Source organism: Pelodiscus sinensis, chromosome 3 (assembly GCF_049634645.1).
Source record: "Pelodiscus sinensis isolate JC-2024 chromosome 3, ASM4963464v1, whole genome shotgun sequence".
NCBI classification, from domain to species: domain Eukaryota; kingdom Metazoa; phylum Chordata; order Testudines; family Trionychidae; genus Pelodiscus; species Pelodiscus sinensis.
The window spans coordinates 93,360,599-93,601,078 of record NC_134713.1 but is presented as its reverse complement, the minus strand read 5'-3'; the positions used below and the strand labels follow the sequence as shown (position 1 = coordinate 93,601,078).

General features: G+C 41.5%; 2 protein-coding genes across 6 annotated transcripts; one reads left to right on the top strand and one right to left on the bottom strand.

Moving 5' to 3' along the window:
* Positions 1 to 110,899: 110,899 nt before the first annotated feature.
* On the bottom strand, positions 110,900 to 240,053 carry AKAP7 (A-kinase anchoring protein 7). Of its 5 annotated transcripts, XM_075924180.1 has the most exons (9): positions 239,669 to 239,788; positions 236,579 to 236,645; positions 231,315 to 231,461; positions 230,793 to 230,932; positions 227,541 to 227,677; positions 222,527 to 222,687; positions 196,139 to 196,251; positions 184,952 to 185,096; positions 122,400 to 123,354 (listed from the first exon to the last, which is right to left on the bottom strand). In XM_075924180.1, the coding sequence occupies exons 3-9, from the start codon at positions 231,373 to 231,375 to the stop codon at positions 123,152 to 123,154; spliced, it is 960 nt and encodes a 319-aa protein (XP_075780295.1). In that variant the 5' UTR covers positions 231,376 to 231,461; positions 236,579 to 236,645; positions 239,669 to 239,788; the 3' UTR covers positions 122,400 to 123,151. The 5 variants fall into 5 exon arrangements, with proteins under 5 accessions (XP_075780294.1, XP_075780293.1, XP_075780292.1 ...); XM_075924179.1 differs by lacking the exons at positions 122,400 to 123,354; positions 236,579 to 236,645 and adding an exon at positions 110,900 to 112,402 and having other exon boundaries at positions 239,669 to 240,053; XM_075924178.1 differs by lacking the exons at positions 122,400 to 123,354; positions 236,579 to 236,645 and adding an exon at positions 116,646 to 118,576 and having other exon boundaries at positions 239,669 to 240,053.
* MSH5 (mutS homolog 5) lies at positions 186,598 to 190,593 on the top strand. The gene is made up of 2 exons (XM_025182385.2): positions 186,598 to 186,729; positions 187,948 to 190,593. The coding sequence occupies exon 2, from the start codon at positions 187,971 to 187,973 to the stop codon at positions 190,407 to 190,409; it is 2,439 nt and encodes an 812-aa protein (XP_025038170.2). The 5' UTR covers positions 186,598 to 186,729; positions 187,948 to 187,970; the 3' UTR covers positions 190,410 to 190,593.
* Positions 240,054 to 240,480: the final 427 nt, after the last annotated feature.

Sequence of the window (240,480 nt, the reverse complement as noted above, 5' to 3'; positions counted from 1 at the left end):
AGAAAAAAGGGAGGAAAAATGGGTCACATGACTCTAATCTACCCAGTAACTAGAGTGTTCATAAGGGGTGTTCATCCTCCCCCGAAGGCTCTCTACATGTATGTCATTGGCACAACCCAGCAGTGCTGGAGTGACAGCCTATCTGTAGGCCCCTTCAGGCAGCTGGGGCAGGCTGTTTGACTTAACAGACCAACTGAGGCAGGAGCCTGGTTGCTGCTACCACGGAGACTGGTAGTCTCTCACCAGAGAAAGTGCACTGGAATATAATAGAACAAGTAGTGTGGTGCCTCAGAATTTGCAATAACCCAGAGATCTTGCACAATGTATCTTCAGACGCTGTTGCGTTTAGAGTTTTGCTCACTTTTATGCTGTGATGACTCTACAGCAACCAGGCTTGGCCCTATCATTCCTCTTTATGCTAAGAAACTCGAGAAATATATTTCAAAAGAGGGGTTTTTTCTATCTCCGGGAAGTTATGACAACTGGGACACATAATCAAAGTACACACCCAACCATAATTATAATGCTTCTGTGAGACATTATTATGAAATAAGTTCCAAGTGAACTGGATTTTGTCTCATTCATAATTGTTGGACTGATGTAGGTCAGGGCATTTATAGTAAATAAATCTAGGTGTTTCCTCTGTTTCAGAATACATGACTCAAGTAGCATGTATTACAGCTGCAAAACCACCTACCTAATCTTATATAAATTCTCTTAAGAAATTATGAGGATTCATTATTTGAATGTGAGTGGAGAACATTACCCAAAGTCATCTCCTAGGTGGCTCTGAGACATTGAGCTTTTTAAAGCTTCACCTGCCCAGAGTTTTAGTTATGACAGTCCTTGATATGAAAGTACTGCACACGTCTTTTGCTTTGGTTTTAGCACAGCAACATAACAAAAAGAGCTGTGGTGCTGCTGGAGTAAGGGAAAGGGCTTTCATTTAAGGTATTAAGAACTCCTGCATGGTCAGCAGACCACAACCACAAGCATAGCAGGTGTGAGGCTTGTCTAGCCACTATTAACTCCCAAATAAATCTGAATGAGGAAATTTGGACAAATTGTATTTTACTAAGGTTAAGCTTGTGGTATGACTATATAACGCAAATACATTTTACCCTAACATTTTGCTTTTTTCCCAAAGGCTTCTGATAATCAGACCTTAATTTATTTCAGCTGGTTTGTTGTTTAAGCAATAAGGATTGATTATGCAGACCCATTATTCACAGCCCCATTATTTTTCAGATAAAAACAAACTTGCGTAAGAAGCTCTTTGGTTTTTTTCTGGACTACTCCACTCTGGCACTGCAGTAAGGTCTAGGATTTCTAGTACTTTACTATGGCATAAAAAAGTTAAAAAATGGTAAAAGAACAACAGAAGAAAGATCTTTGCAAGGGAAAATGGGCAGCCCATCATAAAGAAAAGTCAGATCCATGTAGGTGTTTTATCACTTTCTTTCTAGTAACTGGAGGCTAAAAAGAGGCAAAATATATTGAGTGTTGATAGTAGGGTTGCCAATCTCCACGATTGTCCTAGAATTAAAGGTTAATCTGTAATTAAAGATTATGCTATGTGATGAAACGTCCAGGAACATGTCCAACCCAAAATAGCAACCATAGCTACTACTAGTGAAGTCCAGTCAGGGATGGCTATGTTGGAATCTCCTGGGAATGGCTCCAAAAGAGCCATTCAAGCAGTGAGGACCACTTCTAGAGGCATGCAGGGCCCAGGGCAATCCATTGTTTCAGGCCCTGCCCCTGCTTCTGTTCTACCCCTATTCCACCCCTTCCCTCAAGCCCTGCTCCTGCTTTGCCTTACCCCTTCCTGTCCACATTGCACCCCTTGCCCAAAGCCCCCTCAATCAAGTGATGTGAGCTGGGGGATTCCCAGGAGACCTGGTGTGGGGAAGCAGCAGCAGCAGCCTTCCCGCACTCATCACAGCAGCGGGAGCCAGAGTGACCCAGGAGCCTGCTCTGCTCTGCTGCCCATCTCCCAGCCCACTGTACTCCACTTCATCACAGCAACGGTAAGCGTAGTACCCTAGGGATGGATGGCAGAGTAGAGCAAGCTGCCAGGTCACTCTGTTTCCCACCAACATGATGAGTGTGGTGGGGCCCTTGTCAGGCCCCATGGGACGGTTGAGGTAGCCACCACAGGGGCCCCCAAAGTGTGAGGTCTGGGGCAGCCACCCTAAACCTATCTATGGACTGGACTGCTTTGCAAGCAGTGTTAAATTAAACCCAGAACTCCCTGATTTTAGAACTGGTTTACATGAACACTTCGGTCTTAGTAAACTGGGGTGTGAGACTACCCCAAACTAGCCTGCCTGCTGAACTGTTAAAGTACATCAGCTGGGTCCAGGCTGACAGTCTGTGGCAGGTTAGTGTGGAGTAGGTTCACGCCCTAATTTGCTGCCCAGTGTTTATGTAGACAAGTCTTGAATCCTGGCTGGTAGAGGTCTAGGTCGTCCCCCACCTCCCAGAACTTGAATTCATAGATCCATCTGAGGGGGGCTGATTTTTGGAGATGAACAGGAAGGCTCAAAAGGTGAAGTTTCAGGTAAGAGTCTGAGCGTGGCTGTCAAGGCTGTTTCCCACTCCGATGCTCCAAGTGCAGAAGATGGGGGCCCACAAAGCTCAAAAAGAAAAAGAAAACCCTTTGCCTCTACAGACACTGGTTATAAAAAACTTCCCCCCAGAATCACAATACACAGATTTTGGGGAATCACTTCCACCACCAGGGGTGTGTCTAGACTACATGCCTCCTTCGACGGAGGCATGTAGATTAGCCAGATCGGAAGAGGGAAATGAAGCCGCGATTAAAATAATCGCGGCTTCATTTAAATTTAAATGGCTGCCCCGCTCTGCCGATCAGCTGTTTGTCGGCAGATCGGGGGAGTCTGGACGCGATGCGCCGACAAAGAAGCCTTTCTTCATCGGCACAGGTAAACCTGGTTTCACGAGGCTTACCTGTGCCGATGAAGAAAGGCTTCTTTGTCGGCGCATCGCGTCCAGACTCCCCCGATCTGCCGACAAACAGCTGATCGGCAGATCGGGGCAGCCATTTAAATTTAAATGAAGCCGCGATTATTTTAATCGCGGCTTCATTTCCCTCTTCCGATCTGGCTAATCTACATGCCTCCGTCGAAGGAGGCATGTAGTCTAGACACACCCCAAGTGATTATCCCTAAATGAACAGGTGTGATACTTGAACCCACCTCCAGGGGTACCCCAGGCTCTTTTGCCCCAAAAAAGCTTGAAAAAAAGAGAAAAACAAGCTGCAGTCTCTAGTAGCTGACCTCTCAGTCTGAGGCATGGAGATATGCACACACAGACAGACCTTCCAGGACACAAGAATCAAATCATCACCTTAATTTATTACAAAACAAAAGATAAACTTGATAAAACGTATTTGGTTGCTAGATGTTACAGAGCAACTAAAGGTAAACAAATTAAAACACAGAGAAAAGACTCTGGGCACAATGCTAGTTGGTAAATGGGATGGGGAGGCATAGATTCACACAGAACAGTTCAAACCAAAGCACAAAATGAAGAGAAAATACCCTGAAGCAACTAGATTCACTTTTTTCCTTTACTTACTTCCAATCTTTTCTTGGTTCAGTCATCTTCCATGCCCCAAATTCCTTGGAGGCATTGTAGTCCTGCCTGGGTTTAAATCATTCTGTCTCTCTCAACTCCTGTTTTTTCTCTCCCACACAAAGGAAGCAGGCAGGTAATCTATATCCAATTCAAATGTCAACACGCTATCTCAATTGATTTCTCTGGCATCCTGACCAATACCTTTGCTAGTCACCTGAGTTTAGCCGCTTACTCACTCCCCATGTTCATTACTGTGGCCTAAGTTGCACTCTATCGTATTTCAATTAAACACACCAGGGCTGTGTCTAGACTGGCAAGTTTTTCCGGAAAATCAGCCTCTTTTCCGGAAATACTTGCCAGCTGTCTACACTGGCCGCTTGAATTTACGGAAAAGCACTGGCGATCTCATGTAAGATCGTCAGTGCTTTTCCAGAAATACTATGCTGCTCCCATTTGGGCAAAAGTCTTTTTCCTAATGATTTTTGCCCAAAAGGGCCAGTGTAAACAGCACAGAAGTGTTTTCTGCAAAAAAGCCCCGATCGTGAAAATGACGATCGGGACTTTTTTGCGGAAACCCGCGTCTAGATTGGCCACCGACGCTTTTCCGCAAAAAGTGCTTTTGCGGAAAAGCATCCTGCCAATCTAGACGTGCTTTTCTGAAAATGCTTTTAATGGAAAACTTTTCCGTTAAAAGCATTTTCGGAAATTCATGCCAGTCTAGACATAGCCCAGTAGTCTAAAATACTCCATTATGAACAATGGAAGCATGTGCTAAATTCCAACACAAGTGGCAGCAAATGCCAAGCTGTCTACTCATCATACCCTTCTCTGAGTCATAGCCCTCACCAGACAATTTCTGGTAGAATACTTCCCAGTTCCTGCTGAAAATCAGGGCTGGAAAATGTAATAATATCAACAGCTTGAAAATTGAAGCTAGATCAATGCAGATTAGAAATAAGGTACAATTTTTAATAGTGAAAGTAATTAACCAATGGAATAATTTACCAAGGAGTATGGGGGAGGATTCTCCACCAAAGGCAATTTTTAAAATCAGGATTGAATGTTTTTGTACAATATCTGCTCTACAAATTATTTTTAGACAGTCCTGTGGTCTGTGTTTTAGAGGCAGTCAGGCTAGAAATTATTGCAGTAGTCCCTTCTAGCCTTGGGTTAGAGTTAGTCATTTTTCTATTATTTCATAACACACAATGTTACATCACTAAGCAAGGAGTTGGTAATGTATTTGTTTGGCAAATTCAAATCCCCATAGCAGTATTCTATACATAATGCATCTGCCATGTACATTTATCAGAGCAGAAAATATTAGAACTATTTTTAACTTTTCACATCTGTTAATTTGCTAGAAACACTTTTGTACACAATGTCATTGTTACATTTCCACTATTCAGCGAACTCCAATTTCCTTTCATTAAACTGTAACTTACTTTACACACACTAAAGCTGGGAGGGTGAGTTTAAAAGAGAAAAAAATTGGTGGGAAAAATACAAGAAATTGCAGTACTTGTCATTCTTGTGATAATGTAACAGGCCACAAGAAGGCGCCAAAATAGCAAAAATAGATTTTTTTTCACCCAAGGATGGAATAAATACAAAGCTTCTACTGTGATTCCAGCGGGGAAACATGAATTAAACTGGACCCAAATCCTGTTTAAAATGACCACATAAAATAGAATTATGCATTATTGCATGCTTGAATGATTTAGGCGATTAGCTGTTTGATTTTATTTATCCATAGCTCTCATTATATGTGAGCCCATCAGAAACACTGATCTGAGCTCACCCACAAGGAGGAGAAGTATTATCAGCTTCCATTTTATATGTGATGGTCCCTTCTGATCTAAAAGTCTGAGGAACCCAAAGCACAGAATGCTCCCATGGTCATAGACCAATTTTGTTGTATTATTGGGGATAGAACCTTGGTCTACGAGCTGCTTAGGCCTGTTCCTAAACCACAGGACTTTTCTACCCCAATACAGCTTAACCAGTTCAAATTCCTCCTAAACTGGGTGTTGCTGAAAGGCCAGAGGGAATGAGTGTAGTCCAGAGTCCTGAGTGCAGAACTATCCTCACAACTGGCCCCTTCAGTGTCAGTCTCAGTAAAGAAGCCAAGCTATGGATGGATGTGACAAATGAGCTGTACTGTCTCCTATAAGTGGTTACACCAGAGCTAGATGATGCCTGTGGGCACTGAGAGGAAGCTTTGCAATCTTCTTGTTCCTAACTGCTGACAAAGGATATTCAGTGAAATTCTTCACAGTGGATGTGACTTTCACTCTGTAGATTTAAAGCTTCAGCCACAAAGGGACATATTATTACTAATGATCTGTACTACTCACAGGTATCACCTTTTTCTACCCTGACTCCAAAAGACGTCGGAGTCTTGTTTATGCTATTGTTACACGTTATTGTTTATGCTAATGCTTTTTGTCTCTTAAACATTTCTGAAGAGCCTTAACTGCAAGAAATGGTACACGACAAACATCCTTACCCGATAATTTAGTCTATGTAAATCTGTATCCTAGATTTGTATTCATTCCAGAATAAAGATCACGTTAAGCATTGCTTGTTTGCTTGGGGACTTTTTTGTTTTTGACTTTAAGTACCATTCTGAAACTCCATTGGCACGGACTTTTCTCTCACACTGGTTGTTACTCCACTGAAATCAGTAAGATGAAAATCAGGCTCTCACAGAACCATCAGGATGTGTATATGTGTTTGAAATCCTTATGTGAATAACAGAAGCTATAAAACCAACTCCCATCTTTATCCCCAAGCCCTACTCCTCTCCCAAATATGATCTCTGACTTTCTAGTTTTCCCATGATCCGCTGCCTTGACCAGTGAAAGATTCCAGTCTTCCTCTGGTAACAATCTTACAGCATTGTGGACATGCACAGAAGCGCTCTTTCCTTTATGCTAGATCCATTATAGTGTTTACTTGACTTCCCTACATGTTATCTCCTCTCTGCTTACTTCTAATTGAAGGCAGAAGCTGTGAACTGGCAGTTTGGGGAATGAGTTACAGCAGGAAGAGAAGCAAAGGGGAGAAAAGGATTCTCCATCTGAGGCTCTGAGGGCAGACTAGAGTCTGAATAGAGGGCAGACTCTGAGTCTGAATAGAGATGAGTTCAGACTAAAACCCCAGATACAAACACCTCTGAACCTCCAAATCCACACTTCACAGATGGATCAGCACATTCGGAATGGGCCAAAACAAAACCCAACTTGCCATCCCTCAATATTTGATGAGCCAAATCTTCCCCACTTCTTAGCAAGGTGCTTCCTATTAGATTCCTCATAGCTCTTAGGAAGTGGCTAATTTCAAAGATGATAAATACCTCTGATTCAGCCTGAGCCTTAAGAGTTAATATATGCAGCGATACCCATCTCTGACCACAGACTAAATATTTTCTTTAAACAAGTTTGTTTTCAGAATATCAGCTTATTCTTTGCATGGGGTTTCTGTGCTTTCCCTTGAACAGAGCAAGGTCAACTTGTTTTTAAACTTTGATGGACAGGTTACTTTGCAGCATATTGTTCTCTGTGATGCAACTCCTTTCAATGAGAACTCTGTTTAGCTTTTGGCAAAGAGAGGCATGAAATCAGAATAATTGTCACCAATGGAGCTTAAAAGAATCTGGGTGTGAAACTGGTTTGGCTTCATCCCAGAACAAAGCTTGCACTGTATAAATAATGTCATTAAGCAGCTACCTCAATGAATTGATTAGTCTGGTTTACATTCAGCAGCAGTCAAGACACCAACAGCCAACTGTGTGGCATTGTTTTTTATTGTAATAATATCCACACTGTATGTTTTGTCTTCAAGAAATGTGTAGATTTTACATAAACCATTATCACAAGCTTGTTTTACAAAAGGGGAAATAATTACAGAGAGGCTAAGTCTACATTGCCACTTCCCTGTGCAGCAAATTTCTGGCTCATGGGTGTGAAAAAACATCCCTAAGCACAAGAAGTTACAGCACAGTAAAGTGCCAGTGTAAATGGGCTCCCAGCACTGTTAGCTACTCCCTTCATGGAAGTAGTTTATATAGAGTGCTGGGAGAATGCTCTCCCCGGGTATGTCCACACTGCCACCCTAGTTCGAACTAGGGTGGCTAATGTAGGCATTCGAAGTTGCAAATGAAGCCCGGGATTTAAATATCCCGGGCTTGCATCTTGCCGGGCGCCGCCATTTTTAAATCCCCTTTAATGCGGACTCCGTGCCCGCGGCTACATGCGGCACGGAGTAGGTAGTTTGAATTAGGCTCTCTAATGTAAGTGATGTCGCGGCTGTGCTTTAATTTTAGAAGTGTAGGCAACACGTAATGACATAAACAAGAATACAAAGGTAGATCATGTCTGAGGTAGGTTTGGGGCACAGGTTAAGAACTCAGGCAGCTTGGGGACTGGATGGTTCAGGGCAATGTCACATACGGAGACTTTCAGTGGAAGGTTGCTCTTTTGTAGCCATCTCAATGTGGTAGTTGCCATTGTCCTCTGATTGACAGGCGATATTCAGTTAATTGGATGGACTCTTTCTTGTTTCACACAGATAAGCAATAACTTCACACACACACAAATCGCAATTAATTAATTGAACTATTTGATAGCAGTTTCAGCAAAGGCAGGTCATAGACTAAATGGAGGGTTTCTAACATGCTACTTAGATAAATATTTGTGGTCTAAATATTCTCTTTAAATATTGTATTAATTGTCTGAATAAGGAAGTAAGAAATATCTCTTCCAGTCCCTATAAACCGGGGCACTGGAAGAGTTTTTATAGGGGGGATGCCAAGAGCCATTGAGCCAAACTAGAAGCCCTGTGTATAATGGAAACTACTTCAGGCCAGGAGATTCTGCAGCACACCTCCCACCCCCCAGCCCACATCCTCTCCCCTTTCTCCCTGCATCCCAGTTCCAGCACTTATGCATATGAAAGTTTGGAAGAGAACTGCTTTTGGGTTCTTGTAAGTTTGTTTGTTTTGAAAGTTCTGGAGCAATCCAGAGATATAAGATTTACTCTCTTAAAGAGAGAATATTGTGTTATGTATAAAGGACATTTTAAAAGCATTGTGCTTCCAGGAGAACTCTTGTACTTCAAATAAGTGACTTTTTTTGTGTGTGGCAAGAATAAATAAACAAAGTCAACTATTTAAGCTAATCTTATATTCTGTAATATATAGCTCCCTAACTCTGGCACCTGTCTTTTGTTTAAATCAGTAGCTCATTACAAATCTCCACTTTTCCAACATAAGGCTTTTCCTTTCATTTTTGCCCAGACCTTGCTTTGTGTCCTTTTCAGCTTTTAAACTTTTTTCTCTGCAGAGGTGTTTGTGATTCACAGGAAAAAAAAACAATTAAAATAACACAGGACTCTGGCAGACTGCAATGGAATGGAAAGAGCTACTTCATTAAATTACTTTTGTTCCAAAGGTTTTCACTACTGTTTTAAGAAAAAATAGCAAGGAGTCTTGTGGCACCTTAAAGACAAACAGATTTATTCAGGCAGAAGCGCTCACGGACAAAAACCCACTTTGTCAAACATGGGGTTTTGCCCACAAAAGCCTATGCCCAAATAAATCTGTTTGAATGCCTTTACACTGCACCATTATTTCGAGAGAGCGAGCATCTACACAGCAATTCCATTACTTCAAAATAATTTTGAAATATCGGACAGCTTATTCCGAAATCTGTAAACCTCATTTTACGAGGAAAAACGCCAATTCTGAAATAGCTATTTCGAAATAAGGCATGTGTAGTTGTTCCACTCCTGCTATTTTGAAATAGCCCCCCACCAGGGACATTCTAAGTTCCAGTATCTACTGGGGTTCTAAATCAAGATAACATGTCTACATTAGGGTTGCCTGCCTCGGACTAATTTTGAGGCTTCCCTGCACCATAGACGTGCTATTTCTAAATAAGCTATTTTGGAATACCTATTCCAGAATAGCTTATTTTGAAATAAGCATGCAGTGTAGGTGTATCCTTAGTCTTTAAGGTGCCACATGACTCCTCATTATTTTTGTGGTTAGCGGAGTAACCCAGCTACCTCTCTGAAACTGTTTTAAGAGTCACTATGTGGCTCGGAGTTTTCATTTTGCCCTGGCACCAGCCATGACTGCAATGGGGCTGATTAACTAAACGTGAGAGCATCATTAGCAAGTGAGGTCATTAGCAACTACTGAAAAGTGCATTTATGAGAAGAAAAGAAGACACATTTTTTAAAAATCCACAAAAGCAAATGCTGTGAAGTTTGTTTGTCCAAAAATAGTTGTAGGGGTTTAGTTATTTACAATGAGAGCATATAAGAGCATGTATGTTCAGGTTAGTTCAATGGAGAATGATGAGATTCACCCTGGAGAAAAAGCATCAACGAAAGTTTCAGCTAGAGAGGCAATTTCACTGTACGAATAGAAAAGATAACAACCAGGATGTGTAGTCTGCTAAATTAATCTTCTTAGATGTAATGTATATTTACACAGGATCCTGCAAACAAACTATCAATAAGAGGTAGATTAGGGCATTGGTTCTCAGCCAGGGGTACGTTCATCCTTGGAGGTACACTGGAGTCTTCCAGGGAGTACCTCAACTCATCTAGTTACTTGCCTAGTTTTACAGCAAGCACTAAAATTTCATACATACAGTACTATACACTGAAATGTATGTGCAAAATTTATATTCCACTTGATTTATTTTATAATTATATGGGTAACGTGAAAGAGTTAACAACTTTTCAGTAATACTGTGCTGTGACACTTGTATTTTTCATGTCTAATTTTGTAAACAAGTAGTTTAAGTAAGGTATAACCAGGGAGCAAGGGCGATGAGTGGGGAAGCATGCCCCCTCCAAATGCTGTGGACAGAAGGGGCAAGGGATGAGCCAGCAGCTGGTGGGACTAGAGTCTGGGGAACTAGGACTGCTTGTGGCACATTGCTCAGGGGAGGGGGCAGGATTGCCCCCACTCTCACCAATGGGAAGTGGACCAACATGGCTGGGAGAATGGAGTGAGCTGGAGCTGCCTTGCTCCACTTCCCTATGCCTCATACCTGGCCATACCATGGAACCTATAGTCCCAGCCCAGAGTTTGTACTCCCCTCCTACACCTCAGCCCCTTGCCTTAGCCCAGTGCCCTCTCCTGCACCCTGAACTCCTCATTTCTTGCCCCACAACAGAGCCTGCACCCCAACCCTCTGAACCAGCACAGTGAAAATGAGCAAGTGAGTAAAGGTGGGGAGAGCAAGCAACAGAGGAAGTGGGATAGAGCGAGCAGAGATGGATACCCAGAGGAGGGGTGGGGCAAAGGTGTACAGTTTTGTGCAAATAGAAAATTGGCAACCCTAATCCAAAATCCACTAAATTCAGTGGAAAGAGGTTCATTGACTTCAGTGGGATCTGGGTCACGTCCTTGGAAATACAGGGTACTTGCTGCAAGGGCCTGCTACTTCTGGCATTGTTCCTTTCTTATAGTGCCATGTATTTTAGCATTATAAATATTGTAATAAGTGCTAATTAGAGTGCTGGAATTTGGGATGTATTCTTCTGTTTCCACTGGGTTTCTTTTAGTAGAGGCATCCAAGTGAAATCAAACACATCTAATTTACAATAAACAAACCCAAACCCCTTAGATTTAAAAGTGGTTACACTTTACAAAAGTTAAACTAATTAGAATGGCTGGCAATGAACAGCTGGGGAATTCTTCACTGGCATATAAGATAGCCCTTTACTATTCACTGTTTCAATCTTACACTGCTCATATTAAAGGTCATCTACAGAGGAGAATGGTAGAAGTCAACCAGAGCTCTTCTTAGATTATTCTTCCAGCTCTCCTACAATGCTGATGATTTAAGGATCAAAACCACTCGTGAACAACCTGCACCCTATTAGGGTTCTGTGTGTGGCCCATGAGACGTTTTGTTTACCATTGCCCCAGCACAGGGTTGCCAGATTCCACTGGATTCCATCTGCATATTTTTTCCTACCAGTATTACTACAGCAAGGGCACATGAAGTGAGGTGTCTTCTGCTTGCACACAACATTGACTGTGAGAGCCACTTGCTCCCTCTGCATCTAATCAAAGCACTGCTAAGGATCAATCCATACACTCTGCAAATTCTAGGTATGCAAGTGCTGCTAGCAAAACTACCCTATCCTGGGAGACTGTTTTGGTTATGGCAATCTTGCAGCCCACTAAGGAGAAGGAGGGCCTCTCAAGATAAGAAAGAATGTTCACTAAGTTATACTATATCAAGAAACCTCAAAACTTCATAATATTTAATTGAGCAGAGAAGGCAATAATCTGTCTCGTAGTCTTTGAAATGTGTATAATTTGGGGTTAAACATATTTTAAATCATCCTTTAATAATTTAATTGTATATTTCTCCTTTATAGTAATTGATGTTTTCTAACACTTTGTCATTAGGATTTTTTTTCTCTCCAGAAACAATAGTGATTGAAAAAGGAGGAAGAGAGAGAGAGATTGAACAGAGAAACAGAGAACTGGCTTAAGCCTCTAAATAAGAAAACAATTCAAACTGATTATAGTGAAAATGTTGCAGGCTGCCTGACCAACATGAGCCTGGCAGCACAATGTCTCTGCATTTCAGTTCTGAGAACAGAAATCTTGCTTGTTCCCTTTGCTCAGAAAAGATTAAATCAGAATTAAAATAATGATAAATTATGTTACCATGATTTTTATCAGCATCGATGATCAGTCATAGGATTATATTGCCCTGGTGACTGAACATGTGTGTCAGATCAAGGTAAAATGCATTATATACAACAGCTTAATTTGGTAAAGATTTTATTAAAACAATTTCTCATTCAGGAGCTCAGACATTCTTCACTGTGATAAACTACTTAGATTACAGCAACTATAAGAGTCATCCAAAGTCCCCGGAAATCTACACAAGTCTTTCCATTAACTTCGGCAGGTTTTGGATCCAGCTCATAGAGAAGATCTCAGAGGGAAGGGAATGCATTAGTTCTTCCACTGAGTAATTAGGACTGAAGGTGCGTAGATGCTTGAAGTATGCGTAAGAGTAATATAGATTTTAGCTTAAAAATCCAATTACCGTGTATTTCATGTGTGATACTGAGGATACATGCTCTCAGTCATTTAAATGTGGTTTGTTTAACATGGCTTCCTAATATGAACAGATTGATTTTCACTAACTGTTTTCCTGTGCTGTAAGAATGCAGAACCTCCCAATAATCTATCTACTCTCCGCTGACCTGAATGGAGGGGAACAAATCCCAGAAGAAAGAGTGAAGGGGAGGGGGAAGAGGCGCCTTTCTTTGGGCACGTCTACACAGCAACATTATTTCGAAATAACTAGTGTTGTTTTGAAATAACGTAGTCTGTGTCTACACGGCAGGCAGTTATTTTGAAAGAATGTCGAAATACTGTCAAGCTGGAGGACTTCTTACTCCGACTCCTGTAACCCTCATTGTACGAAGAGTAAGGGAAGTCGGAGGAAGAGTGCTCTAAGTCGAAATAAGTGCTGTGCTCCCTATTTCGAAATAAGTTATTTTGAAATAAGCTACGCAATTGACGTAGCTCAATTTGCATAGCTTATTTCGAGTTAAGCCCTGCTGTGTAGATACACCCTTTGGGGGCAGAGGTTGTTGTTAGAATCCCTATTGTTTTCATTGGGTATGACACTGTCCTGTCCTCACTTTAGCTACTAGGGTTGTAGGGAAAACTGTAGGTAGCAGCAGCTCTCATAGCCACCTCTCTCATCAGTGCAGTTCTGGAAAATGCTTCCCTCTAAGAGTTTGTTCCAGAAAGCCAATTCATACACTACAGAAAAATTCAGCTTTATGAGGCAAGTTACTGCTCAGCAGGCTGGAGTGTTGATTGTGCGGTACACTAGCGTGCCACACTCTAACTTGCCATGTCCACCTTGCTCCTGAGAACCTATGTCCATGTACACTGTGCAAGCGAGTGTGCCATCATAGCATCAGCATGATCACTTGGTATGCAGCAGGCCAGCATGGGGGTAGAAATGCATCCTGGCTTTACAGGGTAAATACTAATTTCTGATTGCTGAGAGAGCTACTTTATCTTATTCCCATTTACTCTCCTCCCTGAGCAATTTCTGGCCAGGGAGAGATGCTCACCAGCATACAACCTAGTTCCAAAATGCACAGACAATTTGGTAACAAATATTTGGTTGTAAGATCTGAGAATTCTGTTTGACATCTTTTAGTTAATGTTACATCTTATGCAGCATATTTTCATTACTCCAATTACATTCAACCAGGGAATAACTCTGACAATTGTTTATTTGGACAGCAACCATTCAGTGAAAGCAGTGCCATGAAGGGAAGCCTGGTAATTGGGCATGGGACTCTAGTCTGGACTGGGGACCTGGTTTCTGGTTTCCTTTTACAAGTGGCAGGCGCTGCTGCCCTCACACAAATCCAGTGAGTCTTTTGTGCTGAGGTAACTGGTTCAGACACTCACAGTTTACTGCAGTGGCAAACAGCCAGTGAGGTGGAAGTACTTAGATTCCATGGTGATCGATGCTAAATAAAAATCTAAGAGAGACAGTCCTGGAGTGTCCCACTTTTCAGCTTGTCAGGAGCTCTAAAATTCAAGCTGTCAGGCTTTGCATTGTTTTATGAGGCATCTGAGAAGAGTCTCTCAAAAGGAAGAGGAAGAAATAGTGCCCACTCTGGTCCATTTGTTCCTTTTCTTTACCTTTTTTCTTATTGTCTCATTCTTTCCATCTCCAGTCACTTTCTATTTAAGTGTCATAGAATCATCAATTTCAATAGAAAATAAAGGAAAATACTCCTCCCTTCTCCCCCATCCCCTCAAACCCTTGAAGTTGTACTTAAATCTTGTGTCCCTTTAACAACATTCCCTGGTCTCAAGTCTTCTCTCTACCCCCCACCCGCCGGTCCACAAATTCCTTCCTCCTAATTTTAGTGCTGTACTCTTATATCCCCCATTTTCTTCTTGCCCCTTGACAGTCAGATCAAGCTCCAACCTAAACAGTTTGCCTTGGATATTTTCCCATTATTTAGGAATAATTCTATAAGTACTAGATAAGCAATGTCACTCAGTTTCTCATGTGAGGGAAATCAGGTATTTTCATCTCCAGTATTTATAAGTTGATGTTTGGTAGTACTGAAAGGAGATTGTAACAGATTGTCAGGCCTATGGGTCTCATCCAACAAGCAGCAGAATACCTCCCCATAAGGTACTAAGGCACAGATTCCAGTGCTGACTCTGATGACAGACTATCACCTACTTAGTTACCAGGGTTAGGGTACGTCTACACTGCATGCTTATTTCAAAATAAGCTATTCCAGAATAGTTATTCCAAAATAGCTTATTTAAAAATAGCACGTCTATACTGCAGGAAAACCTCAAAATTAGTCCAGGGCAGGCTTCCCTAATGTAAACGTTGTATCTCAATATAGAGCACCAGGAGGCACTGGGGGGGGGATAACTTAGAATGACTTTGGTGAGGGGCTATTTCAAAATAGCAGCAATGGAGTGTCCACACACGCCTTATTTCAAAATAGAATATTTTGGAATAGGCATTATTCCCCATAGAACGAGGTTTACAGATTTTGGAATAAGCTGCCAGTTATTTCAAAATTATTTTGAAATAAAGGAATGGCTGTGTAGACACTCACATTGATATCTCGAAATAACGGTGCAGTGTAGATGCACCTTAGATATTGCAATGATTAGCAAAGCTCTCACATTATTCTTGCATACTGCTTATATTTTCATAGATTCTAAGGCCAGAAGGGATTGTTGGGATTGAGTAGTCTAACCTCCTGTATAACAAAGGCCATAGAACTTCCCCCAAATAATTCCTAGAGCAAATCTTAAAAAAGAAAATTAAAAAGAAAAATGATCTTGATTTTAAAATTGCCAGTGATGGAGAAACCACCCTGACTCCTGGTAAATTATTACAATGGTTACATTCTCTGTTAAAAATGTATACCTAGTTTCCCATCTGAATTTGTCCAGATTCAAATTTCAACCATTGGATTATGGGATGCCCAATCCTGGTCTAGCAAATAAAGGTAATAACTCAGCAGCAGTTCACCAGGGTTAGCTCCTGGCAGGCCACCACCACTATATTTACCTCCATGGCTGCAAGTACCGGGGATCGCAGCTCCCATTGGCAGCAGATTGCCATTCCTGGACAATGGGAGCAACGGGAAGTGATGCAGTCTGGGACACTGCTTCCCACCACTCACAGTGGCTGGGAATGGCAATCCACAGCCAATGGGAGCTGTGATTGCCAATACCTGCAGCTGTGCAGGTAAATTTAGCAGTGGGGGTCCACCAGGAGCTAACGCAGGTGGTACAGATCAGGCCTGCAAGCTGGTACTTGCCCACCCCTGTGCTAGACTGCAGAGCCCAGTGTTACATATTTGTTCCCTTTCTTAGTACTTAGACTGTAACCAAGGCTTTGTCTACCCTTGCAGCATTAAAGTGCAATCCAGATCGCCCTGTATCAATAGCGTATTCTCTTTATTATTTCCCATTTCTTCAATGTTTATGTCACTTGGAACTTTATCAGTGATAATTTTGTTTTCTTCCAGGTCCTTGTCAGAAATCTTAAATAGCAGAGAGTCAAAGCCCAAAACCCTGAGGGACCGAAGTAGAAATTCAGGTGCTCAATGACGATTCCTCTGTCACCGTTACATTTTGAGACCTATCAGTTAGCCAGCTTTTAATCCATTTAATGTGTGCCCTGTTAGGTTTGTATCATTCTAGTTTTTTAATAAAATACAGTATGGCAACAAGACAAATGCCTCAGAGAAGTCTAAGTATATTATGTGTTGCCTTTATCAATGCAACTTGTAATCTCATAAAATAAAAATACATCAAGTTATTTTGTTGAGATCTATCTTCCATTAAGTTATGTGGATTTGTGTTTGTTATATTACACTCCTTTCATTCATTATTAATCAAATTCCATATCAGCTGCTCCATTATCTTGCTTGGGATCGATGGTAGACTAACAGATTGAGTGTCTGACTGTTCCTCCTACTGGTTTTTAATTGTTGCTCCAATATTAGCTCTCAGCTGTATTCTTCCACACTCTAATTTCTCCCCAAGTAATTGTAAAGATATTTCTACCCCATGCAAAGGATTTTTAGGCCCTGTGTTTCTTGAGTTAGTGTATCTGACTAGATATATCCATGATGGCATGGCTGCAGACATTAATCACACGTGTTTCTTTTTACCAACAGTAGTAATTTCTTGTCTGTCACTGATGATATTATAAACCACTGCTGGGTGGACTGGAGATCTGCGAGATGGCCTCATTTCCAAGAGGCGCAGGTGTTAACTCTGGGGCAGAAAAGGAAAACCAGCCCATGCTTCTCTGCAGGAAGCTTGTGGTCTCAGTATTACATAAGCAAACAGTAGAAATCAGATACATACACTATGCTGCTGTAAGAAAAAAAAATGACTGCAGTGTTCTTAGAAACCCATGGAGAGCCCTGCGGGGTTGACATTTGTACTAAAACTAATCAGAATGGACACACTCACCAAAAAGAACTGTAAAGAGCTCAAAAGGAGAGAGTCAATAGGTGGAAATGTCATACATTATTTCAAGTGTGCTAGCCCGTGCCATGTTATTTTCAGATTAAATAGATAGTTGAGCCACTTACAAGATATAAAACCACTCAACAGATGGAAAAGCAAAGAGAGTTTTCAAGGAACAGGTTGACTCAAGTGCTGAAGGATATATTAAAACCCTATTTAGCTGTGTCACATGTCCAGGTGAGCACCCCCTGTTAGCCTCATCCCAGATTGCCATGAGTGATCCTAGTTGTAAAATCCCATGTATGTTATGCCTGCAGATTCTGAACAAAATCCAAGCGCTGTTTATGACTTCTGGCCTTTGAGAACATTCTTGGGTTACAGATCTCCAATCTACACCCCCTCCTGAGAACTTAATCCACTGCCAGGTCCCAAAAACCAGGGCTGGCTTCCATCAGACTTCCATATATCCCTCAGACTTCCCCATAGCTTAAAAGATATCCTTCCCAGAATGCCACCCAACAGGTATGAGCTTTCTGGTTTAGCTATGATCCCCAGTCATGGACCAGGGCCCCATTGTGCTAGGGACTATACAAAAACAGAACAAAGGGTACGTCTAGACTACATGCCTCTGGCGACAGAGGTATGTAGATTAGGCTACCAAGCATAGGAAAATGAAGCGGTGATTTAAATAATCGCCGCTTCATTTAAATTTACATGGCTGCCGCGCTGAGCCGATCATTTGTCGACCTCCCAGGTATGCCTCATACCTCATACCTTAAATCGCCGCTTCATTTTCCTATGCCTGGTAGCCTAATCTACATGCCTTTGTCGCCAGAGGCATATAGTCTAGACGTACCCAAAAAGAGAGTCTCTACCCAAAATAGCTTATAATTTAAGTATAAGACAAGAGACAACAAATGGATACAGGCAGACAGAGGAGTACAAGAAAACAGAGAAACAATACTGGTCAGCATGATGGATTGTGATCAGCACACCAGCAGCTAAACTATTGTTAATTTTGTTGTAGGCCTCTCAGGAAAGAAATGTTTGAAAGAGGGTCCCGAAGGAGAACGTGACCAGGGGAGTCAAGTGAGCTTAGGGCCAAACTTCAAAGACTGGGGAGGAGCTACTCCTCAAAGTTGGTGGCTATTCCAATACTTAGATTTATCAAGCCAGCACAAAACAGCTTCTAGGACACCTTACTGGTTACCCAGAAGTAAACCATACAATTCCCTTAAAGCAACCCAGCATTAGGCCTCCACCCACACACCCAAATCAAATAAAATGCTATCCATCCCAAAGGATCAGATGCTTTACCTCCCAGGTAATTGACTGTTTCAGGTCTTACCCCAAATACACGCTTATTGCCAATTCTTATTAACTAAACTAAAATGTATTTTTAAAAGGAAGAGAGAGTATTGATTAAAAGATCAGTGTGGCTACGTCTACACTGGCATGATTTTCCGGAAATGCTTTTAACGAAAAAGTTTTCCGTTAAAAGCATTTTCGGAAAAGCGTGTCTAGATTGGCAGGACGCTTTTCCGCAAAAGCACTTCTTGTGGAAAAGCGTCCGTGGCCAATCTAGACGCGCTTTTCCTCAAAAAAGCCCCGATTGCCATTTTCGTGATCGGGGCTTTTTTGCGGAAAACAACTCTCTGCTGTCTACACTGGCCCTTTTGCGCAAAAGTTTTTCGGAAAAAGACTTTTGCCAGAACGGGAGCAGCATAGTATTTCCACAAAAGCACTGACAATCTTACATGAGATCGTCAGTGCTTTTGCGGAAATTCAAGCAGCCAGTGTAGACAGCTGGCAAGTTTTTCTGCAAAAGCAGATGATTTTCCAGAAAAACTTGCCAGTCTAGACACAGCCTGTATGTATAGACATAAGTACAGTTCTGAGATCAGAGTCATAGTGGAGATGGTGAGCTTTGTGGTTGTAAAGAGTTCTTACAGAACTAGTGCATAGATTATATAGTCCAATGTTCATATTTCAGGGTGGATTCAAGCAGTCTTGGAGAGCTCAAATCTTATGACTTAAAACTTTCCCTAATGGAAAAAAATCAAGTAGAACTGAGATAAAAAATATCAGGTCCCAAGGGTCTTCATACAGTTTTCAAGCACCCTCTTGTCCATGGGTCCTGGGTGAAGGTAGGATTCAGGGAGGCAATCTCCCAATCAGCATTCCCTCTAAGATTTTCCATCCAGGAACCTTAATTTTTTGCGCAAGAAAGCCCGATGGCTAAAATGGCCATCGGAGCTTTTTTGTGCAAAAGTGCGTCTAGATCGGCACGGATGCTTTTGCTCAAAAGCACTTTTTGCGCAAAAGCATCCTTGCCAATTTAGACGCTCTTTTGCAGAAATACTTTTAATGGAAAAATGTATCCTGAGGCTACGTCTACACTGGCCCCTTTTCCGGAAGGGGCATGTTAATTTCAGCTATCGTAATAGGGAAATCCGCGGGGGATTTAAATATCCCCCGCGGCATTTAAATAAAAATGTCCGCCGCTTTTTTCCGGCTTTTAGAAAAGCCGGAAAAGAGCGTCTACACTGGCCCCGATCCTCCGGAAAAAGCGCCCTTTTCCGGAGGATCTTATTCCTCCTTCAAAGTAGGAATAAGATCCTCCGGAAAAGGGCGCTTTTTCCGGAGGATCGGGGCCAGTGTAGACGCTCTTTTCCGGCTTTTCTAAAAGCTGGAAAAAAGCGGCAGACATTTTTATTTAAATGCCGCGGGGGATATTTAAATTCCCCGTGGATTTCCCTATTACGATAGCTGAAATTAACATGCCCCTTCCGGAAAAGGGGCCAGTGTAGACGTAGCCTGAGAGTTTGGTGTGTTATAGTAGGATTCCCTGTTGAGCTAGCAGTGGATCGTGCCACTGCTAACAGGCCCCCGGGCTGGGACCTGGTGGAGAGGGAGGGCCTTGGTACCTCTATCCCTCCTCAGATACACCCCCATATGAGGGAGCTTTGCCTATGATACATGGACATGGTGGCTGCTGGGTCCCCCATAGGGACTGTGTATTAACTCTGTGATTGCTGGGCCATGCTACCCTGAACATGGGGATTGCATACTGACTGAGACTGCTGGGCTGTGGTGTGTATAGAGTCTGTAGCTACTGGGCTGTGCTATCCTGAACACTGGGGGATTGCATATTAAATGCTCTGTGGCTACTAGGCTGTACCACCCTGCATGCAGATTGAAGTACATAAGGTGGCCTATCAGCCACAAATGCTAACTTGACTGGGACTCTGAGAACCTACAGTGGACTTTTGCTGACCTTTTTATCAGATGGACAAGTTGCCCCTCAACACTGCCCCCCCTCACCATGGGGAAATGGGGTAGTCTGTGGTCCCAATCTTCCCAGCCCTGGTACATGGAGAGGATGGGCACTTGGAGGCAGCAACACTCCACCCCAACATGCCTATAGTAGGTGTTCTGGTGCAGAGTCAGTGTGAGGCCAGGCTGGCAATTTGAGAAGGCAATGCCTTCCCCTGCCTATTATACTCACTGCCCCTGCTCTGGCCCATTCACTCCTGGGTGAAGAACAGGCAGTCATGGAGACTTCCAAATAGACCTATCTCCCAAGCATGAACAGTAACTCGCTGTACAGCTTAGCATAAGACAATTGTCATTCACAGGCGATTTGTGATTTACTTCAAAGAGATGACTACAGTACGGATAGGCACCATTTGATCACATTGTTAACCCCTAACAAAATACATGCCAACACACACAACCTCAATAGTTCTCTACCAGTACGTACACAAAGTTTGAATTCGGTTAACTTATTTTGTGGGAAACAGAGAATGAGTTCATTTTTGGAATGTGAAAGGCCTTGAAAATGAACACAAAAAGCTTATGTTTGATACAGTATGGAAGAGGGAGCCAATGGAGGAATGCACAGAAGAAAGACATGGTCAAAGGGCTAGAAAAGGAAATGATCTTTGCAACTGTGTTCTGACTGGATAGGCGTGGGGGCAAGACTGCATTTTTCGAGGCTAGTGGAAAGGGTATTGCAGTAATTGAGATGCAAGATGATGTTAATAAGAGTTTAAGCTGTGCAAATAGATGAGAGGCTATGTCTAAGCTGTGCAGATTCTCTCTCTGTAAATATCTAATAAATGGGTTGAGGACCTAGAGGCTGTGTCTAGACTACATGCCTCTGTCGTCAGAGGCATGTAGATTAGACACATAGGCAAAGTCAAATGAAGCCGCGATTTAAATGATCGCGGCTTCATTTAAATTTACATGGCTGCCGCGCTGAGCCGACAAACAGCTGATCAGCTGTTTGTCCGCTCAGCGCGCTAGTCTGGACGCTCCCCTGCCGACATCAAAGCCCTTTGTCGGCAGCCCCATTATTCCTCGTGGGATGAGGTTTACCGGGGCTGCCGACAAAGGGCTTTGATGTCGGCAGGGGAGCGTCCAGACTAGCGCGCTGAGCGGACAAACAGTGATCAGCTGTTTGTCGGCTCAGCGCGGCAGCCATGTAAATTTAAATGAAGCCGCGATCATTTAAATCGCGGCTTCATTTGACTTTGCCTATGTGTCTAATCTACATGCCTCTGACGACAGAGGCATGTAGTCTAGACACAGCCAAAGAGAGGGAAAAGTCAAACTGCACACACAGGTGATGGTCCTGAGTGACCAGTAAGATGGTGGCTTGCACAGAGAGAGAGGAGGTAGCAGGAAATGTTTTGGAGATGAAATCATGAGCTCTGTTTTAGCTCTATTGAGCTTGAGCTGATTATTAGACATCCATTAGGAGATGTCAGAAAGACTAACAAAGCCTGTCTTTAGGAACTTGGCTCATTGCCTAGTCCCTTCAACTGGCATTTGATCAAAAGCCTACAGGAAACAGTGATAAATGATTTAAATTGAATTTCCCAGTTGTCCATGCACCAGATAGTAGCAAAGATTATAATTAGTAGCCCGATATTGGTTCATGCTCAGCATCTGAAATTAAGTTAAATTTTAGATTGGGAGAATAGAGACTAGAATGAAATAGTGACTCAGTTTTAGTAACTGTCACATTAACTACTGGGTGTACTGCTGTTTGTGTAATTTCCCAATACATAAGTGGAATTACCAAAATGGGATGAGTGGGGGAGAGTGTTTGGATCAGATATGGGGCCTTATCTATAAGTCTCTATTTCAAATGGAGCTTTGTCACTTTCATTGGTGAGTGAAATTGATTCCTGTCTTTCAGATACCTATTAACGGCTTAGTGCATCAGCTGGTGTTCAGTCTAGTCCCAAATGGACATTTCCACAATCCTCAGAAGTTTAGGGTAGGAAGAGACTTCAGGAGCTCATCTAGTCCAACCCCCTGCTCCAAGGGTATGTCTAGACTGCACCCCTCTGCCGGCAGAGGGATGCAGATTAGGCAAGTCGAAATTGCTAATGAAGTGGGAATTTAAATAGAGAGAATTTAAAACGAGGTATACAAGATCTATCAGAAAAGGCTTTCTTTAGCGAAAGATCTCCCTCTAGACTGCTGCCTTTCTCCGAAAAAGCTCCATGCCGGAAAAAAGCGGCGGTAATTTTTATGCTAATGAAGCATGGGATATTTAAATCCCCGCTTCATTAGGCAGGTTGAAATTGCTAATCTGCATCCCTCTGCTGGCAGAGGGGTGCAGTCTAGACATACCCCAAGGGGCATTTAAGTCCACAAAATAGATCAGGTATCACAAATTACTTTTACAAAACATCCCTGAAAGATAAAAGTTGAAGTAAAATCACTGCTATGGGACTTGCCTCTCCCTTTTCCAATGTATTATGGTTTTGTGGTGGTGTAGGGTTTTCCTTCCTTCTAAAGTATCAGGGATGTCCACGGCTGGGGATGAAACCCTGGAAGGCAATCTGACAGAATGATTAGTGCCAACCCCTGGCCTATCTGATTCTTGCTCACAAATTCAAGGTCACGACACGGGGGTCAAGAAAGAATTCCCCTCCCTCGTCCCCAGATTAGATTGGTAATGACTTTGGGATTTGTTTTCTCACTTAACCAGTCCCTGGCAATTGCAGGGGTCTCGGGCACTGGCTCATCTTTGTATTCTCTGCTTGTGGCAAAGAAAAGAGCTTGGTCTTCTGAGAGCTATAATACTTTGGTTTAATTTTAGGTATTGGATTTGGTGGGCAGGTGCTGGGTAGCATTGGTGACCTGTGATATGCAGGTCAGATTAGATCTGGTGGTGCATTCTAGCCTTAAGATTCATGACTCTATGATCCAACCATTTCAGCAGAAATATGTCTTCATTTGACAACTACCCCCCGCTTCATTCTGGGACCTCTCTAAGACCTACTTCTTCCACAAAGGGCACAAACAATAGCCAATGGGGCCTTACTTCACTCTAATAGAAATTCCCACTTCTTACTCCTTCACCGTCTGCACTAGCTGTAGGCTTATTATGCTTTTTATTGGTGTTACTACTCTTTGTACCCGCACCATGCTGTCTTGTTATATCAAGATCTTATCTTAGTGGCAAACTCTTTCAAACAGGGATTACGGGTGAAATTCTTGCCCTACTAATAACTATGGCAAAGCTCTCACTGACTTCATGAGCCCTGGACACCACTACTTGTCTCTTTACATGTATGATTAGGTCTACAATCATGAATTCATAAACTATTGTGATCATTAAATCAGATCTCCTGCATAACACAAACCATAGGACTTCCCTGAGTTCCTTGAACTAAAGTGAAAGGAGGTAGAATTACCTCTTTTTTGTATAGATTTGGGGTTGGGTGGGAGGGGAACCACTCAGACTTGCCTGACGTCACCCAGGAAGTCCATGGCAGATTCAGAAACTGAAGCAACTTCTAAGTTCCAGCCCTACGCATAAGCCACATGGTCATCCTGCCTCTCTAGAAGAATGACTGAGTGATCTTACTGAGCTAAAATATTGTGACCAAAGTATACAAGTATCAGATATCTGCCATAATCTTATGCAATTAATGGTGCATGCAATTAATAAGGGAGGGAGGGCAGAGAAGGAAGGAGAAAATGAGTGGGAGGGGAAGATACGTTAAGAGCACATGGGTAAAGGAGGGAGAGAACACAGAGGAAAGTGGTGACAGAAGTTATAGAGAAAGATCACAGGAGTGAGAGCTCTGACAAAATATACAGGAAATGAAGACAAGAAGGGACATAGTGGCAAAATAAACATCAATCGCTTGGCATGGTCTGTTAGAGAAAAAAGGTTGATTTCCCCCCTGCCAACCAAGAGTGAGGCATGGTGGACAGGGAAGAGAAGAGCAAACATGGTGGGGAGAAGGGGGCTTATTTGCTCATTTCAGGCGGAGTTAATTTTGCTTGCTCACTGGATGCTGCGAAGCCATTCCTGTTCAACAGATGCTTTGTGCCTGGCTTGCAAAGATGCTTCAGAAGAGAAAACTTCTTGCCTTTTGAATGCAACAGACCACACTGGAGGCCAGTATTTTTAAAACATTTCCTAGCTAATGATGCCCTATATCCTTCTGCAAATGACTCCCCTTGAACACTGAAGCACAGCACAAAGAAGATTAAACGAGGAGGGGGATGACACAACTGTAGTTCTTCCTGGGTTGCCCGGTAGGAATTTGGCCCATGCCAAAAGTTGTCAATAATCACTGACCTGTGGCCTGGCAAGCACAACACCTAAGGCTGCAGGTTTTGCTCTTGTTTTGTCCCTTTCAAAAAGGCTTTTTACTCTATGTCTCAACGTTTTTATTGTGGCTTGCACATGGTTCTTATAGACCCCTTTAATAGCAGATACTCTTCCCTCTTGGTCTTTAGAATGGTATCCGCTGTATAAGAATTGTTCTTACTAGGAGCCCAGCACAGTTTTAAAAATTTGATGTGTAAAAACAGATATTTCTTCTCTGGGATGTTGGGGAAGGGACTGGTTTTATATTGTTTTCTATGTGGTAGTGGTTGGAAGTGGCAGAAAGGATTGCATCTTTTCCTTTATCACTCAGTGGTGAGACTGAGATGCTGAACAAGTGGCAAATCAAGCAGTTTCTCTAGCAACTGTAACCATGTAAAAACTCTGATATTCCTTCTCAGATGACTTTTTCCTCACTTGGACTAAGCTAAGTCAATTTTGTATAGCCAGAGGGAAAGAATGAGCCTTTTGTGTTGTGACAGAGTGAAAACATGAAATAACCTGAAGTACCATAAGGAGCTCCCTTTGCCTAACCCCCTCCCCCAATGCCAATTCATTGACTGATGGACAGCTCTGTTCATTGCTTAACAAACAGCATCACTTTGGCCAAAACTTGAGTTCCTCAAATTAGACCTCTAAATCAAAGTCTGGTTTCCACAGCGGTGCTGCATATAAAATCAAGGGGTTGTGGGTAATCAGGCCACTGAGATTTAAGTGCCTATTGCAAATGCTGGCCTTTATTGCCAACCCATTTTGTTTAACATAACTAGATCCAAACAAACTTCATCCACAGTAATAGGTTTCAATTAAACACTTCAGATTGCAACACCTTCAAATTCACCGGTAGATTCCAATTTACATTTTGCAGTCAGCCCCGTCTTTACAAAAATCCTGTCTGAATATTGGTGTTCATAATCTGGATGCATACACTGTGACTTTGAGCCCTCTAATTCTTCGATGGATAGACTTTCTCTCCATGCTCAGCACAATAATACCTGCAATTAGCAGTTTCTTTACCATCAACAAAGAACCCTAAGTTTAGCTTAAATAACAAGGTTATTTTTGGCAGTTGGTGCAAAATAGCTTGTGACTTGGAACACAAAATGAGCTATTAAATAGCATTTTATATAGGACTCACCCTAAGCCCCAACAGCGTTTATCAGTGTTGTATGAGATGTGTGTTTTAAATCCCACTATGACTTCCATGTGCTGTTACCTAGGTTTCTAAACATTACTTTATCCTGATGAAAATTACTCATCAGTACCACAGGGTGGTGGTTTTAGTAGTCAAAGAAATTAATCCCAAAAGAGGTCACACCTGTTGCTCTTCCTGCTTTTGCTGTTAAACTTTGGGGGAGGGGGTTGGTTTGTTTTTTTGTTTAAACTTTCTGAGAACTGGAGCACAGATCCATTCCTCCTTCCAAGCATCTGTGACCCACCAGGTGTATGGGTTTAGTGTGGGATTTACTCACTCAGGACTATCCTCTCACTCAAGCTGGAGACTGCATCAAACTCTCAGTTGTTGAATGTCAGTTTTTGACTAAATATCGATGTCAACTTCACTCCTGAGATAATGAGGGAATTGAACAGGGGGCCTGCAGCTCTTGTTGCTCATTTGCATCTTAGATGAGCTCTCAAAGAAGGGGCTGCTGTGAAGGAGGTTATTAGAATATACTCCCACCCTCTGGCATACCCTTAGAGCGTGTATTGGTACTGCAACCTTTTGTGTCATCAGGTTTCTGAAAAAAGCTCATCATGAGTTCCTTACCACAATAGAGGTTTCCCAACATGCCTTTGTAAAGAGAGAAAAGAAGCTACAATTTGCTCACAAAGAACAGCTGCAGCTAAGCCGAGGTTTAAAAGCAAAACAGATGATGACACAATGGGGAAAGGTTCTAAAGCCAATGTATATGGTGTACCTATCAATTAGAGCTGAATATACAGAGAGGCTGTAATGTGTGGCTGCACATCTGGCCTAAATTGCCTTTTTCAAAAGGGCTGTAATGCTGCAGATCTTGCTCCCCTTCTTAAGATTTGGAATTTGAAGCTGATTTTCTTTATGCAGCAGGCAAATTGCTCACTTTACTAAGCTGTTTGTAATCTGTTTTTAGAATACTGGCAGGTCAGTGCTGCCAAAGACGTGTCTGCCTCTCTTGTGCATACGCAGGTACATTTGAAAATTTAAATCCGCACCATGGCAGCTCTTAGCAGGGGAAACCTCTCTCCTCTGCAGTCATGATTTAAAATGCTCTCCTAGCAAACAAGAAAAGGCACTCAGTCCTCCCATCCAGAGTTTGGTTATTTTAGCCAGTTGTCAGCACTTGTGACATCCACAACAGCACAGAAGTAAGTACTAATATTAATGCTGAAAAAGGACCTGAAAGAACAAAGTCTATGTAATTTATTTTAATTTCTTATCTTACCTCAGCGCCAATGGAGCAATAGGCTGGGACTAATCACTCTGCAGAGTCAATACAAAAGATTCCAAACAAGTGCATTGCAAAGATTTCACAAAAAGGCTTTTTACCTGGGAAGACCTAAAATCGGTTTTCAGGTTTTTCACATGTCTCCTATATAACTGAAATAAGGCAGAGAAGGGAGTCTTATTCCTCATGCTTATTCCAATGAGTGAAGCAGGAAAGACAGATTCCAAAATTTGGGCCTTTGCAAGTAACCTCTGTGGTCATTAAGGATCTGTCTACACAGCAACCTTTATTTTAAAATAGCATAGTACACCCCTACACTACAAGCCTTTATGCTGAAATGTGAAGCTGGAGGACTTCTTACTCCGACTCATGTAACCCTCATTTCTAAGGAGTAAGGGAAGTTCAATGAAGAATGGTCTTCCTGCTGTGTAGACCATGCCAAAAGCCGAAATAAGCTCTTTTGACTTAAACTAAGCAATTGATGTAGTTGAAGTTGTGAGGCTTAATATGACTTTTGCCCTGCTGCATAGACGTACCCTAAGTCACCCACCTAGGGCTGATCCACTGAAGTTAATGGAAATAAGGACCTGAATGTTGGAGCTACTGATCACCTGTGATTCATCTGACTTCAATGGGTGCTTAAATTAAAGATTAGGCATTAATACCCAATATAAATATTGCTAGTGACTTGCCTGATACTACAGGCTGGGTTTGAGAAGGGTAGACAAATAGCATATCAAAGCTAGCATAATGTGAAAAATGAATTGTACAGGGCTTGGAGTAGGAAAATAATTGAATAGCTTGACATCCTTTTAGAGCAAGAGTTTTGGCTTTCAAAATAGTGGGAAGTTAATAATTTACATTGAAGGGCTCCATAGACCTTTCCCATCTGAGAGTTTAAGAGCTCAAATGTACATGTCAGACAGTGATCACCCACTGCATTTTTTCCTCCATTTTTTAAAAATTCATATATATATTAAAATAATGTCAGGGGAAAGGATGTTGGCAGTACTGCTTTAGTGACCTCATAAGATACAGTAGCAGATTTTTGTCAAGAGAAATGACAATGTGAATGTGCCATGTGCCCTAGTAATATAACTCAATTCATATAAAGAGGTCTAGTACATTTTCTCTTGTCTCTCTCACTTGAGACTATTTTTAGGAGCTAAGACAAGTGTTGCAAAGGAGGCGTTATGTGGTGTGATTTATAACAGACTTCAGTGTAGGTGGAAACTTAACTAATGCAGCTTCATATCAGAGGTAAATTGAACAAGTAAATTTAAAAAAAAAACCTTACAATTAACACAAAGGTAATGACCTAAACTAACCATGTAAAACTGTACAGCTGAGGCTGTTTCATTCCAAGACCATCCCTTTATGAACAAAGCAGACTTCTGCAACTACAGGAAAGGAGGTCAGACTGAATGGTTGCTTTCCTGGCTTGTTCACAATATACCTGGCTGAATATAAGCTTTGTAAGTTAATACCATCTTCTGGTTTTGGTTTGACATATTAACCTTTTTAGAACAGGTTATTAGTAGAGCTGTCAAATGATTACAAAATGGAATCTTGCGATTAATCGTGTGTGCGTCCCCCCCCCCAAAATGCCGGGGCAGTGCTGCATGGAGCCCAGGATCAGCTGGAGTTTCTAGCTGACCCCAGGCTCCATGCAGCACTGCCCCTTGAAAGCACTGCAGCAGTGTTTCCAAAGGGCAGTGCATTAAGAGCTGGGGATACCAGCCCAGGAGGGGCTTTGCAATGTGGAGCCAGGAATCAGCTGGAGTCCCAGCTGATCACAGGCTCTTAATGTGCTGCCCCTTTAAAGTGCCAAAATGGCAATTAACATATTAACACATTAATTGGAGGTATTAATGCAGGTCTAGTTATTAGTTATACATTCAAATTGACAGCCCTAGTTATTAGTTATACATTCAAAGCTGCTCTATTTTAACCGGTGATTAGTAGCCATTACTGGTGATTAGTAGCCATTACAACTCAAAGAAAAAGGATTGGACATTTACATGGGTTATGAGCATCTGCAGTTACAAGGACTAAAATAGATCACTAGAATATTGTGGAGAGGAGATGAGCCCTCATGATTCAGGGTACAAGCTAACTTTTCACTACTGGGGGTAAGGAAACTGCTTTCTCAGTGACCAGATTATTCCACAACTGCTTGCTACAGGGCTTTTGTGTACCTTTCACTAGGATGTAGCTGACAGTGGCTACTGTTAAGGACATGGCACTGCCTAGACTAGATAGACCATTGTTCTGATTCAGTATGGCAATTCTTATATCTGATAAGCATATACCAGTACCATAGGTGTTGTTAGTAGACCATTTATTACATCTCTGCTAGTTATGAGATGGTCCCTAAATTAAATTTTCCACTGTGTTGCCTACTATTCCATAAATGGGGATTCCAATGCTTTGTACGGGAGACTTATTTCACAGGACAGGTAGATACCTATGAGCCAGACAGGTCCCACTCCAATTCTTGTTATAAATCCCCCTTTGCATGTAGCCATTTCACTTGTCACACAAGGGATTGATACCATGAATATCACCTTTTTCTGCACCAATCCCCACCATCACTTAGCTCATCTGAGAGCTTCTCTGAAGGATCTCTCTAACATGGCTAGTGTGCCATTGACTTCAGGGAACACCGAAGGACAGAGGCCGTAAGGCACTTTCCTCTGCCTGTCTCAGAATTTCCTGCAGAAATTTGGTTGGGAAGATGTGTTTAAGACTTGTATTATCTACTTTGCAGTCAAGGGGAAAGGAGGCCAGCTACCATCCTGGCTGTACTGCTCCTGTACTCATATGGAGAACAGGGGAATATGTTCCCTCTAAGATTTTGCTGCCAGACACAGTTTTTTCTTTAGAAAGGGATTTGGACTATTGCTAAGAAATGTCCCCCCTTTCACACTAGTTCGTCTCTCATTGTCCCCTCTCACACTAAATTTAATCCCACTGCTCCAAGTCCTTTCCATTTGGCCTGTCCTAAACAATTCCTCCCTCTACTTGATATGAAGTCTGAGATTTATTCATATCTTTCACCCATTAACTACACTATACGTGTGAAATTTTGGCCCCACTGAAATCAGCAGCAAAATTTCCATTGATTTCAGTGTGGTAAGGATTTCACTTCACACAGTTAATTCTTTTAACATTTTCTCCTATGTCAGTCTCATCAGCCCCTTAGTCATCGTCAATTTTCAGACAGAACTACAGTAATGCTTGGTTTCTGCAACATGGCCCAGAACATATTGTTGTGGTCGACTCTATATGTGCCCTCCAAAATATGGGATAAAACTGAATGGCTCAATGTTGTAGCATTTTAGACTAAGCATTTCAGGGCAGGATTGGCTCTTTTCTACTGTTCCTGTGACTCACAAAACAAGGGCAGTCAATTACAATTGGGGGTTTTGGGTACTACCATAACATAAATATTTGATGATAAGCATGACCTCATCTGTGCAATGACAGAACGGGCCTGATTCTGATCTTATTTATATTAGTCTTATGCTGTGAGATCAGAATCAAGCTCAGTAACTTAGAACAAGATTGCTTGAGAGGGAAAATATTCTGCTCACTATTTTTAACAGTGTTTATCCTTAATGATTTGCTTTTAAAAAGAGAAGCTGAAGACTTCCTAGTAAAACAAATACAAAAGCTAGCTCCTAAAACTGTCTTGTGTGAAACCATGGAAGATTTTTAAGGCAAAGAATGCTAAAAAGGGATAAAGAACTTTACAGAGACCTCCATTTTTACTTGTGGTTGTATCTCCTAGTTCTGTGCTTTTCTTACCTAATCGGATCCACTAGGCATGCTTGGGTCAGGTCTTTATCTGAATGAGCGGCCTTTGTAGAGAGACTGTGGGTGGAATAAGTTATGTTGGCAATACAGTGGATAGCACTTTGCCCTTAAAAGGAAGTTTGGGTACACTGCTGCTGTCAGTGCTTTTATTTCAGATAAGATTTACTTCTTCTTTTTTTAATTTGGACTATTAACCCTGATGTCCAGGACAAATTCCAACCTAGTCAATTACCTTCTGTGTAGTTCTCAGTGTGTTCAGTTATAAACGGGTTGATTTACACCGCACTAGACTTTGATTCAGACTCAAACCCACCAAACTTCGCTCCTCTCTTACGAAACAAAAATAATTCACGTAACTCCAAAGCTTGATACCTTTTTTCTTAATAGGGTCATGTCATGATATGACCTGTGGGTTGAATGTACTGGTCTCATACCCAAGAGGTGTCTCCCCTGATCTGTGTCCTTGTGACTGGATATACTATCTATCTGGATCCCTGAGGAGGGGGGGGGAGTGGGGGAGTTTGGAGTGAGGGAAAACTGGATTTACAGGTCACACATCCCCAAAGTAGGATCGATCTGCAGGGTCAGGAAGCATCAGGAGCTCCTTCCAGGAGTATAAAAGCGGAAGTCCAATCCAACAGCAAGGGGCTGCTGTATGTAGTAGAGTTTTGGGAGGCTGTTCTAGAGAAAGGTTTACTCCTAATTGTAACCGAATCTGTACTAGCCTAAGGGTAGTAAGGATTACTGTTCAGTTAATGCCTGTTCTGTGGCATGACCTTTTAAATCTGGAGATTTTTAAAGCATAATCAAATCTAGGAAGGCAGAGGTAGGTGTTGGGAGAGAGGCAATGAGTCAAAGAGGATAGTTAAGGCTTGGGGAAAATCCAGGGTGCTGTCAAAAGGCCTACGTTCAGGAGCCTGATAGTCTGGATGAGGCACGGATCCCCCTCTCTCCCACTTGACACAAGCTCTGGAAAGAAGTCTGTAAATACTGTCTCTCTTCCCTCAGAACATCACAGGAAGGGCTACTTCCTTTGAACTGCTCTCAGGCTGGAAGGAAAGGGAGAGAATTATGTAGCGCTGCTGAAAGGGTTGCTGAAAGAAGCAGCTGGGGAAGTTGAGAGCCTGGAAACCCAGCCCCAAGAAAAAAGGTCTGTGGAACCCCTAAACCTGAGAGGAGATAAACCCGAGCCCAATATAAAGCATCTCTGACCTGTAGCCTAAGAACTTTTCAGTTTTATTTGGACTTAATAAAGTAGAACCCCAATATGGAATTTTATCTTGTGCCTTTGGACTTTGTGGAGTTCTTAAGGGGCTGAGAGCATAGGGGAAACTGAGGTACAATCCAGCACACTCAGGCTTTCCCAACTGTGTGTGTTCTAAAGGACAGGCACACCCTTTGAAAATAGCAGAGGGGAGTGTATATTTTATTGTCGTTACTGCTAAACTACAAGCTATAGTTGAGGAATCAAGAAACCCAAGAAGTTTGTACCTATTCGTTGCTGACCTATAGGTGAGATTTTGACTTTCTCTGCTTTGAAGCAGCATTTCCCAGGGGATTGTGATTATATGCACCTGAACTATTCCTTGTTGTTTGCTTTACTTTCAAGGAGGAAGAAGATCAGAACAATCTGTTTTTATCCTGGCTTCAGGCCAACTTTACTTAGCTCTTCTCTAGAAAAGAAGAAGCCATTGTTTATAGCTTGGCCTGAACTCTGTTATTGATATTTACCCTGAAGAGAGAGACAGAATTGACTTCTGAAAGGGGAGAGGAAGAGGTCTTGGGCAAGGCAGGATTTGAAAAATAACCAAGTCAAACTGTTGGTTTTTGTTCAGGGCCAATGAATAGGAACTCGATTGCAACCATGGACATAGTCTACTCCAGCCCTGCACCAGCAGCTAATAAAAAGCTGGCAGTAGAGCGAGTCAAAAGTGGAAAAACAATGTTGTGGAAAGTGCAGATGCTGTTCTGTTTTGCAGGGGCTGACATTTTTTTCATTTTTCTCAAGTTATTTTGGAATAAAAACTTGAATTTCTTTCCCCCGTTTTTGTACCCTCCTCCATCCCATCCCTTTTTTCTGGGGGAAAAGGGACACAGAGTACAATAAAATGAATAATGGCTAAGGAGTGTTATTCACTTTTGGGGTTGTAGGGTTTTTTACATTTTTCTCTTTGCTACGCTAACTTCACAACTTCCCCAACTTCGGAGACGTTAGATTGGCTTTTATAAAAAAAACAAACTAATCCTGTCACACTGTGGCTTTTTCCAAAGTGCTGAAAGGGGTAGTGAGGGTTTGATCAAATATGTGACCTCATTCACACCCTGTGCATTATTGCAAATTAATAACAACTCACTGGTCAATAGCATCATGGTGAAACGTACATAGCAACATTCTATGTAAAGTAATGAATTCCCCATGTATGATATTATCTCTACTGGGTTTGAACATGTGGTGAGTAGGCAGAAGTTGTTAAACAGCTGAATCCTAAGCAAAGGAAGGTGCATTTACCTCAAAATTTACACAAGTAGTAAACGTGGTTCTTGGGACAGGAAGGGTATAGCTAGACAATGTTCTTTTTTCGAAAGGAGATATGCAAATTTGGTGCTAATTTGCATATCCTCTTCCAATCATTTTTTCGGAAGTGAAAACAGTTTAGACAGGGTGGTATGTGTGGTGTGGTGTGTTTTGTTTTTTGGTTTTTTTTTTTAAAGATCCCTTCTTCCTTAAAAATGAGGTATACGGGGTTCTTTTGAAAAAAAACTCATCTAAGCTGCTTTCGCTTTCAAAAAACTGCTTTCAAAAAGTGATCAGAAGAAGATATTCAAATTAGCACTGAATTTGCGTATCTCCTTTCGAAAAAGGAACGTACCCAATGAGAAGGTACACTGTTTCATCAAAGAAAAGACAGATACCTCTAGCCAAGTGTCAACTGATGATTGCCAATCTACTTAAGTGGCCATGCTTTATCAGTAAATGGGGCTAGGACAGATCAATCTGCATTTTAATGGAACATGATACCACTTTCACCACAACTCCAAAGAGTAACTGGACTACAAAAGTGAGAGGGCAACAACGCCCCTGGTTATCTATCTTGCTCTCTCCTTCACCGAAGACGACAAAAGAACCTACTTTTTGACTTTGGTACGGATCCTGATAGGAAAAGGTGGTTAGCAATATTGCTGGGAACATGTAGTAAGGGTTTTCACTTAGACTTTGTTCAAGTTGTTAATTGTAGGTACTAAAAAGTGTTTATCTTTATATTCACTTCAAAATCTTAAAAGTAAAAAATGGTTACAAGAGAAATAAAGGTATATCTCAAAGTAGTTAAACTTGTGTTATCCTTTAATCAGCACTGAGCCATTACTACATTTAAAATGAACTGATTGGTAACTCCAGTTAAAGTAGTGAGCCCTTGACTTTTGACACTTCACAGGAGTAATGGACCCTTACTATCAGAACTGTCCAGGAAAGGACAGCTTTGGGGAAAATGTCAGGACTGGTAGTGTGGTAGTCAACCTGCAAGTAGTAATCAAGGTGGAACCAGAGTGGGACTAGTGTGGTGCTGACTGGCAACTGGGCTCAGAGTTACTGGACCAGGGCTGCAGCTATACACAGACACGCAGGCTGTGACCTGCAAGTTGCTAGTGAGCATCCTAGCTTGGGAGCTACAGCAGCCAAGCTCTGAGAGGCTTCCGGTAGCAGGACAGGAGTGTTACCACCCCTCACAGGTCTGAATCTCATTTTTTGTGACATTTTCTGTCTGTTAAAAGAAGTCACTTGTCAAAGGTTTGAATGCAGAAATTGTGACCTGCTCTAGATGGGCGCAATTAACATATAGCAAACTGTTACTGGCCTGGATGAAAAGGATTATTTAAATTCTTTCCTGGTTGTATAATGGAGCGCACACTTTCATTTCTGTGAATGAGGGCTGCTTAATAGATGTGTCTTGCGTAAGAGGTGGCTGCACTTTTGTAGTAAGGAAAGCAATGCTCAATTAGCAAAAAATTTTGGGATCCAGTTAGATGAAAGGCTACATGCATGTCAGATTATTTAGGAATATAATCTGAACACTGCATTAATAAAATTACAGGACAGAATATAATCAAGGAATAACAGGTTTCACTATTGCAAAGATAAGGGTGTAATAAATCCTGTATTCTGTAGCACAAAGTACACAATTAGTTGTACTGATGCCCATAGCTGCAATAGAATGCGCATAAAATATTAGGGTGGGCATGTTTCCCAGTCATTGACCTGGGACAAAGAACGCACCCCTTACCTCCCAATTCCTCAGCAACACCTTGAACTCTGGCACAACTCTTCTGTGACCTACACAATGTCAGCCAAAACCCGTAGAACACTTTGATTCTTACACATGTGATATTTGATCTTCTGTCACAAATCACACTGAAAGCCTAGCCTACATAGTATAGTTCCCTCCAGCCTGCTTTGCAAGTGACAAGCTATAAACGCTTATAAATATGCAAGTGATTACATGGCTCTAGAAATAAGGGTGATTGCACACCTTCCTTCCATGCTAGTGTTCCAGTAGTAGGTGAGGGAAAAGCAGGCTAAAAGATGCCATTTAATAATAATTCACTCTGTCATCTGAGGCCTTTAAACAGGTTTAAAATCAAAGCTGACGCTGTCATACCCCAGGGCTACGTCTAGACTAGCATGATTTTACGCAAATGCTTTTAACGGAAAAGTTTTTCGGTTAAAAGCATTTGCGGAAAAGAGCATCTAGATTGGCTCGGACGCTTTTCCGCAAAAGCACTTTTTGCGGAAAAGCGTCCTTGCCAATCTAGACGCGGTTTTGCGCAAGAAAGCCCGAATCGCCATTTTTGCCATCAGGGCTTTTTTGTGCATAACAGTTTTTAGCTGTCTACATTGGCCCTCTTGCGCAAAAACATTTCCGGAAAAGGGCTTTTGCCCGAACGGGAACGTTAAAGCATTTGCACAAGAAGCACTGATTTCGGACAATAGAGCGTCAGTGCTTTTGTGCAAAATCAAGCTGCCAGTGTAAACAGCTGGCAAGTTTTTGCACAAAAGCGGCTGCTTTTGCAGAAAAACTTGCCAGTCTAGACGCAGCCCTGCACTCTGATTGCATACATTTCAGAGCAATAGCAGCTTAGGGAGGACAACTTCTAAATCTCTTTCAAATCATGATACATGGTTTCCACTGCTACAGCATCAAAATCCAAGTCCCTTTATTCCTAGTGCCATTTGGAGCCAGGACTTTGGGGAGATGTAGCTACGCATGGCCATCTTTTCCCCACCCCAGGCTGGCATCCACAGCACTTCCCATTTAAGCAGGCTCCAGGTTTCTTCCAGAAAGAGAAATGCAGCAGTAGCTGTCAGCAGCACAGGGGGAAGGGAAGACAAGTGGAGACTTTTCATGTCCCAGCCCTGCAAGGCAGACTCCTCCAGGTCAAATGTGGCCAGGAAAGACATCTCCACATTCCATATCACCAGGGGCAGCCTCAAGAGTCCCTGTGGTGTTGGCTATTCTAAACTCTATGCTGTTTTTTTGGGGGGTTGGGGGAAGGGAGATAACTGACAGGGGAGGTAAAAAAAGGGTGACTGAGCACAGCCTAGGTGCTAGATCAGCTCATAGGGGAGGATGAGGATCAGAACTTCAATAGCGAGTCCAGAAACTTTGCCTGAAGCTATGGGAGCAGGCAGCATGGTGAGGATGGAAGTTAGGGGAGCAGACAGTATGGCAGAAAGATGAGTTAAGGCAGAAGCCAGGAGACCATATGTCTAGGGCCAGATGACTTGAGGGAAGGCGGGGCGGGGGGACAAAGGGTCACTTAGGAAGGTGGTTCCTCAAGTAAGGTCCTCTCATAGCAGAAACAACACCTGCACCTGCCAAATCCTCTCTAAAACAGCTTGGTGAGGATCAGAGCCTCATTTTAAATAGAGCTAGAGCGAGGCTCATTATACATCAGGAAACCTGTCTCAGAGGGGTAACCATGTTAGTCTGTATCTGTAAAAACATCCATGCATCTGACCAAGTGGTTTTGCCCATAAACTCATCCTCAGATAAATCTGTTTGCCATTAAGGCTGCATCAACACTGCAGTGCTATTTCGGGATACCAGAGTGTCCTGAAATAACTATCCTGTGTCTTCACAGCAAGCCCATTATTTTGAAATATAACAGGCTCATCTGAGCAGGAAGTAGGGTAAAAAAACTGGGTCTATTATGTTGAGGCGGGGTTTTTGCATAATGGCAGGTTAGGTATGATATTGATGGTCTTTAAAACAGTTACTAAAGCGGTTTAGGTTGCAGACAAGGGATGGATCAAAAACTAACAGTAAATGTGCAGATACGGCAGTGATGTGGCATGTAAGAGCTCAGGTATGTGGAGGTAGTTGGAGACTGCTTATCTAATAAATAAAACAAACTCACTCCACAGAACTGCCAGATTTCAGAATCCTAGAAAGAGTTTGTCCTAGGTTTACTTCTGTACATGGATGATGGTTCAGAGGCAGGCTGGGGACAGTGGGCAATTTTTCCAGGCCAGCTTGTCTATGCCCAGTACAAAGATGATCATCAAGCAGAACTTATAGTCTATCATTACTATAAATATTCATCATTGTCATAATTCTTTACTGCCTTCACTTCAAGTAAAATGGTTGTATCTTATCAAACAAAAATGCAGCATTTTTAAAATTTAAGTATCCCTTAAATAAATCCCTGCTTCTTTTGATGACTTTGTCTTGTATTTGAAGTGATGCTGCATTTTACCATTGGATTTAATTGAACAGGGTTTCTCAGAGCTCTGACAGATCTTTAATACGTAAAATATTATTTTCTGATCAAGGAAAAAGACACAGTATTCATTTTCTCCAGCACAAAAGACCTCACTGAGAGAAATCTAAGCATTGAAATATCTGGGCTTGTTAACGTAAGTCCTACGATGCAGACTTTAAAACATCAGTTCTTTGCTGAAAGATGTAAAATTATATTAAAATGTAACAGGCGCTTAGGTTTTTTCTTTCCATTGGTTGTAGGGTTTTTTTGTCATGTTTTGCAGAGCTTATGCTTACCTAGTGTCAATTTTTTCCCCTTATAGATACAGGATTTGGATCCTTTCTATAGGAAAACCTGATCAACTCAATTTGATTTTTCTGATGCTGGGTTCAAGTCTCAGTGCAGACTTACTCTTCTAATAAAGAAAAAAAAAGTTAGGCAGGGGTGGGCAATAAGGTGGTGGTGGTTCACCTGCAGATACAGGTGCTTGAAGCTCTCACTGGCTGCAGATCACCGTTCCTAGCCGATGGGAGCTGCGGAAAGCAGTGTGAATTGAGACACCACTTTCCACAGCTCCCCCTGGCTGGGAACATCAATCTGTGGCCAACAGGCACTGCGATTACCCATGTTTGTGGAGGCACAGGTGAATACACTGGCAGTGGCCTGCCAGGAGCTAACCCTGGCAAACTAGATCTGCCCACTGTGGAGTTAGAGCAATCAATGTGCAAGTCCTGGCATTAAAACCTTTCAAAAATCATCTTCCCTTTCTTTGCCTCATTGATCGCTGGATCAGTTTAGTTGATCCAAATTCAGATGCTTCAGGCCAGCTCATCAGACCAAAAGTGTAAGCAAATAAATATTTTCTCCTTACTTTTGACTTCACATTTCTGATATTTATTTATTCTATTGAAGTTTGAAACTTGTTGTAAAATTGTCTTCTACAATTATCCCTCATCAAGGGATGGCTCATAAATTTCACCATTCCAATAGTGGATTTGGAAATCCCTGTTTCATACATCTTTCTGAGTCAGTTCCTTCCTGTTTCCCCATCAGTGATGGCTGGTGTCCAAACTAAGGGGGAGGCTATAGTTAGCGAGCAGTTCTCTGCCTCTGTACGTACACATGTGCACAATCTTATTTTCAAAGTGGAAAAACTGAGCCACCATAGTAGTGATCGTCATTTGGAAGCATTTTTAGTGAAGTGTAAGGGAGGGTAGTGAGTAAATGGTAAGAAAAAGGGCCACTGTCTTCTACAGCCTCACTCCCTCACCCTCACTCTCACTCGTTCTTCATCTCTCCATAGCTCTATGCTTCCTCGGATCTGAAATCTCTTCCACCTGACAACCCTGAGTTGAGAATTGCTTTGCTCTCCCTTCCAGAAATGCACAGAAAATCCCCCATAGCTTACACCATTCCTCTTAATTCAGCTCCGAAAAACTACCCCTTTCCATGCTGCTGGGCCTGGAAAACCAGGAGCAGAGTTGACAGGGAAGAATTTTGGGGACAAGAAGCATGTGCAGGGAGTGCCAGGGCTAGTCTGTGCTATAGGGACTGTAGTGCTATAGTTAAGATGGCATAACACTGCAGTGTAGACCCAGTATACAACCTCAGAAGGAGTTTTTTTTCCATTAGGAAAACCCCCTCTCTGAGCTTTTCTCCAAGCCCTAAATTCTAATTAATACCCCTCCAGTCCCGTATCCTCCCATCCATCCTGCTCAATTAATTATGCAGCCCCCAAAACCCACATCAGCTTTGTCTAAGTTGACAGACACATTGTTACATCAATGTGACTTTGTCTGTGCAGTGAGTTAAATAGGCATAACTATGGCACTTGGGTGTGGATTTTTCATTCCCTTGAACACCATAGCTATGTTGGCCTAAGTTTTAAGGTCAGGCTCTGGGTGTTTGCCACTTTGGGGCAGATGGGAATTGGTACCTCCCGTCAGAAGCCTGCATTCCTTCCACTCTGTCACCTTTTCAGGGCAAATTTAGCCCCCATTGAAGCTAGCCTTTCCATGAAGGCAAAATTTCCAGGCTTCACAAGTGGGGTGTGTGGTGTTTAATGCTACCCAAGGGAAAACCTGCCTTGGTTGACTGCCTTCTCTCATTCCCACCTTCTGGGGAAGAACAACCAATAAGGGCTGCTTCAGAAGATGGGCACAGCTCTCTCCCCTCTCCCTTCAGGAGTCCTAATAGTGTGTGGTGGAGGCGGGAGGGGAGGTAGAAGCAAAACAATCCAGCAGCCAGCTCTGATCCTTTCCTTCCTCCCCTTCTGTGAACAATGGAACAGTCTGCTCCATCTTCCCCTTCCTCCATTCAACCCCAGAGGGGAAAGGGGAGAAGAGAAAGCCATTGCAGCTGCCCCTCCAGGTCTGGGGAAGAGGAGGGAAGAGACCCCCAAAGCTGCAGGAGCAGCAGTGGTGCACTAGGGAGCAGGGGGCATATGTGTGGCTGGGAGTGGGCAGCCTAATTGCTGATAGGACAAGAAAGGCAAAGCTGATGTGGGTGTTGGGGGCTGCATAATTAATTGAGCAGGAGAGATGGGAAGATATGGGACTGAAGGGGTATTATTAATTAGAATTTAGGGCTTGGAGAAAAGCTGAACACTCACTATGAGGCAATATTTTATACATCGCATAGCATCTCAAAGTTAAATGCTTAAATACCTTGGAGGTCTGGGCTTACATCCCTCCCCCATCTTCTGATAAGTCGCAATAACGGACTATGAGCAATACTTGAAATATGGCTTGGTAGCTCTTTATATATTGACTTATATACTGTATGTGGCACCTATTTAAACATTCTAGGCTATCTACAGTAAATGCATACAGCATCTCCCCATGTTGCAGTTTGTTACAGCATAACTTTAAAATGGCAAGGCTGGTTAGTTTGCTTGAAAGTAATGCGGATATGTGACTTTGCAAACTTGCAATCCTCTGTTCAGCTAAAGCATGTTGGTAGGTATAAACCAAGTCCAGAATTTTGATTGACATGTTCCACTCTTAAGATTCTTATAATTTGGGATTACTTTTTATATGGCACCTCCAAAGAAGCAAAGCAGGTTGCCTTGACAACTTGTTACTGTGCATTTTTATCCTTGTTAAAGCATTTGCTTTCTGTTGCTAATTCCTCCACCTCCTGCCTCATTAGGTGAAATTTCCTAGTCTAGACAAGTCTTTTAGAGGAATGAGTTGTTTTATCCAGTTCAATTAAGTGCTGTTTAAAAACATGTTAGCAGGTAATGTAGACAGGCGTGTCACCCTAACCACATATTAGCTTATGATTGGCCATGGTACTCCATCTATTTCTAATGCACCCATTATAAAGACAATATAGAGGGTATCCTTCTCCTTCCACCTCCTGCCTCTGCCAGAACTACCTGAATCATCAGCAGAGAGGGAATTTGTTTGGGTTCTTTAGAAATGTTCTTGTACTTTACACAACTGAGAGAGTAGCTGAGCCATGCATTATATTTCTATATAAATATGGAACTTTATTCCTTCTGGAAAATAAGTCCAGAGAGGGCATTTTGCAGAGGGGTGTGATTAACAGGTGTCTTTTAGGCAATACTTAGTCCTAAATGTTTCTTTAAAATACATGCAGGGATAGAAGTCTCAAAGGAATTGGAATTTCAGAAACATTCCATTGAGAGGAGCATTTGCCTTCCTGTGGAGCAATTAGTGGCATCCATTTCAAATTATGCCAGCAGAGCATAACTGTGTCTAACGATAGAGAGGCACAGGAAAACAGGGTTTTTTCAAGTTGGGTTTTTTCCAAAATGCCCTCTGGCTGACACTCAGCTTTCAGAATCTCACCTGGTGTCCTATATTAAACTGCCTGTAATTCAAAGAAGAAGAAATGCTACAAATGGCTATTATTGGGCGCTGAACAGCTAAAGCTGCTCTTTGGAGTTTCCAGAAATCCTGCCATCTGGCTAAATCCTGCAGTCCACCTACCCCCAAAAATCCAACTGAAGTCAAAGATTTTCCTAAGGAAAGTGTAGTTGGTTTATAGTACATTAAAGCCTGTTAAACAAGCTTAACAAATGCAAAAAGTATGAAGGCACTGAAATAACTGTCATCCTCTATCTCACACAGGCAAAATTCTGATGGTCAGTGGGCATTTGAGTTGTGCAGGCCACATCTCCCCAGGATATGAAGGTGTAACTATAGGAAGGGTAGACATACCCATGCTGGCTTGGCTTTACCAAGCATAGGTAAACATAAGTGATAGCCAGGACTTCAGCACAGGCAAGCAACAAGCCTGCTGGGGACTCCTATTTGCCTGTGTTAAGCAAGTGCCACCACAGCTTCATTGTTCTCGTTACCCAGGCTAGCTAAAATAAAGCTCTTCATCTGTAGTGTGAACATAACCACCAGTCTGCAGCTGTGGACATACAGTATTAAAATGTGTCAGTGTATAATGGAGAACTTTGGGGGCAGGGCCAGTGGGGGAAGGACACACGGCAAAAACCGGAAAGGAGGCCTTTGGGCTATTGTTTGATACCATTAGTGAGCAAATAATGGTCAGCCATCTGTTAAGATACTTCATAACCCAAATGTCTAAAAAAACAAAGTCTAACATATATGTAGGAACAGATCTTCCAATGGGGAAGGGACAAAAGGGGCAGCTGCCCCAGAGCCCAGCAAGTTAAAAGGTACCAGAGTTCCTAGCTGCCACCACAGCTGCAGCACAGTTGGAGCCCTGCACCCTTTAAATCACCACAGGAGCCCCAAACATCACATCTCAGCCCCACACCTTCTGCAGACCCCTCCCACCTTGCCCAGGGCCCAGCAAAGTCTTTTCAGCTGCCCTGGGTAGGAAGGGAAAACAGAAATACAATAGACCTGAAGATGTACAGTGTGGCCAACTGTTGTCATATTTTTAAGTGCCAACTCCTGGAACTTCATCTTTGTGACAATCTCAACTTACACTTATAAATGAAAAATCTCTAGCCTTCACAGCTATGTAGAAAAAGCTTGAAAATGTGACAAGTGAATCTGAAAAGCTTTGTTTATTTTTATTTTCCCTCTGATTTTTGAGCCTATTACTTTTTAAAAATGCTAATATTTGTACGCCAATTTTGAAACACAGAATTATGAGCAACTTGACACAATGCTTTGTGGCAATAAGGAAACGTTTTAAATATTATATCAGCAACTTTTGGGTTCCTTCATACAGTGCCAGAGTTGTTAGGTAGTTTTCCAATTTTCTCTTTACATGGGTGATCCATGACACATCATGGTGCAGGAAATTTGGGCAAGCGTGCACTATGGGCCAGATCAAAGGGGCAGTGATTGGTCCAGTGGGGGGTCTATTTTTATCATAAAGATGTGGTAAATCATCTGCTGATCACTCCCCGTTAACTCGGTACAGCATCTCAACGAGAAGCACATGTTCTTCCCTCAACAACTGCTGCAAAGAGACTGTGGCAAGTAGTTCTAAGCACATTAATTTCAGCTACATTAGTCGCTTAGCTGAAGTTGCATAACTTAGCTTGATCTTCTTCTGTAGTTTAGACAAGCCCTGTGTATGCAGTACAATGAGTTTCAAAGCACTCTTCCACTGAAACAAGCCTGCACTAGACAGTATTTTTATTAAAGATGATGCATAAAATAATAGGTGAGACTTTCTCCTTCCTGTTCCTCTGAAATATTCTTTTGTAGCCATAGTGAGACATGGTGGTAGGGTGACATCTAAGCAGAGATCCCGGACGTTATTCTCTGCTGAGCCAGGGACCCTTTTGGGGGCATTAAATAGAAGGCAGGGGCAGTTATTAGCTCCCTGAGTTTTCAGGGTCAGACTTTGAAAAGTTTTTTTTTCTTTTTCTTTTCAAACAATCGAGGGGATAGTTCAGTTTCCTGGCTGCTGTTCGTAAGATGTCTGGGGCTACATCTAGACTGCAGGCTTCTTTCAGAAGAAGCTTTTCCAGAAGAGGAGATTTGGAAGTTTTTTTCAGAAGATAGAGTCCATACTGCAAAAGCACATTGAAAAAGCAGACTGCTTTTTCAAAAGAAGTGTCCACACTGAACGAATGCTCGATATCAAATTTAAACTGATTACTATGGATGGAATGGCCACCAGGTAACCTGTACTACTTCCTCTTTCCTCTTCTGAAAATTCCCTCTTTCCCCATCCACACATGCCTTTTGCAAAAGAGCTATTTTGGAAAAAGGCTTCTTCCTTGTACAAAGAGGATTACCAATACCGGAAAAACCCCTGTGTTCTTTCAATTTTCTTTTGAAAGCATGCAGTTGCAGTGTAGATGCAATTGAAGGGTTTTTTATTTTTTATTTTATTTTTATTTTTTTTGAAAAAAGGCCATTTTCTGAAAAAATTCTAGTGTATACATATCCTGGGTGTCCCCAAGAGCATGCCCATGCTCCGTTTCTCTCTCCCCTTCCCCCCCCCCCCCCATACCTGCTGCATCTTCACTTTGTTTGACTGCTGCTATTATGAATAGACAGTCTCTTGGGCACACTAGGGCCTATACTTGCCATCCCTTAGAGGAGGACATGTATGATATTGTGATAGATGGGAAGTACAACTGGCCAGCAACAAAGGAATAAATGTTTTGTCAGATGCACACACTGATTACATGGAATGGGGTGGGGGGACTTGAACTGCTCTCATTTCTAGGAGTTTTAGGTAATGTTTACTTAGGACAAATGTGGTTTTTGAGGACAGAAATATTTTCAAGTTGTCTGTTTCATCTGAAAAATTCCCAATCCCAAAAGGTCATGATGCAGACTCCTACATGATTCTAATGGGACTACTCAGTACCTTTCTAAAGCTGCTGCCATTTTGTTTATCTGCATTGCAGGTCACCTTTAATGAAATATTAAAGGTTGAGATTTAAACCCACAGAAGCCAGGGCATTTAGATCAAATTACTTCACTACTTTGTTCCTTTTCCTTTCATCTCTCCTGGCTTTCAATTTCTCTCCATCTCTGCTTTAGTCTGTATCCCTGTTTACCCCTTCCTCCCTCTACTACCTGTGTCTCTACACACTCATGAACACATTAGGACAGAATAATTCCTAACAACGGTCTGTCATTTTAGCCATGTGTAGCTGTTAAACTACAAGCAACTATATTTTTACACTTTTGTCCTGTAACTCATTCATGACATAAGCATTTATCCAACTGCATGTCCTATTACAATAGCAGGCAAAGACCCTAATGTATAAAAAACATGATCAGAAATAAGGGTGGGAGAGAGGAAGAAACTGAAGAACAGATGGGGTTGAATGGGATGAACTTACAAACAAGCCAATCTTTTATATCGGAATGTCTTGACTTTGTGGGTTTCAATCACGACACCACAGATTTTCAGTTTTGAAGAATGTTGAAGTTGAATCAAACCTTGGAGGACTACGTGGAAATTTTAGAAAGTAGAACATATGCACAAGTAAGCTGATACCAGAGAGGTGATCCACAGGCATTCTCTTCTTTGGACTGATCCACTCCACCTAAAGGAGAGATTGATGAAACATCATTTCCTATCCGTTGGTCTTGCCTTCTTGCCAGAACTCTTGGTCCTCAGCTTCTCCAAGTGAATGAGAGGCATGGTGTGGAGGATGTCCATCTCTGATGCTGCTTTTTTTTTTTTTTAACTGGATGCTTAACTTTGCAAAAAGGGAGTTCCCTTTTTGCATGGAGCCTCTTCCTTTCAATGGGAGATTAAAGGGGAGGTGTCACTGCTGACAGCAGTGGAGATAGCAGCAGGAGCCAGGAGGCTTTACAGACCTGGTTTTAGTTCTGTTGACTAAAATCCAAAAATAGTCACATCAATATTTCTTTTTTTTATCCACACTCTCCAAACTACAAGAGCACTATGCCTTTTTAGAACCTTCCTGTGTTACTGGTGCTATTTATGGATTTAAAGTCATATGCATTGATGTCAGGCAAAGTGGCATGCAGCAAAATGTCAAGAAAGCACTGATTAAAGCTGAATTCAACCTGGTGCCTGAGTCAGATCTGATGGCTCCGACTGTTCTTTCTTTCCTTGATGGCAGGGAGTCATTAGCTATTACAATGCCTTTATTGTTGACATGTAAAGAACTAAATGGTTGAGTTGGGAAAAATTTGTAGCTCAATCAGCACTGGAATAAATCACTTGCACCCATCAGTCTAAGGGTAAGTCTACACTGTGCAGCTTTTAACCACAGCCTATGAAGGGGGTTGACTTTGTTTGCAGCAGAGCATTCCTGCTGACAGAGCAAAACCTAGAAAACTTTGTTCATGATGGATTGTAGTGAGTCACCTTGGCCTCCTACTGACCTGGAAGGGGAAATGCTCCCCAAGACCCCCTTGTGGGTAGTGCCAGAGAAACCCAGCTCTATAGAGAAAAACCTCCCTTCAGGAAGTTGAAGGCTGCTATCAAACTGCCCTCACTCTTCTTCAAACTAAATAAGCCCAGATCCCTCAGTCTCTCCTCATAGGTCATGAGCTCCAGCCCCCTAATCATTTTGGTTGCCCTCTGCTGGACCCTCTCCAATGTGCCCACATTCTTTCTATAATGGGGGAGCCCAGAACTGGACACAATACTCCAGATGTGGCCTCACCAGTGTCAAAGGGGAATAATCACTTCTCTAGATCTGCTGGAAATGTTCCTCCTAATGCACCCCAATATGCCATTAGCCTTCTTGGCTACAAGGGCACAATGACTCATATCCAGATTCTCATCCACTGTAATCCCCAGGTCCCTGTCTGCCGAACTGCTACTTAGCCAGTTGGTCTATCCCGTAACAATGCCTGGGATTCTTCTGTCCCAAGTGCAGGACTCTGCACTTGTCTTCGTTGAACCTTCTCAGATTCCTTTTAGTCCAATCCTCCCATTTGTCTAGGTCACTCTGGACCCTATCCCTACCCTCCAGCATATCTAACTCTCTACCTAGCTTTGTGTCCTCTGCAAACTTGCTGAGGGTGCAATCTATCCCCTCATCCCAGGTCATTAATAAAGATGTTGAACAAAACCGGCCCTAGAACCGATCCTTGGGGCACTCTGCTAGAAACCGACTGCCAGCCAGACATTGAGCTATTGATCACTACCTGTTGAGCCCGACAATCTAGCCAGGTTTCCAGACACCTTAGTCCATTTATCCAATTTATACTTCCCCTAAATTGCTGGCAAGAATATTGTGGGAGACTGTATCAAAAGCTTTGCTAAAGTCAAGGTATATACACTAACTTCCCCTTGCCCACAGAGCCAGTTATTTATCATAGAAGCTAATCCGATTGGTCAGGCATGATTTGCCCTTGGTGAATCCATGTTGACTGTTCCTGATCACTTTCCCTTCTTCTAAGTGCCTCAAAATGGATTCCTTGAGGATCCCCCTCCATGATTTTTTTTCCCAGGGACTGAGGTAAGGCTGACTGGTCTGTAGTTCCCTGGATTGTCCTCCCTCCGCCACCTCCCCCCACCTTTTTGGTTTTGTGGTTTTTTTTTTTTAAGATTGGGCACTATACTTGCCTTTTTCCAATTGTCTGGGACCTCTCCCAATCTCCATGAGTCTGCAAAGATAATGGCCAAAGGCTCTGCAATAATATTTGCCAACTCCCTCAGTACCCTCGGATACATTAAATACGGACCTATGGATTTGTGTAGGTTTAGCTTTTCTAAATAGTTCTTAACCTGTTCTTTCTCCACTGAGGGCTGCCCACCTCCTTTTTATACTGCATTGCCTAGTGCAGTTGTCTTCACAGAGCAGGTCAACTCCCAGACTGAGGCAAAAAGCATTGCGTACTTCAGTTTTTCCCACATCTGTCACTAGGTTACCTCCCTCATCCAGTAAGGGCCACACTCTCCCTAATCACCCTCTTATTGCTAACAAGCCTGTAGGAAACCTTTCTTGTTACCTTTACATCCCTTGCTAGCTGCAATTCCAATTGTTTTTGCCTTCCTGATAACTCTCCTGCATTCTTGAGCAACGTATTTATACTCCTCCCTAGTCATCTGTCCAAGTTTCCACTTCTTGTAAGCTTCACTAGGGAAATCCTTGGTGAGCTTAATCTGGTCGCCTACCATATTTGCTTTTCTTACTGCACATCAGGATGGCTTGTTCCTGTGACTTCAGCAAGGCTTCTTTAAAATACCTCCAGCTCTCCTGGACTCCTTTCCCCTTCATGTTAGCATACCAGGCGTTGACAGAGTTGAGTTAGCAGGTAACTTGAGTGGAGGACCGCTATTTATGGAGTCAGTTCAAGGAAGCTGTTCTGTGTATGCAGGATCATAAAGGAGGTTTTGAAACACTTAGTATGAAATGCTGATAAATGGACAGACTGCATCACTGGTGGAAGAGAGGGACTGTGGAGGTACGTCTACACTGCAGGCTTTTTGCGCAAGAACTGTTTTGCACAAAATTTCTGTGCAAGAATTTGTGCAGAAAGAGCACGTCCACACTGCACGTGTGCTTTTGTGCAAGAGCGTCCATGGCAGTGTGGACGCTCTCTTGCGCAAGAAAGCTCTGATGGCCATTTTAACCATAGGGGTTTCTTGCACAACAGAGGTTTCTTTTTGTGCAAGAAGCCCTCTTTTCCGACATTTTGCTGTAAATTTACTTGCGCAAGAACCCATGTGAAGTGTAGACACTCTGTAACTTTTTGCACAAGAATGGTCGTTCTTGCACAAAAAGCCTGCAGTGTAGACATAGCTTGGATGTGTGGGACAGGCAAAACAGGTCGGGAGGGACATGGTTGTCAATCATCTTGAAGATGATGAAAAGAAGCTTGGATAACTTGGGGTAGGATTTGGATGGGGTAATATAGCTAGAGACAGGCAAGAAGATGAACTTAGTAGCGCTGTGTTTTTTTGTGGCTTGATGGGGGGGGCTATTTGGATGACCGCGATAGAAAGGATGAGTTGACAATAATTTAAGATGAAGTCTGGAGGAGTGCTGGCTGTCTGGACAGGAAGAAATCAGTGGATCATGGAAACATTATGTAAAAATAAATGTCAACTTTTGGAAGCACAGGAAAAGAAAGATGGGGGTCAAAGGTGAAACCCTGCCTTCTGGCTGGAGCAATGTGACAGAAACTGGGCTTGCATGTGGAAGGTGTATTTCACCTGTGTTAAATAACCAGTGATAAAATCCTAATGCGGGTGGAAGGACTCATTGCTTTAAGATACATCAATTGCTTGAGAAACACTAACTCCTCTCCACTCCCCGGCTGTGTCCAGACTCAGGGGTTTTTTCGGGAAAAGTAGCCTTTTTCCGAAAAAACTTCCCCTGCGTCCAGACTCAAGCCGCGTTCTTTCGAAATTAAATCGAAAGAACGCGGCTTTTCTTTCGATGGCGGTAAACCTCATTTCACGAGGAAGAACGCCTTCTTTTGAAAGTTCCTCTTTCGAAAGAAGGCGTTCTTCAATGTAAATAGGGCTTCTTCGAAAGAGAGCATCCAGACTCACTGGATGCTTTCTTTCGAAAAAGCAAGCCGCTTTTTCGAAAGTTCAACGTGCAGTCTAGATGCTCTCTTTCGAAAGAGCCTCTTTCGAAAGAGGCTTGCAGTCTAGACATAGCCCCCCAGAGGAAGCAGAGCATTTTGAAAGAGAGACAGTTGTGGTTTGCCCATGTTAATAGCAAGACACCCAGAAGGGAAATGGAAGATTGAATAGAGGAACATGGGTCAGAAGTGGAACCAGGTAGATTTGCAGGTCACGGGCACAAAGAAGAACGAGTCTCCACAAGCTTAATTGAGGCTCCACTTCCACTCTATCCCTTACCTCTGTACTCAGATTGCCAGTTGGACAAGTATCTGCATCTTAATTTGTACTAACAGGAAATGGAGCAAAAACATCAATTCATTTTGTGGGCTTTTTTTAACTTCAAGGTAAAAATTCTAGTCCTAGCTAACCTGACCTACACTAAATTGGTGACCTAGCACTAAAAAGCTATGTAGCCTATTGAAAACTCCCCTGAGCCATGCAGTCTTCTGACCATTTTTTGTTTTGATTTGGTTTTAATCAAAACAGACAGCGAAAGCTTTTTAATATTGGTTTTGGGGATTTGTTATAAAACATTCAAGCAGCACATGGATTATTTATTTAAAACATGGGGTTTTAAATCGCCATTAAAAAAATGCATCCACGTTCCAGTTTGACATTGGTGTTGCCTTTACTTAGTCAGCTGGGCAAGGTGGAAAACCTGGGACCAAGTCTTTAACTGATGTAACTGTATTTGTGAGTATTAAATTCATTTCTAGAGCTAAATGTCAGAATGAACAGAACTACTCTTTCCACATAGTCCCTTAGCTGTCTATGGAGGGCAAAATAGCTCTTGTTTCTCTTGATTGTTTCTATATTAAGGACCTTTCCCAGCCTCAAGGTATTTTGAATTATTCAGCACAACATATTCCTTTGCCTTATAGTGACAGATCCTCTCTGGATATATATTGGTGTAGACCTCCTGAGGTCAATAAAGCTATGCTGATTTACACCAGCTGCGACTCTATTCACCACTTTATTTTAAATGAAAATGAATCCTAGAATTCTGAACTGGAAGGGACCTTGAGATCATGAAGTCCAGTCCCCTGCCCTCATGGCGGGACCAAGCAATGGGATGGATGTCTAGATCATCCCTGATAGATACCAGTCTCACTTGCTCATAAATATCTCCAGTGATGGAGTCTCTAAAAATGGCATCTTGCAATTTCATGAATGCCCCATGCTCTTTGAGGCAACTGACACAAACTGTATAAGCATCTCCATCCCCAGCAAAACTTGTCAGATGCATCATCCACCATCTGCCACTGTCAGTTACAGCAATTTTTTCAAGAAAGTTGAGTAACACTTGTATTCTTAGGCAAATGTAGGCTTTTAGCAGAATCAAAAACATGACATGCTGTAGCTACTATCTCTGCACAATTCTTCCCTTTCTGCCCATCAGTGGAAAGCAAAAACAAAACTAATAGTAAAAGGTGTGTGTTTTGTTTTTTTAACTTACCTCACAGACAATCAGTGAATCAGTTTAGTAGTCTATGGGAAGCCCAACCTTCTCAACTCTAATCTGCGTCCTAAGCACACTGCAAATGCCCTAATCTGTCAAGAGCAGAGACAGAAGTGTGGAGAGCACCATACCCAACCCATAGAGACAGTGCCCTATGCCACTACCTAGCAGCCTCTCCTGGCTATTGGAAAGCATGGCATCGATGTGGCTCCCATTGGAGCAGGGCCTGATGATTTCAATGTAGGGCATTTGCGGAATGAGCTGAAATCATATGTAGAGCTGTGGGAGCCATACAGCAATGCTCAGGTTTGGCCCACCTACCTGTCCACAGGGTTTGAAGGAATATGAAACACAGCCTGTTATCTTTGTATCCCATACTTTGGGAGCCACAGGGTTAGATGAATGCCTAAGGATGGCCTAGGTATACTTGGACTATGTAACCTGTCAAAGAGCAGCTGGTCACTGAATAGATTAAACCAGCTCCCTTGGACAGAATAAAGTGAACCCAATATAGGCAATTGAAGAGGGCTGGGCTGCACCTATAAACAGCTTCTGATGGGTATGGAATGAAACACTGTGGTTTGTGGTGGAACTTCCCAGGCTGAAGTAGAGCCAGCTCTTATGGTGGGGTCCCTGAAATAAGGGAAGCAGCCAGAGCTACTGCTACAGGAAGGGAGCAGAGCTGACCGGAAAAGGGAAAATGCCAGAAGCAGGAATGCTAGAGACCAGTGAAAGGAGTGGCCCTGAGGCTAAAGAATGAGTTTTGACTATTTTCCTGGTTGCATTCTAACAGCCCCTGTGAAATTCTGGGTGTGGCAGTGCATGCTTTAGAGCAGGGGAGAAGATCTGTCTATTGACATGATCTCACACCCCTACATTTCTACGGTTCTATGTTTTTTCATCTAAAATAACTGGCTTTCCGCTTGAGAGTTGGCTTGTGAGTGTTTGTTCTCACTACATTCTTCTAATCTAAATGACAATAACTGTTTGCACCCTCCCCTAAATAAAAGGGTGTGCATCAGCAGACAACCCATGGAAGATGCCTATGTTGGATTTATTACTGTGGCCTCCAAGCAATGCTTCCTTTATGTAGCACTGAAGGGGAAGCCAAAAGTAAAGTTGCCCTTGAGGAATAACCTGCCAGCACTCCTGATTTTCTATCAACCTCGTTTGTACCTTCCCCACTGCTATCTCAGCTCCAGATCCCAGGTCTCCAACTCATCCTTTTGTGAACAAGCCTTGATGCAACTTGAATGTGGTTGTTTAATTTAGTCTATTTTTAATTCTCAATGTGTTTTTTATTCTACTAAGAGTAAATCAAGGGAAGTCCATGTTGGGCTAAAATATAGCTCCATTTAGAAAAAAAACTTTGCGTTCCATACACTGAAGCTTGGTAGCTTATGCATATGCTTTGTAGTTCCAAAGTGCCGAGTTCAAATCCTGTTAGTCATATCTTAACTCTAAAAACCTATATTTGAACTGATGGAAAAATAATCATTGTGACACGCTATACCTCAGAATAACTTCCCCAAACCTCCACATTCCCCACTCAAATGATTTGGATATTTTGTGCAAAGAATGCCTGGTGAGATTTCAGTGGTCAGCAGACTAGGACTTTTCCGTAACTTCATACACGTTTCAACAGAGCAGTAATGAGATTTTGCAATATGTACGTTATTGGAACTTATTGTGAGACTGGGAAATGCCCTCAAGGATGATGCAGAAACTGCATTTGCATGCCAAGCTTCACACAGACACAACACGTAAGAATTTGCAATTCCTATGAAAGAAAATTGCTTGAGCATGTGCACCATGGAGCTGAATGATCTGCCCCCCTCCTTCCCACTCCCATGCCACAGCGAAGAGCTATCCTGCAATTGGAGAAGAGCACCAAATTAGGAACAATGACACCTCTTCCCTTCCCATCACCCCACCTACACTGATGGCAGTAAGATTATTTGGAAGACATAGGAACAATCAATTTGGAAAATCTTTCCAATTAGCACAAATGTAGGGCACAGGTGGATCTAAACTATGTAATTTGAGTTATGTTCGTAGTGGAATGCAAAGCTACGTAGCTTTGATTTACTTATCATGAAGTCCATGCTGTGCTGGGTTGACACAAGAAAGTCTCCCATTGACTCCCTTTATTCTTTTTGTTCTGGTGAAGTACCAGAGTCAGTGGGAGAACGATTGGTGTTTGATTTACTGTGTTTATGAAAGATGTGATAAATCAACTCTCTGCCCTGTTGATCCAGCCTGTAGGGAAGACATGCCAATAGGTTTGAGGAGAAGAGAAACCTTAACTTCAAATTTGACTTAGCTTCATAAAGAAATAGGAATTAGACTGCTGTTATCTTATTTCTGTTTTGTAACCAACTCTGAGCTCCTGTGCCTATACCACTTGTATATCACTTTAATATGTACCTTTCTATAGTTAATATATTTTGTTTAATCTAAACCAGTGTGGTTTTTGGCGGAAGAATCTGGAGAATCTACTCGAGCTACAAAATATTGTAGGTCCATTACCCTTTGACAAGAAGCAAAGTGGAGATCCCCAGAGACAATCTGAGTACAGATATATTGTGACCTCCAAGGGAGTAGGAAGAGAGCCTGAGATGAGGTCTGAGCTAAAACATTAGGCCACGTTTTGCTGATATAGAGCAAAAGTCGGGCTGTGAGCCTGCTTGCAAGCTCACAAAATTTTGCAAGAACAAGGCTGATATTGCAGAACCATACATTCCGAAGATGTGTTTGGCCCAGAGCACTCAGGCAAACACTTCCTAGAAGAATGGTACCAGAGTATTCCAGCATCAAAGATGGTACAAAAACCATCCCCAAGGATGATGGGAACACACTGATTCTTTGTAAAAGAAAAGGTGAGACTGACTCTCTGACATTTTCAGAATGGAGAGGTGTAACTAGTGGTATTCCCCAAGGGTCAGTCCTAGGAGCAATCCTATTCAACTTATTCATAAATGATCTAGAGAAAGGGGTAAGCAGTGAGTTGGCAAAGTTTGCAGATGATACTAAACTGTTCAAGATAGTCAAGACCAAAGCAGACTGTAAAGAACGTCAAAAATCTCACCAAACTGAGTGATTGGGCAACAAAATGGCAAATTAAATTTAATGTGGATAAGTGTAAAGTAATGCACATTGGAAAAAATAACCTCGACTATACATACAATATGATGGGGGCTAATTTAGCTACAACTAATCGGGAAAGAGATCTTGGAGTTATCGTAGATAGTTCTCTGAAAACGTCCACGCAGTATGCAGCGACAGTCAAAAAAGCAAATAGGATGCTAGGAATTATTTTTAAAAAGGGATAGAAAATAAGATGAAGAATATCTTACTACCCCTATATAAAACTATAGTGTGCCCACATCTTGAATACTGCATACAGATGTGGTCTCTTTACCTCAAAAAGATATTTTGACATTAGAAAAGGTTCAGAAAAGAGCAGCTAAAATGATTAGGGGTTTGGAACGGGTCCCATATGAGGAGAGGCTAAAGAGACTGGAACTTTTCAGTTTAGAACAGAGGAGACTGAGGGGGGGATATGGTAGAGGTATATAAAATCATGAGTGGCGTGGCGAGGGTGAATAAAGAAAAGTTATTTACTTGTTCCCATAACATAAGGACTAGAGGACACCAAATGAAATTAATGGGTAGCAGGTTTAAAACTAATAAAAGAAGGTTCTTCACACATTGCACAGTCAACCTGTGGAATTCCTTGCTAGAGGAGGCTATGATGGCTAGGGCTATAACAGAGTTTAAAAAAGAGCTAAATAATTTCATGGAGGTTAGGTCCATAAAAGGCTATTAGCCAGGGGGTAAGGAATGGTGCCTCTAACTTCTGTTTTCAGAGGCTGGAGAAGGATGGCAGGAGACAAATTGCTTGATCATTGTCTTCAGTCCATCCCCTCTGGGGGACCTGGCACTGGTCACTGTCAGCAGACCAGATACTGAGCTAGTTGGACCTTTGATCTGATCCAGTATGGCCATTCTTATGTTCTTATGACATTGATCAAACCAACATGTAGAAGATGGGTTATAACGAGCTACATCAGGAGTGAGTGTCAGAGGACTGTACATAACCTCTTTGTGTATCTGGGTATAAAGAGGTATCACTGAGTATCTCGATCCAACTGAGGAGGGCTGGAAGAAAAGTCCTGCCATTCACTGAGCTGTCCATTTTCACAGAACTAAATTGTTCCCCTCCCCCTCCAAAAAACTCCAAAGTGTGTGAAATGTGGTGAATAAAATCTTAATCAACACACGTGCCACAATAAGTAGGCACCACACTTTTATGGAGTTTCAGGATTAATCAAAATCCTTTTTTCTGAGAAAGTCAGGTCGGATTTTAAATTTACATGTCACTTTGTATTTTGAAGTACACCAACTATTTCCTTTTCAGCTAAGAGTTTGGTGAATAGTGATCCCTATACTGGAGCTGTCATGGGCATGGTATGGATCCAGGGTGGGCAATTATGGTGGTTCACCACAGTTGGCCGCTGCTGTATTTACCTGTGCCTCTGCAAGTACTGGTACTTGCAGCTCCCATTGGCTGCAGATCACTGTTCTTGGCCAATGGGAGCTGCAGGAAGTGGGCACAGACCAGAATACCACTTCCACATCTCCCTTTGGCCAGGTACAGCAATCTGCAGCCAAAAGGAGCAGCAACCACTCCTACTTGCAAGAGGCACAGATAAGTACAGCAGTGGTGGCAAACTGGATCTGGCCCACAGGCCAGTATTTGCCCACAGCTGGTATTTGTTTTAGTTCATATGGCTGCCTACTGTAGTAATGTTCTCCTCATAAACATTAGAAAAACAAGCTCAGCAGCAGCAATTATACTATAGTATTTATTTAAAAGGTCAAATCTTTTCCTTTCAAGACACGAGTCCAGTCAAATGGCGAGTTTAGTATAACTCCCAACGTGTGCTTACATGCTAGAAGTTCAGGAGATTCTATTGTTGCTGCTTTGGCTGAGAAGTAACAGGTTGGCTTTGGTTTGTTTGATTTGTTTGACATACGGTGACACACAGATGTGGTATTTCCTTAGTTTAATTCATTAATCTATATATCCAGTTTCTTTCAACAGTGGTAGGAACATAACCTGCTAAGAGAGTTGCCTGCATAAGCTTTGGTCAAGGTTCCTCTACCCTATCCCCAAAACAACTTTCTGCTTCTATTTCTCTCCAGGGACCTCACAAACAAATGCAGACCTCTCTGCTGCCTGGCTGCATGACAGTTTTGCCCCAATTAATGCGGGTGACAGCCACCAAGGGACAGCATTATGCCCTCCCAACACCACTTTAAATGGCATGCCACGGCCCCTGATGCAAAGGAATGTAACACACCCATGTATTTTAATAAGTTTGGGATTGCCTTTGCTCCCAGGACCCTGACAGTGGGCTGTTAACCTCTTTTTTAGACCTGTATGTAAGACATGCTAGTGGTGAACCATGGCATTTGGGTCTTGTCTGGAGTAGCATTGGAAATGGGGGGGTGTTTGCCCTCTGGTTCCCATATTAAGGCGTGTTGCCTTTCACATGTGCCTAGCTGAGGATTTAACTCAACCAGCTTAGCATGTGTTGACATCAGTGTGTCTTGTCTACACTTAACTGACTACGTGCCTTCTCAACCCTAGTCTAGGAAGACGCTTGGATTACTTTCTAAACCTAGTTAAATTCTTGCGGCTGCAAGCTTCTGAGTGTGGTACTTCCTGTGAGGAGTTGACTTCAGTTGCCACTGAATCTATTGTGGGACTGAAGGGTACTCAGCATCTCCATACACCAGCAGCATAGCTGCCCAAAATGAAATATGTCAGTCAAAATACATCACAAAATGAAATCCCTGATCCTGCACTGCCCCAATACAGCTGTTTAACTAATGCTACAGATCTAATTGTGAAATTTATATTTGTGTGTTTTCATCAAATAGCCAGATGCTTTTTCTGTATTCTCCATTAAGGCTTTTCCTGGTTCTTCATGGAGTCTCAATATGCTATGCAGGGCTGGACCGAGCCATTCCGGCGCCCCTGGCAGACAGGTTATTTGCGCCGCAGGTTGGGGGAGGGTGCATGTGTGGCCCCGCCCCTGCCCGGCACATGAGGGAGGGCGCGTGGAGCTGGCAGCGGCAGGATGAATGTGCCCGGATCAGCCCAGCCCGGCTACCGCCGCTGGCGCACAGACGTTCAGGCCCCCACGGCCATGGGGGAAAGGGCACTGCTGAGGTTAACGCAGCCCCCGCCCCGGCCAGCCGCTACAAGGTGGCTGCTGGGAGCTGCTGCAGCCCGCAGTCTGGGAGCCGGGCGTGCGGCACCTGATGGCAGCAATAAGGGGCGCTGTGCACCCCTTACAGCTGCCATCAGGCGCTCCCCATAGGTTGGTGCCCCGGGCAGCTGTTCGGCTAGCCCATGCCTTAATCCGGCCCTGGCTATCGGTCATGGATTTAAAAATAGCCTAATGCATTCCAGTGTAATCCCGATCCCATAACACTTTAAGGTGCTTGGAGCCAGCAACAGCAGCCACACAACAACTCAGTGTATCTCCACATTCTGCCAGTGTATAGACAGGTAGAAGATGCTCATGAGATTTGGTGGGTAGTTGTCCTGCCTATCAAAAGGCAGGGAAGCAACCTGATTAGGCGCTCAAACACACCGCTGGGAGGCCTCACTCCAGATAAAACAAAGTATGTTGGACAGTCTGTTCTGTCCTGTGGGGAGGATAGACTATTATAGGGCTTGGTGAGAGGAGAAAGGAGAGCTCTGAGATGTAGGGAGGATCTTGCAGTATTGGGGAGGTTTCCAAAGTCTGGGTAAGATTCGTATAAGCACCCTACTATTTGGATGCTTAGCAGAGCCAACATGAACTTCAAGCCTTACTTGTGCTCTAGGTATCAATTTCTCATACTTCCTGCCTTCTGCTCTTTCTCCCACCCTGACCTTTCTCTGTCGTCAACCTTCCTTGTTTGCCCAACCCCCATGTTTCTTCTTGGTCTCTGTCCCTTCTCCACTGTTCGTCTTCCCTCTTCTGGCTTGCTCCCTCCCACTTGCACAACCACAGGATAGCTTGAAAAAAGGTGAAGCAAATACAATGATTATTAATTGACTACAGGCTTGGCCACAGTTGTGTGTCCCTTCAGAGAGCCAGTACTTTCACTTCAGAGCAGCAATTCTAATTAAACATTCTTGTGAACAGTGTAAAAGAGCAAAGAGTCTTCTGGTGCCCCCATTGAAATCAAGGTGAGTTTTGTTATTGATTTCAGTGGGAGGAGGAGAAGGCCCAAAATGCTTTCTTTGTAAGCCAGAAGGAAATTATGTCTTGCTTTGAAAGCATTAGTCCTTCTTGTAAAGATGTCAGAAAAGCACTTTATCTGTCTCATCTTGTTTCAGCCAGGGCATGGAAGCCATGAACGCCTGGGCTCTTGTGCTAACTCTGCCACTGAATCACCATGTGACTGTGAAAATCTTTGCTTTTCTGTGCCTCAGGTTATCCACATATGAAATTGGGCTCAAAGGAGCTTTGGGGATTTAATTAAATTGAAAAGGACTATATAGTATAAATTCTTCTATTAAGGAAAGCTGATTTTCATCCAAATTCTCTCTGCAATTATAACTGGAGCCAAAATTGATGGGAGAAACATAATTAGCAAAAATTGCAAAGAAATCCTCATCCACAGACTGCTTTGAAAGGACCTAACTTGTAAAAAATCACACATCATTCACTTCGGCATCTTTTTTCTAGGGCAGAAGAAAAATGCAATTTTTCTTAACAATGAGATTCATCATGGAACTAAAGCCCACAGAGCACGAATCTTAAATCCCATTGATGCAAAGGTGCAGAAAAGCCTGCAACTGCTTTAATGAAATGTTAAGAAGACTGATATGCATTTACTTCTATAAGACACCAATAAGTCATGAGTCAATCAGTTTGGGTATGTTGGTGGAATATTCTAAAAAAAGACGAGTCCTATTAGTCAACAGGGAATATTATATATCTTAACCTATTACTTTGTATACCATAAAGTTTAAAACTTGGTTAATGTTATTGTTGGAAGCTTGTGAGTCATCCTGGCCCTATAAAAGTCCAATAGGAATAGAACTCCTCACTGTTTTTGTTCCTTGATTGGGAGTATTCTTTTAAAAAAAAAACCCCATTGATTTCAATAGGGCCAGGATTTCACCCCTTAACTTATACAATTAATGACATTAAGATTTTAAGTGGGAAACCTCCAGGTTGCATCAACGATGTTTCTCTGCATTTACTATAAAAGCACTCCAGACCAATAATCACCTCCTAAACAGCATCAAGCAATGAATTTTTCCTAAAACAAAATTATATGGCAAGCAATACGTACTGTGCCTATGGGATATGTCATCCCTGGCTTCTCTTTCTTGTGCTCCTCAAACAGAATAGAACATGAAGAGACTGGCTGAAAAGCAGGAAGTGAAATGGGTGGAGGGGATAAAGAAAACATGGTGTAGGGCATTCAGAATCGCCTCTAATGATGTGTACTGTTTATGTAGTTTGTGGCTGTAACAGAATATAGTCTGGATAATTCAGTTCCTCATGCTTGCTGAGATTTCTAAATCCTGCTGAATAGATAGTTTATTTTTGGACTGTATTCATTATCTACTTCAGCTGGAAGGTGTTAAGTCAGTTTTTCTAGATGGGAATCATGAGATGCTTCAGTGACTTCTATTATGAATAGGGAAATGCCAGGAAAAAAAACACTTAAAAAAAAAAAGTCTTCCAGCTGTGAGACTCATGTGGATGTTTTTTCATGGTCCATGGAGAAAATGAGATGCACAAATCAAGCACTGAGGTTTATCCGAGCTTTAATACTTTAGGAAGGGTCAATTATAATCAAGTAATGATGTCCTCTGAATTTGCATAAATCCATAGCTAGTCTCTTGTCAGACCCATCTCGCTGAGCTGTTTATACATTGCTTGGTTCAGCATTCTCAGCAAGTTTGTACCAGATCCCTGTTCAAAAATGTAAAATTACCTAATATAATTTATACCGTATTCAGAATAGGTTTGCAAGGCTTCTGCTAGTATGCTTCTGTACTAGCTATGGACTGGCTTCAGTACTTCCTTCCTAGCAGGAGTGTGTTAACCTAAACACACTTTAATGTACTACCAGGAATGGCTGATAAGAATTTGTGATACTTTTTTACATACCTGGGATGCAGAACTTTCAGAGCAACTGGCCCCCAGATTTAGAATTCTCTGAATGCTGGAAGTGATCAGAATGGCCATTAAACTCAACATCTTCAAAATATAATGCAAGACTTACATCTTGAACCTAGCCTTCAAACAAAAAAACCACAACACTCCCATGTGCCTTACAAACTCTAGTTCCTGGCTGACAGCAGGAGGAAAAATAGATCCATAGATAGATCTATTAGATCATGTGCAAATATCCTAATGATGTGAGATTCTAAAATATGTTGGTGATAGGGACCATATATGAATCCAGAAAGACAATCAAAAGTTAGGTCTGTGACAACCCCAAATGGGATCAAGCTGACTTAATTGAGCATTTTGTTTCAGAAACGTCATAGAGCTTATTACCCTAACAATTCCAGACATCAGAAAACATGCGCCTCTAGTAGTTTAGACTCCACTGAAGTAGCCATAAGATCTATGTGCCAGCCAAACAGATGGGCATGAACATAGACATCCACAAGACTGCATACTGTATATGCACTCATGAAGTATGTAAGATTTCCAGCTGGAAAGACAGTTGTCTCTGGGGAATATCAGAATGTCATTGCAAATCAAGCCCTGCATGAAATAAACATTCCGAATCCTAATTTACTCCCCAAGTCTCCAAATAATAATAATGTTTATCTTTTACCAAAGGGATGGGAAAAGTTGGAGAGTTTACAAATGTTTCTGGTTCTCAATATAAGGCTTCTGGAAATGTGTATATCACTAAGCATGAATTAGTTGTTACCCAGAGTGAAGATAGAGGCTCTGTAAACCAGCCAAGTAGAATATACTTAGGTCAGCTTACCACATGGAAGATCTGAGTTACACATACCACTGGTCTACACTAGGGTGATAAGTCTGAATTAGGATGCACTCCTTCAGCTACATTAATTGTAGCTTAAATTGAAGTATCTTAAGTCAAATTTTGGCACTGTCCATGCTGAAAGAAGCTGAAGAGTGCACACTCTACCTCTGACTTCCCTTACTCTTTGTAGAAGCAGTACTACTGGCATTGAATGGCACACTCTCTGTTTGAATTAGAGTGTCTTCCCTAGACAGTTTAATAATTGGTTGGAAAAAAGAAAATGTTCGAACTCGCTCTCATTGTCTAAAGGCATTTTTCTGAAGAGCTTTTCTTTTTGACAGGGTGGGAGCACTTATCCATTTGTTTTGTTAAATGTGAGACTTCAGAGCAGCATGATGCAATAGTTGGTACCTTGTTTGTGCAACTGTTGATCACCTTGAAGTATCCAGAATGAACTAAAAACATAGGAGGAAAAGAGATGCTAAAATAATACCACACCTGGTGGCATTTCACATAGCAAATGCAGTGGAGTTTCCAAAACACTATATGAGTCACTGAAGAGTAAAAGAGGCTCTGTCAAGTGAGGGTCTTTTGGGATTTTTATGCCCAAGACGTGCTTGCAAAAATGGGTTTGCCTACATTGTGACTAATATTGATAAATGCATCTTGCATGGCACTTTTCATTCAGGTATTTCAAAGTGTTTTATATACACTATTCCTCAACTAGTTCATACAATACCCCTGTAAGCTAAGTAAGTTTTACTATACCCATTTTAAAGATGGGTAAACTGAGGCACTAAAAGGGGTAATCAATGACCAGGTCCTGCATTCCATCCAAGGACTACTCTTGGTAGTGGCTCAGACCACTAGTCTAACTTCTAGATGATGTATCCGCCACGACACTGCTTGCTTGTGGTGTCATGAGATAGTATTTGAAAGGAGGGCAGCAGACCGGTTGTAATGTGTTCTAAAAATTATTTTTTAAAAATCTAAAGGCATGTTTGGAAAATGCAATGCACATGATGTGGTACAATTGTGTTAATCTCTTCCTTAACGTTGTAGTCACATTGTCTGGCTTCTTTGAATCATAGAATCATAGAATATTAGGACTGGAAGAGACCTCGAGAGGTCATCAAGTCCAGTCCTCTGCCCTCATGGCCGGACCCAGTACTGTCTAGCCCATCCTTGATAGACATTTATCTAACCTACTCTTAAATATCTCCGGAGATGGAGATTCCACAACCTCCCTAGGCAATTTATTCCAGTGTTTGATTAACCTGACAGTTAGGAACTTTTTCCTAATGTCCAAACTAAACCTCCCTTGCTGCAGTTTAACCCCATTGCTTTTTGTTCTATCATCAGAGGCCAGGAAGAACGAGTTTTCTCCCTCCTCCTTGTGACATCCTTTTAGATATCTGAAAACTGCTATCTTCTCTTTTCCAAACTAAACAAGCCCAACTGAAGTTATGGGGTATCAGAGTAGACAGCTTGTGTATAGTGGACACCAGAAATCTTTCTGCTCTTGTGTTCTGCTGTAGCATTTTAAAGGAATAGGAAGACCTCGGTGAAAACTTGTAATTTCCTCACTGAACTTCTTGTATTCCACACAAGGCCATTTCATTCCATGAGCAGCCAGGAGGGAGCAGTCCTTGTTTTCAAAAGAAATGGATCCATATTCCTTTGCCTCCCCTGTGCACCAGCCCATATGCCTTTGTTTAAGGGAGCTTTCAGAGGGGTTAGGACTTCCAGAAAGGCAGTGCAGTTTGGCACTGCACCTTACTCCTATGAAAAGCTGTACCTGAATCTACCCTACAGTAAAATCACTGCATAATAATCTGCTTTTGTCAGGTCTTCAGCTACTACATTGTTTTAGCTCCCCTGAAGTCAAAGTCAATGACTTGTGCTAGCTCCCTAAACTGCAGTCACTCCTCTTCTGCAATAGTCTCTCCATTTCCTTGTCTTATTCGAGCCTCCCACAAAGAGATCAGAATCTCCCCTGGGAAACCAGCCTCACAGCATGAGACGCTGACACAGCAGGGCTTTGGGATGCTGCTGCTTTAAATTTCACAGTGCACCAAAACTTCCACAGACATGGTATTAATAAAATATAATGAGCAATGTCAGTTAACAAGGAACCTGCTGGCAGCATGGAGCTCAAGCTGCTCACACCTGAAGAAATAAATAAAAGCTCTGTGTCTGCCCACACTTAGGTTACAGTCACTTTTTTTTGTATTACACATGATATCGCCTATAAAAATAACAATCTACAGAGTTCATTTCTTTTGTATGTGTCAGGAGTGGCTGATTTTTGAATGTACGTGGAGGATGCCAATCACAGCATTCAAACTAAGCATTGAAAAAGCTGCTGTGCTATTATTGTATTAATTCACATTGGCTCATTAGCTTTTTAATCTTGATCTCAGGTGGCTTTTTTGAATTGAGGGACTATTACAGCAGAGTAGGAGTCTTAGATCTATTGCCATTTTCTTCAATATTCAGTTGTTCTCCAGTCAAACAAGCTGCAATGTATTTATTACTGCAGTTGTCTATTACTTCCTTTTATGAACAGCACATACTGAGGTTCTAATGAGGAGCTGTTCCACCTAGTTGAGTCTCACTGACAGCCAACCTAACCATAACTGCAATAGGCAACTCAGATTTGTCAACACTAAACTCACCTCTTTTCCAGGGAATTTGTGACTGGGGAAATTTAGGGTACGTCTAGACTACAAGCCTCTTTTGAAAGAAGCTTTTTTTGAAAAAGCTCTTTTGAAAAAGCCTCTTTCAAGAGGGAGTGTCTAGACAGTCACAAGGATTTCAAGAAAGCGATCCACTTTTTCAAAAGAGAGCACCCAGGAAATCTGGATGCTCTCTTTCAAAGAAGCCCTGTTTGCGTTCAAGAGCGCCTTTTTTCGAAAGAGCTTTCGAAAAAAGGCGATCTTCCTGATAAAAGTAGGTTTACCGATTTCAAAAACTCTGCGTTCTTTTGATTTAATTTTGAAAGACTGCGGTGACAGTCTAGATGCAGGTGAAGTTTTTTCGAAAAAAGGCCACTTTTTTGGACCCCCCCCCCCCAAAAAAACTTAATAGTCCTTTTTTTTTTTTTTAAGGAGTACAGGATCTTTTGGAATAGGGCATTTCTGTTGAAAATGCCCTATCTAAACTGCCTTTTTTTCAAAAAGCCCTATTTGGGGAAAAAAGCAGTGGCTGCCATTAGGCAAATGAAGCGCGGGATATTTAAACCCGGCTTCATTTGCACTTTTGATATGTCTAATTTACATCCCTCTGCTGACAGAAGGGTGTAGTTTAGACGTAGCCATAGTGTCCAATAAGGAAAATAGTTGGATCATGTCAGGGGAAATGGAAACTTTTTGTGTAGGTTTCCCAAATGCTAGGAAAATATTCAATAATCCATTTGCACCAAGGTAATTTATTTAGAGTTCTGTTACATCCCTTGAATCTAGTGTAAACAGCACACCTGCTGGGTGTGGTGTACTGTCCCATCTAGTGGCACCAAGAACACTTAGAAAGAATCTGCTCTACAACTTTAGTTAAGAGCTAGCTGGCTTCTAGCTCATGCAGTAGGCTACAGAGGTTCCAGGTTTGGTACCTCCTGCCGGTGTTACACTAGCATAGAGAGGGTTTGTTCATCCACCTACATGATGAAGGGGCACAGGACCATGGCCAAAATAGAGGGAACCTGGCTAGACAGCCTCAATGCTCCAGCTAGTCTCAGCTACAGCAATAGTTACTTGCCATCCACTGCAGCCAATCCTGTCTGTAAGCAGGTGCAGAGAGAAGAGAGAGGCTAGAGACCAGTTAGTAAGGTGCATTGTCTCAAAAGTAATTTTCCTTATTTAAATTAGATAATATATTAGATATGTTTAGATAATATATAGGCAGGTCCAGTGTGGTCATTTGGACAATAAAGGACCATTCTCTTTGTAACCTAGCAACTTCTGATTTCAGTCCAGTCTTGTTTGTGTTATCTAGCTCCAGAGAGACTAGTTTTTATAGACCCAGATGATACAAATTTTAGCTTCAGCTAGTGAGTCACATCCACCTTTCTATGTTACCCAATGAATTTTATCTCTTCTAAATACCATAAAAACAACAATCCCCTTGAGCCTTCTCTGGCCAAGTACGCCAACATCATCCATCCATGAACAGAAGAATGCTGCTCCCGCAGACTGTTATACACATGCCTAACTTGACTTCAATGCAATTACCCATGTGAGTAAATGGAGCTATGCACGTGTGTAAAATTAAGCACATTTACTACTGTTTTCAGGATAAGAACCAAGCCAAAGCAGATGAAGTGAACAAAGGAGAACAGGCGGCACAGAGCAAACTCTCTACTACTGCAGTTTCTACTTAGTTTCAATGGGAGTCTTTCAGTACTGAATTGTAGCCACTGTGTGGGGCTGTGTGAGGCTATAAATTAAAATCACTGCCATGTGAGTCAAGATGGCAGATCACTCACACACACCCTTAGTAAGAAGGCATAACTATTCTTCTATATACTTTTAGATACTGAGAGGACCTAGAAAGCTGAGTCATTAGAGAGCACTTTGCAGTAAGAGAGCATCCACTTCTTACTTTCCACTAGAGAGATGTCCTACTTTGTCTTATATCTGGCTTCTCTCTCTAGTCTCTATAGTAGGTTTCAAAGAAGGCAGCTGATGAAGGTAGGATACTTATCTGGGTTAACCCTGATATGTCCATGCCTCATGAAGCTTTTTGTTCCTCATAAGCAGGCTGCCTTTTTTTATCCAGAAATCTGTGTAAGCATCATCTAGAAGGAGGACATGAGGTCTTTTGACTGAAGCTGAATGGAGTATTTCCTCACAACATAGATTCTGTGCTCAGAAGGGAATACGATTATCTAGTTTAACCGCGTGACCAGGGTTCACATTTTAGGCTAAGTGAATGTGAATTACCACTATAACAGGTAAGTAGAAAAAAGGCAGTGCTGTTTGAAAAATATATGCTCCAAGTGAATAAGGAGAGCTCTTCTGACTGAAACTAAGAGACAGACCATAACTGTTCTTTCAGATTTCTACCATTGTCTCTGGCTAGCTTGCTACTTTAAAAATTGTGACTTGTTTTATGGAACAAGTTTTCCTCAGAAGCTACTCAGACCTATCTCTAGTTTAATGGGGAGTTTGCAGTACCGTGACGAGACTAGCTTTTACTGAATTCCTGACATGATATTTTTGTCTCCTTATCTGCCAGTTATGAAGTGGGTTGACTTTCTTGTCTTACTCTTCTGCAGCTTCTCCTTCCCTTTGAACATGAATTATTTTTAAATGGATATATTTGACCAGATAACTTAATGTTTCCAATTCCTATACTGGTCTTCAGAATATGATGTCCAGTTCTGGTATCAACAATTCAAGAAATATGTTGATATGTTGGAGAAGGTTCAGAGATGAGCCACAAGATTAAAGGATTAGAAATGAGGGGCAATCTAGGCTAGTGAGTGGCCTCCATGAGTGGCATGTCAGTGGGCCACAAGATTGTCATAACCAAGGCAGTCTCTTCGGATAGAGTAGTTTTGCTAAATGTGATTGCGTGCCTAGAATTTGTGGGGTGTGTAGATTGAACTGTAACTGCACTTTGGATGCAGAGGGAGCGCATGGCTTTCACAGTGTTGTGTGCACTCAGCACACACCTCACTTCGTGTGCCCTTGCTTTAAGTGTGTGTCACTATTGTAATACTGGTAGGAAAAAAGGACACCACTGAAAACCAGCAGAATCTGGCAGCCCTTTTGTACACGGACAATGGTAGGTAACGTGCCAGGTTGGCCACAGGCCACAATGGGCTGCATGCCACCCTCAAGCCACAGGTTGCCCACCACTGCCTTCTAGTGATAAGCTAAACATACTGAGTTTTTTGAGTCTCTAACAAAGAAAAGAGGTGACTTGATTACAGTCTTCAAGTATCTGCATGGGGAACAAATATTTGATTGTTCTTCAGTCTAGCAGAGAAAGATATAATATGATTCAATGGCTAAATATAGACCAATCCAGATTGGAAATAGGTAGGTGTAAATTGTCAGCTGTAAAGCTAATTAACCATTGGACCAATTTATCAAGGACCATGACGGATTCTCCATCACTGGTAATATTTAAAGCAAGACTTCATGAGCTAGGAATAAATTTGGGGAACTTCTCTAGTTGGCGTTATGCAGAGGGTCGGACTAGATGACACTGGAATCTGAGAGACTAGCCTATGTGGATCTGATTGCATGTGTGGAGCCTGAGCTTTTAAGCAAGTCCAGACAAGAGCAATTCCCTTAAATATGTCTGAACAGTACCCAGCACAACAGAGCCTGATTCCTGATTGGAGACACTTGATACTGTAGTAATTCAAGTAAGTAGCACTTTGCAAAGCGGTTTTTATGAACATAAGTGGTGAAGACACACTTCATAAAACATTTTCAAAGATTTGTTTTGTACAGTCTGAGTTAAACATTTCCCATTTGACTTGTGCTAACGTTCGATAAGAGACAGCGTCTCTGACTTGCCTTCTGTATACATCTTGTATTTTCTTTTTTGTTGTTCTATTGCACTGTCACTATTTTCATAATTGAGTTATGAATCCTTCTCCTGTTTCCTGGGGAGTCATAGGATTTATTAAATGATGTGAGTTTCCTTTCAAATCAAGCAGGCTGAACACTGGCTATTCTATTTAATGGCACTTTCTACATAATAGGCACAATCAGATCCAGAAGTAACTTAACATTAGTGAAGGTACAGGAATGAATTCAGTCAATTGTGTAACATAACTTTCTAATAATGTTTCAGTGATGGGGCTCTCTTCTAGATGCTGGCATGGAACAGCATTAACACAATTAAATCAGTCCAGCTACATCATGCAGAGGTATGAGACATTCCCAATCCTGACAGAGATAGCTAAGCCAACCCAGTCCCTGATGTAGACCTCGCTATCCTCTGAGAGGTAGGCTAACTATGCCAATGGGAGAACCCCTCCCCTCACTGTGTAGATAAACCTCAGTTCTTCAGGGCTCCTAGCTCTGCTTATTCAGACTCCCATGATGAATTCTAGCACTTTGTTCAGCTTCACATCAGAGATCCCTGTCATATGGCTTGTGTGTGACTATGACTGCCATTAATATTGTGCATTATTTTTCAATCACTGTTGCTCTGTGTTGCAGAAAGGACTTGATGAACCAGGACACTGAAAAACTACCCTTCAGGGACCCAACGATTCAGTGCCCTATTCAGCATCAGTAACTGGTAGTCAGTGACTCTTCAGGCAAAGGTGCATTTTCATTGACTACACCATTGAATTAATCCCAGCAAACCTGAGCTTCATTCTAAAGCAGGGGTGTCCAAACTTTTTTCAACGAGGGCCAGATTTGATGAAGTGAACATGCGTAAGGGCCAACCATTTTGCCTGACATTCTTTGAACCATTAAAATTAAATGCAAATTAACTATTTTATGCAAAGTTTATTGCAAACGGCATACTTTTCATTTCGTCACATGGATGACAAATCTAAACAGGTGTTAAATCACTCTGCCTTTCATATCTGAAGGCCAGATGAAAAAAAAAATCCAGGAAGCTGAAATATATGTCAGGAACATTGTAAAGTACATTACATATTATTGGTAATAAAGGTTGTCTGTCAACTTTTAAGTTCAAAAAATATGAACAGGAACATAACACCAAGTATACATGTTGTGTCCAAATATATTTATAACTGATTTAGACCAACTGACATTAACTGAGATTTTACAATGTATTCATCTCAATACATATGGATTCGTTGGGGGCCATAAAAGATAGATATTGCCAAATTACCTGGGGGGCCGTATTAAACCGGAACACGGGCCGCAATTGGCCCGCGGGCCGGACTTTGGACATGCCTGTTCTAAAGCTATGACTCCACCTTTCCGCCCAGTATGTGTCATCTTAGGTGTGGTCCTAATTGGGTCACCATTTTGAAGCTTGTGAATATTGGCAGTAGCAGTTACTGGGAAAAGCAAACAAAAACAGGCAGATATAAAAACTACCTGAACTATAATCATGTTGTCAAAACCTAAAATACAAACAAAAAATTGTGAAAACAATAACCAAAGTTCCAGGAAACCCAGACAATGCTGCTCTATTTGAAAGGAGAGCACAAAGGAAATTGAGTGCATGCTCCTTTCTCAGTTATATTCTAATTCCCCTAGATGTAGCAGATGTCTAATTCCTATGCTGATACCACATATGTGTAATTCAATAATAGAACAAAACTAGTTAACACTGTGGCATTTCGTCTGCATCTTCTTGCTTGTATCAGTTTAGTCAGCCACTATATTAATACTTTAAACACAGGTTTCTGTAGTTAATTAACTTTTGGTTTTGATGTAATTCTATGAGTTCACCACATTGTATTTAGACTCAGACTTTAATGCCAGAAGGGACTGCTATCATGATCACCTTGTCTGACCTTCTGCACATTGCAGGCTGCAGAACCTCACTCATCCATCCCTGTAAGAGATGCCTAAATTCTGGCTGAGTCACTGAACTCTTCAAATCATGATTTAAGGACTGCAAGTTATACACAATCCATCATTTGCTCTTGTTTAAACCTGCAAATGTTCTGATTAAACAAATAACCTGCTCATTTTTTAAGCAAAACCTACACTGTTTTAGAAATTCAATCAGTGAAATTGGGTGTGTCTAGTTTAGAAACTCATTCTCTGTATTTCACAGGCATATGAGGGTGCCAATATTTTTATAAATATTACCGCAGAAAGAATAACAGCATCCACTAGTTGAAATATTTATTTTTAATTAAAATTATGTTGTCACCAGATTTTTTTTTTACTGCTCTGGCTATGGGCCTGAGCAAATGCCTTAATAAAATATTGGCTTTGTTTTTGTTAGTGTTCATGTACATTTGGCCAATCTGTTGCTAACGAAGTGCTTAGGTTTCCAATTAGACAACTAGATTATAAAAGAAAGGAACTCTGCATTGTTTTACAAGTGATGGAATTGCTAATCTTGGATTTTAAACAATCTAAAAAAAAGTAGGAAAAATAGCTCAGTCTAATAAAGTTTTAAACTCAAATTTCTCGAAGCAACTAGTGATTTTTCCTTTTTGAGCACCTCTTTTTTTTGGGTACTCAACTTGCCACATTAATTGGGACCGATTTTTGAGAAGGTGCTGAACATCGAACCTCTCATTTAGGTGTCTCAAGCTGACACCCAAACTGATTGGTCACTTCTGAAAACTTAGCCCATTTATTTAGCAACTGCCACTTCCATTACACATACAATGCTTTCCACTTATGTGTTTTCATGATTGGAGGGTTTTTTTAAATATATTTTCCCCTGGCTTTGTTTACTGATCAACTAAATTATACATTTGTCAGCAATTCTGCGAGGCATACCACTCATGTATAGTCATTCCCCTGTAGAAGGAGACTTAATAATTTCGAGTGTTTTGTCTTTGCATGAAGTGCCAAGCACACCTTTGGAACTAAAATAACAGGGTAGACATTTGTTCTATTATATACACAGTATATAATTCTGATTGTTGTAATTTCCTTTATTCCTGAAAATCCCCATTTCTAGCCTTTTTTAAGGCGGATTTGGAGCTGGGAAAGGGGAGGAAAGGAAGATACTAAAAATCTACAAATATCCAAATATTTGGCCCCATAGCTGAACCAAATCTCACAGATCACTGAACACTAGCTGAAAATACTGAACCATTTCAAAATGCAAACATTAAATGTCATTTCCATAAGCTCTGTGGGGGAGTTAAAAAAAACACCACCACAAGAGTCTGGTTCTAATGACATTTCAATACTTTTTCTGAAGCCAATGAAAGGAATAACATTACTGGTAATGGTGTGAGCAAGAGAAAAATCAGACCCCAGATGTCTGCAATGAATTAAGCTTTTAGACCATTTAATTTCAGCAACTTTGATCAAAAAAGCTGCTCTCAGCCACAGCTGAGCTTCATCTTCACAGTTACCAGATAGATGTAGTCTTCTCTGCACGTCAAAGGATGAGACATTACCTGCAATAATAACACATAACATTGTTCCCATGTTCCTTCTCCATATCCATATTTCATGTTATCTGTCACTTTTTATTGGAGAACTGCAATGGCAATAAGTCAATCCAGAAGAAACCAGGAAGAGGTCTACTCCTGCCCAGAGACAACAGGGGAGTTCACACTATAGAGAACTTTTTTTCCCCCAGGAATTGTTGTTGAGGTGGATCCACATGTTAATCCCATTTAACAAGATGCATGCTGCATAATGAGCAAGCTTTTTTTGCTTCTTCCCGCCCCTGTGTTGGGCAGCAGTCCTTACAAAATAGGAGTCAAAGGCATTTAGAAGATCAAATGCTGTATACAGCACCTTTTAAAGACTTGTGGTATAATAGTGCTTTGCACATCTCCATCTACTTGTATCCAAGGATTTCAAAGTGCTTTCTAACAAATGAAATGAATCAAACCAGGTGGCTTTGCTTCCATGAAAACTTTGTATTTCAGCTTTGCACAACCAGCTCTTAAAATGTATGGCCATTTGGAATGGATACAGCATTTTCCAAGCTTCCCTTGCACATCAGTATTTCTCAGACTAAAAGTGTTTTATTTTTTCTCTCTCTAAATAGGAGTAAGAATAAATCTACTAATAAACTCTTACAATGGGAATGGAAAAATCACGTCTGCTGTGCCAACATATTGCAACAGCTCAGTAACAGCTGCTTGTGGTCTGTCTGGTGTGGATAAATCCCTGTAATATTATATTTTGTATTAAGATCTTGTCCTTTTAGATATATCTTTAAGTGTTCTTATAGAATCTCTGTAACATTTCTCCTATAACTTTGTATTAAGATATATAGATCTTGTAAGAAAAAATGTCCTTTGAGCTCTCCCCTTTCCTTGATGGTCCTGTTGAAATGAATGAGGTGTGAATGAAGAATGAAAGGTGAGCACCTCCAGCAGCAGCTGCAAGGTTGGAGAAGGTCTGGGAGCCAGATCTAAGACAATACCTGCCAAGTGAGCTCATTAAGAAGACTGGACATACAGACACCTTGGGAGTCAAGCAGCAAGTGCCTGCCCTTGGAAGAACTCTCTTTGAAGGAGCATTAAGAAAGATGACTAATTGGCTGCATGAGAGGGATAAATAGGAGGCATCTTGCAGAGGGACCCCAGGTTTTCATCTTGTCAACATGGGAGCATCCATCCAGATCGGTAGAAGCCTGGCTCCACCCCTCCCCCATCTAGTTCACCTGGCCAGTGCAGTTATGGGGAGCAACTTTTGGTAACAACAAGATGGAGTGTGCTTTTGTGTGTGTGTGTGTGTGTGTGTGTGTGTGTGTGTGTGTGTGTGTGTGTGTGTGTGTGAGATATGTCATATGCATATGATAAGTATTGATTGATCTATGTATGTTCAATAAATGTGGTGTGTTGATTTATCCCCCTGAAAAAGATCCCGGGTGCTTCTTTTAAGCACAACATTTTGGTGGAGAATTGCGAAAGGGGAAAGGTACCACGAGCATTTATTGAGTAATGGAAAGGTGTTGAGAAGTATGGAAAAGTGATCATAACCTCAAAAAGTATTAAAAAGTGATCGATCATTAAGGTGTGCACACCCCAGGTGGTAGTAGGATGGGTCTTTAGAGGAGGAGAAATAGCTTTCTCGCTCCGCCGGTCGTAGAGTGCCAGCATTAGAAAGAAGGGAGGAGAATTACATTTCTCACTCCAGGAAAAAGAGGTATTGGTATTGCTATTTTAGTCCCAATAGAAAGTTGGGTATACTAAGAGGTATTGGTAGGTATTGGTAGATAAGAGTAAAAAGTATAAGTATTGCTATTCTAGTCCCAATAGGAGGTTGGGTATACTAGAAAATGTTTAAACATAAGCAGTCTTTTAAGAAGGCTCCCAGAGAGGAGCCTGAGAAATTGGCATTTGTAAAAGATGTTAGTTACCCCTTTTTGAACAAATAATGCAAAAATTCAGACATAGCCCTTGGTCTGATCAAGTGTTAGCTGATGTCCATACAATTTCAGACCTAGAAGACAAATTGGCTAACTACTTATGGATATATAAACCCTCAACTCCAATGGAAAAGGAAGCAGCTGCAGTTTGGCTTCTATGGAAAACCTGTAATTAGGTGTTCCTCAAACTGACTGAATATAATAATGCAAATATGAAACTGCAAAATTTAAAAGCCTCTGCTGCATAAGTGGAGAGGTAGAAATGAATGTCCCTCAGTACCCAGACATAGCTAGATTCCCTTAAGGATGGGTACTGAGAGTTAAAGCAACTCTCAGATTTTTCAGGAATATGCTTAAGAAAAAGGACCAGAAGGTGTGGGGCTTAGTGAACAAGGCCACCCTCCTTGCTAAACTGGTAATGGGACAAAGCCTGAGTCTGTGGAAAGGAGCCACTTTCCATTTAGCAAGAAAAACTGGATCAGGCCCAGACAAACAAGCAAGAAAAAGGATTTATATTTGAACAATGCTAAATGTGAAAACAGATACAAAAGGGGGTCTGTATAGGCAAAGATTTAAAGATGCTATTAACAAACTGATCTCAAAGATAAGTAGTCTATAAGAATGCTTTCAAAAAAATGGTCATTGGAAACAACTCACCCTGAAAATTCTCCAGAATTACAGTAAAAATGCTTCTTGGTTATTCTCTATGCATAAACTTAACACAGCAGAAACTTGCTAACCTAGTCTGCTGTACAAGAAGAAAACTGAAGTACGCATCCTGAATTTGATGATTACACAGTGGGGTAATTCACCCAAAAGAAAGGGTAGAAACCACTGGAACCTGTTTTGCCTATAAAACAAAAATATGTAACTATAGGAGTAATTGTAAGCAAAGAGAGGAATGAAAACATAGTTGTAAAAGAGAAAGTATGAAAATAATGCCACCCCCAAATGGGTAGAAGTATGTTCTTTTTTTTATCTTTCAGAAAATCAGGACAAGCTGGTACCAGCTGAACACCTACAACACCATGGATGTATTGTTGCAACAAAAAGTTTGTTTTATGTTTTGTGTTTGACTAATGTCTGTCTGTCTGTCTAGCTAGTGTACTGTGTTAAAAATGATACTGCATTAAGCAGGAAGGTTTTAATAAGCATTATGCATTTTGACTGTATTTACAGAAACCAGTATCTCAAAAGGGTAGAGGCCAAGGAATTTGAATCTTGCTAATTGGAAAAAGTGTAAAGGTTTATTTAAAAGAAAAACTATGCATGAAACACAAGGTTTATCTATTGATAAAAAAAAACTTGAAGGAATAAACATAAAGCACAAGGTTAAATTACTAAACAAAAAGGATAGATATGTGAAAACATTGGTCAAATAAAATCAGTGTTAATTGGAATGTTTAAATCAACTTTCAGCCTGTAAGGCCAGCTGAATGCACCTGGATGTTGCATACAATTGGAAGTTTAAGGCCATTGTAACCCTATCCCTGACTGTAAGGGGCAGTACACTGCCAGTATTTCCCCCTCTGACAATTATGCTATTGTTAGAAGGGAGTTTATGGGATCAATGCAGGAGGCATTTCTTTAAATTCCCTGTGCAGCAATGTATATGATGTAACTACATTTTACACATAAGGGTTGGTCACTCACTTGGACTTCCATCTTATTGCAAAATATTGTTTATTAAAAGTGTTGTTGGATAAAGAGAATATTTGCTGAATTACAACCACAAACTCAAATTGCTTCTCAGTATATTGCCATTAATCAGTTATATAAAGTGTGACCCACTCAAGAATTGTTCTTGAGGGGGTCAAAAGGGGGACAATGTGGATAAATCTCTGTAATATTATATTTTGTATTAAGATCTTGTCCTTTTAGATATATCTTTGAGTTCTTCTAGAATCTCTGTAACATTTCTCCTATAACTTTGTATTAAGATATATAGATCTTATAAGAAAAAATGTCCTTTGAGCTCTCCCCTTTCCTTGATGGTCCTGTTGAAATGAATGAGGTGTGAATGGAGAATGAAAGGTGAGCACCTCCAGCAGCAGTTGCAAGGGTGGAGAAGGTCTGGGAGCCAGATCTAAGACAATACCTGCCAAGTGAGCTCATTAAGAAGACTGGACATACAGACACCTTGGGAGTCAAGCAGCAAGTGCCTGCCCTTGGAAGAACTCTCTTTGAAGCAGCATTAAGAAAGGCCAGGTGATGACTAATTGGCTGCATGAGAGAAATAAATAGGAGGCATCTTGCAGAGGGACCCCAGGTTTTCATCTTGTCAACATAGGAGCATTGATCCAGATTGGCAGAAGCCCGGCTCCACCCCTCCCACATCTAACTCACCTGGCCAGTGCAGTTAGGGGGAGCAACTTTTGGTAACAAGGTGGAGTGTGCTTTTGTGTGTGTGTGTGTGTGTGTGTGTGTGTGTGTGTGTGTGATGTCATATGCATGTGATAAGTATTGATTGATCTATGTATGTTCAATAAATGTGGCGTGTTGCCTTATCCCCCTGAAAAAGATCCCGGGTGCTTCTTTTAAGCACAACACTGGGAAGATGGGGAAGAAGGATAGTTCTTTACCATTTCAGGAATTGGTGACAAAAATATGGTTAAACAAGAAAATGATTGGAGACTAAATGCCAGCTCTTTATTTGGCTTATTTTTTATTTGCACCAATTTAACTCAATATTGTTACACCAGAGTAAGTGAGAACAGAATCAGGTCTTGAGATGACTTGTTTTGTCCCTATTTCCTCCCTAAATGGCAAATGAAATAGCATTTGGTATACACAGATGCCAGTCAGCATTCTGGTCTCCCTGGTATTTTTGTTTCAAAGCATACGCAGAGACTATATGACAAGATCCAGCCTTTCAGTGTGTCTGTGGAAAGATGCAGTTTTCTAATCTTGACTTTCAAGCCCTTGGCAAACTAGCAATCAAAGGCAGCCATCATCTGTGTCAATAAAGGATTGCTGGGGATCTGAACACAGATGGCATCACAGATTTCCACTCTGGAGCCAATGCCTCCATTTTCTACTTTATCGCACAAAGCCAAGAGCTGCCAAGAAGTAACTGGCATGGCTGATCAAGAATTAGCTCTTTAATAAGGGCTGGTAGGTACTGAGAGACGTCATGGACTGGCCTTTTCTCTCCCTTTGTGCAGCTGTTGGGTGGCAGGCAGCTGCTTGTCAGTGACCTGCTGGCTTCTCAAATCAGTTATGGTGCTTCCACTTCAGGGAGCACTATTTCCTCTGAGTCAGGATGCACCCCAACATGATGGGAGCATTGCCCTGGCCAAAAATACTTTGTCTGAGGCTAGTTTGCCTCAGACCCCATTAGCCATCTTGTCTGCTCTTGCATCCATCCCTCTTGCTGGGAGAAACTATGGCCATCCCTGCCCTGGCACGCTGGATTGCAAGTCTGATGCCCTACACCTTTCCCCGTATAGTGTGCATGTTCAGGGGGATGCACCATTTACTGGAATGATGTCTTGCAATGCATTGTATCTGGCAACCACTCCAGCAGCAAGGAACTCAGGACATGGGCAGACGTCTACCTGGAAAAGATTCAGAGTGAATGCAGAAATTGTTGCCTTTAGAGAAGGAAATGACCCAGCCCTAGGCACCAGACCGTTGTGATCAGCAGGGTACTGATGCCAACGATGTGAAGCCCTCCATTATTTCCTCCCTGCCAGGCAGCAGATAAACAGGAAAGTATTCAGAAGTTCCATAGAGCTGGAGCCAGCAGCTGTGTGTTCCAGTTATATCTTCTAACATCACTGAGATGGTTGTTTTGTGGGGACATGGAACTTTGCAACCCCAGTTCAGATTCCCCAGGTGACTTAGAAGGCAATGGAACAAAGTTGATGTTGGTGATAATCTTGATTTTAATAGGCTAGTAGCCTGACATGAGCTAGCTGAAATTTGAAAATATGACTGACCAATTAGGCTTCAGCGGTTTCATTTTAATAGCTTTGGCATCAGGGGCTGGGGATGTGGTAGCTTGGTCCAATCCAAAGAGAGGCTTGATTTTTTTTTTTCCCCCTAAAAATTCAAGTGTCAATTGCATTTTTAACTCAGTGTGTGTACCTAGTTGTTTTTAGCAAATATAGCCAACTTGCTGTTGACCTAGAACTATAGATACTAAACATACCGGCTACGGCTGCACTGAGTTTTGCTGCAAGAACCAATGCAAACGAAGCGTGGATTCGCATTTTTTCGCGCTTCATTTGCATAGTCTCTTTTGTTCCGTTTTTGCTCTAGGGGTTTCTACACAGAAACCCCTTTTTTCCACAAGATTCTTATGCCTGTCCCAGAGAGGCATTGGCTCTTGAGGCAAAACTCACCGTGTAGCCGTAGCCACAAAGCTTTTCATCATCCTTTCCCTAGGCATCGCCATTCCATTCCATCCTGTTTTATTCTATGTGGAGTCCTGCTGAGCTTCAGTTTTATGGTAAATTTGCATACACTTTGGAGACTCTGTAGTTCCCCCAAAGCATACTGTGCAGTTCATTATGGACAGACTCACTAGAAGGGAATCTTGTGTGAGTGTGTTTTAAATAGTTACCTCCAAATCAGGGTAGTCAGTCAGTTTTTTAATTTTTTTTCAGGGTGGACATTAGAAAAAACTTCCTAACTTCCAGGGTGGCTAAGCACTGGAATAAACTGCCTGGGGAGGTTGTGGAATTTCTATCATTAGAGATTTCTAAGAGCAGGTTTGACAAATATCTGTCAGGGATGGTTTAGACCAGCGTTTCCCAAACTGGGCCGCGGGAAAAATTACCAGGCCTCAGCGTGGCTGCCAGAGTATTCCGGGCTCCCGGACTGCCCATGCAGGGCCGGGTCTCCCAAGCCCTCAGCCGGGCTGGGTGGATGCAGCCGTATGCAGGCTCCTGGCAGAGGCATAGTGAGTATTACTAGGTGAGCTCTTATTGCTAGCTGCGGAGAGGAGGAGGGGGGTTGGATATGGGCCGCAGGGAAGCAGCGTCGGGGCAGTGGAGCTGCCCAGGGGAGCTAGGGAGGGGAACTGGCCGGCGGAAGCAGGGCTGGCCAGGGGGGACGGGAGCAGTGGGTCTGGCCAGGGGAGATCACGGAGGTGGGGGGAAGGATGGGTGGGAATGGGGAGAACCGACCAGCAGAAGCAGGGCTGGTGGGGGCAGCAGGGCTTGCCAGGGGAGATCGGGAGAGAATTGGCTGGCAAGGACAACGGGGCTGGCTGGGGGAGGAGGATAAATCAGCCAGCGGTGAGCGGAACAGTTCAGGGAGCACACAGATCCCAAATAAAAATGTAAAAGCAGTGCCTTTTAAATATCCCCACTGCTGACAGTGAGGTTTAAAGGCACTACGATGTGTCAGAATGGAGAGAACCTGGTGCATTCATCATCCGGAATGAGAATATGGATACAAAATTCCAAAGATGATATCAGTTTTCTGAAAATAAACGAGCCCCTTTTCAATACACGATGTGGTGGTGCAGGGTTTTATTGGATTACGCTGGTTCTGCTGGCAGAGGCAGGGCTGGCGGGGGGGGGGGGGGAGACAGTGGAGCTGGCTGGGAAAGATGGGGCGGGTGGAGAGAATCGACTGGAGGGTTGGCGTGGGCAGCAGGGCTGGCCGGGGAAGATCAGGAGAAGCGGGGGGAAACCACCAGGCTGACAGAGGGTCGGGGTGAGCGGGGGTGGCCGGGGGTGGGGAGAGAAGAGAATTGGCCAGCGGGGAGTGGGACTGATCTGGGCACAGGCAGATCCTGGAGTGCGGCCCGTCCCATGCATAGTCCGGGCGAAGCACGAAGGAGTCTGGCCTCCTAGATTCCATTTTACCATCCCCAAGTAGTTGTGAACTCCCTGGTTGGTGGACACATTCACGCAGCACGTGTTGACCAGCCAGAAAGTTGGCAACTACAAACTGATACACATAATAAAAAAACATACCTAATTAGAAAATACCAGACACTTTCTATGTCTGGTATTTTCTCAATTTGTTTCTGGACAGAACTCACAAATACCAGACTGTCTGGTACAAAACTAAACACCTGGCAACTCTACCCCTCCTTGCACCCTCACTCCTAGCCAGATACCCCACCCCCAATCTGCTCCTGCTCCCGCCTCCTGGAGTGCCCGTGCGACGCCAGGTCCCCCAAACCCTGGCCCGGTTGGGTGGAGGATGCAGCGAGTGAAACAATGAAAATGTATTCTTTTTTTATGTGATTTTATATTTTTGGGCTGCAAAAAAAGTACTGAAAAAAACCCAGGTTCCACTAAAGTAAAAGTTTGGGAAACCCTGGTCTAGCCAGCTTTCTATCTATCTTACAGTCCATTTATCCAATCCATATTCCCTTCACTTGCTGGTAAAAATATTGTGGGTGGCCATATCAAAAGCTTTGCTAAAGCTGGCCCTGGGCGCTTTGGGAGGACCAAAACCAACATATTTGCATATTCATCATTTGCTTAATGAATATGCAAATATGCAAATGAATGTTACCAGTCGTCCGAAAGCTCGTGACTGGATTTACTGGTCCCCATGTCAAAAAGTTTGGGAACCCCTGGTTTAGACGGTGCTTGGTCCTGCAATGAAGGCAGGGAATTGTACTTGATGACCTCTCAAGGTTCCTCCCAGTTCTAGTATTCTATCCATATTTTACACTCTCATCACTGCATCCCACATGCTGCCTTAGAACCAAACCATTCAACAGACTAGTCAGAACTTCATAGGTCAATAAGTCAGTTGCTATGTTTATCTCCTCTCTGTCCTTTTTACTGTCCAGGTGGCTCTTACCAATTCATTTGTCTCCAGAGTTATTCTTCTGTGGTTCTTTGTCAGACCAGTTGCTGAATCTATGCAGTCTTTTCAGTGCGTCCAATGTCTATAAAAGAGTGGTGCCAAATTTAACTTCAAATTCCACATCTTTGTGTGTGAGTAGAAGAGGTCTTCCTGGGACTCATATGAGATCATGAACAGAATGGATTTTGGGGATCCTAAAGGAAAACTTGTGTTTCTATTCTTAAAGAGATTTTAATGCTCTTTTCTTTTCATATTGGATTGTATACACAGAAGACCACTTGGGACTATTCCCTAGTGTGCTAATTATGCCACCGACTCCCACCACCTTGCTCTGTGGAGCTCCCCAGCTCTTTGTCATGCTGGGCCAGATTCTCTGGTCTCTCCCAGGCTATGTCTACACTACAATGATCTGTTGGAAAAAGGTACACAAATTGCGTTCTGCAATGTGCATACCTTTTTCTGATAGGTTGTTTTTTTTTCAGAAGGGCCAAATTTCAGAGAAGTCTAGTCTACATAGGGCCGAATTTCAGAAAAGCCTCCTCTTTCAGAAGAGCCTTTCTTCCATGTGGGAGGAGGAAGATAGAACTTCCAAAAGACAAGGCACAGACCAAGCTCCCCTGAAAAGCAATGTCTACATTGCAACCCCTTCAGCTCTGGGAGAATGCAGTGCTAGAGCACAGCACCCAGGAAACCAGCCCTCAAAAGGGATCAAACCCCCAAATAAATCAGAGTTTTACACAATGAAAGCTTATGAGGTTGTTCACCCTCTTTATCAATGAAAGAAAGATGTACCCTGGTCAACCCTCCCCCAGGTAACAATTATTTTCACTGGGCCTTACAGTAAAGAAAAGTGTTTTTCATTGAGTACAACCAGTACGATTTAATTGTTTGCAAGTGAAAACAGACAGATCAAAATAAGCTACTAAGCTGACATGAAAATAAAACACTTAGGGTACGTCTACACTACAGCGCTAGTTCGAACTAACTTAGTTCGAATTAGTTAATTCGAACTAAGCTAGTTCGAACTAACGCATCTAGAACTAAAAACTAGTTCGAACTAGCGTTTTGCTAGTTCGAACTAGTAAGTCCACATTGAGTGGACTCTGAACAGGGCTTAAGGATGGCCGGAAGCAGTGCCGGCAGGGCATAAAAGGAGGACTTAGAGCATGGAGATGCTGTCTCAGGCTAGCCGAGGGCTGCGCTTAAAGGGTCCCGACCCCCACCCCGGACACACAGTTCTAAGGGGTGCCCCGCTTGCAAAGAAGTTCTGGCTTGGAGTGCCCTGAGTGCCCACACTGGGCACATCACACCACTCGGCCATCAGACCGGCTGCACTTGCCGCAGGCTGCCATCTGGGGAGAGGGAGTAATTGGGGGGCTGCAGGAGAGCTTCCACCCCCAGAAGCCCGCAGAGCCAGCCCAGTCCTCCCCATCGGGGGCTCGTACCCCATTCCTCCCTCACCTCCTTCCACTTGCCCTTCCCTAGCCCCCCTTCTTCTTGATGTACAAAATAAAGATAATGTTTCTTCCAACATTGACTCTGTCTTTATTGAAAAAAACTGGGGGAGACTGGGAAAAGGAGGTGGGAGAGGGGAAGAGAAAGGCTGGGAGAGGGGAGGGCAACTAACATGATCGGGGGTTGGGAACAGGTCCCAGATGAAGAGAGGCTACAGAGACTGGGACTGTTCAGCTTAGAAAAGAGGAGACGGAGGGGGGACAGGATAGAGGTCTGTAAAAGCAGGGGTTGGGTGGAGAGGGTGCATTCAGAAAAGTTCTTCCTGAGTTCCCATAAAGAAGGACTAGAGGACACCAAAGGAAAGGAATGGGTAGCAGGCTTGAAACTAGTAAGAGAAAGTTGTTCTTGACAAAGCAAATAGTTAACCTGTGGAACTCCTTGCTGCAGGAGGCTGTGAAGGCTAGAACTAGAACAGAGTTTAAAGGGAAGTGAGATCAAGTCATGGACATTGGGTCCATGGAGTCCTATTAGCCAGAGGGTAGGAGTGGTGTCCCTGCCCAAAGTTTGTGGAAGGCTGGAGAGGGATGGCACGAGACAAATGGCTTGGTCATTGTCTTCGGTCCATCCCCTCCAGGGTCCCTAGGGTTGGCCGCTGTGGGCAGACAGGCTACTGGGCTAGATGGACCTTTGGTCTGACCCAGGACGGCCATTGTAAGCTCAGGGCTCAGTGTCGGGGGTCTCAGTGGACCCCCTTGATTTTCATGCACACCTGGTCCTGGGTGGCCAGGCTGGTAGCTCTCCTGCCCTAGACGGCCACTTTCCTGTGCCTAGTGCGGAGATCGTGGACGAGGTCCACGATGTCCGCACTAGCCCAGGAAGGTGCCCGCCTCTTGCGGTCCAGGGCAAGCTCCCGGGAGCCGCCAGCCTGGTCCCGGCAAGAGGGGGTGGGCTGGGGGGCATCGGGTGGGTGGCTCTGTGCCGTGCCAGGTGCAGGGTCTGCTAGCTGGGTGCTGGCAGGCTTGCACCTGGCACGGGCACCGTAGCCAGCCCGTGCCCCTTTAAGGGGTCCGGGGCCGGGAGGGGGGCATAGAGTTTCCCTGGTGTTGGCCAGAGTGGCCACCAGGGAAACCTGGGGAGGGCTAGCCTCCCACTAGTTCGAACTAAAGGGCTACACAGCCCTTAGTTCGAACTAGCTAGTTCGAACTAGGCGTTAGTCCTCGTAAAATGAGGTTTACCTAGTTCGAACTAAGCGCTCCGCTAGTTCGATTCAAATTCGAACTAGCGGAGCGCTAGTGTAGCGCATAGGAAAGTTAGTTCGAACTAACGGACGTTAGTTCGAACTAACTTTCTAGTGTAGACATACCCTTATTTAGTTCTAATTCATTTAACACTTCCCCCCCTCCTTCTTGCAAGCAGATTCTTACCCTAACCAGCTGTTCTTGTTCTAGGCATAACCTTCATGTCAAAGATATTTTTTACTTTGATCTGGGTCTTCCTCCCTCTTTCAGAGTGTTCCATGCCTACCCAAGATAAGGGGTTGATAACTTCCCCTTGTTTAAATAGTCTTCTCCACAGGGCAGGAATCTTTTGTTTTACATTCCCCCTTCCATGGAAAACCTACCTGGGTCAAAAAACTGAATCTCTGTACCAGGTGGTATGGTCACATGTGGTACAAGTCCAGTCACCTTGGACTTAAAGAACTGTTTACAAGTCATTCAGTTGATCACCCAGTCATTTAGGTTTCCAGAGCAATGGTAATGGCTCTCATTAGCACATTTAAATTATTCTTTACATACAAGAATGATACATGCACCAAAACAGGATATACAGAGCCAGCAGATTTTAACATTAACATGGAGTGTTTACTTGAAAGACTTTGTTTAAAGCATCTCCAAATTATGCAGATTTATGTTCAGAAACCAAGATTCCTAAAGCAGGTGGAGGAACCACCACAGAGTTAACCAATCTAAAGTCATGTAACTGATCAACTGATCGTTAAGAATATGCGTCTGGGATCCACTTGTAAAGAAGAAAGCTATGGAGTCCTAGAGATGTGACAAATACATTTGATGTAGAATTATGTATGGAATATATCCCAAATAATTCTCCTTACTCATTCCCAGAATGACCCTGCATGTAGCAGAACATAACTGGATAGAAGTTAATTAAATTTCAGTGGCCGGTGGCAAACAATTGTCACACATGCACCACAGCTGAAAATTCTACAGCCAGCTCTGCTTGTTTAAAACTGTCAGCTGTCCTTGTAGCCAGACAGCCCCCCCCATCTCAAACAATCTTGCTTGCCCTCTGAGATGTCTGTATACAGGGCAGAGAAGGAACAATAAGAATATCAGCATAGCCATCAAGCTTTGATCTGCTTTGATGCGAGACCAGGATATGCGAGTGTTCTCTGACTCTGAGTTAAGATTAAGGAAATAAGCTAAGCTAGAGGCTGCAAGAAGTGCCCGGCTGGCACCCATGTTGATTCGAACACACACAGTCCCTGGGAGAGGAATTTCCCACTGAGAAAAGAATGTCCAGTACTTCCAATTTAATCATCTCAATTCTCTCTTACAAGTGTAAATTAAGTTCACAACTCCCTTGTAAGAACTGGTCTCACAAAAGACAGACCAGCATCATTTGGCATTACAGATAAGAAAGAGAAAATACGTGACCCAACGGGTATATAAGATGGATCCAGCACACACTCACTTTGAGTGTCAATCTACCATTTACCTGCTGGTCGGGTTAGGTGTTTGACCTCCCGAGGTCCACGGGGACGCCCACCTCGTATTTTCGTCTTTCCGAGGAATTGAGGGACTGATCCTGGCCTGACACGCTGGGACCGAGTGACGCAGAAAGGGGTAAAAATTGTACCTGTATGTGTCCTCTTGTTTTAGTGCATGCATAGAATAGAGCTCTTTAAAGATTAAGCTGTCATTTGGTACCATTATTTTCTATTTTCTATCTTTATTTTCTTTGTAACCATTTTTTAAAGATCTCTCTCTCTCTCTCTATATATATATATATATATTTACCAGCAGTTAAGAAATAGAACAATAGCCATTGCAACCATATGATTTATAAGCTTCCTCAATAAACCTGTAACTGTTTAAGCTTTAACCTGACTCCTTCAGTTGCTGTAAAAGAACCAAGCACAATTTAAAAGAACTTCAGCTGGTCATAAAGGGACAGTTATAAGAAGAGCTTGGGCGTTTGGATCTGTGTCATTCCCAGATGACGGGGTCCACTGGGGCACTTCTCAGCCTTTCCTGGGCTGCCCCCTGTGAAGGAAGTCCCCCCCCCCCCCCCCCGTGTTCTAGCAGCTAAAATCTGAAGTGTAATAAGCTCTTCCTACACACTGGGGCGTCTGTTAGCCTGTTTGGCTACCCTCTGCAACGGGACCTCGGTCCTAGCAGTAAAGTCACGGGCGTTAAACTCTCGGGGCTCCTTTCAGCCTTCTGGGCTGCCCGCTGCGACGAGACTTCGTGTCTTAGCAGCTAAAGACTTAGGAGACACACCCACACACACTGCCCTGACCGTTGGCTGACAGTCCTAAGTAAACCCCTGTGGCTGCAAAGATGACAGCTGCAAGGAGAATTTTCTTCTTGAATTCCCCACCTGTGTCTCTAGGGCTGTGTCTACATTGGCACCCCTTTCCGGAAAAGGGATGCTAATGTAGACTTTGGAACAGGCAAATCCGCGGGGGGGCCGGCACTTTTTTCCAGGTTGGGGATAAGCCGGAGAAAAGCGCCAGTCTAGACGTGATTCTCCGGAAAATAAACCCTTTTCCGGAGGATCTTTTATTCCTACTTTCAAGTAGGAATAAGAAATCCTCTGGAAAAGGCTTTATTTTCCGGAGAATCACGTCTAGACTGGCGCTTTTCTCCGGCTTTTCCCCAAGCTGGAAAAAAAGTGGCAGCCATGTTAATGCAAATGCCGTGGGGGATATTTAAATCCCCCGCAGATTTGCCTGTTCCAAAGTCTACATTAGCATCCCTTTTCCGGAAAGGGGTGCCAATGTAGACACAGCCCTCGTGTGTGTCAGGATGGGGGAGGATTGTACAACCTAGCCCCTATAAATCACCTCCCACTACTCCATTTTACTCAGGGAATACTATATTTATCACAGACTGCTTTTGTGGGCACCCCTAATTAAAATAATGGCACTACTTCCTTGTATTTGCCTTTGAGATTGAGGTGGTCCATCTATTAATATCTTTTTCATATACAACCACTCAAGCATACACTTAATGCTCTGTGGCTAGAAGCTGAAATGACCTTTGATACTCTATTATTGTTATAGAGCAGTGTAAACTGACACAGCACTTTGCAATCATAAATACACAGTCTGTGTCCTAAAGAAGGTCATTACAATTCAAAACAGTGTGTGATGATAAAGTAGCTCATAAGGAAGACTTTGAATTGAGGCTGATAAAATGTTCAAGTGGTGCTAAGAAAATTAGCAACAAGTACAGGAGATAGGCGGCTTTATTCATCTAGAAGTCACAAAAGTCATGCTAATGCTGCTATCTCAGTGTCGTTAAGATTAAAAACAAAAAATGGTGAAATGGTGATACAGCTAATATTCCTGCACTGGAATAGTATTAACCCAAATATATGGTTTCTGCCGTCAGCACCTCCATTATAAAAATTGTTCCTGTACTCTTGTGCACAAGGGTGGTGGAATGGAAGGAGGCATATTCAGTGAGGCCTATTTTTAGAGTATAGCAACCTGACCTGGGACCTGGTCAGTTCTGCCAGCCCAAGTTCTTCTGTGTCAGGCTCTCTGCTTGTTGGGCCTCATGAACTCCCCTCACAGATGTGCTTTTCCCCACCCCCACCTCATTTCATGGGTATTTGAGGCCTTACTTGGATTGTGAGATGTTCTTCAAATAATTGCAGCTGAGTTACAGACAAGACATGAAAAATTGGGGGGGAAGAGGGAGTTATAATGGAACTTTATAAATAGTGGTAATTTTAGAAAAGACAGAATAGACCTATTTGTTTAAGAAAAAATTGCTGGAATGATAAACACTCATGTGTTGTGTTATACCTTCTGATCTTTTGATATGTAGACCTTTTGCTGCCACTAAATTACATTTATTTTAAAAAAGTGACTGGTACAATGTAAAATTCAGATACAAAATTTTAACACAATTGCTGTAGAAATAATGTCAGGTCACTTGTCTTTTACATTCCCAGACACTAAAAGTTACTGCAGTATTTGCAGCTTACTGAAAATGTATGCAAAACTGTGGACTGTGTAAAGTAAGCTAATTAACAGCAACATGGTAGTGGCATGGGTGGTCAGTACAGCTAGGGCTGGGCGAGGAAGGCCCCCAGGTCCACCTTCAGCCCTGTCCCCTCTGCTGAAGTCCCACCCCCCACCACAGGAGGAGGTGGTGGAAGAAGGTGGGGCAGTGCACCAAGTGCACGCCCCATGACCACCGCGACAGGAGGGGAAGAGAGGGAAGGAGGCAAGTGCACATGCCCCAACCTCCATACTCTCAAGCACCAGGGAGGGAGGAGGGCACATGGCCCGAGCCTCCCAGCCTGGCGCACAGGGAGGGTGGGGGCTGGCAGCAGAGTATAGGCAGGACTAGGCCTAGCAGTTTGGGAAGGCAAAGCCTTCCCCCGCTTAGGCTACCGGACGCCCATGGGTAGTGGAAGCCTCACCTTGTGGGAGCTGCCATTTCCATAATGACACACATGAAGCAAGGATTTAAGTATGCTAGACTTTTGAGAAATCTTGACGCTCTGTGCAACCAGAGGAGCATATGGCTCTGAAAATGAAATTGATGGGCATGCACTATAAAATGTGTGTAACAGATGAATCTGACAGCAGATCTGCCAAGTCATGCCATTTTTAATCAAACTGGCAGAATAGTCACCTGCAATTTCATTTAATCATAGTTGCTACAGTCCCACTTGGGGAAGCTGTTTAGTTGGCAGTGTTAATGTGAGGCAGCCTGGGGCATCTTTTATTTCTGTATTCAACTTTGGGAAGTACTACAGAATTCAAAGTTCTGTTTTTTTCACCATTAGGAACCAGATATCCATAAGGCCCAATTGCAATGTGGGATGGGAGAGGGCTCAATCAGCCTTCTCTTTCTACCCTTTCCATGTCCCGGTCAAGAACCAGGGGTAATCATTTCTGTATCTGCATACAGGGAATATTGCAGAGATGTCTCCTTCCAGGCCTCTTCAAGGGCTCAAATACTAAGACTACAGGGAGCAGGTATGGTCAGAGTACTTCAACATTGCTCACTGGGTCATAGAGTTGGCCAGGTATACTAATGGGAAATAGAGTCTACACTGCCCCTTCTTGCGCAATGCTGTGATTATTTTCAGGAATAAGTGTAGCGGCATTGCGCAAGAGGATTTTCTTGCACAAGAAGGGTCCATGTAGACAGCTCCTTCTGGCGCAAGAGCCTCGTCTGCAAAAATGGTGGCTCATTAGGTATGCAAATGAGGCTCGGTGATATTCCACACTTAGCCTCATTTGCATATTTCTCATGCAAGAAGCCACGAGTGTAGACATAGCCCTAGTGTGGTTACTGAGCAGTGGAAGTGGTACCTAGACCACAGCAACAGTTAAGATCAAGAGACCTCTACAGTATGGGCTGGGAGCCAGCTGACTTTGAGCTCAGAGGGTAGAGGCTCCTATACAGTTCCAGAGGTCCCCAGTTCAAATCTGCCTGGTGGCGGTTAAAATGGGGCAAAGGGTAGTAGACCAGAATATGTTTAATGTTGTTGTCCGTGGAATAATCTAGGGTTAAAATTTGCTTTGGAATGCTGGAACTGTTCTTGCTTGTTTATTCCCTGTATTCTTTCCAGCACCGAGTTCTGAAAGCCCTGGGCTCAGGCCCCCTGTCATCAGCTGACTGGAGCCTGAATTCTGTTGTGTGCCAGGGTTATTTTTATCATTTCATCTCCCGGCAATGTACATTTCTGAGGAATATTCAACAAGAACATAGCTTGCAATTACCTACAAATTGCCACCAGACTGTTGTTGATTATAGTAAATAAGCACTGAAATGAGTGTGGAGGAGCAGTTTAAAACACCACAAAATAAGAGGTTCCTGTATGTATTTTACAGCCTGGTGCTAGCAGTATTTGTGCATAAAACTTAAAAAAAAAAAAAAAAAAAAAAAAAAAAAAAAAAAAAAAAAAAAAAAAAAAAAGCCATGGTAGTCACTTGGAATCAAAATCACCTTGTGCGTAGAAGCGTCTGAGGAAACTGAGAATACATGTAACACATATGCCTGTGTCCTATATTTAAAATATAATACTCAGTGAAAAGCACAGCAAACTGAGGCCAGTTAAATGGGAAGCACCTCACCTATAGGTATATAGAGCCTCAGCAGAGTTGACCTGGTTCGGACTCAGATGTTGCCCTTCAACACAAACCTCTCACCATGGTCTGGCTGGGGGCTGGGTTAAGCTGAAGACTGGGTTCCAGTTTTACTTTGTCTGGTCAACCATCTTCACTGCTGTGAGGTCACAGATTAAATCACTTGTGCTATGCTGAGAGTCAATCAAACAGTAAACCCAGTGCATGATGGAAACCATTTCAAGCGGTGGGGTGCATTAACACCCTCAGCACCTGTGTGCTAGTAGTCCTCTAGCACCTTTTCACAGCACCCCTCAGGAAACACTGTGACAGCTCTCATGGATGCAGAATGTCATCTTACCTGAAACATTTTGATTTTGATCAACTGGCCAAAATGTTTCTGTTTAAACATACCCATCCCACACACATTTCAGTTCAGGTTGGTCAACAGAAAATTTGAAAAAAAATCACATTTTCCATGGGGGGAAAAAAAGTTGATGGGAAATTCCTGATCAGTTCTTGATACCTTACTGAAGCCTAGATGCTCCTATGATCCCTAATATCCATTTTATTACCTAGATCCTTTAAGGCCTGCAAAAGATCTAGCTGATACTAGTAAGACTGACCCTTACATTTTCAGGATGAGATCTTCAGTTAGTGTAAATCAGTGTTTAATAATGACTTCAGTGGAGCTATGTCCCGTTTGTACCAGTCAAAGATCTGGCTCTAGATTTCCCTCTTCTACCCTTTGTTTACAAGTCACCCAGTCTCTAGTCTTCAGCAAGATTCAATGAATGACACAAATTTTATCTATGCTTTTTTCAGCTGCAAAGGCTGTTACAATAAGAAAATGAATTTGCACTCACATAGCACTTTTCCTCCAAAGCCTCAGGAGCCCTTTTTCAAATAGATGGTCATTAAAGCACTTTCCCTGACAGTATGTGGCAGGATTATCATCAGCTAATCCTAAAAGTATTCGATTGGCATAAGAAAACATGTTTGCATTGGTGTAAGTACAAATGTCTGTCATTTGAAGGAGAAGCAAAATTTTTTCTCCAAGACCAAAGGAGAGGGCATTGGGCATTGGGTTCTCCAGTGAGTTACTGTTTCATTGCTGAGTGCAGTGGAATCTATTTAATATTTCATTTTTAAATTAAAGCAAGTGACAGATGAGGAAGTGGATTAGCCTTTTGTCCTATATCTTACTAGTTATCAGCTGCTGAGCTGTTTCAAGTCCTCAAGCTTCTGTACTCACAAGGAATGGGAAGTGGCATAGATAAATTAGTAACTACATTTCAAAGTTCATTATTATAGTGTTATCTACCATATATTGAAATGAGATGGTAATATCTCATGGAAATATCTCAATGTTTCATTTGAAATGTTCATAACTTAAGCTATCAGAAAGTTGAATATTTAATTGATCACGCTGTTTTTTGGCAGGAAAGGCTTATTGCTTGAAGCCCACATTTTTATCAGAACGCACAGTATAATAGTTGCTGCATTCCCCCAAAAAACTCAGAGCATTAGGCTCTCTGGGAGACAAGCACTAGAGAGATAAGTTTCTGGTGGAATATATACATCTCATTGGCTTCATTTATCTTGAACACACTTCCACCTGAAACTACACAGCAGCAGAAATAATGCAATTAAAGATAAGCCTTAGAGAATGGGTTTGTTTAATTCAGGGTTCTTGCACTTGCAAAAGAAGTTGCAATGTTTTTTCTTCTTACCATTTGATTTAACAGCACAATAAATGGGCAGTGATTACATTCCATATATTTGTAGTGGGGCCAACAGCCACCGCAGGCCCTGGGGCAAGTTGGGGGTGAGGCTGGCTCTGTCCCCCAGAAGGAGCAAGCCTGAGGGCAGCCAGTCCTCTGCAGGATTGTGCTGGCTCTCTCTCTTGCCTTCAAAGTTGTGCAGAGTGGCACTCTGGTGCCACAGTGGCAGCAGCAGCCAAGAACTCTGGGCCCCTTTGAATTGCCAGCTCCTGGGGCAATTGCCTTTTGGGCCCCACCCCCATTGGTGGGCCTGTACATGTGCACGCTTCCACAGCTATATAGCAAAGTCACACTGCATCATGTTGCGCGCATAGCACAGGATGAAGGTGATCTCCAGAGCTGGATTGCTTCTCTGCCATGTGCATGTCATCATTTAGATGCTCTTCATAAAAAAGTTCATAACTGGCATGTGCATGTTTCCTGCAGGAAAGGTCATGGGGCAAGGGCAGAGATGGTATTGCTACATGACTGGGATAGGGAGGTTTTTTTTTGGGTTGGGGGCTGCTGAGAGGTTTGTGTTGAAGGGAGAAAGAAAGTAAGAAGCCCCTGACTGAGAAGGAAAAAGACACTTCTCACATTTCTCACACACACCAGAGCCTAGTGGGGACAAGGTGTGATGATGAGTTGGGGTTCCTCCGATCCTGCAGCCCCATAGCAGCAAGACCAGACTCCACCAGCCAGTAGATTAGAGAGGGTTTACTGCATCTCCAGGATACAGCACAGCATAGATGTGATGTGTCTACAGGAGAATGGGCCAGGATGCCTCAGCCCCCCTTGAGATGGGGTCCCTGGGCCCCTAGATTCTAACCCCCTCCTTAGTCTGTTTCCTTCATGGTTCCAGCCCAAGACTGCCCCTTCCCCCGCACACTCACTTCCTTAGTTCCCTCACTGCCCTTAACCGGTCTGACTGGTTGGGTCTTTGTCTCCGTGACTGAGGTAGCCCACCTGCTGGGCAGTGCTCACAGACAGAGGCCAGTAGGGGTCGTCCATAGCCCACAGCATAGCAACCAGCAAGGAACTGACACTACATCACTACATGTGGATGGGTCAGTGGGAATCGCACATCACAGCGCAGGGGACACTGGGTTACAGAGCAGACAGTACCCCCACTACGTCACACCAGGCTAGTAGTTTTTGTATGCTCCAGCCATGTGGGTGGGTGGGAGAAGACTGGAGCATCAGTGTGGGCTCCCCAGTGTGGGGGGCAGCCCTGAGCCTCATTGGCTGGATCCAGGTAAGCCAGCGGTCACAACTGGACCCCGGGCCTGAGGTTCCCCACTTCTGCTATATTGAAAAAGCTACCGGGGGGAAGCTGTTCTAGATTTGATCCTAACAAATAGGGAGGAACTAGTTGAGAATTTGAAAGTGGAAGGCAGCTTGGGTGAAAGTGATCATGAAATCATAGAGTTCACAATTCTAAGGAAGGGTAGAAGAGAGAACAGCAAAATAGAGACAATGGATTTCAGGAAGGCGGATTTTGGTAAGCTCAGAGAGCTGATAGGTAAGGTCCCATGGGAATCGAGACTGAGGGGAAAAACAACTGAGGAGAGTTGGCAGTTTTTCAAAGGGACATTGTTAAGGGCCCAAAAGCAAGCTATTCCGATGTGTCGGAAAGATAGAAAATATGGCAAAAGACCACCTTGGCTTAACCATGAGATCTTGCATGATCTAAAAATAAAAAAGGAGTCATATAAAAAATAGAAAGTAGGACAAATTACAAAGGATGAATATAGGCAAACAGCACAGGAATGCAGGGATAAGATTAGAAAGGCAAAGGCACAGAATGACCTCAAACTAGCTTCCAGAATAAAGGGAAACAAGAAGACTTTTTATAAATACATTAGAAGCAAGAGGAAGACCAAGGAGAGGGTAGGCCCACTGGTCAGTGAGGAGGGAGAAACAGTAACAGGAAATTTGGAAATGGCAGAGATGCTCAATGACTTCTTTGTTTCGATCTTCACCGAGAAGTCTGTAGGAATGCCTAACATAGTGAATGCTAATGGGAAGGGGGTAGTTTTAGAAGGTAAAATAAAAAAAGAACAAGTTAAAAATCACCTAGAAAAGTTAGATGACTGCAAGTCACCAGGGCCTGATGAAATGCATCCTAAAATACTCAAGGAGCTGATAGAGGAGGTATCTGAGCCTCTAGCTATCATCTTTGGAAAATCATAGGAGACAGGAGAGATTCCAGAGGACTGGAAAAGGGCAAATATAGTGTCCATCTATATGTAAGCGGGGGAATGGTCCCGCTATTGTGGGAAACTTTCCTGGCTTCTATACCACACCGGTGAAATGAACCATCGAAAGGCTCCCACTTCTTTTACCCCACGGCCTCCCTGATCCTGAGGGCTCCCCCTCCACTCTCCTGAGTAGCAGAGTCCTCGAAACCCCAACAAGGCTGGGTCCAGGTTTCCTGGGGCTTAATCCCCAACCTTGTAGACACTAGGGGCAGGAGTTAGGGTGTCCCCACTCCGAGGTGCTCTCTTCACACTGCATGCTTTTTTGGCCCAGTGATCATTTTATAAGGTTCAAAGCAAATACAATTTATTAAATATCAACTGATTAAAGAGAAAAGAATAAGAAGAAATGAGAATGGTTAAATGAAAACACACAGCCCTGCTCTGTAGCACAGGGACATCAAAACAGCAGTCTGCAGAGTGTAAGGACAGTCCACAGTCTCTTCCTTATAGGCCCCTTAGAGGCCCTGGATGTGCTGCAGGGGGGCTGCAGGCTGGACACGCTTGCTCTGGCAGTGACCACACAGCCTCAAGCTCTAAGTGGCCAGACCCCTCTCCCAGTCTGGCCTGCTGGGCCTCTTGGCTGGTGATATCTCTCTGCCCAGAGCCTCTCCCCACACTTTGCTGGTCCCAGCTACTCACCACACCCAGCTGCAGGGTGTGCTGCTTTGCCAGTCTCCAGCTCCTTGCGTTGCTTCTTTGTCCCTTTTGGCTCTTTGAGCACTGCCAGTCTGCTGCTCAACACAGGGTCTGCGCTCCTTGAGCTGTGTGTGCCTGGTTCTGTTGCTGCAGGACTGCTTCTCCACACAGCTTGCTCCTCTTAGCTGTCTCTCAGCTCTCTCCTTGCTCAGAGAGACCCAGAAAAATCATAGCTCACAGGGAGGACGGGGCCTGGCCTCTCACTTTCCTCACTGGCCTGTCCAACTTGTCAATCAGGCCGAGCTGGAGTGTTGGCTGCTTTCCACTGTCTCTGGGGTCTGTCAGTCTCAGGGCCCTGATTTCTCATGGACCCTTCCCCTTTTGATACTGGGAGCTAGCGAACCAAAAACTCCCACGAGGGCAGGGGACTGGACTTGATGACCTCTCGAGGTCCCTTCCAGTCCTAGTATTCTATGATTCTATGAGATTGAAGGCATCTTTCATCACAGTGCTCTGTCCCTTCTCCTGTGCTTTTCTAAAGATCAAAACATTAAAAAAAAAGTTTCTTGTCCACGTGATGTTGTTTGTCTCAGGATTTACTCAGATTCTACAGAATGCGAGCTTTCTTTTCCCGCTTCCCCTGTTTTAATAAAAGGTATTTTTCTTCACAGATGTAAGGGCTAGAGTGTTCCAGATGTGAACTAATACAGCACTGTGCTAGACATGCTGAAACAAGGGGAGGTGTGATCTTGCTGATTTACCTCAGCAGCTGTTAATGCTAATGACTGCTATTTAAAGAAGCACATTTTCAATTAACTTAGTGCATGGCTTTTAAAGTGTCGGCATCCTCTTTTCCCCATTGAGTGATGCTGAATGCAAAGGCAGTTTTGCTAATTGCAAGCTTATTTACTATGCAGAAGTCATAGTCTACCCACTCTCTTCAGTTAGCACCAGATCCAGTCCTTTCTACATCACTCCATTGATGTTAGTGGGAAGTCTGTTGTGGAAATGTATGTGGTCCTGGTATAGCACGATGAACCTCTGGAGCGCAATGCATGACCCTCTAGTACATGAGCTAAAAGTCAAGGCTATAAGCTTGCTCATCAATCTCCAGTTGATCTAGCTGCCACTAGAGGAGGACAGAGGGCCATTCCAAGCAGGCATGGGTTATGCCAGCTCTGACCCAAAAGCCCTTAACTAGGGATTCAAAATCCCATTTAATCAGCTAACTGATTAAACAGGGGTAGGTGGTGGGCCGGGCCGGAGTGCAGTGAGTTCACACAAAACAGCCAGGCTACGTCTACACTTCAGGCTTCTTGCGCAAGAATTGTTTTGTACAAGAGTGCGTCCACACTGCCATGTGCTTTTGCGCAAGAGCGTCCATGGCAGTGTGGATGCTCTCTTGCACAAGAAGGCTCTGATGGCCATTTTAGCCATAAGGGTTTCTTGCACAAGAAACCCCTGTTACCCTTCCACACTGCCTTCTTGTGCAAGAGCTCTTGTGCAAGAGGGTTTATTCCTTGTGGGGCGAGGAAAAACTCTTGAGCAAGAAGCCCTCTGTTCCGACACTTTACTGTAAATTTACTAGTGCAAGAATGCACGTGCAGTGTAGACACTCTGCAAGTTTTTGCACAAGAACGACCATTCTTGCGCAAGAAGCCTGCAGTGTAGACGTAGCCCCAGGGAGGAGAGAAGCGGCTGCAGTGGAGGAGGAATTCTCTTAACACGTTAGGCCAAGGGCTATGATACTAAACTGGGACACGGGAGACCTTTGGTTCAAAACCTACTCTGCTTTGAAAAGGGATCTGTCACCTTTCTGGTCAATACCATGAACACTGGGCTATTCTGCTGTATTTCCTGTTGAAGTTGTTTGACTTTGATTAATTAACTAAATATTAATTAGAATATTTAGAGCTAGAATGACTGTATAGTCCAGTGGCTTGGTCACACAAGTGTCATCAGATCCCTTTTCAAATCCCTTCTCTTCCTCAGGCAGAGAGAGGAGTTGAACAGAGGGTATCTTACATCTCAGGTGAGTACACTAACCACTAGGATAAAGGTCATAACGAAGTGTCTCATCTTTCCCTTCCTCCCCAACTCTTGTAGACTTACGTGATCTTGCTGAGGGTCCAACCCGATAGCTGCACACAGCAGCTCAGGAGGCCCCACATGTAAGTTGAGCAGCTGAGCAGAATTGCTAGCAGAGGTATCTCCCTGCAACCCAGACTTAGGTGTAAACACTCAGTGGGAGGGTGGGACTTAGGATACAACCTTCTGACTGATTAGGTAGATTTCCACTGAGCCTGCTGGTTTTGTAGATTGCATTCTAAGAGGTCTGCTCTTCCCATTCATTGGATTGAGAGCCTAGGTGCTTAATTCCCTCCTTTGCTGTGTTGTTCCCAGTGCAAGTGGTGGAGTCTCCATCTTTAGAGGATTTTAAGACCAGGCTTGACAAAGCCCTGGCTGGGATGATTTAGTTGGAACTGGTCTTGCTTTGGGTAGGGGGTTGTACTGGATGACCTCCTGAGTCTTTTCCAACCCTAATTTTCTATGATTCCTGTTATTTAATGGGTGCTTAAAAGGTAGTGACTGTAGTGCTAAGCATCCTGACACTCTTTTGTGGATCTGGGTTTCAGAGCTTGTTTTCACTGCAGTATCAGTTTGAGGTATACCTCAAGGGTTGCCCATAGCTGAAGTGCAGTTCACACACGCACATCCCTAACTTCAGGTAAGTGGTGCTTCAGACTCTGAGCTAGCTATACATTGCCAAGGGCTGTGTACCCAGGTGTTAAAACAGGAGAGCTGATGATGCAAGAGCTAATAGTGAAATGGGGACACAGCTATAATGAGCTGCTACTCCAAGCCCTCTGTGCCGCTGATCCAATCACACTATGGAGCCTGATTGTGAAAAGTGCTCATCCTCATTTGAGCGAGGCTAACTCAAGAGGAGTTAACCGTGTAGCTAGCACTGCAGTAAAGACCAGCCCTCACACTGGGTATGCTACCAGGAATAGCTTTAGCTTACATGAGGAACTCTCTGCCTCCCAACCCCCTTGTAAAAGCAGGTTCTGCAGTCTGCTAGAAGGAGCCCTGTGTGTGCTGCACCTGTGTCTAATGAGAAGCGAGCAGATTGGGAGAAGCCAAGGAAAACACCTCTTCCATGAACTGTTCTGAGCTACAGTGAGGAAGGTTTTGTTTTCAACTCGATTCTTGCAATGGTAAGGATCCTGTCACAGTGAAATGTTTTAACTGATTTGTTTGTAACACAGTGAAGATGTTAGCAAAGCAGAAATAATCTGAACATTCTTTTGGCTAATTAGATCAGCCAGAATACTTTTCAGGTCCAACCCAATAGGTCTAATCATACTGTGGTGCTAGACAAATGAAACATCTGAAGTCTACTGTAAAAATAGCAGCCACATCCTCTTTGTCTACACTCCCACTGTCTAATAGCACCTGTTGGATGCTACTCTTAGTGCCTATTGCTGGATTTGTCCTGGCAGTCCTCATTGTTTTCCAAGAAAGTGGGATTGTGTTGCCTATGGGATATATTTGGCCATGGCACTATGTCTATCTTCTGTTTCTGGTACTCTGTATGGCTTTCTGAGGCACATAATTACTTTCCTGGGAGACGAGCTACTCATAGTCTTGGTTCTAATAACAGGGCCCCTTCTGTCAAGTTCTGAGCACCTCTGGCCTCCTCTGCTTCTTTTGATTTCATTAGGAGTTGGGATCATTGCCTTGTGGAACTTTCCCAATAAACCACACCTTTTTCTATGTTTGTGATCAAAATTGTATTTGCAAAATTACAGTTGGAAATGTAGACGTGCAGCAGTCAGGAATTTAAAATGTATTGCGCCCATAATAACCGTAAACCCCTTCCTTTATGCACATCAACTGTTTTAATTTTGTATTGCAGCATATGTTAGATTTACATCATAACTTAAATGGTGGGCAGGAAATGTTGAAATTCTCAGATCTGTAAGGTGCTGAAGAAATCCTGAAGATACTCTTTTTTTTTTTTTTTAAAGTACTTATGAAAATGTTTCACACTGCTGTAGAAACGTATTGTACTTGCAGTATTTCATTATGTTCCTTTAAGCAGTTGTTGGATCAATGGAGTTGCTATGTTTTCAGAGATCTGAATGTTACAGGTATTATGTATTGAAATGTTAATGAAGATGTTAAAAGCCTTCAGAATTGTTGTTTATAGTTTCTCTCTTTCAAGGAGAGAGATAATCAAGAAAAATACTATTATGGAGCCAAGGAAATGTCCTAAATTAGACTACGTCTAGACTGCAGGCTTCTTTCAGAAGCTTTTCCAGAAGAGATCTTCCGAAAAAAATTCTTCCGAAAGAGAGAGTCCACGCTGCCAAAGCTCATTGAAAAAGTGATCTGCTTTTTCAAAAGATAGCGTCCATGCTGAATGGACGCTATCTTGCATTTAAGCCGTGATTACTATGGACGGAGTGGCCACCAGAGCACTTGTGCTTTTTCCTCTTTCCTCTTCTTTTGAAAAAACTTCCTCTTCCCCATCCACACATACCTTTTTCCAAAAGAGCTCTTTTAGAAAAAGGCTTCTTCCTCATAGAAAGAGGTTTACCAGTGTTGAGAAAAACCCCTCTGTTCTTTTGATTTTTTTTTTTTTTTTTTTTGAAAGAACGCGATTGCAGTGTTGACGTAAGTGAAGTTTTTTCAGAAAAAGAACCATTTTTCTGGGGTGGGGAAGACTCCGTAGTGTAGACATAGCATAAGTAAATTCTTGTTTACAATAATTGTGTCTGCAGCCAAATATATTTCAGAGCTACTGTTACAAGTCTCAGAGTTTTCCCCCCTTTCTTTTCCTGTTATAGATTGTGAGGATCTCTCTCCCCCTTTTCTTTCCACTCTCCTCATCCAAGGAAGTGGGTTTTCCCCATAAAAGCAAGTGAATGCCTCCAGCCTCAGATATCCAACTAAGGGACTATACCAGAGTTGAGACACTACTCTGTTTTGGGTTATAAACAGTATGCGTTATAAAAGGTATAGTAATTCTTTTTAATCACCTCATCCTACTTGGGTTGTCCTTTTTCAGTTCGGATACCGCTTTTCTACCCATCCTTTCTTTGTTATTGTTCTGTACTAAGTCTTTCCCTTTTCATCTTTAACAGGGTCTTTAGTATTGGTGAAGCTTGCTGTTAGCTATTTTATTGTCTTATACAGGGCTGCAAGGTCACCTCTCCGGATAGCATCTTCAGCATCTCGACATTTTCTATCAATATGTCCTTTTATCTCCCCTAGTGCTCCTTTTCCCTCATTGCCTAGGGCTCTTTATTTTAGTTCCCACTTGTTTATCTCTTCACACGTTAGCATTCATGATTGTTTGCTTTACCGTTCTCATTTCCATTGCTGCCCAAATAGCATCAGTATAATCTATTCTTCCCTTTTTAGATTTTATTAGAACTGTTTCATTTTCTAGATAGTAGGCACTGATATTTCCCCACAGAGTCTCAATGTCTATTTCTATTTGTTTTTCAGTTCAAGCTGAAGTGTTTCTTGTGTTCATGTCTGGACTTCTTTTTAATCTTCTTCATCCTCTGTAACTTGAGTTCAATTTAGTGATGGAAAGGTTAAGATGACATCTGCTCCCCTGTACTCATGTACATCTGCCAATGAGCTGCAAAACTTCCCTGAAACACTACAAAAGAACCAGATATATATTTTTGTATCATCTGGGGAGTTCTCTGTCACTTTATGGGTTTCTTTGAGGAAATTTTATTCACACAGCAAATTTCTACTGATCATTTACAATTTGGTTCATGTCCAAACTCCTGCTTCATTTGCCCATAATTTTATCCAACCTATCATTGTTACTTCCTACTTTTGTGTTTAAATTACTCGTCGTCACCAAATCCTGTTTTGATATCCTGGTTAATACAGCCAGTAACAAATCATAAAAAACTATATTTTTCCTCATCTGGCTTTTCACTGGTTGGTGCATAGCATAGTCTGAAAGCGAGCTCTAATAATTCTTTCACTGACTGATTCCAGCTCAATCAATGCCTGCTCTGCTTCATTTAACAATACAACTGCCATGCCAGATTCACATCCACCATCCACATTCCTAGAGTCGGTGGTGGCCTGATTCATTTCTCTAAAGTCTAGTTTGTTCACATCTGTCCATCTGCACTCAGTGGTTCCAAAGAAGATCAAGAAGCCATGTATCCATTTCTTTAACTACTCAAACAAGTTTAGTAGCTTTATAGATTGTTCTGATATTGTTGATTGATCTGGCTTTGCGCAAGGGATTTTTCAGGACATGGGCTTTCTTTTCAGGTCCAACCAATGCCTATCCTATCCTTCTTATGAAGGTGATCTCTTGTTCAAGCCCACAGCCTAACAATATGGCCTCTGGTGTGGGTGGGTGTGCTTGCATGTTTTTTGTCTGGTGAGGTTGCCAGACCCATGTACAACCTGTGGTCCATGGCTCTTCATTGCATCATTCAGAGCTGTCCCGATATTGACACTTCTCCATTTGCCATTCAGTTAGTACACTTGATAGCTTGGGATGCCCTCACAAAATAGAATAATACAGGTTTTCAATGGTTCCATATTCTGTCCTGAGTAGGAAGCCCACCCCACCCCATCACCTTCGACTGCGGAGTAGGGCTGGAACACAGGAGCCATTGGGGTCAACAAAATGGATGGCCCAGAGTGCTCACTGTGTATTTGCAAATCTTGAGTGTTGATGCCTTCTGAAACAGTCTCCTTAGGTGGTTCCCCTGGTCCCTCTGCTCAGGGCTCTGTGTAAATCACATATGCTAGCTATAATTTGTTTGGCTAAGATATCATATTCTTTTTACTTGGGGTTTTCCATCCATTTACCCACCATGGCTAAATAAGCATTGCTCTACAGGTTCACTGCACCCATCTTCCTGTAGATACAACTAATTCTCACTCCACTGGGACCTGGGGAGGGGAACCACTGATTGTGTTACAAACACAGAGCCAGACTTCCTGGATCATTTAATCTTTTTCATTTAATGCGGATTTTTCTTCTCTGCTGCTCACGAAACACGAGCTATACTTTCCATGGCAACTACCACATCATTAGACACAGATACCATCCCACGCAACAGTGTTTACTATAAGTAAGAATGGTTTTGTTTTGTGTGTGTTTTTTAAATCCTTTCTGGGCCAAGAGCTAGCTTGCGGGTTCTCACCAATGAATACTCTTCTCACCATGCCATGTTTGTCCTTCAACCCCACAGACAGAATTCCTGGAAGCAAGGGTAAGGTCCCAGAGAACTGGAGAAGGGCAAAGATGAATGGTACCTCTCTTTAGAAAGGGAACATTGGGGAATAATAGACCAATTATCTTAACTTTGATACGTGGGAAGGTACTGGAGGAAATTATTATACAAGAAATTTGTAAGCACATTAACAGATAGCAGGGTTAGAGGAATAGGCAGCATGAATTTGTCACAACCAGCCTAATTTCCTTCTTTGACAGTGTTACTAGCTTAGTAGATGGGTGGGGGAGCAATATACATGAAATATCCTGTGGTGGTTTTTTTTTTTTTTTTTTTTTTTTTGGTAAGCAAATTCAGGAAATGTGGTCTGTGTGGATGCCTACAATTGGTTGAAAGACCATACTCAAAGAATGGTCAGTCAATGGCTTGCTGTCAAACTAGGTATACCCTGCCAATCAGTTACCACAGAAGTGTCTCCTGAGTCTGGTACTTAATGATTTAGATAATGGAATTGGACTGGAAACTACTCTTTTGAATGGAAACATAGCCCTTTCCACCTGTGACCAGTGTTCCCTGTAAGCTGTGCATTGGGCAGCCACCCAGGAGAATTCAGGTGCTGCCCAGCTGCTTAGCAAAGTGCCTACAGCCGGCAGCATGGGGTTTTTTTGGTGGTGCATATCCGTACATGTCTCAGTGCACATCATACAATTTATTCTGCACATAGATGGAAAAAATTAGAGGAAACCTTGTTTGCGACCAAGTGTAAGGTACCGTGGCACTCTTTTGTGAGTTAGATGTTAATCCAGGTACTATGGCCAAATTCTAGTACTACCTTTTGCTTGCCTACCATTTCAGGCACATAGTATTCACTTTCTAAACCAAATGTAAACTGTTAATAAATTGCTGTGTTCAATCTCCGAGATAGTGTCTATTGCAGATATGACCAGCATTGTCACACCAGTGCCCTTACACCATACAAAGGTGTCAACATTTAGTATTTATAAAGTGTTGTTTTGAGATTTCTCTAGCATTTTTTAAGCACAAGTGTTTTCACTTGAACCTCTGAACGTGGGGTGTCCCTAATCCAGGAATACCCTTGGTAGGCAGGAGGAAGCAGCTCTGTGTGCTACCGCTCCCCTCTAGCTGGAGGAGCCATCAGTGCACCCAGGAGCCATAAGTGCCCCCTGGGTGTGGGGTGCACCAGATAAGCACCCCACACCCGGCCTCCTCACACCCTGGTGCCCTCTTTGGCTCAGTAAAGTCTTTAATCTGGCATACCCTTTTCCGCAGGGTTGTTGGTTCCCAGGCTCAAGCCTATTATAAACAGTATTCACACACATCTTCTGGACGTGAGTGCTTCTATAATGCATCTAAAATAATGGGTTTGCATTATAAGAAATTAGCAGCTCATAAGGTCACAGAGGGTGAAAAATGAGTCATGAATGTATTCACAGTGAACAACATCATAAACTCTGCTGAGCCATGCAAACACAGAGCTTTGTTTGCTTGAGGATTGAGTACGCTAATGGCTCTCTGGAGTAGCTGTAACAAATGCTGGTTGCTGTTGGCAGCCTGAGCGTAGCAGTATGCCCTCAGAACTGGAATCTTCCACCCTCCTTCACCTCTAGTTTTCTATGACACGTGTACATGGTGGTTTCCCCCGTGCAGTGGCAGATTAGCCACTGGGCCAACAGAGCCTGTGTCTGGGGGCCTTTGGAAAAATAGGTACCTCGATGCCCTGACCTGCTCTACCCACTGGTCTGGTGCTCCTGCCAGTGAGCGGGATTGGGACATGGGGGTTGGGCCCACTCTGCACACCTGACACTTCCACTGGGGAGCAGGGGAAACCCACCCATTCCAACCCTGCCCCTCAACAGGAGCGCTGGGTGGGCAGGGGAAGGCCTTGCACCCCAATTCCATTCCCAGGCAGAAGTGGCGGGATCCTGTAGGAGGAAGGAGTGAGGAGGGACCCCCCACCCCTTGCTTTGGCCCAGAGCCCCACAAGCTCCTAATGTCTAGCTGAAGGACTTCTTACTCTGAGTCCTGTAAATCTCATTTTACAAGGAGTAAGGGGAATCTAAGGAAGAGTGTAGACAGCGCCAAAAGTTAAGCTATTTCAACTTAAGCTTTGCGATTGACATAGCTGAAGTTGAGAAGGCTCTGAACTCTGCTGACACCGCTGTCATTCTCCTTTCTGTACAGTCTCTCTCTTGCAACTTGCAGTTGCACTGCCAGAATGGCATGCATCACTGTGTTCTCAATTCATTGAGCTCCTTGCCCGTCTTCTTCCCAACACACATGAAGTGGTGCAGGAACATGACGGAGGAAGCCTCTCTTTGTGTAAATAAGAATGCAGTGTAATTAAATCAGGCTGTAGCCCTTATACGTTGGTACTGAGGCAAGCACGCACACTAATAGATCTTCAGTTATGTGAACATGCACTGAATATTCTTGAAATTGGTCATGTTGCATTTTGTCTGCATGGGGTCGTCTGATGAAGGTATCTAGGACAACCACTATGGGTCACATAGGCTGTGTCCAGACTCAGGGGTTTTTTCGGGAAAAGTAGCCTTTTCCCAAAAAAACTTCCCCTGCGTCCAGACTCAAGCCGCGTTCTTTCGAAATAATTTCGAAAGAACGCGGCTTTTCTTTCGATGGCGGTAAACCTCGTTTCACGAGGAAGAACGCCTTCTTTTGAAAGTTCCTCTTTCGAAAGAAGGCGTTCTTCAATGTAAATAGGGCTTCCTCGAAAGAGAGCATCCAGACTCGCTGGGTGCTCTCTTTCGAAAAAGCGGATTGCTCTTTCGAAAGATCCGCCTGCAGTCTAGACGCAATCTTTCGAAAGAGGCTCTTTCGAAAGAAGCCTGCAGTCTAGACATAGCCATAGTGACTGCAGGATCTAAGGAGTTCCCTTGTCCATCATTAACCTTATGTTATTGCATAGAATAACAAAATGCATGTCTGCACTCTCCTAAAATGGCTTCAGGGTACTGCATTAAGTAGCTCAAGGGTTCCCAATTTGTTGTATGGTATCGGGCACCTCTTAGTACTGAGATTCTTCTAGATGTCTTCCCTCACATCAAACAAATCAAAAGGAAAACAGGATTTATTTTAATTCATTTTTAATCAATCCCCTGTAGTACCCTGAAGCCTTAACAACACTGAAAATAATGTTAGTGGTTTTAGAGTTTCATCTTCCAAGCTGTGAGGAGTGTACAAAACACAGTATCAATGTTGAGAAGTAAATTAGATTTTTCAGAATTTTTTTAGTCTTAATTTTCTAAGGCTGTGCTAATTCTCTTGGTGCACCAGTATGATTTCCATTTTTACTAGCTCTTAAAAGAATATTCACATTGCAGGGAAAATACAGGAGGAACATAGTAGACCCTAAAGGCATGTAATTGTCTAATGCTGGTTTCAGAGTTCTAGCCACAGAAGCTCTGCTTCTGTGCTCACAGATAGGAAAGAAGAAGAAAACTGAGCTTCTATCTGAGAAGCATATTATCGTCCCCAAACCTGCTGACGGGGGTGGGGCAGCATTTCCAAGGGGCCTGAGGCTCCCGGCTGCTTCTACCAGTGCCACGGCAGTGGCCAGAGTGTAGGGCCCTTTCAGTCACTATTGAGGAGCCATGCGGCACACTCTGAGCAGTTCTGAGGGGTGGAGGGCCAGGGTGACGTGCTCTGGGCAATGCTGAGGGCTGGCTGCCCTAACCCCATCCCTTCTGCCAGAGGCCCTGTCCTTTCCAGAGGCAGGGAATCAGCCCCTTTCCCCACCTTGCCCAGGGACCTGGCCATTCTATTAGCTCCCTGAGCATCCCAATTCTGCAAATACTTACGATCCAAATTCGTGGGACTACTTGCAGTGTATAAAGTTAATCGTGTGCATCAGGCTTTGTAGGAGCAAGGCCTATCAAATCTCCTAGACTTACTTGAGCCTGGAAACTTCACACGTAATGGACATAAAAAAATAGGTAGATGAAAGGATGAAACTGTGATCCTGTGTGATTTATTATACCCCAGGTCGAAGGTGCAATAACTGCAAAAGAGTGTAGGTGTATTTTTGTTGGGAGATTAGGCACGGCAGTTCCTCTATTAAACTACCAATAGCAGCATTTGTTTTGAATGGAATCTGATTCAGAAGACAGACAGACCAAAGATTTGGAAGGGAATGCACAATAAATGTGAAAAACTCACCAACTCCAGACAATGCACTATGGGAAAACAGAAGGCATGGGAGGGTCCCACCCAAACATGCCTTTGCATGGGTGAGTTCCAAATCAATATGCTCTGTTCGTCAGGCCAGAGAGAAGGGATTTCTCCCAGGAGCAGGCAAGAGCTCTAAAAATGCAAAGCATGTATCTATTTAGGGAACCGTACTAAATGTACTCCGAGTTAGAGCTGTGAATTTACAATAAAAACTAAAGCCAACTGAAAAACAATCAAATTATGTCACTATATACTGTATGGTAATGATCTTGTGTTCCACTGTGTCTGCAGGCTGGAATTAGAACAGCTGGGTTATAGATCATTATTACCAATAGGTAAGTGAATCTTGCTTAGCTCAGTTAACATGTCTGCTTTTGAAGCAGGTGATCTTAATTCTGTCCATCTGAAAGTCCAGAAGGCCAAGGAATGCTTACCCATGAAGCCTTTATTACCATATCTGGCAGATTTTAGAGCATATTGCATTAATGAATGTCCTGCTGAGATAAATTGGTGCTAATGCCATTTAATGGGTGGTGAAAATGAGGCAGAGAGGCTAAGTGATTTGCTCAGAGTGATGGAGTTAAAGTGCCAGGTAGAACTCCATTTTTGATTCTCAGTACTATGTTCAACAAAGTACTTTAAACAAGAACATTTTTCTTTAAATAGCACTCAGGAGAAATGACATCAGCTAACACGAATGCTCCAGAGCCACACTTTCGTAAAACAGGATCTGGTAAAAGGAAATGCATTTTTCCTGAAAAGTAGGGAGAAAAAGGAAAATAAGTCAATAAAGAATGAAATAAACTATTAAATAGCTACCCTCCAATATTATAAATTAGACCAGAGCCTGATTCTTTACATTTCAAATTAGATTTGTCCGGTTCGGAGACAGGAAGTATACAGACTAGAAACACAGGTTTGTTTCTAAAAGGTTAGGAGCTCTTAAAATACATAAAGCTTCCTGACCGGATGAACCTATGTAGATTTTTTTTTCTTTCTTTTTATTTTGTTTTTTGTTTTGTCTGAGCAGCCACTTCAGCAAACTGACAATGTCAGGGTGAACAGGTTTGGAAGGAACACAAATCCTCTACCTCTGACTTTCTTGCAAAACTAACTGAAGCTAAAACACAGTTCTAGGAATTTTGAGAAACTCTTATTGATTTTAATTTCCATTGTTTTTTCACTTTTGTCGTCTTCTGCACTTCTGAAATCCTGGTGGGTTTGGAAGTGGAGGATTTCTGTGTGGAGCTGCTTATAGTATTTTCAACCCCAAAAGAAGCAGGAAGCACTGGAAATCATGTTAAAACTTCTCAGAGTTCAAGCCCAGTTTTGCAAGCCCAAGAGGTTATAACACATAATTTTCAGATTAACAATTGTACCATTGGTTCTTTTTCCTACACAAACTGACCAGTGTTATTCCTCATTAGTGGCAGTTGTAATGTCTGTACTTATGATACTAGTAAGGAGCCTCTTGTTTTGTGTGTCCTACACTTTTATATCTTAAGCACCCTCCCCGTGTTCAAATTTCAGGCATGTTTGGTCTTGGAACTCAGCACAGACTGTTGGAAGAGAGATGCACTGCATGACTTCACATTTCTTTTCTTCATATTGTGTGTAAAACCAAATGTTAGCTGCCCAGGGTAAGGTAGGTTTCTGTTGATACACAGGCAAACTGAAATCAAGGAGCTATCGTAATTTACATGGTTGAAGTTCTGCTCTGCAGTGCTGGGACTTTGAATTTTGAAGTGAAAGGCTGCCCTGGGTTTGTAGACCTGCCACTCTTGCCTCAAGACCCAGTGTTGAGCAGGATATTTGTATTATAGGTCTGATTTGAAATCACCATTGAAATCAATGGGAGCTTTGCCATTGACAATAATGAGTGCAGTACCAATCCCTATGGATGAATTCCATCCCTTGCATATTAAGTTTACAAAACCCTGCATCATTCCTTGTGAGGGTATTAGTAACTTACAGAGGATGTAAAGCCTCCCAAGAGATAATCAGTCTAATATTAATGAAGCTCAATGTTTTTTCTGAATTAGCAATAATAATATCACATTTAAGTTTGAGATCTTTGCAACTAACACATCAAGCTTAAACAGGAATGATCTTATTTGTTGCCTGAAAAATGGAACAGAAGCCTAGATGGTGCAAAATGATCTAGACAGATAGGAAATCAAAAGCAGCTTTTCTTTGGAAAAATTGCATATGACAGAATACTAACTTTTCACAATACTGCACTTCTGTAAATGTATGGAATTTCTTTCCTTTTGCTTCAGTCATACCTCTTACTTTTTGGCTTTCATTTCTCATCCCTTTCAAACTGTATACATCAAAAATCTCTCTACAACTCAGGGAACCTGTCTATGTAGATCTAAAGAATTCTGGTGCTTTTATGAAATTGTTGTATCATCGAATGTCTCAGTATGTGATGAGCCAACCATGGCTTAACAGGGTCCTTGACCGGTATCGCACCTCTTCCCTCCTACTACCCATTTTGGGTTTGGAAGAAGCTGCAGAGCAGATAAAGGAAGTTCTTCACCTTAATGACTAGCCTCAGGCTGAACAGTGAGTATGACCAGGAGGGTGCGTGAGCCTTAAGGACTTGTTTTACCCAGCTGAGCCACAGGAAAGAGTGGAAAATTGCCACACAAACAAAGCAGCCAGGTAGTAGTGCTTATTTTTAAAGATTCAGAAGGACTCAAACAAAGGAAGCTTGGGTGGGACAGAGCATGTGTTCTCATAGCACAGAGATTATTTTTAACTGTAGACCAGCCAAAGGAGGAGAAAGAGAGATTCCATGATTTGCAGAACAATCCACAATGCAAAGAGTGGGGATGCTGGACTCCATAAAGGACTGTGTCTTAGGACCAAAAAATATTCAAAAAGCTAGAGGCAACAGAGACAGGGAAATAAGTATAGGTGTGCTGTTATTCTGTCTATATCTGACTGTTTCTTGCAGTGTCTAAAGAGCGATTGTTTTTGGAACCTTTTCCAAAATCTGAGATATGTGCTTTAACTCTCACATGTTCCTGATAAACTGTAACCAAGAGAACCCATTGGGTGGGAGCTCTAGGAAAGGATGTGTTTAAGCTACTTGGGAACCTGTGAGGGTCAGTCCTGCTCTTGTGAATGAAAGGCAGCTGAACAGGAATTCCCATGTCTGGGATGGGGTAACAGAAAGAGAGCCGGCACCCAGGAATTGTACCAGAGAGGCCAAGGAAAGAGACAGTTCTTCTGCCTACTCATTCAGACAACCAAAGGCATAGATGGTTTAGAGCGATGGGGCCTAAGCACAGTAGTCTGGTGAGCATCCAGCAAAGGGAGCTTTATCAGGGCTGTACCACAGAGCTTTGGGAGAACTTCAGTCTTCACTTTCCCACAATGATACGTTATCCAAAGGAACAGAGAATCTCATTCTCACTGTATTTTGCAGGGACTTAAGGCCTAACTTAGAATAAATGGGACAGAGTTCACAATGGCTTATACAGGCAGTCCCCGAGTTACGCGGATCCGACTTACATCGGATCCACAGTTATGAACGGGGCCGTCTCCCTGGTCTCCAGCAGAGCAGGGAGAGGAAGCAAAGCGGCAGAGCACGCGGGCAGCGGACAGCCCAGACGCGTCTGGGCTGTCCGCTGCCCGCGTGTTCCGCTGCTTTGCTCCCCGTCCCCCTGGTCTGCAGACCAGGGGGACGGGGAGCAAAGCTGAGCAAAGCCGCAGAGCCCGAGGGCAGCAGGACAGCCATGGCACGTCTGGGCTGTCCCGCTGCCCCCGTGCTCCGCGGCTTTGCTCTGGACGCCTGTGGTACATCAGCTGGGGCACTGCCGGTTGGTCCCATAGCGCTGCTCTGGGTGCTACTGGACCAACCCAGCAGCACCCCAGCTGCTCTGCCCCAGGCGTCCCCAAGTCAGCCGCTGCTGAAACTGACCAGTGGCTGACTACAGGAAGCCCCTGCCCCGGGCTTCCTGGAATCAGCCGCTGATCAGTTTCAGCAGCAGCTGACTTGGGGATGCCTAGGGTTCTTAAGTTGAATCTGTATGCAAGTCGGAACTGGCGTCCAGATTCAGCCGCTGCTGAAACTGATCAGTTTCAACAGCGGCTGAATCTGGACACCAGTTCTGACTTACATACAGATTCAACTTAAGAACAAACCTACAGTCCCTATCTTGTACGTAACCCGGGGACTGCCTGTACCACAAACTCAAAATATACCTTCACAGTAACTGAGGTTGTGTGTCTGTAAGTTGTCACAATGCAAATTCACCTCTGCAAATTCACTGTCTTTAAATATAATTTGACAAATCCTCTCTTGACGCATGGTGAGATGCCAATCCTACAATGTGGCATTGCTTATCTCTGAAACCTCTGACAGAAATACATAGCAAAAATCCCTTTGGCATCTGTGACAGCATTCCCAGCAGCCTTTCAAAGCGGCAGCATCACATGGAGCCTGGGGTTAGTGGGGGAGTCCCCAGTTGACCCCAGGCTCCACAGGCGCTTTCACCTTTGAAGAGTAGCAACAGCCATAAGGCACCCTAATGACAATTTAACATATCTAGTCCAAGGAGGAGATTTTGCTATTGCTGCTCTGATACTAAGGTGCTGAGCAACAATACAGTATCTTTAACTTACCATTCTCACTGAAGTTAGATACTGTATCTGGTTCTAGCTGAAGCTGGTACACAGTTCTTGCAGTTACTCATATGAAATCATAAGTATTTTATCTCTGTCACTGACTTCCCATTCCTCCAAGCATTGCCAATTTTTCAAAATGATTTGCTTCCAAAGATTTAATGGCAATGAAACACAGGGAAAAACATATCATTTAATCTTTACAGCTTCTCCTACCCATAGAAGAAATACCACTGCGCATTTGATCTGGTTAACTGGGTTTTATGGAAACAGGCAGGATGCTCCTTTACAGATCTGGATGTTTCAGAAGTGTTCTTACAGCTGTTCAGAAGCTTTCCTTTGGGCACAGAGATAAGCACAGTACCTCTTAATTGCATGGTAATTACTGGAAATGCCGAAAGACATTGTTATAAAAAAATCCACCAACTGTTTGCTTTCACATCTGGGTAGCATGGAAACTGGCAATATAAGAAGAGAAGCCATATTTACTATGCAAAATGGGAATTTTTCTACATCAGGATGATTAAGTTGATGACAGCAGGAGGTGAGTGCCTTGCACTGAAGTGTGTAATGTTCATCACAGTATTTTCTGCATGAAAAGGAAAAAGAAGGCAACTAAATTGGTTGCTTCACTCATAAAGGTCTGATCCAGTGGAATGATGCCCATTGATTTCAGTGGGCACTGGATCAGGACTTAGATTCTCTCACCACTGCTTGCACTACCACTCCCCCCTCCCAGCCATTGAATGAAAATGGTAGTGCACTTTCTTGGTGAGCCTTAGTTTCTGCCAATGTCTGAAATCTATGAGGCAGGGCTAATGCAATGAGAAATTAACTTAACACCTTCCGCTCTTCCCACATTTCATTTCATTTCATAGGCTCGTCAGTGACACCTCTCACATAGATTTTATATACAACTTTGCTTCATTGACATCATGAGCTTGGCATTTTTTAAACCAATCTCCTTTTAACATTATATATTCCAAAGCATCTAGTTCTGTTCCATTCAGGAGAAAAAGCAGAGAGGTGAAAAGGTATTTGGTTTTTTTTTTTTGTACAAAGTTTGTTAAAGTTTCCAAAACTTCTGAAAACTGAGCCTCCTTCAGGAAAAAGAAATCAGCCAAGTCACTGTAACTCAGCCATGTGTTGGAGCAGTAGTTTTCAGTGTGTGGTTCACAGATCCCTCAAGGTTCACAAATAATGTCTGATTTCCAAAGGTATCCACATCTCCATTCAAAAATGTTTAGGGGTTCACAAGTTAAAAAAAGGTTGAAAACCACTGTGTTAGAGGTCTTACCATGTTAATGTAGACCTCTTTTGTGCCCACTCTGCTAGCCCTCCATTGAGAAATGCTGGTGAAGATACTCATAATGTGATGTCTCCTTACCTTTTTACTTACTTTGAGGAGCAAGGTACTTCGATACTTAGTTAACACTGGCTTGTAACCTACCAGTTGTTGAAATCAGAGTGAAGACATTCACATTACAGAACTATTGTCTGGCTCTCTGCAAATCCAGTCAGACATTGCTGCATTGGTCATACTTAGGCCTTATTTTGAAGATCATCTTCACAACTGGTAACAGCTAAAGACTTTCTTTTTTAATTGAAAGTGGAGACCCTGAAGAGATCTGTGTGTGCTCCATATGCCAGGTTTGAGAAACCCAGAAGGAATCGCTTTTCAACTCTGATCCAAATATGTCTGAAGACTAGACTTGTCTCTGGGGCTAGCAGTCTGTGCAAAACTAGTTCTCCATGAGGCTTGGAGTCCTCCTAATGGTATAGCTGGCCAGATCTGTAAATGTAACACACTTGGGCTTGAAAACTGGGTTTGATTTAGCACAAGGAGACGTTGTTTTTTTTTTTTTTTTTTTTTAACCATGTGCACCATTATTCGTAACCTGCTACACGGATGTACAATAGAACCACAGAGCTACAAACACCTTAGGAGTGGAGGTTTTCATTAACTTTGAAACATGTAAAACTCTGAACAAAACATTATAGTTTTTTCAAAAGTTTACAAATGAACATAGACTTTGAAACTACTATGCAGAAGCAAAATGCTACTTCTAACCCCCTTAATTTAAATGAAACAAGTACAGAAATTTCCTTTACCTTGTCAATTTAAAAAAAAAATCCTTTTAAAAGTTATATTATGTTTAACATAGCATTGCACTTTAATTTTTTCTGTGGCTGCCCAATTGCATACATCCGCTTCCAAACAAGGTGTGTAGTTTACCAGGCAGTTCAGAATTCTGGTGTTCTACAGTGTCAGAAAAGCATTCTGCAGCATTACATATTCCAAACATCTGGAGGAATTAAATGCCATGGTGCTCCTCAAATACATATTCAGAGACAATAAAGAAACTAGAGAAGGAAAACCCCCATTTGGTGGCTCAGTCCTCTCCCAGTCAGTATAGGATTTTACCATAGAACATTATTTTCTATGTTGACAGTACATGAATAATTCCACAGTTCCTGTGCTTCCTCTTTCTTAGATCAAGTGCAAATTCTTAATTCTGAACTCTGCCAAAGAAGCAGGATGGAGTAGGGAATAATTCCTTCTACTATGGTGAAAGATATTTTGCTGGAGCGTAGAATCATAGAACACTAGAACTGGAAGAGACCCCGAGATATTATCAAGTCCAGTTCCCTGCCCTCATGGCAGGACCAGGCACCATCTAGATCTCCCTGATAGATGTCTAGGCAATTAATTCCACTATTTAACCACCCTAACAGGAAGTTTTTCCTAATATCCAAACTTAAACCCTCCCTGCTGCAATTTAATCCCATTGCATACAGATCCCTCTGGAGTTGAAATGAAAACATGAGTTGTGCTTCTTATCACCTCCAGTAGGTAGTACTGAATTTATGCAATCTGTAATTAGATTGCCACTTGGTGGGTCAGTGCTTTCCCAGTAAATAATAGAACAGCAGAATTTCAAAGTCTATGGGCTAAAACACAGCTTAAAGCCAGCTTCTCTCATAGACATCTGAATTTAAAGCGTAAGTAGCTGAGTGTTTTTTAAAATAAAAATTAAGTTTTTGAGTTTTGCCCATCCCTCCGGTTCTGAAATATTAACTTGGCTGCACTGTATTCATCTTATCTACCTATTTGAAAGGAACACAAACCAAGTTATTTTGTTGTAGTTTGTTCTAATTCCTGCATAATGCAGTATCAGAGTTGAGCATGTCTTTCATATACACATTGCTATATCCTTGTTTATGACACTACTCATGTTCTTTTGAAATTAGAATGAAAAATTTAAGTGCTTTACTTACATTTGCTATTGAACCTCCAGGTCTATTTTGACACAATAGCAGAATAAGAATGTTTCCTTTAAAACGGTCTCTCCTGAAATGATAAAGAAATCTAGAGGTTTTGCTCAGCTCACTGTGCAGGATGATCTAGTCTGACTACAATGCCTTTGCCGCGAAAGGATGGGAATGTGGGGGAGAGAAGGTGACTCTATCCTAGGGTGTAGGCAACTTTTTTTTTATTTGGGGACTCTTGGTAATTAATAGCATAGCTGTTGAGTATCACGTTAATCAATAATATTACACCAAGACTAAAATGGTCTCCTTCTAATAAAATGAAATAAACAAATTTGTCTTCTAAACTTAGGATTTCTTTATTCATGCAATCCTTACATTTTTGTTGGGGCTTTAGCTCCCAGTTGTCCATGTTCTGTTTTTTGTGGCTGCCTGATCCAGCAGATAGCGGGAGACTGTTTTGGCTCAACTTAGAGCATCCTTATGGTTCTTAGGTTTTTCCTTGTGGGCCTATATCTCCCCATAGGGCTGTTTCAGCTGCCAGGATTTTCAGAGGGCAGTAGTGGTAGTAGCTAATGTATAACTGTGATACTATTAACAGTTTAAGGAGAAAGATGTGTTTAGTGGGTGTAGCAGAGGAATGGAGTCAGGAAACTTAGGGTGAAATCCCATTTCCAATGAAATCGATGGCAAACTTTTATTAATTTTAGTGGTGCCTGAATTTTACCATTAATTTTTCCTGATGCCACCACTGATTTGTTGGGTAATTTTTCTGACCTCCCCTCAGTGCATCATCTTATTTGTGAATAGTGGAAAAAACCCAGATCCACCTAGCATGGCTGTCACAATGCTACTTGTCGTGGTTTCTTGGTACTTCACTGTTAGCAAAATGGCTTAAAACTAAGATCTTCCTGCTCCAAAAGTCCTGGCTGCTGCCACTTGAGCTAGAGGTGAAGTTCTGTGGTACAGCTGAGCTGTTCTGATCACATCCAGCAATAAAATTGAACTACCCAATGCACTGCAACACTTCATCCACATTTGTTAAGACACTTTGAGATCTTTGGGCAAAAATTACAACTAACTATGAAGGGTTGTTATACACTGTTTATCCTCATACACTGACCTTTCCCTCTCTGGGGCTGCTCTTTAGGTCTGGGTTAGTACCAAATAAAAATATATACAGATGACAAAATCATCCCATAAACATTTTGCAGGACTTCTGCTTTCCCCGATATGTTGGGTCATGTTTAAAATTACTATTCCCACTTTGGTAATCAAAGTGGAACACCTGGGATAGTTTAGTTTCAGATAATTTGTTTATTAAAAATCCTTCCGTTTGTTACATGTTGTACAGTTGGTCACTTGGGGTGCGTCTACACTGCACTGTAACTTAAAATAAGATATGCTGTTTGGGCTACGCAAATTGCGTATCGTATTTCGATGCTATTTCAAAATAGCTTCTTCGTCATTTGGCACGGTTTACATAGCGCCAAATTTCGAAATAAAGCGCAGTTCCAATATATCTTTACTCCTCATAGAATGAGGTTTACAGGAGCATCGGAATAGAGAGCCTGAAATAACATGAAGACGCTGGATAGCTATTTCGGGATACTGAAGTATCCTGATATAGCGTTGCAGCGTAGACATAGCATTGGTGTATTGCTTTTGCCTTGTCTGCATGACTGAAATTTTTTAACAGGCAAATAGTGAAAAATTAAACATCAGAAATTCCCAATGATAATCAAATGTTAAGGCACTTGAACACTTTTAATAGCAACAGTCAGATGAATATTCATTAATAACGATTTGCCTCTATGAATAGCAGCAACTATAATCTGCGTAATTTATTTGCTAATATATTCACAAATCTATCTTTTCATTATCTGACTAGCTTTACCCCCCAGAGACTCAAGAAAAGATTTTTTTTTTTTTCAAAAGCACTTATCACTGACCTACCTCTACCTCCCATTGGCTTCATTGAGTGCAGAGTTAAGATAATGCTGCTTTCAACCCCGCCCACTTCCCAGATGCATTATACTTCACAAGAGACATGAATTTAGTTCAGTGGAACAGTGATGAAATGTTCAGGTTTTTTTTTTAAAACTGTGGGAGATGATCTTAAAGCAGCCCAAATAAATATATCAGGTTAATTTTCTTCCATTTGATGTTTGAATCCCAGCCTAAAGAGGATTACCTCATAAATATTTATGGAAACAAAAATTAGCTTCGCTCTGTTTAACCCAATGAAGGTTAAGTGTAAATCATAATACTATATAATCTTTTACAGAAAGCAAGTGAATAGCTTTCTTAACACATTCAAGATTCTACCTGTACTTCCGTTCTCTTGCTACTTAAATGGGAGGGAAATGGGCTTCGAGGACTGATGATTGTGAGAGGTCCTTTGTTTTGGAACATATTTCCCACACCTTTGAACCACCAGGGCCAAGTTACGATCTCTTGTTTTGATTTTTACCAAAGCAGTTGAGGAGGAGGAGAATGAGAAGAGCTGATGTAGAGATCTTTATGGGAAGCCCTTTTGTGTTAGGTCAGTGTTTTGGGTTACGTGCCCAAAGTACAAGATGGGCACCCATCGGTATAGATTACAAAATTGAAGAACTGTATTCTGTATAGTCCCTAACATGATGAGGCCCCAATCTAATCTGTGGTCTCTAGATGGAAAGCAAAAGGTGTGGATCTTTGGCCTGTTTTATGCAAGTCAGACTTCATTACCATAATGGTTTCTTCTGGCTTTAAAAATCTATGAATCTACAATGCAAATAGTTTTATTTCCATTATTGTTTGAATCTGTCCTGACCTAGCCAAAGATTGACTCTCTGCCTCTCCGTCTTTGCCTTCTCCTTTAGTAACTCTCTCATGGGACAGTTAGTAAATGAAATAATTTGTGCACTGACTAATCTTTTTTTTTTTCCCTTTGGTTTGAGAAATGTCTTTCCTTTATAAAGCCTTAAAGAGTTAGTAACACAGGCAATAATGCCTTCCCCCTCCCTTCTCTCCATTTCAGATAACAGTTTGATCAGTTTGGAAGTTTCTGTGCTTTTGGGGATGCTAGGGTGCAGTGCCATGGAATACATATTCAGGGTTGTGCTCTGTTGGCTTGCCTAGCATTTTTACTTTGAATCTAATATTGACTTATTTGTTTTCACTCATTTATGCAAGAATGAAAGCTAGATGGGCACAAGTATTAATACAGTACAACGTGGTTTGTGGTTGCTGGTTCTAAACCAGACTCTGCAAGGCAACTTCTATAAAATACAACTAAATCTGCTTTCAAAAATATGGCAAGTGGGAAAGAAGAATCATGCAATAAAGAGATGAAGGAAGACCTCACAGGGTAATTACACGGTGTGGCCCTCTGTTTTCATCTCACATTTCATTAATGTAATTTATGATCAATCATTGCTATAGGAAGAGTCACAGATTTCCATCTCTGTGCCTTTGTCTAGAATAGAAAAATGAGGTATTCTGAAATGTTAGCCTATGTCTACAGTAAGTAATGTTATAAAACCATATTACTTAATACACATTAGCTACCATGTTTTCTAAACATTTGTTTCCCACATCCTAGATAGGGAAATGACTCTCCTGTATGACTCTCCAATATTATTAGGTAATAATAATCTATCCGTGCATAAGTTAAGCGATACATGCTTGATAGTAAATGACCAGCTCTCTTAGTACTAATCTAAGATAGACTTCTTTGGTGTTCTTGGGCCTGTTGCCTTTCTGTGCTTAGGACCAGAAGCCAGGTACACTGCTCCAAGCACACCAATCCCTTATCACTCAACAAGTCCAGCTAAGTTTTGGGCCGCTTTATTTCCACCATGGGCAGCCTATGGCCAACAGACTTCTTAAAACAAAGGGTTTTCATTTAGCAGTTGGAACAAAGTGTAACACATTTAATCTTACACTTCACTGCCAGCTCAGATAGCAAGCCTCCCCTTTGATGTTACAGGAATGGAATCAGCCTACATTCTCCCAATCATCCAGATCCCCCTGCCTCAGAGTCTATCCTGTCTACACAGCAACTAGACACCCTAGCGGGCTCACGTCAGCTGATTCAGGCTTGTGTGGGGCTGTTTCTTTTCTGTGTAGATGCAGGCTTAGGCTGGAGCCTGGGGTCTGAGACCCTCAATCTAGTTCTCTCAGTTTAGCATGTCTGGTTCACACTGGTTTTGTTGCTCTCCAACAGGCTAGAACTGGGACACTCTGCACCTAATGTGGAGCACCCCCAGTGATGCTTCTCGAAGAAGAACCACAGTTGTCTCTTAAAGGCCATTAAGAGGCGATTAGATATCCCCCCTCTCTATCCATAAATGTTAAGAGTCCTGATTTATCTTTGTTAGGATGACTGAGTGGAGCACAGTCCAGTTGGACTACTCTCAAATTTGGTCAGGTCTGTAGGACAGATTTTTTGCCACATAACTATCACAGTCAGGTGCTGTGTGACCAATATAGCCATGCTGGTCCAATATAGCCAGACTTAGTTATACTGGCAAAACACTGCTTGTACTTGTTTAGCTTGTTTCACTCAGGAGAACTGGAATAATCTCTTTGGGCAGGTCTTTCCTTGTCCAAACTGCACCAATACGAGTAATGCTTTTGCCAGTAGAGTGCCAGTCACTAAATTAAGTTGTACATAACTATCAGTTTTGAAATAGGCTCTTTCTCTGAGATTTGTTTCCCTTCCTGCACAGTGTTACATTTTGTGTTACTCCACTGTTGGTATTATACATTGTGAATCATGACATTGTTCAGACTGAATGAATAAAGATATTGGCTGGCTCACACACTACCTTCCACATCCTAATGACTTAACCAACCAACCAAACAATGGGCACTTACAGAGGTGCAAATTGTTCTGCTCAGCCTCTTGTAACTTGAACAATCTAATCCACTGGTTTTCTTTTCTCCCCTCCATCATCCACTCGCCCCCCCTCCCGCACCACTTCCCTTATTTATCCTTCGATCTGGACTTTTAATACTCCAGTCATCTGAAGAAGTGGGTTGTAACCACGAAAGCTCATGATACCACTCGTGTTTTGTTAGTCTAGCAGCACCTTAAAGACTATTTGTTGTTGTTTAAGTTTTTCCAGTTAAAGACTAACTCAGCTACCCCTCTGAAGCTATTGTTCAGACTGAATTGCTATATTTTCTTATGTGCAGCCAAAGATTTTTTTCTACCTTCTCCATTTCAATTGCTAGACGCTTATCTCAACTGAACTTCTGTACCAGTGTGGTATATTGGGAAGAAGCTTTAAGTATGACTCTGTAGTTTCTTCTGTAAAGCATCTGATTGAGCTTATAGATTCATTTGTAGGTCTTTTTCTCCTGCCTTAGCTGCTTTTTTTTCCCTACATTTATTTTCTTTGTTCTTTTACTTCGGTGTTTTTGTTAGAGTGACATTTCATAACAACACAATCACTTAGCTTTTCAGCTTAAATTTGATTTGAAAATGTGTGACTAGCAGACCAGTGCTTCTGATACAAACATGCTATTAGACTGCTTAGATGTGTGTCATGCTATTATTTTCTTCTCTGTTTCTTAATCCAATTTAAAAGTGTCTTGGTGGTTTTCCAACAGTCAGTAGTCATTCAATCCAACATCTAATATACACAGTACATCTTCCCCTAAACACTTATTCAGCTACTCTGGTCTCAGTTTCCTTGCCACAATTACTCACACTTGGTACCATTGCTGTCCTTCACTTATCCCACCCCATCCACCCCTTGTCTCCATTTACGTTCTTTAAATTGCAGTTCAAAATCTATCTTGTCTCTTTGATACTCTCTGAAAACCATTTTCTGCTGCTCTGTAGGGAGGAAGTTATGTAAACTATTGTGCAGATATGAGCCTGATTATGAACTAGTATATTGCTTTTAATTTATATATATTACTAATCCACGCTATGGTAATTGGGGGTGAGGGACAGCATACATTTCTCTTTCTCTGTGGTTTTACTTCACGTTACAATTTTGCTTGAATTTTATAAGGACTGAAAAAAGCATAGCTATCCTCATCCAGAAAATGGAACTCATGTGCAATCTCTCTCTCTTGCTGTAATTTTTTTTTCTCTAATTGCTGCAATACTCCTTTAGCTGTTACTTAGGAATGGCATGGTAGGTGCATCACTCTTTGTTTTCCAATGAATTGTTCTAATTGTTACTTGCATATGAAAATGTTTTATTTCTCGGTCTAGCAGTCTCTTGGGTCTGGTTTTCATTCAATACAAATATTCCTGTCAAAGACATAAGGAGAATATAAATGAGGAAATGAATACAAATGAAGAACTTTGCTGTTTGGAAATTGTATTGATCAAAAGGATGATGAGGTAAACAACATTTCTACATTAATGAATTATCACTCCCAGAGCTTGATGTTTCACCTTTTCCTGCAAGAATCATATGACTTCTTGTTGCTTTTACCACACTGTGAGTAATTTTTGCAAAAAGCATTACAGTTACTCAAATAAAATGATCCAGGCAGTTTCTATTGAGCATCATCTTCTAGGACTAGGCAGTTGTTTTAAGGCACATTAAAATCTTGACCGACTAAAGAACTGCTTTGTCATTCAGTGGAATTACAGAGAGGCATAAAATACAATTCAAATACAAAATCACATAATTGAAATGAACTTGCCTGTTACCTTTATTTAGAACAATTTTCACATACCCAAAACACACCTTACCTTACCTGGCTGCCAATTAATCACATATCTTAACTGGTTAGTTTGTTGACTCTAGGACGGTGCATATAGCCTTCCTATCCCTCCATGAATTCTTGTATGACACTGCTTGGGGAGAAAGATCAGAGCCTTCTCTGTCCAGTTACCTTATCGTTTTTGAGAGGCCAGTGACCACTTGCCTTCTCCATCAAGAGAGTTCTCTAGAGAACTACACCAGGCTAATGCTTCACATATATCAGGGCTAAATCAAAAGGATATTTCATTAACAGTTGTATAAAAAAGAGAGAGTTAATAATAGAGGTTTTTTTAAAAAAATTGCACAAATACAATAAAAACCCAGTTTAGAAACAGGAAGAAACCCCCAAATTTGATAGTCCCTAAGTGCCTTTGTTTACCAGTCCACAGGCTCCCACCAGCCTTCACTGAAGTCCTTGGAAGGCTTTCTGGAGAAGAAGGGTTGGACCAGCAGAGAGCATATTTCATTGACTCATCCAGTGGTTCCAGATCTAATGTTAGCTTTTAGATTTATATTTAATTGCATTCATACACTGTTTCATTTTGGGGTGGAGAATAGAAACTGATTTAAAATAACTTTTAAATTTTTTTTTCCTATTCAAAAAATAAAACAATTTGAAATTGGGAACCAAAACATTCCAAACTTACAATAATCATACTATTAAAATTATTTATAATTAATTAATTTTAAGCAATTCATCTTGGCTGTTCAAGTTTTAAAGCAAGTCGAACCACTGAACTAGTGTAAATTACTGGCTGAGCACTTGGAACTGGAGTTTTGTTGAAATGCTAAAGTAGTCTTTGAAAGCAGTAGCATCTTTGACAGGTGGCTAGAATGTTTGCTTCATTTTCATTTATTCAACTTTTAATTTAAATTACTTGTTAATTCAAAGTTGAGAAAACAACACTAGTTACCATGGCTAATTAGTAGAAACGTTGATATCAAACTGCTCAGGAAGAGAAAAAAGAAGATAACAAAATGGTAGACTTTTTTTCCCCTTAAGATCTGTTCAGAAATAGTACATCTCCTTTGTTTATACATCTGTCTGGTTGATTATTCTTGTCTAACTTTCTCTAAATTTTTTTATCTAGTGATGTATAGCATACTGTTAATAAATCAGCACATGTGCTCATAAGTAACTCCCATTTTTTCCCTATCTTTTGTTAGCCTAAGGGATAACCAACCATAAACTAGGCTTATAAAGCAGGTCTTGCTGGGTGTGCCAGATCCTGAACTGCTTCCTCTGTCAACACTAGATTTCAGTGAGGTTAAGATTTAGGCTTATAATAAAACTGTACTTCTTACTAATCCATGAAGTATGCAAAGAAACTTCAAAAAGGTTCATCTTCAGGGCTGTTCAGCATCTTGACCTTTAATTTCTGACCTGGGGAATCCTAGAAATGCTATTTTGAAATGTACTGGAAGGCATCTTCTTCACTATATACACCAGTGGTTCCCAAACTTTTCACTATCACGCCCACTTTTTGATTTTTGAGAAACCCTCATGCCCCTCCTCCCAAAAACATAGCAGCAAAACTTGGGGTGCTATTGACTGGGTGTGTGTGGCAGGGTCGCCTCATGCCCCCCCCCCTGGAATTTCTTCACGGCCCCCAGTTTGGGAACCCATGATATACACCAATGTTCCTCAAAGTGGTCTGTGGATCCACTCTGAGAGAGTTGCTAATGGGCCGCTCCTATTTGTTTATTTACTGGTGCTGCAGTCATGGAGCCTTGCAGCTCCCCTTGGCTGCGATTCGTCATTTGCAGCCAGAGGGAACCGTGGGAAGCAGGATGGCTGGCCTGTTTGCAGCTTTCTCAGTGTGGGCCCACAGATCACTTTGAGAAGCACTGCTATCTACTGAATCAGAAATATCCAAGAGTTAATATCCAGATGAAATATCCTTGCTTTGCCATAAGTCACAATTATATAATGAGGTGTGATTTGCTGGGGGTTGGAGGGGGGAGAGGGGAATGAAGAAGTTGTACCCATATGTTTTAATTACCGGTACCTGTTTTAGAGTTACCTTAAAAGTACTTCTTCATTTTATTTAAATCTGTTTGAGAGGAATGAGGACACAATGCAAAGAAAAAATCTTTTTTATTAGAAAGATGGACTTAAATGCAAAAGATGCATTTTTTTAATATGCTCTTTTATCGCTAGAGGAAAAAAATAGCTGATCCATGAGATAAAATACCAATATTTCATGGTTGATGAATAAAATCTTAATATTTAGACTGCAGTTCTACCAGCAAAAATCTGATATTGATTACAGAATGCATGATTAAGTAGGTGGTTTTAAAGTTGTGGGTAGTTTTCAAATAATGCTTAAGTGCAAATGCTGGGTCCCAATCATGCATTGTTGTTGGATTTTGTGTGTGCACTTCTTCTACTGAATTCAGCAGATGTGTGGAGTGCACCCAGAACACAGGTTCAGACCCCTTTTCACATAGCAAAGGGTAAAGAGATGGAGGAAATAACAGAAATAAAACCAAGAAGCATCTTGTTCCTACAGAAATGACAAGGCAAATATTCTGAACAAAGATTATTTGAACAATTCATCCTTCATTGAGGATGAAATCCTAGCTCCAGTGAAATCAGTGGAAATTCTTCCACTGACCTCAGTGGAGCCAGGATTTTACCTTGAGAGATTAAAACATTCTTGCTTGCATGTAAACAATAGCAGAAACAATATTTCAGCATCTGTACATGTGTACTCAGTTGTTGATTAACAAACATGAAACAGTGACTACCCAAAATACCAGCATATACAGAAAAGACACATCATTAAAAATGTCATCTTCAGCTATATATTTTAAAATCACATTGAAAGTTTAGAATGGCCACAGTGTTTGATCATACCCTTTAGAAATGAAGGCATTTCTATGGCAGAATCATGACACAGACCTGCCTCCTTAACTTTTTCCTTCCTTCCTTCCAAAAATTGATCTAGAGAGCTACTGTAACTCCTCAATAAACAGTCTGTTCTTTGCTGTTTAACACAATACCACATGCTATATTGGCTTTAATTTATATTGTCTGTATTAAAAGAGATGGAAAATTTGCAAAATCAGTATTTTTCATCACAAAACAACGTTGAGATTTTTTTTACCATAGCTATTTATGATCACATAGCCGGAGAGCTGGAGTCGACGTGATTTTTTTCCAATTTCTACTGTTGTTGTTTATGTCTGTCTTCAAACAGTTCCCTGTTAATTTTCATCCGGGTCTCAGGGTTTGATAAGAGCTCTTTTATCTTATTCAGTTTGGATAACAGAGCCTGTGATTCTCTGTGCAAGGCTTTCTTTATTAAGTCTGATTCATGGCTCTTCCCTAGAGAAAAAGGATACAATACATTTTGCATATAACTAATGTAATTTCTAAATATTAAAGCATGGCATTAATGTATCAAACTGCACATGTGTTTTCTTTAAGTACTTAGAATATTGTCCATGTTTATTGTGTATAAAAAGGTAGTGTTTTGTCAAAAAATATAATTTATGTGAACAAACTTTACTGAAAAGTGAACAATACTTTATAGTGTCACATTCGAGAGAACTCCCTATGATATTACCTACTGTGTAATAGTATCTGGTGATAAACATCTATAGTGGTAACTTTTTTAGCTTAGCATTGCCTGCTCTTAGCTTTGCAGCAGAATGTGGTGTGCTCTGCTGCAGATCAAGTGTGCAGTTGTAGGCTCCGCCAACTACATTGTTTGGCAAAGTTTTCCCTTATGGCAGGGCCTTGTTTCATGGCCATTCCTTTCAGTGCAAAAGGCATATGCAAGGGATTCAGTTCCTCTTCAAAAACAACAAAGAGATGCTCTGTAGTTAAGAGTCTGTGAAAATTCGAGCTTTTTTAATTTCACAATCTTGTCGATTTCCCCTCTCCCCCCCAATCATCTTTCCCAGCATTCAGTAGTTTTTCAGCAATGCAAATACTTTTTTTATGAAACTGTTTGTTATGTGTTCTGAATTGAGGGCCACCTTTCTGATAAGAGACACTCATGACGCATACTGCAAGTCAGCCAGCACATCTTGAACATGGAGCTGGGACATATTTTGATGGTTGTTCTTGGTTGATTTGTGCTTCCTTAGCATTCTCATAGTGATCACTTTCTGATATCACTATCATTTTCATTCTTATTTTCACTAGCTGCTTCCTCAGTTTTCACTGGGCTTCCATCAGCCTGTCTGTTTTTGTTTTGAGTTTCTTCTAGATACTGCTGTACAGCCTTGAGGACTGCGTTCTCCACCAGCCTTTTGCTGAGGTTCACCAATTCTGCATCATCTGGCTCTGTCCCATTCTTTTCACCTATGTGCCATAACAGACAAGAGAGGTAACTAATTGCTGTGGAAAGATAGCACACATCATGTATCGTGATATAGTACCTGAAACATAAGTCTACGTATTCAGCTGGATTTTAATCTGATTTATTCTTGTATTTGTAGAAATAATTACCCATTTTACAAGACCTGGGCCAAATATGATGTATTACGCCACACTCAAATCTACCAAATTGCAAATATTCTACTTCTACTCTTAAATTGTAATATACTCTTCTAAACCAATGGCAAATATAAAAGCTTCTCAGTCAGAAGGCTTGTAGTAATATTAGCTGCTTAAATCTTTTCTATTAGCAAACACATTTTAAATTAAAATATTTAAAACAGTCAGTTAATTTACAATTTACTGATGCTCTGGTGTCTAGTTATGCTACATTTGTGTTATCCTTTTATTTTTAAAATACATAGCCTTCCAGCTGTTTGTAGTTCATCCCAAGAGATCCTCACTGGTAAAAGGAAGGATCTGATTTTCAAAAAAGTCCTTGTAATGGTGTGGACTATGCCCAATACTCTCTGCTGGAGACTGCAGGCCTTTCTGCACCCCAACTCAGGGAGAGGAGCAGAAGAGGTCCTCCAAGCAGGATAGACTGGCTGCAGCAGCAGGAGCCAATCAGGGCCCAGCAGGCTGATATAAAAGAAGCAGCTGGGACAAAGCCTGGCCGTTCTTCACTGGAGCTGAACCCAGCCAGGTCTAGGCTCTGACTGAGAGGACAGTAGCACCTCGGATAGTTCCGTGTGTAAGCTAAACTTTAGATCTGGTTCAGAACCAGGACAGAGACAGAAGACTAGCCACAACTGGCTACCAAACTTTGCAGAACCCAGGACTGGGTGTGTGGAGAGCTAGACCTCAAAGCCCAGAGTGAGGGAGAGTTGGATGGAGCAGCGTCTTGGGAAAGTAGCCCAGGGAGCAAGGTAGCCAAAGACACTAGAGACGCTTAGCAAACAACTGCTACTTACAGGGTCTGTAGGCCGGGACCCAGAGGAGTGGGCAGGCCTGGATCTCTTCCCCCCCCCCCCCCCCCAACTTCCAGCAGCCGTAGCAAGGGGGCTAAAGACATCTGGCCCCAGGCAATGGACCTCACACCCTTTGGAGACCTCTCCGCTCCTGGAGAATATCTGGGTCAAAAATTGCAGACATGCTCTCAGCCGCAAAGGGGTACTCACAGGAGTATGAACTGTTTAAAGTCCCTATTGCAACTGGGTAGAAAACTTCAATTGAAATGCAAAAAGAGCATGCCCCACTCTTTTTGCTTGACGCCATTACTCTTTCCCCAAGACCATGCCCCTTCAGCAACCTCTTTCTCCCTCTTCCCCGCCCCCCCCCCCCAGCCAAACTCCACCCAACCCCAGCTCTCAATCCTGATCCTTCCTGTCCACCAAGAGGGCTGGGGCTGTCACGCCGCAGTCCCAGTCCTCCTCGGTGGCTAGGCAGTTTTGGGAAGGCAATGCCTTTCCTTGCCTACATTACCCACTGCCCATGAAAAAGAGAGAAAATATTTTGTACTTCTCCCTTGTGGTTTTTTTTTAACCATTTGTAGACCTTAACAATGTAAATTCAGTAGTCTGTTCACTGATACCTTCCTATAAAAATGAGAGACAAGGTGGATGAGGTAATATCTTTTAATGGACTAACTTCAGTTGGTGAAAGACAAGCTTTTGAGCTACACAGAACTCTTCTTCCAGTCTGAGGAAGATATTTAGAGTGTCACAGCTAAATATGAGGTGTTTAGTATAAATAGTTAATATTTCAAGGGACCATTCAAGACAAAGTGAACATAACATAAGAACGGCTGTACTGGGTCAGATCAAAGGTCCATCTAGCCTAGTATCCTGTCTGCCGACAGTGGCCAGCACCAGGTGCCCCAGAGAGGGTGGACCGAAGACAATGATCAAGCGATTTGTCTCCTGCCACCCCTCTCCAGCCTCTGACAAACAGAGGCCAAGGACACCATTTTATCCCCTGGCTAATAGACTTTTATGGACCTAACCTCCATGAAATTATCTAGCTTCTCTTTAAAATCTATTATAGTCCTAGCCTTCACAGCCTCCTCTGGCAAGGAGTTCCACAGGTTGACTACACGCTGTGTGAAGAAGAACTTTCTTTTATTAGTTTTAAACCTGCTACCCATTAACTTCATTTGGTGTCCTCTAATTCTTCTATTTAGGGAACTAACAAATAACTTTTCTTTATCGGCCCTCTCTAAATCACTCATTATTTGATATACCTCTATCATATCCGCCCTCAGCCTCCTCTTTTCTAAACTGAAAAGTCCGTCACTTTAACCTCTCCTCATATGGGACCCGTTCCAAACCCCTAATCATTTTAGTTGCCCTTTTCTGAACCCTTTCCAAGGCCAAAATATATTTTTTGAGGTGAGGAGACCACATCTGTACACAGTAGTCAAGATGTGGGTGTACCATAGTTTTATACAGGGGCAGTAAGATATACTGGGTCTTATTTTCTATCCTTTTCTTAATAATGGTCTGTTCAAAACCCTCCAGTCATTGTGGTGCATGTAGCTAGGGAAAGATTAATGGGTTATAGATTTTTTTTTTTTTTAATAAACCATCACAAAGTGATTATTCTAGATCTGATTTGTTAGTCATTCTCAAAGGAAATTGGCACAATAATTTCAAAAGAGGAGCCCGGGAATGTAAATTCATAATTTTACCAGACACTACAAATAATAGATTGAATAGACACTGGATTTATGGCTTACTGTAACCCTCAGAGTTGCTCCCCAGTTCCTTCCATCTCGTGACTGGGGGGGGAAGAACTTCACCTTGAATAGTCTCTTAAAATATGCATTAACTACTTATGCTAAACAACCTGTTCCACTTTGTACACAGCTGACACACTTTGAGGCCTACATTGCAGAATCAAGTTCGTATCCATGTAAACCCTGCATTACTTACATCATTTGTTAGCTGCACAAGGAGCTCACATCTGGAGCCCTAGGATGCTAAATTAAATTTGTGGAAGCACTCATGTGGAGGATATGGACTGCCAACAGAAGAATTGTGTGGATGTGAAACACCATTTTAATTAATATAGTGGCTGTACATCAACTTAAGACAATTTTGTAGTGTAGACATGACCTGAGCAAATTTCACAGATCTGAAGAAGAGCTCTGTGTAAGCTTGAAAACTTCTCTCTTACCAACAAAAGTTGCTTTTCTAATATCCTGGGACCAACACAGCTCCTACAACACTGCATATAAAACTAAGTACAGGTTGAATCTCTCTAGTCTGCTATGTACATTGGACAAACATCTCAGACACTTCGCCAAAGGATTAATGCCCACAAAACAGATATCAGACAAGATCACAAAGAGAAAACAGTTTCTTGCCATTTTAACCAGAAAGGACACTCTCTCAATGACTTAACCACCTGCATTCCGCTACAAAGACCTTTTACATCTGCACTTGAAAGGGAATCCTCTGAACTGTCATTCATGTTAAAATTCGACACTTTCCAAAAAGGACTCAACAAACATTTGAACTATCTCACCCATCCAAGATAGTTTCCCCAATTATCACCTCTAATACCATTAACTCACAAACATCCCACTCTCCCTACCTCTAATATCAATTCACAGACACTTACCTACCTTCCTTCCTCCCCCCCCCCCCCCGCATCCCCCTTCTGTTCTGCAATGTGATTTGTCCTTTTCATATTTGTTCATTTTTTTTAATTGTATCCTTTGGCATATATGGTTGTGACTACTTTCTTCCACTATTTGATCTGAGGAAGTGGGTCTGGCCCACAAAAGCTCATCATCTAATAAACCATCTTGTTAGTCTTTAAAGTGCTACATTGTCCTGCATTTTGCTTCAGCTACCCCAGACTAACACGGCTACATCTCTATCACTATTCTAGTCTGGCACTTTCTGGTTTGGCAACATCTGTGGTCCGGCATGATTTTAGTTAGATGGCCACATCCTTCATAAATGGACAAGTTTCCCACAGTCCCATAAAGTCTGTTTATAGCCATCAGTCCCAAGAGTTTCAGACTTGAGAGGTTCAACCTGTAGTCATAGGACAGGAAAAACAATAGCAAACCCCATGGATACAACAATACTGCTTACAACAAGGAAGACAGACATGATATACTGTGACTGCTGTTCAGCTTTTAGGGCCTGATTTTCACTGATTACTTATTTGCACCCAAAACTGTACAACTTTTGATTTTTTTTTTAAGTAAATGTGATGTGCACATGTGTTTAGGGACTTTATTTTTAATGACCCCCTCATGGCACATTCTGTGCCAAGTAGATAACATTTTGTGGCATACATCTGAGAGAGAGATTACTGTGGTTTTTCAGCATAAAATCCTTTATTATTAAAAACCTAGAATTATTAGTTTCCTGTATCTGCAAATTTATTTAAGTCTGATGGCAGATATTGACTGACTACAGACATAAAAGAATAGTATTTTACCTTGTGGGTAATAAAATCTTGATGAAAATACAAGATAGTAGAAAGCAGTCTGAGTTTCATTAAAAACATCATTTGAATGCATGCACAGAGTACAAGGAAACAGATTAGGTAATTGTAGTTTTCAGAGGAAGTTTCATGATACCTATTTGGAAACAGTATTGTGGGATTGGAGAGCTATGGTTTTGATCTTAAGTGCAGAGAACCTGCAACTCTTAATGAAGTCAGTGGAAGTGGAAGCGCTCAGCAGTTCTGAGGATATGGCCCTACACCACTGTTGATAAACAGAAAATAATTGATCAGGCCTAGAAGCCTATTGATGCCATTATAAGGAAATCATTAAACCTATTAAGAAATGTCATGTTTTTGCTTGTACCACAGCACATGCTTTTTAAACAACAGACAGAATTCCCTTGTCAAATTATTTCCTGAATGATTTCATAAATTCAGTTTGTGTTTATATATAAAAACATGTATTACCGTATACAAAAATATCATAAATATTTTTCAAGAATTTCTTCAAATACAAACAAGAAAAAAAATTGTCTAGATTATACGTAGAGTTCTACTTGTTCTGTGACATGTTTGCTACTTTGCAATATCCTAGCACCCACCTCCTAAATTCTGTTCTACCCCAGAGGAGATCTACTTGGAACCTGAGTTTGTGTAGATCTCTGCACAAGTGAATTCGGTGTAAATTTGCCTTGAAGCAGTACTATGGGCTGGAATATGAGGAGGGGCTTCTAGGTACATATGGAGCTATTTTCATCAGTGTTGTAAATTTTTACATTCCTACAGTTCCTAACTTACACCAATGTGAGTGCCCGGAGGATGTTACAAGTTAATAAGTAGCACAGGTTGTCTTGCTCTCGTCCAATTGCTACTCCAGACCCCATTCTTCCATGATATCAGCAAGAAATGGCCAAATAGAGGAAAGATTTAAAGGTATTGGGTATTATTAATGTGCATGTTTTGACTTGATCCCTTTTCTTCCATCCCATAGACATTCTTACATTACAGTTCTTACATTTGTAAGCACTCTGGGTCAGGACAAGCCATTGTATGCCTACATTTTGAATACTGCATACAGATGTGGTCACCTCATCTCATAAAAGATATACTGGCATTAGAAAAGGTTCAGAGAAGGGCGGCAACAATGATTAGGGGGTTTGGAACAAGTCCCATATGAAGAGAGATTAAAAAGACTTGGAGTTTTCAGCTTAGAAAAGAGGAGACTAAGGAGGAACATGAGAGAGGTCTATAAAATCATGATCGGTGTGGAAAAAGTGAATAAGGAAAAGTCATTCCCATGTTTCCATAATATAAAAACTAGGGGTAGCAGGTTTAAAACAAACAAAAGAAAGTTTTTCTTCAGGCAGCACATAATCAACCTGTGGAACTCCTTGCAAGAGGATGTTGTGAAGACTAGGACACTAGCAGGATTCAAAAAGAGCTAGATAAATTCATGGAGGTTAGGTCCATCAATGTCTATAAGCCAGGATAGGTAGGAATGGCGTCCTTAGCCTCTGTGTGTCTGGAAATGGATGACAGGAGAGGGATCACATGATGATTGCCTGTTGTGTTCCCTCCCTCTGGAGCATCTGGCATAGGCCACTGTCAGCAGACAGGCTCCTGGGCTAGATGGACCTTTAGTCTCACCCAGTATGGCTGTTCCTATGCTTTCTGGGTGAATAGTGCCCGGTATATTGTGGGCGCAACCAGCATACACGTAAGTAAGTCCTTGTTGTACTACAGCTGCAGGGTGAGGTACAGTGTAAATGGGGCTCTCAGAAATGCAAAGAAATGGGTTACATCTGTGATCTGAATGTCAGGTTATGCTGTGCCACTCCAATGGTAATTGGTTGCACCGGGATGTGTTCTTGCCACTGCCACTAACTGCATATTTTGAGAAAACAATTTCTACATTTTTCTCCGATGTGTTCAGAATTAATAATGAATAAATGCCTCATTTTGCTCATCCTAGAAGTCTCCAATTTTCCAGAAGATTATACCAAATTGACATGGTGTGTGTGTGTTTCTCAGCTTATTCATGCTGAGCAGAGCTCATATTAATGCTTGAAATTTCAGTAGGCAAAAGACTGAACAGCTGTCCTAAGACGCCTGTAACATTTTAAAATGAAATGTATCCTCCTCCAGAGTGTTGGTGTTTACTATGGATGTGAACCAAATTCCCCAGAGCAGGATCCAAATTTGGATCTGAGTGCACATCTTGTACCTCTCTTTAAATGGGCCAGATCTAAGTGCTAAACCAGGACTCCCTTAAATTAGAGAGAGGTGAGATCTGAATGTGGATTTTGAAATGCCATGTATAGAGATGTTCAGACATGGAGACTTGGTGTCTCATGTTCCAGAGATTGAGTGGGACACAGACTTCAGACCCGGAGCCTTGATTTGAATCTACCCCCAGATTAGTTAACTAATCCATTTCTAGGCACATGCCGAGAATATTATGGTGTTGTAAGAACTGCCGTTACCTGTACAGCCATCCTATACAAAGCAAACTTTGTTACTTCTTGCATCCAAAATAAGCAGTATTACACTTCAGGAAGACCACTGAAGTGCCAGAATCTCCTGACATGGGTATGCTGTTTCTGGCATTTCGTTCAGCTCAGGAAAATCTTTAATTATGGCCCCAATAATACCCACCTGGGGGCAAACAGAAACGGATTTGTGGGATTATGAATGGGAAAATAAAAAATCAGTTGGAAGGCCTGTATTATGACAGCAAAGTTTTATTTTTTAGTGAGCACCGAGGGGAGTATTGTGCTGCTAAAACCATATCTCATATCTTCATTAATCAGTTACCCAGTACCGTTTTTAAAAAATGTATATTTAAAAATATGAAACCCCACAGTCAATCAAAAGTTTTTAAAACCTTTATCAAATTCCTGTGAAATGCTTGATTTAATTTTTCTGCTTGCCTTTGCCTTTCTACTGACTTCCCAGGTATTGATGCATAAATGTCAGTGTCTGTTTGTGCTATCCTCTCTCTCTTGCCTGTTTAATCAGTGATCTGCAGTACACTCTTAGACATCACAATGACTCAAGATAGGCCACATACTGAAAAAAAAGAAAATAAAGCCAACATAAAAAGGCACTGCTTGTATACAACATGGTGTGGGGGCAATATTTATAAACCTCAGTAAGTACTGCATGAAACTCCCCTTCTAGCTGTAGCCTCCAAACTACTGTTTTGTATGGCCATACAGATTTATTATGTTCACAGACACAATGGCCATGTCCCCTTTTTGAGTGACTATCTGCCAGTATAGTCTCAGCAGAGACCTACCTGCTGCAGATGTGTTAGCTACAACATGCAGGTAAATGTGGAATCTCCCATCTAGCCATTCTATTACTTTGTTCCCAAAGTGCAGCAGAAATGCAGAGTTTAGCTACAATAGACCTCTGTGCCAACAGAATATAGGACCTGACCCAACATCCACTGAAGCCTACAGGAGTCTTCCCATATCCGGCAGCAGGACTTGTGTTAGGTCCATAGACCTGCAAATATAATTGTGACATTCTATAGACTGACTGTGGTATGGCTGAATGAATTAGTGAAAGTGAAGAAATTGTAATGAAGCGTCACCATACATGTACATACATTCGCAAATGCGCACACCTGGTAAGCGGCAAATAAATACAGACAGCTCTGAATTAAATGTTCCCTTGTTACTTAGGGGGAGGAACAGCAGCAAAACCTGTCTTGAGCAGTCACTTAATGAGCTGACCAAACCTGGTTGCTAGGCAAGGAGATTTTGCTGTGAAAGATGGAGCAGAATTACGCTATTGTGATAATTATGTATTGGTTTCTATTATGTACACAATGTGCTAGGCACTGGAAGAAAGGAAAGCATGGTTTGTCTCCTAAAAGTGTTTGGTATGAATTTGGTATGTTCTCTTCAAACAGGGGAGTGCCAGTCCTGTACAAGTCTCACTATGCCTATGAATAGTGAAGCATAAACTGTTTTGCTAGACCATTCCATTGATGAGGACAGGTGATATATGACGCCCTAGTCCTTAGTATGACTGAGGGATTCTTTTGATGTAGCTGGGTCTCTCTATTAAATGTCTTCTCTCATTTCCTGTTAAATGAGATCTGTCTATGAATCAGGATAGTTCTCCTTAAAAAGTGGCTTGATATGCAACCCACTGTCTAAAGTGGGGCTGAATACAAGGAAACAAATACAATAAAAATTCTGCCTAGAAGAGACAATTATCATGCTATGGGCTGATTAATGGAAGATGACCATAGAGGCCAGTGACTCCCTCCCTATATTTATGCGCAACACTTACAGGAACAGTCCCATATCTGCTTAAGCTTGTGTACTGTGTGTAACTGAGTGGATTACTAGACAAATTGACCCTGTAGCATGGATCCAAGCCGCTTTTCCTGACTCAGTCTCCACAGCTCAGCTGTTGGAGTGGGAAGTGGGAGGGGAGCGCCCTTCTTTCTAGCATCCATGAGGAGAATGAAAGTGAAGTGCCTACTTCTCTATCAGAGGCTGCAGTAGGGAGCAGGCATGAGTCCATACAGATGGGAAGCTGGCTTTTAAGCTGTTTCTGTGTATGCTAGCTTTGCAGAGCTGCCTGCTCTCTCACTTGCACTGTGTCTTGGACAGGGGGTGGGGGGACGCAGGAGCATTGGCTCCATTCATCCTCCCCTCCCACCCGCACTACTGGCTCTACCAGAGGTAGCAGCACGGGGGAGGGGAGGGTAGGGCAGGGGAAGCTGATGTGGAGTAGCCTCTGTGCGAGGTGGGCCGGGCTTGCTGCAGACAGAGGCTGCTCTCCGAATGCTAGCACAGCCTCTGTCCACAGAGAGCTTGGGCCCCACAGCTGACAGAGGCTGCTGCTACAGCAGCATGGGGCAGCAGGCGGGAGCCAATCTGCTCCGGGAGCTTTAAACCAGCTCTCCTCTGATAGACGGCAGCAGCATGAAGTGGCAGGGTCCTCCCCAGGAGTGGGGCCGGGAGGCTGCTGGCTGCTGGCACCACCCTTGAGGACTATCGAATAGCTGTGTAACCACTAAAATGTGATGCGGTTACATGACTATTCAATTACATGTTATCTAACATCCCTACTTGCAATCCTACCACACAATACAAGTGACTTGAGTTTTGCTTGACTAAGGTGGCCACTTTAATGAGAGTTAAAGCTTCATTGTTCTTAATCGTGTCTCTCTTGAACTCAGAATCTGACCTCGCTAGATGTATCCATATAAAAAATATTTCACTCTTTCCCCAGGGTGTGCAGTTTTTAATATATTTGTAAATTATGGGGAAAGAGCTAACTTTTAATTGATAGTCTGCTAGGATTTTAAAGTGAAGATAAAATTCAGTACCTCCACAAAATAATTTATAGAAAAATATAATTGCTACTGAATAGCATACCCACAAAAGACTGCCCAAAAGCAAATTGATTATGAAAAATAAAAACACAAAAATCATAGTCTGAAAAATATTTTCAGTGTCTTAACTGTCTTTGATTAAACTGAGGCCCTGCACCTATTGGAACATAAACATTATTCAGTTCAACACAACATAATGTAAAGAGAGAGCATTTTATTAAATTTGAGGAAAGGAAAAATATGACCATTGTTTTCTAAAACTAATTTTAATGCAACAGTGTCCTTCACAGGAGCCACAGTCTAGTACAATGAAAGAAGAAACTCAAGGGCACAACAGATATGTTCTTGTTTTTCATGTATTTCTAGCATGAAATGATGCCTAGGGCATCAGTTCATGAATAAATATTTAATAAATAAAATTATTAGTCTCCAGTAGACCAGTATTTCTGAAAACGGTCAACGGAATCACTCTCAAACACATAAGCATGGGCCAGGCCACCACTTCCTGCGGCTTCTCTTGGCTGTAAAGGAGCCAATGAGAACCGCGAGGTTCCGTGGTCACGGTGCCGGTAAATAAACAAACCAGGGTGGCCAGTTAATGTGTTTGTGAGAGTGATTCCACGGAACACTTTCAGAAACACTGCAGTGGACGACTGATTTATTATTAGAAATCAGAAGTTCTTGAGGTTTGATCTTATCAGTGGTCCTTACTGTTCATATTATTCCTAGCTCACTCATAATTCTCAAATCATTTCCCATCCAAATATAATCAAGATTTTTTTTCTCTGTAAAATACACCTCACCAAGCTTATAAAGCTACATCTATTCTAGTACATTCATTTTATTGAAAAGAACTATACTTTAGTTTATAATTGGATTCCTCTTGACTAACCTGTCATCTCTCTGACTAACATCTCTTCTTGCTTCTCTTATTCCTGCAACCACTCCTTCAGAGTTCCTCTTGGTGGCACCTCCTTCTATCAGCATCACCCAAGGCTGTCCTCCTCCTTTTTAGTATCAGAGGGGTAGCAGTTCATCTTCAAGTTTGACACAATCAACTCAGGATTAAACAAAGACTGTGAATGGCTTGCTAAGTACAAAAGCAGCTTCTCCTCTGTTGGTATTCACACCTCCAGATCAGCTACTAGAAGTGGGCCTCATCCTCCCTGATTAGATTCACCTCGTTATCTCTAGCCTGATTCTGGCTTGCATATTTATACCTGCCTCTGGAAATTTCAACTACATGCATCTGACGAAGTGGGTCTTTGCCCACGAAAGCTTATGCTCCAACACTTCGATTAGTCTATAAGGTGCCACAGGACTCCTTGCCGTTTCTCCTTTTTAGTCTTTTTCTTTCTATGCCCATGGATCCTCCATTTCATTTATTCCTTTGGGTTCAGCTATCACTTTTACAGAAGTGTTTCAACGCTAACTTTGCATCCTCTGGCCAGTTCCTGATCATTGCCTCTCCCTGAGATCTCCTCTTGAATGTACTACCATCCACTCAAATCAATGAGCCAAATTCGTTCCTAGTGTTACTCCAATGAAGTCAATCCACAGGGAGGAATTCAGCTGCTATGTCAAAAGCTGACCACCCTTCATGACCATCTCTGCGCTACCCACCATCCCCAAACTCACAATCCTACTGATTTGACTTCTCTTTCCTTCTCCACACACCCATGAATGTATTTAAATACTCTCATTTCTTTATCACCAATATCTCCAAAATCTATCCCTTCCTCTTTAGTGTCCTGGCAGTTTTGTTACTGCAGTGTGTAGACTTTTAAAATCCAAACTGACTTTATTTTGAAGACACATTTTCAAATCTAGAGTAGATTCCCAGGTTAGTGGAGTTTGGCACCAACTGATCATCTGACCCCTCACTTCTAACAGTATCTTTCTTGTTCTCTCTGATATTTTTAGTATATTTTTTTCTTGGCCAGTAGGTCAGGAGTTACGGAATAGTGCCTTGATCCTGTCTCATTGAAACCAGTGGGAGTTTTACTAGTAACTGTAATGGGAGCAGGATTAAACCCTAAAGTATTAGAGCTACGTCTACACTGGCCCCTTCTTCGGAAGAGGCATGCTAATTTCTAAATTTGGAATAGGGAAATCCGCGGGGGATTTAAATATCCCCCGCGGGATTTAAATAAACATGGCCGCCGCTTTTTTCCCGGCCTCAGGTAGGAATAAGAGATCCTCCGGAAAAGGGCTTTATTCCGGAGGATCGCACCAGTCTGGACGCTCTTTTCCGGCTTTTCCCCAAGCCGGAAAAAAAGCGGCGGCCATGTTTATTTAAATCCCGCGGGGGATATTTAAATCCCCTGCGGATTTCCCTATTCCAAAGTTAGAAATTAGCATGCCTCTTCCGAAGAAGGGGCCAGTGTAGACACAGCCTAGCAGATTTTCCCTTCTACTCTACCTAAGTGACAATGTAATTTATCGCAAAATTTCCTTTGACTTCAAAAAAAATTTTCATGTAGAAAAATATCCCCCTACTTCTCTGTTGGATGGGAGAAGAGAAAAATGAAAACATTCATTACAGAACAGAGATGGGGACCCTATGCTGTGCTTTTCTTAAGGCAAGTAAGCTCACACATTGTTCTGAGATGCCCGCATTTGGTAAATGTCTAATTCTGTAATGTTTTCTTTTCAGTCTTAAATGTGAGTTGCATCTGCCTAAGGATTGAAGTAATGGGAATATGTAAAATTGGAAACTTTGGGGATGAAATGATAGGCAGCATTTTGAAAGTCCATATTTTATTTATTTACATGGAGCACATCAAAGAATGAGGGTTTGTGCATACACAGAGACTGTCTATATCTCAAAAAGGTCACATTTTAAAACAGAAGACAGTCATTTCCATTGGTAAATTGAGCCATAATCCAATCTCTCTCCTTAATAGAAGGTTTTCCCTTAAATTCATCTTAAATATTCCTTTTCTCTCATTGCATTACTCATAGCTATACTGTCTTATGCTATACCATCCTAAATAAGTATTTCTAATCTCTTGTATCCATGCTTAGATGGTTATCATGTCCCATCTTAGTCACTGTTTGACTGCTATTTAGCCCTTTTAATCTTTGTCCTTTTTAATTAATCTTTCCAGCCATCTTCTCACTGCCATAGTGATTGTTTAAAATTGTTTAAGCCCTATTTTCAAAACCCAATAATTTCCAATGAAACTTAGATGTCTAAGTCACTTAGGTGCTTTAGAAAATGTAATTTCCTTTTCTGAACTTATTCTGTGGTATCATTGTGTAATACTGCCTACAACTGAATGCAGTATTCCAGGTGGAATTTTGTGAGGGCTGTATCTAAAGGAGATATCTCCTACTTGCTCTATCTTAATATCCTCTGTATATACAAGAGCCCTTTCATTGTTTTACCTCATTGCAAATTTATATTTTACTTTTGTTCCTTTTATGCCATCATGTTTCTTCCTATTACTACTTCTAGTTCATCTATTAATTTTTCAACAGGGGAAACGTCTATACTTTGTAGATAAAATCAATATTCCATCCACTTAGTTTTGTGCATGTTACAATTAACATGAGAGGGGATAGAAAATGACCTGAAGGCAAAGTCAGATCAACAGAAAAAATGTAAGGTTCTAATAGTTACTCTGAGTTCCAGCTACTGGAAATACCAAATTACGATGAAATTGTGGTTTTCATTTCTTATTAAATTTTTATACTATGAAAGGACTTCCTGAAATCCTTTAGGTCTTTCATTACTGGAGTTCTGGTTATATTCACAGAATAACTACTCTGAGCACACTGACTGTAATGGAGTTTGCTTAAGTGGAATTGCACCAATGGAGAATCTGGCCCCAAAGGTCTCTTCCATGAGCATGGCACCAAATGACAATGGAAATCCTGTCTGAATATAGAGAATACTAAGTACTAGCCCCAGAAGCCAAAGGAAGTACAATTTACTTAGCACTGGAAAATAGAATGTAAGACTCCTTCAGAGTTGCCATTTGAAGTGACATCTATGAGTGACTCTTGTTGATTAATTTATCTCCACTACGATATGTGCATACCTTTTTGAGACAGAGTAGTTTTATGCAAGCATGCTTTCATAGCTGTGGGTAATGTGATTATTTTAAATAAAAAAAATTTTAAATTTGGATATACATAGGTTTTTTTCATTCATTCATAAGTCAGAGGAAAAATCACGAATACAGACGATGGGCATCCCAGCTAAACAATGCAATGGGTGGGGGGTGGGGTGGGAAGAGAAAAAGGTATGTAAAAAAGAAAAAAAAGGTTAACTCTCTAGCTTGCTTGTCTTTCAAGCATCAGAAATGGGACTACAGTTTGGGCATCTGTGGCGCCTTATGCCATGTCTACACTAGGAAATTATTTCAAAATTAGTAAATTTGACTTAACTACTGGCTTAACAAATTCGAACTAACATGCCCACACTAAAGGAAAGTCTCGAAATTAGTCCAGGTCAGGCTCCATTATTGTGGATGTGCTACCTCGGACTTAAGAGCCCCAGGAAGCACTGGGGAGTAATTATTTCAAAATAGCTGCACAAGACCATCCATACTAATGCTATTTCAAAATAACTATTTTGGAATTAGCATTTCTCCTAATGAAAAGCAGGAGTACAGATTTCTAATTCCGTGGCACAATATTTTGAAATAACAGGCTTGGTAGAATGCATGTTCCATTTATAAATTTGACCTTGAGAGGAATGTTATTTTGAAATAAAGTCCTAGTATAGATCAGGGCTTAGAGACTAACCAAAATATATAGAATCATGAGCTTTTGTGAGCAAAACACACTCTCTGGTTGGTACTTGGCACTTGATCACACTGGCGATCATGTCCAAAAAGCTATTTTGGTCTTTTATTTTACATATTCTGTCACTCATCCATATTCCATTTTCCTATCATTTCTTAAAATATTGTGGACTTTTTATTGGCAAAGAATTTGGAAAGTAACAATTTTACTTAATGTGATCGGGTGAAGGGTCATCTCTGAGGAGAGAGAACAATTTTAGAAGGTAAGATAAGTCTGATGTAATCTGAAGAACTGAAGTGTACAGAACCTAAAGGATACTGAAATGTATTGACTGAGTCTCACTGAAATAGATCCATTTCCCTCACAGACTTTCTTCCACAGTCTGTCTGTCAGAGACAAAGCTAGAAGCTAAATGAAAAGTGCCTCAATGGTCTGAGAGAGAAGCATCTTGCTGTTATATCAGAATGAAAAATATGGTTCTAGGACTTGAGATTTCCATTATTAAATGGATAGGGACCAGGAAATATTGGACTAGAGCATTCACTGGGAATATAATAGTATTCTAATGCCACCAGAGATAATTAAAACGATCTGATTATACCTGAGACAATGAATAAGAAAAGTCATATTATAATTTTTCTTTATTCAAGTGTATTATTGGAGTTCAGCAAGCAGCATTTATTTAAAATAACAGCCACCCCGTGTGGTCTTGCTATTGTTACAATGCTAACATGACCACTGTTGTAGCTGAATTATGTTAATAAATATATTGGTAGCTTTAAAAAAGGAAAGATTTCAGGTCTACATGCAATGCATATGGGGTAAACAAAATCATACTAAATATGAAATGCTTGTGCATTTGTTTAAATTAGTCTAAAATCCAAAATATCATCCCCTTTCTAAATGGTCACAGCTCTATACATAAGTTACTGAAATTATTCTTTGGTTTTATATTCCCAAAAATTCTTCATACATCTTCATAATTGTCTTCCCTTTCCCCTCACATTACAACAATTGGGGCAGAGCTGAGAAAGTATGAGAGGATATGTGATCTCAGAAAACCAACAATTACAGGAGGAAAACAGAATGATTGTCTATCTTTGTCTCCTCTCAGATACACTCTCCTCTTGTTTCAAAAACCTATGCTGGATGGCAGTTGCCAGAGCAGTAGGTGGCAGAATGCAAATCTGACTCAAACAAACCCAGTCTTTTCTCCCCATGCCTACTTGGAAGATTCCATCTTCTTTGCAAAGAGGATGCCACACTAGCTTGGCAAACACTGGCCTCCCATCTGAACTAATATCACTGCAGCTCTTTATAAAAGTATTGCTACTAACAGGGTAGTTGATATTCTCATCCAGTCTCCCTGCAGCCTTGCCAATTGACTGACCAGATGCTCTGTTAGTGTAAGTCAGCACAGTTCCATTGACTTCAATGGAGCCATTACAACTTATGGCAGTTGAGGGTCTGGCCTGATAATTCCATCAATTATCTCACCATAAATGTTACCTAACCAGTTTTACTTGTGAATTAGTAAGAATTAAATGTGGATAGCCTGCTCTAACTGAAATATTCCAACAGAAGCTGCTTTTCCTACGTCAGTCACTTCTCCAGAGAATTAATGCTCACAAATTGGACATCAGACATCTCCACACAGAGAAACCTGTTAGCTGACATTTCAATAAAACTGGCCATTCCCTTAAAGACCTGACAACCTGCGTCTCACTTCAAAGAGACTTTAACATCAGATTACAGAGGAAGACTTCAGAATTTTTATTTATGCTAAAATTTGACACATTGCAAATGGGCCTTAATTTAGATTATAATTTCCTTACACATTACAAAAACAGCTTCCCTACCTTTTGATATTCATAGTAACTCCAGATTAGCCACTTAATTGACTCATAATAAATTTCGTCGTCCCTTGTCCCTTCCTCGTCCCCACCTTCTATTCCATGTAGCTGATTTGTTTAGTTGTATCCCCCCTCTGTTACATAATGATCATGCCATTTCACTTTCAGAATATGATCTGAAGAAGTGGGTCTGCCCCACAAAAGCTCATTACCTAATAAACTATCTTGTTAGTCTTTAAAGTGCTACCTGACTGCTTTTTTTGTTTTACCAAGATCAGACTAACACGTCTACCTCTCTATTTTCAATATCATTGTTACTAAATTTCACAGTACATCCATAAAACATGTTGGTGCTCTCTGAGAACATATCACTTGTAGAAAAGTACCATTTTTATAGTATGGAAGTAAATGTGTGGATAAAAAAAATCATGATACTATTAATAGATATCGCAAGGAATCAATAATTAATGTTTAGATTATATTCCCAATTAAAAGAGATCTATAGTTACCAAAGATTTTGTTAAGAAATAAAAAAGCTACTATCCATTATATGTCCAAAACAATGTTAGTTTAAAATTCAAATATTGTATTGAGCATTTGCTGTATACTTTACAGATTTACAAAACCAAACTAGTTGCAGCTACAGTTAACCTACTTTGGGAGGTTTGCTAGAGCAAAAATAAAGGACTGAAAGAACTGGCACTATATCAGGCAACATTTACCACATGGTGGCTTGTGCCCCAGTGCTTTTTTCATGTTTTATTTTCCAAATATCATCAATCACAAGTTAAATGCTCTCTTAAGCTCCACTGTACCTCTGTAACTGCTGGCCAACAGAAACACCCAGGGCTGCTTGAACTCCTGCTGTAGCAGGCTTTGCTCCCATTCTGAGGTAGTATATCCCTCTTGGAATCAGCCTTGTAATTCTGAAATAATCATTAGGCAGCTGCCCAAGTTTTTCTTCTTCTTTGAATTTCCCAAAGGTCCTATGTATTACAATCCCAATGTTATTTTGGATCTGCAATTTTGGATAAGGAAACAATTAGGGATGTAAGAGTTTAACTGGCTAACCAATAAGATGATGTTTATCGGTTATCCTTAATGGTTAAACTCTGCATGGTGCTGCCAGCAACCCTGCGAGGCCGGGAGTCCTGGCAGGCAGGAGCTCTGCAGGGCAGGGAGCCTGGCAGTAAACCATGTAACTGATAGTATTTTTATTGGTTACACACTTCATACTTTTATTCACTTTTTACATCCCTAGAAATGATTTGTGATAATTTATAATTCATGTATGAACAATTTAAGAAAGCACCATCCTGTTCTGACTGAAGTCAAGAAGAGTTTTGTCACTGGCTTTAATAGGAACAAAGGCAGATCCAGTAAAGACAAGCAATGAACAAACCTGTACAATAAGTTATTTTTCTTTCTGAATCTGTCCTTTCACTGAAATGGCTCTTTGAGTGAAACCTAGTAAAATCAATGAAAAAAACCCCTCAACTAATAAAACTCTAGGAAACCTTTAAACCTAAACTGGTTTCTAATGCATCAATTGTACAAAATGGATTGACTGCCCTTGTGACTGTACTAAAAAGTAATCTGGCAGTGTGTTTCAAATAGCACAAATGTGCCCATCAGTGTCAACAGTGGTGATTTTTGTGTTGTGGAGATGAGTCCATTGGGAACAAGAATGGAACTGCTAATTCATGTCCTATAGGCCACCCATTAGCCATCCGTTATACATGAAACCATTTTTAACTTGCTCTCTCCCTTTGGTGGATTAAGGACATCACTAAGTTGTCCACTGCAGCTTTAACAATATGACTAGAATGCTGAAGAATCTTCTGTATGCCAAACTGCTATATGGATTTATACCAATTTTAAAATAGAAACCTATAATCAGGCTACACAGCGCCTTTCCTAGCAGAAGTAAGGCCTGCATGCTTTCTAATTGTTTTACTGCAAGGGTCAGAAGAAGATGTGCAGATTTACAGATACAGGCAGTCCCCGAGTTATGCGGATCCGACTTCCGCAGTTACGAACGGGGATTTTCTCGCCCCGGAGGACTGGAGCAGCGGGACGCCTGGTCCCATCGCACGCCTCCTCCGGGGCGAGAAAAGCTGCTCCCTGTCTCCCTGGTCTGCTGGGGAGCCAGCAGACCAGGGAGACGGGGAGCAAAGCGGCAGAGGACCCGGGTCGGACCCGCGGCGCTGATCTGGAAGCGCCACAGTTCGACCCGGGTCCTCCGCCGCTTTGCTCCGCGTCTCCCTGGTCTGCTGGGGGGGGACGCAGCTAGTGCCCCCCCAGCAGACCAGGGAGATGTGGAGCAAAGCCCGGGGCCTGTGGTAGAGCAGGTGGGGCGCTGCCGGTTGGTCCCGCAGCACCGCTCCTTGGCGCTACTGGACCAACCCGGCAGCACCCCAGCTGCTCTGCCCCAGGAGTCCTGATTCAGCCGCTGCTGATCAGTTTAATCAGCGGCTGAATCAGGACGTCTGGGGCAGAGCAGCTGGGGTGCTGCTGGGTTGGTCCAGTAGCGCCGAGGAGCGGCCGCGCTACTGGACCAACCCAACAGCACCCGAGCTGCTTTGCCCCAGGCGTCCCCAAGTCAGCCGAGGCTGAAACTGACCAGTGGCTGACTACAGGAAGCCCGAGGCAGAGTTGCTCTGCCCCGGGCTTCCTGGAATCAGCTGCTGATCAGTTTCAGCAGCAGCTGACTTGGGGACACCTGGGGTTCTTAAGTTGAATCTGTATGTAAGTCGGAACTGGTGTCCAGATTCAGCCGCTGTTCAACTTAAGAACGTAAGAACCTACAGTCCCTATCTTGTACGTAACCCGGGGACTGCCTGTACTAGGATGATTCTCATGAGATTTATGCATGATAAATGTATTAGTGTCTTGGAATATAGCCGACAATGAAAACTGTATCACTTTATTTTATGGCAATAAATAAGCAATAAGAGTAACTGTATTGATCATTGGGCTAACTGAATAAATAGAGTGGTTACAGGAATAATTAAATAGTCATTGTAATGCTATTTCAATCCACTATGTAAGTATGTTGAACTGAGACCTTCTGAGTGCATTTAACTTTCATAGAAATCAGGGGATCAAATTCACTAGAGCTGGTGCAGAAAAGTAAAAATTACCTCCTTCCACTCTGATAAGAACTTTTTCATTGCAAGGGGATTCTCTCTAAAGAAGGGTGCATAGTGTTTCCATTGCTGCTCTCACTTAGGCTATGTCTACACCGCCTCTTTTTTGCGGAAGAGGCAATGCAAATGAAGCACTCACATTAGCATTTTCTCGCACTTCATTTGCATAAGTTCTTCCGATGCTTTTTGCACAAGAGGTTTTTGTGCAAAAACTAGCAGTGTATAGATGGATCCATTTTGTGCAAGAAAACCCTTTTGCGCAAGATCCTTATGTCTCAAAAAAGGAGGTATATAGATCTTGCGTAAAAGGATTTTTTTGCGCAAAATGGATCCATCTACACTGCTAGTTTTTGCACAAAAACCTCTTGTGCAAAAAGCATTGGAAAAGATTATGCAAATGAAGTGAGAGAAAATGCTGATGTGAGCACTTCATTTGCATTGCCTCTTTCAAAAAAAAAAGTAGTGTAGACATAGCCTTAATGTTCCCACAGAGCAGGGAAGCTTTACAGTCCACACAAGTAGAGACTGCTGAGCAGATGCATTGACTTGGCCATCTGAGACAATGTTACCCAGTCCTTGAGTGATACTGCCGATGCATGGAAGGCTGCAGTCACTTGCCATCATAAAGTTTCCCACTCCCACCTGAGGAGCTCTCCACAAGATTTTAGCTGGTGCAGGCCACTATAAACTGTGTGTGAATGTGGCTTGTTTTACCCGATTGCAAATGTATATTTACTTTTATTCCTGCTATGCCATCATGTTTCTCTTCAATACTACTTCAAGTTCATCTCTTAATTTTTCAACAGAGGAAACGTCTGTACTTTGTAGATAAAATCCATAGTCCATCCTCTTGGCTTTGTGAATGTTACAATTGACACGAGAGGGGATAGTAAATGGCTTATAGGCAATGCTAGCTCAGCAGAAAAATTCAAAAATTTGAGATTTGAATATTTATTCTAGGTTCTAGCTACTGGATATTCCAAATTACAATGAAATTCTGGTTTTCTCTTCCTTTTAAATTGTATTAAAAAATTAAATTTTTATATCATGAAAGGAGACTTCCTGAAATCCATTAGGTCTTTTTGTACTGGAGTTCTGGTTATATTTACAGAATGTCTACACTGAGCACATTGAATGCAATGGAGTTTGACTTCAATGGAATTGTACCAAGGGAGAATCTGGCCCCAAGGGTCTCTCCCATGAGCATGGTACCAAATGACTTAGTACTAGCCCCAGAAGCCTACGGAACTACAGTTTACAAGAAACCCCTGAGTCACGACTACCTGAGTTGCAACCCCCCGAACTTACAACTATTTTTTAAAGTGCGGAAGGGGCCGAAACCCCCCGATTTACATCCTCAGCTCACATTTACAACAGTGCATGGCACCTATCATCAATAAGGGTTCAAGTTATGATGTCCCTGACTTGCAACGCTTCCCCGGGAACCAATCGTGTCACAAGTCGGGGGTCGCCTGTACTTCTCAGCCCTGGAAAACAGTATTTAAGACTTCTTCACAGTTGCCATATGATGTGACATCTATAGGTGACGCTTCTTGATTAATTTATTTCTACTATGATATGTACATACCCAAACTTCCCCTTTGGGACAGAGTAGTTTTATGCAAGCATGTTTTTATAGTTGTGGGTAATGTGAAGTTAATTTAAATAAGATTTGTTTAGAATTTAGATATACATGGGGTATATATTCAACTTGCCCAGTATTGCTATAGGTTGTACTTAATTTTACAGCTAAAACATCCTGCCTGTGGCATGGAGAGGTGCCTAATATTTGCAATCTATGAATCGGCTGGCACATACAGTAAACTGTTGCATACTGATGTTATTTTGCATTGCTATCCTATTTGCATTTAAAACCAATATTCAAATAGCCCAAATTTAAAAAGTGTTCAAGTAATGTCTGAACCAAAACCTGTAACGTGATTCAAAGTCCTTCATAACAAAACCATGTTGTGATTAAGTGAAAATCTATTTTAAATGCAAACGTTTCATATACACTGTCCAAGCTGTATGGATAATTCTGACTTTATTTTTTTTGAAATGTCAGTACTAGTTTTACCCTAGTCAAATCTCAGGGCTTCTGCTTCATCTTTGCAGAAAGATGTCTCATTCGTTTTCATCACAATAAATTACACATTTCTACTTCTCATCCAACAGGAGCTTTAGCCTCTCCCTTTTTTTTAAAACCAAGCTGAGAGCCTCACATAATCACCTTTGTCTAGAAGTTGGGCTTCAAATTCCAAACCAAATAATGCAAGATTGAAAATAAAATTGTCAGAATTGGCAACACTGCATCTCATAGGGACTATCCTGGGACACCTTGGCTATGTCTACACTCGCAGCTTCTTGCGCCAGAAATATGCAAATAAGGCTAAGGGTGAAATATCACCGAGCCTCATTTGCATACCTAATGAGCCTCCATTTTTGCAGAAGAGGCTCTTGCACCAGACGCAGCTGTCTACACTGCCCCTTCTTGCGCAACAAAAACCCTCTTGCGCAATGCCGTTACGCTGCTTACTTTTCAGGAAGAACGGCACTGCGCAAGAGGGTTTTTGTTGTGCAAGAAGGGGCAGTGTAGACAGCTGCTTCTGGCGCAAGAGCCTCTTTTGCAAAAATTAATATGGAATTCAGGAGGTAAGAAGAGAGCTATTGGCTCCTCAGTTCAGACAACAAGCCTTTAGAAAGTTATGTGGGTTTACCCCCATGATGCTTTTGGCCCTTTGTGTCTACAGCAATTGATTCTAATGCTAGAACAGAAAATAAGACCAGGAAATAGGAAAGCACGTTCAACACTGGCAGGAGCAAATTAAAAAAGCAGCCTTATTGCAAAAGCCTTCCTTATCAGATTAAGAAAATTGTGTCCAATATCTTGGCTACAGTACTGCTTTATAAAGCTACTTAGGGATGTTATATAGCATGTAATTGAATAGTTGTGTAATAGCATCAAATTTTAGTAGTTATGCAACTATTCAATAGACCCTGGGGGCGGGCCCAGTAGCTAATGATATAGAGGAAGCAGCAGCCCCTGTCCATGGGTGAGCCTGAGTTCCCAAGTTCCCCGCAGACAGAGGCTGCACTGGCATCCATGGAATAGCCTCCCCTGCCTCACCCCACCCTGCCCTGTCCTGCTGCCTCTGATAGAGGTAGCAACACGGGGGGGGGGGGGCGTTGTAGGCAGGAACCAGTGGTCGGGGGACCTTAAAAGTCGGCTCCCCCTGAGCACCAGCTCCTGCCTGCTCCTCGCCTCACTCTGTGGAGGCAGCATGCCTGAGAAGCCGGTTTAACAGCGGTCTCCCCATGTATATGGGCTTCCACCTGCCACCCTCACCCTCTATGCTGCTGCTTCTCTATTAGAAGTCGCAGCATGAGGGTAGGGTTGCCCAATGATTTCAACAAAATTACCAGGCACACTTGACATTACATCACAATCTACATTACATCTTATTTAGAAAATACCAGACATTTATATTTTCTCAAGTTGCTTCCTGAACAGAAAGCTCAAATACTGGATGTCCGGTTCAAAACTGGACACCTGGCAACCCTTCGTGGGGGTAGGGTGGGGACATGGCAGCTCCATAGGATCTGGTGCTTGTGGGAGCCAGCTTAAAAGCCGGGCTCCTCATAGGCACTGTCTCCCACCTCCCTCCACCCTTGCTGCCTCTAATAAAGGGGGAGAGGGGTGTGTATAGTCAACAGGATTAAGTGAAAAGCCTAGGCTTATCGGTTAACCGTGTGATCATCTACACATTGACATTTCTAGCTAAAGTATAACTTCTGTTCAGAATATATATGTTAAAGGCTGCTTCTGTAATAAAGTGCTTTGTGTATTCTTTAATGGGATATACACTACCCCTTTCATAAGTCTATTGAAACACAGTAAGACAAATTTTGCACCCGTTGCAATCCTATGATTTCAGTGAGATTAAAAAGATATAATAAAAGGCAGAGAATTTGACTCTCAGTTTTTCTTTTTAAATTTTCCAGTACTTTCCATCTCATTACATTTATTTAGAAAAATATATTTCATACCTCACCATTTAAATAAACTGTAAAATAATTATTCTCACTCATCAACACAACTTTTCTTTCAACTTCAGCAGAGCTCTAGGCATCTCCAGCACATACATAGAATAGTATACCATATGATTTTACAATATACATCCTGAAAGGGAGAAGCACTGCTCCCTACTCTGTTGGTGTGGAAGGTGCTCTGCTAATAGAATCAGTGAGGGTCTGCTACACACAAGGGCAGGATTTGGGGAAGACCTACATGAAACTGGAGGAGTGACATAGGCCAGAATGATCTGCTACTACATAGCTTCTCTGGCCCTTCCCCTGCAGAGATGAGTCACTACAGCCAGGGAGTTTACTGCAGCCTTAGGCTATAATAATAGCCTTTACTGAGTGCCTCTGTTCTGTGGCAAAGAAGAGAGAGGCAGAATTTTTCTCTCCTCCCCTCTGCAAAATTCCTGAACACTGAGCTTAGTTGCACAAGGTAGATTCTGGGGAAAAGATGTTTCCTTACGTGTGGCAAGGAAACTTGTTCATTCAGAACCCACATCCATTCTGAATTAAGCTTTGTTGTGGCAGTGCCACAGCACTCACTATGTATGATGGGATGTAACCGAGCATAGAATTTGGCCCAACGTATAACAGACCTAGAATTACATCTTTTTCTGAGAGGGTTTGGAGAGAGAAACATTAGCATTCAAGCAGACAAGAGCTGGCACTGGATAAAATAAGCAGGTGGTCATGCACATTTCCTCGCAAATCCTTAATAATGTCTTATCTTTGACAGGCCCTCATCCCAATCCTTTTTCAGTCCACATACTCTCCTGAGCACTGATTTCCAGAAGTGTTAAATTTTGAGTGGCTTTGTCATATGGATTAGGCACTTGTTAATGGGAAAGTCATTCAGAACTGACCCAAAGTGATAAACACCTCAGTGAGCTACCTATAATCCTATTAGTGATGCCCAATTATTCACAGTATTCAAGTTCAGGCACTTCAGTTGAAGGAATCTTGTAATCAAGCAGTAATTTTTTTCCCCACTGTGAGTTTGGTGTGGAGGTTACCCAAAATAGCCCCCTGCTCAGTGTACAGTGCAGCAGGTCCTACCTGGCCTGGCCTGACTGGAGCAGCTCCTGCCCATGGCACACTGGCTGGCCCACCACAGAAGGCTGTGGGTGCGTGGGAGGCTATTCCAGTGGACCCAGTCCATGGTGCAGTGAGGCAGGTCAGTTAACTGGTTAAACATATAGTTTAACTGATTAACATTTTCAACAGGATTTTACATTGCTAGTGTGGAGTTATAGTTCGGTATTTACCACAAATCCTGGTCTCTATCTGAAATGCCCTGTGTTTCTATACTGTATAGAACCATTACACAAGTCTTTGTTTGCTGTCTAGGGTAGTTTACTGGCAATTCAGAGCCCTGTTTGATTTTCCCCTACACAATTCCTTGAAGAGGCCATCATCATGCTGGAACACACAGAAGTATGAAAATGGATGTGAAAGCTATTTTCCTTATGCCATTTCCCTCCTGAGCTTTAAACCTTATGTTTGACTGTGGCATAGCTCTGCTGAACACTCTAAGCGGCACTTCTGGTCAATCAGTCGGAGGAAGATCTTCGTAGACCTTAATGGAGTAATGGGACAATTTCCAGCGGGAAGCACAAGCAAGTCCATTCTTTTTCTTTCTCACTCTTTGAAAGAGAGAGCAGTGGCCTAAGGTAAAAGCTTGTAGATGAAGTCCTCCCCTTAAGCTCCAACCAAATCTTCCACCTTCAATAAATCCTTCAACTGACTTCCCCTCTCCTAAAACTTTTGAGTCCCTCACCTTGACCTTCACAAATCTGCAAAACTCAGACTCGATGTTGCTGCTTCTCATCTTCTCCAAAATTATACTCTGTTTTCAATATCCGATCTAACTTTCCCTGTGTCTCCTCCTCCCATTCGCAGGGCTCGTCTATATGGCAAGTAAGCAGGGTGCCATGAATTAACTCAATGTTTCAACAAGCCTTCTCTTCTGTGCTAACCTCCACTACTTTGTTCCTTTCTTATCAAGCACCTCCTCTTAAAGCCAACTTTCCTTTGCCAATCAAATCTCGTGGTGTGTGTGTGTGTGTGTGTGTGTGTGTGTGTGTGTGTGTGTGTGTGTGTGTGTGTGTAAAATATATATATATTCGTGTGTGTGTGTCTGTTACACTACAAGCTGTTTGAGGCTGTATTTTGCTAAATGGTATTTCAACTATTATTCACAGCACTATATAATAAGAATAGTACCTGGAGGAAAAAGCCAGAAGAAGGATGGAAAGGGAGTAAAGTAGAGGAATATGTGGGGTGAGAGGTGGCTGGGGATGGATGAATCCATTGTTTTTTTCTGTCTTAGTGAAGAATTTCTACTTGTTGCTTGGCTCCATCTATGTTGTAAATCAGTGATGAGCTGTTTATTGGATGTTGGGATTTATTAGCTTTTAACTTTTTCAGATGAAGGACTCACGTAGAGAATACAGAAAAAGTTTTAAAACAGACCTAAAATCTACCTTGCTGGATTTTTCACACAGAGTTTACAGTATTATAATTTTCCTTCTTTTTAAAATACAAAAACAAAGTACTTCAAAGTAGCCACCTTGTATTCTTGTGTGGTCAGTTTGAATGATAGCTGAGTCTATTGCATTATTGGTGTGGAGTTCTGTTTTCTAACTGAGGGAGGCTTTCATTTTTATCTGTGCCTAGACAGCTTCCTCATGAACAAGGATCAGGAAATATAAACCAGATGCAGAAAATCGGATTCTCTAGCCCACAGTTCATGAATTATGTGGATCTAGCTAAAACTGAATTCAGAAACAAATCGACAGATATTTGGCTGGATTTTCTGACATAAGGCTGGAAATGTTTCACTGAGTAGTAAGTCAAAAGTAAATATTTCACTGTGCAACCACACTTAAGGAAAACATTACATTCATCAGAAATTTTAAAACCCCAGCATTCCAAACAAATTAGATAATTTGATTAAGTGCACAGGATGATGAGAAACTCAAATACAATTATATTTCTATGATTCAACTTATATTTACTAGAGTAAAAACAGAAATGGAAATATGCCTGACTGCCATTCTAAACACACCGAATGATTCTGCTTGCAGAGATGCAGTACAAATATTCCATCACTTGGTCATTTTAAAATCCCATATCTGAATGACACCATAAAGGACAAAAGAACTAGTGATCCCTTCTATCATCCTTCAACCACTTTATCAAAAAAATCTTTCCTGGAACCTATCACTAATGAGTGTTACCTTAAATGTGTTAGCTTTCAATATCAAAATACTTTGTCTCTTACTGTTTATCTCGTAAGTTTGTAAAATGTTGTTGTAAAGCACAGTTTATTATATTAACCTTGAGTTTATTTGTTAACAGCTGCCAGAATGATGACAGAGAAAAATCAGACATGAGGGTTTTTTTCCCTACTTGTTACCAAAAAGCAACTTAGTGTAAATATATATTTATTAGTTAGCTTCCACCTACCCCTCCCCAGCCTCTGCAAGTGGTTTCTTTTATTTAAAAAAATCATGAGAGAATTCTGTTTGTCTAGCTGTGCACTCAATCTAAAATAGCAGCACACTACAGTCTCAAGCATACAGTATTGCACAAAACACTTACTGATTTTTTCCTCATTTCTTGAGAAGGGAAAGCAGCAGAGCTGGCCCATGGCACCTACTGCTGTATTTTCTTCGTCCTCTGTGTGTGCACCCCAAACAGAAACTATAGGTCAGTGTACAGTCTGTACACAAACTGATTATTCTGCTCAGAGGGAGACAGGGGAGGAGAAAAGAGAGCAAGAGAAAAGGGAAGGGAGCTGGAAGCTATGGTGAATGAAAAGGCTCCACCTCCTTATCCTGGTGCCTCATGTAATTGCTTTAGGACTAACAGTGAAGAGTGGGGGAGAGAAGTTAATTTTGCTATATGCTCTTGTAACTAGGATGCACCTTATAAACACATGCTGCACGCATTTAATACTTTTTCATATGTGTTTTCAGAGAAGTGAAAAAGGAAATGTTGCTATTTAAAATATAGGTATTGTGGCTACTTCATGCATAACTGCACCCTCTCCTTTATCCCCAAACGTTGTGCTGGGGGGAGGGGGAGAAATTAACTGACTTGGTGTTTTGTCCCCCTGGAACCAGAAATAAGGATCACAAAGGTTAGAGCAGGGCTGCGCAAGATGCTGTCTGCAGGAAGGATCGAGCCCACCTAATACTTTAATCTGGTCCATGGCAGCTCCTGGCTCTGTTGCTAATGCATTGCTTGGGAGCCGCTGGGGAGGCACGAGCCCTTTCAACTTCTTCTATTTAAAGGGCTTGCAGCTCCCGCCGCTACCACATTGCCTCGTAGCCGCCTGGCACCACAAGCGGGGAACCTTTTAAATAGCAGCAGTTGAAAGGACTCCAGGTTTGTGGCTGCTTGGCAGCTGCTAGGCAACCTCCTTCTAACTCTGGGAGTGCTAGCCCCCAGCACTGTTGCATCCACTCCAGGTTCCGCCCCTTCCATTGGCTGAAACACTGGGCGCAGGAGCCTCAGGCCAAGCAAAACTCAGGACAGGCTAGTTTCCAACCCCCTCCCTTCTGCCCAAGACCCTGCCCCTTCCAGGGTAGCCCACAACCACGTCTGAAATTTGTGAAGTGCCCTCCACCCCCCCAAAAAGTTACTGCCCACCTCTGAATCAGAGAGATGCCTTTTCTCCCCATGGCCATATCTACTGTAAGAGATTATTTTGAATGTAGTAAGTTTGGCTTCTGGGCACCCGATTTTACAAATTTGAAGTTCCGTGTCCTCAGTCTAAGGAAGAATCAAATGGAGTCCCAGGCAGGTTCTGTTATTGTGGATGCGCTACCTCAGACTCAAAGTCCCCAGGAAGCACTCTGGGGAACTGCAGGAGGCCCCCTGGAGGCCAATTAGTTTGAATTAGATGCACCAGAGCATCCACATTAACGTTATTTCAGACTTACAAGTTCGGGAATAGCGTTATTCCTCGTGAAAAGCAGGACTACAGAGTTCGAATTCTGCAGCCCCTTATTTTGGAATAACAGGGTTGGTAGTGTGGACACATCACTTCCAATTTGTACTTGGGGGGCTAATTTCAGAGTGAGCTCCTAGTGTAGAACAGTTCCATTAGATCATAGCGCTCAAGAGGCGGCATTTGATATTAATCACTGCATGTAATTCAGTGGGAATTTGACTCTGACTTCAATGGAATCAGGATCACACTCCCTGCTAAAAAGTGAGATTTAATTTATTTTGTGAATATGGTATACATTAAATGGTATACAGATATTAGAACAGTAAGTCCATTTTAGAACTTCGCTATTGCCATATGAGATTTTGTAAGTGTAACAAAGAAGCATTTTGTGGATAACAGCAATTTGATTAGTAACAGACATTCTCGGCACAGTTTATTTTTTAGGGATCCATACCAGGAGGCTACTATTCAAGGAATTAAGTTTTTTCCCGTTTTAAAAAAAATACACAAATGCCATAAAATTAAACCTCCTATAAAATCTGAAGTGAAGCCATATAGCCTAAATTGGGGTTTCATATAATTATTTATATTGTCTATAGAGAAAATTAACTTATTTGTGCTGAACAATTATGTGTTTAAAGCAAGTTTTATGTCTCATATGCACTGATCAAGATGAAAACTAAATTGTCTTTGAGATAAGTACATTTCCAAGACCAAGAATTATGACAGGTCCATTTTGCATGTTTATTACTTTCCCAATAAATTAATCATCATCTGATCCTATATAAATACCTTTCTTCCAGTATCCCCACAAAAGAAAGTGGAGAGATCCATGAGGTTTTAAAATAGTCTTAGCTGGCATTAAGTAAGGATGTTAAGAACTAGTCGACTATCTGATAATCGACTAATTGATTCCCCCCGCCTTGCTGCCTCTATAAGATAAGATAGTCCCTGCTGGGGACTCTTGTACATTTCAAAGCAGGCACCCGCATGCAGCCTGGAGTCATCGGGACTTCCCGCTGGCCCCGGGTAGTATGCAGAATTTCGCACTCCTCCCAGTGGGGGCTCTTGTACATTTCAAAGGAAGAATGAGGAAGTGTCTATCAACTAATCAAGTAATCAATGGAAATTCCATCAACTACTTGACTAGTCAGTTAACCGCAATTTAACATCCTTAGTATTAAGTTGTGTTAATAGAGATTTATCTTAGTTAAAAATGTCTTATTTAAGCAGATGTTGTCAGTCTAATCACAAGAAAAGGAAAAACACATGACATATATTCTACAGAATGAGCGAATTAAACATGAATACTGATACACATAAGAGACATAAGAATGGCCATACTGGGTCAGACCAAAGGTCCATCTAGCCCAGTATCATGTTTGCCGACAGTTCACAATTACAGGGCAAAAGTGAAACCAGTCATCAAAGCAAGAGACACATTAATGATAAATGTACCAGTCTCATTCATCTTCTACAAGGCCAAAGAAACCCACATGCAATACTCGATGCACAAGGGAAAACAAATATTCCTAATCAAGAAAACTGAATAAGAGGAGTAATTCTGAAATAACATAAACAATTTAAATATATTCAGTTGTGTTTTGCAACTGCCTATTGAAAAACAATGGGACAAATTATACCCTGATACCTGGATACAACTGATGGAATGCACCTATGTAAATATATAACTGGGCACAAAACTGGGCCCAGTGTCTTAATTCTTCAGGAAAGCAGATGCATATAACTGCATGTTAAGCAGGAATGAAGTCTGGTTGGACAAAGCAATACCATACAGACAAGTGTCCTCCTGTTAGGACAAGGCATGTAACCTCAGGTTTTTTTTACCCGTCTATTTCTGAACTTTCTTCACAGTTTGTATATATCAGGTCCAAATATCCACTTGAATAAACTTTGGAAAGCCACAGGTGATGATGGCCCTCTCTGTTAATATCCACTGATGTTTTAGGCCCTGAGCCAGCAAAGCAATTAAATGTGTTTAAGCATGAAACTAGACCCATTGACTAAAATTGGGATACTCACTTGTCTAAAGCTTAAGTGCTTTACTGGATCAGACTTTAGTTTACTTTGTTTTAAGATTTCTTGAAATTTGGTTAAAATATGCAAAGGCATTTGGATAAAAGTCATAGCTAACAGGCAAGGCTTTCACCAGTTAGTCTATTTATAAAATAAATGCATAAGTACACTAATTATTACCACAAAGGTTCAAATGGCAGCCTAAATGTGATGATCAAATAATGATTAATAATAATGATCCCCAAGGCATACATTAGCAAGTATCTTGGGGAGAGTTTTCCAAAAATTGGAATCATTCCTTAGGACTGAGTATCGTAAATTAAATTTCCTGTAACTGAACTGACAAAATTTGGGGAAGAGGTAGACATTGATTGGTCTGTCATCTTCTGTGTGAGAGTTCAGAACAAAAGCAGTCGTACTAGACTCCTTCAAGTACAAATCTCAGTTCTGAATCATGGAGAGTCTCTCTTTCTATGAGCTGAAAGAGGTTAGGAGATTATTAAAAGCACTCATTTCTAAGAAGACAGAAGCTTCTAATGTTCCATAATAGAGTATAGCTTATCCAAAGAGCTTCAGCTCTACCTGATTACTAATGGTGTTAGTTATATAAGAGAGTAGGGAAGTAAAAACAATCTGCTTTTTATGCAAAGTAAAAAAATATCAGCCCCCAGGATCTATAATGTAATCAGGTCTCCAAGCCCATAAGGAAGGTTCGAATCAAATGGTAGGTGTGTTGGGAAAGCATACTAATTTAGGATGTTGCCAAGAATTCTTAATTTTTGTTTAAATGAAGAAATGTTGGAAGTCTTTCCAATTGCAGTTTATCAACCGGACAACTCTGAAACACACAGGCTGTGATGGTGGCAGGGGGTTGTTTGTTTTTTACACCTGGTCTAAAGTACTAGAATAATACACCATGTGGTTAACGCTGCAAGAATTAATGACTTTCACTCCATCTTCCTCCATTATTCAAAAACACACCGAAATGAACACTCTTGGAAATATTACAAAACTGAATTCTTTTGGTGAAAAGATGCAGTACAAAACTACAAATTGAACATTTTGATTTTCTTATTCTCCAGTGTCTTAAATTCATATAAAAGTTCACAGTAAGGGAAAATTACCATTCAGCTTAACTCAGCAATACAAATGTATACTGTCTTTTAACTACCGGTATACCATTTTTCAAAGAGAACCTGATTCTTGCCACATTAAATTACATATGTACAGTAAACTCTCACCACAGATATTTTTATATTGCAAAGCTGCCTCCTAGAGAAATAATCCTGCCATTTTCCAATATCAATCACTTTTTTTTTAAAGTGTTCCATTCACTATAGCATATCTCTTCAGCAGTACTTTGAATAACTTGGGAAGTCTGCATGCTGCTTGGGTAGTATATGAACAAAACCACTACCCACTGAAGTCAGTGAAGGACCTCCATTGACTTCACTGGGTGGTTGGACTGGACATTTTGATTATAATGTCATTGTTCACATTAATTATGTATTAGGTTGTGTTTTGGTTGTTTTCTCTACATAAAGCAATTAAGAAGTGCTCAATTAGAGGGTTTTGTAACAAAATGATAAGACACACAAAGGGGCTGATGAGGAAGGAAAAACTCTAAATTGGAAAATAACCAAGGAATTGCAATGGAGAGAGTTTTTTTTTCTTTCCCACAGTGACTAAAATATCTTTTAAAAACTAAATATTTTATGCTGACAAATTAAAGGCCATATCTGAAGTACAGTAAGATGTAATTCAGGATAATACTAATAGTGCTGTTTTTTCATTCTAAAAATTTTCAGATTGCCAACATAAATTAGTGATTAAGACCCCAAGTTGCAGAAGCTTCCCAATGAATATTTGAGAACTACATGCAAAATTGTAAGACAGTATCAAACCAAGACAGTATCAAACCAAACCAAAATATATCTAGAGTACAACTGTGGCTCCACATTTTGTTGCAGCACAGTAATCTACAAGGCCCTTTAGTAAAAAGATTTGACACAAGTCACTTGGTTAAAAAAAGTGATAAATTCACAGCAAAATAAATGTTTGTTTAAGGATGGACAAAATATCTAACTTTCAATCCACTGAAACACAGGGCTCAAAATTCAGACTGCAGTAAAATATGATAGGCCCACAAATATTACTGTTTGTCTCTTGTTCATAGTCAGGAGGTCATTCTTCAGCGCTACCAGAACCAACTCTGCACCATGTCTCACTCTGAATCTTATTTGTGAGGGGTCTAGAGGACTGTCAGGTTAAGAAAGGGGTACTCAAAGGTTGTTTCCCCTAAATTTCCAATGATTTTCCCAAGGAATTGGAGGGTAAAGACTGCTAGTAAGGACTCATCCTAGATTACTTAGAATTAACCTGACTGATACCCATTTTGGATGGATTTAAATAGAGAGGGTTTTCTCTCTCTTTGTGTAATCAGCTTGGAGAACTGCAAAGTAAAATCATGGGGTTTGATTTATAAATAGTTTAAAAATAAACTGAAAAAATGTGTTGGAACCTTGTTCACTTGCCTTCATTTTTCAAAAAACTCCATCATCATGATGCTATAAAAGAAGCTTTAAAAAAAAAAAAGCTTTCAAAGAAAATCCTTCTCTCCCCTCTCCATTTATTCTAAATATTGAGATAAGGTTTCTTACCTGCAACCGGAGTTCTTCACTATGGCACTGCATATTCACATTTATGGATAATATGCCACCTTGTGGTGTTTTACAGTAAAACTCCTTCTAGTAGCATCAGCTGGAGCATTCTGCGTCTTGTCTCCTCACCCAGCCACAGGATGCACTACGGGCAAGACTATGAAGGTGAAGAGCTCCCTCAGTACCTCGGTTTCTTCTACCACAAAGTCAGAGAGACAAGGCAATAATGACTCTGATGGATATAGAGAGGCAAGTGAGAAGTGTAACTATGCAGAGCCATTGTAAAGCACTCTGAGGTACAGGTAAGTATTCTTAATTTCTTCAAGTAGCTCTGCATATTTCCACTTATGAGAGATTATGTGGAGGTGAGCATAGAATACTGGTTGCATACATATTGAAGCACTATAATCACGAACTCCCTAGAAGCCAAGTCGAGACGATGGTGTTTAATGAAGGTGTGCACCGAAGTCCAGGTTGTAGCCTTGCAAATTTAATCCACAGGTACCTGCCTCAGGCTTGTGAATGAAGCTGCTTCAGTGGAATGTGACTGAATCAGCATGTACAGAAACTTTTGCTAGTGTGTAGCATTCAGCAATATGTTTAATCCACTGTGAAATAGTCTGTGAAGAGACTATACAGGCAGTCCCCGGGTTACATGGATCCGACTTACATCGGATCCCTACTTACAAACGGGGTGAGGCAACCCCGCACTAGCTGCTTCCCCCCAGCAGACCAGGGAGACACAAAGCTAGCACCCCCCCCCCCCCCCCCCAGCAGACCAGGGAGATGCGGAGCGGCTTTTCTCAGCAGACACCTCAGCTTGAGAATAAAGGACTAAGGGAAGTGAGGTGTGGGAGAATAAAACTAAGCTCTGGAGAAAAGTTTGGCTAGAGTTTCCCCTACAATATGTACCAGTTCCGACTTGCATACAAATTCAACTTAAGAACAAACCTACAGTCCCTATCTTGTACGTAACCCGGGGACTGCCTGTATACTCTTTGCTTCTTGGCATAAGATACAAACAATCTAGGTAATATACAAAAACTTTTAATTCTTTCCAGGTGAGAGGAGAGGGCCATTCAAATATCTAAACTATTGGAGTTTTCAGGGATCCTCAGGTTTTCCAACCCTGGCAAATGAATGTTCTTATTAACATGGAAATTGGACATGACTATAGATAAAAATTTGGCACAGATCATTTCTACAATCTCTGGAACCCATTGGTCATGTGTAATTTTGCTTCCATTCATTGATGTGGTAGATGTGCTGTGATGTCTCCAAAGAAAGGGTATTTTGGTCCTGATTTGCTGGATCTGGTCTTCCTATCCTCCAGTCAAAACTGAGAATTGTTGTTTCATGATGAAGCACTGAGCAGGCAGCAACTTGTCTAGGTTTTGGCCTAAACTTAAAAGGACTCTTCTTCAAGTGACTCTAAGAGGTGCAGGCTTCTGGAACAATTGGTGTTTTTCATTCAAAGGAAAACAGATGAAAGCTCAGGAGAGTGGATAGTTCTGGTATCAGAAAGTGGGGGCATGGAGGGCATCCTTTTAATAGAGATCCTTCATATCCAGAGATCGTGGCAGAAGAGGCCCTGAGTGAATGTTTGGCCATCCTCAATATTTGACTGTCCCTCCATTAAGATGGTATTTGCCAGTTTTCTTCTGTCATCCAGCAGGTCCTGTACAAATATCATTTTTTTCCCATGAATGGAACTGGTAATGGGCCATGACTGCATGATAATTCACTACCATAATACGGAGGTACAATTAAAATAAACACATTTCTTCCCAGTGAATCAATTCTTTCCCCATCTACAGTGCACCTGGATTGCACTGTAGACTTTATCTAGCCCTGTTACTGGCTGCAGCCAGCACCAAACAAATTAGGTCCAGGGTGGTTATGGAATAAGGAGAACCCTTAAGATGGTATCTGATACTACTTGTCAGCTTTCTTACAAACAGGTTGATAAGATGCAGGCATGGTCCAAACGGATTTAGCAGGTTGCAGCAAGCAATCCAAAATTGGTAGGGATAATCTACTCCTTTCATTGCACTAAAGATACCAAACACTGCGTGACAAGTCTCTCCTTTATAAGCACTGTAGAAATAGTGGACACCAAATTATTCCCCAAACTGTGGAACTGCATAGTGCACTTGGAAAGGGAGGAGGCCAAAGCCACCCACACATAAATAGGTGGGGCTCATAATGCACTTTGGAATGCTCCTGTTCAAAAGGAGGAGCTACCTCTGAAAAGTTGACAGATACAAAGCAGCCAGATCCATGGATCTCTGGACTGTCAGATCTTTAATAGATGAACCATTACCTCTCTATTCATTTGGAAGGCAACTGAAAAGGTGGTCCCCAATAAGACCACAGACTGCAGGATTGTCAGTGTCCCCAGCAACCAAGGTCTAGGAATGAGCCTTCAAGAGGCAGACCGCAGGGTAGTATAAAGCAAGCATTCTTGCTGTGTCTTCCTCCTGGTAAGGGTCTGGATCAGAGAGAGAGCATACCAGGGACTATAGCAGATCCAAATGGAATCCTTTGGCCTCTTCTGCTTAACAGTGACACATACCTCCTTTGGGAAACTCTTTCTTCCACTTAGAACTGATCAATCAATCAGAGCCATAAGGTGAGCCTGGGCTGTTACTGTGACAGAGCTCTCCAGAACTGAGGATGCAGTCAGAAACAGCCCAGAAACCAATGAGAGATCTGATGACATGGACAACCTTAGAGCTGATCTTCTCCCCAAATCTATCACCTTTTGCTCTTGAAACTTTGGGTGGAATGGATCTCCATTTTGGAACCATGGCTTTCCTGCCAGAATCAGACAGATCTGACAGTTCTGCACAGAAACTCTACTGATAATGGCATCCATGTTGTCTCTGTTCCTCTTCTTCTTTGTTGTTCTGTTGGCCAAAACTGAAGGAGCTGACAGCCCAGACTCTGGTATCAAAATCAATTCTATCTTCCTGGATCCAGAAACAGGAGTTGGAACCAACCCTGATTCTATAGCTGCGGTGGTATCATTGGATTCTGATAACTGGGAGACATGAGGTACAGCACCAGTTAGAATGGTCAAATTGTCTCTTGTCCCCTTTTTCAGAACTAGGGCAGTCAGATCTGTCCACATGGCCCTTAGTTCAGATATCTGTAGCCTTGGAGGTTTTATTCAGGGAGCTTCAAGAACCGAATCTGACTATAACGGGGTTGTTGATCGTTGGAACCCTTCAATCTCTTAGCATTGGTAGGAACAGAGACTGGCCTCTTAGCTTTTCGGTTCTGAAACCTGATTAGCTCTGGAAGGTCTAGCCTCAAGGACTTTGTTGAGCAGGAGGAGCTGCAAATGAGTCTCCATATCCCTGGGAACTCTGAGAATAAGAATGAATTCTCAGAAGGCTAAAGTCCTTCCCCATGGCATTTGAGGTACCACATGAGATTGTTCAAAAGTTTCAGAGGGGTAGCTATTAGTTTGTAATAGAAAAAAAATTAAAAACAACTAATAGTGCTGCAGCACCTTAGAAACTAACAAAAATGTAGATGGTATCTTGAGCTTTCATGGGAACAACCCAGTTCTTCAGATGAATGATATTTAAGGGGTCCAAGGTCCAAATAAATAACAGAGAAAGAGAGGAGATGGGGAAGGAAAGGGAAGGAGAAAAATGGGAATAAAATAGTCAATTACAGTTCCTGTGCTAAATGAAGCTGATAGAGAGGGTTCTAAGTACTCTTAAGTACCTGGTGTTTGGCCTTTTATGTCATTAGGACGTGGAATGTTGTGGGTAATCATGTTAAGGTCTTTGTTTAAACCTCTATTACAGTAATCAAACTTGTAAATGAAATTAAGCTCTGCCACTTCCTTTTTAAGCTGGCTTTTGAAATTGGCTCGTAATAATATGGAAACGTTAAGATCCATTAATGAGTGCCTGGGCAAGTTAAAATGTTCTCCAACAGATTCCTATGTGTTACCTTTTTGAATATCTGATTTGTGTCCACTATTCCTTGTTTTTCAAGAGACTGTTGGATGCCAGGAGGACAAGACAAGCAGACAGAATTCTTGAAACCCTTTTGTTTCTTCAGTTTTCCCCCATAACCCATAACTGTGAAACTATGTTAATTACTAATTAACTAAATGATGCTATTGCTAAGTAAAAAGAGACTAGTAATAGAAATGTAGCCGTGTTAGTCTGGTGTAGCTGAAGCAAAATGCAGGACTATGTAGCACTTTAAAGACTAACAAGATGGTTTATTAGATGATGAGCTTTCGTGGGCCAGACCCACTTCCTCAGATAAAATAGTGGAAGAAAATAGTCACAACCATATATACCAAAGGATACAAATAAAAAAAATGAACACATATGAAAAGGACAAATCACATTTCAGAACAGAAGGGGGATGCGGGGGGCGGGGGGGAGGAAGGAAGGTAAGTATCTGTGAGTTAATGATATTAGAGGTGGGGAAAGTTAGATGTCTGTGAGCTAATGGTATTAGAGGTGATAATTGGGGAAGCTATCCTGGTAATGGGTAAGATAGTTGGGGTCTTTGTTCAATCCGCCCCCACCCCCCCGGGAGAGTGTCGAGTTTTAACATGAATGACAGTTCAGAGGATTCCCTTTCAAGTGAAGATGTATATCCTTTGGTATGTATGGTTGTGACTATTTTCTTCCATTATTTGATCTGAGGAAGTGGGTCTGGCGCACGACAGCTCATCATCTAATAAACCATCTTGTTAGTCTTTAAAGTGCTACATAGTCCTGCATTTTGCTAAAAAGAGACTCTAACTCCTTAGAGCCAAGAACAATTCACATCATCTAGGCACAAAACAGGAAGGGCAGAGGTAGTGAGGGCTTTCCATCTCTTTTTTAGTCTTGTTCAGTACATCATGATGCTGAGAACAATGAGTGCTCTAGTTGATATTGTTAAAAGAGGTATTACCATAAGCACACCACAGTACAGCAGGTAGGAATATGCAGAGCCTCTTGACAAAGACAGTTGTTTTTCTATTTTGTAGATAAACAGAAGAAAGTGAGAGTCCATGTCAAGATTATTTTCATAATCTTTGTTGCTTGTAATGGTTATCTGTAACGGGTTATATTTAACTCATGTTCAAAATATGCTTTCTCTGTATCTTTTGAGGTTGTTATTAAAATGAGGTTTCTCCCATTTTGCCCAGTTGATGATGATAATGTTTCTGTTCTTTCTGCACTGTTTTCATTTTGGTGTACGGTAAACATGCCTTTTAAGAAATGGGACTACATGGCCCTCAGGAAAAAGAAATGAGAGGTTTTCCTGTGTTATTTCTTCCATCTCCTTGTCCCACACCAAAGGATGCCAATTTCTCTAAATTGTAAATAAAATGTGACACAATAAATTGGACAGAAACTCAATCTATCCAATGTACATAACTACTGCATAAACCACATAACATCAACACCACAAAATTGTCAGGAGGCACAGCTGAGTGTTGTTCAGAGGACACAAAGCAATATTCTCATTCTAAGAAAAAAATAACTGTAATAGAAGTTTCTACTAAAACAAACTAGACTGAGAAGCTTTAAAAAAGCCAGGTTATGGATAGTTTCTATTATGATTTTTTTTCTTTCTGTAGCCACTCATCTCTATGTCCACTCGCAAGATCAAGGCAGTATTTGAGAAGTGGTTACAATTTAGTGTAAACTAAAAACTCTCCCAATTGTCATTGACCCACCCCCCACCCTGGACAGTTCTGGAGAAGCTTTTATTAGTGAGATTAGTCTGGCAACAGTTTGAGTTATGGTAAAACCAGGTTTCTTATGATCCAGTGCAAGTATTGTGCTAGTCTCCTTTTTTCCTTGGGAGGCTGGGAAATAATTTTCCCTCACTACTAGATTGACAGGGTAGCTACTGTCACCTTTCCCACAGTAGGGTGGACAAGTGAGATTAGAATAACATGAAGCAATTTAGTAATTTAAAGAGTATAGCAGATATCCAGTGCAAGTGCCTGTTATGAAAGGGACATTGCTATCAGATAAAATGGATTAAAATGGGATTTAGAGGAATATATTCCATAAGGAAATTGGGGAAGGGTGGTTTGGGGCTCCTAATGCAGGTGAAGCATTGGAACTAGCTTCCTCCTTTTCCAGCCTCTTTAACCCTGATACGAGGGGAAGGCAGTGGGACTTAGGGTTGCCAGGTGACCGGTTTTGAACCGGACAGTCCAGTATTTGAGCTTTCAGTTCGGGAAACAAATTGAGAAAATCTAAATGAGAAAATAGAAGTGTCCGGTATTTTCTAAATAAGATGTAATGTAGATTGTGATGTAATGTCAAGCGTGTCCGGTATTTTTGTTGAAACTATCTGGCAACGTTAGTGGGACCCTAGCATCAGGCTGGCTTGGACTGGATTGGGAAGGGGAAGCCCTCTCAAATACATGGACAAAATTAAGGAAATGATGACAGCCTGCACTGTACAATTTAGTGCAACCAGATATTTTAAGTGAATAAAATTGTGGCATAACTGAATCACATCCATTGCCTCGTCTTTCTTTTGGCATGGCCTGACAATATCCTGTTTCCTTCAGGTCATCAGTCTCTTAAAAAAACATTAAGCCACATTTTCAAAAGTGACTAGTGATTCTGGGTCTATTGTTTATAGGGTGCCCAAACTGAGAGTTGATACATGAGTTGATTTCCATAGTTGATGAGAATCTGCTGTGCCCATTGACTTTTGTGTGTCCTCTGTACTTATAAAAATGTTCTAAAGCAGTGGTTCCCAACTTGTGGTCCCCTAGGGGTCTGCGAGGGCACTGCAGGGGGTCCACTGAAAGTTTTTAAAAGTAAGGATTGGGCCCAATCCTTACTTTTCCTTTTCTTCTCTCCCTCCTCTCCACGGAATACAAGGGGAGCAGGGAAGCAGCCAAGCGCCGGGTTGCGGCTTGCTTTTAATCCCGTTCTCCGGAAGCTAAGGTAGCATGGGGAAAGTGCATGCATGCCTCTGAAGCCTGGCTGGCGTGTAAGAGGCATGCATGGAATGCAAGCAACTTTCCCCTCACTCCCTTAGCATCCACGGAACAGGATCAAAAGCAAGCCATGACCCGGAGCACAGGGGGACAGCAGCCAAGGAGACCTGAGAAGCTCTGTGCCCTGCAGTCTGCACGCCCCTAAGCCCACCCTGAAACTGACAAGCCGCAACTGTGCTCTAGAATCGGCTTATAAATGGATCAGTCACTTTTTATCATTGTTTTCTCTTTTTGAATACGTCACTTCACTCTAACTGTTCAAAAGTTATTAGAGTGGCAGGAAGGATTTAGTTGGGCGAGTAATAATGGATCTTTGGGGGGAGGGCCTATGAAATTGTAAAAGATTGAAAAGGGGTCCATATGCTCAAAAAGGTTGGGAAACACTGTTCTAAAGTGTTACAGTTGGGCAACCAAAAATGGAAACATCTAAAATTAATGGCCATTTCTGAAAACTGTGGTCTGGAATCTTAAAATGTTGTTGGAAAGATCCTCAGCTTGCACAAATCCTTTTCCTCCTCCAGACATCAGATGAGTAGCACATTTGATTGCTGCTTTCTCACTGCTCCTGCCACCTCTTCTAATTAGCCAATAAACGGCAGAGGGAGGAGCAGCCCTGTACTTGCTCCCCACCCACCTCTTTATCTTGAAACAGACAGTCATGGAGTTCTGTGTTTTGTCTGTATGCAGATTCAGGAAGATACCTTGCATCAATTAGTGTAAGATCACAGCCACAGCCAAGCGGCTTAGAAACCTTTTTTCCTAAATGAAAAATTAAATTAAGCAGAATATGGTAGGGAGTGGGAGGGGAAGGAGAGGTTCCAATTTCCCACATCCATATACACCACCTCTGGCCCTACATCTGCCAATGGGGGCTGCTCTTTTATAGGCTTATGAAATACAATCAGAGTAAAACTAAGGGTTTTGTGGCGAGAAAAAAATTGCTTTTTTCTCATGCAGTAATTTACTTTGATGGGGTTTTTTTGTTTGCTTGACAGCTGGTACCTATGAAGGTTGCCATGTTTACTTGCAAAAGAGACTCCTGTTAATTTATTTACAATATAATTATTTGTTTACCATCTGATAGCCAAACAATGCATCTGGGGACTTGGAGACAACTGCCTCTTAAGTATAACATTACTAATATTTTCAGACACCAATCATAATTTCTCTCTAAATAAGAATCTGAAATATATTCAGAAAGCCTGAGTGAAAACATGATTCACAAAGACAATATTACTTTTAATAGATGGGATTTCACTATTAATTATTTTTGCAAGCATAAGTCAGTAAATGTGTGTGCTATTTTTAACAATGAGAAGTAAGCAGCTTCACAGCAGCCTCTCCTATTCTACTCCCTCCCCTCCCCCCGTGCTGCCTCTAATGGAGGCAGTGGGGGGAGAGGGCACCATAGAGATGGTGCTGTGGGGGAACCGGCTCTTGTTTGCCCCTCCCCTTGCTGTCTCTCATACAGAGGCAGCAAGGGGAGGAGCGAGTAGTTAAGTACTCCGCTCGAGTACCTGATAAGCTTATGCTTATCAGGTAGTCGACTACAGGAGGCCCCCGACTTGTGACATGATTGATTCCTGGGGAAGCATTGCAAGTTGGGGTCATCATAACTCAAACCCTTATTTACAATAGGCACCGTGTGTCGTCGTAAATGTGGGCCGAGGATATAAGTCGGGGAGTTTCGGCTCCTTTCGCACTTACAACCATTTTTCTATGGTTGGAACTCGGGTGGTCGCAAGTCAGGGGCCTCCTGTTCTCGCTTACATCCCTAGTCCAAATGCCTCATAATAATTAGTGAATTTATTTTTGCTACATCCTTGTTAGGTAAAGAATTATTATTCCCTTTTTACAAATGTACAAGTGAGGCACAGCAACAGAAGATTTGTACAAGAAAATCTGTAACAGAACAAAATTTGCCTCAAGTCTGCACTCTAGAATGCCTCAGTCTTATGTATTAACCACAAGATTATCCTTCTTCATTTTTACACACCTAAAAACAATTACTGTTGTCAATATTATCTGATTATGCAGGTCGTGTTATTCAGGAAGGTGTCAGTTTTGTCCAAAACGTGTACAGTGCTGGGCTCAGATACTTCATAGCTATTTTTGGAAATTGCATCACTTCTCAGTTTTGATTCCTAAGCAATAAACAATACTGTTGATGCCTCAGGGTTATTTCCTCTTTAATATGACAGGTGTTACCTACTCTGTGTAGAACTATAGCTTACCTGAGATGCACAGAGGTAATTTAAAGCAACTGAACTACAGTTGTTGCACCATTTCAAGCTGATATTTTGAAAGTAATTTTCTGTAGACAGAGAATGTGGCAAAGCTGTTAAAGTGAAAATCTTCTTAAGAACGTTAGCTAAATCAAACTTATTTCAGAAGCAACTTTATCCTGGTACTTTGTAACAAGGCAGATGAATTAAGAATAAGTATGGCAAAAGGAACTATTTCAGGGTCTAAATCATGCACGTTGTAGCATATTTTAACAGCTTAGAAGCAGATTGTTTCTTCGCTGCAAGTAAAAAGCTTTTCCTTACTTTCTGTTATCAAGTCCTTTTCTTTCTATTTTTAATTAAAACTGTATTTAAAAGTTGAAATGAAATTCTCACAAGCAAGCATAAGGCATCATAAATGATTAATATATCTTTGTAGAACAGAGCCCAACATAGTGAGTCATTTGAATTTATCACTTGCACCTGCCCCCATTAACACAGGATCTACTATTACATGCTAAACACACTTCCAAAGGACTGGAAGTTAGCCAACAGACTCTTTAATTTTAACAAATAAGTATTATATTGCCTCAGTTGTTTCACTGATTCAATACTACTAAGAGATGAGCCAAATTAATCTGTCATAAGAACAGGATAGGCAGTAAGATTTATTTCCTTGACTACTTTGTATAACCTTTCCTGAGACCAAAACCGAAAGAACTCTTTCTGCATGTAAAATAAGAAAGAATCAGAAATGCTGACTAGCTTTTATTTTTAACTGCTGAAAAGCCCAATGTTTTGAGAATATGTAATCCAAGAAATCAGAAATATAAATATAATCACCCCAAAACCTTCTGTTTTGCTTTTCATTGCTGATTTATTAAAATACTATCACAAAAACACTAACTTTGTAAACATTATTTCTAATAGAAAAATACTGTGTCTTTAAAAGCATGTTAAAGTTTACTGTTATTCACATAATAAATAAAATATCAAGTGCCTTTGCCCCAGGCTCACTTTCAGCCACTGTATAATGCTCAAGTGCTGTAGCCTGATAAGTGCTAGATTTATTCATAGGGAATTTTTTCCCTAGTTGTTTCAGATATATTGCCAAATCTTGTTCACCATACTCAGATAAATCACACTAACTTCAGTGGGACTACGTACATGGGTGAAATCCTACTTAATTCATCCATGATGTCTATCAGAAATCAGTTTGATTCCTCTTTCTAATACACAAGTGATCTAACTTTTTTCAACTGCTGTAATTATGGAAATACATTTTCTATAATCATGCCCTTTGCAACTGAAAACAAACAACACAAGCACTAGCCTGCCCAAATTTTCTCAGACACTTTCTCTAGACCGCATCGGTGCCTTTCCTGTTAACCTCCTATTTCAATGCCTATTAAAACAGAGTTCCGCTAGTTTTGCTACTTTCCAATTTGATTATTTTTACTCTTTGTCACGGGAATTTTACAAGGGAATTGGAGTAATATAAATCTAAGGCTAGGTCTACACTAAACCTCAAAGGTCAGCTTAAGATACCTTAAACTGAGCTTGGTGCTGTCCCCACTGTGGGAGACCAATAGGAGCAAACACTCCTGTCAGCTTCCCTTATTCCAAACAAGCGAAGATGTGCCCTGTGTGTATAACCTGTCTGACAGTCCCAGTCATTAGCATAAGATACCAATGAATGAAAAAGAAATACATTTTCAAATGAATTCAGGGGAAAGAGTTCTTTTTAGGGAATCATCATCAAGAAGCACAGACTATAATTAATAAAAACAATAGGAAGCTAGAAGTAAAATATAAAGAGAAAAGCAAAATTGGTATCTTAAAATTCCTCCATTACAACTTCTTGTAAAAAGTATATTATCCACTACAAAGAGAACAAAATTGAAAATTTATATCTGAGGTTTCCAGACATGTTTGAATATTGTGAACAAAGCAATCTGACAGTTCTGAATACCTGACTAGCAGGATTTCTAACCAAAAAACAAGAACAACAACATTATCAGAGCCTGACACCTTCCCTACAAAACGTCCTTATATCTAGCTTCTTTCAGAAGCATTCTCATTTTTGAGCTGTATATTTGAGAATTAGTAATGTGAGGGAAGTGCAGATAGGAATTTATTTTTTAAGTATCAATATCTGTTCTAATTACACTGTAACCCACTGACAACATTTGTCACTATAAAAATGGAACTGAAAAGCCTATGTCTCAGTGCACTTATTTTGTACCAAACAGGCATCTAAGTCAAATAGACTGGACAGTTCCGTTTATCTTTCTATTCACTCTTCTTTCCCCCTCTCCCATCCCCTCAAGAATACAATGATATTTTTACAAGCCAGAAAATGAGGAAGTGTGATTTCTGAAATTCCCTCAGAGCAAGAAGAGGGTACAGAAAGCTGCTAAATGAAAAATGATGATTACTTTCTCCTCTCAATGTATTGAACAAAATGTGTATTATTTGCAATATGTTATCCTGACTAAACAGGATATTAAAAGAAGAAAAAAACCTCTCTAGTTCTGGATGATATTTATCTATATCAGATTTCTGCTTAAACCTCTAAATTGGGACCATATTTCCCTCTAGAGAAGGGAAAGAGGATTTTATTTTTGAATTATAATAAATATTGCTCTGGAGAGACCTGCTGGGCATGATCAGAATGATTATTCTAAATCTTTTTTGTATCTGTTCTTATTTCTAATGCTTCTGGGGGCAGCCAAGTTAGTCTGTACAGGAAAAAACAACAAATGGGCTGGTAGCACTTTATAGACTAATAAAACATGTAGATGGTATCATGAGCTTTTGTGGGCATCTGAAGAAATGGGCTATGCCCACAAAAGCTCATGATACCATCTACATGTTTTGTTAGTCTATAAAGTGCTACCAGACCATTTGTTATTATTTTTAATGTTATTATTCTATACTAATCTGTAAATTAAGACCTGTGCTTTTATTCCACTCATGGATGCCCAGAGTGAACTTTTCATTTGTATACCCTGTGCTGTGAAAGTACTACCTGGGATCATTTAATATCAGTACAAAACAAAAAGTACTTGGAAAAATAAATACAACGGGTGATGATAAAAAAGTGACTATTTAATAGAAAAATATTTTTGTGAATTGAGACAACTTTCTATCCTGTCTAGGGAAAATAACATTTTAACGAGGAATCAATATATACTATTAATTGGAGGGAGAGTGGGGGGCACATTTGAGGCTGTTGTCAGCTGAAGGCCTACACTGGCAGAAGCAGGCATAAAGCATGTAAAGGCTCCTGCAGCAGAAAGTCTGGGGAGGATGCCAACTGTAGAGCTGTCCAAAAAAAAAAAAAACCCCACCTCTTTCTGTGACAAATTTCACATGGAAGAAAAAAAGAAAATGTAATCCTGATGTGGAAGGAAACACTAGAAATGCATTTTTTTTCCACAGAGAGGGATTCAAAGAAAAATTCTATTTTGCAAGAACCTAAATGGAAATTGACAAGAGTCTAGCTGCAGGAGAGGTAGGGTCTGGTCCTCTGGCTCTTTGCTGCTCTGTCCCTCAGCACTAGATGTCAGGGAGAGAGAGAGCCCAGTGCTCTGCTCTTCTGTTGCCTGAGCTACCCCTCCCAGAAAGCTTTTTTTAGTTTCGCTGCCAAAAAGTGCAAATGCCAAGAGCCTTCCAGGCAGGCAGTTAGGAAGATGTCATTTTGATTTTTCTGTGACAGAAAAGCCACATTATTCTGCAAAAAAGAAATGTTCATATGAAAAATGATTGTTTTGTGAACAGGGAATTTTTATTCAGAAAATAGCTGCAATAAAATTTTTTTTCAACTACCTCTTGTTGGCTAGGGAGGACATCTTTAACAAGTGAGTCCAGGATTTCACAGGAATCCCACCCTCCAAGTCTGCTCAAGAATGCATTGATTCAGTGCATTCCTGTTGTGCCCTGCTCCTCCTTCTGGGCTAGCACTGCCCACTTTGGGGGCTGCACTGGTCAATGACAGGTCCTCAGCATGCTAAGAGTTACAGTGTAAAGAGCTGCACAATGGAAGCCATTCGCAGTGTAGCACAACAATATTTGTACAAAGCCCAAGAGCTATGCTAGGTAATCTTGAATGTTATCTACTAGTACATTATCATGTAGTAACTATTTACATACATAGACAGAGCCCTTTCAATAGAGCAGAGCAGTGTTTGCCAGTACAACTCCTCCCCCAGGTGGCCTTTTCAGCTGTTGCAGCTGGCCTAACCCAGAACTAAATCAAGCCTCCATTATATCCCATTTTCTTGGCACAAACATGTGGATCCAAGATGTCCAATGTTAAAGAACATCTCTTAAAAGATTCAACCTGAAAGCTGTTAAGACCTAGAATGAAAATTGTTTATTTCATAGTGCTGATAGACCATAACAGGTCATTCTATCTGCTCTGCAGGTGCACTAAGTCCACCTTATTATAAATACTTATCAAATTTTTCTTAAAAAAACTGGTGCACATGGCACAAAGCTGATCCTCTCCAACTCTCTGTAGTGTCCATTATAAAAAGGCTAGTTACATTAAAAGCAGGAAGATAAAGATGAAGTCATAAGTGAAAGAAAGCCACACTCATGATATACAGAAGAATTCCTAAGTACCAGCACTACCTTACTTAATTTTTATGTTAAAAAACCAGCATTCAATGTGTAGGGATCTGATTAGGTGTGGAGCTTTAATCTTTTCAAAATATTTGTGGTGAGGCAATGCCTGCACTGCTGCTACACTCTCCCTCTGTCAGGACATCATCTCCTGTGCTCTCCCAAGTAAAACTCCATTTTAACAAACCCACCACTGACTGCATAATATTTGAAGCTGCATATGGGACTATTGTTTCCATTACTAAGGAAAGCTGAGACTACAAATCTATAATGAAGTGCATCCACAACAATTTAGGTTATGAATTATGAATCATGATCAACCAGGTGTATATACATTTTAGAGGAGAAAAGAAGAATGAGAAGCTGTCATTAAAGTCTGCATAAAAGATCCTAAAACAAAATGAGTTGATGTAAAAAATTGTTTAAGATAATAACTAATCCAGTTTTAGAGCTGCAATTGGGGTATTTTGGGTTTAGCATCTAAGAAGCTTGGGAAATAGACCATGAACGGTCATTACAATGTGCAGCAAACTGAACGCATCAGCAAAAAAGAAGTAACTACAGAATTTTACATGCTTCTAAAAGAAGGGAATAAATGGGCAAAGTCAATAACTACACTTGCCATTTAAAATAAAATAACAAGGTGGTCACTTTTGTGTGTTTGTAAAGGCAGGGTGTTGGTGGTTCATGTAATTTTTGTATGCTTCTTAATATTAGGTTAAGTAACTTAATCAACTACTTTTGGGAGGGATTTTTAGGATTTGTGTCTGCTGCTTATTCCTTTATGCCTCTATACCCTTCCCTTTCCCCAAAGATGAGGTATTCTAACCTGAAAAAGATGGCAGTATTCAATACAACCAGCTATCATAAGGTATTAAATTAAAACTAATTTTGCTTAATATCTAAGTTATAGCAATTAATTTGTTGTCTTTCATGGAGGTTCTAGCACTCCCAAATAAAGTGATGGAAATTTTTAATATGGAAGTCAAATACAGTAGTTTGTGTTTAAAATATCGCTAGGTAAGAAGGAGGAGTTGGCCTGTAGGAAAAGTTTAGTATACTGTATAACCTATTCATTAGTGAGCTCTGATGCCTGAGGTGGCTGAGTTCAAACAATTTAAACAAAGAATTGTATGCAATTTACTCTGTGGAGAAATGGTGAACATATAACTGAATGCTACTATGCCATTTACACTGCTAGCTGAAGTAATTTAAAAGTAAAAATGCTTTTATGTAGTTTTGAATCAGCAACGCTACTCTTGTTATACGCAACAGGCTACAAAGATAATTAATGGATACCCAGAATTTTATTATTTATATCTACTATTTAGGACAACAAGAACCTGTGGCAAAGATTTTCAGACTTAGCAGTCAGACATCACTTGACTTGCATAGGATCTGTGAAAAACTTAAAGAACGACTGGTCTAGCAGCACCTTATAATAAAACATGTAGATGGTATCACAACCTTTCGTGGGTACAACCCACTTCTTTAGGTCATATGCTCCAGCCTCTTAATCATTCTGGTTGCCCTTCACTGGACCCTCTCCAATGTGTCCACATCCTTTTTGTGGGGGGGTGCCCAGAACTGGACACAATACTCCAGAATTGCCTCACCAGAGCCGAATAAAGGGGAATAATATCTCTGGATCTGCTGGCAATGCTCCTCTTAATGCACCCTCTGCCATCTGTCACTACTGAGAACAGCCTTTCTCCATCCTCTTTGGAACCTCCCTTCCATGTTAACAAGAAGAAGGCTATTATGCCATTAGCCATATGCCATTAATATGCCATTAGCCTTCTTGGCTACAAGGGCACACTGTTGACTCATATCCAGCTTCTCATCCACTGTAATTCCCAGGTCCTTTTCTGCAGAACTACTACTTAGCCATTCAGTCCCCAGCCCATAACAATGCTTGGGATTCTTCCATCCCAAGTGCAGGACTCTGCACTTGTCCTTGTTGAACTTCATCAGATTTCTTGTGGCCCAATCCTCCAATTTGTCTAAGTCACTCTGGCCCCTATCTCTGCCCTCAAGCGTATCTACCTCTCCCCCTAGCTTAGTGTCATCTGCAAAGCTGCTGAGGGTGCAATCCATCCCCTCATCCAGGTCATTAATAAAGATATTGAACAAAACCGGTCCTAGAACCGAACCTTGGAGCACTCTGCTAGAAACCAACCACCATCCAGACATCGAACCGTTGATCACTACCCACTGGGCCCAGCCTTCTAGCCAGCTTTCTATCCATCTTACCATCCATTTATCCAATCCACATTCCTTTAACTTGCTGGCAAGAATATTGTGGGAGACAGTATCAAAAGCCTTGCTAAAGTCAAAGTATATCACATCCACTGACTTTCCCATGTCCACAGAGCCAGTTACCTCATCATAGAAGCTGATCAGATTGGTCAGGCATGACTTGCCCTATATGAATCCATGCTGACTTTTCCTGATCATTTTTCTCTCTTCCAAGTGCCTCAAAATGGATTCCTTAAGGATCCCTTCCATGATTTTTCCAGGAACCGAGGAAAGACTGACCAGCCTATAGTTCCCTGGATCGTCCTTCTTCCCTTTTTTGAAGATGGGCACTACATTTGTCTTTTTCCAATCATCCAGGATCTCTCCCGATCTCCACGACTTTTCAAAGATAATGGCCAAAGGCTCCTCAATGACATTTGCCAGCTCCCTCAGTACCCTCGGCTGCATTAAGTCCGAACCCATGGATTTGTGTACATTTAGCTTTTCTAAATAGTTCCTAACCTGTTCTTTACCCACCAAGGGCTGCCCATCTTCATCCCATCTTGTGTCACTTAGCGAATTAGTCCAGGAGCCAACCTTGTCCGTGAATACAGAGGCAAAGAAAGCATTGAGAGCTTCAGCTTTCCCCACATCATCTGTCAATAGTTACCTTCTTCATCCAGTAGGGGCCCCACACCCTCTCTGACCACCTTCTTCTTGTTAACATGCCTGTAGAAACCTATGAGAAGAGGCTGAGGGAGTTGGGTCTGTTTAGTTTGCAGAAGCGAAGAGTGAGGGGGGATTTGATAGCAGCTTTCAACTTCCTGAAGTGAGGTTCCAAAGAGGATGGAGAAAGGCTGTTCACAGTAGTGACAGATGGCAGAACAAGGAGCAATGGTCTCAGGTTGTGGTGGGAGAGGTCCAGGTTGGATATTAGGAAAAACTATTTCACTAGGAGAGTGGTGAAGCACTGGAATGGGTTACTTAGGGAAGTAGTGGAGTCTCTATCCCTAGAGGTGTTTAAGTCTCGGTATGACAAAGCCCTGGCTGGGTTGATTTAGTTGGGATTGGTCCTGCGTAGAGCAGGGGCTGTACTTGATGACCTTCTGAGGTCTCTTCCAGCTCTATGGTTCTATGATTCATATTGGATCTATGGCTTTTTAGTATTTCTACAAATCAAGCCACTTATTTTATATGGATTTAGAAGGCTAACTTTAGGAACCCAGGTTTGAAATTTTTGGTCTGTGTATCTTTAGTGTCAAGCTTATAAAATACATTTTGCATGCTCACTGGTAACTTCCATATTCTGCATAACTCAAACCTTTCTTATTCATGATCCATAATTTTCATGTTTCTGTAACTGTACTGTAAAGAGGAGTGCGTCTATAATTTCATCTGCAAAGACATGAAATCCTAATTCTGGTTCAGAAGTCATGAAGCTGATGCAAAAACTACTGGATCAGATTCTTTGATCTGTACTTTTGTTATACAGAAGGTCAGACTGCATGATGATCATTATCCCTTATGGTCTTAGAATCTATAAATTATGAACAAATCTGTAAACAAGAAGCAGGGAACACTCCCGTAGTCACATAACAAAGGACTTAGCTAAGGAGGACCCTGTTGGTCCAACAATATTCCACATAATCTTACTTTCAGATGCGTTGTTATATACATTTGTTTCCATAAGAAACAGCAGTGTGCTGCACAGCTACTTTCTGGTGAGACATAACAATAACATAATATTAGCACTCTGTTTAAAAATATAACGTCACCACTGCACAATACACTAGACGTTTATCTGGTTTGAAAACAAAGGCGTTTTTAAATAAATCTTTAGTGATTTGTACTATTCCAAATATGTATTTTCCATTCACCAAAGTCTGAAAAAAGAAAACTCTGTAAATTGTCTCCTGCTCCTATTGATTGCTGGATATTGTTGCCTAAAGATAACATATAAGCCACGGCAAAGCACTTTTATGCAGTGATCATATTATTCCTGCAGTAGTGACCTATGCAGCTGTGTCTTATTTTAGAATGCCTCAAAGGAATTAGACAGTCAGCAAAGCAGCATCTCTCTGTGTAATCATGCAGCACGTTGTATAAGCTCTTGAGATTTGCACTAACAGTTAAAAAAAATTCTGACACTTCAACAGAAAAATAGTATAGCTTTCTTTTCTCTCATTGCCCTTTGAACTACTGAAAACATTTATCAGGGGAATATCTGAGTGGTATGACATTGTAGGAGAATTACTCTAGGGTGACCCAAACACAGTTTCCCTCAGGGACTAAGAACTTATATTAACTTGAATTCATAAGTAACAGAGTTACCTTCCAAAAATAAAACATGAATTGATTTTATTAATATTTCTATTCATCATTAAAATAAAAAAACTAATTTACTTTTCAATACTGCTGTGGTTTTTATTTGCCTATTTTACTTAGCTTGAAATGCCCAGTGAAAATGAATATTTAATTTTAATAAATAAAATGTAGCAATGTTAGGTCTTTGAAATCGAAAGCTTGTTAGAGTACAAAAAGAAAACATTTTAAAAGCAGAAAGCTATATTGGATTGAAAACAGTTATTGAACAGCACTAAGTATTATTTTTAGTACTTCTGTGTTGTCGAAAATCCAACGGTCTGCTTAGCTCCCTAGAATCTAAGACTCGAAGGAATAACTGTGATCATCTAGTTTGACTTTCTATATAAGATAAACCATAGAACTTCCTCAAAATAATTCCTAGAGCAGACCTTTTAAAAAAATAACCACTCTTAATTTACAAACTGTCAGTGACGGAGACTCTACCCCGATACTCCTCGGTAAACAGTTTCACTAGTTAAGTAATCTCATGGTTAAAACTCATTCCTTATTTCTTGTGTGTTAGCTTAGTGAAGACAGCAGGGCTGTGTCTACATTGGCACCCCTGTCCGGAAAAGGGATGCTAATGTAGACTTCGAAATTGCAAATTCCTCGGGGGATTTAAATATCCCCCACGGCATTTGCATTTACATGGCTGCCGCTTTTTTCCGGCTTGGGGATAAGCCGGAGAAAAGCGCCAGTCTAGACGTGATTCTCTGGAAAATAAGCCCTTTTCCGGAGGATTTCTTATTCCTACTTTCAAGGAATTCCCCGCGGAATTTGCAATATTCCCCCGCGGAATATTTAAATCCCCTGCGGAATTTGAAATTCTGAAGTCTACATTAGCATCCCTTTTCCGGAAAGGGGTGCCAATGTAGACACAGCCCAGGTGTTAGCACATTGGTCTTGTCTTATAGATGGTTCTTGTGTAGATAAGAACAGAGTTTTTCAGCACAGTGCATATATATTATTCTGGAAGCTGAGAACAAATTTACCACAAGGTGTGTGAACTGCTGTATACAAGTGTAAAGAAATACTTCCTACTGGGGCTTGACCCAGGGAATTTTGTATCCATAACCAGTATCTCTACTATTTTAATATAATTTAGCACTAGAAGACTTACCTGACATTGCTCGGGTCCTTCAGGGAAGGGGGCTAAGGGTTTGGGGAGAGCAGGAGTTAGGGCAGGGGCTTGGGGATATGAGGGACTCAGAGAAGGAGTCTGAGGGTGTGGAAGGTGCAGGCAGTCAGTGTTGGGGTGAGGATGGGCTCAGGGTAGACACTGTGGGATTCAGGAGTCAGGACAGGAAGTGGAGGACTTTAGAGCAGCGGATGAGGGCACAGGAGTCTGGGTAGGGGGTTGTGAGGTGTGGAGGGCTCATGGGTTAGGGTGGGGGCACCTACTGAATTCTCCCCAGGCTGGCACAGAACGAAGGGTGGGAGGCCACTGAAGCCGCCCACTGGCTTCTTCCCAGGGTCCACCCATGACTGCACCCCGCGGGGCCTGCCATGTTTCTTTTTAAATTAATATTCATCGTTTCAAGTGATGAGTCATTAAAGGGAAGGTATGCTCAGAGGTGGCCTAGGGTGGTGGAGCTATGGGACCAGCCCATGGCTGCTCCCCAGGGAAGGCCAGGGTGGTGGGGCCTGTGCTCCTTGCCAGCAGCTGCTCCCTGGCCTGGGACACTTGCTGCCCCCCTGTGGTCATTCATGAGTATAACTGTCCCTGGGGGCAGCAAGGGGGGCAACTGCCCTGGGGCCTAGTGATTCAAAGGGGCCCAAAGCTCCCAGTAGCCGCTGCGGCTATATATACACCTTCCAGTAATGGTTGTGATGTGTGTGACTCTAGCATTTGAGCAGTGTTATGGTATTGTTTGTCTGAGATGTAAACTGTCATATTCTTTTATAATTACTATTCATAGTCTCAAATGATGAAGCATTAAAGGGAGGGCATTCTGTTATTTACAGTATAAAGCAAGTGTAATGTTTGGGGATTATTCAGTCTGAGCCCCTTTTACAGGCTGGGGCTGGAAGGAGCTTTAGTTTTAACTGTACACTTCCAGGTTTGTGCCAGTTAGTCTAGACATTTCGGGCTTACTTTTGCATTATGCTGGGTTTTGCTTCTGGACTAAAACACACTGGGACTGGAAGGCGGCCCAGGCCTCCTGGCGCCATTGCAGGTCCGCCTCCATGTGCTGAGTGATGGCGTTGAAGGAGTTGGTCCCAGTGGCGGAGCTGCTGCCTCGGTAGTTGGGCAGCTGGGGGTGCTGCTGCTGCCGGACTGGAGGGTCCCCGGCTTATGCTTGGTCCCGCTGCAGGGAACAGAAGAAAGGATGGGTCAGTCAGGCAGACTGGCCACTGTCCCGACACCTCATGCCCTCCACCCCACCCCTGAGCCCAGGTGACACCACAGTAGTGTGGCTTGAGCCCCTCGGTTGCCCTCCTGCCCCCCGTGTTGTATGTTTGCAAAGAGGACCGCCCCTGGAGTAGGGTTCTCCTCCATGTATTGTAACCACCGGTCTGTGTCCTGGCTCCGTGGAGGGTGGGAGGGCGCTTGTGTTGCATTAACCTGTGGAACTCCCTGCTGGTGAAGGCTCTGAGGCTTTGGGCTAATCACTGGTGTTTGACAGGGAGCAAGATGACTCCCCACACAGTGCCTGGGAGCACATCTGGCAGACATGGTCCGGACTTAGATCCCCATGGCGTGGGATGTCTCCTGGACGGAACCAGGAGAGTGACTGGGGAGTGTCCCATCCTTGCAGCAAAACTCAGGCGGCCCTAGGGGCGGCCCGAGCGCTTCCCCCCCTTCTCCCTCCCACACGTAGCCCTGGGACATGTGTGGCCGCAGTGGGGACTTCCCTCAGGGGGCCAGCCAAGGCACCGGGAGCAGGCGAGGGGCTCAGTGGGGGTCACGCTCACAGGGCTGTGACGCTGCGGTTTACCCAGGAGCAGCTGGCTGTGCCTCACAGCCAGGCATGGGACAATGTGCCGTTCTGCGTGCTGCACCCTTGCGGAGGTGCGGGCTCTGGCCTGAGTCCCTGGGGCCCTGGCTGATTCCAGCTGGCATCGACCCTCCCCCCTGGTCCCGCTGGATGTCTGTGAGCAGCACGGTCCCAGGCGTGCCCTGCAGCTGCCTGCCGCGGCCACATGCTGCTCGGTCACCAGGCTGCACGTGGTTGCACGTGCTGCTTACTGCCTAATGCTACACAGCGTGCAGCTCACGTGGCCTGGGTGACATGATCTCCCCAAACCCCCTCCAGGCGCCTGGCTCCCCCATTCCCTCCCCCGCTCTTGTGAGTGCAAAGTGTAACACTCACCGATGGATCCTTCCCTGGCCTCCGGGGCTTGCGGTGCTGGCTGGCCCAGGATGGTGTGGAGCCGGTCATAGTGGGGCAGGTGTCTGCTCCTGCCCCCTGGCTCTTGCTGGCCTGCACGTAGCCCAGGCGCAGCTCCTTGACTTTAGCGCAGACTTGCTCGAGGGTCCGGGCTGGATGTCCCTGCTGGGTGAGCGCCTGGGCCATGCGGGCGAAGATGTCTGCATTCTGGCACTGGGAGCAGGTGTTATGGAGGGCCACCTCCTCCTGCCAGAGGTCGAGCAGGCTGTCCAGCTCCCGCAATGACCAGGATGGGGCCCTTCTTTTTCTGGCCCTGGGGACCTCCTGCGCTGGGGGTGCGGGTGGCTGATCCCCACCTGGAGCTGCCATCCTGCTGCGGGGTGGCTGCTGAGGACGGCAGGGGCCACATAGCAGACCTCAACCCAGAGGTCCGAGGAAGGGTCCTGCCTGGTAACCTCAGCAGCCTGCATCTGCTTTAAGAGGGATCAGATTACCAGGAAGTCCGGGAAGCTGATCCTGGCTACGGAGTCTGAGAGCGCCCATAGGACTTTTTTCTGTTTAGCCTGCTTTTGCACAAAACGTCTTAGCTGCCTGTCTACACTGGCCAGTTGCACATAAGGGCTTTTGCCCAAGCGGGAGTGTCAAAGTATTTGTGCAAGAAGCACTGTTTCTTACATTAGAACGTCAGTGCTTTTGCTCAAATTCAAGCGGCCAGTGTAGACAGCTGGCAAGTTTTTGCTTTTGCGTAAAATCTTGCCAGTCTAGATGCAGTGTGTGTTTATGTATTTTTCAATTGATTAAGATTGAAGAGATTTAGAAGATACACAAAATTAAGCCAACCTAAGTACGAAAAGATTTATACTGTACTCCCTGGGGTTGCCAGATGGTTTCAACAAAAATACCAGACACACTTGACATTACATCACAATCTACATTACATCTTATTTAGAAAATACCAGACATTCATATTTTCTCATTTATATTTTCTCAATTTGTTTCCTGAACAGAAAGCTCAAATACTAGACTGTCCGGTTCAAAACTGGACACCTGACAACCCTAGTACTCCCTAAGGTAGTCACTGTGCTGGGCTTTTTGTTTTGTTTCCAAGAATTACTCTATTCCTCATTTTGTGGATGAGGATTCAGCATGTTGCTGTCACTATGCCCAGTCTTCACCAACTATCTCTCTCTTTTGGGTTTTCTGCACCCATTCAGAGAGACTTGCCAGTGCTGCTGCAGTCATGCTCTGTTAAGCATGGCGGCTGTTTCTCTCTAATTCATTGTTCCAGCTTGTGCATCTACTACCTGCTGTGCACATATTTGCAGCTCAGCAGGTGAGCATCTCACCTCTGCACCTTTCAGGGCCAATCCATTACACTTCCATATTCTTTCTGTGTGTAAGTATGTTTTTAAAATGGGAAGGTGATAGGCATTTCAGCTTGTAATAGCAGTAGTAATAATAAAGCTGTGTAATTCTTTGTCACTCATATATTATGACTTCTCTTTTAGTATTAAGTCTGTTCTCTTTTTAGATGTCCCCACATCCTGTATGTATCCTGACAGAAAGTAAATACAGTATCAAGCAGTAAAGCAGTATGTTCCAAAGACATGAAAACACAATTCAAACAAATGTCCAAGGGAGATATACTGGGCTGTAATGAACTAGAATCACATGGTGCACTTTGTTTGACCTTTATCCTTACATAAAAATTCTATTTACCACTTTCATTATGTTTCCATCATGTGTATGGTACTGCATTCGCTCCCTCTATGATTAATTTAACACCTGAATATTCTTGTAACCAAACACTTCAGAGAAAAAACTGTTCAAACTACATATTTTAAATAATCAGTTATGTTTTTCTCTTTGAGGCTACATCTAGACTGCAAGCTTCTTTCGGAAGAAGCTTTTCCGGAAGAGATCTTCTGGAAAAATCTTTTTTTGAAAGAGAAACACAGCAAAAGCACAATGAAAAAGCAACCTGCTTTTTTGAAAGACAGCATCAATATTGATTGGACCACTGATTTTCTTGTGACGGTATGCACCTTTTTTTGGGAGCACTCACCACACAGCCCCCAGCTGGCCCTGGGATGCGGCAATTAAAGGGGCCACAACCACATTTCGACCGCCCTCACTTTTTTTTTCTTGTTCGACAAGATTCCCCTGGCGTTGGGTTTTTTTTCTCTCTCTCTCTCTCTCTCTCTCTCTCTCTCTTTCTCTCCGCAACCCTAGTACCGGCTTTTTTTTTTTTTTTTAACAAAAAAACAAGCACTGGATTGGATGCTACCTCGCATTTCAATTGTGATTACTGTGGACAGAGTGGCCACCAGGGCACCTGGGCCTTTTCCTGGAGGCCTCTTCTTTCAAAAAAACACTCTCTTCCGCATTCACACATGCCTTTTTCCGAAAAAGCTTTTTCAGAAAAATGCTTCTTCCTCATAGAAAGAAGTTTACCACTGTCAGAAAAAACCCTCCATTATTTTGACTTTCTGTCAAAAGAACGCAATAGCAGTGTGGCTGTAAGTGTAGTTTTTCCAGAAAAACTTTGCAGTTTAGACATACCCTGAGGCTCAACATTTAGTTTTCTAGCCTCTTTCTCTAACACTCTGCCCCCACCTTGTAAAGGATCAAAATATTAACTTGTGTTAAACCTTGGTGTTGGGAGGATAAATGCATTAGAGACAGTCAGCTTCTTTTGGATTTACTGATGAAAAATGCTATACAAGAGAGAGGTATTATTACAGAATTTCAGAAGAATACTACCCTTTCACATAGGATGTTGTGAAGCCCAGTGTTTGTGAAGTGCTGAGATACTATGGCTATGAGTATCTCTATAAATTAATTACAAGGAAAATAATTTAGTTTTATCTCAAAAAGAAGATGACTTGGTTCCTGGTCATGAAAATGACATTCTCTACAAAGTCCTTAACCATGGTTGAATCAAACCCAACAGTGCAAACATACTGTTCTTGCTATTATAACAGCTGACTGATTGCTTTTTAAACAATTCTAATGACATGAATATTTTAAATAAATCTGAATAACTGAATATTTTACATTATGTATTCAAAGTATCAGAGGGGTAGGTGTTAATCTGAATCTGCAAAAGTGATGAGGAGTCCTGTGGCACCTTATAGACTAACAGATTTATCGGAAAATAAGCTTTCGTGGGCAAAGACCCACTTCGTCAGATGGATCTGGAATTTCCACTACTTAATATCACATGCATCTGATGAAGTGGGTCTTTGCCCATGAAAGCTTACGCTCCAATAAATCTGTTAGTCTATAAGTTACCACAGGACTCCTTGTCACTTATGTATTCCAAGGTATCTATGAATATAGCTAGTATAGTAAGTCCATCAGCCAACGACAAGTGTAACAACAACACGTAGACTTAAACAAATGCTTAGAACAACAGCTGTCAAATAATTTTATACTTGTTGCAGAACAGCTTTTATTTATTAACCAAATTACTATGCCTGAGAGACATATTCTAGAATACTCTGCCACTTGTAAATAATGCAGCCATCTCACACTCATGCCAATGAAAGCCTTCATACCGCATTATATATACTTTCAATAGATTATGCATGTATCTATAATTTATGTATGCATGCATATAAAAAAGTAAATAAAATATCATTCATAAATCCTCTGAAGTATTTTTGGCTTCTTTTCACAATGCTGTCACCAGTAATTTAATGTTAGTATCCCAATCTGTTCTTTCTCTATTCCGGTCTGTTTTTCATTTGCTGTGTGCGATATCCTCCAGTATAGTGTGAAAAAAGTCATTTTCCTTATTTTCTGAGAACAGACAGAACTCTTAAGTGCAAAACAAAAATTGCCTATCATAGGCGTGCGCAGCACATTTCATTAGAGTGTGCACCCAGGGAATTTTTTTTTAAAGGTGAACATTTATTGAATACTCAATCATAAAGGATATGCTGCAAGCAAATGTGGGCTTTCTATACATTTCTACGTTTGGCGCTTATTGCATAATACAACAATCCATACTTTAAAACTAAAAGAGCACATCATGCAATTAAATTAAAATGCAAAGCTACTTTTTTTTTTGAGACATTAGGGTGTGCCTGCATACGCCTATGCCTAGTATCACTGGCAACTGGTACTTAGCACTGTATAGATATTGACTAATAAATTCCCATAACACTCCTGTGAGACAGGTGACTAAGCATTACTAGCCTGAATTGATCAGATGGAGAAACTGAAATAGAAAGACGAAGTGACTTGTGCAAGACCACAAAGCAAATCACTGACTATACCAGACATTTTGGACTACATGATTCAGCAGTGTGTTTATTCCTTCAGGAATCAAAGATTTCTAATACCAGCACTTGTGTAAAGATGGTCAAAACAATTGACTCAAAGGAGCTAGCAGGAGCTATGCATGCATACATTTGATCCACGCTGCAGTTTTAGTTTTGGCATGGTGTTAGAAATGCAAGTAGCAAGCTCTTTGAGGTTGCTAGAAGAATAGTTTGTAACTGCTAAATATTTTATTGTATATTCAGTAAAATATCCACCAGAAAATTAAAAGAAATTAGTACAATGAGTATTTTTGTCAATGCTTTCAGCTGATAAAACTTTTAAAAAGTCTGACTCTTTTATCAACATCTCCTTGACTTGAAAGATAAAGTCAGATGAGGACATGCTTAAATGAGAAGAGATTTCTCTTAGCTTATGTTCATCCTAGAACCATTGAAAGATAGGGTGAAAGAGACATGGAAACGACTTCTAGTTCATCCCCCTGCACTAAGCCAGGATCAAATATACCTAGAATATCATCACTTGAAATGTTTTGTGTAATATGAGGATGTGTTTAGAAACAGACAATAGAGGTTTTCTGCTTTGATATTTCAAAGACTTAAGGAAGAAAGACTCAAGAGTTTTAACAGAACAGGAGATTCCAAAGGGAAGATGTTGCCATTCAATTATTAGTGATGGAATTAGTGATCTTGAAAGATTTTCACATCACTATGTGAATTTTCCTTTCCTTTTATAGAAATGTTCATTCTTTAAGGGTGAAAATTTTCATAAATATTTCTAGTATTCTTAATGTGGAAGGGTCTCCATGTGAGGTTTTTCCTGTTTGAGTGGCTTCTGAGTAGTTCCATGTTACTTTAAAAACTGTTTGAGTAAGAATTTGTTGTGGGGGGAGGAGGTATGTTGCAAGATAGGAGAAGCAAAACAAAATTCAGTTTCTGTGATGAGCATCTTAATTTTGGAGTCTTTTTCCATAGTGTTTCGTATTCCCAGTGCCTGCTTGTTTGTTTGCTTTTGTTTTAAAGAATCTTATGTAATAGCAGGTATCCCCCGATACCTTAATGTAGGTCATGGTGTGTTCCAATAAACATAACAATTTTCTTTGTGAGATGGAACACTTTGCTCTCTGCCATCTTGCCAAAAGAAGCATAAGAAAAGCTCTTCATTATTAATGTGTATATTTTGGTTCTGTTTTGAAGGAAAATTTTTTCACATTTATAAACTATAAAAAAACTATAGTAACATTCAGCATAAACTTTGAGGTATGATACAATTTGAGGCTATTTTTCTTACCCTTCCCTAATAAATTTTGTCAAATGGTAATTATCTCAATGGCTCAACCTTCTGCAATGCATGTATACAGATTATCTAACTCCAGCTATACTAGTTCAGTTAACGTGCCCTCTGAACTGATATATGGCCACTACCCCCTTCTTGCTTTAAATATATCCACCACTTCTATGATGCTGATAGATGCTGATAGTAGTCAATTCATGACACCAAAAAAAACCAGCAAATAACATGTATAAAAAAGTACATGTTCCTCTTTACGCACTCTACAAGTGTCATTGGTCTCCTTAATTTGTAAGTTCTATGGGAGCAAGAACTATCTCTTCATATGTATTTCTACAGCATCTATCATATTGGAGTCCTGATCCTAATTGGGACCCCTGGGCATTATTCAATTTTTTTTTAATCTATGCCCACTGCTTCCAACTCATGTTTGTATCTGGCTGCTCTTAACAAAGTTGAATATTTGGAGCAGACCAAGCTCCATGTGAATTAGAGTATCATCAGAAGTGGGCACCAAAGCATAGAAGAAGAATCCATTGTGAAAACTAGCATCCTGCAACCTCTCCATGTGCAGAATTAATATGGAAATCAATTGAAGTTTCATTCCTGTAGGGCTTGCAGGCCTTAAGGCAGGAATGGGAGGGAAAGTCAAAAGTACACAGAAGCATGAAGCTCCAGTGCTGAGGAACATGTAGTGGTTGGGAGCAACAGTTCTGATCTGTAGCAATAACTAGCGTAACTACCAAAATGTTATAATAGTTCATTCAGATTTGGCACCATCTAATATATCTCTGCAAGTTTTGCCAAACCTACATTCCTAGCACTAACAGCTTATAAAACTCTTCAATTTCAAACAAAATCCATAAAATTAAGAATTAAACAAAATAGTATTGTACTTACCAACCGTGATAGAAGACTCACAGTGGTAATAGCCATTGGGTTGCTTTTTTTTCAACATGGAGCAAAGATCTAGGCGGTACAGGGTTTCATCTCCAAAACAGTGACTTTTAAAATTCTCATATAGTTTTGGGTCAATTCTTTTCACCTTTAAATATCAAAATCAAATTACATTATTCATTTCACTAGAAGACCAGATTTTCATATTTATTTTCCATATTTCTGTTTGGAATAAATGGTTTTTAGGATGTATTTAGAAATGTAAATAAACAAACATTACACTCTAATGTTCCTGATCTTTTGTCTGACTGAGCTGTGAAGAGGAAAAAGTGGCATCACACCACCTTTATGCCACTCGTCCCTGATCCTGTGCTGGTTATAGTAGTTTTAGAGCAGTCCTAATGTCCAATGGCTCATAACAGCCCCCAATAGGCCATTACATAACCAGGGATTATTGGCTCAATTCTACTCTCAGGACATTTCCCACTACTGGGAAAATCCCTAATGGCTGTTTAGGAAAGCTTTCCTTGTTCCTTTGGCTCACCTGAGCAGGGTGGTGTCTACACAGTCAAACTAGGCTTGTTGTCCTGTGTGTTAACATTTCTAAACTTTTGTATACTTTTTACATTTAAGCTTACCATTAGAATAAATTTGTCAGGCTTATGAATACAACAGGGCTCTTTCAGTGCATGATTGAAAGGGGGCATTATGTGTCTATGCCTTTGCACAGAGGTGTTACAAAAGGGGGAGGTGATGTTATAGGGTATAGCTGACAAAAAGTAGTGGTTGGTGTTGGACTGTAACAAGGTAGTGTGTGGGGGACAGGAGTGCCAAGTGATACATTTGGCAGCCCTGTGGTACCTGCTGATGTCTCAGATGGATTTTCCCATATGCAGCTAAGATGCATTTGCCTGCAGTTGTGCCTTCCAACTGCATGGGGACGCTGTGGCACCAGCTAAGCTTCCTCTCTTGTTGCTCCCTCTTCTGGATTACTCAGGCAGGAAGAGGTAGTAGTGGTTGCCAGAGGCAACATTACCACTGAAGGTGGGATGCTTAATATTGGCTCAAAAGTCCCTTATTCTTTGGTGAGCTACATTAGGCTCCACCAATCAGAAACCCATAGCAAACACTCCTCCCCCCCCATATATAGCCCAGAATTGCCCGTCAGTTACCCTCTGACCCACTTATCCCAGCCCCAACTGACAAATTTAGTGCAGCTCCACATCTACCTTTACTGTTCGGATTGGGGTGTTTTGACCATAAAGTGAAGTTTATTGTAATATGCAAATTATGTGCAAATTATTTGCAAATAGGCATAGTTAAAAAAAAGCCATAGAAGAGCAACACAAAACTTGGCACTTCTGGTGGGGGTAGGGTTGAGGAAAGGCACTCGTCTTTGGGTGGGTGGGAGGCAGTTACAGAGCTGTGCTTGTATGCTGAAGGCATTTAAAGGCAGTGTCTTTTTATTGAGGTGGGGGGGGGTATGGAACAGTGGTCAGTGAAGGAATTGTGGAGTAGTCTTTATCTCTGGCACCTCAGCCTCCCTTTTGGGGTCCTTGGCTGCACCTGCCAGCCAACCAGCACCCTCTTTGCCCTCAGCAACTTGCTTTCCTTGAGAGGCCCAGAGGGAAGAGGAGACAGAATAGCGGAGGCAAAAGAACACTAAGCCACCAGGCAAGGACAGAGAAAGCCACCAGCCTCGCTGCACTGAACACAGGCCCGTGCTGCCACAAGGTACTGAGTGAGCAGGCCCGGACTGCCGGACGCTGCTGCTCTCTGAGGTATGTGGGGGCTGGAGGAGACCTACAGATCACGGCGCTGAATTTATCAGGGGTGGGAGAAGCGAGCCATGGAGCTTACAATATGGTATCTGATGCGTGGTGGGAGAAAGGCAGCGTTATCGGGTGGGCCTTCAGTGGACAGTGTGGAGGGAGGTAAGTAGGGCCCAGGGGCATCGTATGCTAGAGGCAGGGGGAGGAAGAATGGGCAGAGATACAAATTACAGCTCAGTATCTGTGGGAGGGCCCAGCCCTGACAAGAAGCTGCACTGAGGAAGTACTGAGCAGCTGGTAGGAGAAGGAAAGAGAGGTCGGTTAAGGAGATAAACTCCCAGCCTACAAAGAACTGCCTGGCCTATGTGTGAGGTGGGTAGATACGAAGAGAACTGAGACCTGGGAGAAGGGCCATGTAATGGGGTGGGGGCAGAGAGGGTAACTTATAGACCTTCACTCTGTGCGGGAGTGCTCCTCTGCATGTGCGTGGGATGACCATGATCACCTGGGCTGGTGTGTTGTGAGTTTATATGGAGGGTGGGTTTACAGAATGTGTGTAATTAGCAGTTGTGAGGTGACAGTGTGCCAATGTGCCCAGAAAGGTGTGTCTGCAGAGGTGCTGGAATAATTTTGATAGTGGGGGTGCTGAGTGCCACTGAGCCAAACTATAAACACTGTGTATAATGGAAACCACTTCAACCCCTGTATCCTTAGTCCTAGCACCTGTGTGTGTGTCTATGTATATAGAATGGGCATTTCCATGAGCACTCATGTATGTCCATTCACCCAGGTGTCTGAGCAAGCAGATAGGTGCTGACTCTTACTAGCCTTAAATTTCTACAGGGTAGTGTCCGCACCCCAATGCAGTCACAACAGGAAACAAGATCCATTCCTCATTATTATTCATACTAACTAGGAATACTTAGGACCTATTAGAGCCAATCTCTCAGCCCAACCACCCAACTCATTTCTTGGTTCAACCCATCTCCCTGCTCATTGCCCTTTGAAGGGAGAGGATTTTCATGTAGCAGGAGTAGGGGTAGAGAGGAATGATGCAAGCAGCAGAAGGCTGTTGGAAAAGTGGCAGGTGGCCCAGAGAGGGAGAGGAGTGAAGCAGATCAGATGGTGGCTGGGAGGTGGATAAAATGGACATGTGATCAGAATCAGTTGTTATTGGGGAAGGGATTTCTGAAATGTACCAACAAAAATGTCCATTTTCACCAGTAGCACTGCTCTTGGAAGTGGCCAGAATGAGCATGACTGCCTCTCTGAACACCCATTGTGTCCCACTACCACTGCTTGGGCCTGAACAAGAGGAAGAGCAGGAGCAACCTCAGATATACATGTGTGTGTTGTGGTATGCAGGGCAGCTAGGGATCACTTACTATGACACCGGAGACTGCTCAGTCTACTTCATGCCTGACATGCCTGATAACGAAGACCTCAAGCTGCTGCAAAAAGTAATTGATGAAGTCCTCCCCCAATGCATAGTGACTAGTGCCAAGCAGGATCATAACATCGCCAAATTCCTGACCAATATGGGTACTGCTACTGGCAATGTGGAAAAGCCAGAAATTGTCCTCTTTCCCAATATGGACTTTGGCCTGGAAGTAAGCAAACAGCGAATCCTATCTAGGCAATTTCCTTTTATTCCCTCTCATATGACTGCAACAGAAAAAATCCTCTATTTGTCTTCCATCATTCCCTTCGAGAGCCCACTCATGGTACGAGCACTAGGTGGCTTGTTGAAGTTTCTTGACAAGAGGCGGATCGGAGTTGAACTGGAAGATAGCACCATTGGGGTTCCAATCTTGGCCTTTAAAAAGTTTGTGCTCATGGATATTGTGAATATGGACCAAGATACTTACTGTGTCCTACAGATATTTAAAAGTGAGGTACATCCTTCTGTGTACAAGCTGGCCACTGGGCTGAAAGAAGGACTCAGTTTATTTGGGATTTTGAACTGCTGCAGGTGCAAGTGGGGAGAGAAACTAATGAGGTTGTGGCTCATGCGACCCACCCGGAACCTTACAGAGCTGAACAAACGGCTGGATGTTATCCAGTTCTTCTTGCTGGCTCAGAACCATGAAACAGTCCTGACTCTTCAAGACTGCCTCAAGAATATAAAAAATGTACCTCAGATTCTGAGAAGAATGACTCTTTCACATACAAAGGTCAGTGACTGGCAGGCACTTTATAAAACAGTGTATAATGCGGTGTGCCTCAGAGACACATGCCGTTCTCTGCCTAGCAGCATCGAACTCTTCCAGACCATCTCACAAGTCTTCACCGATGATCTGTATTATATTGCCAGTCTCATCAGCAAAGTGGTAGATTTTGAAGGCAGCATCTCAGAAAACCGTTTCACTGTCAGACCCAATGTGGATCCCACCATTGATGAAAAAAAACGAAAGCTGATGGGTCTCTCAGACTTCCTTACAGAAGTGGCCCGGAAGGAACTGGAGATGCTGGACAATCAGATTCCTTCCTGTTGTGTCATCTACATTCCCTTGATTGGCTTCCTACTTTCCATTCCGCGGCTGCCCACCATGGTGGACAAGAATGACTTTGAGATCGAAGGCCTGGATTTCATGTTCTTGTCAGAAGATAAACTGCATTACAGAAGTGCTAGGACTAAGGAACTAGACAGCATTCTAGGTGACCTGCACTGTGAGATCAGAGACCAGGAAGCACTTATCATGCACCAGATGCAGACAAAGATCTTGGAGAAGTCTGCAGTACTTAACAATGTGATTGAGTACACAGCACACCTAGATGTTCTTCTAGCTCTGGCCGTGATGGCTCGAGAGAATAGCTATAGCCGTCCATGCTTTACCCACCGCCATGGCATCCATATCAAGGATGGCAGGCATCCACTCATGGAGCTATGCGCAAAGACTTTTGTGCCCAATCCTGTGGACAGTGGTGAGGCTAGTGGGCGGATAAAGATCCTTACAGGGCCCAACTCATCTGGGAAAAGTGTATACTTAAAAATGGTGGGACTCATAACATTCATGGCCCTCATTGGTAGCTATGTCCCTGCTGCACAGGCTGAGATTGGGGCTGTTGACGGGATTTACACAAGGATTCACAGCAGGGAATCTGTATCTCTGGGACTCTCCACTTTCATGATTGATCTCAACCAGGTTGCCAAAGCAGTGAACAATGCCACTGAGAGGTCCTTGGTACTTATTGATGAATTTGGCAAAGGGACCAACACAGTGGATGGCCTCTCCCTTCTGGCTGCTGTGCTGAGGCACTGGCTTAACCAGGGAATCCAGTGTCCACAAGTCTTTCTCTCCACGAATTTTCACAGCTTGGTGCAGCTGAAGCTCCTTCCTGACACTCCTCTTGTGCAGTACCTGACAATGGAGACTCACCAAGATGGAAATGAGTTAGTATTCTTCTATCAGCTCAAAGAGGGGGTATCCACCGTTAGTCATGCTGCCAATATTGCTGCATTGGCTGGGATGCCACCCAAAGTAATTGCACGAGGAGTGGAGGTATCAGAGCTTATCCGAAATGGAAAACCCATTAGACGTATTGATCATCCATCCAAAGAGAGCCAGCTGGAGAAATGCAAGTCTCTGGTGGAAAAGTTCCTTTGCTTAGACCTTGATGACCCCCAGATAGACTTAGAGAAGTTCATGAGTCAGGAAGTGCTGCCCTCTGCAGCCTCCATTCTGTAACAGTTTAACCCTAGAAACATGGTATATTTGTTAAAAGTCTCTCTGGCTGTCAAACTAAAAACATTTTTGTAGGAGGGAACTTAAAAGCTCCTTATACTTTGATATTAACAAAGAATAATATCCCTTCCTTGGTGCATTTTCTTCAACCACAAATATGAAATGCTATCCAAGATATAGTTGAAAAATCCCTGGACAAGGAAAATATGTTCTCTGGGGGAGATGGAAATAGCATCAGCCATGAAAAATAATTTCTCTGACCAATGCTCCCACCCCATAATTAATTTTTAATACATATTTATTGTAAAAGTTATGTTTCCTTTTTCCTGTTTCAGATAGGTGTGTCTCCCTACCTGTTTGAGATTTGATGTTTTTTATCTAGTAGTAGTAGAGCATCAGGGCTGGAAGTCAGGGACCTTGGTTTCTCTTTCCCATGTGACCGTGGGATAAAATCTTAACCTCTTTCTATCTGCGTACATAAAATGAGTACATACTAATTTAATTGCTTCAGAGCACATTTTAAGGCTTGAAGGTTTGTAAAGTGCTTTATGGCAATAGATGAAAGGTGCTATAGAAGTACAACACAGTCATTGTGTACAAGATCATAGTTTGGGACCAAACCATGACACATCCTTCCTGAGATAGTAGCACTGTGCGGGTAAAGTGCTCAGTCCCTAATGCAAGAGAATGTGTTGCATCACACTCTAGTGACTCGTCTAGTCACTTCTGGACCACTATCAAGAGGTTGCACAGAAATATGTGTCCTGTTCTCTTAAGCCAGAAAAAAATTGGCATTATGCAAGGCATTAAGAATAAAGATAATAGAGGGGGAAAATGGAGTGATGTCATGGGCTGTAAGAAACTTATTACAACACCACTGATCTTGTCCAGGAAAGTGGCACTCACTATGGCGATTGGTGAAATGGTGGTTTAATAACCTTATAATACATTACTCCTGGGGAACCCCACATTCAAATTCAGCTTATTGTTGGTCACAAGTAGGAGTTTGTGATTTGATCCTTCTTGTTATTGATTGTTTGTCCACATGACATAATAAAGCAATCACGTAATTTATCTTGGACAGTCTCTGCTCAGGAAAAGCTAGTAGCTATCATAAACAGAATGTTGCAGGGCAAAAACAGCATACATTGGCAGAATCATTTAGCACTTTGCTTTGATGAAACAAGAACTGCTCTCTCCCTTTTAGGTTCTATATTATAAGAATACAGACTTATTATTTTGACTTCACTTATTCTGGAAACATACAGAAAGCAAGGGAATTGTAGACTATATTGATAATGTTAGGGAGAGATTAATATTTTAAATTCTCTACAATTTTACATGAAAATTTGAGGAAGGGGAAATTGATGAAACAGAAATTTGCTTTCGTTGCAGTGCAGTGTTTTTTTCCTTTAATGTTTTATATAATTTGCTATCAGTCTACAACATATACAACTACAGCTTAAAAAAAAGAAAATGTACACGGGTGACAAATTAACACAACTGATATAAAACAATGACAGGGATAAATTACAGTAACAAACAGTTACTATTGTTTCCAATGGAATTACAATATGCTCTCTTCAAAACAGTGTGCAGCAACTGTGCAATTAACTTGTCATCAGTGCAGTTAAAGCAAGCATTTACCTTTGGACCTAATTAACTGCTACACTGCAACCTGTACAGTCATTTGGATTAGTATTAATATTATTTAAATACTTCCAATCTGATTGCATTCACTTTCAAATAGTGTCAATGACTATGCAAGCTGTTGAGCAACAGTGAATCGCGCCTTATGCTTTTACTTTTAAAATAGTCTTGCCTTGGGGAGTTTTCATTCTTCTCCAAAATTGTCACATTGAATCTAAAGGGTTAAATTTGATAAACTGACTTCCACTTCCATTAAGTTGTTATGAACTATGTTCTTTCTCTCACCTTAGAAACTGGTGGGGGGATTCCAAAGAGATTTTCTCTCATCTGATTAACTCCAGGTAAATGTAGCAGCTGTTTTTATGCTTAATTAGCTTCTATTCCATTAAACAAAAAGAAATCTGACCTTTTACTTTTTTTGCTGCTTTAATTGTCTGAAGAGTAATCTCTAGAAGAGACTTAACCTATATAGAATTACAGAACTTTCATTTTGGACTCAGTATTTTTCATTATTTTACTACCTTTGAAAAGTAAAAGCTTTTCAAAATTTTTGTTCCTCAAGAATTTCATTCTCTTCTCTTGGAACTATAGAATAGCCAGAGAAAGGGACCATTTTATCAGTTTTCCCAAAATGTAATGTTTAATGAATTTGGTGAGATCATTAGTGTTGGGGTAACTGTTTTTTTTAAGTCAGAAAACCCTAAAATTACAATGACTTCTCTCCTGAATGTTTATAACTACTGAACTGGTACTTCATATTTTAAAATTATTTTTATCTACCAGTTGTTACTTAACAATGCTATATATAAGCTCTATCATAACCTTTATCCATTTTTCACTGTTACTTGTAATGCTATATGCTAATAGGAAATATACATAAAATTGTTTAAACAATAAGAAACAAAGAATGATAGTAAATGCTGCTGCTTACAATGGAGAGAACTTTGAGCAGGAAACATCCCAATTAAAAGTGTTTCCCATTATTCAATATCAGTCTCCTATGGTATTTTTCTATGGTATATCACTTAATATCTAAGCCACTAGTATATTTATTATTTAGTGTTCTGGAAAAGTAATGTGCATTAGGATGACAGTAATTTTATTCTGTTATTAATAGCTATGGAGATCAACACATTAGTGTACTGAACAGCATTATGAAACCTGAAATGTAATGTAGATAAATGTAAAATAATTCATATGACCCAAATGACCTCTGACGTTAAAATAAATAACAAAATTAGACATAATTGAGTAAGCATTGAAGATCTCTCTGCAGTGGTACAACTTTTACAGCGTTAAGTGCTATGCCAGCCAGAACTTATGTCCTGAAATCGTTAGTTCCTTCCTAGATTTCATAGATTGTATTTATGTTCTTCAAGTACGGTGGCATATCGATAAAGTTGTATATTTTTAAAACTTTACAATGAAAGATTTTACTCAATTAAACTATTTAATTTTCTGCTTAAGCATTTTTATACCTGTTGGGAGTACTCCCAAAGTTGTTTGTGAACATTTCCCACCAATATACTTTATCAAAATAAAACACTTTAGCTTGTTGTGTTTAAATTTTAAATGTCAAAAGCTCCTTTTTCTTCTCATACAAAATTTTGACAAATATGTGAGATCCAGGAATAATTTCACTTATGAATGTCAAATAAAAGGTTGGTAGATTCACCTAGCATGCTACATAGGGGCAGAAAAAATAGTTGTGTGGAAATTTAACAATAGGAACAGGAGAGCAATAAGAAACTTGGATAGAGTAGTTATTGTGGGTCATCTTTTTGTGTGGTGTGATCATTTTTATGTTTTTTCTCTTTCTTACCATTACTGCAATGTACCTTTATTGATGCACTATTAATAATAATAATGATTCTTAGCTCATATGTTAAACAAGCTAGTATGGAGTTTTGTGTGAGTAAAGCTAGTAATATTAACCTTAAGAGAGTAATTAAGAGGACGTGTCATATCTCTTTCCTTGTTCTTCTGGAATTCAGCATAGTATATGCAGTAAAAAGAGAGGTCACAATTTGCATTCTTTGCATAATCCAGCTATGAATTAAGATCTTTGTTTCAAAACTGGTCTTTTCTGCCATCCACTGTCAACAGGAAACAATCCAAACAAATCATTGTTTCATCTGCACACATGCAGCATAATTTTTTTTCAGAACATTATCTGTATCCTGATGTACATGCTATCGTTAAAAACTGGGTATCCATAAGCACTAACTCCTGCCTGCCCCCAGTGTATAAACATGTAACCACTAAAAATTTCAGCAGTTACACATTTACACAAACACACGGTTATTAAAACTAGTTCCTAGTTAAAACTTCCACTTCTTTCATGTGGTAAACAGGTGATGGAAGAAGAAAGAAAAACAACCTTTTTATCTTATAGGTAAAACTTGAGTCTTAAGCCATGATATAGTAAAGTATTTAAGGATGTCCTTAAGTCTTTTGATGAATCAGGACCTCAGTAGATGGACCATGCAAACAAACTATTGGTCTAACATGGAAAGTTGTAGCTGAAGAATTTCATACCTTTATATTAGTGATAGAAATGTAGCCTTTATATTGTTCCACATACATATTACTATAATTGGATTGCTTGGAAATGCCTTTATTTATGATAGAGCATCTTTTGTTGAAGTTAACACCCTGATGACACAATAATGCTTAACATATCCTCCACCCCACATGAACTGTAACTGACTTTCCAAATGGACTACTCATACAATTCAGTGTCCTGCCATTATAAATTAAACTTCACACAGACAGTAATTATTGTACTAGGTTTAGAAGACAAAAAAATCCTGACTTATCAAGACCACCTCAAAAGATGGGACAAATACAGCTAAGATTTGTACACTGTATCAGCAAATAACAGTGATTAAATTTTGGAATTAGAAAAGTTATTTCAAATACATGTTTCTAAGCACATTTACTACAAACTATAAAATCAATTTAGCTACACCATTCATATTGTTTCTGTCTATATCGCAGTAAAGCAATTGCTTTTCCAGCTAACCAAAGACAAAAAAAGTAACATTTAATTCAGTATAACTGAATGTGTTCTAAAAACTCAGTTCAAGCAAAGCAAATATTTATTACTTAACACTTACAAAATATCCCAGATGAAACCCTGGCTCAACTGAAGCCAGTACAGATTCTGTCATTGACTTCAATGAGCCCAGGATCTCACATCAGCTTTATTGCAATGGCTCCTCCCCCCCCCCCCCCCCCCTTTGTTTTTCTTTTTCTTTTTTCCAGTAAGCTTCAGAGAAAATTAACTCGGTGGGTGAGTGGGTGGGTGGAAGGGGAAAGAAGTTTGTTCAAAAGTACAAAAAAGAATATGTCAGAAAGTCCAGAACTAGCTGGATTTCACATAATTTGCAATGAACAAATGAATATCTCATTTACACTTTCAAAAGTTGAGATTAAGAGCAGATATTTTGAAGCATTGTCCTCTGCATCAATTCTTTATCTGAAAATATAGAGTTAAAATATCTTGCCATTATGGCCGATCATCAATTGCTGTTCCTTGGTTCATGCAGAAAGTTGTTTGCCTTTTTTGTTTTCCCAAGAGAATGGAAAGTGGAATGCCTGTACTGGGAGAGGATAATGCAGTTGCAAGAAAAACAGGAGGACCTCCCGTTAAGCCTCCCTTAAAAGACAGCCTGAAAGATGATATGATCTGTCAGCTCATATTCTTTTAAATGCACTTCATTCCACGGTCAGCAACTTTTCATGCTGAACAATAAATTTCCATACAATTCAAACCTCTTTATTTAAGGTATGCTGGATCAATACTCTAGACAATAACAGTAATCTTTAGATTCTTTTGCAAGAAAAAATAGACAATTGTTATCAAGAATAGTCTTTTGAAATACAATTCAGGACAAAATGTTATAGTTTTTTCATAAAAGACTAATCATTTAAAATCTTACCAGTCCACCTGGTTACAAAGAAGTCAAACCTGGACTGCACTAGAATATGGCTCAAGTAAACCTGATGTACTTTCCCTGCCTTTTCTGAAATAAACATTTTAGATGGCTGCTGTTATGTTGCATGAAATGTAAGCTTACCTGCTTACGTAGCTTTGGTGATTTTGACAGCTTCATGAAGGTCAAGTGAGGTTTTAAAGCTCTGTTTTCTCCTGCCAAGAGTCCCTTTTTCTGAAATATCTTTTTCATTGTCTCTGGAAAAGGAAAAATGCAGAGGCACTAAGATACCAAATACTGTGTATTCTTAAAAATGTGCTTTCAATTGTAATATGAGTCACATCCATCCCACATGAAAAGTGAAGATAATCAATAAGGGAAAGACAACTTTCTGATTCCTTTCAAAGTTGCATGTTACATCTGAACAGATCAATCTGATAGTTGCAGCTGATCTGGGACACATTGCTTTATTTAAAAAGAAATCATTGGCAGTCTAAACCAATCAATATCCAGTCTAAAATCTGTTCTTCCTACCATAATTGTACCTTTACATTTACATTGTTCCAGAACCACAATGGTTGAAAATGGTTTTCTGGACTTCACTAAACACAGGAAACCAATTCTGAGTCAAATTCTATGGTCCTAATTTGAATGAAATTCCAATTTCTGGTCAAGAGAGTTTTGCTTAATAATCACCAAATGTAGCCTAAGTGTAGATTGAGAATAGATCAAATGTGATGTATATCTTCACTGCCTCATAATTAATTAAAAATAAACAAAAAGGAAACATCTGCCAGTTGCCTTTCTTATGCCTATGTAAAGTGGAAAGTTCAACTGACTGGGAAGACTAAAACTTTTTGCTTGTGGCAATTTTCCTACAAAGGAGGTCAGGCCTTTTACATTGATTTCTCTTACTTCTTCGGAATCCACCTACTTAGAACAATATATACGTATTCAACTCACTGGAAGTCAATTCATCACAACTAAAATTGACACTAATGAAATCTATCATAGTGATCTTGTACCCTATTAGATCAGATACTATCTTTAGCCCATTTGAATACTACATGGAGTGGATGGAACTGTGTGTACTAGGGCATATCTACACTAGTGCACTCATTAAAGTTAATATGAATCAACTAAATATATAATGTCAATGTGCATTAGCTAAAGCATGCTAATCTCCCATGTGGATGTTCTCACTTAGTATTAGAGTGGTCTTATTTTGCTGCAACTTAATCCTCCTCATAATTTTTTTTTAAATACTCTCTGAAATTGTACCTTAGAAAATTAAAACTAAAAGTTGTTTCCCAGATAATGTTTTTATAAATAAACTAAACAGGTTAAAGTTTTGTATTTTTACAAGTTTCTCTGGGGTAGCCGCGTTAATCTGTATCTCCAAAAACAATGAGGAGTCGTGTGGCACCTTAAAGACTAACATATTTATTTGGGTATAAGCTTTTGTGGGTAAAAATCACTTCATCAGCTGCATTGGAGTGGAAATTACAGAAGCAGGAATATATACATGTACTAGTATATCAAAAGAAGAGAGTTACTTATTAAGTGTAGGACCAGTGTTAGTGAGGCTAATTCAGTCAGGGTGGACTCACTCCCAGCAGTTGATGGGGAGGCATGAATACCAAGAGAGTGAAAATTGCCTTTATATTAAGATAACTGTCTTAAATTCTTATTCAGTCCTAATTTGAACATATTGAATTTGCATAAGAATTGCAGCTCTGCTGTTTCTTTTTGTAGGTTGGCTACTTTTAAATGCAGTATTGAGTGTCCAGGGATGTTGAAGTGTTCTCCTACTGGTTTTTGTGTGTTACCTTTTTTGATGTCTGATTCGTGTCTATTTATCCATTGGCATAGAGACTATCCGGTTAGGTCAATATACATGGCAGAAGGGCATTACCGGCACATAATAGCACATATCACGTTAGTTGATGTGCAGGTGAATGAGCCCCTGATGATGTGGCTTATGTGATTAGGTCCCATAATGATGTAGAAATGTGCTTTTATATATACTCATTGACTTCCCACTTTTAGTTGATTTTCGTTAACTTTTCTGGGCGTTTATGTTCAGCATTTGTGTCTGTAGACAAGTCCTTAAGAGTTCTTAATAGGACGACTCGCAGTATATAAAGTTAAGCATGTGCTTAAACTTTCATAGAATCAAGTTGTAATGGGGCACTGTTAAATTTTAATTTAAATCCCTGTTTACAGTATGTTGTAAAGAAAATCCTCTGAATTTGAAAAGACGTAACCTACATTATCTTTCATATCCTATAACTGAGTATTTCCCCCAAGGACACTGAAAAAATTCACAACTAGAACTAAAAACTAGCCTATTTATAATATTAATTAGGAAACAAATTTTATTTAAGTTTCTAAGATATAATTACATAGTGTATTTTAAACTTAAATGATGAAAAATATATTTTCCCTACCATATTTTTTTCAGTTTATTAAAAGAAGATCTACCTGTAAGTAGTTGTCATTTGGCCATATGTTTAAAATATAGGTCCTGATCTTGCAATTATGCATGTGTTGTGATATGCCTATGAGTAGATTAATTTGAGTTCAACAAGACTATTCAAGTACTAAGTTATGCACATGTTTCAGTGTTTGTTGTACAGGGCCCATATGTAATAACAAATCTTTACCAAAATGGTGATACAAATGTAGCCGTGTTAGTCTGGTGTAGCTGAAACAAAATACAGGACTATGTAGCACTTTAAAGACTAACAAGATGGTTTATTAGATGATGAGCTTTCGTGGGCCAGACCCACTTCCTCAGATCAAATAGTGGAAGAAAATAGTCACAACCATATATACCAAAGGATACAATTAAAAAAAAAAGAACACATATGAAAAGGACAAATCAAATTTCAGAACAGAAGGGGGATGCGGGAGGGGGGAAGGTAAATGTCTGTGAGCTAATGGTATTAGAGGTGATAATTGGGGAAGCTATCTTTGTAATGGGTAAGATATCTTTGTTGAGACCCACGCATAGAGTGTCGAATTTTAGCATGAATGACAGTTCAGAGGATTCCCTTCCCCCGCATCCCCCTTCTGTTCTGAAATTTGATTTGTCCTTTTCATATGTGTTCTTTTTTTTTTAATTGTATCCTTTGGTATATATGGTTGTGACTATTTTCTTCCACTATTTGATCTGAGGAAGTGGGTCTGGCCCACGAAAGCTCATCATCTAATAAACCATCTTGTTAGTCTTTAAAGTGCTACATAGTCCTGTCTTTACCAAAATGTTTTTTTTTATTGCATTGTTTGTTTTAGGGTTACCTTTGAGTGGTTTCAGCCTTTTAAACCAAAAAATAAACCAGAGTAATTACATTTCTTTAAAGAATATGTAGGGGTCAATCCTATAATTATTTCTGTGGCCATCAAGGGTTCTTGTAGCAGAACTAATAAGAGGGAGGATTGTTGGAGGAGTGGGTGCACCTCCTACATTGTGTGGAGCAGAATTTTAGGGTGGTTCCCAGCACATTAAGGCACTAAGGATAGGAAGGGCACGGTAGACTAGAAGATTCACTCTTATGTAGGTCCTCCCATATCTGCAGAGGGGAAACATCAGGGTTCGGTGACCTATCCTATTGTATACTCAAGGCTGTAACAGTGATTGAAGAGTGGCTCTGTAGAGCAGATTCCCAATCTATGGAAGTGAATCACTCTCTATTCTCTCATGAGTTTCCATCTTGGCTATTCCGGCGGTAAAACAGGGTTGAAGATTTTCCCCAGAGAGTAACATTTTATAACAGAAAAGAGAGAACATGTGAACATTCTAAATCTGAGTATGGTTTTATTTACTTTCAAGACTAATGCCTCCCCCCACCCCACAAATCTTTCGAGACTGGATTCTGTTCCCATTGAAGTCAACGGCAAAACTCCCATTGACTTTAATGGGAGCAGGATCCAGATCTATTTTTGTAGCAGCCAAAAGTAACTAACAAACTCCAGAAGTTCTGTTGGCATCAGAGGAAATATTTATAAAAAAAGAGAGAAAAAAAAATTCTTGTCCTTTTTTTGACCAACTTTAAACTCACAGATCCCAACTACGTGTGATACAGAAGTTAGGTCAGATGAAAGGAAAATAAAACTAAAATTTCATCCACTCATTTTCAACAGTGCTTATCCTAATCGTGAATATATAGATGCATTCAATAGCATATTTTTAATGTTTCATAGTGTAAATTAATGCTCCTAGGTTCTATTTCCAGCGCTGCCACCAACCAGCTGTGTGACCTTGGGCAAGTCACTGCTTCTTTCTGTGCTTTACTCTCTGCTCCTATCCATTGTCTGGTCTATTTTGATTGTAAGCTCCTAAAGCATTTTGAGATTTACTGATGAAAGTACTATATAAGAATTGGGTATTGTATTTTTATGGTATAACATTTTTTTCTCTTCTCTTTCTCTCTGTTCTATCTGTGAATCACTTGTGTCTCACTTGAGGCTGGCCCACTCCTCTGGAATGAATTTAATCCTGAAAAAGGGAAACTAATAGCCGAGATGTGTCCATTAGTTTAAAATATACTCCAAAAATGTACATTTGTTTTCAATCCTTAGTCCTTTTGTCTAATTGAATTTATGTAAGGAAGACTGCAATATTTTTCCTGTATTTAGAGAAGCAAGGTTTAGAAACATGGCTATGTGTCAAAAGTTTTTCCATTAAAGTACCAATTTAACATACTGAAGTTACAAGCAGACTGAATTTTGGCCCTTTAAAACATAAAAACAACTCAGTTTAAACTATTTTTCTTATTAATACAGCAACTGGAGATTAATACGCCAGCACCAACATTAGCGTTTCTAGCTGTTCAGCTAATGTTACAATACTGTAAATGGGATGTACCATTTACTTATGGTAGCAGGTGCATTCTAATGAGATGGACATATTCAGTGTGAGATTTGTTTGCATGTGTGAGATCCATAGGCATGTCACTGTTTGCTCTGTTTAAAGTGCCAGATATTTATGAATATGTTTTACCTATTTCTACATTTGAAACAATGTTTTATATGTCCTTGTGGGACATGCATTTGAGGAATTATGCTCTGTGGTCCTGCCATGGATTATATATAGCTGTCCAGGCAAATGTCAGTGATCATCAGATTAGCACATCAGAAACTGACTATTAAAAATAAGTGTTTGATGCTACTTCTGATTTAGATATATATGTTCAAAACCATGCAGTTGGTAACTTTATTCATGGGATTCCAAGCATCCTCAGATTTTTCTTTGTTGTTGATAGGTGAAACAATCTGCTGAACAAAGAAGTGATATTACATTTATTTTTTAAAACAACCGCATTGCTGTGTAGCAAATCCATGTTATAGTCATCATGGAGATTGGAGTATTTGATTTGTATTATTTTGTGTACTTATCAGCCTCACAACAAAGAAGGATTATTCTTATAAAGACAAACAACTCTGAACAAGCCTTTGATGCTTTGTCTCAAGCCAGTGCACTGCTTTGTTTTGTCTGTCTGCTTAAGGCCGTGTTCTGCCACCTATACTTAAGCCCTATAGGTCCCAATGCAATCAAGATTTGCATAAGTGGCCCTATGCACCCATATTGGGACCAACTGGCACAGTACAGCCCTGTGCAAGTACAGGAGTCCACGTACACATCTGATTGCAGTCCTATTGATTTTAATAGCAGTATTCATGGACTACAGTGCTACTCAATGTGAGTATAGGTGGGAAAAGTGGCATCTTAGATTGTAAGTACCATTAGGGCAGCCATGGTTCATGTCTCTTGTTGTCTACCAGCTGTGACCAACCTTCTAGTATAGCTCTGTTACAAGGTCTCTGACTTTATAGAAGATGTTTTGCAAAACACACTCATGTTTTTATTTTAAAAACAAGGTGCTGTGCCTGATGATAAAAGTGTATTGTTTTAGTATTGTTTAGTAATTTCAGGTTTCCAAGGAATTAAGTATATGTGTCTGCCTGTACCATCCCCACATACTGCCCACTGCAGGAGATGTTCCAAAGTGTCAGAGGAAGGAGAAGCTGTGTGCCCCAGTGATTCCCAACTGCTGCATCTAATACCGCTGATGCAGGGCTCCATGCATTATAATTTAAAATGAAGATGAGAATACACAAGTGAAAGGATAATGTGATTATGAGAGCACATGAGAGGCTAATACATGAGTCCTGAATACAACAAAAAACGTACTCGGTTTTTAAAGTAATTTTTAAAATGTTATTAGGCTGTTGGCTATAGACCTCCTTGAAGTGGGTTTTAAGAAGGCATAACAGTGTAGGGAGAGGGAGGCATGCCAGATGGGATCAAAAAGGAAGTTCCAATTGTAGGAGTCTGCCTGAAATCAGTTATGGAGGCATGGAAGAGGACATGTAAGAATAGTTATTCCGAAATAGCTTATTTTGAAATAGCACATCTACACTACAGGGAAGCCTCAAAATTAGTCCAATGCAGGCTTCCCTAATGTATACGTGGTATCTCAATTTAGAGCCCCATGAGGCACTGGGGAGGAATAATTTAGAATGAGCCTGGCGAGGGGCTATTTCAAAATAGCAGCAACGGAGCATCCACACGTGCCTTATTTCAAAATAGCTATTTTGGAATAGGCGTTATTTCTCGTAGAATGAGTTTTACAGCTTTTGGAATAAGCCGTCCATTATTTTGAAATTATTTTGAAATAATGGAATGGCTGTGTAGACGTTCACATTGTTATTTCGAAATAACACTATTTATCTTGAAATAACGGTACAGGGTAGACACATCCTCAGAGGGGAATCCAGGTTGAAAGCTGATGATGAGCAAAGAACGTAAAATGACACAACAGCCCAAAGTTGGGAAGAGAATTTGTGGAGGGACTTGAATAAGAAGTATTGCATTTTATTTGGGAGAGAGTATAAAGCCAGTGGCAGGATCACTAATTGTACAATCCCCTATGTTCAGTACTAAGTGAGTATGTTGCATTTCAATTCATAAATCAATATTGCCTTTCCCTAGTCTAATAAGATTCAAGCTTGCCTTTATTAGTCTTACAGTGACTTTGCTGTGTCAAAAGCATAATCTCCAAAACTCAAGGTTATTTTTGTCCTCTTTTTAAATTACTTTCTAGCACTCATTACTGAACAATCTTTTGTGCTATTCGACATTCTCTTAAGTATCACTTTATTTTCTTAATGTTAGCTTTGCCCCATGTCACTTCGATCACTTACATTAGATACTGCTGCATCCATTACATAATTTTTTTCTATATCATATTTCATCCTTAATTATGGGAAAGTTGCTCAAAATAATTACATGTGTAAGAACTCAAAAATGGAGCAGCTAAATCAACAGTGATACATACAGTATAAACTGTATTTAAGCATAGACTGTGAAAGACAATTAGATCTGTGCATTTTCCTCTACTGTTCTGTTATCTTGGAAACTGGTTCATGATCTACATTCAATTTTTTAAAAGGCAAAGCTAGACATGGTAATTTCTCTTTATAAATGACATGAGATTCTGTAAGAATTTGTGTATTTTACAGTTATAAAATGAAAAGAAATTATAGGTGGTTGAACATGTCAATGCAATCTGATTTTTTACATTACTTCAAAGTGAACCGACGTCTTAAAATATGTAATTCATAAACCTTGTATCTTTTGACAGCTTTTCAACATATTTTGCCAGGTATCACTTAGTGGAAGTGTTGGTTGGCAAGGAGTTGTTAAGCTGCTACAGGAAAGATACATGAAAAGCTGTAAGGGCCTATTCCTGCACCCCTTACTCAGGCACAACTCCCATTGACTTCATGAGGGGGCAATTTGCTTCCGCTGATTATCTGCCCTTAGTTTTTCCCTGAGTAAGGAATTGAACCAAACCTGACATTTGTGAAAATTGCATTAAGAAGCCACATTCACATTTCTGACCTCAGCAGGCTGCATAGTGTGTAAGGCAGTACAGCACCAGGCTCTGATTTTGAGTAGTGTGAAGAGATTTTTTCACTATTTTATGTGAAATAAAATAAAATAATTTGGTTTAGTAAGTAGGATATGGGAAACTGGAATTCTAACGCCAGCTGTCACTGACCTGCTGTGAGCAAGTCAGTTCTCTCTCTGCCTCTATTTTCTCTCCTGCCCTGTGTCTATGTTGTCTGTTTATACTGTAAGCTCTTCAGACCAGGGATTGTTGCTTACTGTTTGCATGAACAGCAACTGGCAGAAAGGGACCTGAAACTCGCTGTGGGCTTCTGGCTGCTATAAATACTAATAATATAAATAATGACAATTATGGTACCTAAGAAGCCTAAGAGAATGATTTTAGTTGCTAATATTTCTGTTTGTATATCACAACTACGTACATAAATTATAGCACATTGTGCTGGGTAAACCTTTTGCAATCAAATTCATGATCTCAAAAGTATGATCACAGTGTCAAGTTGCTATCAGGGCCACCCTATTCACTGTGAGGCTGAAGGAAGCGATCTGATCTAAGGATGACTCTTGCTGTCCTTCATATAGACTGTGGGTCCTGAACAGCCCAGCAACCCAACTGGGCTTGAATTCATGCCACCTAACGGGCAGTGTCTTCTGCAGAGAGTAAGAAGGTGGCCCCTAGTTTTTTCTTTCTCCATTGAAGGAACATCATATTTTCTCTACGCACATTCAGCACCTCCCTAGTGTAGGAGTGTCTTTACGTGCCCACAGGTGTACAGAGGTCAAGAATCAATTTCCTTCTAGGTTTTTCCATTGTAATTTGCTTCAGTAGTGTTGGGTTTTGCCTACAGGGTATTTCAATCCCAGATACCGGTGGTCCAAGTTGTGTCCTGTTCAGGTCTACATCCTTAGTCAGGGAAAAACTAAAGGCAGATAATCAGCTGAAACAAGCTGCCCCCTCATAAAGTCCTGGGTATATAAACAGATGTTATTGTTCATAAAGCAAGGCCTAGAAAGAAGTTGCACCTAGTAACCTCTCTGTATGTGTATGGAATCTGTTGGCATTTGTGAGATAAGGCTTTACTGTTTACAACTCAGGGGGTATACTGTCCTGTAGGTTACCAATGCACATTGGCGTTCAGTAGTGCTTGTACTGCCACAGGTTGTTGGGATCAGGGCACTTTTCTATAAAAAGCACAGACAACAAGTGTACTTAAGACTATGGGAACAAATCTGGGTATACCTGGTGAAGTGCCTCACAATCTTAAGCACACCTGGTGAGTGTCCCATATGCACCACTGTGATTTCGTTCAGTCTAACTCCATACACTTCCTAGTCTTCCACATCAAATTTAAGGTCTTATCTTCCCCTGCAAGATCCTAACACATACTAGCTTGCACATATTTCTTATTAATTTCTTTCCATTTCCCTCCTGCAGTGTTTGCTCTGCCAAGCCACACTACCAACCTTCTGCTCATCCATGCAGCCCCTTACTCCTGACTACATGACCAGACAGCCCAATATTATCAAGACCATTCCAATATGGCTTTATCTTGTATATACAACTATACTAACTACCCACGAAAATAAGTCCTGTTTTTTCCCACTTGCTAACTTGTCACTCTACTCCAGATACTCTTGACCTAGTCCACCGGATCTTAAACTTTCCTACTTAAAGTCTCTACTTAAAAGATATTTCCTCCAAAAGGACAGTCCTCCCACAAGTATCAATCTATATGTATGAAAATCATTATAAACCATTTTCCTTCCCCAAAAAATCATGTGATTAATAACTCAAACTGAATATCCCCATTCAGATACATTTCTTTTGTTGCTTCCCACCTGGCCCCTCTTTCTGCACAAGTTCTTTTTGCATTTGTGTATAGTCTATGAATACTGTAAGTTTTCTGCAGCAAAGACTGCATATTGGTACGTTTCTGTGAATTAAGTAGAGTTCACTAGTGCAGTACATTTAATAGACTTTCACTGCTGGAGGCACAAGTTCAAATATTGAGTAAGCAAAATGTAAAAACTTGTTTATACTGTGCTAGATGGTAGGGACCATTTTTGATACTGACAAAAGCCATGAAACAATTTAGCATTCTTGTCAGCCTCTACCAATAAAGGAGGACTGAAATGAACGGGGCTGCTGTTTAGAACAAAGATTAAAAAGTGGCTGTGTGGGAGAAACTGCATAGCACTAGAAAGCACTAGCTAGTGCAATCAATCTTCAATTGAATGAGCACATAAGAAATGTGAACAACAGCAGATATCTTGCCTCTTGCAACCGTCTCAACAAAAATGGGAGTTTGCCACTTACTATTTTCACCAATGATACAATATGCATGTGTTTGCTTCTGTATGTAATTATATATTTCAAATCTTATTACCAGCACACTGCCATTTATTTTCAATCTTAAATGAGTTTCATTTACTTGCTATGGATAAGTCAAGTTCTTGGACTGAATAGCTTAGATTAACATTTTGCTACCAGCTGTATAATGACCCTTAAGTAATAGAAAAATAGACCAAAAGCAGAGAAAATCAATAAATCACAAAAGCACACTTTCAATACATTACATATAATTGGAAATAGGGCTGATTTTTGTTTGTTCTGTATAAAATTGGTTGCATCTCTGTTAAAATCACAATAGCTTTTAACATAGCATATTCTATAAAAAAATACAGCAACTAAATGATTTATTAGACATCTGCTTTTGTCAGTTGTATCAAAGTAGGCTGTATGTATGTCTGTGTGATCTTTTTATAGTGTATTTCCTTCCATTACAGTCATTAATATATTAGAACAATTCTTCAGTCACATCAAAACTTATTGACATAAAAAGGACCACAATGAAATGAAATAAATATTTAACATAAAACTCTTTGAGGTCTCTCAACTTCTCCACATTTATCTGATACTAGGTACTAGCTGCAAAAATGTAAAGTTTAATTGCTTAAACACTGAATTTAAAATCAGTTCAAATTTACATAGATGCTCTTTTTGTATAAATGAACTACAAATTAAATAAGTAAAATTTAAGATCAAAAGATTTTTTTCCATATTTTAAATACAATGTTTTATTAAAACAATTGTAATTTATAACCCTATACCTATTGTAAGGTTCTTTGGCTTGTGTCATACAAGAGATCACTAGATGATGAGCATAACAATCCTTTCTGTCCCCAATGCCTGTGAATCTCTGAAATCAGAGGCTATGTCTACACTCGCGGCTTCTTGAGCAAGAACGGCCGTTCTTGCGCAAGAATCTGCAGAGCGTCCACACTGCCCACCTGCTCTTGTGCAAGGAAATTTACAGTATGGCATGGTAAGAGAGGGATTATTGCGCAAGAGCTACACTCTTTTTTAACAGGTGCAAGCCCTCTTGCACAGGAGCTCTTGCCCAAAAGGGCAGTGTGGACACTCGGCAGGGGTTTCTTGCGCAAGAAAGTCCTATGGCTAAAATGGCCATCAGAGCTTTCTTGCACAAGAGAGCATCCACACTGCCATGGGCGTTCTTGCACAAAAGCACAGCTCGCACATGGCAGTGTGGATGTTTTCTTGCACAAGACTTCTTGCACAAGAACCCTTGCGCAAGATGTTCTTGCGCAAGAAGCTGCCAGTGTAGACATAGCCCAAATGTTGTAGTAATAAGAACCTGAAAGTCAAATTGAGGAACAAATGGAACTCACTTGATTGTCACTGTTCAATTAAAAAATAGAGCAAAAATATTGTCTACAAAACATGAGGGAGGATATCAGAATCTGTTCCTTAAGACCGTGGTAGTAAAAGATAATTGAAACTGAGTGGTGTTCTTAAACTACAACAATTTATTGTGATATTTTTGCAAACTACCATCATTAACATTTTAAATAATTAAAACTATACCATATTACCTTGAGCAGTAATTTAATAAATATATTATATTAGTCCTAGGTACGATATGAAAGTAAGGAATTGAAGCCTGAACAAGCATAACTTTGTTCAACAGCATCAGACCATGATGTGGACAGTGACGGCTGGTAATTAGAGCAGGCCTTGACAGTCACCATAGGGTCAGCATAGTAGACTGGCATTCTGTCGGGGGGGACGGGGAGGATGTCTACTGGTTGCAGCCCACCTGTGCTCATCAGGCTGTCCAGAGACTGGGAAGGTGCATTTGCATGGCCTTATTTCTAGAGTCCTCTAATTCCATGGATATTTGCTTTATATCCACGGATATCTGCATCCACAGATGTCAGTGCTGATATCCGCGGCTCATTTTTGCGGATACAAATTTAGTGTTTGCACAGGGTTTTATTTATTCCTGACAAATAGCAGGTGTATGAAGAGCCCTTGCTAGTAAGGGAACACTATCGTTACGCTCTATAGCCATTATCTGGTCGTAAGTGCAGATGGTCGTAAGTGGAAGTGGCCGTAAGTCGGGGAGCGGCTGTACTCTGAATTGTTTCCCAGAAAAAGCAAACATCAGAACTGTATTCACTCTGTGCTTCCACTCAGGCTCACCACCCTTACATAACATACAAAGGATTGACATGGTATGTGTCTGGCTTTCAGAGAGATCCGCAATGAAAGGAAATCCAACTTGTTGTTGTTGTTGTTGTTAAGTTAAACACACGGTAGAACAGTTTGCTTTTTTGTGAACATTCTTCACTTTTGGAAACACTAGGATTAACTAAAAATCCCTGCTTTGTTCATGGAATATAGGCTCCCTCTGGTGGTCAGAACACTACCTATAAGCTAATAATTAGAACCTGAGTCTCATCCAAAGTCTGTGAAGTTTATAGGTAGGTATGTTTACTGTTTCAGTGATATTCAGTTAAAATGCCATTGATGATTTAACATGATAAAAATTCATAACTTTGCACCAAACAGTATATTTAACATTTTGCTAAAACATGGAATCACAGAATACAAGAACTGGAAGGGACCATGAGAGGTCATCCACTCCAGTCCCCTGCACTCACAGCAGGACCAAGCAGCATATAGATGGTCCCTGGCAGATGTCTGTCTAATCTGCTCTTTAAAATCTCCAATGATGGAGATTCCACTACCTTCCTAGGCAATTTATTATAGTGCTGACAGGAAGTTTTTCCTAATGTCCAATCTAAACCTCCCTTTCTGCAATTTAAGCCCATAGCTTCTTGTCCTATCATCAGAGGTTAAGGAGAATGATTTGTATTCATCCTCCTTGTAACAAACTTTTAAGTATTTGAAAGTTATCATCATGTCCCATCTCAGTCTTCTCTTTTCTAGACTAAACAAACCCAGTTTTTTCAGTCTTCCCTCAGAGGTCATAATTTGTAGACCATCAATCATTACTGATGCTCTTCTCTAGACCTTCTTCAGTTTCTCTACATGTTTCCTGAAATATGGTTCCCAGAACTGGATACAATACTCCAGTTGAGGCCTAATCAGCATAGAGAAGAACAGGAGAATTACTTCTCATGTCTTGCTTACAATGCTCCTGGCAATGTATCCCAGAATTATCTTTGTTTGTTTGGTGGGGGTGGGGTTTTTTTGGGGTTTTTTTTTTTTTTTTTTGCAACAGTGTCACATTGTTGATTCATATTTAGCTTGTGGTCCACTATGACCCCTAGATCCCTTTCTGTAGTACTCCTTCCTAGATAGTCACTTCCACTTCTTCTTCGAGTGGTCCCCATGGGTGCTCCACTCTTGGGTGTCAGGTCCCGTCCCGGCGCTGCGAAACCAGGATGGGACCCGACATCAAGAGTGGAGCACCCACGGGGACACATCTCGAAGAACCATCGTTACTTCACCGGGTGAGTAACTTCTTTTTCCCATTTTGTATGCGTGAAACTGATTGTTCCTTTTAAGTGGAGTATTTGGCATTTTCCCTTATTGAATGTGCCTATTTACCTCTGACCATTTCTCCAGTTTGTCCACATTGTTTTTAATTATAATACTATCATTCCAAAGTACTTGCAACCCTCCCTGGCTCTTGTAGAAGAAAAAAGAACATGAAGTAACATTACAGATTCTGCCAACAATGTAACACATCCTTTTAATCAATTCATTTAGAATTCCTATAATAACCAAAAGACTGATTCTGGTCTCATTTACACCGGTTTTTTTTTAAACACTTGCTGGACTCACTCCTGATTTATGATTGTAAAAGTGAGATGAGACAGACACTGAATCTTCATAAATCAAAGTCTATTTTCCTTGAATACAATGGTTTACAGTAGTGTATCTGTTCTAACCAATCTTGAGCGTTTCACTTCCATTAATACACTACAAGTAACACCTTTTATAAGCACCTGGTCAGTCCGAATGGAGACTGCAAACATTCACCCCATTATACACAGTCCCCAAATGCTGATTAGGGCAAATCAAAAATAAATTATCAATAGCTACTTTGTGTTTAGTTCAGGAGTTCTAAAATTATACAGAAAAAAAACTCAGAAAGAATGAAATTATTTCTTAACTTTCTGTGTGGATCCTCATAAGGATGTTAAGGACTGGTCAACTATCTGATAAGCAAATGCCTCTAATCTTTGGCTCAGCTGTGCGGACTCTGCTCCTTTGAAATGCTGCCGTGGCATTTCAAAGCAGCAGCGCCGCATGTAGCCTGGGGTCAGCTGTTGACTCAGCTGATCCCGGGCTCCACACGGTATTTCCGCAGAACCCGGGATCAGCTGTGGAGTCCCCAGCTGACCCCGGGTTCTGGGGCAATGCAGTGTGGAATTCGTGGTCAGCTGGGGAGTCACCAGCTGATCCCAGGTTCCCCGAAATGCCGCGCAGAGCCTGGGATCAGCTGGGGAGTTCCCAGCTGACCCCAGGCTCCTCATGGCATTTCAAAACAGCAGTGCAGCATGACCCCGGGCTCCATGAGGGTGCTTCTGCTTTAAAATGCACAGGAGCCCCACCTGGGGACTTCTCGCTGGCCCAGGGCTGCACGCAGAGTTCTGCTTTTCTCGTTTGAAATGTAAAAGAGCCCCAGTGGGAGGAATGCAGAAGTGCCTATCGACAAGTTGAGTAGTCAATGGAAATTCCATCGACTACTCAACTAGTAAATTAACCAGTATGTAACATCCTAAGTTCCTGATAGATAATTCTATGGTGCTATATGTGTTCTAATTGTTTGTTGTGGGATAATTAAAAAATCAACCAACCCAAACAGAAAATCCATATTATGTCTGCTTTTGCCTGAATTTTTGCCTCGAGGTCACTTGAATTAGAAGCTTGCTGCCAGACATATGCTCACTGTTATAATGCTGTAGCAAATTCAAATGCTGTTACTATATAACATTCACAGAATTGAATGGGGTCTGGCTGGTGACTACTTTAATAATTTCCTATAATTTAGCACTAATGATAAATTGACAATGCCAAAAACTCAACTTACAATGCAGCAAATTTTTTTAGACTCAAAGTAGTAAAGTCATATTCCCATAATCTTAACTAAGTAACCCTAAAAACAAACAGAGTATTCTGGCAATCCTGTCAAGGAATTCTGTCCTCAATATATATAGTTGGTGCGCACAGAATTAAGTCATAGGGTTATAAAAGAGTGCTTCTCTTGGGGTCCAGGAGGTGGGCAGGCATTAGCCAGCCCACATTCTAAAGGACCCTCCCCCAGACTATAAGGAGGATCCAAAGATCCCTGGACACCAAATGATTCCGGAGCACAAAGAAAAAGAAAACAGGGGTGTGTGAGGGTTGAAGGGCTAAAACGAGGGAGCTGGATGGGTACACGGTCAGAGAACCCCAGACAGCGTCCACTACTCCTCGAAGGTCGAGAGAGAGCCAGTGGCTGCCACTCAGTAGAATTCTGCCCAGATTCATGAACAGATACAGGAGCGGAAATAGATACAAAAGAGTGCTAGAAGGAAAGTGTGTGCGCCTTAGACTAAATAGGTCTCTGTTCCCTGGGTAAACTGGTGGGAGAGGCTGGCCCAGAACCAGCATGAACTTTCCAGAAGCAGTCTGGACAATCAGGCAGCTGGAACACTTGGAGTTAATTAGGAGTCTTCCAAATCAAAGGGAGTCAGGCTAACTCAACCACCTGGGGCTAATCAAGACCCAATTGAGACTGGTTTTAAAAGGGCTCCTCTTCTGTTAGTTAAGGTGGCACACGAGGAGGAAGAAAAGAAGGAGCCAAAGTGCTACGAGTGAGAGGAGTTTGGGTGAGAACTGGAAGCTGCAAGGCAGAAAGAGTGTGTTGGAGAATCAGGTACCAAAGGAAAGGTACTGGGAGGGATTGTTTGGGGAAGTGGCCCAGGGAAGTAGTCTCCAGACAGGGAGTAGAGTAGAACAAATCCCATCTGTTGACACTGCCTTAGGGTCCCTGTGCCAGAACCCGGAGTAGTGGATGGGCCTTGGTTTCCCCCCCAACCCTCACCACACCACTACAAAGTCTGTCCCTGGATAGGGAGACCAAGACTACAGAAGGGTTTCACCCCTATACTATGGACTAACCTGTGATGAGTATGGCTCAGTAGGCTGTCAACCCTGCCTCTAGTAAAAAGAAAGAGGCCATGTTATGGGACAGAGCGACCCTCTGAGGCTGAACACTATCCACCAGAAGTGCAGGACCCACAGGCACAGCCAGAGATTTGCTACATATGTTACATGCTGATAAAATACTTGGCACAAATCAAGACACTAAAATAAAGGAAGATACCACCTGCAATATCTTACACTATTTTTTGTAGTCTACATCTACTATCATATGTTTGGACTATTTAGACATATAACCTGCTGAGTGTTAGTATATTAAATGCACTGTAGGAATTTCACTTAATGGTACATTTGTGCTAATAGATTTCTTAACATTTGATAAATTTATTGTTTCTGGCTGTACCTAAAATGTGCTAGATTAGGTACAAACACCATTGTGTGCCAAGAGAAATCTTAATTACAGAAAGCATAAAATAATAGATAGGGTTTACAGGCATTTTCTACTTGCTTCTAAATAACTGCTGTTATAAGCAGCAACAAACACCTAAAAACAACACTAAAACCATTTGGGCTGTCTGTTACATGTGATACTCAGAGCAACAGTAATCTGAAGTAATATTTTCAGCAACAGACAATGATAATACAGAAAAAAAACAGTATTCATTTCACACATTCACTGTAAGTGTGCAGTCAGGGGAATGCATATAATCTCAACTGATGTTCCCTGCCAGTAATATCAGACAACCAGCAATTTCATGTGTAAGTCCTGTATCAGGACCCTTCAAATGGTGTGGAATAATGGAAAATATCAAAGAAAATGCTACCAGTCAGGCTACAGACAGAGGTATATCAACAACCACATTTGTAGAGGTTACTGTTCTATCACCATGTGCACAATCAATTTGTAAGTTACCAATATTGACCATATTTCAGATAAGTCATGGGGAAAGGAAGGAGCTGTGATTTCAAGATCCATGAGAAATGTAACTACAGATTTAGTACAGGCAAATCACAAAGAAAATATGAATTGAAACTTGTCAATTCTAGAAAGCCTGCCATGAGTCTCACAATAAAATTCTGGCCCCATTGAAACCAAATGGAAATTTGGTCGTTGGCTTCTATAGGCCAGGATTACATACACTGTCTCTAAACCAGAATTCTGAGCTTTGGGTGAAAAGAATTTTTAACATTAAACTAAAAGCACAAAAATTCTGATCACAAAATAATTCAATCTTGGACAAATAAAACATGCTCAAAATCAACTCCAAACTGATTATATTTCTGCATCTCAAAAAATATGCAGTACACAGCAGAGTTACATTATGACAGTGCGCTATGTTGGCACTCGGGCTCTGATTCCAATATAATCTCAAGACACCATCTTTTCAAGCGATTGTTTTATTTGCAACTCACCTTCGCTCAGTGCTTTTGGATTAAAGGTTAACAGACTCAGTAATAAAACAAATAATAAAACAAAACCAAATCAATAACTGGTGGTCCTGATTAGGAACACAGGGAAAGAACAAGAAAATAGGAAATACCAAAAAGAGAAAAACTGGAAGATGAAGTTTCAAAAGTAGGGATCCAAAAAAAATCTCAGATCCAATGGAGATAAGCTTTCTGGGCTAATATGTTTTACTGGAGAGAAAACAAATAGGCAAGTGTATTACCACAATGAGCAGGAAAAAGAAGAGATACCTTACCAGTGACACTAATGGACTCTCATAAAGGCACCATGTTCTTGCGCTTTATTGGAAAGGTAAGGGAAAATTCAACACAGCCACAAAAGAGCTCCACTAGCAGTTCTGTCTACTTGACATGATATGGTATAAGAAAGTAAGAGGACGTATTGGAGGACTTCATAAAATAGAAAGCTTCCAGCTACAAAAAAAAAAAAAAAGGAAGCTATTTATCTTCTTGTAACAGAAGATCTTCAGAGTTTGTGGTCCCTATCTGTATTCTACCATGGATACACATGCACCAGAAACCGGAAAATTCTTGAATGTAGCATCTGTTGGTACATGCCAGTGTCCCTACTTTCTTTGAGTACCACATCAAGAGTGTAAGTTCAGGGCAGACCAAATGCCTCTCCAATTCCTTTTCTATCATGAATCTAGTCAAGATCCAAAGTGGTGTGGAAGAAAGACAGTAGTGGAATAAGATAGGGGATCATACATCTCAAAAAACTCCAGTTACAAAGTCAATGTCTTCTCTTTTCTCTTCTAATGCTGTTCCCTGTGTGTATTTCACTGTGGGTGACTGACAAGCAGTATTCAGAGTAGAACGGTACAAGAACGCAGATGGTAGAGCTGCTTGTAGAAGTATCTCAAATGATGCATCAGTGATGGAGCCCTAGACCAAGGCATATCTTCTGAATGTGTGGATGGAGCACCCTGCAAATATTACATGGGGTATCTATTGATGTGATGCTGTTGAGACTGCTTATGCCCTTGTAGAGAAAGCCCATACAACAGGTGGAGGAGGAAGATCTGTCAACTGATGACAAAATAAGATACGGCTAGAGTTTCACTGACAAAATACTATACAGCTTGTTCTCACACTCACTCTGCTATGGCAAACAGTTCTTCCTAGGCAGTGAGTTCCCATTTTACATGTATGCAAAGTATTAGTTTTTCTTAAATGATGTACATTGTATTTGTCTTTATTGACTTTCATCCTATTTATAAGACCATTTCTCCAGTTTGTCCAGGTCATTTTTAATTTTATTCCTATCCTCCAAAGCACTCGCAACACGTCACAATTTGGTATCATCTGAAAACTTATAAGTATACTCTCTATGGCTGCGTCTAGACTAGCAAGATTTTCTGCAAAAGCACTTGCTTTGGCGGAAAAACTTGCCAGCTGTCTACACTGGCTCCTTGAATTTGCGCAAGAACATTGATGATCTAATGTAAGATTGTCAGTGTTCTTGCGCAAATACTATGATGCTCTCGCTCAGGGATAAGCCCTCTTGCGCAAATGCTTCTGCGCAAGAGGGACAGTGTAGACAGGTAAAAACTGTTTTGCACAAAAAAGCCCCAATGGCAAAAATGGCGATCGGGGCTTTCTTGCGCAAAACCGCATCTAGATTGGCACGGACGCTTTTCTGCAAAAAGTGCTTTTGCGCAAAAGCATCCGTGCCAATCTATACGTTCTTTTCCGCAAATGCTTTTAACGGAAAAACTTTGCTGTTAAAAGCATTTGTGGAAAATCATGCCAGTCTAGATGCAGCCTATGTGATTCTGTAAACCACAGATGAAAGTACTGAACAGAACCACTCCTAGAACTGATCGCTGTGGGACCCTACTTGATATGCCCTTCCAGCTTGATTATGAAACACTGATAACTATTCTTTGGGAATCTGAGAGAGACTTTGATTCCCCAAATCTGAAGCCAGTACGTTTTAAATGTCAGATGCCTGACAGATAAAGGTTTCAAAATACTCTATCACAGTCAGATAAGACAGACCATTTCAATTGTTCTGTCATTTTCTTCAGGTGTCCAGTTCCCCAAATGGTTTCATAATTAATCCTAGGTTAATGTAAATATTACTGCAGCAATCTGGATTTTGAGATATAGGCCCAAGGCACAGGAATAATCTAAGTAGGCTGCAAGTGTAACCACTGAAAAGATGAGGAATGAGCTCCCTAAATTCTCCTATATACATAGCAGTTTTCAAAGCACTTTACAAAATATATCATTATCCCCATTTTACATATGGGGAAACTGAGGCACTGAGCAGTGACTTACCCAAGAAGTCCCAGCTTATTTCCTTTCCCCTCATACAAGATGTAGAAGTTTTAATGATACATTGATCCAACCATGTGTTTGTTCACTGTGAATAACTGTCTTACTGAAGATGAAGGGTCCAAGTCTGATCTTATTTTATTACAGTCTCAGAATCTGAACAACTAGTCTAAAATCATTTAGAAAATGACTTACGTAGTCTCACTTTCTTATACTTTTACAGATGGTGGAATTTCAATATCCCAGCTACTTTAGCCAGATATTATTTTGAGGCTCTGAATCATTTACTCTGAAGTTTTCAACCTGAGACTTATTTAGATCTGTAGCATATCTAGTTTTTTTTTAATGGAGAAATTATACCTTCCAACATTCCATTAAATCTCCCTAACCGAATAAGACAACTACCGTATATTCCAGCGTACAAGACGACCTCTGATGTTAAAAAACATCCCCCAAAAATCGGGGGTCGTCTTGTACGCCGGGTATACATCCCAGGCGCGCCTGGGATGCCCCGCCGCCGGAGCCCCTCCGCGGCTTTGAAAGCCTCGGGGGAAGCCGGCGGCGGGGCATCCCAGGCGCACCTGGGCTGCCCCCCCGCCGGAGCCCCTCCGCAGCTTTGAAAGCCTCGGGGGAAGCTGGCTGCGGGGCATCCCAGGCGCGCCTGGGCTGCCCCCCTGCCGGAGCCCCTCCACAGCTTTGAAAGCCTCGGGAGAAGCCGGTGGCAGGGCATCCCAGGCGTGCCTGGGCTACTCCCCCGCCGGCTTCCCCCAAGGCTTTCAAAGGCGCGCCTGGGATGCCCCGCCGCTGGCTTCCCCCGAGGCTTTCAAAGCTGCTGCGGCTTTGCTCCCGGTGCCTCTGGTCTGCTGGGGACCATCTCCAGCAGACCAGGGACACCGGGAGCAAAGGAGGCGGAGGGGTGCTGGGGTATAAGATGAAACCCTATCTTTTAATTAAAAAAATAGGGGGTCGTCTTATACGCCCAGTCGCCCTATACGCCGGAAAATACGGTAGATATTTACTCTTGCTCAAATGTACGATGTCCATCCAGTCTTGAAGAAAGCAAACAATATTATTATTAAGGCTGTCAATTGATGTGTGTTAACGCCTGCGATTAATGTGGGGCAAGATTAACATGTTAATTTTTTTAACGCCTTAATCACAGGCTTTAATCACAAGCTCTGGCGCTTCAAAGAGGCAGTGCAAGGTGGAGCCCAGGATTAGCTAGGCAGTCCAGCTGATCCTAGGCTCCTAATGCGCTGCCTCTTTGAAGCACCGGGGCAGCACTTAAAAGGGGCAGCGCTGCACAGAGCCTGGAGTCAGCTGCGGACTCCAGCTGACCCCAGACTTCTGCGGTGTTACCTCTTGGAAACGCTGGGGCGACGTTTCCAAGGGGCAGCAAGGCACGGAGCCAGAGTCAACTGGGGACTCCAGCTGATCCTGGGATTCCTCAGCACTGCCCCTTTGAAACGCTGCCGCAGCGTTTCAAAGTGACAGCGCATGCGATTAATCGCAATTAATTTTTTAAATCACTTAACAGCCTTAATTATTATATTTTAAGTTAATACAAATCACACAAGTCAGTCAAAAAGAAAAAAACCCAAACACCGAATTGTTAGATCACAAACAGCCACTATTCACTCTCTTACACAGGAGATAGGAAAAATGGGCAATCAGTTTATGAATGATCACACTATGGCTTTTTAAAACTGTCTCTGTATACTATACAATCATTTTGTAAAAGTCCAATGAGATTTTTGGGAGATGATAGTGAGGCAGTAGACTTACCACAGGATTAAATGGCCATAACATATTTAATTAAAATAAGAATGCTAGTATCCACTGAAATCATTTTGGATTTGAAAGTACTATTCCATTTCCTGCAGGCTGCATTTTAGAAATACCTCTAATTCAGCAGCTGCATAAGACAAAAAAACTTTGCCCAACAGCTTTGTAATTTATTGTAGAATGCTGAAGGGGCTGAATTACGCCCTTGCCTTTGCTTGCCTGTCATTCGGATTTTTGTAAGGTGCAGGCTAACTCTAAAAACAAAAGGTCTTTGGGGAAACTGAACTGATACATGAGATACTGGAGAAAGCATGGGAAAACAATACAACTTTATTAATATATGCTGTTAGGATATACCAGAGATAATATGTCATCTGTGGTCTCTGCTACTGTGAAAAATGCCCTATATAGGGTTTTACCATATTAAAGAATGGTGTGACCTCACATTCCTCAGAACACAAAGACTCATTCATTGGTACCGAAAATCTCTTCAAGGGAACCTTTCCAAGAAATAGTTGAAATTGCTGGCATAGCTTAAAAGGACAATGACAAACTAGAGACATTTCTTGTGCTCTGAGGTATTTTTATTAAATACTTATAAACAACGTAGTTTAACTCTAGATTTTAGAGACATGCGATTATATGTCTTCTCTCTTTTGTACTGACCCAGGCTCTATCTTCTGCTTTTCTGGGGAGCAGAACTGGAATCTTAGTTGATATTTACACTTATTTTAAATACATACTCCTATTTACTGAGCTTCAAGAACTGCATATAGTACAGGTTTGATATAACATACCAAAGCCAGTAGCTCTATGAACAAGTAGATAGTGGGTACAGAGTTGAGTTCTACACTGAAAGCATGGATTCAACTTTTCTATGATTTATTAAGAATACATATCCTCCCCATATTTACAGAGTACAGAGGGAGTTTTTTGAGATTTTACAAGTAAATAGTTTCATTTGTTTGAAACAAAATTATTTTGAGAATGTATTCTTTTAAGAAATTTAGCACATGGTATGAAACTTCCCCGTCCCCCAAATGATCTCAATAATAAATACTTCAATTTTTTCAAATAGCTAAAATTAATTACATCTCATGCACAAATTACATTTGAAAAAATTAGGTTATAATGAAGCTAAGTGATTAACATTTGCTATAGCTAATTGCTATGATTATATATATGGGTCTAGATAGACCGCTTACACTCTCAAAGGAGGCCATTTTAACACTGGAGAAAACTCAGCTCTTCCTCTGCAGCTTATTTGCATGCATTAATTCTGTTAATTGAAGTGAGCCAGTGATGTGACAGAAACTGGACTCATGTGACAAAAGTTCTCCGTAGCAGATCTCTTGGCCCCATCTACTGCTGCAGATTGCTTGGTCACAGGTGATTCTGGGCATGTGGTGCTCAGAAAGCTGCCTTTGCTACAATATGCTCTGAGGTGGCAATGCAGCAGAAGTCCTTATAGAACTGGTCTCCTCTTCATGTAGTGCCATTCTCTCTAATGAGGTCAGTTTCCCCCAAAACAGTCCTCTCTCCAGTGCCCCCTACTGAGGCCTATAGACACTTCTGCTTCCTCCTTCTTCCCCAAGCCTCCACTCTCTTCTCGTGACCTCTCAAAGGTTTATAGTACATATCAGTAATTTAGGATATAATACATTACTGTAATTCTCCTCAAAAACACACTGCAAACCCAGAAAATACAGCAAGGTTAAACTTTTTAAAAAAATATCAAACATGTTAAGATATGGAAATATAAGAAAGGTGCCCAAAAATCCTTAACTCCGCCATTTTAGGAAATGATAAAAATTCAAAAAATCTAATGTTTAAAGTAACCTGAGATCATAAAAACTAAAATGCCGTAATAGCAACTGTATGGTATCACTGAACTTCAATGTGTTCACCAATGGTGGTGATTTGTAGCCAGAGTAGTTTTATGTATTTTTGCTTTGAATAAACACTTCTGTGCTTATTTTTCTATGATAGATAGATAGATCTTTTAAAATGTGTATAAATATTTCAATTAAATAATTTGGAAAGAGAATGCATAGTTACAGCTTGAGTACAGATTTTTCCATAATCAGACATAATTTAGCAGACCATGTTAATAACTTAGGGTATGTCTACACTGCTACCCTAGTTCGAACTAGGGTGGCTAATGTAGGCATTCGAAGTTGCAAATGAAGCCCGGGATTTAAATATCCCGGGCCTCATTTGCATCTTGCCGGGCGCTGTCATTTTTAAATCCCCGTTAGTGCGGACTCCGTGCCCACTGCTACACGTGGCACGGAGTACGTAGTTCGAATTAGGCTCTCTTAATTCGAACTACCATTACTCCGCGTGGCAGTGTAGACATACCCTTATCCTAAGGTTCATTACAGATAGGCTAAAAAATGGAATAGGCAACAAAATAAGTATATTTATTTTTATTTCTCTCAGGCCTTTGTGTTATAAAATACATTGGGATAAGATTTAGAAAAAGAAAAATTGTAGTTCTCTCTCCCCTCCAATCCTTTGAATTTCATAATGAACACAAAAGTGACATGAAAACCAGAAAATCATTCTGCTGCTAATAACACAATAAAACTGCTGACACCCATACCTGACACGTCTTCCAAATTATTTAAACTTATCTTTTATATTAAAAAATATGTGACCATAAAACTTTGCAGAAGGAACGCAAACACTTATGTTTACCATGGCTATTTTTATTTAAACTCAAATCCTGAGCAAAGCACTTGGTCTGAGAAGCCAGACTAGGCACTGAGCAGATAAATGGAGGGCTAAGGGGAGAATCCTCACTCCACAACCTGAAGCATGGCTCCAAAGATCTTCCATAGAGGCTACCCTCAGCCCAAAGGCTGACGCAGCTAAGTGGGACTGTGACAGGGTGTAGGTGACCGGATCAATGGACTGCATGGGACCAAGCAGCCCTACCAGCCTTGCAGGGAATGCTAGGCTTGGAAGGAAATGTAAAAGGGAGAAGCTCAACTCAGCTGGTGTCAGACCTAGGAAAGCAAGCCCATAAGATGGAGGGCTGAGTTTCCACAGCCAGACCGTGGCAGTGACCAAAAGCTGTGTGAGTTCAGGGAGTGGTCCGGAAGACCAACACAGTGATAAGGACTTTCACACACTGTTCACACTGTGAGGCAGATTCTCAGGTTACACACCTCTCTCCTGGTCTGCCCACATCCCACTAGCTGGGGAAGTTTCACATCCATGAGGAAGAGTCTGCATTGGTGTTCCATTTGTTTTTATTGTTTGTTAGAGTCTGAGGCCAGGTCTCCACTGGATCATAGCTTCATGAATAGTGTAGCTGGAGTCAATGTACTTTAGGTAGAATTTTCACAGCATCCTCGCTACAGGAGATACTCTCTCATGGACTTCTCCTACTCCTTGAGACCCAATGAAGTACCAGAGTCAACAGAGGTGCTATCAGATATCAATTGAGAGGGTCTTTACTAGACCTGCTAAATCAAACTCCAGGAGATCAATCTCCACAACTTTGATCTCCTGGTAAGTGGAGTCAAGCCCTGAGAGTTGGGGTGGAACACAACTTCAACATGAGTCAAAAATGGGATGGTGCTGAAAAAAAAAGCAGTATATAAACAGAGGCACAACATGCAAATCACTGGAGATGATGATAATGCTCTACTCAGCTCCTGTTAGGCCTCAGTTGGACTACTGTGTCCAATTTTGGTCACTTATGTATAGAAAGGAGATAAAGAAATTGGAAAGGATCCAAAAGTAAGTGACAAAAATGACCAAAGAGATGGAGTGCAAGCCATATGAGCAAGGCTGAAGGAATTGGGCATGTTTAGTTTGGAAAAAGGGGGGCCATGATAGCAGTCTTCAAATTTTGAAAGGCTGCCATACAATAATGAAGAAAAGTTGTCCTCTCCTGCCACAGACAGCAGGACAAGAGACAGTGGGTTCAAACTACAATACTGCAGATTTACGTTCATTCTCGGGAAAAACTTCCTAGACGTAAGAACAATAGGACAATGGAATAGACTGCCTAGAAAAGTCATGGAAGTTCCTTCACTGGAGGTTTTCAGAAGGAGGCTGGAAAGCCCATCTGTCCTAGATGGTTTAGACACAAAAAATCCTGCATTTTGGAAGGGAGTTAGACTAGGTGACCTTTGTGATCCCTTCTGATCTTATGGTTCTGTGACTTAGGATGCAAGAGGAAGTACTGCTGCCTTTTCAGCCTTCTCAGGATGCTGCATGAGGTTTCAGGCATGGGCTTGGGAAGCGAGCTGAATCAAAGGATAAACCTCAGAGGTACACTGTCAAAACCCCAACTAATGAAACTGTTGTAAGGAAGTTAGCACTGACTCAATCAATGCTAACTTTCCAGTCTTTCTCCTCTGTGAGGTTGAAAACTTAATTTAGGAGAGTGCTTCTAGGGCAGATAGTAAGCATTGATTTTGGAATATACAATGCAAAGATGGGTCATGAACCACTGCAGAGGCAGAGAGCCTCAATGGAGAACAAAATCCATGAATTTTGAGGTCTGGCTTACAGCTTTCCCAACAGAAGAATGTATAAATTCCACTCGCAATTTACTGCCCATTTAATGGACAACATAATCCTATATTAATAAGATCTTAGAAGAGCATTCTGAGCTCTTTGTAATGATATTAATAAGTCTTACCGGCTATCTCCATAAGCGTGGCTATATGATCACTCGATGCAAAATCCACAAACACAACTTCATTTTTAAAATGATCAATTCCTTGAAATGATAAATCCAAATGTTTTCCTTGTAGGAGTTCTTCTACTGCAGCTTTGCTTTCTAAAAAAGCACCAACTGCTCTGTGAAAACGGGAAGAAAAATCTCTATTTGTTATAGTAATAATTTAATTTATCTTACATCTTCTATCCAGGGATCTCAGAATGTTATTAATTAAGCCTTACAACACCTATATGTTACCTTACACCAATGCTATAGGTATTATTCACTGCATTTTATAGAAAGGGAAACTGAGAGACTTGCCCAGTGTCACAGAGCGCACATTTATTAATGCAATGTATCCACTACTTATTGTTCATACATCTTCCCTGCTAAACACCCTATCAGAAGTAGGCTGTTGAGAAAATACTTATTTTTCAGGAACATATGGTTGCCCTTAGCCATACTCTCCAGAAACACGAGTGCTAGAGATGTAACCTTCTGCCCAATATTATTAACAGAGCTATTTAGTCCAGGATGGGCACCAGGGAGAAGGAATCTCAGTTGTTAAAAAGGGTTCTGTCTCTAGGAATCAAACAGAGGACTTTCTGACCCCGTCTGGAAGAGTAAGCTAAAAACCCAGCATAGCTCATACTGTAGAATAGGTTGATCGAGAGGCAATGTCAGATTTCTTTCCAGGTGATGGTACTGTAAACATCACTGACCATGGCCACATGTTGGGCTAGCCTAGCATCAATGCAGTGCAGATCTTAGGGAAGCATGATAGGACCAATGAGGCATTTGATTGCTACACACAGTCAAAAACATTCTACAAGTAAATGTTGAGGAAACAACAAAGATATTGGAGAGCTGGTGAAAGTATGTGTGTGTCATAACCAGTTTCTGAAACTCAACATATAACTAGTTGTGTAAGGATGCATATTGCGTTGCTTTTCCTCCCACTGATTCCAACGGGACTAGGGATGTCAAGTATCAGTTAACTAATCGAGTAGTCGATGAAATTTCTATCGATTACTTGATTAGTCAGTAAGAGAGGGTACACACCCACCGCAGTTCTGCATTTTAAATGTAGTAAGAGCAAAGTACAGAGCTGCAGCAGGGTTAGTTCCCAGGGGCAGCATGAACCAGGACTGAACAGTCCTGACTCAAGCTGGCCCCAGGACTGCTGCAGCTCTGCCTCCCTTTCTCCCCACCCCCACAGTGTAGAGATGGTGCTGGGGGGAACCGGCTTTTAAGCCATCTCCCTCCTAGCATTGGCTCCTGTTTCCCTACCCTTGCTGCCTCTGATATAGAGGCAGTTGGGGAAAGGGGAAAGCAATTAGTCGATTACTCACTCAATTAGTCACTTACATCCCTAAATGGGGTCAGGATCTGGCATAAGTGTGCACCTACAGAATTTAAAATGGGGTGGGGAAACTTTTTTGGGTCAGGGGCCACTGACACACAGAAAAATCAGTCAGGGGCTGCACATAAGTGAAAAGCAAAGTGAGAAGCCCCTTACTGAGAAGGAGAAAGACTCCCCACATTCCCTTTGCACACCAGACTTAAGGGGGCCCAGGCTAGTAGATTTTGTGTGCTTCATCCCTAGGGGTAGGTAGCAAGGGGGTCTGGAGCTCCAGCATGGGCTCCCCAATGCTGAGCCTCAAGGGCCAGATCCAGGCAAGCCAGGGGACGCATCCGACCCCTGGGCCTGAGGTTTAAAATTTTCAAATGCACGTTTAGTACTCAGCCAATATTAACTCCTATGGCCAGATCCAAGCATTGGGCACATCTTTAAGGAAATCTCATTAATACTGGCTCCTTCTGTCTCTGTTCTAGCCATATAGCTCTGCTTCTTGCCTTAAATTAACTGAGCCTGTGACAATTATCATCAGTCAACAGGAGAGTTTCAATTTGAAAATCAGACCTAAAATCCAGAAAATTATTTCCCTACTATTGGTGAAAGTAATAATTAAAATAGTAACTTAACGATTGAAGGCATTTTTTTTTTTGGTTTGCTTATGTTGTGTACTGTCAGTTTCATTGTTTTCTTTTGTGATTCATTTGTCAGTTTTTCCATTTTTGTGTCTCTTTCAGAAAGCAACAGAGATGATTTTTTTAAATTAGAAAATGTAAAACCACCGAATATTATTTAACTCATTTTTTAAAATACAGGTAGTCCCCAGGTTACGTACAAGATAGGGACTGTAGGTTTGTTGGTTGAATTTGTATGTTAGTCGGAACTGGTACATATTGTAGGGGAAACTCTAGCCAAACATTTCTCCAGAGCTCAGTTTTATTCTCCCACACTTCACTTCCCTCAGTCCTTAATTCTCAAGCTGAGGTGTCTGCTGAGAAAAGCCGCTCCGTGTCTCCCTGGTCTGCTGGGGGGGGGGGGGGGGCTAGCTTCGCGTCTCCCTGGTCTGCTGGGGGGAAGCAGCTAGTGTGGGGTTGCCTCACCCCGTTTGTAAGTAGGGATCCGATGTAAGTCGGATCCATGTAACAAGGGGACTGCCTGTAGTCTGTTTCTTAAATAGATAATGTCTTCCTGCCATGGGGGCGGGGGACTGGACTCGATGACCTCTCGAGGTCCCTTCCACTCCTAGTAGTCTATGATTCTATGATTCTTTTTAATTCCTGTACATCACATCTAATAAGAATTGCTTACTGTGTTATAGGCAGCTGTGCATTTGCATACATTATAAATTTATTCTTTAAAATGAGTATTTTTCAACTATGCATTGCTCATTGAAGTACTACAGAATGATGATGCTAAATGTGAAATTTCAAAGGACAGTTTTGTGATATCTCACAAAAAACTGGGGATTGGTGTCACTTGCCATTTTGCTATTGGGAGTATGGGTATTTTTGTTCTCTCTTTCAACAGCTGTTTTGCTCAAACTTCCCAGAAATATTCAGTGTACTGGCCAAATTCCAACTTCGATACTTAACATTCTGACTCCCTAATTTGTCCTGAAATTTCAACTGAACATGGCATTCTACTTCACCTCCTATCCTAAATTACTGCATAAAGTTACTGTGTTCTGTTAAACAGATGCTGCATTTCACTCCAGTGGTGTTTCATTGCTGCTTGAAAGGATCCTTTGTAATAGTTTGCATAGCACAGCAATAAGTCTACAAAGCACTTTGGGCGCCTTTGGGATAGGAATCATTATTACTTTCCTTACTTTATCTTGTTGATGAGAGGAAATAAGTAGCATGTACATATCAGAATAAATGTATGCTTTAGTTGAGAAGCAAGATCTGTTAGCATTTTAATAATCATTTTCATTAGACAGTTGCATGTACGTGACATAACTACACTTATCTTGAAAAGACCTTCAGATTCATGGTAGTAAAGAGAAAGCAACGAGTACATTTTTAGAGTCATGACAGAAATAAAACATAAAACCTCAGTGATAGAAGTTGTACTGTGTGTGGCATTCCTAACTTACTGCAGTGACATATTCTCTTAACTATTGTCAATAAAATATTAGTTTATTTCACCAATAGGATGTAGACTTTATAGTCACTAGGTGGCAGCAATTACCTGCAAAATAAATATATTATTAGGCTATATCTATAGTGCACACCACTGATAGCACTGTGCAGGGAACACGTAGCTACACTCCGCAATAAAAAGCAGGCTGTGTCCAGAACCGGTGTGAAGCTATATACATCAGTGAAAGGCCCTGACAGTGAGGAGACAGCAAGAAAAAGTTCTAGCAGCTCCCCCACATCAGAGCTTTTTATCCACACAGCTGGAGTTTTTTACTGTTGTAGAGAGAGCCTCTGGAAATACCCTGTAGCAGAGAGAGGCTCCAGCAGGGGTGATCCTTTCCCCACTGCCTCTCCCCTGCCAAAACATTCCTCTGTTGCTGGAGTGTTTCCCTGTGGTAAGGAAAAACTCCAGCAATTCCCAACAGTAGGACAGACTCCAGTAGTGGGACATTATGCTGCTAAAAAGTACTAGTGTGGTAGGAGGCGGCACTGCTTAGATATGTAAAAAAGGTATGTAAGGTATATACCTTGAGGGTTCAGGCATGTCTTTACTCACCTATAACATCTCTCACTGTCTGTGTTGCTATTTATACCCACACATGCAGTGTATGTACTCCATACACCAGGGTAGGGCAAGATGCAGCCTGGGGGCCAGATCCGACTAACACCTAACACTTTGATCTGACTCATAGACTGCATCTGGCTGCTTTCTATATATATCCTGCTTGCTTGTGCCATCGAATTTCCAAGCAGTGGCTCAGGCAGCAGGTCCTATTTCAATGGCTCATGGCTCGCAATTGAGGTGCTACCCCAACAGGGGCCAGAGCCGTAAGCCCTTTAAATAGCTGCAGCAACCCTTGGCAGCTGCCAGGCAACACAACAGCAGCGGAGCCGTGAGCCTTTTGCTCTGTTTTTAATTCAAAGCCTCTGGCCACAGACAACTCTAGGGAAGAGACAAGTTTTCCACCGTGCGCCCTTCCTCCTCAAGCCCCACCCTTCTGGGGGTAGAACCAATCCGTGACCACGTACCAATTACATACCAATATTCATTAAGTGGCTCCCCATCAAAAATTATTGCCCACCCCGACCTAGAAGAAAAACCAAAAGCAGTTGTGAGCCAGCAGAGAAAACTACTACCTCTGCTGTCTCAAAACACAAAGGGAAATGAAAAACCAGGACTGAAGAGGAGTGGCAGAACTGGTCGTGTATGGATACCTCTACCTGAATAAAGAATTGTAACATAGTGAGAGAACTGAAACACTTTCATGTCTCTCAGGGTTCACTGCAAACTTTAGCTTGAACTCAGAATTAAACTGCTACGAATGCGCCAGATTATGTTATTGTGAACAAGTAGAGATATATGATCAGTCTCAGGAAATTTAGCATTAATGTTACCCTTTATACATGGACATAAAAATGGGTCTTCCTCCCTTAACCCCCATAAAACAAAAGAAACAGATCTTTAATGTACATAATTTAACAGCAACATACTTACATGCCAACTTCTTCTTCACTTGATAAATGCATTATTAACAGGGTGACATGTAAAGAACCATGATGAACCATTGCTTGGGAAAGCCTGTGATCCTTTTGTACTAATGTGTCTTGGACAGCCTGAATACCTGTTGTAATCTAAAAACCAGAAACACAAAAACAAAACTAGTCATTTTAGTTTCGTTAACCCAAAATACAAGCAAGCAAGAAAACAAACTCACTAAAATCAGATACAGGTATTGACATAAGAACTGTTGAACAGACACAAGTTTCAACATCTTCTTGATAGAGTTTTGTTACTCTGCCGGAATAAACTCAAAATGGGTAGGAATTAATGGAGTTATTAGAGTATGGCTGGACATCCCAGAATCATGGCTCAATATTAACTTGTCCTCAGCTGAAGCCTGATAATTCCCCAAATAGTTTACGACGGTGACTCTCAACCTTTCTAAACTATTGTACCATCATGTATCATCTCCCTTAAAAACTACTTGCTTATAAAATCAGATGTAAAAATACAGCATATTATTATTGAAAAATTACTTACTTTCTCATTTTACCATATAATTATAAAATAAATCAAATGGAATATAAACTTACTTACACTTCAGTGTATAATATATACAGCAGTATAAACAGTCATTGTATGAATTTTTAGTTCGTGCTGACTTTGCTAGTGTTTTTTATATAGCCATTGTAAAACTAAGCATATATTTACATTTTTGTACCCCCTAAAAGACCTCTTCCAAACCACTTGGAGTACATGTGCCCTGACTCAGAACCACTGGTTTAAGTTGCTGCACTCTTCCCCAGTGTTTTGCTGTCAACATCCCAAATTAGAGGCTTCTGCCAAGATTTTGTATGTATCGCATAGATGAGAATTAAGTAAATAATGTATTGGACCATTTGAGTTACAACTCCTGATTTATTTGACGAGAAAACTAGAACTGACCCATTCTTCAAATACATTTTCAGGAGTTTCTTTATACAGAATATTGTTACCTGCTGTTATTAAAATATTGTCAATCTACCTGTTTAAAAAGAAGAGTTAGCTTAATTTTGTCATTCTATCAGTAATTACACAAAGAAATGCTTGCATGCTAAATTTTTCCAACAGTCTTTATTTCACATGAAAGTATAATAATCACGGTTATTAGAAAAAATAGCTACAAAGCAAAATAATAATTTCAGTGCAAGTCAAATCAAATATAGCTGATGTAAAAGTATTTGGTAAAATGAGTATTTGGTAAAATGAGTAATTTCCTGAACGAAACTATCATCTATCAAACACTACAGCCAAGCCAGCCTTAGTGCAAATCACCTAAAAGAACCAATTTAGAAGACCTCAAAATCATTTTGAAATCTATAAATTAAAGTTGTATAAAATGGATGTGTGCTGCGTGCATGTGTATATATATACATACATACAAACGCATGCACACACACCAAATTTTCATAAGAACAGTCTTCTTTTGAATTAAAAAGGGAAAAATCCTTACCATGTAAATCTTTGCCTCTCGCTTTATATTAAAACCCTTATTGATGCTGAAAACCCTCTCACAATAAAAATGAGAGTTGTGAGCATTCAGCAACATTCATGCTCAGAGCCTTACACAAGCTCTGCCACATAAGAGTCTTGTCTTTATGTGCCATGAACCTTCTATGACAGCATATAAATCAGTAATAAATTACAACAGAAGTGGAGTGACAGCAAGGAAAGAGGAGAAAAATAGCATGCCTGGTAAGGTCCAAAACTCCTGAAGTTCTGTGGTCAGCTCCTATTTAACTCCTTTTGTAACTAAACTGATTCTTTGAGTCAGAGACTGTGTTTAAAGGTTCCTAAAATATATGTGTGCAGTCCCTACTCCAGAAGGTCAGTTACCACAACACAGTGTCTCGTGGATGGCAAAAAGCACTAAAGGACCCCCTTTGGGGGAGAAATAGAATCAATCAGTATTTCTTAGGTTCCAGTCCTTCAAGCACTTATAAATCCATGCATGTAACTTTACTCACATGCGCAGTCCAAATCAATGGGAATATTCAGGATCATGTGCAGAATTGGGGTCACTGGATTGTAGCCAGAGTTTGTCTGAGGTATACTGTGCCCCACTTTATTTTTAACTGAAACCAATCAGCATTAAAAAGTGCTCTCTCTCTTGCTTACTTACTCACACCTCATTTGACAAGATACTATTCTACTCAAAGCACATCAGACTTTAATATTCCATCTAACCTAGAGTACATTGTAAATTATTTTAAAAGCAAATTTCAGGGTAAAATAATTGTTATAATAGCTGTGGTCCGCCGATTATATTGACATATTGATTCTGATCCTGCACTTGGCTCTACTGATTTTAGTGAGACTGTGCATGGGCGCAGAGGTTTATGCAATCAGTTGTAGAATGAGAAATATAATCAAGCATTGCTACTAGAACTGAAATATTAGAGAGATAATAGTAGGTATATGTAAAACCACATGATATACCTATAAATTGTCTTTTTAGACAATAAGGACGTAACAAGTTTACAAGTTTTGGATTGAATTGTTTTGTTCACCATGAATTATACAGCAAATTAGATAAAGTCCATGTTTTAAAGAAAAACAGTCTAAATGAAACTAGTCGACTTCATAAAATGAGTGAAGGTGGTTTCATGTACTATACACCTACCCTCAGTCCTCTTACAATTTTGTGGATTTACAATCACACTTTTCACAGCAGACTTAGGACCCCATTGCCACCCTTACTTCTGTATTGCTGCTGCCACCTAGGGCTGATCTCTCTAATTGAGGGATTTGGGGTGGGGCAGCAAGGAGAGGAGAGCCTGAGCTAGGTCTACCTCCCAATGAATCAGGGTTGCCAACTCTCCCAGACCAGATGCCATTGCCACAAATGGCACCCAGTCAGGAGAATTGATTACTCTATGATGAGTGAATGGGAGGAGAGGTGAAGGACTAGATAGGGAGAGAGCTCAAGTCCAGGTGGCAGGGTCCAGGTGTCTCCTTCACCTCTGCCTCAGGGGTATGCATGGCACATCTATATAAGCCCTAGTCACAGATGTTAGGGGCAAACAGCCAGAGTGCTTAAAAAAATACAGCTCACACCTCCCTTGACGCATTTCTGTGCCTTCAATGGGAGGCCCATCTCATAGTTTGAGAACTGCTGCTTTATAGGCTAAATATTGCTTGCCTTACTCATTCATTTTGAAGGAATATTTCCCTTAGAAAAAGAGAAAAAGAGAAAAAGAATGTCACCTTTGGGTTTGTAATTGGAATAGAAATGAAATAGTTTGGACGATCTTGCTTTTTCTTCTTTGTTTGACTGTCTTCTTCAGTCTTCCTTCCAGTAGTTTTCTTTGTCTTCTTTTTTAAATATATTTCAAATGTACTAGTGACTGGGGGAGAAGGAAGACAAAACAGTTTAAGATTAAGAAAAAATATACACAATATGAAATACAACACCCCTTGAGCCATTTAAAGGTACTATATATCATTGAAAGGCCCTGATTTTTACTATGTTTTCAAATATAAAATACATATACAGAATTAGGAGTTGTAAGTAGAAGAGTCTTCTTTTAGACAATGGGACAGAAATTTTCTAAATGTTTAAGTATTTGCAGAATTGAGCTTAATAAGAATGTAACTATATGGCCAACTCTGCAAATTAGTCCACATGGTTTTGTTTAAGTGGTGAGATCTGCCTGCATGGGCCAACTAGCAGAGAAGGGTCTAAATGTTTGATCTACATACGTTTACACAAATTTGTAGTATACTTACTGCCAAATTCATCTCTACTATCTGCATTGGCAAATGGCATTTCTGCCATCAAACAATCCATGGAGTCTGGAGGAGTTTTTAACCCTTTTCTTCTTTTTGTTCTTTTCTTTTGAACAATTTTTTGTCCCTGCACATTTTCCAACCAATCTGGAATACATTTAAAATAACACAGTTAGTCTTAAAATTCAAACTTGAGGCAATACATGTAGTATAAATGTTCCTCTCTACTCTATCAGTCAAATTACTCTCTCCCATTTCATGCATTTTTTTCCTGCTTCAACTAAATGTGCTTAATCACATTTGGACCTCAATCCTGATCTTACGTTACAAAGAAGTAAAGGTGTGTATAAGTGCATTTATAGCCATGTACGCTGGCTCCATTTAATCTTGTTCAGTCCTAAGGAAAGGTCTGGCAACATCCATGGTGAGTCCTGGACCAGAAAGGTTCAACCTGTAGTAACAACTTAAAGTTTGTTCTTTTCACACTCACAGAAAGCAGTTGTGTTTTGTATTTCAGAATATTTGTGTGTTCCAGCATGGGGTAGCTTCCGGAACCAATGTGAGCCGGGAGTGAGCTGAGTTGCCTGCCCACCGGTTGGTTCCTAATATACTTTAAAAGCAGAGCTGCGCAGGAGTAGGTCCTGGACCTAGTGCGAGCTGGGTCTGAGCCAGGCTATGTGCCTGCCCTGCTCCTAAAACACTTTAAATGCAGAGCCACAGAGGGGGTAGCTACCGGACCGGGTACAAGCCTAGACCGAGTGCTATCCCTTATCTTTTAATCAAGTAGTTGACAAAATGTTTGTCAACTGCATGATTAATGAATTACATGCTTCTTAATATCCCTAATACCCGCTGAATTGGTTGGATTCTTACTTGTGACCTAAAGGGACAAAAAGACTCTGAACATAGATAATGATGTCATGAGACATCTAATCCTCTTGATAAGGGTTAATGTTACATCTTCAACAAGTGTTAAGTTTCTCTTCTAGAAAGATAAGATTTTTTAAAATAAAATTCTTACTTTTTTGGACCTTACATTGTCATGGTGTTAGCAAACTCTTATTTGATCAAGAATTTTAAAATTGTTGTTCTTAAAGTGCCAACTTCTGCAGTCACGTGATTGTATGAGGATCCTGGCTTTAATTTTTAAACAAGCAATTTTCTAGCCTTCATTGTTAAAGAGATGGCTGAGAAACACCTGGATCAAATTTCCAGGGTTATCCTAAAGACTTATACCAAAAGGCGAATACAAAGAACTTTCAATATGTATTACTTTTTAAAAAAAAGTTATTATTTTAGCCTTTCTCAAGATTTGAGGGGTCAGACTAATTTTTAATACAACTAGCCAGCAATTTCCCCTCCCTGCACACACAGCAAGCATTTCCCACACAATGCTCTATTTTCTTCAAAAAATGCCATAGGTGTCCCTATCTTGTTCTTAAAGTGAAAGCAGCCATTAAACAAAGTGACTAAAAATACAATAAAACAAATATCCAACTCCACCTTAGTGTGACCTATTAATTTGTTCTAAGGTCTGTGCACTAAACTTTCCTATATAGGCCATAAATCAGAACTGAACCCATAGCCCTAAGGCAGGCAACATGGACTTCAACCATTATAACTATAGGAATACTTGAAACGTGCAGTTATCCTCTGTGAGGAGCAGCGGAGAGAAAATGTAATGCGGTGTCTGTACGCACTGGCCCTTTAAGGGTTAAAACCCAGCCCTTGAGGTGTATAAATAAGGGCTCCTGGCGGGGCAGAGACTGACTCATTCTTGCTCCAGCTGTGCAGTAGAAGGGACCTAGCTGCCAGAGCAGCTAGAGGCTTCCTGACGTACAGCAAAGCTGGGGAAGCTCTGGCCAGGCAAGATCCCAGGCTCTGGGGCCTGAAGCAAGGCCTGAAGGCGCTAGGGCTCCAGATAGCCAAGACAGGCAAAGGCCGTAGGTCCATGCCCCCTTGCCAATGATGAATGGCCATTTCAGACTGAAGTTTGTCCCTGTGGCAGGGGATAGATGAAAGTTGGTAGTGGGTCACTGAGACAAGGTAGGCATAGGGGATTGTGGAGAGGACCCGAGTGTGGAGACACTGCAGTACCCAGAGGGGAGGATGCCATAGTCCGGGAGGGACGTGGGTCCTAACACAAGTTGGTGGAGCCATTAACAGGTAACAGCAGGCGAGACACTGGCCAGAAGGAGGCACTCCAGCACGAGGCACTGTGGCAATTAGTCCTGCCATATTAGAGAACAATTTTAAAATCATTAGATTACATAACTGTGAATTAGAAGCTGAAGGTTGAGCACGAGGATTCTATCCCTGGCTCTATGAGTAGGGGTTAGGATATTGATTAAAGACAGCATAAAAACGCCTCGTTTGAGTAACCTGCATGACTAAACCTGGCATCACTGATTCTAAAAGCCTGAGATTGGGTTAAAGAACAATGTATATAAGCAGGGAGGGAGCAGCGGACAAATCAACCTCTCTAGTCTAGTTGCTAAAGAAGGATAAAGATCCACACTGCTTGGCATGGGTACTGGGCATACATAATAAACAAACATAATTTGGCCCACTACACCTGAAAGGCAGCATAGGTCGATGAAACTTAGGACTGTTGTATCAACATTGCTCACGGTGCCTTCTCTACAATCTTTTGTCTATAAAATGGGTAAATAATTGCCTCACTTTAGAGATCAGACACCTGGGTTAATAAAACTTGGGAAGTGCACAGAACTATTAAGAACAGTCAGTAGAAGTCCTAGAATTAGAATCCCTAGGCTATGTCTACACTGCCCCCATTTTGCGCAAAAAATATGCAAATGAGGCAAAGCATGGAATATTGCCATGCCTCATTTGCATCATTAATTAGGCTCTGTTTTGGCACAAGAGGCTTTTGCACAAAAAAATGCAGAAGAAAAGCTCTTGCGCAAGAGGGGGGGTTTGTGCAAAAAGGAGCCATCTACACAGCTTCTTTTTGCGCAAAAGCCTCTTGCACAAAAGCGGCTGCTAATTAATTATGAAAATGAAACAGGGCGATATTCCACACCACGCTTCATTTGCATAAGCTTTTCCAGAAGAAGGCTACAGTGAAGCCATAGCCCTAGTGTCTTAGCTTGCACCTTTCCCTACTAAACACTCTGTGTGGAAAGAGTCTTTTTCTGAAATGTGAGTCATTTTATTACTTGTGCAGAAGCACATAACAGACTTTGAAAATGCATGAAATACATAAGCTAACAGACCATTCAAATATAATTAATGAGCAACAGGAAAATTTAAAATTTCCTATTACTTGTCAATCACTAAAGTGTTTGAAATTAAGAATTTTGAAAGCTGTACATAGGGAGCCAGCATAAATCACAATTCACTTGTCTCCACTTAAAAGTATTGCTTTTCATTTAAGAATTATAAGTTCAGTTTCCAAACATCTTTTGTGAAGTACAGGTGGTCAGACATCAAGCCAACAGGATAATGAAAAGGTCAGCCTAATCAGGGATTTGTAATAATTTTTTTTTCCAGACTTACTAATTATGCAACATAAATTTATCCACAGGTCATGTGTACCTATGTTTGCTTCAGACTTTCATTTTATTCTAGCATTATGCATATCTAAGTATATCTTCTAAAACATGTAAAACTGAAACCGCCTTTCCCATCTTTCAATAACTGTGCACAAAAGCAAGCATCCTACAGAATTCTCCTGGGAAAACCCCATATTACAATGATGTTAGTGTACTGGAAAATAAATGTATGTCAGAATTGCAGTTTAGCAAAGGACACCTCATTACCACAGACAAGCACATTTTCAAAATTCCACTGGTAACTAATGCAGATATTCCAAATCTAACCCTAGAGGGAAATTTGGCAATGAACATCCAGATTATGTTCTTGTGGCATGCAAAACAAGCACTGATTTAACAAATATAATGTAACAAATCTGATCTGGGTTATTAGGATACTATACACTGTTTCTTAGATATCTCATCCCTAATGCTAGGGAAGATAAGACACTTGATTAAGTATTAATTGGTTTCAGCATAGGGGAGGAGGGGAAAATCACAAGGTAAATTGTGATCTGAGTACTTATACTGTCAAGTTATTGAACTGGATGTTAAATGACTAATGAAAAAAGTCCTGAAGAAGAGTTGTGTGTAAGTTCAAAAGCTTGTCTCTCTCACCAACGTACACTGGTCCAATAAAAGATTCTCTCACTCACCTTATTTCTCTTTAAAAAACAAAAAGACCTTCGGGAGCTTGCCTGCTGGCCTAATGAACATGAAGAAGAGAAAGAAAACTTTTTCTCTGAGCCTTGTTTGAACAATATTTTATTTAATATTTAACATAGCCTGTGATAGGATTCAGAAGCTAATCAAGTTGGGGCTCTCTTGCAGGAGGTGTACAAACCTATAGAAAATGATAAACCCTGCCTCAAGAAGATTACAATCTAAAGGGCAAGACATAACCAGTAAAGGAAACAAACAAGCAGATGAAGCTGTCTGAGAGGGACTTGGGTTAACAAAAATAACAGGATATAAATAATACTTAAAACAGTTGTGACCAATAACTGTATTTAATTTGAAATATATTTAAACTAAAGGATTTCCTTTAAGAACTCTCTGGGAGCCTGATGTATATTTATTAGTTCTACAAACTGGGTGGGCATTTGCAGTAGGAATGAGAGATCCTCCAGAAAAGGGCTTTTTTCCAGAGGATCGGGGCCAGTGTAGACGCTCTTTTCCGGCTTTTCTAAAAGCCGGAAAAAAGCGGCGGACATTTTTATTTAAATGCTGCGGGGGATATTTAAATCCCCCGTGGATTTCCCTATTACGACCTGTAAAATTAGCATGCCCCTTTCGGAAAAGGGGCCAGTGTAGACGTAGCCCTACTGAGGAAATATCAGGTCAAATGGTAGTCAACTGATGGATCATGCTTAGTTAAGGATATGGTGAAACTGATAACTATTACAATACAATTCTCTCATTCTACTACTTAACTGAAGTCTGATTACAATAGACCAGAAGTTAGGGACACAAGTGAAACTACCTTAATGAGCACAAATCACCTTTTTCATAATTTATTTGTGACTCAGCATGTTTCATCCAAACTTTCTAGTATAAAAATGAGAGAATCTTTTAGTGGAACAAAGAAGCACATCTGAATTTAAAATGGGCAAGTTAAGCTTTCTTATTCCTCCAATCACCTAAAATGCACTATGGCTAACAAAAGGAATATGAGGAGGCAGGGACAGCATATATTTGAATATATCTTACTGCATTTCTGTTCCACTCCTTTTCAAAGCAACACCAGCCCTGATAGTCCAGAGGGTTGAGCACCCTTCTGAGAGAAGGGGAGAGAACAAAGTTCAAGTTCCTACTCAACTTCAGGCTAAAGGGGGAATAGAACAGGGGTCTCTCACATCCTGGACGAGTGCTCTAAACACTTGGACAAAGTGGGGATGGGAACTGTAACACTTCCTTCCCTGGGGTTTTGTGCAGGGCCTGATCTAGTTGGTGTTCTAAAAGCAGCTTACCCAACTGAGCATTAAGCTAAGACAGGCAGAGAAACAACTAGCTTGAGGATTCTGCTTGGGCTTAGGCATGAACAGGGTGCTGGACATCAGGTCTGTGGCATTTATATGCATGCTCATTGGCAGATTTTTAGCTGCATTTTGAAATTTTATCAATAAACATTTCAGGACCTAAGGACTTTAGGTGTCCAGTGTGTGGTGGCAGCTAAGCAAGGATTTTGAGGATTTAAATGTTTTTGTAGATCTAGCCCATAGTGTTTAAATTTGCCCCCTTTCTGCAGAAAAGGATGAAGATATATGTTAATGTTTAAACTCTATGTATAGTTTTTACAATTAGATACAATTGTATCTATCTCTGGCAGGCCTGGGCAAAATACAGTCCGCGGGCTGGTTCCAGCCCACCAAGCCACTGGATCTGGCCTGTGGACACTGCAGGGAGCCCCAGGCAGGCTCCCGCATGCCTTCCCCACCTGCACGCCACTCAGGAAAGCAGCTACGGAGCCATTTCTCTTTAAAACTGTGAGCTTGGAGAGGAGGGGGGGAGGCTTCATGTGCTGCCCTCGCCCCACCACAATTCCATTAGCTGGTTTCTGGGAGCTGCCTGTTTGAATAACAGGCATCACAAGAAGCACATGGGCCACCTCTGCCCCTGGGCTCATAGTTATTCACACAAGCACATGTCCCTGAAGCCTGGGTGGGGGTAGGGCAGGCTCACTGCCTTCCTGAGAAATGTGCTGGGCTGCTGGCTGGGAGTCACTCAAGTAAGTCTCCGAGCCAGAGCCTGCCTCTGGCACCCAACCCTCCCTTCCCCAACCTTCTGCCCTCCACTCCTTCCCCCCCTATTCCACATAACTAAGCCCTCTGTCCTCCTCCGGCATCCATATATGCAAAAGCGCTCAGAGGTCAAAAATCTGCTGCCCCTTATTTGTCCACTCAGCCACTTCTCTGAATTAAAGTTACTTTAAATCATCTAATGAATAGCTGTACAGTCCAGTGCCCCAGATCATAACTGCCTCCCTCATCCAAACTCCCTCCCAGACCCCACTCTCCCTCCTGCACCCCAGTCTCTTCACTAAGCTCCCTTCTGCACTTAACCTCCATCTCAGACCCCACACCTCCTCCATTAATATCATGTAAGAGTGCGACCCTTGACCATTTTCCAAAATCTTGGAGTGGCCCCAATAAAAAATTATTGCCCACCTCTGGTCTATGGTTATTGTTTATGCATTATTAACATTACAGTCAAACTGTGAAAGCTATGAATATTTTCCCTTGGCCATAAGCTAGGCAAAGGGGCTGCACTGTTGTCCTGCAAAGAGTTTACAACACTATTTTTGTAGTGTAGATAACAAAAATGTGAAGGTGTAACCACTGGGGCTGGAGCAACTCCCCTGCCTGTAATTGGCAAGGGACTGGCTCCGGCTGCCGTAGACTAGGCTGCTCCCATAGGGACACCAGAGCATCCCTTGCCTGTGCAGTGCCCTGTCCTCTTGCAGGCAAGAGTTGCTCTGGCCTGACTGGAGCAGCCCTTGCCTGTGGCAGGAACAAAGAAGGCATTCCAGCCCCTCCCTGCTCACCCCCTCTTTAATTGGTTAACAGGTTAAACAATGTTTAATCTGTTAGCCAATTAAACAGTATTTTACATCCCTAATAGATAGGATATAGCTGTGTATAACTGGTAAAGATCATCTTCCATCCTCTCAGTTGCCTGCTGGAAAAAATATACCAATGTTTATTGTCCCACATTCATGCTGCCATTATGTGCAAATGTCATCTTTGCTAAAATACTACAGGTGGGGATTTTCTTACACTGATCTGACAGCCTGGTTGCCTGAGTTAGTAAATGTTGATGCATCTAAAAGATCATACAGCGTTAAAAGCTGGCATGTGGACACAACTCTGCCTGTTGTATTCAGTTAGATGAGTCGTGCATTCACTATAACAATAAGGCTATACTTATCTATGTAGCCTTAAGGCTTGTCTACACTTAGTGGGAGATTGATGCTACTTTGATCCTACAGGGTTGATCTAGCTGCTATACTGAAGACCCTCTAAATAGACTACTGGTCACTTTCTTGTGAACGCTTCTATAAGGGAAGTTGAAGGGACACTTTTTCTCCCCATCAACCTCCCACGGTGAACTTGACCTAAGTAGGTCTACTCCAGTTATGGTATTCACACGGATTGACTTAAATAAATTAGATCAACTTTGCTCCATACTGTACGCCTGCTCTTTAATTTCTTTCTATCCTCATAGACAGGAAGGGGAGATGATGTTGCTCTACATGTCGCTCTTTCTCCCTCCTGTTTTACAGGAAGTAAGATGGTGTTGTGTTTACTAGTAGAACTCATGTGGGCTCATTCATTACTCTGCCCTAGCTCTTCCGAATGACACCACCTCCCTTAAATCTCTTGTCAGTTCACCAACCGCAAAGAAAAGGCTAAAACTGTCTTTGGCTACTGTCTATTTACAATGTGAGCTCCCAAGAGCAGAGATTGTCACTACGGCACCGACCACGGGGGCGGTGACTCTATCACGAGGACAGCACGGACAAAAGGACTTGGCTGCGCATTGACGCCGCCCTTCCCTCCGAGCGACGTGGGAAAGGGGCTCTCGTGCGGCGCAAACACACAGGCCGGGTTAAGTGGGGCTGGTTCCCCAGGCGGGCCTGGCCCGGGAAGGGGGAGCCGGGAGCGCGGCTGGGCAGGCAGGCGGCCGCTTAACGCCAGCCTGGGCCTGGGCTCAGCAGAGCTGGCCGCGAAACACGGGCCGGGACTGGGGCGGGGCAGAGCCTGGCTGCGCACGGGACCCACCCCCCGGCCGCCTGCTCACCATGCTCCAGGGACTCGCCAGCTCCGGGGGGAAGGTCCCCGCCGGCTGCCCCCGGCCCCTGCGCCGCCTCCCCGCCCTGCGCCATGGAGCGGCCCGGGCCCAGCACCCCGGCGGCCGCCGCCGCTGCCCGCCGCTCCCCCCAGCCGGGTGGCGGCGCCCTTTGTCGCGGGGCGGGGTCGGCGGCCGCTCCCCACAGCCGGGCGGGATGGAGCCGGAGGCTCGACAGCAGCCTCCGCATGACCGGAGGACGGGGGCGAAATTCGTGCCCAGCTACGGGACGGGACAGGGGCCAAACTGGGCCACCGCGCCCCGTGGGGAGCGAAGGGGCGACACCCGCGGCAGAGAGGCTGGAATGAGGCGCCCGGGGACTACAACTCCCAGCGGGCCGTGCTGTTCACGCCGAGAATGCCGCCCCCGCGCCTTGCACGCCGGGATCGGAGCCCTGGTTTGGCGGCGTGCGTGTGTCCGTGGGAGGGGCCGAGCACCGCGTTGTGCCTCAATAGGAATGGGGAGGGGGCTGGGAGATCGAGCGGAAGGAACCAACCAGCAGGATCAAGCCGGGGGGGAGCTCCATGCGCTTAGCCTCAAGCCCCTCAGCACCAGGCACGTGGGCAGAGTCTGAGCATCGCCCGTGCCAAGGCTGCTGCTGGGGGAGGCTGATGCCCGGGACTGAGGCTCGTGCACAGGCCGCCCCCCCCCCCCAGCATTTTGAGCTAAGTGGCAGGGGCCCTGCCCGGAGGAGGGCGGAGATGTGCTCTGTGGCGGGGAGCCTGCCCTGCAGTCACCCGTCCTGTCCCGCGGGGCTGGTTCAA

Excerpts from the sequence above, each read along its gene's own strand:
- MSH5 (XM_025182385.2), top strand. The coding sequence starts at position 187,971 with ATGAGCATGACTGCCTCTCTGAACACCCATTGTGTCCCACTACCACTG.
- AKAP7 (XM_075924176.1), bottom strand. The coding sequence starts at position 239,906 with ATGCGGAGGCTGCTGTCGAGCCTCCGGCTCCATCCCGCCCGGCTGTGG. Across the intron at positions 231,462-239,668 it reads TGGCGAGTCCCTGGAGCATG|ATTGGTTGGAAAATGTGCAG; the intron begins GTGAGCAGGCGG and ends AATGTATTCCAG. Across the intron at positions 230,933-231,314 it reads TAGTAGAGATGAATTTGGCA|TCACTAGTACATTTGAAATA; the intron begins GTAAGTATACTA and ends CTTCTCCCCCAG.